At 45.4% G+C, this 288,358-nt stretch overlaps 3 protein-coding genes and 1 long non-coding RNA gene across 5 annotated transcripts; 2 read left to right on the top strand and 2 right to left on the bottom strand.

The window, feature by feature from the left end:
- Positions 1-14,731: 14,731 nt before the first annotated feature.
- LOC147111940 (uncharacterized) lies at positions 14,732-16,663 on the bottom strand. The gene is made up of 2 exons (XM_085999931.1): positions 16,333-16,663; positions 14,732-16,220 (listed from the first exon to the last, which is right to left on the bottom strand). The coding sequence occupies exons 1-2, from the start codon at positions 16,436-16,438 to the stop codon at positions 15,439-15,441; spliced, it is 888 nt and encodes a 295-aa protein (XP_085856057.1). The 5' UTR covers positions 16,439-16,663; the 3' UTR covers positions 14,732-15,438.
- Positions 16,664-31,666: 15,003 nt separating this feature from the next.
- trmt9b (tRNA methyltransferase 9B) lies at positions 31,667-101,734 on the top strand. The gene is made up of 5 exons (XM_085999348.1): positions 31,667-32,103; positions 83,533-83,635; positions 86,688-86,901; positions 89,076-89,249; positions 100,354-101,734. The coding sequence occupies exons 3-5, from the start codon at positions 86,748-86,750 to the stop codon at positions 101,430-101,432; spliced, it is 1,407 nt and encodes a 468-aa protein (XP_085855474.1). The 5' UTR covers positions 31,667-32,103; positions 83,533-83,635; positions 86,688-86,747; the 3' UTR covers positions 101,433-101,734.
- A 10,844-nt stretch (positions 101,735-112,578) lies between these two features.
- rfc3 (replication factor C (activator 1) 3) lies at positions 112,579-147,463 on the bottom strand. Of its 2 annotated transcripts, none has more exons than XM_085999346.1 (9): positions 147,223-147,460; positions 131,969-132,106; positions 127,094-127,161; positions 124,773-124,870; positions 124,150-124,331; positions 120,774-120,910; positions 120,114-120,212; positions 114,923-114,992; positions 112,579-113,014 (listed from the first exon to the last, which is right to left on the bottom strand). In XM_085999346.1, the coding sequence occupies exons 1-9, from the start codon at positions 147,307-147,309 to the stop codon at positions 112,823-112,825; spliced, it is 1,071 nt and encodes a 356-aa protein (XP_085855472.1). In that variant the 5' UTR covers positions 147,310-147,460; the 3' UTR covers positions 112,579-112,822. The 2 variants fall into 2 exon arrangements, with proteins under 2 accessions (XP_085855472.1, XP_085855473.1); XM_085999347.1 differs by lacking the exon at positions 112,579-113,014 and adding an exon at positions 114,105-114,286 and having other exon boundaries at positions 147,223-147,463.
- Positions 147,231-258,338, top strand: LOC147111937 (uncharacterized). The gene is made up of 4 exons (XR_015079779.1): positions 147,231-147,484; positions 174,879-175,108; positions 242,309-242,402; positions 257,855-258,338. It is a non-coding gene; the product is annotated as an uncharacterized LOC147111937 (long non-coding RNA).
- Positions 258,339-288,358: the final 30,020 nt, after the last annotated feature.

Here is a 288,358-nt window from a genome sequence, read left to right as displayed (position 1 = left end):
GTTACCCCGAAGGGCACTCTGAGAAAATGGTAGAGGCGTCCGTTCGCCTCAAAGGCGGAGTATGGGCGGTCCTCCGTTCTAATGGGGAGCTGGTGATACGCGGATTTGAGGTCGATAGTCGAGAAGACTCGGTATTGCGCAATCTGGTTGACCATTTCTGATATGCGGGGTAAAGGGTAGGCGTCCAGCTGGGTATAAATATTAACAGCCTGGCTGTAGTCAATTACCATCCGTTTCTTTTCGCTATTTTTAACTATGACTACTTGGGCACGCCATGGACTGGTATTGCATTCAATAATGCCTTCCCGCAGGAGTCTGTCCACTTCCGCCTTGATAAAGTGTCTGTCTTCCAGACTGTACAGTCTACTTTTGGTCGCTATGGGCCTACAGTTCGGAGCGAGATTAGCGAATAAAGAGGGCGGGCTGATTTTTAAGGTTGATAGGCCACAGACTGTGAGTGGCGGCTGGGACCCGCCATATGCTAGCGTGACACTTTCGTGGTGGCACTGGAAGTCCAGGCCCAAGATTACATTAACACAGAGTTCTGGCATCACGAGGAGTTTAAAATCCTTGTAGTCCGTGCCTTTTACAGTCAGTGTTACCACACAGTAGCCCAAAATGTCCGAAATGTGGGGCTTAGCAGCCATAGCAATTCTGCTCCGTGTAGGGGTTACCGTTAATGAGTGCCGCCGTACCAGGCTAGGGTGGATAAAACTCTCGGTACTCCCACAGTCAATTAAACATTTCATTAAATCCCCGTTTACCTGTATGTCCATCATGGATTTTGTCAACGGGTGTGGCCTGGATTGATCCACCGTGATCGAAGCCACTGTTGGGCCCTGGGTGGCCGTTGAGTCGGGAAAAGATGGCGGATCCCAAGATGGCGGCCCGCACGGCACGCACAAGGCGGTGACGGAGTTGGAAATCGGATTCCCCCTGCAGACTTTGCTAAAATGCCCCTTTTTCTTACATTTGAAGCATGTAGCATCCTTCGCTGGGCATCATTGTCTGGGGTGCTTGGCCTGGCCGCAGAAGTAGCATTTCGGGCCTCGAGACATTGCCGCTGTAGTAGGACTCCTGGGTGAACTTCTGTGTGGGGACTCCGGCGGTGTAGAGCTGGTCTGAGACCTGGATGGGGAAGATGGCTGATTCCAAGGTGGCGGCCCACTCGGCGCACACGAGGCGGTGAGGGCCGCATGGTCGGAAGAATAAGAGTCACAGTTTTTCTGGGCCACGTCCAGCGATCGCGCAGTGGCCACTGCCTTTTTTAAGTCCAGGAACTCCTTCTCCAGCAGTCTCCGCCGGATATAATTCGATTTGAGGCCCGTGATGAAGGAATTGCGGACCAATTCGTCAGAGTACACGTTGGCCGTCACGGCCTTGCAGTTACAGTCCCGGACCAAGTCCTTTAGGTCCTGTAAGAAATCGTCCATTGATTCCTCAGGTCGCTGCCTGCGTGTAGCCAGCAGATGTCTGGCATACACTTCATTTACTGGCCTCTGGTATTGGGCCTTCAGGATAGTGATGGCCTCCGTGTAAGAGGTGGCGTCCCGGATGAACGAATAAATCCGATGACTAACGCGAGTAGTCAGTAGACTCAGTTTATCTACCTCGCTAGTGGATGAGGCCCTCGCGAAGAGCCAGTGTCCAAATTGATTTGATGCTTCAGCAGAATGTGGATCCAAGTCCAGACACTCTGGTTTTAGGAGTCGATCCATCCTAGTATTCTTTAGTGATTAAAATTGATGTGCCTTCAATAACCACAAAACTAGAAGTTATAGACTTTAACAAGTTGGCTTTTAATCACTAAGATCAGAGCTAACATCTCAACACACCGACTGGCTCACAGGAATGAGTCATACAGATCCTGGGATCTTTAAGTAAGAGAAGTCAGGGGCGGAGCCAAGAGCCAAGACCTGGAACCTTCCAGGTTAGTCAGGAAAGAGGAAGTGAAACTATACACCGTGTGGGGGAAGGTAATATACACGAGTGCAAAACGAATACAGGCAAGACAAACAGATTTCATTACACCAATCTATGGCCGTTCAGATAATAATCTGTCTTCCTGTTTTTGCCACCGAAGTGGATAACCTCGCATTTATCCACATTATACTGCATCTGCCATGCATCTGCCCAATCACCCAACCTGTCCAAATCATACTGGAGTTTCTCTGCATCCTCCTCACAGCACACATGCCCACCCAGCTTTGTGTCGTCTGTAAGGGGTCGTTTTAACGAGCTTATGGTGTGCTAGATCGGTTTTGATTTCGCACTGCTCGTGAGCGGTTCCGAAGCGCTCCCCCCTCACCGGTTCTAGACACTGGGCTTATTGCCAGACAACCTTGATGTGTGGCCCAACTTGTGACTCGGAAGACAAATGGGTCAGGTGAGACAAGGTGAGTTTTAAATCAGAAATATCTTTATTTTCAAGGAGAATAAACACAGAGAATGCAAGAATCAATTTAGACAAAAATCATTAGCATGTCTCCCAATGGGAACTAAAATTTAACACACAAGGAATAACTTTTGACTATCTTAAATCATACAACAATTCTTATCAGTGGTATACTAAAACGGGGGTGGGAAAAGCGCATGGACACATCGAGGGATAAATCACACTCCTTAATTACAGAACCCTTAATGTTACAAACCCTCCCGTTGCTAAAATATACCTCAACTATGTCAGTTAGGTAGAGTTGGGCCTTTATGCTCACCAGAATTTTAAAACCCTCCTGGACCTTGGTACTCCTTGTTACGTCTGGGATCTCCAATCTTCCTTATGGGACCGGCTCCTGGACCCGCTCTCCTGCACAAACTTGGAAGTCCTCCGAACTCCTCGAGTCGTCTCCTCTTCCGCACGGTCTTTGAACTCCTGATGGTATCTGGACTTGGACTTCACTGCTTCTGGTGAATCTTGTGGATCTGTCTGAGTCTGGCTGAATCTCTCTCCTGCACAATCTTGAAAGTCCTCCGAACTCCTCGAACCGTCTCCTCTCCACTCGGCCTTCGAACTCCTGATGGTCTTGGATCTGGACTGAACTTCTGAATCTGCTCTCCTGCACAATCTTGTGGGTCCTCCTTGCTCTGTCCTTGACCTCATGTCTGTGTGAAACTGTGATGGATCTGTCTGAATCTCACTGAGTGACTGAAGAGGTCTTGCTGTTGATTTTCCCTCAACCAGTTATACTGTTTCCTTGTCCTTATCTCGGCACCAAATCAGGGGTTTTCTTTTGTCAAGGTAATGGGCAGGCTGCTTTGACAAAAGCAAGTACTTTATTTTAATGTCTTGTAAATGAAACTGATGGGATCTGTCCTGTGTCCCTCTGAGTTTGGTACAGATAATGTTTTTTTTTACTGTGCTCAGCGATTTCAGAGATGGGTTTGCGTTTTGCTAGCAATTAGCGCACCTCCAGGTGCAAATACTTTTGTTTACGAGTTCGTTACTGCTGTAACCATATTATCATATCAATAGCAGTAAGTTCTGGAATCTTCTAATCGGTGATGACTCAGGCTGCTGTAAGATACTGCTGGTGTGTCCTTTTGAACTGAGCCATGAGAACTGCCAACTCCATCTTGTGTTCTCACAATGTGGCCACTTCAGGGGTTTTACCAATCTAGACTGTATTTTCTGGATTTTGCGAATCCTACAATCTGCAAACTTGGAGATATTACATCTAGTTCCCTCGTCTAAATCATTTATATATATTGTGAATAGCTGGGGTCCTAGCACCGATCCTTGCAGTACCCCACTAGTCACTGCCTGCCGCTCGGAAAAAGATAAAATTACCACAAACAACAATGAGATAATGACCAGATAATTTGTTTTTTTTGTGATGTTGATTGAAGGATAAGTATTGGCCAGGACACTGGGGATAACTCCCCTGCCCTTCTTCAAAATAATGCCTTGGGATCCTTTACGTCCACCTGAGAGAGCAGAAGGGGCCTCGGTTTAACGTTTCATCTGAAAGGTGGCACCTCCGACAGTGCAGTTCTGCGCTGGAGTGTCAGCCTAGATTTTTTTGTACTGAAGTTTCTGGAGTGGGACTATCATAACCTTCTGACTCAGAGGCAAGAGTGCAATCACCTGAGCCAATACCATTCTAACATTTAGCCAAAAATGTTTAAATTTTAATCATAGAGCTTAAAAATATATCAGTAATTACACATGTGGAAATAAATGTATTGGTTTATAAGAATGGATGCATTATCTTTAAAACACACACAAAAGGTCACATGAACAGTGAAATTATGATTACTTAAATAACGTGAGTTTTATTTTACAGTGGCAGATCTCTGATTCAATTCAATAACTGTCCTGATCGTAAAAGCTAAATATTATTATAGGTCTGGCAGAAAATGTGCTTTATCTGCATTTTACCAGACATTTTTGTAAAAGCTCAAAAATTCCAGATGGATTATATAAGACTTGAAAAGCACAGAGATTTGTGTCTTTGGACTTGACATACAAAATAATGACTAGGGACTGACATTTCTTTGTTCGTGAACCTTTTGTAAAAAAAGTAGATGTTAGTAAAGAGTGGTGGAACATTGGGAGAATGTACCAGTGAGAGATTTATCTGTCCTTAGCACTGCTCTGAGCATTCTTATTCTTCACAAACAGAAGTAAAACTACTTGCATGAAGTTAAAAAAGACTAATTTAAGCTCTTGTTAGAGCATACTGACGAATTGTACAGCAAGCTGCAATTGTGGAGGTACAACAAAAGGTTGTACTCTTAAATCAGACCTAGAAGTAGGGAAAATGAAAGTAAGGACATTTTAATCCACATGATTGTATCTATGTCAAGTCATGTAAAAATAATTCATACAGAAATGTTCCTATTTGGGGTGTGATGGTTCTCTGCTTTTATCACAGACTATTTGCCTTCGAATAATGTGTGACTGCACTTTTGGACAGTGATGAAAGTCCAAAGCCTTTTTTTGTGATGTACATTTTTGCAGTCCTTTCCACCTATAGTTGTAATTTTAGCAGTGGAACATATGGAACCTAGCGGGAACCATAGTGTGGTATCATCAGCAAGTGAGTGTCTAGGTTGGATGATGGGTGCAAGAAGCCACTGATCTGAAGAAGGAACATTCTGCTTCTTCATCTTCGTCAAGCCAAGAGGATTGATCAAATGGCAATAGTTTTATTGACAGACACTTGATTCACTAGCGAACGTATCAGCAGGCCAAATAAATCTCTTCCCCACTTCACCGAAGACAGCTCTTGGTCTTGGTCATATGCATTGATATGAGAGATCAACTAATACTAAACTTTGCTAGCTCCTCTTTTTTATAGAAAATAACTACTGCTAAAATTCATCAGTGGCCCAATTAAAAGTTATTGAAAAGAATAATTAACATTTCAGACTTGCCATTTTTTGAAACTGTTTTGTATTGTGCAAATCAAGTAGTGCACTATTGTTTACTTACTGCTTTCTTCTGATTCTGTATAATTATCTATTAGTTTTAGCCTGAACATAATGGTCTGCCAGTGTGATTTATCACTTTTCAGAGTGGACAGGAGCGCAATGAGCAGAACATATGGTGTACGGTCTGTAGTCTTGTGCTAAAGTGGTAACTGTTAGTTATGTGGCATATTTAGGTCAAGAATAAGGATGTCTTTCATTTCAATGGAGATGTGATCAGCTTATAGAAACTGTCCTTTGGCTATGAATCCAAGTTCAAAGTCCTGGAAGAGAGCCCAGGCTATAAATGAATTGTCCAGGTAAAGCATTTTTTGAATAGATTTAGATTTTTAAAAAGCAGCTCACAGCATATCCATTTTCCACAGCAACTCAGACCTGCTGAGATGAAGTCACTCACTCAATCTGGTTAAAAACTAGGCAAAGCAGCGAGAGACAAACAGCAGCATTTTCACACGTTCACAAGATTTATTTTCCTTGTCTTCTTAATGAGTCATCACGAAGCTTTTCCCAGGACTAGTTTGCACTACTGTTTACAGAGGACGGTCAGTGTGACTTTGCCCCAACCTTATGGCAGCACCCCTCACTGAATCAGCCTGACATTTCTATTTTTCACACACACCATCCCGGATTCCTCCCTCGAGTGAGGTTATCAGTTTTGTGCTGTGGCCTCCATCCCCATTAGAAACTGCCCAAAATCATTTCTCTTATGAGCTTCAGGTTTCAGCTGGTTATGCATGCTCTGTGGCTGAGAAGATGGCAGGTGGACGATTTGTTTTGAAGCATCTCCCTAACTTGTGTCTCAAAACAACAGTCTAGACAAAAAAGCTAGAAGTGAAAATGCATTTTCATCTTGAATCAACAGCACCAAAGCTCCTTCACCCTCAAGCATGTAGGAATTTATGATTTCAGAAGAATCTAACTCAGAACCTTTGAAAAAAAATTTAATTGATTAAGTAATGTTTAAAAACAACTGACAATAATGGATTTCTATTGTGTGAATTATCATGACAGTGAAGCTCCTCTTTAATGAGACTAGAGCTGGATAATAGCAAAGCTGGACAGCATCTAAACAGTTGATGACTCAAAATCAGCCCTGAAAATAGTCCCTATAGTAAGGATTTAGATTGAAATACAGCAAGATGTGGCCTTTTCATTACTTTAGCTGCAGGTATTTGATCACTTGTTTTGTGAGGAAGGGGTAAACCTAACGTATAGATGAAGACCAGTTTTCAGCAGTGGTGAATCTAGAGATTGCTGAGAATGCCACACAGAAAGGACCCCCCCAACCAGTGCTATTTAAAGGGATCATTAACTACTTACAGGTTAGTTGCTGGTTGATTTCTTCTGGCGGTTGCTACGATTCTACAAGAGTTTGGTGCTTTCCATAGTTCTTTCAAGTTGCAAAAGTCTACAGGAAGTGGTGTAGCAGGTGCTGAAGGACTTTTTTGCTGACTTCAAGGCTTCTGCACAAACGACTTGCTGCCAGACATGGGTGCACTAGTAGGCATTCCCCTTGGAATACAGCATGACTTGGGGAATGAACAGAGGCCACGCAGAGCAGAACAAGCTGCTGGTAGAGGGAGGAAGAGGAGGGGGAGAAGGTCTCACAGCAGGAGGCCATATCCACCCAGGGTGTTCAGGGAGCAATTCTCCTACCTGAACCTCAGCGAGGAATAGTGTGTGAGATGTCTATGCTTCAGTAAGGGTGTCCTCACTGAAATCTGCCACCTGCTGAAGCCACAAATGCAACCTCAGAGCTAGACAAGAACCGCATTGCCAGTGGCTGTGAAGGTGACCGTGGCAATGAACTTTTATGGTGTAGCTGGAGATATTTGCAACATCTCACAGTTGGCCATTCACTGTTGCGTAAGGAAGTTCACTGAGGTTCTATATTCAAAGAGAGCTGACTACATTTAATTCTCTCTTGCTAAAGACAAGCAGGGAAGGCGAAAGCAGGAAATAATGGTAAAAAGTTAAAATTAAAGGCTCTTTATCTGAATGCATGAAGCATTTGTAATAAGCTAGACAAATTAGTGGTACAAATAGAGATAAATGGGTTTGATCTAATAGCCATTACAGAGACGTGGTTGCAAGGTGACCAAGGTTGAGAACTAAATATTCCAGGGTACTTGACATTTCAAAAAGACAGGCAAAATGGAAAAGGAGGGGGGTGGGTAGCCCTGATAATAAAGGATGATATAAGGATGGTAGTGAGAAAGAATCTGGGCTTGGACGATCAGGTAGTAGAGTCAGTATGAGTGGAGATAAGAAATAGCAAGGGGCAGAAAACACTGGTGGGAGTCGTTTATAGGCCCCCAAACAGTAGCTATACCATTGGACAGAGTATTAATCAACAAATAATAGGAGCTTGTAACGAAGGTAATACAACAATCATGGGGGACTTTAATCTTCATATAGACTGGGCAAGTCAAATTGGCAAAGGTAGTCTGGAGGACGGGTTCATGGAATGCATTCGAGACAGTTTCCTAGTATAATACATCATGGAACCAACCAAGGAAAAGGATATTTTAAATGTTGTATTGTGTAATGATACAGGGTCAATTAGTAATCTCATAGTAAAGGGTCCTCTGGAAAAGAGTGAACATAATATGATAAAATTTCACAATGAGTTTGAAAGTGAAATACTTCACTTGGAAATGAGAGTCTTAAACTTAAATAAAGCCAACTACATACGTATGAGGGGTGAATGGGCTAAGGTAGATTGGGAAATTAGATTAAAAGGTATGATGGTAGATAAACAGTGGCAAACATTTAAAGAAATATTTCAAAATTCTCAACGAATATACATTCCATTGAGAAATAAAAACTCCACAGGAAAAGTGGTCCATCCATGGCTAACTAAAGAAGTTAAGGATAGTATTAGATTAAAAGAAGAGGCTTATAATGTTGCGAACAAGTGGTAAGCCTGAGGATTGGGACAGCTTTAGAAACCAGAAAAGGATGACCAAAAAATTGATAAAAGTGGAGAAAATAGAATATGAGAGTAAACTAGCAAGAAATATAAAAACAGATTGTAAGAGCTTCTACAAGTATGTAAAAAGGAAGAGAGTAGCAAAAATAAGCATTGGTCATTTAGAGACTGAGATACGTGAAATTATAATGGGGAATCAGGAAATGGCAGATACTTGAAACAAATATTTTGGATTGGATTTTGTCATGGGGGCGGGCTGGGGGCGAGTCAGGTGGTCGTTGGTTCCTGCTCCCGCCTCCGATGTGAGGCGGGATAATTTAGCAATTTTGCCCTAATTGGGTACTTGATTTCCAGTGTGTGGGAACCCCTGGCCCAATGAGTCTTTTGGTCCTGAAACTCGCCTCTGATGACGTCATTTACGCAGCTGCATTTAAGGCCTGCAAGCAGCCTTGGTTCATTTTCTGCCTTATAACTTTTATGTGGGATTGTTCTGAGGGATTTGTGGTGCAGGGATGTCAATCTCAAGGTATAAGGCCGCACCCCGCTTTGATGAGGACTCCCTCCAAGCTCTGGTGGAGGGAGCCAGAGCTCAGAAAGAAGTGTTGTTTCCTTCCTCTGGGAGGAAAAAACCTCCCCAGCAGACCAAAGCTGTGTGGCTGCAAGTGGCACAGGAGGTCAGTTCAAGATCAATGTGCAGCAGAACCTGGCTGCAGTGCAGAAAGAGGTTTAATGACCTTCTCCACACAGGAAAAATGAGTATGACATAACCACGATCCTCAATCTGCTCCCTATCGCCTCTCATCACCAGCTCTCTGTATTGTCAATCTCCTCCTCCACATCCCACTTGACCCTTACATCCATTGCACCCTTAACCATTCCCTCTCTCTCTATGTAAACATTCACTTAACTATTCGACTATGCTACCTTCACACTCCCTATCACGGTGATGCTATGACAGTAACTGACAACACACAGGGAGGGCCCTTGGTCTTAGGACCTCACTCCATCTTTGTGTCTTTCTAGGCATCTATGCTATGGATTCTCGACACTCACTCCATCATTCTCACTCAAACTCCACTTGTGTCCCTCATTGAAGGAAAAGAGAATTCACAATAAGAGGGAAAGGGTGAAGACAGGAGGAGGGCCACCCTCAATAGCCCAGATCACCAGCGCAGAGGAGGCGACACTCGAGATCGTGGGAGTTGAGAAGGATGTGCCAGTGGGGGACGGACAGACGGGCGCATCAGAGCAAGCTGGTGACAGAATAGTTTTGCATCTCTCTCATTTACATTGCATGAGTGACTGATATTGATTCTGATGCTCTAACAGATTGACTTATGATGATCTGCACAATTCCATGTGCATGCAAAGTTTAACTCATGTGTCTAACTCTTTCCTTTACTCCCCCACAGGACCATTGACAGCCCCCCTCCCCACTGTCCAGGAGGAAGAGCCTGAGCCAGAAGACTCCTCAGAGGAAGTTGCAACTTCTGAGGGCACAGCGTCACCAGAATTAAGCGCACCCAGCACCAGTGCAGACACTCACACCTCGGTGGGGCCTTTGGGACATAGAGTAGTGTTGCCACCTGGTGTATCACAGCTCACAAGTGAGCATCAGCAGATGGTGGAGACAGGGACAGCAGTGGAGAGTCCTTGTGGGAGGCCGCAGGGTGCTCCCAGCTCGGCTCTGCTGCATGTCGACCCTGTGCCTCCGGGTCCATCCAGAAGGAGAGCAGTGCTGGAACTCCAGGAATAGGTGCAGGAGTTTCTGGCAGGTTTTGTCTCCAGGATCGCTGCGAGTGTGGAGCGGATGGAGGAGTCCATCGCTAAATGAGCAGAGCCTTTGTAGAGGCGTTGGTGCATGAACGCATCACCATGGAAAGGATGGCAACCTCTGTGGAAAGGATAGCTACTTCCGTGGTAAGGATGGCTACCGTAGAGGAGAGGATGGCTACGGTAGAGGAGAGGATGGCTACGGCTTAGTCGCTAGGGTCTTGAAAACATGGTCGTTGTTCAGAATAGACTGACATCTCTGGAGGAGCGATGGTCAGCTATTGAGCAGAGAAACCAGAGCTTCATGGAAGTCCACTGGAGTAGGACTGCCAGTGCAGAAACGGGTCCTCATGGCCCCCCTGAAGAGCAGCAAGGTGCTGTCAAGCCACTTGCTAGCTCTGAAGTGGGGCTGACCCATGAGAGGGATGTTGGTGGCAGACAACAAGGAAGTGTGGGCTCCTCTCCAAGCGCTCACACGACCATGCTACTGCAGAGCCCTCGGTCAGAGCCCCACCAGAGTCCTCACATGTTTAAAACAAACATGACCACAGTAAATAATAATTCTAAAAGGTCTAAGAGCGTTAAAAAAACAAGCCTGAAGGCTTTGTGTATTAATGCAAGGAGCATTCGTAATAAGGTGGATGAATTAGCAGCGCAAATAGAGGTAAATGAATATAATATGATTGGAATTACGGAAACATGGCTCCAGGGGGACCAAGGCTGGGAACTCAACATCCAGGGGTATTCAATATTCAGGAAAGATAGGCAAAAAGGAAAAGGAGGTGGGGTAGTATTGCTGGTTAAAGAGGGGATTAACACAATTGTAAGGAAAGATATTAGCTCTGATGATGTGGAATCTGTATGGGTAGAACTGAGAAATACCAAAGGGCAGAAAACATTAGTGGGAGTGGTGTATAGACCCCCAAACAGTAATGCAGAGGTTGGGGATGGCATTAAAAGGGAAATTAGAGAAGCGTGCAATAAGGGCACAGCAGTCATCATGGGTGACTTTAATCTACATATAGATTGGGCTAACCAAATTAGTAACAATACTGTGGAGGAGGAATTCCTGGAGTGTATACGGGATGGTTTCCTGGACCAATATGTCGAGGAACCAACTAGGGATCAGGCCATCTTAGACTGGGTATTATGCAATGAGAAAGGATTAATTAGCAATCTTGTTGTGCGAGGCCCCTTAGGTCAGAGCAATCATAATATGATTGAATTCTTCATTAAGATGGAGAGGGAAGTAGTTGACTCAGAGACTAAGGCCCTGAATTTAAATAAAGGGAACTATGATGGTATGAGACGCGAGTTGGGTAGGATTGATTGGGGAATGTCACTCAAAGGGTTGACGGTGGATAGGCAATGGCAAACATTCAAAGATTACATGGATGAACTACAGAATTTGTTTATCCCAGTTTGGCATAAAAAGAAATCAAAAAAGGTGACTCAACCGTGGCTAACAAGGGAAATTAGGGATAACATAAGATCCAAAGAGAGGGCATATAAATTGGCCAAAAAAAGCAGCAAACCTAAGGATTGGGAGCAGTTTAGGATTCAGCAAAGGAGGACAAAGGGATTAATTAAGAGGGGGAAAATAGATTATGAAAGTAAGCTTGCAGGGAACATAAAAACTGACTGTAAAAGCTTTTATAGATATGTGAAGAGAAAAAGATTGGTGAAGTCAAGCGTAGGTCTCTTGCAGTCAGAATCAGGGGAATTTATAATGGGGAACAAAGAAATGGCACACCAATTAAATACATATTTTGGTTCTGTCTTCACAAAGGAGGACACAAATAACCTCCCAGAGATGTCGGGGAACATAGGGACTAATGAGGGGGAGGAACTGAAAGAAATCAATATTTGTCGGGAAATGGTGTTGGGGAAGTTGACAGGATTGAAGGCCGACAAATCCCCAGGGCCTGATAATCTACATCCTAGGGTACTTAAGGAAGTGGCCCTGGAGATAGTAGATGCATTGCTGGTCATCTTCCAGAACTCGATAGACTCTGGAACAGTACCCATGGATTGGAGGGTAGCTAATGTTACCCCACTATTCAAAAAAGGTGGTAGAGAAAAAGCGGGGAATTATAGACCGGTAAGCCTGACATCGGTAGTGGGGAAAATGCTAGAGTCCATTATAAAAGATGTAATAGCAGAGCACTTGGAAAGCAGTGACAGGATCGGACAAAGTCAACATGGATTTACAAAAGGTAAATCGTGCGTGACTAAACTACTGGAATTTTTTGAGGATGTAGCTGGTAAAATAGATAAGGGAGAACCAGTGGATGTGGTGTATTTGGACTTTCAGAAGGCTTTCGATAAGGTCCCGCATAAGAGATTAGCTTGTAAAATTAAGGCACATGGGATGGGGGCAAGGTATTGACTTGGATAGAGAACTGGTTGGCAGACAGAAAGCAAAGAGTTGGAATAAACGGGTCATTTTCCGAGTGGCAGGCAGTGACTAGTGGGGTACCGCAAAGATCAGTCCTAGGACCCCAGCTGTTCACATTGGCCCAGTAATTCGGGTCCCAACGCGTGAGTACGGACGGGGTACTCACGCGTGGGCCCGATGGAAGTGTCGGTTTTCAGCATGCACAGCGCATGCGTGGAAAACCGGCATTTCCTTTCCTCTGAACCAAGGGGTTAAGAGGCGGAACGCGTGCGACGTTTCAGGCAGCGCGTCGCAGTGAAATTCGGCGTTTTCATGAATGGTTTGAGTGAGGGTAAGTCCCCACGATTTACACATTTGAAAAGGAGGAGTAAAGCCGGCCAGCAGCTCCGTAACGCTGAGGATGAAGAATTGCTTCAGCAGTGCTGGTTCTGAACGGCAAATTTTTAGTTGTGAAAGGGAGGGAATTTATTGCAAGAAAGTCTGAGGTAAGTTTCCAACTTTATTTTTTTTTTTTAAACGGGTTTTAAGTAGTGTAGGTATAAGGATCAACTCTAGCTGTGTGCAAGGCCTAATTGAATATGATTTCTTTATAAAATGTGAAAATGACTGTTTAAAAATGAATAAAATGTTTAAAAAATAAACTTCTCATCAGTAATATATCTTCTTTTTAGTAAGTATGTGTGTATGAATGTATGTATGTCTGTATATATTCCTTGAAGGAGGTGCATTTCTGTATGTATTCCTTTCAGTATGTGGATGAATGTATGTATGTAATGATGACTTTCTGAAAATGTAAGTTATTGGAAAATGATCTTGGCCTGTAATATTCATCAGGCGGGTATGACGTGTTCCCAAGCCGTTAAAGCATGTTACCTGCCATGGACCGAGTTGATTTTATAGCCACTCAGTTTATTAAAATAACTGTAACAACTATTTCCATTTCTTCCTTACAAGTACGTCTGTGTAAAGAGGAGTCCTGTGAGCGAGAAATATGTCCTCTTATAGAAATGTTGCCGTGATGCTCTGTGTGGATTTGCTTCAAAGAAATCGGAACGCCAGGGAACAACGTAGAAGAGTGAGGAACCATAACCGTCTCCTGATCAGAAGGAACAACTACCCACCCCACAGAGTGTACAGGGAGAGGCGATCATTTGAGATGCTGTCAGAGGAGTTGTGTGTGAGGAGGCTGCGCTTTAGTAAAGAGCCAATCGGCCGACTATGTGACATGTTGAAGGCGGACCTGGAACCACGCTCGAAGGCCCGCACTGCCTTGTCAGTGAACATGAAGGTAACCACAGCATTGAACTTCTTTGCAAGTGGGTCATTTCAAGCATGCTCCAGTGACATAAGCAACATCTCCAAGAATGCTGCGAGGGTCTGCATTCACCAGGTCACAGAAGCCATTTGCCGTAGGCTTTCAGATTTCATTAAGTATGACTTGTCCACTTGAAATCAAAAGGAGATGGCCTTAGCATTTCATCGCATTGCTGGATTCCCAAAAGTGATTGGGGCCGTCGATGGAACCCATATTGCATTGAAGGCACCAATGGATGCACCCGTGACATACATAAACAGGAAGGGGTATCATTCATTGAATGTAATGATATTATGTGATGCGCACCTCAGGATCCTAAACGTGAATGCAGGGCACCGGGGAAGTAATCATGACTCCTTCGTCCTCCGTAACTCTAAATTGTATGATGCTCTCAGCAAATTGCCTACAGGATCGGCATGGATATTGGGTGACAAGGGCTACCTGCTAAGACCATGGCTGATGACCCCCTACCGCAAGACCAATAATCAGTCTCAGGAGAGATACAACCAGGCACACGTGTCAACACGTCAAGTGGTGGAGAGGACAATAGGAATTCTGAAATCACGCTTCCGGTGCCTGGATAGGTCAGGGGGGACCTTGCAGTACTCTCACCAGAAAGTGGCAAGGATTGTGATGGCCTGTTGTGCTTTGCACAACCTTGCCCTGCAGGAAGGACTGACCCTTAACACTGCAGAACAGCTCCCTGCTGAAATGGAGGATGAAGGCGATGGCAATGTGCATGTTGACAGGCCTCATGGGGAGGAGCCAAGTGCCGCCGAAAGTAAGGCTGCTCGGGAACTGCTGGTAGCCAACACCTTCACGAGGTAGTGCCGCCTTGTACCTACCCCTCGCCCCGCAAGGCAAAGACAGGAGCAGACACATATTAAAGTGAAGCAGTGACCTTTTATTGCATCATCAAACAGTTTTCAGCTTCAGTTTCGATGTATGAAATTTATAACTTGTAAATTTTAAGTAGCGGTTCTCTACTTTTAAAACATTAGTGAACAGGAACAGTTAAGAAAAAAATTTGTAAACAGTTTGTATTTACTTGTCTTTCTTTCTTAGTGCAAGTAAGACATTGAGGATGTTAACTACCTCTTTTTTGCTATTGAAAAATATGCAAACGTTAACAGTTTGGAATTCACTTTGTAAACAGTTTTAATTCACTTTTTTTGGTTTCTTAGTGCAATTAAAAAATTGAAGATGTTAACTACCTAGTTTCAAGCTTTCAAACATGTGCAAACTGATAAATGTTAGAAAAAAATTGTAAACATTTTACAGCAATTCTTCTTTGTTTCTTACTGCAAGACAGACATTCAAGGTGGAAACGACCTATTTTCTACTTTTATAACAGTTGTCAAAAAAAAATTTCTCCAATAAAAGTTGAATTTCTTTTCACATTGACTAGTGGATGTACTGCTTAAACGAAAAGGTTACATATCATTTCAGTCAAAAATAAACATTTGAATTTAAAAATCAAAGAAAACATTTAACATTTCAATAAAATGAAAATTTAAACAATTGAACTATTTGGCCACTCGCTTCTGTGACTGAGGGTTGAAGGAGGTGCAGTGAGCTAAAGGTGACACCCTAACGTTTCCTGCGCCTTCTCCCTCCCCGTGACTGGAGCCCTCCGGAGCTACTTGCAAGGCCCCTGTGTGACTTCTCCTGCTCTTCAGCAGTTGCCTCATGACAGGGTTGTTGCTGATGCAAGTGTACATTTCCCTGCATCATGACTGGCGCACCTGCTGGCTCCTGGGACCACACTGGCTCTGCACTTTGAGCTGGTAAGGGCAATTCTGCTGGAGTCAGAGTAATGGCAGTAGTTATAGGTTCATGCGAATGAAGTAGTGTAACGATATTCTCATTAAGCGCCGCCAACTGCAATGTCACCTGATTAAGTGAATTCTCATTAAGCGTCCCCAACTGCAATGCTATATGATTTAGTGCAATGCCAAGATTATCGATTCCATGCCTGATAGAGTCTCTAGAGTCAACATCCTTCTCAGTAAGAGAACTCAGCAATTGACTGAAACCTGCAATATGTTGCTCCTCAGCTTGTAGGTGCTGTTCTACTGAATGTCTTTCTGCTCCTCCCACTTGCGCTGAAGTGTCAATATGGTGTCTGTCTGTGGAGCTACAGTCAGCAGTGACTTGCACAGAGCCACAGGGGCCAGGAGATGGTGAGATACTGGGCAGCAACACAGGGTCCATACACTCCTGTTGCACTTGCTGACATAGGACAAGTTCCTCCTGTTCCTCAACCACCTCAGTAACTGCTGTCACTGCATCAGAAACACCTTCCCCAATGCCCTCTGCGGCCGCTGACTCCACGCACTGCTCATCCCGTGTGTGAGAGGTATTCTGTCCAGCTGTGGGAAGGAAACAGAAAACATTTGCAAAGGTAAAGCATGATGTGCCACATCACAGATATTCAACACACACCTAACCTTCTTTAACATATAGCTGGCCAGCCCAACTCACGTTCAGGTGCAACAATGTCTGATTGAGAATCATCCGCAGGGTGATTGCTAGTAAATCCGAACAGCTGCTGGACCCATTCCTCATGTTCGGTGAAAACCCTCACCATGACAACACCACCGCCTGTGAGTGCAAGTTCCTTGGAGTTGTGAGCACTTTTACTCTGAAATGACAACAGAAAAAAGAGAAGCACACAGCTGCATTTCTGACAGGGACAGCAAAGGCTTTGAAGACTGGGTTGGGTGTTTCTTTAAATCTCTGATTGAAGTTTTACAGCTCAAAGCACTGGAATCAAGATAAGAGAACAATAGATAACCCTGAGCTGGCCCCAAAGCCATAAGGTTTTATTGCTGCCTCAGGTGACTTGACCAAGAAGTCACTTGACTAAAATGCATGCATTGAAAGCCTTTTTAAATCTAGTTAAATTAAATTCTAAGCAATGTTACAGAACACTTTTGTAATAACTGTACAAACCTTGACAGATCGCAACAAGTCACTGAATTTCTTGCGGCATTGTTCCGCTGTACGCGGAATGGTGGAGGTCGCGCCGACAGCCTGGGCAACTTCCGTCCAAGCTATCATCTGACCTTTTCGCGGCGCCCTGGAATGCTCATTCCCAATGATGCGCAGGCGCTTCGCCTCCACCTCGTTGAGGAGATTGCTGAGATCATCTTCAGTGAAGTTTTGAGTTCTTTTAATCACGTGAATTGTGCTCATTCCAGCCATTTCACTTTGCTAATTAAATGACATGAATGAAAAGAATGCTTTCAAGGCTTTCAAAACTGTTTAAATAGCTTCAAATCTCTTTAAAACTATTTCAGAGTCCTCAAAATCATGTAAACATTTTTAAAAGATTAAAAAAGTTACCAAAACATTCCTAAAAATACAAAGAACCTACTTACAATGCTGCTCTGTATGTACGAAGCGTCTCCAGCTGCTGAGAAAGATTGGGGCGTGTCCTATGGTAATGTGACCTCACGGGGCGTGTCTCACTTACACTCCGCGCTCGAGGCTTCGCACTGGCTGCACTCCTGGGTGGCGTGACGTCAGACGCTGCCCGGGAGTAATCATCAGAAAAAAGGAATTCCACGCGCCCCGAGAGCACAACGGCTGGCGCGCCGGGTAAGTACACATCAGGGGCTTGCACGCGCGGCAAGCCCCCGATCCTAATTTCTGGGCCAATATATATTAATGATCTGGACGAGGGAATTGGATGTAGTATCTCCAAATTTGGAGACGACACAAAGCTGGGTGGGAGGGTATGCTGTGAGGCGGATGTTGTGAAACTCCAGTACAATTTGGACAGGTTGGGTGATTGGGCAGAAACATGGCAAATGCACTATAATGTGGATAAATGTGAGGTTATCCACTTTGGTGGCAAAAACAGGAAGGCAGATTATTATTTGAATGGCAATAGATTGGGAGAAGGGGAAGTGCAAAGGGACCTGGGTGTTATTGTGCACCAGTCGCTGAAGGTAAGCATGCAGGTGCAGCAGGCGGTTAAGAAGGCAAATGGTATGTTGGCCTTCGTAGCAAGAGGGTTCGAGTACAGGAACAAGGATGTCTTGCTGCAGTTGTACAGGGCCTTGGTGAGACCGCACCTTGAGTATTGTGTGCAGTTTTGGTCGCCTTATCTGAGGAAGGACGTTCTTGCCATGGAAGGAGTGCAGCGAAGATTCACCAGGCTAGTACCTGGGATGGCAAGAATGACGTACGAGGAGAGATTGTGTCGATTTGGCTTGTACTCACTGGAGTTTAGAAGATTGAGAGGGGATCTCATCAAAACCTATAAAATTCTGTCAGGCCTGGACAGACTAGATGCAGGAAGGATGTTCCCAATGGCCGGGGAGTCCAGAACTAGGGGTCATAGTCTAAGGATAAGGGGTAAGCCATTTAGGACTGAGATGAGGAGGAATTTCTTCACCCAGAGAGTGGTGAACCTGTGGAATTCTCTACCACAGAAGGCAGTGGAGGCCAATTCATTATATATTTTCAAGAAGGAGTTGTATATATTTCTTAAGGCTAAAGGGATCAAGGGATATGGGGAGAAGGCAGGAATGGGGTACTGAATTTGGATGATCAGCCATGATCTCATTGAATGGCGGAGCAGGCTCGAGGGGCCGAATGGCCTACTCCTGCTCCTATGTTTCTATGTTTCTCACCCAACTGAGACCGGCATCTCAGCCCCTGCACAGCCGCAGGAGCAGCAGACTGTTGCCGAGCCCTCACAGGTTCGCAACCCCAGAGGACGGCCGCCAAAGGTGTCGAGGCAGGAGCAGCATGAAAGTAAGCAAGGGGCCTCCACATCTGCTGAAGCCACAGGGGAAGCACCACGTAGAAGCATGAGTAAGAGGAAGATAAAGCACAAATAGTCACAAGGGTGGTCACTTGGGTGCTCTGTTGTGTTTAATTGCGAAATGCCATTCTTGACTGAATGTTATTGTTAGGGTGAAAATTATATAGCTTAAAGCAGCAACATAAAGAGTTAAAGAATGTATTGTAAGAAGTGAACTTGTAAATAAGAAACAATGGCACAAGACAAAACAAACTCAGCTTAAGACGGGGCAGGAATTAACTGTTTGTGTCTGCTCCCATTAAAACCATTGTGCTTGACATTATTGTTGAACAGTTATTGAATGTGGGAAACACTAAATATTTCACAATTATTCAGTGGTGCAGCCTTCTGCAAACTATTTGCTGGAAGCCCTTTGGATGTATTGATGTAATTCTACTATTCTATAATGCAAAGTAGATGAATCAAAATTGTGTGTATTGATGAGTTCAGCTGCAAAACTGCCCATTTTGTAATTAACTATTAAAAACCGCCCAAAGTTCTAGAAGGTTCCATATCATTCCTGTGAGGACAGGGGAGTTGTTGCTGGGGGAGCGTGATTGGTTGAAGACACCTCTGTGTAATATTTTGCTATAATGTATAAAAGAAGTTTCAATACCTTGTTGCTGGGGGAACGTGATTGGATGCGGACAAGAGAATTGTTGCTGGGGGAACATGATTGGGTGAACACATTTGTGTGTAATGTTTTGCCTGTATAAAAGAAGTTTCTATACCACTGAACGGTGAGAAGCTTATCACTAGACCGCGGGGTCTATGGTTCTTCTCCCAGAACGTTCTGTTAATAAACTGTGTACTTTTACTTTAAGACAGACTCGAGTGAATCTATTTTTCACCAACATTATAAAATGACTTGATGCCAAACTGTTGAAGTTGTGGACTGTGTCATTTCAGAAATGGGACTTCCACATTGAGGGCTCAGGGTGACTTGGAATTGTCAGTATAGTGGTCAGAGTGATAGGAAGCCACAGGTTCTTGTCCATTGTTGCTGGTGTGGTAAGAAGGTGTGAGCCAAATGTGTTTGATTGGGCAGCCTAAGCAAATCTGGCCAAGATGAGTGCATCCCTTGCACCCCGGGCAGCAATGTTCTCGCGTGCTGCTGCCGCTGGTTGATGCGCCTCCACAAGCTCTTCGTTCTCGCTCTCCTCCTCCTCCTCATCCTCATCATCATCTGAGGAGGCTGTGCGATGAGCCACTTGTACCTCAGGCAGCTGCAAGCCATGATGCTGTGCCATGTTGTGAAGCGCACAGCAGACCACAGCGATTCTGGAGACCCTGGCTGCTGAGTACTGCAGGGCTCCACCTGATCTATCAAGGCATCTGAATCGCATCTTCAGCAAGCCGATGGTTTCCTCGATGATGGATCTGGTCGAAATGTGGCTGGAGTTGTAGCGCTCCTCAGTTTTGTTGGATGACTTCCTGAATGGCGTCATTAGCCACATCTTCGGGGGTAGCCCTTGTTCCAAGTAGCCATCCGCAAAGTTGGTCTGGCAGACTGAAGAGTGGAGGCACACGAGACTGCCGTAGGATGAACGAGTCACGGCAACTGCCAGGGTACTTGGCGCAAACATGCAAAATTTCCTTTTTGTGGTTACACACCAACTGCACGTTGAGGGAGTTGAAGCCCTTGTGGTTGACAAAAATACCTGGATTGTGATGGGGTGCCTTAAGTGCCACATGTGTGCAGTCTACGACGCCCTGCACCCTTGGAAAGCCTGCCATATTAGCAAATCCAACCGCACGCGTGGTTACACTTGCTTGATCCTTGGAGAAGTTGATGTAATTGTGCGCATTGGCAAAGAGGGCATCGGTTACCTGTGTGATGGTAGTGTGTGTGGCCACCTGGGAGACGCCGCTGATGTCTGCTGCTGATCCCTGGAATGAGCCTGAAGCAAAAAAGTTGAGTTTAGTGGCGACTTTTACAGCCACTGAAAAGGGGTGTCCACCCGCTCCTCTGGGCTCCAGGTCTTGGTGCAGCATTGTGCAAATGTCACCCACTACCTCTCGTGAAAGTCTCAGCCTCCTTTGGCACTGCTTAGTCATGTTGAGGTAGCTCATCCTCTGTCTGTAAACCCTGTTTTGGGGGTATCTCCTGCGGCGACGTCCTTGCCTGCACTGACACCTTCTGGCCTGTGCAGCTTCAGGTGGGTGAGCAGCAGCTCCTGTTGCTCCTGCTGTTGGTGCTGCTGTTGTTATGGGTTCTGCTCCTGCCACAGCTGGTCTTCATCCGAATCTGAGGTCCAGGAGGAAAGGAAATAAATGGTTCCCATGCTGCTGGTATATACCTCAGTTGTGGAAGTGCTCAGTCAAGGTGGGGAGAGGGTTTTCCCAGGAGGTCACAGTGGAGATGGATCTCAGCTTCCACACTTCCAAAATCAGTAGACCTGCCAAAAGTTCTCCAAGACCTGAGAAAAGAAAGTTCTGCCACCTGTAAATGATAATTGTTGAAAACTCCGTTTTTATGGTGGAACTGCAGCTGTTAGGAAGCCAACCACTTGTGAACCCGACAGGATTAGCTGGTGTGTTCCAGGGGAGATGTGCAGCATGCGGGGAATGTGGTAAACTCTGAAAGGCCTCTCAAAATAGCATTATAGAGGCACTTAAGTGGTAGTTAAGTACATTAATGGCCTATCCCACCGCTTGGATGCGGGACCAAAATCGTGTCTGCAAGCCCGCATTTGGGAAAGTTGCGCAGAGGCAGGATCGGAGCCCGACGCCTTTTTTTTGCAACTTTCCCACCTGACCCGCCTTCAAACCAGCCTCCTCGGGCCTGCCAAAATCCAGCCAATAACATCTGTTTTCACAGTAGAAGACATAAAAAGCATACCAAAAATGATGGGGAACCAAGGGGCTAATAAGAGTGAGGAACTTAAAGTAATTAAGATCAGTAGAGAAAAAGTACTTGAGAAACTAATGGGACTAAAAGCCAACAAATCCCCTGGACCTGATGGCCTACATCCTAGGGTTCTAAAAGAGGTGGCTGCAAAGAGAATGGATGCATTGGTTGTGATCTTCTAAAATTCCCTAGATTCTAGAATGGTCCCAGCGGATTGGAAGGTAGCAAATGTGTGGTAAACCACTGCTAACTCTGTACATGTCTGTGCGGTAAACCACTGTTAACTCTGTACAGGTCCGGGCATGTCTCCGCCCCTGGCTCCACCCCTAAGCCCGGGTATAAAGGTGACTCACCACCCTTCCCCCGGGAGCTCTTAGGATGGATCCACTAGCAGAAGCATGCTCCAGTTCTTAGTCAATAAAAGCCTACTTCGTATAAGTTCAACTCGTAGTCTTTGGTGTTGTTGATAGTGCATCAATTTTATTGACTAAATTTTCGACATGGAGCAAATCTTGAAGCCGGAACGTTTAGACCTGGATCTTCAAGCAGCAGATGCAGCCAATAACTTTGAACACTGGCTGAGCTGTTTCGAAGCCTTCCTGGAGGCCTCCAGCACTACCATCACTACAAATGACACGAAACGGCTTGTCTTGAACTCATGGGTGAGCCACCGAGTCTACTCGATCATCCGAGACGCCACAACTTACGCGGCCGCCATCGCGACGCTAAAGGAACACTACGTGAGGCCTGTTAATGAGGTCTACGCCAGGCACCTCCTGGCTACCCGAAAACAGCGGTCCGGGGAATCGGGCGCCGAATATTTACTGGCACTGAGAGTCCTCGGCCGGGCCTGTAATTGCAAAGCAGTGACGGCCAAGGAATGGACGGAAGACCTGATCCGAGACGCCTACGTAGCCGGCATCAGGTCCAACTATACTCGGCAGAGGCTGCTGGAACAGAGGGGGCTCAACCTGCAGAAGACGGTGGCCCTCGCTAACTCGTTAGACGTGGCCCTCCAGAACATGGACGCTTACCCCCCTGACCGGATGGCCATGTGGATGTCACGGGAGCAGCCATCTTGGGACCCGGTAAGGCCACAAGCCGCCAGCAGCCCAACTACAGCTGCAATGACCAGAGGCCAGAAATGCTACTTCTGCGGCCAGGCCAAGCACCCCAGACAGCAATGCCCAGCAAAGGACGCGACCTGCTCCAAATGCGGCAAGAAAGGCCACTACGCGAGAGTGTGCAGGGCGAAATCGACCCCCAATTCCAGCAGCGCCGCGTGTGAACCGTGCAGGCCGCCATTTTGGATCCCACCAACCACGTGTGAGCCGTGCGGGCCGCCATTTTGGGCACCACCAGCCGTGGGGGAGCCGCCATCTTGGACACCATTTCGGGACCAGGCCCCCGGCACGGGCGAATACTACAGCGACCCACCGACCTCGACGATGGCCTCCATCACCCTGGACCAATCTAGGCCCCATCAACTAGCCAGGTCCATGATGAACGTAAAGGTAAATGGCTATGCCACAAATTGCCTTTTCGACTGCAGAAGCACAGAGAGCTTCATCCACCCCGACACGGTGCGACGCTACTCCCTATCGGTTATGCACACACGCCACCAGGTCTTTATGGCCTCAAAGTCCCATACGGCGGACATCGGCGGCTACTGTGTAGCGACTCTGACAGTGAACGGCGTGGAGTACAGAGATTTTAAATTCCTCGTCCTGCCACAGCTCTGCGCTCCCGTACTGCTAGGATTAGACTTCCAGTGCCATCTGGAGAGCGCCATGATGGCATATGGCGGGCCCCTGCCCCCACTTACAGTCTGCAGCCGGCAGAATTTAAACACGGCGCCGCGCAAAGTATGCAGCCTGTCCACCCTGAAGGTCAAACCCCCCCCCCGTTGTTCGCTAACCTCGCCAAAGACTGCAAGCCAATTGCTACTAAAAGCAGGCAGTACAGTGCCGAGGATAGGAGCTTTATTAAATCAGAAGTAGAAAGACTCCTGAGGGAAGGGATTATCGAGGGCAGCACCAGCCCATGGCGAGCCCAAGTGGTGGTAGTGAAGACCAGCGAAAAACAGCGCCTGGTTATTGATTACAGCCAGACGATCAATCGATACACGCAATTAGACGCATACCCACTTCCCCGCATATCTGACATGGTCAACCAGATAGCACAATACCGGGTATTCTCGACGATTGATCTGAAGTCGGCATACCACCAGCTCCCCATCAGGCCTGAGGACTTCCAGTACACGGCCTTCGAGGCCGACGGTCGCCTCTACCACTTCCTCCGAGTCCCCTTCGGCGTCACCAACGGGGTCTCGGTCTTCCAAAGGGAGATGGACCGGATGGTTGACCAGAACGCGCTGCAGGTCACCTTCCCCTATCTAGACAACGTCACCATCTGCGGCCATGACCAGCATGACCACGACGCCAACCTAGAAAAATTCCTCCATACGGCCCAACGGCTGAATCTGACATACAACAGAGAAAAATGTATGTTCCGCACCACGCGCCTCGCTATTTTTATAGGCCAGACAGGGCACACCTGATTAAAGCCACCCGCCCCTTCGAACGTCTCAGCGTCGATTTCAAGGGGCCCCTTCCCTCCTCTGACCGCAACACGTACTTCCTCAATATTATTGACGAGTACTCCCGTTTCCCCTTCGCCATCCCCTGCCCGGACATGACCAGCGCCACAGTCATCAGGTGCCTCAACGACCTGTTCGCCATATTTGGCTTCCCCAATTACATCCACAGCGACAGGGGCTCGTCGTTCATGAGCGACGAGCTGCGCCAGTACCTGCTCGAGAAGGGCATAGCCACGAGCAGGACTACCAGCTACAACCCCCGGGGTAACGGACAGGTAGAGAGGGAGAACGCAATGGTGTGGAAGACCGCCATGCTCGCCCTAAAATCCAAGGGCCTCCCAATCTCCCGCTGGCAAGATGTCCTCCCCGATGCGCTCCACTCCATACGATCACTGCTCTGTACTGCCACAAACGCCACCCCTCACGAGAAGATGTTCGTCTTCCCCAGGAAATCCACCTCGGGGACATCACTACCGCCATGGCTGACGTCTCCGGGACCCGTCCTGCTCAGGAAACACGTGAGGAGCCATAAGACGGACCCCCTGGTCGAAAAGGTTCACCTCCTCCACGCCAACCCACTGTATGCCTACGTGGCGTATCCTGACGGGCGGGAGGACACAGTCTCAATTCGAGACCTCGCACCCTCAGGTACCACCCGAAACACCATCGATCACCATCCACTACCTCCACCCACCACCACTACCCACGACGCACCACCGGGGTGTCTACCACGAACTGACGACATGCCGGTGCCATCCCTACCCCGAGAGGACGACACGCCAGTGCTCCGTCCCACGGGAGAAGCAGCTGCGGGCAAAGAACCGCCGCAACCGGCACCACGAAGATCATTACGGCAGACAAGACCCCCGGAGAGACTTTCGTATACGAACTTTTGAAACACTTCACCCCGCCGGACTCTCTTTTAAACGAGGGGTGAATGTGGTAAACCACTGCTAACTCTGTACATGTCTGTGCGGTAAACCACTGTTAACTCTGTACAGGTCCGGGCATGTCTCCGCCCCTGGCTCCACCCCTAAGCCCGGGTATAAAGGTGACTCACCACCCTTCCCCCAGGAGCTCTTAGGATGGATCCACTAGCAGAAGCATGCTCCAGTTCTTAGTCAATAAAAGCCTACTTCGTATAAGTTCAACTCGTAGTCTTTGGTGTTGTTGATAGTGCATCAAAATGTAACACTGCTATTCAAGAAAGGAGGGAGAGAGAAAATAGGGAACTAGAGGCCATTTAGCCTGACATTGGTCGTTGGGAAAATGCTGGAATTCATTATTAAGGAAGTGGTAATAAGGCACTTAGAAAATCATAATATGATTAGACAGAGTCAACATGGTTTTATGAAAGGGAAATCGTGTTAAACAAATTTATTAGAGTTTTTTGAGGATGTAATTAGCAGGGTAGATAAAGGGGAACCAGTGGATGTAGTATATTTGGATTTCCAAAAGGCATTCGATAAGGTGCCACAAAAAAGGTTGCTATGCAAGATAAGGGCTCATGGGGTTGGGTTAATATATTAGCATGGATAGAGGATTGGTTAACGGACAGAAAACAGAGAGTAGGGATAAACTGGTCATTTTCTGCTTGGCAGGCTGTAACTAGTGGGGTGCCACAAGGATCAGTGCTTGGACCTCAGCTATTTACAATCTATATTAATGACTAAGATGAAGGGACCTAGTGCAAAGTATCCAAGTTTACTGATGATACAAAGTTAGGTGGGAAAGTAAGCTGTGAGGAGGACACAAAGGGGTCGATTTTCAGTGTGCCATGAGGCGGGCTTTTAGGCGTGCGGGGGGGCAAAAATCCTGAATTTGGGAGTCCCGACACCATCCCGCCCAAAACCTGCCGCCACGTAAGTTTCAAAGGAGGAGGGTACCCGGCCCGCACTGGGACCCGCCGACCCGAGGCGGGAAGGGATTAGTGCCAATTAACTGCCTGTTAACAGGTAGTTAACAGGCAGTTTTTAGACTAATCCCTATTTTGAAGGGTGTCGTGTGGGATTCCCGATGGCTCCAAACCACGCCAGGTTAGAGGAGGCGGGCCGTCGGGTTGAAGGACTTGGAGGAGTTGAGATGTCGGTGTTCAGGTGAGTGATGGGTGCATGAGTGCAAAGGTAAGTCTGTTTGGTGTGTCTAAAATGTGTAAAGAAGTTTAAATTACCTGTACTTACCTTAACAGCCTTCCTTCCTCTAGGCTTCGGGAGTTCTTCATTCAGCCGGCACAGAAAGCAGAACGGCCGCGAGCTGTCAAAAGTGACAGCCTTCAGCTTTCAGTGCCGGCGTGATTTCTAACTGAGTCTGCGTAGAAGGACTCAGGTTAGAAGTAAGACTGTCAGTGTTTGACAGCTTCAAACAGCTGTGAAACACTGATATTTCATCTGTCAACACGTCTTGACAGATGAAATTTCAGTCTGTGATGTCACCTGTTGCCGGGTGGCCCTTAATTGGCCTGCTGAGCCCGCTGGGCGGGCTCAACAAGGTCAATCAAGGGAAAATCTCGTGGATTGGCCGCATCTCGATGGAGGCGGGACTAAAACCCAAAATCAAATCAAATCAACTTTTATTGTCATTGTTCGTGCACAAGTGCAGTACAACAAAATGTAGGCTTGCGGCTCCCGAGAGTGTACATTTAGATTAAGACATTGAAACATTCAACATGCATTTGGCTTGTAATACATTAACATAAACATAACCATAATAAAGTGCATTGGCAGATGTGCAGGCTTTAGAGTTTATTTCTGGAGTTCAGTAGGATGACAGCCCTGGGAAAGAAGCTGTTCCTAAATCTGGTCGTACGGGTGCGAATGCATCTGTAGCATCTCCCAGATGGCAGGAGGGTGAACAGACTGTGGCTGGGGTGGGTAGGGTCTTTGATGATGGACCGTGACCTCCGTAAACAGTGTTTCTGGTATATGTGCTCTATGGTCGGTAGCCGGGTGCTGGTAATGCGTTGGGCAGTTTTGACTACCCGCTGCAGGGCTTTCCGGTCATAGTAGCTACAGCTGCCATACCATACTGTGATACAGTTTGTCAGGATGCTCTCTATTGTGCAGCGGTAAAAGTTAGAGAAGATCAGGGGTGACAGGTTACATCCCTTCAGCCTCCTTAGGAAATATAGGCGCTGCTGGGCCTTCTTCACCAGAGAGGAGGTATTGAGGGACCAGGAGAGGTCTTCCGTGATGTGGACTCCGAGTAACTTAAAGCTGTCCACCCTTTCCACCACATCCCCATTGATGTGGATGGGGGTGTGACTTCCGCCTTTAGACTTCCTGAAGTCCACAATGATTTCTTTGGTTTTCTTGATGTTAAGGGCCAGGTTGTTATCGGCGCACCACTTCACGAGATGCTGGACCTCCTCCCTGTAGGCTGACTCATCGTTGTTGGTGATCTGGCCTACTACCGTGGTATCATCCGCAAACTTGATGATGGTGTTGGAACCATGAACAGCCACACAGTCGTGGGTGAAGAGGGAGTAGAGGAGGGGGCTCAGCACACATCCTTGTGGGGCCCCCGTGCTCAGGGTTAGGGGGGGGGGGGAGGTGTGGTTACCTAATTTGACAGACTGGGGTCTGTTTGTTAGGAAGTCCAGGGTCCAGTTGCAGAGGGAAGTGTTCAGGCCAAGCGTTTGGAGTTTGGTGGCCAGCTTGTTGGGGATGATAGTGTTGAATGCTGAGCTGTAGTCTATGAACAGCATTCTGATGTAAGTCTCCTTACCATCTAAGTGATTCAGTGCCGAGTGTAGAGCAGTTGTGATTGCATCCTCCGTTGATCTGTTTGCACGATAGGCAAACTGGTGTTTGTCAAGAGAGGCGGGAACACTGGCTTTGATGTGAGCCAGGACCAGTCTCTCGAAACACTTCATTATGATGGGTGTGAGTGCGACAGGTCGATAGTCATTCAGGCACGTCACAGCCGTTTGTTTTGGCACAGGAATAATGGTAGCGGTCTTGAAGCATGTAGGGACTACTGCCTGGGCCAATGACAGATTGAAGATGGCGGTGAAGACATCAGCCAGCTGATCAGCACATTCCTTGATGCTATCCGGTCCAGCAGCCTTTCGTGTGTTCACTCTGCGTAGAACACCCCTTACGTCGGAGTTCGACAGAGTGAGCACCTGGTCTTCCAGGGGTGGCAAGGCTTTGGTAGCCGGCTCCTTGTTGTCTCTGTTGAAGCGAGCGTAGAAGTTGTTAAGCTCCTCCGGAAGGGAGGCATCGCTAACCGGGGGGCTGGTGTTTTTGCCCTTGTAGTCAGTGATGGACTGGATGCCTTGCCACATACGCCGGGGGTCCGAGTTGTTGTGGAAATGATCCTCTATCCGCAGTGTCTGTTTCCTTTTGGCAGTTTGGCAACCGAAAGTTGTAGTCCCACCTCCTTCCCGACTTCTGAATGAAAATCCAGCCCAAAGAGCCGGCAAAGGGATATAGCTAGACTAAGTGAGTGGGCAATAAGATGGCAGATGGACTATAATGTGGGGAAATGTGAGGTTATTCACTTTGGTATGAAGAATAGAAAAACAGAATTTTTTTAAATGGTGAGAAACTATTAAATGTTGAAGCTCAGAGAGATTTAGGTGTCCTGGTACACAGAGAGTTAGCATGCAGGTACAGCAAGCAATTAGGAAGGCAAAGGGAATGTTGGCCTTTATTGCAAGGGGGTTGGAGTACAAGAGTAAGGAAGTCTTACTCCAATTGTACAGGGCTTTGGTGAGACCACACCTGGAGTACTGTGCACAGTTTTGGTCTCCTTATCTGAGAAAGGACATACATGCCTTACAGACACAGTGCAACGAAGGTTCACTAGATTGATCCCTGGGATGAGAGGGTTGTCCTCTGAGGAAAGATTGAGTAGATTTGGCCTATACTCTCTGGAGTTTAGAAGAATGAGAGGTGGGGGATTGACAGGGTAGATGCTGAGAGGTTGTTTCCCCTGGCTGGAGAGTCTGGAACTAAGGGTCATAGTCTCAGAATAAGGGTCTTCCATTTAAGACTGAGATGAGGAGGAATTTCTTCATTCAGAGGATCATGAATCTTTGGAATTCTCTACCTGAAAGGGCTGTGGATGCTGAGTCATTGAGTATATTCAAGGCTGAAATAGATAGATTTTTGGACTCCAGGGGAATCAGGGGATATGGGGATTGGGCCGGAAAGTGGAGTTGAGGTCGATGATCAGCCATGACCTTATTGAATGGCGGAGCAGGCTCGAAGGTCCAGATGGCCAACTCCTGCTCTTATTTCTTATGTTCTTATGTAAAAAAGTTTGAGAACTACTGCACTAGGGAGTTAAAAACCAGCTACAGGTGGAAATATATCCCCAGCCTTATTCAATACAAGTGTTACAAATTTTGTCAGTTGTCTCCAAAGCTGGAGGGTGGAGCCAAACCACATTGAAACAAAGACATACTGAGTTATGTTTATGGATAGCAGTTAAATTTGAATATTGATGACAGTTATTTAAATCCAACAAGCCCTGGCAACTGTTTGACAACCTCCAGTCTACTATGCTTTTGATTACTGTTTTAATGTTTTCCTTACATTTGCCAATGAATGTTAACCACTCAAATACAGATTGTGTGAGCTCTCTCCCCAGTTACTGTACAATAGTAAAGGGACTGCCACTACAAGTGCATAAACAAATTAAAAACTGCTTTCAAAGTTATGAAACATAACTGGACACGACAACTCACCCACAAATAGGCTAATATTCCGCATCATATGGTACTAAAATCCTCAACATCGAATCTCATTTTTAAAAATTAAATAATATTCATTATCACTCCAAACCCACGCCCTATTTTATTTTAAAACCCTTGGCAAATGAACAATTGCTCAAATAAAGCCAGTTAAGAAATTCACACCAGGGAACATCTCAAAAAAGCAGCTGCAACCAGTTTTGAAGAAAGTAAACATTCACATCAGGCTGAGGCAAATAAGTTTTTGTATCTCTCTCTCTATATATATAGATTATACTTTTTAAAATACGACTACAACTCTCAGAAACTATCAGCTTATTTTAAAACATTTCTTCCTCAAGTTCTGTGCAACTGTCAATGGCAGGAAGATGTGATTAATTATGAAAGCTTTCCGTCCTGCCTTCCAACCACGGATTGGTTCTGATGATTTCAAAACACTACCTTCCAACTGATCTGATTTGACAATCTCTAATCCCTTGGCCCGGAATTTGCGGTCAGTGGCGAAGCGACGGCACTCGCACAGACCTTAAAAAAAGCTGCCCGCAAAGATCTAGCGATCTCTGTGGCATGAATTTCAGCTGATTTGACCTTTGTTTGAATCTGGCGTCAAATCAAACAAATCCTAAGCGTCCAGCAACAACAAGCTGGCTAAGCAACCACTCACATTGAAGAATTCTCACAGACCACAAACCAGGAAGTAAAATGCACAGATTCTAATTTACTTTTTATAAATTTTATAATGAATGAAATAAAGATTGGGACATGCACATATGATTAAGGTAGAAGCTAAAATATAATAAACACACTTTAAAAAAATATATTAAAAACTTGTAATTCTTAATCATATTAATGGAACAATTTTACATTCCATAAATATAGAATTAGGTTTTCAGGACCAGAACGATAGTTCAGCAGTCAGTGCGCCGTTAAAAACCCAGCTACACCTCTTTCAACAAGGCTTCAAGTTTTAGTTTTTTTTTAACAGCAATATTCCATCGTAAAAGGGGAAGTTTTCATCCTTATATGTGATTTCAACTGATTGGGGAGTTTCACAGCACAACCTGTGGCGGAGCAGTGAATGACTGACCGCAACTTCAGGATTTCTGCATTTATCTGCGCATGCACTAAATCCTGAAGCTGCGGTCAGTTTCCGAGGGGTAATGACAGCAAACGCTGACAGTTTTGCCATCATTACCACCGCAAAATCCAAGCCAAGATTTTTTTTCTTGTTAAACACCAACAAGCTGACGTGTTCAAATTTCCGTGGTTCCTGCATATGATAATTTATTGGCATATTTATTCAGTTTTGTAGACATGCTTTTGTGGTGAAAGAACCAATTGGGTTTAAATTTCTGATGTCACCATCGAATTCAAGAATACTAACTGTATCGAACAGGAGGGTTTTCATTCCATCAGCTCCTTCTTTCTGTCTTTTAAACAAGTCTCAGGTACAGTAATTTTTTTTGGGGGGGAAGGGAAAAGTTGCTGTTGCTGCAACAAGGTGTGCCCCTTTGACCTGTAAAAATGCTGCGCTCAAATTTACTCAAACACAAAAGAGGAAAATATGCATTTTGAAAGAAAATTAGGGACAGATGAAATCTCTACACATCTTTGCTAATCACACTCTGGAAAAAGCTAACATGGGGATTTTCTTTAAAGATCAAAAAAGTACACAATATTAAGTTAACAAAACAGACCTTTGGAAAGCAGAGATTTATGAACCAGCAACCCAACAACCTCAATTTAAAGGCATACGTTACTACAAAGTTACTGATTTAAAGAAAGGACAATCGACATCATGTCCTCACACGTGCCATACGCCCACTCATCCACAAATTCTATTTCTGTTTTTAGGGATGGATAGCCCTACGTGTTTCAGCTGGTCTGCCATTCATTTTCATAGGCTTGAGTTGTTATTCTCCCTTTTTTGCTAAAGACCCCCCTCTTAAGATACTGCAGAAGTTAACAGGCTTCTCATATATTCTGAATGCTAAGTTGAGACATAACTAGTGGTTATTAGTGTGTTTAAGTTTTGTACTGGCTCTTATCCACTTCCACTGCTTGAATGCCAGGAGGGGAAATTGCAACTTGGGTGGTTGCTGAGCAGCTTAAGGAGTCATGTGACAGCGCCGTCCAATGAGCGCTCGCGGGCTGTGTTGTTTGCCGATTCGCTGTGTGACAGCTCGCGGTCGTCGCTAAGTTACAGCAACCGGCTGCGTTCGAATCCCGGTCAACGTTCCAAACATGCCTGCAGCGGCCGCACTCCGATTACAATAACCATATTCCGGCAGGTACGTGGACTTTGCAGTATTAATACATGCTTCGATATTTTTGTTAAAGTCCACGTTCTGAGCACTCAGCAAAATAAGGTGGCGGCTTTTAAACTTGTGTAGGGAAAGCAAGCTGGAAATGCAATACTTGCCATTGTGCAACAGATGAGATGGACTTGTTGCCAAACAGAGCCAGTCAAAGCTCATGAGGCAGGACTGTTTGAAACTCACACTGAACTGAGTCTGGCTTCTAAAACCTGCCAAATGCTGAGATTAAAATCGAAATGAATGATCTGTGGTATTTCAGGGACTCCATCCTGTGCTGCTACTTTTTTTTTTACCGATGAAAATTCAAAACAGTTGAACTTTCTGTTGTTCCTTTCTTTGAGTGAGTTTTTGCTGTGAGCATTATTACGACATATTGTATTCCGAGCTTTAGTGTGTTCAGTACCTGCCTAAATTATGTTCTCACTTTTGTGCTGATGGACACCCCAATTACTTTGCATTAATGTAAAAATGGCAATATAACTGCACTTTTAATATAATTAATTAAAGCACCAGAACCAAAGTAGCCTGTATCCTACAGCAGTTAAACTGACCACCCAACTGGCATTTGTCACATGCTTCTGTTTCACCTTATTTGCTTAGGTCACAGTGCTTAGCTACCACTGGTAGAATAACTGTTGTATGTAGCATATCACTGAAAAAAGATGGTATCTATTCAGCAAATAAAAATGTCTTTGCCTGTGTTAATGCAGAAAGCATTTAAATATTGATGTGTTGCCTTGTAACTTTTTACTGGCCTCCTGTCAATGTTTCTACACACAAAGCAAATTAATACATTTTTGCTTTTGTATGTTTGCGGTTTTATTGTCCTGTCATATTCTATTTAAATACTATTTGTTTAGCATTTTATTTTACAGAAAAAAGGAACGTAAGCATATAACCAGAAAAATAAAATGTTATATAGCGGCGAATAACACACAATCAGATATTGCAGGATAGTTGTCATCAATACAATATCCTACTGTGAGGCCAGGAATGTGAAAGATTAGAACAGTGCCGAGATTAGCCCCAGTGGATTAGTACGGAAATTTTAAATTAAATATTTTAACTTATTTTGAGTTTAAATGTAACTTAATTTTAGCTGCTGAATAGTAGAACTGTTTAAACTCATTTATTTGGTACCATTAAGTTGGTAATAAGTTTAATTAATTGATGTGAGTAGCAGTGTATTTTCCTGTGGCAGTTGGGCTATTGTGTAAGTATAAATTGGAATTGAGTAGCGAGAGATCAATCTCAAATCGAAAGAGGCCATTAGGTATGCGAAAGGCCAAAAGAGTGTAGCGTTTAGCCTCCGAGGGAGTTCTGCATTAAGGTACAGTTGGACAGGAGTTTATTGTTCTATAATTAATACTTGCCTGATGTGAGTAAGTGGAGTTTGATTCTTGCAAGGGTTTGGTGCTAGTTCAGGTTAACGCTATCTACATTTCTAAACTAGATAAGAGGGATGGCAAGGTAGACAATCCTGCATGATGTGTTAACAGTTAAGGCCAGAATTTTACCTACCTCAGCGGGTCCGGTGCGGGTGGTGTCCGTGGGGGGGGTCGCGACCCCGCTGCTGGCTCCATCCCGCTGTTGAAAATTAACTTACCTTAATGGGGCCTATTAAGCCCGCCCAGCGTTACCCAGCCCAATGAGATGGAGCAGGTCTGGTGACGTCATTCATGACACATTTTCTGCCGGGATATTTAACCATGGCCACATTAGATTTGAAGTTTAATCTAGCATAGTGCTATCAGTGCTCTACAGCATTGGAGTGCTGAAAACACTGACAATTGCTGCACCCAGGTTCTCTGATGATTCCCTCCATATGCTTATGGAGGGAGTCAGAGCACGCAGGGAGGTCCTCTTCCCTTCCGATGGGTGGAAGAGACCTCCCCAGGAGACCAAGACAGCCTGGTTGCAGATTGCAGAGGAGGTCACAACCAGGGATGTGGTCAGGAGGACCTGGGTACAGTGCTGCAAACATTTCAATGATCTCATTAGATTAGGAAACGTGAGTACAAAGCCACACTCAACTTCCTCCTGCTGTGCCTCTCATCACATCCCTATCTCTCTGCCTTCCCAACCCTACTCCTGCACATCCTTACTCACAGCAACATAGCTTGCACTTCCACCCATCCCTCTCTATCTACATTATCACATCCCCATCTCACTAGCCACCCCTCATACTCGCCCTCATCCTAGTGCAGTCATACCAACTAACATCGCACAGGTGTAGCCACTTGGGTGTTTTAACCAATGTTCATGTAAAGTTTCTGTTAATACGGTGTCAAACATAAAAATCTTTATTTTCACCACTTTCCAGTCTTGGACAGATTTGTGTGCACCTTTGGAAGTGGCTTAGTGAGTTGCAGTGAATGGTGAGACATAACAGTACCCCCCGTAATGGTGATGAGTGTGAAACGAATGGCTTGGGCATTGTAGGGATACTTTATGGTGTTGGTGTGGGGTGGTGCCAACCTGGCGCATCATGTGGCAGCCATATGGGTGGTACAGCATAAAGTTAACTAAATCTGGCCATGGTGAGGCCATTCCTGGCCTCTTGGGCAGCAATGTGTTTGGGTGCTGATGCCCTGTGTCCTGTACAGCATCAGGTGATTGTGGAGAAGGTTGGTGCTGTTGTTGGTGCTGCTGGTGTTGGTGCTCATTGTGGTCCGATTCTGTGGACCAAGGTGAGACAGTATAAACGGCACCCATGTTGATGGAATAGATGCCAGGTGAAGTAGAGATGACAGAAGCATTCTGTCAATGGTGAGAGAGTTCTTCCAATGAGGTGACACTAGATGAAGACTTTGCTGGAAAGACTTGCAGCCTGCAGAATCTGTGCTGGAAATGGACTGAGCAACAGCTTCTGCCTGAGGAAAGTGATTATTTGTCAAGTGGGAGCTTTTACTGTACATTTGATGCTGTCAAGTAATCAGCTGGAGCAATGGCCACGGAACTCCTGCCTCAGATTGACAGACGTGGTTCCTGAGCTGCGTGAATCCCGTGGCCATGCAGGGAAATTTAAAAAGTAAGTGAAAAAAGGCTCTTAAGTGCCTGTAAACTACCTGATAATCATTTCAATTGGGTCGCCCGCCGCTGCCAGTCGGGTCGGCTCCATGATCACAAATGCGCCTGGGGGAAAGGCATGTGGGAGCGAGATGATAGCGGGTTCCCGACCCGCTCCCAAAAATAACAACTTTCCCACCGATCGCACCCGCTACCACCCTGGAAAATTCTGGCCACATAACGGGAAAACCCTATCTATCCCCGTCACTGATGATGAAGCAATTGACATCACTCACAATGCTTTTTGCAGCCAAAAAAAATCATCTGACTCTCTTTTTCTCAGTAACTGAAATTTCCTATCTCCAAAGTAAGATTGTAATCAAAAATTTTAAAAAGAAATTACATATTTTACAACAACATGATTAAATTTACCCACTGAATTTTTTTTTTCATTGACGTTTTTAGTTGAAGGGCTCAGCCTCTCTCAAAAGCCTGAACTTTGACTGGATTTTAAAAAATCCTCACAGCAGTTGGAGAGAGCTTTCAACCACAACGATGCATTCTGAGCATGTGCAGTTTATAGATTTGCACATCATGCAATCTGCATCAAGAGCCGAAGGGTGGAAAGATTTGTTCTCGTTCTATAATGATTTTGAGAGTTTCCTTTTTCAAAAAGTCTTTGAAAGAAGCTGGAAATAGAATTCTCAAAGATTTATTTGAAGCAAACATTAGTATGATAGCAAAATACTGCAGATGCTGGAAATCCGAAATAACAACAGAAAATGCTGGAAAAACTCAGCAGGCCAGGCAACTTCTGTGGAGAGAAAATAGAGTCAACGTTTCGGGTGAACCCTTTGTCAAGACTAAAGAAGCACAGGAAATAAAATAGATTAAGAGGCCAGGCTGGGAGAGAACAAAAGAGAAGTGAATAGACATTAAGAGGTATTCAAAACGAGACGAGATGGTGATAGGACTAGTGGAGACAAAAGATGGCTCTAGATTAGGTGTGAAATGCGCTGGCAGAATGGGAGACAGCTGCCATGTGGGAGAGAGAAAAAAAAAAGAAAGGGGGGTTGGGGGGAAAGGCCAAAACAAAGGTGTGGATAAAAAATATAAGTAAAAATGTAATTGGGGCCGAGATTATGATCTGAAATTGTTGAACTCAATATTGTAGGCTGTAAAGTGCCTAATCGGAAGATGAGGTGCTGTTTCTCGAGTTTACGGTGAGCTTCCGTGGAACAATGCAAGAGGCCGAGGACGGTGAGGTCCGAGTGGGAATGGGGTGGTGAATTAAAATGACGGGCAACCGGAAGCTCGGGGTCACCGCCGCCGCATCTGCTCCGACGATGCCACCTTTCACACCAGTGCTTCCGACATGTCTTCCTTTTTCCTCAACTGAGGATTCCCCTCTACCGTGGTTGACACGGCCCTCGACCGTGTCCATTCTATCTCCCACACTTCTGCCCTCACCCCTGCCCTTCCCTCCCGGAACCACGATAGGGTTCCCCTTGTCCTCACCTTTCACCCCACCAGCCTCCACATTCAATGGATCATCCTCCGCCATTTCTGCCACCTCCAAAGTGATCCCACCACCAAACGCATCTTCCCCTCCCCTCCTCTTTCAGCATTCCGTAGGGACCGCTCCCTCCGAGACACCCTAGTCCACTCCTCTATCACCCCCAGCACCCCTTCCCCTTCGCCTGGCACCTTCCCGTGCAAGCGCAGGAGATGTAACACCTGCCCTTATACCTCCCCCCTTCCCACTGTCCAGGGCCCCAAACACCCCTTTCAGGTGAAACAGCGATTTACTTGTACTTCTTGCAATCTAGTATACTGTATTCGCTGCTCACGATAGGGAGACCAAATGCAGATTGGGTGACCGCTTTGCGGAACACCTCCGTTCAGTCCGTAGGGGTGACCCTGAGCTTCCGGTCGCCTGTCATTTTAATTCACCGCCCCATTCTCACTCGGACCTCACCGTCTGCGGCCTCTTGCATTGTTCCACGGAAGCTCACCGTAAACTCGAGGAACAGCACCTCATCTTCCGATTAGGCACTTTACAGCCTTCTGGACTCAATATCGAGTTCAACAATTTCAGATCATAACCTCGGCCCCCATTACATTTTTACTTATATTTTTTATCCACACCTTTGTTTTGGCCTTTTCCCCCCCTTTCTTTTTTTTTCTCTCTCTCTCTCATTCTGCCAGCGCATTTCACACCTAATCTAGAGCCGTCTTTTGTCTCCACTAGTCCTATCGCCATCTCGTCTCGTTTTGAATACCTCTTAATGTCTCTTCACTTCTCTTTTGTTCTCTCCCAGCCTGGCCTCTTAATCTATTTCATTTCCTGTGCTTCTTTAGTCTTGACAAAGGGTTCACCCGAAACGTTGACTCTATTTTCTCTCCACGGATGTTGCCTGGCCTGCTGAGTTTTTCCAGCATTTTCTGTTGTTATTTATTTGAAGCAAGTCTGGCCTTTATTTAAATGTGAAATGCTGTTTTCTATTATGAACATCTCAGCCAGATAACAATTGTGAACAGCAGCATCTGTGTTCATGCTTTTTTCGTTCACGGGTAAAAAAGAAAACAGAGGTTCTGTACTGAAATTCTGTATTCAGTATAGAAATCTTTCAGAACCATTTTTGAACGTAAGGAAGTATCTGTGATGTATCAAAAACTTGGAAACTACGTAAATTAACTTTTGAGCCTTTTGTGAGGTAACTTAAGGTTATTAAGATTGAGCTTAGCTAACTCAAAATTATTGGACTACGTTTTCCACTTCTGCACTCCTGGCACACACTGGGAATGCATACGAGGAAATTGAGGACTCCCCAGCATGTGATTTTCCATCCCATTAATTTTAAGAAGCTGAAAATTTACGCTTAAATGCTTTAAGGCAGGAGCATAAAAACAGGATCCAGCTGATGGTGAAAGACCTAAGGGTGTAAAAAGGGCTGTGAACTGGTGGGGACAGAGCCTGGCAGTGGGGACATGTGGAAGGGGGTTGTGTTGGAGCTTGATGGTCAAAATGTGGCCAACAGCAGTTTGGATCCCATTCTCCTGGACCCCCCTCCCCCGCAAGGCTGTCAAACCATGATTCCTCCCAAAAAGTCCAAACCCCAGTAGCCCTAATACTGCCGAACTCTGGCCCAATCAATGCTGCAAAGCCGTCTCCCCAATCCTCATGCACCTGAGCACCATCCTCCCCAGACTCCCCACTTCCAGGAAACTCTCCCAATGCTCACAAACTATGAGATAAAGGGGTTGATTTTCGCCGAATACTTTCAACGCTAAAGAGGTAAAGAGGTGGCCAAGATGTGGTCTTAAGCTGAAATGCTGGTTTAGCCTGTGTTTAGCAGAAGACACCATTTTGGTAAAGGAGTTGAAACCAGCGCTAGTAACGTCTGCCCGGAGCCTAGTTAAACAGCTGATTGCCACTTAAAATGCCTACTAGCGCTCATTAAAGGGGCTGCGTGACACTTTGGTGGCTAGAGCTTCAACTACCCCCTCTCCTAACAGCGACCAGTTGTTTTGGAGTAAACACGGCATTGATGTCAATTTCAAGAGCTACTTAAAGGGATACTCACCATTCCATGGCCATTGCTGCTGGAGCTGTGAAGAGGACTTGCAAAACACATCAGAAGACTTTCTGGCACACGTTGTCAAGACTTTACCAACACTCTAACAACATTTAATCTGGAAATTATCTGAGGATTTCACTTAAAAAGAGTAAGTGCTGTGCTACTCCACCTTATGAGTCACCAGGAGAAAGGGAGTGCTTGGTCATGGGCATTTTCCTTGGTCTGGATGAGGAATGGGAGGACATGATGCCAGGCAGAGCAGCACCAGCTGCTGCAGGAGAGAGGGCCAGGAGGGCGAGGTGGTGTCCTTCTCTCCTGCGGGTACAGGACACCCGTCCTCCTCTGGACCTCCTCCACCAGGACCTCCAGTGCTGCATCCGATAACCTGTGCGCGCTCTCCCTCGGTCCCTGAACCATCCTTCAATGTGCTGCTGCGTGCCAGCCAGAGCACTTCACACCTTCAGTGGAAGTGGATGTGAGGAGCCCACATATACTGCTCCACGAAAATTGCATCTAATCAGCACTTGAGTGCAGGTTTCTGGTTAGCGCCTGCAGGCACGTTCAAATCATAATCACCATTAGCCCAAAAATTGCAAGCTAAATCCAGACTTTCAAACAGGCGTTTCTTATTAGCACAGCACCCATTTAGTGCCTGTTTTCACTCTTTGGTCAAAATAACACCCCTACATTGTGAAAGAATAAGCAATATAACCTATTCAGAAAAATACACCATTCTATGAAAGAATTCTGTCCTTATTAAAACATGACAAACTGGGTCTGGAAATCTAGAAACCTAACTGAAAAAGCTGTGATAGCATGCTGGCTGTTGAGATAAGATAAGTTGTTGACACTGAATCAATAATCTTATTGAAACAGAAGGTTAAAGGCTCCTGAAGTCTGAATCTTTGGGAACAAGACAATAGTTACCCGATACAAGGTGTTCTAATTTACACCTCGTAAAGGAGCACATAAAAGTAACAAACATCTGCCTTCGTAAAGATGATACCTCATTGAAACTTATAAAATTCTAACAGGACTAGATAGACTAGATGCAGGAAGGATGTTCCCGATGGCGGGGGAGTCCAGAACCAGGGGTCACAGTCTAAAGATAAGGGGTAAGCCATTTAGGACTGAGATGAGGAGGAATTTCTTCACCCAGAGAGTGGTGAACCTGTGGAATTCTCTACCACAGAAGGCAGTTGAGGCCAATTCATTAAATATATTCAAGAAGGAGTTAGATATATTTCTTACGGCTAAAGGGATCAAGGGATATGGGGAGAAAGCAGGGTCAGGGTACTGAGTTTGGATGATCAGCCATGATCTCATTGAATGGCGGAGCAGGCTTGAGGGGCCGAATGGCCTACTCCTGCTCCTATCTTCTATGTTTCTATACTGGGTGGAGCGCACCTGCTGTTGCACCATTTTTTATGATAAGCTTAGCACACCTAGAGAGGAGACATGGTTCTGTAGTGCTACCAGCTGAGGTGACTGTAAGAACTCCAAGGGTTAGCAGAAAAATGACTAGAGATAATTAGCTTACATCAGCAGAAAACCTTAAAGGAAGTACCACTGTAAAAGGGTATAAATATTGAACTCTCAAATGGGATAATAGACTTGCTTAAAGGAGCAAAGCGATTCTCGGCTTCAGGGCTAGCTCTGTAAGTCTTCAACTCTTTGTACCTTGGGGATCAAGGTACTATATTTGATTTTGGTGAATATCCTGAATAAAACTAAGAACTGTAAAACTGTAGCAAAGTTAAGATTTGAGAATAAGGATCTCTGATAAGATTGTAAAGCTTTTTCTTTTTGGAACTGTTAATGTTGCGATTGACTCACCAACTGTAAAATACATGTTGGTTCTTTAATAAATCTATATATTTTTAGAATTGTCTCACATAATACTTCTGTATCAAACTCACAAACTCAATCTCTGTACACTCTTCAGTGAGGAGTTGCAGAATTCTGGAGGCGTTTTCTGGGCCCTCATAATATCTGGAACGTTACAGTCTAGCTAAACTTATTAAAAGTGCTATCTGGAGGACGGTAACATTTTCAGGTTGTTCCTTTCCTTCAGGGAGAGATAATCTGGACCTTTAGACCCAATTAAGCGTCTTTAGGATTCGGCTACCTCAAAATTTAGTTGAAAGTGAACGTCTGAGGAATACGCCTGATCTGGGGTAACCCTAAAGGGGCTAGGACTAGTAATTATCCTTTCAACACTCCCAGTGCTCTCCGATCCCAGAATGTATTCACCTTATGCACCCAGATCCCGTGACCTCCCTTGCCAATGCCCCCAGATACGAGCATACTTCTCTGATCCAGATTACAGGATCTGCCCTAGTCTTCTATCTTTTAGTGATTAGTGTACATGGACACCTAAGTCCCTTTGCTGCTCCACAGCTTGTAATCTCAATCCATTAAGAAAATATTCTGATTAGTCTTTCTTGGATCCAAAGTGGATGACCTTGTGCCTCCCAGATTGAACTCCATCTGCCATTATTTTTCCTACTCATTTAGTCTGTCTATGTCCCTTTGGAACTTCCTGCTCCCATCTACACAATTTACTATGCCTCCTACCAATATCATCTGCAAACGTGGATAGATCTCTCTCTTCCTTCATGCAAGTCATTAATATATATGGTGAAAAGCTGAGGCCCCAGTTCAGATGCTTGGGGACCACAACGGGCTGGATTTTCATTGGGCCGTGGAGTCAGGATTGGAGGCATGTTGGGGTTTAAAATCCCGAAATCGGGGGTCCCGACCCCATCCCGCCTTCATGCCAGTTTCAAAGGAGGCAGGTACCCGCCCCGCACTGGGACCCGCCTCCCCGAGGCGGGAAGGGGATTAGTGCCAATTAACTGCCTGTTAACAGCCTAATCCCTATTTTCATTGTTGAAATGTGGGATTCCCGATGGCTCCAAACCATGCCAAATTAGCGAGGCGGACCGTCGGGATGAAGGGCTTGCAGGTGTCAAGATGTCCGGTGTTCAGGTGAGTGATGGGTGCATGAGTGCAGAGGTAGGTGTGTTTGGTCTGTGTAAAGTGTTTAAAGAAGTTCTACTAACCTTTACTTACCTTTACAGCCTTCCTTCCTTCAGATCTCGGGAGTCCCTCATCTCACCGGCAGAGAAAGCAGAATAGCCGCTAGCTGTCAAAATCTGCAGCCTCTGCTTTCTGTTCCGGAGAGATCTCTAAATCATCCTGAGAGGAAGGAATTAACCTGGAGTACAGATTGTCAGTGTTTGACAGCTTCAAACAGCTGTGAAACGCTGATATTTCATCTGTCAAAAGGTCTTGACAGATGAAATTTCAATCTGTGACGTCACCTGTTGCCGGGTGGCCCTTAATTGGCCGCCTGAGCCTACTGGGCAGGCCCAACAAGGTTAATCAAGTCTAAATCGTGTGGGTTGGCTAGAACTCGATGGAGGCGGGGCTAGAACTCGATGGAGGCGGGACTACAACCCCAAAAGTTGTAGTCCCACCTCCTACCTGCCTCCTCAATGAAAATCCAGCCCAACTTGTTACATTCCGCCAATCAGAGGACATTGCCTTTATTCGTACTTTCTGTCTTCTATATACAAACCAATTATCAACCTATGATTCATGGTTACCTCCAATACGTGGTAGGGATGGAGGGGACAAAGTACCTGAGAAGGGAGAAATGAAAGGTGGCATGACTGGGTGACAGGTAAGAGCCCAAGAAGGGTTAAGAGAAGGGAAAAGAAAGGGAGACAGAAGTAATGGGCTTGGGTCCAGAGCAGCAGTCAAAATGCAACTGGACACAGAAAGATTTTAGGTTACATAGGCATGGCAAAAATTAGGATAGATATGTCTTGGTTGTAATTGGAAGGAAGCAATATGAGAGAGTCCAAAGTTAAAGTCAGAGGTCTTGTGGTGGGATGAAGTTGGCTTGTAGGCAAAGTGTAGTCAGATTGAAGCATAGACGAGCCAATGTTCAGATTCAAATTCGGAGACAATTGTGCTGGGCGTGTGAGTCAAGCAGCTGTTTCCGGGTCAGAGTATCAGTGGGCCCAATGCTAAAGGTTGTCATGAGGAAAATGCAGAGCTGAGGAGGTGTAGAGAGTCCATCATGAGCCAGCTTTGTGTGTAGAATCATAGAATGGTTACAGCACAGAAGAAGGCCATTTGGCCCGTCGAGCCTGTGCCGGCTCTCTGCAAGAGCACTTCAGCTAGTCCCACTCCCCTGCCCCCTCCCCGTAGCCCTGCAAATTTCCTTCCCTCAGTTACTTATCCAACTCTCTTGAAAGCCGTGATTGAATCTGCCTCCACCACCCTTTCAGGCAGTGCATTCCAGATCTTAACCATTCGCTGCGTAAAAAAGTATTTTCTTACGTCGCCTTTGGTTCTTTTGCCAATCACCTTAAATCTGTGTCCTCTGGTTCTTGACCCTTCTGCCAATGGGAACAGTTTCCCTCTATCTATTCTGTCCAGACCCCTCATGATTTTGAACACCTCTATCAAATCTCCTCTTCACATCCTTCCTAAAGTGCGGTGCCCAGAATTGGACACTGTACTCCAGTTGTGGCCGAACCAGTGTTAAGAACATAAGAAATAGGAGCAGGAGTAGGCAATTCGGCCCTTCGAGCCTGCTCCACCATTCAATGAGGTTATGGCCGATCTTCTGCCTCAACTCCATTCACCGGCCATACCCCTTGATGCCCTTACTAGTCAGAAATCTATCGACTTCTGTTTTGAATATACCCAATGACTGAGCCTTCACAGCTCTCTGGGGTAGAGAATTCCAAAGATTCACCACCCTCCGTGTGAAGAAATTTCTTCTCATCTCAGTCCTGAATGGCCTACCCTTTATCTTGAGGCTGTGGCCCCTGGTTCTAGACTCCCAGCCAAGGGAAACATTCTCCCACTATCCATCCTATCAAGCCCTATAATAATTTTGTATGCTTCAATGAGATCCCCTCTCATTCTTCTGAATTCAAGAGAATACAGGCCTAGTTTACTCAATCTCTTCTCATACGACAGTCCCGCCATCCCAGGAATCAATCTCGTTGCATTCCCTCTATGGCAAGTATATCCTTTCTTAGGTTAGGAGACCAAAATTGTACACAGTACTCCAGGTGTGGTCTCACCAAGGCCCTATATAATTGGAGTAAGACTTCTTTACTCCTGTACTCAAATCCTCTTGTAATGAAGGCCAGCATACCATTTGCCTTCCTAATGGCTTGCTGCACCTGCACATTCACTTTCAGTGACTCATGTACAAGGACACCCAGGTCCCTTTGAACATCTGCATTCTCCAGTCTTTCACCATTTAGGAAATACTCTGCCTTTCTGTTTTTTCTACCAAAGTGGATAACTTCACATTTATCCACATTATATTCCATCTGCCATGTTCTCGCCCACTCACTAAGCCTGTTGAGATCCACTTGAAGCCTCTTCACAGCCTCTTCACAACTGACACTGCCAGCTAGCTTTGCATCATCAGCAAATTTGGAAATGTTACATTTAGTCCCCTCATCCAAATCATTGATATAGATTGTGAATAGCTGGGGCCCAAGCACCGATCCTTGCGGTACCCCACTAGTCACAGCCTGCCATCCTAAAAAAGTCCCATTTATCCCTACTCTTTGTTTTCTGTCTGTTAACCAATTCTCAATCCATGCTAGTATATTACCGCCAATTCCATGGGCCCTAATTTTGTTCACCAACGTCTTGTGTGGGACCTTATCGAAGGCCTTCTGAAAATCCAGATACACCACATCTACCGGTTCCCCTTTGTCTACTCCACTAGTTACATCCTCAAAGAACTCCAATAGGTTTGTCAAACAGGATTTCCCTTTCATAAATCCATGTTGACTCTGCCCAATCTTACTATTAGTTTCTAAGTGCCCAGTTATTGCATCCTTTATAATAGATTCCAGCATTTTCCCAACTACTGATGTGAGGCTAACAGGTCTGTAGTTCTCTGTTTTCTCTCTTGTTCCAGAAGCTATAGAATTTTGGAAGATGACAACCAATGTATCCACTATTCCAATGGCCACCTCTTTCAAAACCCTAGGATGTAGGTCATCCGGTCCTTGGGATTTATCGACTTTTAGTCCCATTTAATTTTGCTAGTACTGTTTTTTTACTAATAATAATTTCTTTAAGTTCCTCATTCTTGTCACACCCTTGGTTTTCTCGTATTTCTGGGAGGTTTTTTGTGTCTTCCTCCGTGAAGACAGAAACAAAGTATTTATTTAATTTCTCTGCCATTTCCTCATTCCCCATTATAAATTCTCCTGTCTTTGACTGTAAAGGACCTACATTTACCTTCGCCAGTCTTTTCCTTTTCACGTACCTCACATGTTTTATTAAGGAAACCTTATCGAAGGAAATTCATCATAATTTCCACACTTTTGTACTCTATACTTCGATTTATGAAGTCCAGGATCCCATAAGCCTTTCTCAATCTGCCCTGCCACGTTCAACGATTTGTGCACACATACCCCCAGGTCTCTCTGTACATGCACCCACTTTAGGATTGTACCATTTAGTTTATATGGCCACTCCTCATTCTTTCTACCAAAATGTATCACTTCACATTTTTCTGCATTAAATTTTATCTGCCACGTGTCCGCCCATTTCACCAGCCTGTCTATGTCTTCCTGAATTATATCACTCTCCTCCTCACTGATCATTATACTTCCAAGTTTTGCGTCATCTGCAAATTTTGAAATTGTGCCCTGTACACCCACGTCCAAGTCATTAATGTATATCAAGAAAAGCAGTGGTCCTAGAACAAACCCCTGGGGAACACCACCTTCCTCCAGTCCGAAAAATAACCGTTCACCACTACTCTCTGTTTCTTATCACTTAGCCAATTCCGTATCCATGCTGCCACTGTCCCTTTTATTCCATGGGCTTCATCTTTGCTGACAAGCCTATTATGTGGCACTTTGTCGAACGCCTTTTGGAAATCCATGTACACTACATCAACCGCATTACCCTCACCAACCCTCTCTGTTACCTCATCAAATAACTCAATCAAGTTAGTTAAACACGATTTGCCTTTAACAAATCCATGCTGGCTTTCCTTAATTAATCCACACTTGTCCAAGTGACTGTTAATTTTGTCCCTGATTACTGTTTCTAAAAGCTTCCCCACTATCGAGGCCAAACTGACTAACCTATAGTTGCTGGGTTTATCTTTACACCCTTTTTTGAACAATGGTGTAACATTTGCAATTCTCCAGTCCTCTGGCACCACCCCGTATCTAAGGAGGATTGGAATATTATGACCAGTACCTCCGCGATTTCCTCCCTCAATTCCCTCAGCACCCTAGGATGCATCCCGTTCGCTCCTGGTGATTTATCTACTTTAAGTACAGCCAGCCTTTCTAATACCTCTTTATCAATTTTTATCCGATCAAGTATCTCCACTACCTCCTCCTTTACTATGGCTATGGCAGCATCCTCTTCCTTGGTGAAGACAGATGCAAAGTACTTGTTTAGTACCTCAGCCATACCCTCTGCCTCCATGCATAGGTCTCCTCTTTGGTCCCTAATCTGCCCCACCCCTGCTCTTAGTACCCTTTTACTATTTATATGCCTATAGAAAACTTTTGGATTACCTTTAATGTTGGCTGCCATTCTATTCTTATGCCCTCTCTTTGCCCCTCTTATTTTCTTTTTCACTTCTCCTCTGACCTTTCTGTATATAACCTGAGTCTCAAGATTTATTTGCAACCTGACATCTGTCATATGCTCTCTTTTTCTGCTTCATCAAATTATTCTCTATCTCTTTCGTCATCCAGTGTAGCTGCAGGATTTGGCTCCTGGTTCTGTTGGTGGCATTTTAATTCTTGCATCAAATGCTAATTCAATCTCCTCTACCTGAATGAACGGCGTGCACATTTCAAATAAGATCCAGGAGTGGAATGACCAATGTATTTGATGAAGATAAGCTTATTTTCTCTCAGCTTGGTGTAGATACTGCCATCTCTCTCCTTTGATTAATTTGAGGCCCTCGTGGTTGTCTGGATCAGGGTCCCTTTAGTTTTTTGGTTTAACTTTATTTGAGTGTTACATGGGTAAGCTGATCTTCTGTATTCATGTTCAGTGACCCTGTGCTTTTTCTCTCCCCGCCCACATTACCCCTACAGAACAACTAAGTACTGTAACCAACTCATTTCCCCTTCAGGAAAAGTGTTGAATTATCATTTCTGTCAATGGGCCAAATGAATGGCCTCTTTCTAAAATAATTTCTATGATCCTTATTAACAATCCAAAGTGCTGATATTTGGATTAGCTTCTGGAATGTAATTCTTAAAAATGTGCAGCACTCCTAGAATTATAGACAATGAATAGTCTTACTGTTCACCAGATATGAGCTGCACGCCACAGGTCAGACATGGCAACTTTTACAATACCAAAAAGTGTTTATATTTTAGCAAGTTGTGGCAATTTTAAGGCACATCTTATTTCAGGTCATTAACTGTAGTTACCTGTAACTTCCCTTTATTTATGAAATGCAGTTCTGTCTAAAATTATACTTCGAACTGGGCTTGGAGGAGTATTTCTCCACCTTCCTTTGACACTTTTTTCTCATGCTCCTTCACAGCATTTAAGTAACAGGAAAAGTTCTTTAAGGAACTGATTTTAATGTCTTCTAGTTTTAACATATGTCGTGCTTATTATGTAAATTCTGAGTTATGACAAACTTAGATTTACTTCCTTTGTTCTTTATGCACTTTTAAAAGAGCTGTTTCCAGCAGAGGAGGAAGGGTAATAAGGGAATGCTCTACTTTGGAAAGAGCCGTGGTAAATTTAAAGATAAATATTATTTTTTTAGGTTTCCCTCCCCCTTCAGGTCCCACAATCCATTCCAGTTTGAGAGGGCGTGTAAGTGACCTGCCCTTACCTCTGTTCTACAGTATAACCAGCTATTGGGAGGTGCGCCACAGCAGCATAGTTGACCCATTCCATAATTTTTCTCTCAACTCACCTCCGTTATGTTATGTTCATTAATACCATTCCAGAATGACAGGTTACTGATCATTACATCCCCCTTTCTTTGAGGTTAAACAAAATCAGTATCAATCAATATCAATCAATAACAACATAAACATCTTCAACAGTCAATACATTTTCAATGTAGTTTTCTTTGTACTCAAAGATTAAGTCTATCGGGTTTTTTTACTTCATGTGTGGATCTTCTCAGCGCAGGTAAGTCTGATGTGTTTTCATGAGAGCCTGTATGTGTATTTGTGTTAGATTGTTCTGGTGGTGAGTGACAAGATTCAGTTGCGGCATTGTCATCGATTTGCTCTTCGATAGTCTCTTGTGTTTTTAGGAGGGAACGGCGGTTCCTCCTGAGAATCTGTCCTTCCTCAGTTCTAACAGTGTATGACCTTGGTCCTACTTCCTCAAGAACTGTAGCTTTCCTGTTCCATGCATCTGGATCCTCAATCCTGACAACATCATCCCTTGTCAATGGTTTCAGAGTTTTGGATGACTTGTCATAGTATGATTTCTGTTTCAGCTTTAACAGTTGAAGTCTCTGTCTCAGTTCCTTACTCTGCTTTTCTTTTGCATAGCAGGGTAGCGTGGTACGCAACTTGTGACCCATTAGGAGTTCAGCAGGTGAAGAACCAGAGTCTAAAGGTGAGGCTCGGTAGCTCAGCAGGGCGAGATAAGGATCAGACTTGCTTTCTGTCGCTTTCTTCAGTAGCTGCTTGAGAACTTGAACACCTTTCTCTGCCTTACCATTCGACTGAGCATACAAAGGACTGGATGTGATGTGTTGAAAGTCATAATGTGCTGCAAACTGTTGCCACTCCTTACAGTTGAAGCACGGACCATTGTCGCTAACGGCAATCCTGGGAATTCCATGTCTGGCGAAGATGGATTTCACATGCATTATGACACTGCTTGCTGTGGTGCTTGAGAGCAGCGCCATCTCAGGATAGTTAGAATAGTAGTCAATCACTATTAGATAGTCTTTACCATTTAAATGAAAAAGGTCCATACCAACCTTTTGCCATGGTGCTGTTGGTATGTCAGCTACTATCATTGGTTCCTTTGCTTGTTTGTTTTGGTGTTTCTGACATGTCTCACATTTGCCTATCATGTTCTCAATGTCCTTATTTATGCCAGGCCAATAAACAGTGTCTCTTGCTCTCCTTTTGCATTTTTCAATTCCGAGGTGTCCCTCATGAATCCTTTTGAGCATGTCTTGACGTAGAGCCTGTGGAATGACTATTCTGTTCTGTTTTAGTAATAGTCCACTTGCGACACTCAATTCTGACCTTATGTGAAAATATTTTGAACAGGAACCTTTTGGCCAACCATGATGAATGTTCTCTATTACTGTTTGTAATACTGTATCTTTTACTGTTTCTTGTGCTATTTGCTTTGATTTTGTGTCTGACACGGGCAGCGCAGCAGTGACCATACTCACATGAACATCCACGTCTTCTTCAGTAGAGCTCACATGACTCATTGTGGGTGCTCGGGATAATGCATCTGCTAACACTATGTATTTGCCTGGTGTGTAGATCAGTTCAAAGTCATATCTTTGCAGCTTCATCATGAGTCGTTGAATCCTTGGAGACATCTCATTCAGGTTCTTTTTTATGATGGCAACCAGTGGGCTGTGGTCTGTCTCAACTGTGAAAGTGGGAAGTCCATATATGTAGCCATGAAACTTTTCTAGTCCAACTACCAAGCCTAGACATTCCTTTTCAATCTGGGCGTATCAACACTCAGTATCAGTCATAGACCTGGAGGCATAGGCAACAGGCTTCCAATCTTAACCCTCTGCTTGTAGCAAGACCGCACCTAGGCCATCTTTTGATGCATCCGTTGACACTTTGATTCTTTTTGTTGGGTCAAAGAAGGTGAGTACAGGTGTGGTTGTCAGCACTGTTTTTTGAGGTTTATCCACTCTTGTTCATGTCTTTCTGTCCATGCAAACTCATTTGTTTTACGTAGCAGGTCTCGCAGACAGGCTGTCTTGGCTGACAAGTTAGGAATGAACTTTCCAATGAAGTTTATCATCCCCATGATGCGTAGCACTCCTTTTTTGTCAGTGGGTCGGGGCATTTTGAGTATGGCGTTTACTTTTTCCATATCTGGCTCTATTCCTTTACCAGATAGATTATCTCCTAGGAAAGTGACTTCCTGGACGCCAAACTGACACTTGGCTTTGTTGAGCTTCAGCCCATTCCGGTGTATGCTCTGTAGCACTTTAGTCAGTCTCTCATTGTGTTCTTTCAGTGTGGAGCCCCAGATGATGATGTCATCAACATAGACCCAAACTCCTTCCAGACCTTCAATTATGTGTTCCATCGCTCTATGAAAGATTTCAGCTGCAGATATTATCCCGAAAGGCATTCTGAGGAAACAATACCTGCCAAATGGTGTGTTGAAGGTACAGTATTTGGTGCTCTCTTCATCCAGTTTTAGTTGCCAAAATCCTTGTGAGGCATCGAGCTTTGTGAAGTATCTGGCACCTGACATTTCACTGGTGATTTCTTCTCGCTTGGGAATCTGGTAGTGTTCACGTTTTATGTTTGCATTGAAGTCCTTTGGATCCATGCATATTCTTAGATCATTGTTCTTTTTCTTTACACATACCATGGAGTTAACCCAGTCTGTTGGCTCTTCGACTTTCCTGATGACTCCTAGTATGGTCATTCTGTCCAGTTCATTCTTGAGCCGGTCACGCAGGGGTGCTGGAACTCTTCGTGGAGCATGTACCACTGGCTGAGCATCCTCCTTTAGCTGGATCTTGTAAGTGAATGGTAGAACTCCAAATCCTTTGAACACATCCTGGAAACTATTCACTACAGAATCCACCGAGTCATCTGGTCTGCTTATGGCACAGTTTATACGGTAGACTCTCTTGACCAGTTCTAAGTCCTCAGAAGCTTTGTCACCCAGTAGTGAATCAAGTCCTTCAGCCACAACAGAAAACATGAGATGATGCACTTTGTCTTTGACTGTCACTTTAAGTCTGCATACACCTAAGCTATCTATTTTCTGTCCATTATAGTCCTTCAGTAGTACTGACTTTTTCTGTCTTGTTAATGTCACTCATACTGATTAAGTTTGCTTTTGCCCCAGTGTCTAGTTTCAATGTAACTAATGCTCCATTTACCTGCAGTGGGATCATCCATTTGTCCTCTTTTACTGCATTAACTTTATGTTCAGCATTGTTAATTCCTGAGGGCTGCACATTTTCTGTATCCTTTTTGATATTGTCACATGACACCATTCCTACAAAACATGTCTCACTTAAATCAGTGTCCTCAATCACATTAACTCGTTGCCCTTTCTTTGTTTTTACTTTTGAAAAACATTGTTTGGCAAAGTGATTCTTTCCATTACACTTTCTGCACATTTTTCCAAACGCTGGGCATTGTCTTAACTGGTGTTTGTAACCACAGCGTTTGCAATAAAAATTTTCATCCTCCGATTGCTTTTCATTTCTGTTCTGCCCACGTTTCTTCCCCTTGTAGGACACAGCAGCATTATCACTCATTACAATCGCATCATTATTGATTTCACTGAAAGTCTTTGCGTGCTTTCGAGCTAGCTCGCTGGCTTGGCATATTTTCACAGCAATTTCCAATGTTAGTTCGGTTTCTCTCAACAGACGTTCCCTGACGTTTTTATCATGAATACCAAACACAATATGGTCACGAATCATGGATGCTTTCAGCTCAGAGAAATTACATGTCTGTGCTTTCAGTTTCAGATCAGTCATAAAGCTATCAAAAGTCTCATTTTGCTGCTGTGTCCGAGAACAGAAGATGTACCTCTCATAGGTTTCATTCTTTTTGGGAGAACAATGTGTATCAAACTTCTTTAGCACATCGTCTAATTTTTCTCTGTTCTCCTCTGGATTAAATACAAATGTAGTAAATACCTCTATCATCTGTGGGCCTGCAACCGTGAGCAGCAACGCTATTTTCCTTGCGTCTGGTTTCGTACTGTACCCGATGGCAGCAATGTAGAGTTCAAATTGTTGTTTAAAAGTCTGCCAATTGTAGTCGACATTTCCTGTGAGTTTCAAACGCTCTGGTGGCTTCAAATTCTCCATTTCGCATTGCACAATATTCAGCAGATCTTACCAATCCTGGTACCATGTTATGTTCATTAATAACTAGTCGTTTTTATTAAGAACAGCTAGCTTTTGCTAGACACTTTATTGAGCACATGTGGACTAGGTACAGTATCTGTAGAGGCCTCCATCTTGACTGCTGCCTTGTGGGTACCCTAGTGCATTGTGGGTAGCCCACTCTTATATACATACAGCACCACCTAGTGTACCATTCTAGAATGACAGGTTACTGATCATTACACGTTAATTACCTCACTTGCTCACTCTAGTCTATTCTATTCATGAACTCAACGTGGGAATTATCAGGATGAATCCTCATCCTGCCACTTTGTGGGGCAGTGGATCAGTTTTTTTAATGGTGGGTATTCTGAAAAATAGTTGAGTTGTAGTCTGTGCTGTTAACAGCATCTCTGTATTATCTGTCAAAATTTTTACAACGAGCACGCCCTTTCTGTTTGTCACACTTCCTACTTGTGTCGCAATTTTGCCTCCCAGGTGTATTATGCTCTTGCTGTATGCATTAATTCTCAGTTTTCTTTCAACGATGCTGGTTCAGTGCTCTAAACTGAGCCTTTGGCACCAATCGTGTACTTGCTTGTCATTAGTTGAAGTGGATAATGTGATATCGTCCTCCAGGTCCCACCTCCCAGCTGTGTCATAGGTCAGAAAGTCCAGCTTCACCAGCAGCTCTCTTCAGTTGCTTTTCACATCTTCAGTTGCTTTTCACAACTTCAGTTGCTCCCTGCATGGAATTTCCCACCCCCATATCTTTTTGAAGGCCTGTTACCTGCTGTATTTTTTTGCTTTTCCCCCCAGACTCTTTCATCAAATGCCCATTGTCCATTGTGTTTGTTTTATTTTTCATATTTCCTGCTTTTTTTCCCCAAAGCCCCAATTCCCAGCCCTTTTTATTTTGTTTCCTTGTCCTGTGTTTTTTTTTTGAAAACTACATTGCCCGCTGTGCTTGTCTTTATTTCTCGGTTTTGCTCTTATTTTTCTTCCAAAGGCCCCATTGTTTGGTGTGGTTCTTCTTTCCGAGTCCTGCTGGGTTTTTTTCAAAGGCCTGCTTCCCAGTTTGATTTTCATCTTTCCTGGCCTCTGCACACCCGACACTTCCTGGCACCACAAAGCCAAACGGCCCACTTCATAAGCCACATTCCATTAACGACGCTACCCCAAAACTGATATTTGAAATGCTGGGGTAAAATTCCTTAAATGGCTTCCCCCACAACTTTGGATAAGCCGCCTGCGATTAAAAGCGCTTCCAGTTTAATTAATAGGGGCTTCCCCAAACTTGTGGGGAGACCATTTAGGGAATCCCACCCCACACTTCCAGAAATGATTCCCTGTTCTGGCCAGGAACAGATTTTTGAAGTGCAGGAGCAGTATTCCCTTAACGATGTCCCCGTCTGTTTTGGGTAAAACCTCTGTTATTTATGTAAGCTCATTAAGTGACAAGATTTCCCTAAACTTGAAGGAAGGAGTGTCATTGAGAACTGGTAGCCTTCATTGTCCTTAACCCTCTCTCACTCTACTGTCATCTCCCACCCAACCCAAATACACATTTTCCTTGCTCCCTCCCAGCTTGAACACCTGGGCCATCCTATCGCTTGCCCTCTTCTACTTCCTCCCACCATTTCACACCCTGATCTTCTAGTTCCTCCCTGCATTTCCCATGCCTTCCTGCTCTCTCTACCAGCTTTAGCTGCACCTGGCCCAAATGCCCATTCCTACAGACCATTCACCTCCCTCCTACTGTTTTGTGTCCATACACCCTCCCCAGTCCCTTACTCACTCCTGCTTTCTTTGCAGCTCTTGCCTTAAATGCCCATCCATGCCCACTACTGTACTACCAGGGTCCAGCACCACCCCTCCTCAGTTCTACCAAACTCAGCCCACCTTCCAGTACAACTAAACTCAAGACCCCTCCCACTATTGCCAAACCCATGAATTCCCCATCACTTTCCATTCTCACTATTCACCTGCTACCTACATAGAACTGAAAATGTATTTTCACCATCTTCCTGCAAATGTGCTTCTTAAAAAGGGTCAGAGATAAATACAACACTCATAGATTAAAGAATATATAATAATTAAGGTCATTCATTTACTATTTTCATGGAAAAATGGTTAGATTGCCTGAATTTGACCCCCAAAACACTGCTAGTCCCAGAATACTGTACAATAAAACTGAATTTCAGTTATTTGATCACTGTAAATCAGTGGCCCTGATAATACATTTTTGGTTACGTGCAGAATCTCTACTTTAACTAGTATAACCCCCAATTCAAAGTGAGCATTACCAAGGGACATTTGTTATTGTGTTACAAGCCTTACATTGGTGCACACTTCTTGTTGTGTAACACTCACTATGCTTAAGTGTCATGTCTTTTCTGTTAGTCGCATTTTTTTGCCACACTTTTCCAATTGACTCAAAATTGCATGGAGGCGGGCCCGCCTCTTTTTGCAATTTTAACACCCCACACGCCTCCATTCCCGCCTCCACGGCCCTGTGAATTCAAGCCCTATGTGTCTGTCTTCACGGAAGAAGACGCAAAAAACTTCCCGGAAATAGTGGAAAACCAAGGCTTTAGTGAGAATGAGGAACTGAAAGAAATTTATATTAGTAAAAAAATAGTTCTGGAGAAATTAATGGGACTGAAAGCCGATAAATCCCCTGGACCTGATGCCTACATCCTAGGGTTTTGAAAGAGGTGGTTATAGAGATAATGGATGCATTGGTTGTCATTTTCCAAAATTCCATAGATTCTGGAACGATTCCCGCAGATTGGAAGGTAGCAAATGTAAGCCCACTATTTAAGAAAGGAAGGAAAGAGAAAACGGGGAACTACAGACCAGTTAGCCTGACATCAGTAGCAGGGAAAATGCTGGAATCTATTATTAAGGACGTGGTAACAAGGCACTTAGAAAATAATAATAGGATTGGGCAGAGTCAACACGGATTTATGAAAGAGAAATCGGGCAGGATTTTGTTGTATCCGTGTGTTAATGGAGACACGGAAGGCAGGAGTTGGTTTCACAGGTGTTTACTGAACAAAGTCTGGAGGTGAACTAACAGATACAAGACACGATACAGTAGGCTTATATAGCCCAAGTGGCCATTACCGGCATTACAGTACACAGGGGCTCTTAAAGGCACATACACCACAATTCCTCCCCTTTTAGACAACCAGTACATAACATTTTAAGTAAGCATTAATTAACATATTACAAGAACAATAATCTACACATTTGCTGCAGTTAATCAATTATAAGTCAGTCTCTCTGGAGGCTTCCTGACTCGGTCCGGATAACGCCTCGGTGGTGTAGTAGGTTCTTTTGGCAAGGTCGATTCGGCTTGAATGCCAGTGTCGGGTTCATCTGGTTCCAGTATCACCGGATCGGAGGTAGATACTATGGGTATCTCTGCTTCATCATTAGGCGTATAGAGTTGTGGTGTAGGTTGTCCCTTTTCGGATGACTCTATGATCTGGTCAGCATGACGCCTTATTATGCTTTCACCAATGTCCACGGTATACATCAGCGGTCCTAGTCGTGTGCAAATAGTCCCAGGCTGCCATTTCTCGGTACGGTAGTCTCGGGCCAAAACTTGTTGACCTATCTGGAAGGTTTTAGTTGGCCTTTCGTTCATGCCTTGAAATTGCCGGTTCTCCACGTCCCATCTGATGTTTGGCTTGATCAAATCCAGCCGGCATCTTAGGCTTCTATTGAAGAACATCATGGCGGGAGTTTGGTTTGTAACCACATGTGTTGCATTCCTGTATGCAAACAAGGAGTTATCTACCTTATGCTGAAGTTTTATGTCTTCATTACCCATGGCCTTTATGGCCTTCTTGAAGGTCTGGACAAACCTTTCAGCCAATCCATTGGTGGCGGGATGGTATGGGGCGGACGTGTAGTGCTTAACCCCATTGTTTTTTAAGAACTTCCTGAATTCTTCGGACACAAATTGCGGTCCATTATCAGAACAGATCTGTTCAGGCAGCCCATTCCTGGCAAATATGGTCCTTAATACTGTGATGGTTTTGTCCGTGGTGGTGGAGGACATCTTTATTACCTCCGGCCACTTGGAGTGTGCATCAACCGCGATTAAGAACATTGAGTCCATAAATGGACCAGCAAAGCCGATGTGTACCCTTTGCCATGGAGATGAGGGCCACTCCCATGGATGTAGAGGAGCTTGTGGTGGGGCGTTTTGGTCCTTCTGGCATCCTAGGCAGCTCTTGGTCATTTCTTCGATGTCTCCATCGATATCTGGCCACCACACAAACGCTCTGGCTAGGTTCTTCATTTTCACTCCACCCAGATGCCCCTCGTGAAGCTCCTTTAGCACTTTATCCTGGAGTTTGGGTGGAATCACCACTCTGGATCCACACATCAAGGTTCCTCGGCACACTGACAGCTGTTCTCTTCTTTGCGAGAATGCTGGCAACAGTGGTTCGCCATGTGCTGGCCATCCCTGCACCGTTAAATCGTAGACTCGTGAGAGAGTCGGGTCATTTCTCGTTTCTTTTTCAATGGCAGAATTTGTTACTGGTAGACATTCCACTATGGTTGAGTGGAACATCTCCACTGGGTCCACTGCAGGTGCCTCTTCTACCATTGGCAACGGTAGGCGCGATAAACCGTCAGCATTCCCATGCTGTTTTGATCCTTTGTATTCTATGTCATATTGGTGTGCCCCTAGGAAAAGGGACCACCTCTGTAGCCTTTGTGCTGTCATAATGGGAACACCCTTTTTAGGGTTGAATATGGAGACGAGGGGTTGATGGTCAGTCAACAAGGTAAATTTTTGTCCGTGTAGGTAATGGTTGAATTTCTTCACTCCCCATACCAGGCTGAGTGCTTCCCTGTCGATCTGGGCATAGTTACGCTCAGCTGAGTTCAATGAGCGTGACGCAAAAGCTATCGGCCGCTCCGAGCCATCAGGGAATCTATGCGATAATACCGCTCCTACGCCGTAAGGGGATGCATCGCACGCCAGTCTGATTGGCAGTGATGGGTTGTAATGAGCCAAAACTTCCTTGGACGTGATCAAGCCTTTGCATTTATGGAAGGCACGTTTACAGTCTTCGCTCCATTTCCAAATTACTCCCGTTTGTAGCAGTTCGTTAACAGGGTGCAGAAGAGTTGACAAGTTCGGTAAAAATTTATGCTAGTAATTTATCAATCCCAGGAACGACCTTAATTGTGAGACATTTTCAGGTGCTGGGGCTTTTATGACCGCTTCAATTTTTTCAGGTGACTTATGCAACCCTTCCTCGTTAATTATGTGGCCACAATATGATATTTGTTTCTGGAAAAATTCGCACTTGGGGCGATTTGCTCGTAGGCCCCATTCTCTCAGCCTAGTGAGCACCTGCTCCAAATTGGCAAGGTGCTCGTTGTCGTTTTCTCCTGTTACAAGGATGTCGTCTAGGTAGCATTGAGTCCCCGGAATCCCTTGGAGGACTTGCTCCATAGCTCTTTGCCAGATAGCTGGAGCTGATGCTACTCCGAAAACCAGTCGATTGTACTGGTACAGGCCTTTGTGTGTATTTATCGTGAGATACTTTTTAGAGGCCTCTTCAACCTCCATCTGTAGATATGCCTGTGCCAAGTCAATTTTGGTGAAACGTTTCCCTCGGATAGTGAGGCGAAAATATCTTCTATCCTCGGAAGAGGATACTGTACCATGTGAAGGACCGGGTTTACAGTCACCTTGAAGTCCCCACAGATGCAAATTTTTCTCTGTTCTTCAGATTTATCATTATTCAACGTTTTCTTCATGACCGGGACGATGGGTGTTGCCCATTTGCTCCAATCTATCTTGGATAATACGCCTGCCTTTTCCAAATTCTCCAGCTCTGCCTCGACTGCTGGACGAATTGCGTATGGCACCGGTCTTGCCTTAAAAAACTTGGGAATTGCCGCATCTTCCACTTTTATTGAGGCGGTGATGCCTTTCAAGGTTCCTAGTTCCTGTTGAAACACTTCCTTGGCGTTGGCCAAGATGTCTTTTAATCGTTCAGGTATGACGTCATCATCATTTTTTTTCTTACTGGTCACCGTCAGTGCCTGAATGGAGTGCCAGCCTAAACGTATCTTCCTGATCCATTCACGTCCCAACAGCGGTGGACCACCATCTTGCAGAACGTATAAATACAACCTCTGTATTTCCTTGCCGTTGTATACAACAGGCACCTTTATTTTCCCTTTGGGGTATACTTTCTGCCCCGTATATGTTTTCAAGATAATGGATGTGTCTTTCAAAGGTATATGCGGAAATAGCCGCTCGTAATCCCGTCGACTTATGACGGTCAGAGCTGATCCTGTATCTAGCTCCATTTTAACTGGGGACCCCGCTATCGTGAGGGTAACCCAAATGGTCTGGTAATCTTCTTTGGCAATTACATTATGTAATTTGAGACAGCTTAGTCTCTTGTTTCCGCAGTCGCTATCGCTCTTCTGGTCTTCGGAGCTACTGTCCGTCATCATTTGTACCTTTCTGTACTTTTCCTTATTGATTTTTTTCCTGTCCGTGGATTTATTTTGTCCAGATCGGCATACACGTGCAATGTGTCCAATCTTTCCGCATTGCCTGCATGCTTTGTCCTTGAACCAGCAGTCCCTCTGGTCATGGGTGGATCTGCCGCAGCGATAACATCTCTCGAAACCCTGTGTCATTTCATGGGTGCCGAAGTCCTGTGGCTTTTGCTGTATCTCTGCAGCTCCTCTTGCGGCTGCTTCGTATGATACAGCCATACTGAAAGCCTTGTCCAGTGTCAAATCTTTCTCAGAAAGTAGCCTTTTCTGTGTTCCTTCACTTAGGAGACCGCAGACGAATTTGTCTCGAAGAGAATCTGCCAGTCCTGCCCCGAATTGGCAGTGCTTTGACAGCTTCCTTAATTCAGTGAGGTAATCAGCGTTACTTTCATTCTTGTGCTGATTCCTCTTGAAGAATTTGAATCGTTCCGCTATCAGCAGCGGTGTTGGGTTTAAGTGCTCCTGTAGGGTATCAACAATCTCCTTAAAATTCTTGTCCTTTGGTTTGGCTGGAGTGATTAAGTTTCGTAACAGCCCGTATGTCCTTGCGCCCATTAGATTTAGAAGTACTGATGCCTTTTTATCATCTATTTCATTTACTGTGCAATATACCTCCACTCTTTCCACATATGTGGTCCAATCCTCTATATCGCTATCGAAAGCATTAATATTGCCAGCCTTAGGCATCCTGAAAAAAAAATGGCGCCTCCCGCGCTTTCCTTTCTTCCCTGCAGAAAAAAAATGGCGCTTCCCGCGCTTTCCCGCCGCCGCTGCTGCTGCTGACAACGCTGTTCTCCGCGGTTTTTATTTAGATCGTTTTTTTTTTCAATAGGTGGAGACTCGTTCCCGCCGGACTCTCTGGGACTTTTCCCTCACTCTGCTTGGTCCGAACGACGACCTGCTTTGCAGCGCCGGCCGTCTCCCGAGTGCTCCCCCCCTCTGTCTCTGTTTGCCTCCACCTTTGCTGCTCGGCCCCGCTGTAGAGCCAGCCAATGGAGCGCCAGCCCGCCGCCCAGGAAGGATTATTGCAGTACCTGCCACCAGCTCGGCTAGCTGGTGAAACCACCGTTTTTTTTTGGTTTTTTTTCTTGTTTTCCTTCGACTTCCGTCTGAGGAATCGATCTCCTTGAGGTGCTGCCGAATTGCAGGTAAGGCCGTTTCCAATTCGTCGCCACTGTTGTATCCGTGTGTTAATGGAGACACGGAATGCAGGAGTTGGTTTCACAGGTGTTTACTGAACAAAGTCTGGAGGTGAACTAACAGATACAAGACACTATACAGGCTTATATAGCCCGAGTGGCCATTACCGGCATTACAGTACACAGGGGCTCTTAAAGGCACATACACCACAGATTTTCATTCAGAAGTCGGGTTGGAGGCGGGACTACAACTTTCGGTGTTGTAGTCCCACCTCCATCGAGATGCGGCCAGTCCACGCGATTTTAACTTGATTGACCTTGTTGAGCCCACCCAGCGGGCTCAGCAGGCCAATTAAAGGCCACCCGGCAACAGGTGATGTCACAGACTGAAATTTCATTTGTCAAGAGATTTTGACAGATGAAATATCAGCGTTTCACAGCTGATTGAAGCTGTCAAACACTGACAGTCTTACTTCTAACCTGAGTCCTTCTCCATTGACTCAGTTAGAAATCTCTCCTGCACAGAAAGCTGAAGGCTGTCACTTTTGACAGTTCGCAGCCATTCTGCTTTCTGTGCCAGTGAGATGAGGGACTCCTGGAACCTAAAGGAAGGAAGGCTGAAAAGGTAAGAAAAGTTACTTTAAACTTCTTTAATCACTTTAGACACACCAAACACACTTACTTTTGCACTCATGCACACATCACTTGAACACCGACATCTCGACCCCTCCAAGCCCTTCAACCGGATGACCGACTCCTCTAAGTGCTATTCTACATCAACAGCTGCGTCGAGGTCGTCACGACCCACAAAAATATCAGGTCATACCCCAACCAGAAACCATGGATGAACGGAGAGGTCCGCTCACTGTTGAAAGCACGCGACGCAGCATTTAAATCTGGCGACGCGGCGGCTTACAGTGCAGCTAGGACCAACCTTAAAAAAGGGTATCAGGACTGCCAAATGGAAACAGACACTGCGGATAGAGGATCACTTCCGCAACAACTCGGACCCCCGGCGCATGTGGCAAGGCATCCAGGCCATCACGGACTACAAGGGCAAAAACACCAGTCCCCCGGTCAGCGACGCCTCCCTTCCGGAGGAGCTTAACAACTTCTACGCTTGCTTCAACAGGGACAACAAGGAGCCGGCTACCAAAGCCTTGCCACCCCCGGAAGACCAGGTGCTCACTCTGTCGACCTCCGACGTAAGGGGCGCTTTACACAGAGTGAACACACGAAAGGCTACTGGACCGGATAGCATCCCTGGACGGGTACTCAAGGAATGTGCTGATCAGCTGGCTGATGTCTTCACCGCCATCTTCAACCTGTCATTGGCCCAGGCAGTAGTCCCTACATGCTTCAAGACCGCCACCATCATTCCTGTGCCTAAACAAGCGGCTGTGACGTGTCTGAACGACTATCGACCTGTCGCACTCACACCCATCATAATGAAGTGTTTCGAGAGACTGGTCTTAGCCCACATCAAAGCCAGTGTTCCTGCCTCCCTTGACCAACACCAGTTTGCCTATCGGGCAAACAGATCAACGGAGGATGCAATCACTACTGCTCTACACTCGGCACTGAATCACCTAGATGGTAAGGAGACCTACATCAGAATGTTGTTTATAGACTACAGCTCAGCATTCAACACTATTGTCCCCAACAAGCTGGCCACCAAACTCCAAACTCTTGGCCTGAACACTTCCCTCTGCAACTGGACCCTGGACTTTCTAACAAACAGACCCCAGTCTGTCAAATTAGGCAACCACACCTCCACCCCCCCCCCGACCCTGAACACGGGGGCCCCACAAGGATGTGTGCTGAGCCCCCTCCTCTACTCCCTCTTCACCCACGACTGTGTGGCTGTTAATGGTTCCAACACCATCATCAAGTTTGCAGATGACACCACGGTAGTAGGCCAGATCACCAACAACGATGAGTCAGCCTACAGGGAGGAGGTCCAGCATCTCGTGAAGTGGTGCGCCGACAACAACCTGGCCCTTAACACCAAGAAAACAAAGGAAATAATCGTGGACTTCAGGAAGTCCAAAAGCGGAAGTCACACCCCCATCCACATCAATGGGGCGGAGGTGGAAAGGGTGGCCAGCTTTAAGTTCCTCGGAGTCCACATCACGGAAGACCTCTCCTGGTCCCTCAACACCTCCTCTCTGGTGAAGAAGGCCCAGCAGCGCCTATATTTCTTGAGGAGGCTGAAGGGATGTAATCTGTCACCCCCGATCCTCTCTAACTTCTACCGCTGCACTATAGAGAGCATCCTGACAAACTGTATCACGGTATGGTACGGCAGCTGTAGCTCCCATGACCGGAAAGCCCTGCAGCGGGTAGTCAAAACTGCCCAACGCATTACCGGCACCCGGCTACCGACCATAGAACATATATATCAGAAACGCTGCCTACGGAGGGCACGGTCCATCATCAAAGACCCTACCCACCCCAGCCACAGTCTGTTCGCCCTCCTACCATCTGGAAGACGCTACAGATGCATTCTCACCCGCACGACCAGATTTAGGAACAGCTTCTTTCCCAGGGCTGTCATCCTACTGAACTCCACAAATAAACACTAAAGCCTGCACATCTGCCGATGCACTTTATTATGGTCATATTTATGCTAATATATATGTACAAATGTATGTTGAAATGTTTAAGTGTCCTAATCCAAATTGTACACTCTCGGGAGCCGCAAGCCTACATTTCATTGTACTGCACTTGTGCACTAACAATGACAATAAAAGTTGATTTGATTTGATTTGATAACTTGGCGTGGTTTGGAGCCATCGGGAATCCCACAGTTCAACCTTCAAAATAGGGATTAGGCTAAAAACTGCCTGTTAACAGGCAGTTAATTGGCACGAATCCCTTCCCGCCTCGGGGAGGCAGGTCCCAGGTCCTTTGAAACTGGCATGGAGGCGGGTTGGGGTCGGGACCCCCGATTTCGGGATTTTAACCCCCTGCACGCCTCCAATCGCGACTCCACGGCACAATGAAAATCGAGCCCATCGTGTTTGACAAATCTGGCTAATGAGTGAGCAAGAACATGGCAAATGAAATATAATGTGGAGAAATGTGAAGTTATCAGCCACGATTTTGTCATTCGATGTGGCTTGGGAGAGGGTCAGCTGGTTTCCGGGTTCCAGTCCCACCCCCAACTGCATCCGGCCCACGGATGTGATTTTACGTCGATTGACCTTGTTAAGCCCGCCCTGCAGGCTTGCTGGCCAATTAAGAGGAAGCCAATCAAATGATGTCATTTGATGACGCGTCATCTGCCGGTTTTCTTAAAGGGACCATGCACAATTTTTTTTTGACAGCTCATTTCTCAGTTTTTGACAGAATTGACGTGCTGCAAACACTGACAATCACTGTACAAAGGTGAGTTCTTGCACACAGGCTCTCCAGTGACTCCCTCCTTAGGCTAGAACAGATGGCAGCTGCAGGTGAGGTTACAGAAGCGATCTCACTGGTGAGAGAGGTTCTCCCAATGAGGTGGGACTAGACATCCAATTCAAAACTTGTTACCTACAGAAAAGTGTAAATGCATTAAAAATGATTTTCCCAACATTTTCTTACCTCTGAGACTCACCAGTGCACCATTGGATGCTTCATACCACTTCTGCAGCTGTCATCAATGCAGAAACATTACAGCAGACTCACAACATAACATACTTACCTGGCGTGGTGTCCGGATGTCAAGAAGCCCGAGGCAGAAGCGGCAAAATTGAAAAAGGAAAAAGAAAAAGGAATAAAAACAGAAAGGTCATCGACCTGAAACGTTAACTCTGTTCCTCTCTCCACAGATGCTGCCTGACCTGCTGAGTATTTCCAGCATTTTCTGTTTTTATTTCAGATTTCCAGCATCTGCAGTATTTTGCTTTTGTAAAATTGAAAAACAGCCTGTTAACTGCCTGTTAACAACCTGTTAACAGGCAGTTAAGTGGCTATAATCCTCTTCCCACCGCTAGGTGTCAGGTCCATGTGCAAATCAGGGACCCGACACTTGGGAAGATTGATTGGAGGTGGGTTGACAGCGGGTTTCCTACCCGCTGTCAATCTTTGCAATTTTGACAGCGGTCCCGCCTCCAAACCTGCACTCTGAGCGCCGGCAATCTAGAGTATTTTTTAAATGATGAGAGATTGGGAAATGTTGAAGTTCCGAGGGACCTGGGTGCCATTGTACACGAATCACTGAAAGTTAACATGCAGGTGCAGCAAGCAATTAGGAAAGTAAATGGTATGTTGGCCTTTATTACAAGAGGATCTGAGTATAAGAATAAAGATGTCTTACTGCAATTATATAGGGCCCTGGTGAGACCACACCTGGAGTATTGTGTGCAGTTTTGGTCTCCTTACCTAAGGAAGGATATACTTGCCATAGAGGGAGTGCAATGAAGGTTCACCAGACTAATCAACTGGAGTTTTTTGAGGATGTAACTAGTAAAATAGATAAGGGAGAACCAGTGGATGTGGTGTATTTGGACTTTCAGAAGGCTTTCGATAAGGTCCCGCATAAGAGATTAACATGTAAAGTTAAGGCACATGGGATTGGGGGCAAGGTATTGACTTGGATAGAGAACTGGTTGGCAGACAGAAAGCAATGAGTTGGAATAAACGGGTCTTTTTCCAAGTGGCAGGCAGTGACTAGTGGGGTACCGCAGGGATCGGTCCTTGGACCCCAGCTATTCACAATATATATTAATGATCTAGACAAGGGAACTAGATGTAATATCTCCAAATTTGCAGACGACACAAAGCTGGGTGGGCGTGTGTGCTGTGAGGAGGATGCCGAGAAACTACAGGATGATTTGGACAGGTTGGGTGATTGGGCAGAAGCATGGCAGATGCAATATAACGTGGATAAATGTGAGGTTATCCACTTTCGTGTCAAAAACAGGAAGGCAGATTATTATCTGAATGGCAATAGATTGGGAGAAGGGGAAGTGCAATGAGACCTGGGTGTCCTTGTGCACCAATCGCTGAAGGTAAGCATGCAGGTGCAGCAGGCGGTTAAGAAGGCAAATGGTATGTTGGCCTTCGTAGCGAGAGGGTTTGAGTACAGGAGCAAGGATGGCTTGCTGCAGTTGTATAGGGCCTTGGTGAGACCACATCTTGAGTATTGTGTGCAGTTTTGGTCGCCTTATCTGAGGAAGGATGTTCTTGCCATGGAAGGAGTTCAGCGAAGATTCATCAAGCTGATACCTGGGATGGCAGGAATGATGTATGAGGAGAGATTGGGATGATTGGGCTTGTACTCGCTGGAGTTTAGAAGAATGAGAGGGGATCTCATTGAAACTTATAAAATTCTGACAGGACTGGACAGACTAGATGCAGGAAGGATGTTCCCGATGGTCGGGGAGTCCAGAACCAGGGGTCACAGTCTAATGATAAGGGGTAGGCCATTTAGGACAGAAATGAGGAGGACTTTCTTCACCCAGAGAGTGGTGAACCTGTGGAATTCTCTACCACAGAAGGCAGTAGAGGCCAATTCATTAAATATATTCAAGAAGGAGTTGGATAAATTTCTTAAGGCTAAAGGAATCAAGGGGTATGGGGAGAAAGCAGGGACTGGGTACTGAATTTGGATGATCAGCCATGATCGCATTGAATGGTGGAGCAGGCTCGAGGGGCCGAATGGCCTACTCCTGCTCCTATCTTCTATGTGTCTATGGTTCCTGGTATGGGGGGATTGTCCTATGAGGTGAGATTGCGTAGATTAGGCCTAGAAGAATGAGAGGTGATCACATTGAACCATACAAAATTCTTACAGGGCTTGACAGGGTAGATGCAGGGAGGATGTTTCCCCTGGCTGGGGAGTCTAGAACCAGGGGTCAAAGTCTCAGAATAAGGGGTCAGCCATTTAGGACTGAGATAAGGAGGAATTTCTTCACTCAGAGTGTAGTGAATCTTTGGAATTCTCTACCCCAGAGGGCTGTGGAGGCTCAGTCGTTGAGCATATTCAAGACAGAGATGGATAGATTTTTGAATATTAAGGGAATCAAGGGATATGGGGATAGTGCAGGAAAGTGGAGATGAGCTAGAAGATCAGCCATGATCTTATTGAATGGCGGAGCAGGCTCGAGGGACCGAATGGCCTACTCCTGCTCCTATTTCTTATGTACAAACCACATCTTCCCCACTTACTAAGGGCTGGATTTTGTGAATGGAGGCGAGTTGGAGGCGGGACAGCTGCTTGTCTTGTCAATGTCCCGCCTCCATCCTCGCCTGACCAACCAGAGGGATTTTTCCCTGATTGAGCTTGTTCAGCCCGCCGTGTGGGCTCAGCAGGCCAATTAGGGAGGAGGTCACTGACAGATCACGTCAACATCATACGTGCTATCTGTCAAGACTTCTTAAAAGAAGAAATGTCAGCATTTGACAGCTCTCAAACACTGACATTCTCTTTAGTTTGATGAGTTCTTGTGTTCAGGACTCATCAAACCTTTCAAATTTGTAGATTTCACATGGCTGTTGGAATGGAGGCTCCAACAGCCATTCTGTGAAATTGACGAGCAGGATGTTGGCTCTCCCGATCCACCGCGGCTAAAGGCTGTATGAAGAAAACAAGGTAAGTGAACACTTTTTTAAACTTATCACTCGCCTTGCATACTTTCCACTCCACACTTGCACCCATCACTCACGTCTACACCTTACTTCCAGGTGCCTCCAACTGCCGCAGACCTCCGCCACATCTCCTCCAACCCGGCGGGGTTGTCCAAGGTCGGGAAACCTTCACCTGTGAAGGTAAAATGGCACTAATCCTTTTTTCTGCCTGTTAACCAACTGTTAACAGGCAGTTAAAAGGATTAAATGCCTTTCCCGCCTCCAGGAGACGGAACCCGAAGCTGCACATCTTCCCGCCTCCTGGCAAAAGGGCACGGAGGCGGAATGGGAGCGGCTTTGCCATCCGCCCCCACTTTCTCTGAGTTTACCAGCTGTCCCGCATCCATGCCCGCCTCCTCGGAGCTTGGAAAATCCAGCCCCATGTGTCCAATCAGTTTAAAAACGGATTGGGAATAATTATCACGTCTAAAGATTAAAAATAAAGAATGTGAATTGTGATTTATTAACTATTGTTGTTAAATGTTTTAATGAGATTTTAACTGAGGTACAATGAGGTTCTGTTCTTCCCCATCGTTTCCTAGTCTCAGCTCAGTGCCTCAAGCATAAAACCTGGCCAAGAGCATGACCCATGCCCTGAATCCATGGTATTGCATGTTGATATTCTATCACAGACAGTTTAATACTGCTGTGTATTTTTAAAAACCATCTCGGATAATTTGAATACTTTATTACCAGTAATGTAAAAATGATTATCCCATTGCATCCTTGGTCATTAAGTCAAAAACAATATGAACAAATTTACCTTCCTGTAAGTATCCACCTACAGCACTGTGATGACATTAGATTCGGTTGTCTGAGGAGGCGAGTTACAAAAAGTCTTTTTTTCAAAAATGGAAATTCAGCCCTTTTTTAGCATCGGTCGTGTGTGTTGAGCTTTATTAGTTCAGTCATGCAAGCTGATCAGAATCTCTTGCTCTTGGCTTTGGAAAGTTATGATGACCTACTGTGGAGTATTCATTAGTGTGGAGCTGCAGAGAACTGTTTTGCTTGTTGATTATTCTGATGGGGGAGAAGGAGGGAAGGAAAAAGTCAATGACAGACACCAAGGACGATTTTTTATTCTAAGTTTGCAGATCTAGTTACAGCAAAGTCAAGTTGAGTAATCAATGACTTCATTATCATTGTATCAGGCGACTACCAGGATGGTAGCTGGCCAACTAGATGGACCTTGGTCTTTTTGTCCAGCAATTTCTATGTTCCAAAGTAGATTTACAATATAGTCTTTCTCACCCCAGCATACACATGCCTACATTCCTCCTTTAGGTGCCTCCTTGTTTAGTTTGACATTCTTGACTCTGAGTTACAAGGTTGAGGGTTCAAGCCCACTCTAGAACTTGAATACATAGTCTAGAAAGAGCGAGTGCTACATTGGCGATGTCATCACAAGAAAGATATTGATGAGGAAGTCCAGTTGCCCCATCCATCTTAGTTCATCCATCTAGAATATTGTTGTTCAAAATGTTACCCACTAGCCACGAGTGGCTGATTGCATTTTTGTTTAGCAAATAAAAAATGAGTAATACAGGAAACTTTCGATTAACCGGCCCCTAAATAACCGGAACGCTCTATCCACCGGCAAAATTCAGGAGTCGGTTCAAATAACTTTTATTACTTTTATTACTTTTTTTACTCCATTTGTTGCTGTGCAAGGCTGTAGCTGAAGCTGTTGCTAAGCTACAGAGACGCTTGCAACTTGTGCCAATTGTTTTGAAGCTGTCAGGGTTTGTTGCTTTATACGGAGTTCTGAGCTCCGTATCTTTTACTATAGCGTTCGGTTATCCGGAATTGTTGATGAACCGGCACCACGTCGGTCCCGTCCGTGCCGGATACCAGAAAGTTTCCTGTAGACAGTTACTGGGCATGTGATCGCAATACTCATATTGACATGGTGTATGTATGTGCACATTAACCTTTTTGTGCGTTTGTTGGTAAAATGGTAAGATGAAAAGCAGAGCGTACAAGTGTTTTTTGATCGTAGTGTATGCTTTACTTCCTTGTTTACTGCTTATTGGTAGACCAATAGAACCCAGAGGGCAGTGACACAGGGATTGCCATCAGCCTGGGAGAATGTTACCAGTGGGCTTCCACAGGAATCTGTTTTGGGACCTCCTTTTGTTTAATATATTCATAAATGATACAAAGCTAATGAAGGTGGTAGACTGCAAAGCTGAACAGGATAAGCTACAGGAGGATTGAATATACTTGGGAATTGGACAGACAGGTGGCAGATGAATTTCAATGTAGATAAATGCAGAGTGCTTCACAGGGGGACAACAAATCCCAAAGGGACTATTACTTAAATGGAAAGAAAATGATATGCATGGGAAATGAAAGAAATCTGAGGGTCGTGGTTGACTGTAAATTGAAGCTATCGCAACAATGCTCGGTGGCAGTGAGTAAAGCAAATGAGATGTTGGGATGTATTAAAAGGTCACTATTGAGCCGAAATAGTGAGGTAATCCTGCCACTTTGTAAATCATTGGTGCGACCACACTTAAAATACCGTGTACAGTTCTGGTCGCCATAATACAAAAAGTATATTGCAGCTATTGAAAGGACACAGAAGAGAGCAACCACAATAATTGAGGGGATGGAGGGATTGAATTATGAGGAGCAACTATGTAAGTTGGGCATGTTCTCATTAGAAAAGAGATGGATGAGAGGTGATTTGATTGCTGTTTTGAGGATTCTAAAGGGAGTACATAATGTCGACCATGACCAGTTGTTTCACCTTGTCTGTTATAGACTAATTGATAGAGATTGATTGCTCCATTATCATTGCATCATGTGACTACTAGGATGATAGAAGGTGAACAAGATGGACAATGGTCTTTTTTCATCTAGCAATTCCTGTACTTCTCTGAGGAAGTCTGAAGTACTGTTCGCAACTGCTGGTAAAAAACCTAGAAGCTGTGCTAAGATATGCAGTCTCTGATAAATTCATGGTAGAATTCCAAACTTTAGTGAAAGAGAAAGGCTGCAAAGTTTCACACTGAATGGTGGTAGATATTTGTTAAGTAAATATACACATGTGAAGTACATTTATGTATATTGTGTGAGCGTTTTCTACTAAATCAGTACATGTGGCTAAAATGGTATCGCGTAGCCACACTTGTGGCTAGATCAATGATTTCTATTAGACAACACTGATCTAAAATGATCCTAAAATTCCCCCATTGTGACATCCAATTGTTAAACCAGGGCTTTTGCCTCCTCTCGTCTACCTAGAAGTGCACACCATGTTTTGATCACTTTGTATGTGACAAACTTCCAGACGTCATTCCTAAATGTAGCCTTTACTCATCCTTTGGATGAAATGTTAAACCAAGGCCCTGTCTGTCTGTATGGATGTTCCAGATAGATCCCATGACATTAGTTGAAGAATATAGTTCTCCCTCAACATCACCGAAGTAGGATAACTGTTCATTCATCACATTGCTGCGGTGTCATCTTGCTATGTGGGAAACGGCTGCTGCAGTTCCCTGCATAATTCACAGCAATTCATTTGGAAGTGTTTTGAGATGTTTCTGAATACAAGTTTGCCTATTTGTCTTTCTCCTGCTCTCAGACTTTGTCTAGGTAGGATGTAGCGAGCTGCAGACTTATCCATGACTGTTATCAATGGCACACTGATAAGCTGACAAGAAATTTGTTTCTGTACGAGAAAATTGGAATGCATCAGTGGCATACAGTGCACCAGCTGAACATTTGAAAATTTTGTCCTGTAGGGGCAGGTAAGTTGTAATTGGATTTGAGGCTTTGAATTCCAACTTGTTCTCTGCTGGCTTTTTTTCTTCCTAATTTACTCTTTGTTTATTTTCTTATCTTTTTAAAATTTCTCTGGCTTCCTTCTGGTGCCTCGCCCATGTGTAAGCCTAAACAGCAAACGTCACCAGGGTGTTTGATGCTAAAGAGAATCACTGCCAAGTCTGATCTTGCCCGAGGTCCACAGGAGTGCACATTTCAGCAGGTACTACTGGAGCAGTTAGAAGTAAGACTCCTGACTGATTTTAACACAAAAGCATACTGCGGATACTGGAAATCTGAAATAAAAACAGAAAATGCTGGAAATACTCAGTAGGTCAGGCAGCATCTATGGAGAGAGAAACAGAGTTAATGTTTCAGGTCGATGACCCTTCGTCAGAACTGGAAAAAGCTGGAGATGGAACAGGTTTTTAAGCAAGTGTAGGGGCAGGGAAAAGGGGGAGGGGAGGAAAGAACAAAAGGGAAGGTCTGTGATAGGATGGAAGGCAGGAGAGATTAAGGGGGTGATTTTCCCACTGGAGGTGAGATGGAGGCGGGTTTCAGTTTGGGTGGGTTTGAAACTCGCTTCCACTGATAGATTTCAAAAATTTACAATTTTCCCATGATTGGCCACTTGATTTTAGAGGTGTGGGATGCCCTTGCTCAATTAGCATTTTGGGACTGAAACTCGCCTCTGTTGACAGCACTTTTCCAATTTGATTTTACGGCTTCTTGCCCCCTTGGCTCATTCCACAGCATTTCTGCGTCTCCTGCACCACCTCCAACATCTTTTGAGAAACCACTATGTCTAATTCCAAGGCAAGGGCCTACCTGAGGCTCTCGGATGAGGCGCTGCAAATGTTGTTTGAGGGGGTGACAGCTAGCATGGAGATGCTCTTCCACTCATCTCGGAGGAAGAGGCCTGCCAAAGAAACCAAGGCTGTGTGGGTACAGCTGGAAAGGGATATAACCTCCAGATCTGTGTGCAGATTGGGAGACTGTTTCTGTGTATTGATGAAATGCCATCCCTGTTGGAAAGCATTAAAATGATTTGAAGCAAAAATGTTGGCGTTATGGCATCTGTTCTTTTGCCTTAGGCAGCTCCACATTGTGGGCACCGCCACACTTGCGTTGTCAGGTTGGTGGCCTGAGTGAAAGGAGGCCAGAGAGCCATGTCTATTGTCAATGATGTCCTAGGATGGAGCGAAGGACATGTGCCAACTTGGGCAACCTATGCAAATCTGGCCATGATAAGTTCATCCCTTGCATCCCGGGCAGCCATGTGCTCGCGTGCTGCCTCTGCCGCTGGCCGATACACCGGCGCTCTTCTCCTCCTCCTCATCTGAGGTCCATGCAGAAAGAAAACGAATGGTTCCCATGCTGCTTGTAGATGCCTCCTTTGGGAAGCGCTCATTGCAAGCGGGGAGAGGGTCTTCCAAGGAGGTCCCACAGTTGATTGATTCAAGCTGCAACACCTCTGACATCGGAAGGCCTTCTAAAAGTGCTCAGAGACCTTTTAAAGCCAAGGTCTGGCACCTGCAAGTAATCCTTGCTGCAATAAACGACATCTTGTTAGACCTGCTGCTGTGAGGAGGCCATCCACGAGTCAACCCGCCAGGTTTACCTGGCGTAGTTCAGGAGGTGTGTGGAGCACGCCGAAATCCTCAAAAAATCACGAGGACCTCTCAAAATAGGCTTAGAGAGGCCCTTAACAAGCATGTTAAATAGCACTATGGCCAGCTGGAGGCGGGGGCGTTTCCCGATCTCCAAAACCAGCACCGGCAAAATCCCACGGAGGCGGGTTCCAAACCCGATCCCTTTGAATCTGATTTACCCGCCTTTCCTGCCTCCAAACCCGCCTCCTCTGACGTCAGAAAATCGCCCCCAAAGAGACAAAAGGGATGATGGTGCAAGGCAAAAGGAGATGGTAATGGGACAAGTTAAGAAACAAAAGATGACTCTAGATGAAGTGTAAATGGCAGAATGAAAGACAGCTGCCGTGTGAGAGAGATTAAAAAAAAAGATAGGGGCAGAGGTTATGGTCTGAAATTGTTGAACTCGATGTTGAGTCCGGCAGGCTGTAAAGTGCCTAATCGAAAGATGAGGTGCTGTTCCTCGAGCTTACACTGTTCCAATGGAGATCAATGCAAGAGGCCGAGGACGGAGAGGTCAGAGTGGGAGTGGAGCGGAGAATTAAAGTGACAGGCGACCGGAAGCTCGGGGTCACCCTTACGGACTGAATGAAGGTGTTCCGCAAAGCGGTCACCCAATCTGCGTTTGGTCTCCCCAATGTAGAGGAGACCGCATCGTGAGCAGCGAATACAGTATACTAAATTGCAAGTACAACGAGTAAATCGCTGTTTCAGCCAGAAGGAGTGTTTGGGGTCCTGGACAGTGGGAAGGGAGGAGGTAAAAGGGCATGTGTTGCATGTCCTGCGCTTGCACGTGAAGGTACCGGGCGAAGGGGAAGGGCTGTTGGGGGTGGTAGAGGAGTGGACAAGGGTGTCGCGGAGGGAGCGGTCCCTTTGGAATGCTGAAAGGGGCGGTGAGGGGCAGATGTGTTTGGTGGTGGGATCACGCTGGAGGTGGCGGAAATGGCAGAGGATGATCTGTTGAATGTGAAGGCTGGTGGGGTGAAAGGTGAGGACAAGGGGAACCCTATCATGGTTCCGGGAGGGAGGGGAAGGGGTGTGAGCAGAAGTGTGGGAAATAGAACGGACACGGTCGCGGGCCGTGTTAACCACAGTAGAGGGGAATCCTCGGTTGAGGAAAAAGGAAGACATGTAGGAAGCACTAGTATGGAAGGTGGCATAGTCAGAGCAGATGCGGCAGAGACGGAGATACTGGGAGAATGGAATAGAGTCCTTACAGGAAGCTGGGTGGGAGGAAGTGTAGTCCAGGTAGCTGTGGGAGTCAGTGGGCTTATAGTGAATGTTTGTCAATAGCCTATCCCCAGAGATGGAGACAGAGAAGTCGAGGAAGGGAAGGGAAGAGTCGGAGATGGACCATATGAAGGTGAGGGAAGGATGGAAATTGGAAGCAAGGTGAATGAAATTTTCTTGTTATGGGCGAGAGCAGGAAACCGCACCGAAACAGTCATCAATGTACCGGAAAAAGAGGTGAGGGAGGGGACCTGAATAGGACTGGAACAAAGAATGTTCCACATATCCCACGAAAAGGTAGGCATAGCTAGGGCCCATGCGGGTTCCCATAGCAACACCTTTAATTTGGAGGAAGTGAGTGGAGTCAAAGGAGAAGCTGTTCAATGTGAGGACAAGTTATGTATATACTCTTGATGTATGTGAAGGATATTTAAATGAGAAGGAAGTTGGATTACTTACAGTTGGTGCTGTCCTCATTATTCCCATGGAATGTCTCTAACACTATTCCTGCCCTTCTTCCTTACTGTCTTTCTCTGATTTCAAATTATTCCTTTGTTCTCTGACTTGCCCCCCCCCCCTGCTGCTGCCTCAATCAAAAAGAACATTAGCTGAGATCTTTCTGTAGTTCTTGGATGGAATAAGAATAGAAGATCACAAGGCTAGAGTAGTGGCCCAAAGCGTGCTCAGGAAAATTGAATGATGGCCTATCCTGATGTTTTTGTGGAAAACGAGTTCCACATATATAATAAATGCAGTGGCCTAGCAATTCGATTGTGCGCACAGTGGGCAGGGTGCGCACTGCATGGGGCTGTTAGCATTAACTCAGGCAGCACGTAATATTTGTGCTGCCTGCTGATTATCATGAGTCAGGCATGCGGTCCGCACTACCCGTGCTACTCATTGGCTGCATGCCTGTTTGCGGGGCTGGATATCGGACCGCTCTGGTGTCACTTAAAGGCAGCCAGCACCTCTTAAAGGGGAGGTGCACACTAGCTGCAGACAACAGGGAGACAGTCATGAATTGTTCAAATGGCTGCTGGACCTGCAGCCAGGTTCACTCTTCTTTCTTTCATATGGTCGTAGCAAAGCAAATCGGATGTGAATATCTAAGTCAGATATCCAGGCCAAAGCGTGAAATCTGTGCAACAGTGTGGATATCTTGTAGGCTGCCTGCGAATTTCCTCTGAGGGCAGTGCTCAGTGATGTGCTCCAGGGTCTGATCAGGAGCTCCACAGTCACATGATGGGGATCTTTAATCTTCCATCCATGGAGGGTTCACTGATGCTGCCTTGGAGGCCCTGGTGCAGGCAGTGGACAGGAGGAGGAACATCCTCTTCCCATCACCCCATCAACTCTGTCAACAGACAGGAATGAGTAGTGGAATGGCTTTGGTGAAGGGCCTGTGGTTGCAGGTAGGCCCAGTAGGTCGATAGTCTCTTACAGGATCAGCGTGTAGCTGAGGATCAGATCAACAGATCAGATCAAAGCTCTGTAGTCCTGCCACATCCGGTCATGAATGGTGGTGGACAATTAAACAACTAACGGGAGCAGGCGGTTCCATGAACATCCCCATCCTCAATGATGGCGGAGTAGGAGGAAGAGACTATCGACCGCCTGGAAGTGTTTCCAACCATCTTCAGCCAGAGGTACTGAGTGGATGATTTATCTCGGCCTCCTCCCGAGGTCCCCACCATCACAGAAGCCAGTCTTCAGCCAATTCGATTCACTCCACGTGATATCAAGAAATGGCTGAGCGCACTGGATACAGCAAAGGCTATGGGCCCCGACAACATCCTGGCTGTCGTGCTGAAGACTTGTGCTCCAGAACTAGCCAAGCTGTTCCAGTACAGTTACAACACTGACATCTACCCGACAAAGTGGAAAATTGCCCAGCTATGTACTGTCAACAAAAAGCAGGACAAATCCAATCCAGCCAATTACCGCCCATTTGGTCTACTCTTAAATGCATCAGCAAAGTGATGGAAGGTGTTGTTGACAGTGCTATCAAGCAGCACTTACTCACCAAAAACCTGCTCACTGATGCTCAGTTTGGGTTTCACCAAGACCACTCGGCTCCCGACCTCATTACAGCCTTGGTCCAAACATGGACAAAAGAGCTGAATTCCAGAGGTGAGATGAGAGTGACTGCCCTTGACATCAAGGCAATATCTGACCGAGTGTGGCATCAAGGAGCCCTAGTAAGATTGAAGTCGATGGGAATCGGGGGAAAACTCTACACTGGCTGTAGTCATACTTAGCACAAAGGAAGATGGTTGTGGTTGTTGGAGGCAAATCATCTCAGCCCCAGGACATCTCTGCAGGAGTTCCTCAGGGCTGTGTCCTAGGCCCAACCATCTTCATCTGCTTCATCAATGACCTTCCCTTCATGATAAGGCCAGAAGTGAGGATGTTCACTGATGATTACAGAGTTCAGTTCCATTTGCAACTCCTCAGATAATGAAGCAGTCCATGCCCACATGCAGCAAGACCTGGACAACATTCAGGCTTGGGCTGATAAGTGACGAGTAACATTCGTGCCATACAAGAGCCAGGCAATGACTATCTCCAACAAGAGAAAGTCTAACCATGACATTCAATGGCAGTACCATCGTTGAATCCCCACCATCAACATCCTGGGGTCGCCATTGACCAGCCACATAAATAGTGTGGCAACAAGAGCAGATCTGAGACTGGGTATTCTGCGGCGAGTGTCTCACCTGCTGTCTCCCCAAACTCTTTCCACCATTTATAAGGCACAAGTCAGAAGTGTAATGGAACACTCTCCACTTGCCTGGATGAGTGCAGCTCCAGCAACACTCAAGTAGCTTGACACCATCCAGGACAAAGCAGCCCGCTTGATTGGCACCCCATCCACTACCTTAAATATTCACTTCCTCTACCACTGGCGCACCGTGGCTGCAGTGTGTACTATCTACAAGATGCACTGCAGCAACTCGCCAAGGCTTCTTCGGCAGCACCTCCCAAACCCACAATCTCTATCACCTAGAAGCTCAAGGGCCTCAAGTGCATGGGAACACCACCACCTCCAAGTTCCCCTCTAAGTCACACACCATCCTGACTTGGAAATATGTCGCCATTCCTTCATCGTCGCTGGGTCAAAATCCTGGAACTCCCTCCCTAACAGCACTGTGGGAGTACCTTCACCACAAGGACTGCAGCGGTTCAAGAAGGAGGCTCACCCCACCTTCTCAAGGGCAATTAAGGATGGGCAATAAATGCTGGCCTTGCCAGCGACGCCCACATCCACATATGTTGTAAAGGAGTGAACATTCTCGGGGACAATATGGAGAAAGACAGTTTTTGGAGAACATCTGGGAGGAAATGTAAGAGGAAAGAGGGGCAGGGATGAGGCTAAAGAAATTAACTCCTAGCGAATGGGTAGGACGGTTGCCAGGAAAGGGGGAGAACGCAGTTAGGGTTGCTGCTGTGGGAGACGCTAACAGATACTGTGCTGGGAATAATATTGGATGCTTATGGTGGAACAGAATGAAGCCATAGAATAATAGAATAGAATCATAGAAATTTATGGCACAGAAGGAGGCCATTTGGCCCATCGTGTCTGTGCCGGCCAAAAAAGAGCTATCCAGCCTCATCCCACTTTCCAGCTCTTGGTCCGTAGTCTTGTAGGTTACAGCACTTCAAGTGCATATCCAAGTACTTTTTAAATGTCATGAGGGTTTCTGTCTCTACCACCCTTTCAGGCAGTGAGTTCCAGACCCCCACCACCCACTGGGTGAAAAAAGTTCTCCTCAACTCCCACCCAATCCTTCTACCAATTACTTTAAATTTATGCCCCCCTGGTTATTGACATCTCTGCTAAGGGAAATATGTTCTTCCTATCCACTCTTATCTAGGCCCCTCATAATTTTATACACCTCAATTAAATCTCCCCTCAGCCTCCTCTATTCCAAAGAAATCAATCTCAACCTATCTAATCTTTCCTCATAGCTAAAATTCTCCAGTCTTGGCAACATCCTCGTAAATCTCCTCTGTACCCCCTCTAGTGCAATCGCATCCTTCCTGTAATGTGGTGACCAGAACTGTACGCAGTACTCTACTGTGACCTAACTAGTGTTTTATACAATTCAAGCATAACCTCCCTGCTCTTATATTCTCTGCCTCCGCTAATAAAGGAAAGTATCCTGTATGCCTTCTTAACCACCTTATCTACCTGTCCTGCTACTTTCAGGGATCTGTGGACACGCACTCCAAGGTCCCTCTGTTCCTCTACACTTCTCAGTGTCCTACCATTTATTGTGTATTCCCTTGCCTTTTTAGCCCTCCCCAAATGCATTACCTCACTCTTCTCCGGATTAAATTCCATTTGCCACTTTTCTGCCCACCTGACCAGTCAATTGATATCTTCCTGCAGTCTACAGCTTTCTTCCTCATTATCAACCATGTGGCCAATTTTTGTATCATCTGCAAACTTCTTAATCATGCCCCTACATTGAAGTCTAAATCATTGATATATACCACAAAATGCAAGGGACCTAGTACTGAGCCCTGCGGCACCCCACTGGAAACAGCCTTCCAGTCACAAAAACACCCGTTGACCATTACCCTTTGCTTCCTGCCACTGAGTCAATTTTGGATTCAACTTGCCACTTCCCCTTGGATCCCATGGGCTTTTACTTTTCTGACCAGTCTGCCATGTGGGACCTTGTCAAAAACCTTGCTAAAATCCATGTAGACTGCATCAAACGCACTACCCTCATCAACCCTCCTTGTTGCCTCCTCAAAAAATTCAGTCAAGTTAGCCAGACATGACCTCCCCTTAACAAATCCATGCTGACTGTCCTTGATTAATCCATGCCTTTCTATGGGCATGTCTGGACTGGGACTCAAGCCTGTATCAATGTTTACCATATTATTGTGGTCCTCTGGTAACATTTATATTAGTTTTCTTTAAATTTCTGTGAAAAGTCTGAGCAAGCATGGAAAATATATTATGTACAGAGAGATATCATTACATCTAATTTAAATATTTTCTCCAGAAGAAAAATACTGTCTCTTAACCTAAAGGTGCTTTCAAGAAAAACTTGCTGATATTTTATTGTTAGTCATCATTACAGGAGAATTGGCTCCCTCCCGGCAAAGATAGTAAATGTTGTAAGATCACGTCCAGCTCTTTTTTTTTGCATGAAGAGCCACCTTCTCCACAAATGTATTGTTGACGGCAGAGTCTGGTAACCTTTTATATTATTTTGACAAAGGTCTCTGTTGACATCTGTGTATTGTCATGATTGTATTGGCATTAAAGCTTTGGCACACAGGGCAAAATATTTCAAAAGGTTATGCAGTTGCACTTCTCCCACAGAGAAAGGTTTAATGAGTAGGTTCTGGAGTATCCAATGGTTGGACAGAAGTTTGTGAAATTTGTCTAATCCATGACTGTACGAGAAAATAACAGAAGACGAAAGGAAGCCAGGACCGCAGTAAGAAAGAAATAAGTGGCTTTTAAGTGGTGCCTTATCACGTCCTCAGGACATCCAAAAATTCTTCACATTGCAATGAATTACTTTCGAAATGCAACCAATACAGACAAATGCGGCCACTAATTTGTGCAGTTTAAATAGTACTACATTGAACCTTTTTTGAATACCAAGTTCCGTTTTAAAGTATATATATGATCAGCATGGTTGTGTAACAGTTAAAAGTATTTCAGTAACATATTAGGATATATTTTAACTATCAGCTGGTCATTTTGTTGGCTGAGCCTCCCTGCTCTGCTGCCGGTGCCAATTGGGCGCCCTGGGTGCCAACCCGACCAGCAGGAAGGTAGGTCTGTGAGGGCGATCACGGAGGCAGGGGTAGGCGGGAGATGGGTGGGGGCACCCCAGGCCAACAGCAGCCCACGATATTCTTGTGGGGTCTGGAAGAGCGCTCTGCTCCTCCTGGCCCCACAAAAATAATTTTGAGGTTGTCTCTTTGGTGCCTCTTCTGCTGGACCAGCTGGTAAAACTGGGTGGCGTGTCCATGGCGCACGCTTTGTCCAGTTGTCTGTCAAAACGGCAATCAGGGTCATAGGACCCAATTTGCATATTAAACAAATTGGAGTCCTTTGACCCTGAAACAGGTGAGCACTCTGGCTACTCAGCAGAAGACTCTTTTGAGGATAGCGGCGAATCTTAGTCATTTTCAGGCTGTTACCGTCCAGTTTACGCCTGGTGGCCCAAGTTGAAATCTATCGCATTATGTCTCATGAACAATATTTCTAAGGGGGCGTTTGCACTACAAATTTAACATGGGCATGAAGCGATTTGGCTTTGCACTAATACTTAACTTGTATAGTGTAAATTGAGTGTTACGGCCTGAACTTATTCTGAAGTAGGGAGTCCCACTGCACTTTACTTTAGTGTCAGGTCAGAGCCTAACTGCGGTGCTTCCCACCAGCACTACAGTTGCAGTCTAAGTACACCCTAAGAGTTCTATACATAGAATTTAGTTTATTTGGAAAAATGTTGTACACAGTCAAGTGACAAAACAGCAGACTGAATAAATGTATAATCTTCTTCTTAGGGAGTCCCTCGGAACCGAGGATGAATTGCATCCACATTAAAAATGAGTTTGCAGGTGACTGATGAGTCCAATGTGGGACCTACAGTCTCTGTCACAGGTGGGGCAGATGGTGGTTGAAGGGGTGAGTGGGTGGGGTGCTTGGGTTGACGTGCACTCCTTGCGCTGCCTGCGCTTGGCTTCCGCTTGCTCCCGGCGAAGAGACTCGAGGTGTTCGGCGCCTTCCCGGGTGCTTCTCCTCCAACTTTGTGCGGTCTTGGGCCAGGGATTCCCAGGTGTCGGTGGGGATGTTACACGTTTTCAAGGAGGCTTTGAGGGTGTCCTTGAAGCGTTTCCTCTGCCCACCTGGGGCTCTCTTGCCATGCCGGAGCTCCGAGTAGAGCACTTGTTTTGGGAGTCTCGTATTGGGCATGTGGACAATGTGACCCATCCATCGGAGCTGATCGAGTGTGGTCAAAGCTTCGATACTGGGGATGTTGGCCTGAGCAAGAACACTGACGTTGGTGTGCCTATCCTGCCAATGGATTTGCAGGATCTTGCGAAGGCAGCGTTGGTGGCACCTCTCCAGTGCTTTGAGGTGCCTGCTGTACATGGTCCATGTCTCTGAGGCATACATCAGGGCGGGTATCACTGCTGCTCTGTAGACCATGAGCTTAGTGCCAGGCTTGAGGTCCTGGTCTTCAAACACTCTCTTCCTCAGGTGACCGAAGGCTGCACTGGCACACTGAAGGCGGTGTTGGACTTCGTCGTCGATGTCTGCCCTTGTTGACAGTAGGCTCCCGAGGTATGGAAAGTGGTCCACGTTGTCCAAGGCCTTGTCGTGGATTTTGATAATCGGGGGCTGTACTGTGTGGCGGGGGAAGGTTGGTAGAGGACCTTTGTCTTATGGATGTTTAGTGTAAGGTCCATGCTCTCGTACGCTTCGGTGAAGGTGTTGACGATGGTTTGGAGTTCGACCTCCGAGTGAGCGCAGACGCAAGCGTCGTCTGCATTCTGTAATTCGACGACAGAGGATGGGACGACCTTGGATCTGGATTGGAGGCGACGGAGGTTCAACAGTTTCCCGTTTGTTTTGTAAATTAGCTCTACTCCAGTGGGGAGCTTACTGAGGGTGAGATGGAGCATTGCAGCAAGGAAGATCGAGAAGAGCGTTGGTGTGATGACACAGCCTTGCTTGACCCCAGTTCGTATGTGAATTGGGTCAGTGGTGGAACCGTTGGTCAGGATCACGGCTTGCATGTCGTCATGAAGCAGGCAGAGGATAGTGACAAACTTTTGAGGGCAGCCGAATTTGAAGAGAACACTCCATAATCCCTCATGGTTGACAGTGTCGAAGGCCTTTGTGAGATCAAAGAAGGCCATGTACAGCGGTTGGTGCTGTTCCCTGCATTTCTCTTGTAATTGACGTGCAGTGAAGATCATGTCCATTGTGCCCCTTAGTGGGCGGAATCTGCATTGCGACACTGGGAGGAGCTCTCCGGCCACTGGGAGAAAGCGATTGAGGAGGATTCTTGCGATGACTTTCCCTGTTTCCAATATTGTAATAATAGATGTAAGTAATTACAAAGCCTTTGTGAATCACATTGTGTATCCGAAAGATGGTCCTAATGTCATTTGGTGCCATGTGGCTGGAATATTGCACAATGTAGAGTGTAGCAGAAGTTCAATGAAGTGGTATCTTGAAATAGTCTGAACAATCAGTAACATTGAGATCCCAGTGATGGACTTCATTTTCCAAGATTGTAGCCCCATTCAGAAAATGTGCGATTGGCTGATGACCCTTCTGTAGACCCTCCAAAACCAATTGGATAGGGGAAGGATTCCACTTGTGAAGGTGTGTTGGAGTATAATGTACCTGATAGAGGATTATGAATTGTTCTTTCTTTGAATGGCTGCTACTGGCTATGTTGTATGGGGCAAGAAAAAAGCTTTCCATTGCTTATCAGAGATATCCTTACCCAAGATTTCTCCATGCCTCATTTACTCATTGAGTTTAAGGAAATAAAAATGGAATAATGTAGGATTACCGTCTCTTCTCAGATAAATGGAAAGTAGGGAAGCCTTCCAGTGTCATCAGTGTTCGGGTCTTGTCAGGAGCTGAACATTGTATAGAAAGGGACATAACTTTAGGCACGAGGTTCCTTCTTTCAAATTAGCATTGCCCTTGTAGTTTAATATACTAATAGCTGATCTAATAGTTGGGACCATTGTTTTAGGTCCTCTCTCTATTAGTTCATCAAACCTACCCGTTGATTAGAAAGGGGAATATTGGGTGTTCAAGTGGCGGATTATCCAAAAGACTGAATGAGATGTGGAAAAATCAACACATCCATATTATGAGCCACAACCAGGTTTTGATCCTGAATTCGCGGTCCGCCTTTAAAATTGACCACAAGTTTGGGATTTGTGCGCTAAATCCCGAATTTGCGATCTGTCAAGTTCCGAATAGACAGATGATCCGCTGCGACTTTCAAGTCCTCATTCAAATGATGTGCTGGTGAAAAGTTGGGCTAATTGCCCACCAACTGCACTTTAATTACCCTGAAAATTTTTACAGCTGGTGCAAACAGGCGCAGGAGCCTGTTGCACGGTGTAAGGGGAGGGGGGGAATGAGAAAATTGCATTAATTCTGAGCAAGGTTTATGCTACAGCCCATAAAAAGCATCCTAATTGAGTTTTATAGTTCCTATCCAGAGGCCTGAAACATTTAACTATCTGTTAACGTGCACTAAAGTATTAATAATTACTTTAATATCTATGCATTTAGGTTAAACTGTGCAAATCAAAATGACTTCAGTTTACTGTGTGAGGTACAACTTTAGACTTGTTCATCTTACCAGTCCTTTTTATTTAAAATTAGGTTTTTTTAATAGTCAGCAATTAACAAAACGCATATAATTTGTGTTTACTGATCACATTCACTTCTTTTGTGATTCACAATGCACATTATTAAATGAAAATATGAATGTTTAATATCATGCAGAAAGTCATGCATACCCACAAACTAAGGAAAGGGTCTTCAATAATCAATTCGAGACAGTGGGGGCAATTTGATGGACTTTCTGCAAAGCCTAATGCTGTCGCATTAGAGATTTCTATGTTTCCTGATTGGCTAAGAGTCAGGAAGTGAAAGGAGCACCGCCCCACGTGATCCCAGGTACACTTACGCACAGTGGTGCATCCCTGGGATCCGTGGCCCACTATGCTGCGCATAACTCCGCAGCATTTCAAAGCAACTTTTTGAAGCGGGCTTCACACGAGGTAAGTGTGGATTTTGTTTGGATGTCAGCGGCATACTCCAAAGCTATGCCGCCGATCACAAATTCAGGGCCATTATATCTAGTATGTTGGATTGATCAATAAATGGGAAATTTAACATGGGGATGCCATTTGCTTCAGCACGATCAATCACTGTTGTGGAGATCCATTTTAACATTGCGCAAAGCTATCCTGTCCCGAATTTTTCAAGTTAGATGATCTCGGTAGTTGGGGCACTACGATTGTCTTAGCACACCTGTGTTAGGGTGCTGAAAAAACAGCTATGTCTTTTTCTCCTAATCACTGGTATAAATTAGTTTTAATTTTTGGTCCAGTAAGACTGCTGTAGTCCTCGTGGGGCACATTTGGCACTATGGTCCATCTAAAGGAGAATGTTTTAAAGAATGTCCCATTTATTTTAAAAGTTGTATTGTTTCTTAAAAGGGAGCGCTGGAAATCTAAAACAAAAGCAGAAAATGCTGAAAATACACCGTATACCCAGTAAGCGTCTGCAAAGAGAAATGACATTAACATTTTGGGTATAACCCTTCATCAGAACTGACAGCTGGCAGTTTATTAAGGTTGTGATCTGTCCTTCAATGTAAAATAAAGAAAATGCAAAAGTAAAACAATTTTTTATTCTACACATCATCAACGCTTCTAGTTTACATTACCAGATTTTACTGTCAAATATGAGAACCTGAATGTGCAACATGGTTAGTCAGAGTTTAATTTTGCATGCGGCAGATTGTTCATCTTCAAGCAGTAATTTAACTTTAGGGCTTTTACATGAAAATTATGGAAATTCCTTTTTTTTTAAAGAATAGGTGCAGCCATTGTTTATTATAGATATTAGCAATCTTTATTTCTGAAACAATAGCCTGTTACATGATAAATCTGGTAAAGCTTCACAGCACAAAGGTCCTTCTATTTACAGATGCTATACTGTGGTGCTGGATTTCATTAATTTTGTGTTGCAGGCAATAGGTTCAAAATGCAAGACCAGTAACACACAAGATAAATTACTGCAGTACTTCAAACCTAACGTCGTAATCACTAAGAAAAGGAAGAAAATCCAGCAGGGTATTTGACTTTTTATGATCCATGAAATTTATTAACTAGATTGATGTAAAGGCTCAAACCAACAGTTGCTCATTCTTGTAGTTGTTCTGTTTTTTCTTCTTTGAAGGGGAGGAGCAGGGAGGAGAGAGGGGAGGAGGGTGGGTAGGGAAGGAGGAAAGGAGAGAGAGAAATGCCTGTCTACAAATTTACTTCGATGAGTTACAGAGGCAGAGGGGATTAAGGACGGAATTCCAGAACACAGGGCCTAGGCGACTGGACACAAGGCCCCCAATGGGGAGGGCTTATGGGCAAGGAACCACAGTCAGTTCGGCTGGGGTGAGTGGGACTTGGTGCGAGATACAACACAAGCAGCAGAGGTTTGGATGAACTAAAGTTTACGGAGGCTGGGGGACCAGCCAGAAGAGCGTTGGAATAGTCAAATCTGAGGTGTCAAGGGGTGAGGATGAGACTTTCAACAGCAGGGGAGAGGGGGAGACTTGGGAATATGCATCAGGGATGGAGATGGGGGTGGGGGGGAAAGAGAGGGAAACTGCAGAATTGGGGTCGGAGGATGGGGGGACGGGCAAGGATTCTATTGGGAGAAGGGAAGGAAAAAATGGCCAAATTATAGTTGGGGGGAGGGGTGGTGGTGAATGTAGGAGCAAGTGTCCTGCTAGATGAGGCAAGTGGGGATCAAGATATTGCTCAGTGGCGGGGATGGAACTGCTCGAATTGCTGCGTGATGACATGGGGGCAGATATACTGCTTATGGCAGTGGAGGCCAAGGCACTGGTCAGTGTGCAGGAAGCCAGGGCTGAGGTCCTGCTCATAGGGGTAGGGGAGTGGGATCCAGGGTCTAAAATGCTGCTTGGTTAAAGGGGGAAGAGGTGATGGGGGAGGGGAGAAATAGGGAAAGAAAATGACCAGAAGGCAACATTTATGCAATACAGAACCTTCCCCTCTCTCTGCAGTTACTATGTTTGAATTTTTTTTTAATGTGGTTTAGGGATGGAGAGAATGGACAGAAAATGCTTCATTCCTCCTCCCTGATGCAAACATGTCTGTCGGCTGTCATTAGAACAGAAAGAGCTATTTGTAAGTGGAACATGTGATTTTAAGGTCATGTACAGCATTTCTAGGTGAGGCGTCGATTGCAAACAGGTTGGTGTAACCAGCATTCCAAGTGATTATTTTAGACATTTATGAGAGGGAGCAGGAAAGTTAATCCCTACTTTTTTTTGTTCATTTTAACACTACCATTGTTATTGCTACTGTATCCTGGTCCTAAAATGTTTTTGATTGTGTTTAACGTTACTGTAGCGTATACTTAGCGGGGCTTTTAAAGCGCTTGGCTTCAAAGAGCTATGTTTAAGGGTGGAGTGTACTTCATCTCTTTTAAAGCAGGAATTACAGTACCCTTATGGAGCTAACTCACCTAATTCTTGCGCAATAATGGTTATACTTCAAGGTGCAGGCTTGGACAAGCTTTATTGATCATTTTTTTCACTATTTATGTTTGAAATGCAAAAACAACATTTTACCTGTGGCAAATGAACTTCATTTTATTTGCCGGTCAAAGTTTTTGCTGAACATCTTTCACTCAGCATTTATGCACAGCTCCATTAGTTATGCTATGATTAGGCTAACCATGTTTTCTGCTAACTTTAGTCTTTTGCCACTTTGCAGTGAGAATGAACTACCTCTTTATAGATTGAAAATTCGGGGATCCACTCAATACAATATACTGGACTGTAAAAGAGCATCTAAAAGTATTAGTTTACGGTTTCCTAAATACTAGGAAGAGAATTTCCACGGGATTCTTCCAATCTCCCGCTGTAATTTCAACGGTAATCCTGGAGAAAGTCATTTTTAGCCGTTTGCGCTGTTTCTACACTGATCTCCCACTGGGAACCCCTTTGAGATTCCAGGTGAAGAATGTAATGGAAACTTAAAAAAAATTGTTGGGATGTGGATAATGTTGACAAGGCCACATGTATTGCCCATCCCTAGTTACCCTGAGAAGGTGGTGGTGAGTCTTCTCCTTGAACCAGTGCAGTCCTTGTGGTACTCCCACAATCATTGTGGGATATTGACAATGAAGGAATGGCAATATATATTCAAGTCAGGATGGTGTGTGACTTGGAGATGATGGTGTTGCGATGATATTGCTGCTCTTGTCCTTCTCATAGTAGAGGTTGCAAGGGAGGGAGGTGCTATTGAAGTAGCCATATTCTGTTGCTGAAGTGCATCTTGTAGATCATACACAGTGCAGTGACTGTGTGCCGGAGATGGATGGGTGGCTATTGTGTCTAGTGGCAGGAGCATCACTCAAGCGAACTGCTCTCTACAGTGTCAAGTTTGTTGAGTGTTGCTGCTGTACCCATCCAGCTGAATGTTGAGTATTCCATCATATTCCTGAAGTCAGCCTTGCAGATGGTGGAGAGGTTTTGAGGGTTGCGAAGATTGGTCTCCAACAAGCTCAACCATTTTCCTTTGCGTTAATTATGACTTAAGCCACTGGTGCATTTTTCCTTTGACTCCCACTGGCATTTACGAGGGCTCTTTTGGTCAGTCAAATGATAAAATCGATGTCAGCTGCTCTCTCTCACCTCTCTTCTAGCACTCAGCTCTTGCAACGTTATGCATGTTTAATTAACCTTAATTCCAAACAGATGACAGGGGCAATGGGGTTGGGTCAGATGTGAGAACAGGAAGAGGATGCAGGCCAAGCCAAAGGCTGAGTCTGGGCCTTAGATCAGTGTTGGGTTAGATGTGGTCTGGGAGGAGGGTGCAAACCAAGGCTAAATATCCTGCTGATGGCAGGCCCCAGGTTAGGAATGGGGGCAGGATCCATGCTGGATAGAAATGGGCTTTGGGTTGGGTGTAGGCACGTGGTTGGCAGGAACCATGTCTAGACAGAAGACAAATAAAACATTTATGTAGATAAGTGCTATGGGAAAATTAACAATTAAAGTGTGTTCTGAATTTTTATGAGCAAATACCTAGCCTAAAATTACTAACTGCAATGATTAACTTCTTCTAACTGTTTTTTAATACTGTATCTTGTTTGCAGTTTTCCCCTTAAGCTCCTTAGAGCTTTAGACAGTTATTTGACAGAACACATGATTTCACCATGGACAAAGAAGCAAGCCGCTTGGAGAAGGACTATGTTCATAGTGTGTATGAGAAGATTGCCCCTCACTTCAATGACACTCGTTATAAGGCCTGGCCCCGAGTACGACAGTTTCTGCAGGAACAAGAACCTGGCAGTCTCATTGCTGACGTTGGTTAGTATATAGTCCAGTTGCTAATCTGTTTAAAGCAATAAGTTGTTTTTGAGTCAGGATAGTGCTGCGAGAGCTTTAAATTTTATTACCCAGCTCTTTTGAGTGCTTATTTCCATCTCGCAGTAGAGTAAAAACCGCCTGCTGTAATTAAAGATTTTCTTCCCTCAGGTGGTTGTTACATAACTAGAGCATTATGCAACACCTTCAATACGGAAGCCATCTTGTTCAGCTCCCATCAGAAAATGCTGTTTTAGGCACTGAGTCTGTCCCCCTTGCTAGCCTGACTGTATACAGCCTTATGTCTTACTTAACCTTGAGCTGAGCTTCAAACTCCACATCCAGTCCATCACCAAGACCGCTTACTTACATGTTCTCAAAATGGTCCACCTACGTCTCTACTTCATCTGTACAGTCGGAAAACGCTTTCACCACCTCTAGGTTTGATGCTGCTCACGCTTTTCTTACCAAGCTCCCAGGCTCCCAAACTCCACCTTACATAAACTCCAACTCATCCAGAACTCTGCAGCTTGTATCCTCTCTAGGGTAACCAACTCTGGTTGGACCTATTCCTGAAGGTTTCATCACATGACCTCCCACCTTCAACTGCCTTTATCAGTCAGTTTTTTTCCCATCTCCAATATTTTTATTACTAATAAATAAAAGTGTTGGAAGAACACATTTTTAAATGTTCCTATGATTTTTCTCCCAGATTGCTCCTAGCAGTGTCCCGGAGATTAATGTTGAATTCCTGGAGACTTCTCCAGGCAACCCTAATCCTCTCCTGCACTAAGTCCAATACTCCTATCGGCCCACTCTCTGTGACCTCCATTCACTCCCCATCTGTCCTGAGAAAAGGAGAGAAAATTCATACAAAAAAGTATTCGGGAGACTTTTTCCTCTTCTTTCCTCCACTTCCCACCTTCGATGGCTCAAAGGATAAATGCATCACTTAATATGGTACTGAGGATTTTCTCCCTGTGTGGTTTTTTGGCTGTTGGCCGGTAGATTATGGTGCTAGGAGACACGCTCCATTTTCACGACCATGTCTCATTAACACACAGCCAGTGAGCACCCAGAGCAGCCCGCCAGCTCCGGACCCGGAAAATGGGGGGGGTGGGTGCACCCGGTGCGGTAGCGGCCCAGGTTGCTATTGTGAAGCCTGGAGGAGTACTCCTGCTCCTCCCGGCCTCTCAAAAATAAATAAAAAACCTCCCTTTGGACTCCTCTTCAGCTGGAAGGCCATCTAAAACTGTGCGGAGAGTGCACAGCGCACACTCCACCCAGTTGAGTCCTAAAATAGCAGTCGAGTCCTATGCATGTTATAGGACCTCGATTTGACTATTAAAAGGGCCTACCTGCGGACTCAGGCAGGTGCTCCGGCCATCCAGTGGTAGGACCTTACGAATATAGCGTCGGTTACACTGTTGCTGGGAATGGGACGGTAAGTAATACCTCGCCATTTTGGGGGCACTGACGCACCATTTCCTGTGGGCGGGAAGCCTCAAATCTCCCCGAGTATGGTACTGAGCCATATCCACCAGAAAGGTTTGATTTCTGTCTATACGAGCTAACCTCAGCTGGGGTGCTGTGGGGGCAAACTTGTCCAGAGGTCTCACTCCTGATTGATGGGCAATGCCAGTGATCATTGTTGAATAAGTGTCACTGTCAAGCTTGCTGTGCATGGACAAATACCTAGCCTAACAAGAAGAGAAACTACAGAGGGATAATGCTGCCTGTGGTGTCATACCCCAGCATGAATTTCTTCCTTCAGGAGAGGAGGAGAGAAAATGGAAAGAGAAAAGTGGGTAGAGTTTTCATGGATGTTCTCCCAATCTCCCGCCGTAACCTCGGAAGATGATCAGCGGAAACCCCAGAGAAAGGGGTTTATGCCGATCTTTCGCGAAAACCACCGCGGACATTCTACCCCAAGGTTTTTGGTCACTGGAGTTACGTAACACCAGCCCGAAATGAGACTCCATTCAACTTGAAACTTGTCTTCCACTTGGCCTTTCCCCACGTTAGCACAACAGAGTTCATGAACCATTAGTCTATGGTTGTTGTGTCAGCTGTGGCTCACTTGGTAGCACTCTCGTCTCTGTGTCGTTTTTAACTGTTTTTGGTTTTGCCTTGCATAGTTTTACATTTATTTTCAAAACAACTCTTTCTTAAATTAGGATGTGGAAATGGAAAGTACCTTTGTATCAACAGTCAGGCCTACAAAGTAGGCTGTGACTATTGTCTGCCCCTGGTAGAATCTGCAAGGGAGCAGAGTTATGAAGCCATGGTATGTGACAGCCTACATCTACCATATCGGGATCAGTGTTTTGATGCCATTCTATCAATAGCAGGTGAGAAATTAATTTATTCCATCTGTCTTTAATTCTCAGTAACAACCAAAAATACATGATGTAGTTATTCATTTGTTCCCACATAAAATAAATGCAGGGAAACAACAGGTAAGATACATTGGAGTAGAAATTGGAAAGCGTTGCATTTGTTTTTGGGCGTAAAATGGGCAGGAAGCATACCAATTTAGCAGTAGGATGGGCCACTGCTAATTGGTGGGGTCCATTTTTTAGGCAGTCGCTTAAAACAGGCGTTCAGCCCCTTGAATATGTTAATGAGTAGCCTAATGCCTGTTCAAGGAGACTTTTTCAAAATTAGTCAGTGATGCCTGCCCCGCTCACGATTCCTCAGCGAGCCCTGTGACCGCTAACGATGGGTAAGCGTAAAAATATTTGTTTAAAAAAAATTCCTTCCTGTGGAACCGGAGTGCTCACCAACTCCAGGGGTGTCGCGGTCTCACCCGCCGCCACCAACCCCGAGATCTCACTCCAACCTACCCTCTTGGGACTTACCTGAGGAACGCTGACAGCAACTCAGGTGGCCCTAAATGAACAATTCCTGCCGGGCGAGCTGCCTGTGGAGACGTGACTAGAGGGTCGCGGGGGAGGTGGTTTGGCGGGGGGGGGAATATTAAATCGGTAAATAAGTGAAACCCGCCGCGAACGCGCCTACTTCCGTTTTAACTGCGGTATCTGGGCCAGGAGGAGCAGGAGTGCTTCCCAAGGCCCCTCAAACAAATATTCTGCTGCGATCAACCTACCGCCCACGATCTGCCTCCCTCCCGTGATCTGCCGACCCCCCCCCCCCCCCCCCCCAGGCGAACAGCTAACTCACCCGCCGATCTGTTGATGACTCCCACCCCCCCCCGCGATCTGCTGATCCCCACCACTATGCCCCAATCTTTCCCTCCCACCTGCCTGCCTCGCTGTCACACTCCAAGCCACCCCACCATGCCCTGATCTTTTCTAATTGCCAGGGATCCCACCCCCACCCCAGCAGTCCCTGACTGCAGCCTTCCACCGTTGGCTTTCCTGCCCGGCAGCCAGCCACCCTCAATCTGGCCGACTGTTGGACAGGAAACGGAGTAAAAATATGATAATGAGGTCCTGCCATTAAATTCGGCAGGACCTCCACTTTCCCGGCATTTCCAGGCAAACATCCGCAACTCCCTCCCTGTCTCCTCGTAAATATCAGGGCCTTTACCTTTACAAACCCACATGGCTTTTGGCTGTTGGCAAGATATCAGTACAACCTCTAATGAGTTGGCTACATTTAAGAGGATCTAAGGTGATTGGGAGCAGAAAGGAATCAGAAAATGCCTGCCCTGTTCTGTTGTGCTTTAAATAAAATTAGAATAATGTGTAATTCATCCTAAATTGGAAACCATTCATTTGCTAATACAGCTTCAAACATGTTTGAACCTAACTAAGTCATATGTGACCTAATTGTAAACTAGATGAGAGCAGGACTCTATAAATAAAATAGTTGTAGCTTGGGTATTCTGATAAAATATTAATTTACAACCCCATTTCAAAGGAAGCAGTTCAGTCTTCCTAATTAATAGATAGTTCAGTCTTAATTCATTTAATAACCTTTATTTAGTGGATTCTTATTATTTTTGGAATTCACTCTTTTTCAATGCAATCTAAATGTATAATTTGCAGAACCTGTGACAGAATTTTTTTTTTTTATTAACCTCAGAAGTACTTATTACAGACATGAATGAAACGATATAGCTGATTTTAGCGCAGTTGTTTGCAGTAGATTACTGCTGAAAAAGAACAGACTCCAGCTGCTAATGATGCAAGGTGGATTAAACAATGCTAAATGTTATTATTGGTGTGCAGTTATTACTGGTATGCAGTTATCAAATTGTGTTAGTTTAGGTACTGGTTACAGATTGTGGGACTATGTCTGTAATTTTGTGACCCTGATTGCAGTCTGACAATGACTTTCCAATGATATTGGTGCTTTTGTTAAGTATATATCTGTTTAATTTTTAGTCCTGTCACTAGCCCTGCCAACTGCTAACTTTCCTGCTTCTTGTGAGCACTGCCTGAACATAGGAAGAACATAGGGAACAGGAGTAGGCCATTCAACCCCTCGAGCATTCCATCTCCTGTTGGCTCAGAATGAATATCCAAGAAAGCTTGTTCTTACGCTGCAGTTTAGACTCTTCTCTGAACCTTAATCTTCATTGCCTTGAGTGTGTTTCCCTCTATTTCTCAGGCAAACATTAGTTCATCTCCGCTTAGTTAAGAACAATGGGGTTGAATTTTCTCAGCCTTCTGATGTTACGACACCATATTCAGGGTGGGTGAGAGCTAGCTGGTGCAGAAGTTGCGGCAGGATCTTTTTCCAGTCATTAAAATTTCAAGATCTATGCATCCTGGTGTTGAGGGTAGCTCAGGATGTGAAGCTGCTACATTGTTGATGGCCAGGGTTTCAAACGAGTCTTTCTCGTCACCCAAACAAAAAATCGAAAACTATAAATTTGCCTCATTTTACAGAACATAGAGGGTGAAATTGGATATGGGCGGGCTGCAAAACAGGCGACATTGCATTGACTGCCCATCATACGCCCCGCCCGATGTTCAGTTCATTGACTATCGGGTGGGGTATATAACCGGCGGCTGATTCGATACCGCCCGTTTTGCATTCCCGCCCAAGGCATATTTCTACCCCATAGTGTCAAAATAAACATTTTATTTTTGGTGTTTTATGCTGAATGATGATGGGGATGTTAGAGAATGAGGACTTTTCCTTTGTGGGCACCCAGTATTTGTCAACCATTACCAGTAACATTGCAAGGTGTACAGTAAAGCTCCCTAAATGCTGCATCAACAATATGCCTTAGCCTTATTTCACCAGTGTGAATTTTTCTACTTCCCATACCAGCTATCTTTACGGTCTGTTGAAGTGAGATTGTGAATTTGGTACCAATTTGTAAGCAGGAAGTGGGTCGGGAATTCCCACAATCATTTCACTTAAGATCTTTCAGCTGACCGAGGAGGCTTAGTTTGGTTGATTTCCAGAGGTGACAGACCAGTATACTAACCCAACACACCACCTGGTCATACCGGGGGGGAAAAAAAGATACAAGTTTTAACTGTAGGGTGGCTGACCAGTGGAGCATGCAGCCAACCGCCCGATAGTGCTAGCAGGAGGCCCAGTCCATTTTGAGGGTCAGGCCCCATTATGCCGCTGCAGGTTGCGGGCTGCAAATGGGCCTCTTGTTGCCGTTCACCAGCTCAGGGCCAATGCAATAACCGGCAGCTCGGAGGCAGCTAGGTAGGTCGCAGTGGAGCAGAGGGGTAGCCCGGAGTGGCATCTGCCCACATTATTCTCATAGAGTCCAGAGAAGCATTCCAGGCCCCTCATAGGTCATTTTATACTTATCCTGTTTGGCACACTTCCGCTGCTCTGCCCAGTTGTCTCCCAAAATGGCAGTCGGGGTACGTCATAGGACTCAATTTACATATCAAAAGGGCTCATCAGTTTAAACAGGGGGGCCCTTAGGCTGCCCAGTGGGAGGCCCCTTATGAGATGGCATTGGCCGGATTGGAAACAAGAATTGGGGCAGTGAGTTTTTCTCTGCGATTTTCAGAGTGCTACCGTCCCACTTCCCCCCAGGGGAGCCAGTGAAAATCTCCCCCTTATGTGTTCTGTATTGATTGGTGTAGAACAGCAGTTCTGAGACTTTTTTGGTTGAAGGACTCCTTTTCAAATGGATTAGTAATCACTGAGCCCCCATCTAATACTATACAGTATGATATGCAAGTGCTGCATGTAAAGTGTGTTTTAATAATGGTTTTAAGAAAACAGATATTTACTTACAGATATCGGTGAGACGGGTGTGCCTGCTTCTCACTGCAGAGTCTGTCTATCCTTGGTGCGATGTTTGAGAATATCTGGCCAAGGGCCTCCCACGGAAGGCTAACCGCTCTTCCCTTTACAGCTGACCAGCAGCAGCTGGCTTTATTCACAGTAAAGTCCCCAATGCAAGACATCAACTTGCAGCATGTGGTATAACTCCGGACTAGTCCAAAGACCCTGGCTGGCTTTAGATGCTCTATATTTTGAAACAGATATTTTCCTACCATCTCAGCTGCCGTAGCCAACTCTTTTTGTTTATTTTCTCTTGCTGCCGCCCATGCCCACAGGAAAGGTTTTATAGAAAAAACTTACAAGAAATAACTCCCTGACTTTTCATTGGCGAGGCATTGTGTGGCGATTGGATGAGGATCACGTCAGTTATTAGTAGCACGTTCGCGAGCTTTGAAATATTCCCGCGCGAGTGCGGTGATGGATGGAAGTGAGGAGGCGCTCGTGGGAGCAATGGGCAGTCACTGGTTTGCTCATGATTATCAGCAATAACCCACAGGCTTGCGAACGTGCTGCTAATGACTGGCGTGATCTTCATCCAATCGCCGCACAACATCTCCAGCCGCCGCTCGTTCGCTTATTCCGCGGATCTACTGGAAAGTCTCTATGGACCCCCAGGGGTCTGCGGACACCAGTTTGAGACCCGCTGGTGTAGGGTGCTTCCAACCAACTTACAACTTCACATTCCTTTTAGAAAAATCTCTTCAGGTAAGGCGGCAATGGTATGAATGGCTCGCGCATGTTATTACCAGCGGTGGGTGATGAGAAGAGGCTGGCAACTTGAAAACCACAAACACGAAACATTAAGGTTTTTTTTTTGCTTTACTTCTGAGCTATTCCTAAAAGGTATTTTATTCTAAATAATCTTCAAAAGCCAGAATGGTTTTAAAACCGTGCAATGCATCTCTCTTTTTTCAACACATAGGGCCTCCCACTGCAACACCAAGAACCTTCAGGACAAATACCAATGGGCTTGCAAGCGCATTGAAGTTTTGAAAATTGGCCTTTTTGTGCTTTCTGCACCACACCTTTTGGCTGCCAGATTGCATAACACTCATATCAATCATTCAGTTGTTGATTCTGAAACTATTTCATAACCACCCTGACCGTGCAGCACCAGTGCTAATTTGCAAAGTTGCTTATTTTAAAAAAATGTTATTTTCTAATATGTATTCATGGATCTCCTGATGGCATTTTACACTTCAGTGCCAAAGCTAACCATTATTTTGTTAAAACCCTTTATAAATGTATTTTTTGTGTGTGTTTGTGTTTGTGTTTGTGTGTAAAGCAAATCTCTTGTGACATTCCTCATGGTGAGTCCGGCTGTTTTATAACCATATACAACTTTACAGCATAGGAGACCACTTGGCCCATCATGCCTGTGCCGGCTCTTTGAAAGAGCTTTCCAAATAGTTCCACTCCCCTGCTCTTTCCTTTATAGCTATGTAATTTTTTCCTTTTCAAATATATATCCAATTCCCTTTTGAAAGTCACTAATGAATCTGCTTCCACAACCCTTTTCGGGCAGTGCTTTCCAGGCGAGAGTTCTGGATGAGAGATAATGATGAGAGTTCCATCATGTAGCACACAATGTATTACACAGCACATAGTTGATCTCCCTGTGGCATTGTATATGGACAAAAAAACTCAATGAACTTTTCATTGTGTGCATAATCTAGGCTAACACTCCAGTGCAGCTCTGAAGGAAAGCTGCATTGCCAGAGGTTCAGTTTGCCTGTTTCAGTGGTTCAGGTGGATGTTATAAACTTCATGGCACCATTTGAAGAGGACCAAAGAGTTCTCACAGTGCCTTGGCCAACATTTCTCCCTCAATCAGTACCACCAAAAACAGATTAATTGGTCATTTATCTCTGCTGTTTTGTGACACATTGTTGGCACATACTAGCTGCTGCATTTGCCTAAATGAACTCACTGGATTTTAAAAGTAATATATGTATAAGGCGTTTTGAGTATTTAACATTCCAAGGGGTTATATAAATGCAAGTCTTCTTTGAACTGTTTTTCTGCTCCCCCACTTTAATTCTACCTGTGTCCCTCCAACTCTCTTGCTTGCTTTTTTTTCCTCTCGCTCTATTCTATGGCTGTCATATTTTTCATTTATCTTGCTCTCGCTCCTTCTCCCCTTCTTCCTGTCACCCTGCTCTTGTATCCAAACGTTTCTGTATGGCTCTCGCACATATTCATTTACTGATGTACTAAATCTCTATATCTTAGCCTTTGTTAAAGGCTAAGGAACGCAACAAAATGCCAGGGCCAAACAGCAGTCTGAAAGAATGGGGGGGTGCACAGGGGCTGGGGCACAAGTAAAAAGCAGCAATGAAGGGCTGGGCAGGTACAAAGATCCAAAAGAGGCATTGAGGGTGATGTGCCTTCAATAACTCAAAGACAAGGAATTTAAAGGATTCAACTAAGGCTTTTAATCACTAAGAACATAGCAGCATTACAGGTCTTCCCACATCGGGCGTCTGGTAGGAATGACTCATACAGCTCCTGAGACCTTTATATGGCAAAAGACAGGGGCGTAGCCAATACACACAATAGGAACAAAAGGGGGCGGTTCACACAATACAAGCAGGTGAAACACACAGGTAAAACACATAGGCTGATGAAGGCATATATTTCATCACATTCACCCCTTCTACAGATTTAGTCTGTCCGGGGGTGTGATAGTCCTTCCTGAATGTCGCAACAGTACCTCGGGTTCCGATCGGGAGTCCGTGGTGCCCTCCTGGGCATACCCATGTGCTGGGGTTGTTGCAGGTACTGCTGGGGGTGGTGAGGATACCTCTGGGGATGGTGGAGGTTCTTCTGGGGGTGGTGGTGATGGGTCGTCATCGTCGCTTCCTGCCGAGGCGAGGTCCTTTATGGACACGGTGTCTTCACGCCCGTCGGCGTGCTTGACGTACGCGTACTGTGAGTTTGCGTGGAGTAGGTGTACTGCCTCCACGAGGGGATCCGTTTTGTGGCCCCTCACATGTTTCCGTAACAGGACTGTCCCTGGGGTGGAGAGCCACGAGGGTAGGGATACTCCTGAGGTTGATTTGTGGGGAAAAACAAACATCTTCTCGTGAGGAGTGGCGTTAGTAGCAGTACACAGTAGCGACCTTATTGAGTGGAGTACGTCTGGGAGGACCTCCTGCCAGCGGGAGGTGGGGAGGCCTTTAGACCTTAGTGCTAAGGTGACCGCCTTCCACACTGTCGCGTTCTCCCTCTCCACTTGCCCATTACCCCAGGGGTTATAACTAGTGGTCCGACTCGTGGCTATCCCCTTTGACAGCAGGTATTGGCGCAGTTCATTGCTCATGAACGACGCCCCCCTGTCAGTGTGGATGTAGTTGGGCATGCCGAACGTGCAAAACAGGTTGCCGAGGCACTTGATGACCGTGGCACTGGTCATATCTGGGCAGGGGTAGGCGAATGGGAAGTGGGAGTACTCGTCCACAATGTTGAGGAAGTACACATTGCGGTCGGTGGAGGGGAGTGGTCCCTTGAAATCTAAGCTCAGGCGCTCGAATGGCCGTGTAGCTTTGATCAGGTGGGCTCGGTCGGGCCTGAAAAAACGGGGCTTGCATTCCGCACAAGTGCGGCAGTCCCTGGTCATAGACCGGACCTCCTCGATGGAATAGGGCAGGTTACGGGATTTTATAAAGTGGAATAGCCGGGTGACCCCCGGGTGGCAGAGGCCATTGTGGAGGCCCTGTAGCCTGTCCCCCTGGATGCTGGCACACATCCCTCGTGATAGGGCGTCGGGGGATTCGTTGAGGGCCCCCGGCCTATATATTATGTCGTACTCAAACGTGGAGAGTTCGATCCACCACCTGAGAATTTTGTCGTTCTTGATCTTCCCCCTCTGTTTGTTGTTAAACATGAAGGCTACCGACCGCTGGTCGGTAAGCAGGGTGAAGCGTTTGCCGGCTAGGTAGTGCCTCCAGTGCCGCACTGCCTCCACTATGGCCTGGGCCTCCTTCTCTACCGAGGAGTGCCTGATCGCGGGCCCTTGGAGGGTTCTTGAGAAAAAGGCTACGGGCCGCCCATCCTGGTTGAGGGTGGCTGCTAAAGCGAAGTCGGACGCATCGCTTTCGACCTGGAAAGGGATGTTTTCGTCCACTGCCCGCAGCGCGGCCTTCTCAATGTTGTGTTTAATGCTGTTGAAGGTGGCGTGGGCCTTGGCCGTGAGCGGGAAGGACGTTGATTTCAGGAGGGGACGGGCCTTGTCGGAATAATTGGGGACCCATTGGGCGTAATAGGAGAAGAACCCCAGGCACCTTTTCAGGGTCTTGGGGGTGTTTGGTAGGGGTAGCTCCCGTAGGGGGCGCAATCGGTCAGGGTCCGGACCGATTTCCCCGTTTTCCACCACGCAGCCCAGGATACAGAGGCGCGTGGTGCTAAAGACACACTTATCCTCGTTGTAGGTGAGATTGAGTCTGAGGGCGGTTTTCAGAAATCTTGCGAGGTTCGAGTCGTGGTCTTGCTGGTCGTGGCCGCAGATGGTGACGTTGTCTAGGTATGGGTAGGTGGCTGTTAACTGGTTCTCATCGACCATGCGGTCCATCTCCCGCTGGAAGACCGAGACCCCGTTCGTTACCCCAAAGGGGACTCTGAGGAAGTGGTAGAGACGTCCGTTCGCCTCGAAGGCGGTGTATGGACGGTCCTCCGGCCTAATGGGGAGCTGGTGGTATGCCGATTTTAGGTCGATGGTGGAAAACACCCGGTATTGCGCGATTTGGTTAACCATATCCGCTATGCGGGGCAGAGGGTAGGCGTCTAGCTGGGTGTATAGATTAACCGTCTGGCTATAATCTATCACCATCCGCTTCTTTTCGCTACCCTTAACTACTACTACCTGGGCGCGCCACGGGCTGGTACTGCATTCGATGATACCTTCCCGCTTGAGTCTTTCTACTTCCGACGCAATGAACCGTCTGTCCTCCCAGCTGTACCGCCTACTCTTGGTCGCTATGGGTCGACAGTTGGGTGCGAGGTTGGCGAACAGAGAGGGCGGCTTGACCTTCAGGGTAGCCAGACCGCACACTGTGAGGGGCGGCTGGGACCCACCGTAGGTAAGCGTGATACTTTGGTGGTGGCACTGGAAGTCCAGACCCAAGATCACGCTCACACAGAGATCTGGCATTATCAATAGTTTAAAATCTCTGTAATCATTGCCTTTTACCGACAACATAACCGCGCAGAAACCTGTAATTTTTGAGGTATGAGTCTTATCGGCCATGGCGATTTTGCCCTGTGTGGGGACTATCGTTAGTGAAAGTTGTTTTACCAGGCTAGGATGAATAAAGCTTTCGGTGCTCCCGCAGTCAATCAAGCATTTAACCTCATTCCCGTTTACCTCTATGTCCATCATCAATTTAGACAACGGATGCGGCCTGGACTGATCCACTGTAATCGAGGCCACCAGTGGGTCCTGGAGGTCCGTGTAGTCGGGGCAAGATGGTGGACTCCATGAGGGTGGACAAGATGGCTTCCAAGATGGCCGCTCCCACGGCGCACATGCGGCGGTGGTGGAGTTGGAGGCGGGGTTCCCTCTGCAGACTTTGCTGAAATGTCCTTTCTTCCCGCATTTAAAACAGGTGGTGCCCTTCGCTGGGCACAGATGCCTGGAGTGTTTGTCCTGGCCGCAGAAGTAGCATTTCGGGCCCCGATGCATTGCGGCAGTAGTGGGGCTCCTGGGTGGAGGCTGGGGCTCCGATGGTGCTGGGCTGGCCTGAGACCTGGGAGGTGAAGATGGCTTCCAAGATGGCGGCCCCCACGGCGCGCACGAGGCGGAGTGGGCCGCGTGGCCTAGGAAACAGGATTCAGAGTTCCTCAGGGCCATATCCAGCGATCGCGCTATATCTATAGCCTGTTTTAAGTCCAGTCCCTCCTTTTCAAACAGTTTCTGCCGAATATAATTTGAACTGAGGCCCGCAATAAGGGAGTCTCGAATCAGCTCCTCCATGTACACGATGGCAGACACGGCCTTACAGTTACAGTCTCTGCCCAGTACTTTTAGGTTTAGTATAAAGTCCTCTAGTGACTCACCATGCTGCTGTGTGCGAGTAGTCAGAAGATGCCTGGTGTACAGCACGTTTATTGGCCGCGCGTAGTGGGCCTTCAGGATGGTGCAGGCCTCCTCGTAACTGGTGGCATCTTGGATGAGGGGGGAGACCCGATGGCTCACCCAGTTTCGCAGGATTCCCAGTTTCATGTCTCCGGTAGCGGTTTCGGCTGCGGCTATGGCAGTGGATGAGTTTGCAATGAAAAATTCGAAGCATTGGAACCAGTGTCCGAACTGTGTGGCTGCGTCTGAGGCATGGGGGTCCAGATCCAAGCGCTCTGGTTTCAGGAGTCGATCCATCTTGGTGTTTTAGTGATTAAAATTGATGTGCCTTCAATAACTCACCAAAGACAAGGAATTTAAAGGATTCAACTAAGGCTTTTAATCACTAAGAACATAGCAGCATTACAGGTCTTCCCACATCGGGCGTCTGGTAGGAATGACTCATACAGCTCCTGAGACCTTTATATGGCAAAAGACAGGGGCGTAGCCAATACACACAATAGGAACAAAAGGGGGCGGTTCACACAATACAAGCAGGTGAAACATACAGGTAAAACACATAGGCTGATGAAGGCATATATTTCATCACAGAGGGGCAAGAAACTTACCCAATAAAAATCAGGAATGTGGGCCCAGAAGAGTAGACTGGAGTAACTTCAGGATAGGAACCAATCCTGGCCTCAGTTCATGAGAGGAAAGAGCCAGTGGGGAGAAAAGTTGTGAAAGAAGTTTATAACAGTCCGTTGGTAAGTTTAAGTAATTTTAGTTGCATTTGTTGATTGAGTTGTTTGCATCTTTCTTATGTTATTGTCGTGGGGTTTGCGCACAACCAAGTTAGCTACTTAGAATGCTTGTAAAAAGCCTTTTGATTTAGTCAGGTTTGTGTTAATTGCTAATTCATTATTGACAATGGGAAAATATTTTTGTGAATCAGCATGGTTAACATGACAGGTACTGGATTATTTAAGCCAATCACGACTTCGGAAGTGTGACAACTTATGCTTTGATGTCCTGCAGATTTTATGCTAGATCCAAGATTTTTAAATAAATAAACAATGTGTGTATAGATATAGATAGATATTAAAATACTGTTGTTGTCTAGCATAGAATAGAAAAGCATTTAAAATGTTCTCTTTTTGTTCTAGTGATACACCATTTTTCCACAAAAGAACGCCGTATTCAAGCAATAAAGGAAATGGCGAGGATTTTGCGAGTAAGAGGGAAAATTATGATCTATGTGTGGGCAATGGAACAAAAGAGACGCAAGTTTGAAAAACAAGATATTTTTGTTCCCTGGAACCCCACACCTCCACCCTCAAAATCATCAGAGACCAAGATACTAACTGGAGAAGGTAGATCATTCCAGGACAACAATAATGATGATGCTTTTCATAAAGTCAAACCTTTTAATTCAAATAAGCTGCCAAACCATGAACAAAATATGCGTGAAAAACACATAAAAGCAAACCGAGCATCCTCTTTGGGGATGGAGAATACATTACTGGTTGAAAAATCTTTAAAGTTATGGCTATTTTCTCAATCACTGGATTCTGCACTGCAGTTTAGCAGCAATAATAGAACAAAGACCCCCAAGGAATTGTGGATGTTTCAGGATTATGCTACTTCATTTCAAACAAATAGTATGATAAAGGCCTTTGAACAAAGCCAAAATGACCACGTGACCAGATTTGCTTCTAATGTGTTCTCCTACGGGCAAAGTTCTGAAGGTGTTTTTGATGTCCCTTCCAAGTCACGATCACCTAGCCATTACACCAATTCAGAGTCACACACACAACTCTTTGAATCTCCATGCACAGGATCATTTGAAATCCAAGAGTCTTCTGGCATATTTCGAAGCTGCACTGAAGTTTCCTTACCCGATCTTGCTTCACAGCCTGTGTTCCAAAATGAGCTCCACAACTGCTCCAGAGAAAATAAGTCAGCAACCAGCTCAAGCTGTGAGAACAATATCCAGAGTGTGCATCCCCAAGTACAGAGACCTTTGACTACTGATTCAAGGGGCTGGCCTTTGGGGCCTCAGGTATTGGCAAAAGATAAAAAGGATCAGATTAATTACAACAGTACTTGCCTCAGATACTATCATGTTTTCAAACAAGGGGAGCTTATTGAGCTCATAGAAAAGTACACTGAAGATCTGCAAGTGATTCAGACATACTATGATCATGCTAACTGGTGTGTTGTTGCAGAAAAAGTAAGAGTTTGACAAACTTGAGATTACATCACAACTAAGTAATAGTAATTAATATGAATCATTTTTGCATCTTTTAAAAGTGTTTGTGCGTATTGTTTTCATGTGATTTTATTTAATGTGTGTGTCTTTGGTGTGCCTTTAACTTTTCAGATAGTGAGAATACTTGAACAATACTTTGTAACATGCACTGCCAAATCTTACTACTGTGATGGATAAAATGTTGCACTCTAATTTCATTGCTTTCATGTGTTCTAGTAAAACCATGCTAACTTATTTGCTGTATACTGTAATAAAGTGTACAATTAACCAGTAAAGATTGTGTTTTTAAATTTATTATGGGAGCTCCATGTCATAAATGTCCTCAGATTAAGATCTTTCCAGCTGGAATGTTTCTATTTTCCAGTCTGGTCACAAGAACAGTTTCTGGTCTGATGTCGCCATGCCTACTTTTGATTGCTGAACATCTGTGATTCAAAAGTAGCATGTCCACCCTTCAGTTTGATAACTGGCTCATTTGATTGAACTGACTGGCGTATTCCTGCAAGGCTGTCTCCAAGGTGGTATAGTTGGGTCTCCAAGTAAAACTATAATGGCCTATATTTTCCGATGCCTACGGGTGTGTACGCGCTGTGAATAAATGACTCATGAAAGGGGTATAGTTGCCATTAATCACATAATAAAATCGGTTCATTACTGAAATGTTCATAATTTTCCATTTTTTAATTATTCTCAGGATGTGGGCATCGGTTTCTAAGCCTGCATTTATTGCCCATCCCTAGCTGCTCTGAGAAACTGGTGGTAGGCCTTTTTGAACCACTTGTAGCAGTTTGATGCAACTGTGTGGCTTGCTAGGATATTTCAGAGGGCAGTTAAGAATCAAACACGTTGGTGTGGGATTGGAGTCACATGTAGGCCAGTCTGGGTAAGGACGGTGCGTTTCATTACCTAAAGGATATTAATGAACCAGTTGGATTTTTATGACAATCCAAAAGCTTCGCGGTCACTTTTATTGATATCAGTTTTTTATTTATAGATTATTTTTTCGTAACTGAATTCAAATTGTCAAACTGCCATGGAGGGATTAAAAAATTTTTTTTTTATTCATTGATGGGATGTGGGCGTCGCTGGCTAGGCCTGCATTTAGTGCCCATCCCTAATTGCCCTTGAGAAGATGGTGGTGAGCCGCCGCCTTGAACCGCTGCAGTCCATATGGTGTAGGTACACCCACAATGCTGTTAGGAAGGGAGTTCCAGGATTTTGGCCCAGCGACAGTGAAGGAACGGCGATACAAATCCAAGTCAGGATGGTGTGTGGCTTGGAGGGGAACTTGTAGGTGGTGATGTTCCCATGCGTCTGCTGCCCTTGTCCTTCTAAGTGGTAGAGGTCGCGGGTTTGGAAGGTGCTGTTGAAGGAGCTTTGGCGAGTTGCTGCAGTGCATCTTGTAGATGGTACACACTGCAGCCACAAGTGGAGAGTATTCCATCACACTCCTGACTTGTGGCTTGTAGATGGTGGAAAGGCTTTGGGGAGTCAGGAGGTGAGACACTCGCCGCAGAATTCCCAGCCTCTGGCCTACTCTTGTAGCCACGGTATTTATAATGGCTGGTCCAGTTCAGTTTCTGATCAATGGTAACCTCCAGGATGTTGATAGTGGGGGATTCAGCGATGGTAATGCCATTGAATGTCAAGGGGAGATGGTTAGAGTCTCGCTTGTTGGAGATGGTCATTGCCTGGCTCTTGTGTGGTGCGAATGTTACTTGCCACTTGTCAGCCCAAGTCTGAATGTTGTCCAGGTCTTGCTGCATATGGACACGGACTGCGTCAGTATCTGACGAGTCTCGAATGGTGCTGAACAGTGCAATCATCAGCGAACATCCCCACTTCTGACCTTATGATGGAGGGAAGGTCATTGATGAAACAGCTGAAGATGGTTGGGCCTAGGACACTGCCCTGAGGAACTCCTGCAGTGATGTCATGTGATTGAGATGAATGACCTCCAACAACCACAGCCAACTTCCTTTGTGCTAGGTATGATTCCAACCAATGGAGAGTTTTCCCCTTGATTCCTATTGACTTCAGTTTTGTTAGGGCTCCTTGATGCCACACTCGATCAAATGCTGCCTTGATGTCAAGGGCAGTCACTCTCACCTCACTTCTTGAGTTCAGCTCTTTTGTCCATGTTTGGACCAAGGTTGTAATGAGGTCAGGAGCTGAGTGGCCCTGGCGGAACCCAAACTGGGCGTCAGCGGGTTATTGCTGAGTAAGTGCCGCTTGATAGCACTGTCGACGACACCTTCCATCACTTTGCTGATGATTGAGAGTAGACTGATGGGACGGTAATTGGCCGGGTCGGATTTGTCCTGCTTTTTGTAGACAGGACATACTTGGGCAATTTTCCACATTGCCAGGTAGATGCCAGCGTTGTAGCTGTACTGGATTTGAACTCACATACTCTGGATTATTAGTTCATGCCTCAGCATTACTAGTACAGTTACATAACCACTACACTACTGTACCCATAGTTAATGAGTACTATGTTCCAAATCAAAATATTCCATTTGCAGCACCATTTCAATAACTGGCCCTGGGAATCACTGCACAGCCAATTCTGCACATCTGTGTGCTTGTGTCGTGACCTGAAATAATATCATAGTTCAAGCTTACAAAACATAGGACCAACTCCACATGCTAAATGCCTACTACTGAGATCACGTTTAGCTCAGGCTTTTGGCACAGTACTCTTTTAACCATATTCCTTTGTATCAGGCGATGGTGGGATACTTATTCCTGTGTAAAAAGAATAAGATAACCATTAAAGGAAGTCCAAAGCGATCAGTTACAATACAGTAAACAGCTAATTACACAATGATTACAGTAATGAATCCCAAGAGAACCTGGACCAAATAAATTCCACTATTTAATTCAAGACCAGTAACCCACTTTCAACAAATTGAGATTTTCATTAAGTATGTGGTTACTGCATATTAAAATCTACTAGTGCTGTGAGGGTCAGTCTCAGTTGTCATCATCATCATCTTCGAGTTGCTGTACACTTACAATTTAAGAATTATACTTCCCTCCTGAACAAATTAAGGCTCAAAGCTAACAACTACAATATAAAGACAAATCAATTGTGATATTACATTAGCACACTTCAAGTCAGTCGGATTAAGTCTTTCCTTACCCTCCTCTAGGTTAATGAAGGCAAAACTATAGCTATCCCTTTTGGCTTCCATCAACTCCCAAATTCTCTGGGGGAAAAATTCAGTTGGTTAGCACCTGTCGTTAGCAGCTGGCGGGGGGCGCTGATGCAGTAGCACCGGGGCGAGGTGAATCCAGCGCTGCACGGCAATTCTGCGCCCCCCCCCCCCCCACCGTAGCGCTGCTGCCAACAGTTACCGCCAGGGACTTCAGCGCCAGGCAGATCGTGACATCAGTGGGTGCCCGATCTGTAAAATTCATTGTCGCCCCCTGCCTTAGTGCCTCGCCCCGACAGCGACAGGGAGACGAGGTGTCAAGCAGACAGATGCCGGCTCCAGGGGCGCTACTTAAAGGGATCATGAGTAATGAGTCGCAGCTGTCATGTTAGTGCTGTTTCACTGCTGCCTTGTCAGTTTGACATTGAATTAAACTGATGAACAGTCATTTAAAGGTTGTTTAGTATCAGGAGTATTGTGGCTACTAACAATTGTTACATTTATTCTCACAACATATCAAAGTGCTACACCAGGTTACATTAATGGGGGCTGTACTGTTAGTCGACCTCGCCCTCCAGGATCTACGGTGGAGGGAGCGGAGGCCGCAAGAAAGATTGGAACACTGGGAAAACCACCACCTCCAAGTTCCCCTCCAAGTCACACACCATCCTGACTTGGAAGTATATCACTGTTCCTTCATCGTCGCTGGGTCAAAATCCTGGAACTCCCTCCCTAACAGCACTGTGGGAGTACCTTCACCACATGAACTGCAGTGGTTCAAGAAGGTGACTCACCACCACCTTCTGAAGGGCAATTAGGGATGGGCAATAAATGCTGGCATTGCCAGCAAAGCTCACATCCCATGGACGAATAAAAAAAGTGGCCAGAGGGAGAAGGGCCATGAGGACTGCTCGCGTCGTCCGGCTCCTTCTCCTTGACCTGCTGCTACTGGCTGAGACTGCTGCACAGCCAGCAATGGTGAGAATGAGGCTCTGCAGCATCAACGAACCTCCCTTTTAAGAACTGAAAAGAGCCTGTGACAATGATGACTTGTGATTAGACAGCGCCTGATATTGTTCAGCGCTTTGAGTTTAATGCCACTGAGCTAGGCCATTAGCATTTGATTTAGCACTCCAATCCTTTCTTTGTGCAATGAGACTTAATTTTGCGTGCAGTCTGAAGCATTAGCGCCTGACGCTAATTCTCAAACTTTTCAAAAGATACCCCCCATTCCTGGACTATAATGAATTTCTCCCCCTCTATCTTTAACTCCCATCAACCTCCTCGACTACCGCCTCAGGTTAACTCTAGTGGTGCAAAACCTTGGTATGTTGCTTGATGCTTAATCTGCCCTGTCAAAAACCATCTACCTCCACCATCTGCTCAAGGCTTCATTTTTTAATGCTCTTCTGTGCAGCCTGCCCACTTCAAGCTGTCACAAACTGCAACTCATTATGCTGCTCAATGCCTCTCACTTCCATTACCCTGATCCTCACTACAAATAAAATTGAAGATCTTTATTTTCACCTTCAACTAGCTTCACTGCCTTACCCCATCATAACTCAGTGACCTCTTCAGTCCGGCCTCTGCTCACATATTTTGGTCCTCTGACACTGATCTACTCCTCACGCTGTCCTCTTAACTTCATCACAGGTAGCCACTGTTGGTTAAATCCAGAGGAGGAAGAAGATTGAAGAGAAACTTTGAGCGTTTTTACGCTGTGTTTTTTGTTTCTTTTAATGCATATTTATGGCAAAGAATTATTTATGTTAAAAATTGAAAAGCTTCCTGGTTTCCAACCTGTACCTGATGTGAGTTGAAACTCTTAATTTTAAGACTCAAAGAAGAAATCTCCTTGTGTGGTTTTGGTGTTTCCTTGGTGCCATAATCGTTTACGATGATTTGTGTCCATTTAAAGTTCGGGCATATTCTAATGATATTGGGAGGATACGGGTGTAACTTGACATCAGCAGAATGGGCGCAATTTACGGTTGAAACTTTAGGGTTGCGCCCAAGGAGGAAACTCCAGGTCCACAGCTTTTGGCATCTGTCCATGGTGATCTTTATTTTCTGACATTGGCCCAAAAGTTGCAGTCGGAGGCTTCCCTGATCGGCAAAAAATCTACAAATTTACCTGGTGGTCCGTAGATTCACGATCCTGGGCCTCTCCAGGTACCCGCAGGTAGAGGCCCACGTATCCCAGGGGCGCAGGCGGTACGCAAGCGCCCCTGGGATCACGTGGGCCGGCCCAACCAATGAAAGAAGGGGAATCACCATTCATACTTATGGGAGTTCCGAACGTAGGGAATCCCCAAAAGTATGAATGGGATCACTTAAAAATACACAAACACATGAAATAAAATTTTAAAAAATTACATATTTAAAATTAATTAAAATGCCATTTCATTAAATATTTTAAACAAAAATTTAATTTTTTGAAAAAAAATTGTTTAAACGGGGCTAAAAATCTTAACATATTGGACAGGGTTTTTAATGTATAAATGAGTGATCAAATTTTATTTTTCTATTTTTTAAAGCTCTTACTTACGCTGGTAAGAATTTCAAGGGCATTCACTGGGCAGAAGTTGGGCAAATAGCGCAACTCTCCGCCCGGGGACGCCCTTCTCCCAGGGATGTGGACCATCTGTCAAGAAGATTCTTGACAGATTGCAAGTTTTGGGTTTTCGCGCATGCGCTTCGCATGCCTAAACCTGGAACTTGCGTGACCCTTACGGGCGCGTGCAGCCGTAGGGGTTGCAAATTACAGCCCATTGTGTTGTTGCGCAATGTATTGCAGGTGTCCCTGCATGTGTTATTATTAGTCCATTTACTTTACATCACTGCTGCTGACAGCAGCCCCAACTTCAGCAAGAGAGGCCGGGAAATTACCGAGCTGCTCCCGCTCCACTGCCGTTACTTTGGATATGCGGCAGAAACCCCACTATTGGCGAAGTAACGTTGGCAGAGTGGGAGCAGCTCCCGAGGAATTTCCCGGCCAGTCTCTTGCTTCTGCGTTCCCAGACTGCATTCCTTCCTCAGTATCCCAACCCTATCTGAGTGCTCCAGTCCTCTGACTCACCTGAATGTCCCAAGGCCCCCCAAGCTTCCTAAATGCTCTTGGTAACCAGATCCTCCCACTCACACCACTGCCCAGCCTTCAGTGTTCCCTGATTTCAGCACTCCGAGACCCCATGATTATTCCCGGGCCCTGCAACCCAAGTGTCTCCCACGCTACGGCTCCCTTCATCTACTTCCTTTCACTCCAACTCCAACACCCACTTCCTCTCAGTCGCACCATCCCAGTCTCTCTCAGCTGCAGGTTACCCAACCCATTTTCTCTCTCTCCTATGTGTGTTGCAGCACCACTTCAACAGCCCGCCCCATCCTGTCAGCCACCTCCAAACCAGTCCACCTTGCTTTAAGAAAGGTAAGAGATACGAACTGAGTAGGTCAATAAAAGAACATTTGTAAGACATATACAAGGGAAGAGACACTTAGAGAAAATGAGAGAAATAATAGAAAAAAGAATCCGTAATAAGCAGACACCAGAACGAGGAGAGTGAGAATATCTCAAGAATTGAAGAGTTACAGGAGACCAGATTTTATTTTCCTCATGACAATTCTATATGTCATGCTTTTAATACAAATAGGTACACTTGGAGCTATCTATCTTTGAAGCCTGTGTTTGAACAATGGTCTGGTTAATGTCTATCATTGTTTTGTGCATAAACAAGAAATTTGGGCAGAGAATCTGTAGTGTGCTGCCATCTAGTGTTAAGTGGTTCAAAAGCAAGATATTTCAGAAGGTTGTCTGGATTAGTGTTTTAGCACCCAAATTTCATTCTTCAAATTATTTTAAGTTGTTTTGTACATTGATCAAAATATAAAGAAGCTATTTTTCTCATTCGCACTAAAAATAAAACACCAGCTTTATTTTTGTGGGCAAGACAAATCGTAGTTAATATATTTTGTACCAAGTCAGAGGTATATATCTGAAACCCCTTTGTACTGAGCAGTACTCCATCTTGTCATTTTTGGTTCATTTGAAATTGAGCTCTGATGATTTCTAGCTCTGTATTGAGCCTGAGTCTTTTAAGGATATAGCTTTTTAGGGGGGCAGGGGATAACAATTTTGATCTTGGCCGATTTAGTGAAATAGGTCTAAACAGTAATTGCGAATATAACTATTATCTCTGCATACTGAAGGTTAGGGTACTTACTACAGTAGCCATATTCTTCAGGAAATCTACTTCAAGACGAATATACATTTCAAATGCAGAGAATGGGGATTGTGTTATCACATATTACATCATATTAGTTTCATTAAAAAGGAATTACTAAAGCCAAAAACTGAATGGATTTTGGTTTTGAATCAGGGCCTGGAGGTTCCGCTCGATTGCGATGTTTTTTTTTGGCACAATTGGCCCGATATCGGCATAATTTGCAGAATTTTAAGTGCAAATTACGTTCAGCACAACTCGAGTTTCTGCGATCTTTTGCGTTAGTTTTAAAACTATCGCGCTAGAAACAGGCTCCGCCCACAAAACTGGCCACACACCCAGGGTGAATTAATCACCATTGCGAGTTTCCGCTAATTGCGCTCATTTGTAGGCCTTGGAGGAGGCTCCAAAAATTAAGTTGGACCTTTTGGGCACAAGGACACTAATAGGTACGTTTTGACAGGTTTTGAATGATTTTTGTTTAAAATTTACTAAGGAACTGACAACTGTATCCCAATCGAACTAGAAAATAATATTGTATATTTTTTTTAAGTCATTTAAAATCTGGTTGCTCGCAGGTGGTGGATTAATAGTGATTTAAAATGCTTATTTTTTGTGGTAGACCCATTTCCAGCTGTAGAAATCAAACTTTACCAAATTACTACTCTTAAATACATCAAGGTATATTTTTGAAAGCAAAATGTAAAAAAATTACATTTTAAAACACGGCCCGATTGCGCTGGTTCATTGCAGGTTTTGCGTTTGGTGATATGCAGATGAGTTTGAGCGGAAACGCAGGGGAACAAAACCTTTCAAAACGGGTGCAATTTTGGGTATAATTTGCACCGGAATCGCCGATTGCGCCCAAAGCGGAAACTCTACCCCCCAGTTATTTAATGTGAATCAGATATTAAGTTGTTTTTAATGGGAACATTTATCAACAGCTTATCATCTGACTTTTCTCCATTAATTCAGGATCCCCCCTCCCCCCCCCGAGTCTGTCTGCACTTTCTTTATATCAATGTTCCTCCATGCATCATCCAAGCCTTTGTATTCTTGCCGATTATTCCACTCTGTATTCATCAATTTCTTTCAGATTACACTCAGCTCCACTCCTTGCAGTACAATGGCTAAATTACTACCTCTTGATCTCTTCTGTGCACTGCCAATTATTATTTTTCCCTTTCAATTCTTGAGACAATTCCTTCATCCGTCAAGTGCAATCAACAATTCCCACTCTTAACTTTGGCTCATCTGCATTCTTTCAACATTCTTGGCATCACTCTTTGACCTCAATGAATCCCCACATCTCCTGCACCTTCTGGCTGTCTTTTTAATCTTCTCAATCAATTCCACTGGTCAATGCTGCAAGGAGCATTTCTCTCTTGCTCCTTGGTAGCTATAAATAGCTCCGACATACTCCTCCTCCTCCTCCAAACTGTTGAAATGCAGTTTCTCTCATCTGTAGGATCTCAAAACTGTGGCACTCCTTGCCTCCCTTTATATTTCCTTAGTCTTCAAGATTTTAAAATCCAAGTTTAGTGTCACAATCACTACTTCCTAATTTACATCAATTACTCATTTCAGTGGTGCTGGCATCCTCTCTGGGGTTTACTTTCTGTTTCTTAAGATATACAGTACACTGCATACTGAACTGTTTACAGCAACAGTTCTATCTTCTGATTTTAATCTGAATGTTTGTAAAGATGTGGGGAGATGTAAAATGCATTATAATTTCAAACAAATGGATTGAAGCTGTACCTTACATTTTGTCTAGTAATATTGTAGAAACTGTTTAGGTTCAGGTTAAAAAAGTGAGCATACCAATTCATTTCATATTAGTGAAAGTGTGATGTAGTCAGACATTAGCCTTGCAAAATAAGTGAGCAGCCATTACTCTTTAAATCTTTACATGCCAGTTTATAACATTTCTATTACTCTTTTTTGCATGGTCTTTGGTATATTTATTCTCTGCTTTTATTTTAATTATTTTTCTCCTCATTCATTTTATAAGCTCATTTAATGTCAAGCTTGCTAATATCAGAAATCTTTTATTTTTAAATCAATTTGCTGCCAACATGAGAGGTCTCAACTGTATTAGCAGACGAGAAAGTGATAGGAATTCAATAATGAAGCCTTAAGGAAACCTTATGAATACTAAATGAATAATAGGGTAATGATATTTTGCAAGATTTTGCCAAAGGTAAAGAGTGCCTGCAACTCAATACAGCACCAAGATTGATGAAAGCACACTAATGAGAAATGTTGGAGCTGAGCTAGTGGGAATGCACATATCATTAAAATAGCAATAGTCAAAAGAATACATTGGTTTTCAATAACAGCAGCAGCTATAATAAACAAAAAAAAAAAATCAATGTTCATACTAAGAATGAGTCTAATTAAAAAATGCTTCAGAAGCTATTGGGATGGATGACAAATCATTTCTTTTCAAATGTGGATTGTATGATAATAGGCATGTGTCCAATACCTTGTTATATTAGGGCAATTTGCAAACTAGCTCTAAAACTGATCTCAAGATGGAGGGTAAATACAGTGGTTCCAGTTCTTTTGATTTTAGTCTAACTGCTAATGGCTGCAGAAACAGACAATCATGCACTGACTGGACAAAGTCCTTATAGACCATTACCACCAATACCAACTAGTGCTTTAGTCCATATTGCTCATCCAATTAAATTGAACACAATTATGTGGGTAGAGGAATTAAATTAAATCTGGCATTTGTGAACAACAAAATAATTCCACAACAGATTAGTCTCTTAATTTCAAAGCGTTTTCTGACAGTGAAAATCGTTAGTTTATTAGCCTCAGAACCCGCCCGCCCCGCCCCCACGGTAAATAGAGAAAAGTCAGAAGCTAAGCACTAACTACAATAACAAAGCAGTTCAAGAGGAAACCAGATCACCATAAACAGCTTTGGTGGAAGACCATCCAACAGCAACATGTTTTGAACTGCATGTAATTAGGCCGTTTAAAATGTCCAAATAAGAAATAATTCACTATTCATGAAGACAAACTTTGCAAAAGATGAATTTCCCAGCATTCTTCCTTGACCGGGAAGGGGGGGTCGTGCTTGTTTCATGTGTGCGCTTACCTACTTTTGGGTTGAAACCAATCAAATAAATCTGATTTTTTTTCCCCTCTCACCTTTGTGAAGCATCTTGCAATACATGTCTATGTTACAGGCGTTATATAAATGCAAGTTATTGCAGTATGAAGACGACCGTTACAGACTATTTGCAACATTAAGTATGAGCTCACATTAATTATTGTTGCAATATTCATTAACCTTTAGATCCCATTCTCTTGGTACTAAATACAAGGGATTTATGTTTCCAGTGGCTCTGCTAATGCAACTTATTTTTACATTATTTGCTTAATTTTTATACTAATTATACTTTGGAAAAGTTCAACTCCAAATGAATGAGAATCTGAGCCTCCAGTGGCCTACTGCATCTATAATTACATTATTGATCTATCGGTACACTTTTTCAAGGTTATGTTTAATCTTAGAAACATAATTTTGCCAGTTGTGTTCTTAAAATCAATGTAAATATTTTCAAACCAGGCAGAGAATGTGATACTGCACATTTCCTCTTCCAATCTTCCAGTGTTCCCTTCTCCTCTTATGTCAAGGAAAAAAAATAGTAATTCCACAAGCAAAGCGATTATTTGCAGCCCTGAAATTAAGAAATTAAAAAAAAAAATCATACAAAACAGATATCCCTGATCTTCATTAGGATTCTGTTTATTGTGGATGCAGACAATTTATTATTTACAGTAGGTTTCAGTTTTTTTGTTATACTGGGACAAAGCAGGCTTGTGCAAAGATAGACTGGATTTATTCAGACAGCTAAAGTATAGTACAAGTTTTGATTGAGTTTCCATAGCAATGAGATTCATTCAGTTATACGCACATCCTTCATAAACTGAAAGTCAGAGAACATCTTTAAACACAGGAAGTTCATTAGAACATCATAGCTTCCAAACCATCTTCCATGAATTGCTTGTAAATAGCCATAAACTTGGCCACAAATGCTTCCAGGTGATAGATGGCCTTGTTGCCAAGCTGCAGACGATGCTCATAATAGGCAGCCATCTGTGCAACCTCCCCTTTAAGTAGACCGTCACAGTTGTTTAACAACTCTGACAAGAGACCCTGAAACAGAAAATTTAAACAAATGAATCTGAAAGTTTACAGATCACTACACTTGCTGTGAGCAGTTCATACAAAGTGAACATATTCAAACTGTATATGAATTATTCCAAAACAGATCTCAGATTATGCAGACAGACTTTGATGAGCAATCCGTACTTCTGACTTGGGTGAATATACAATGTAACAAGTGACTCGTCAGTTTTGTTCTTCCTTTTCACCCTATGCTAGCTGGGCATAAATACTATTTGGACATTTAAACCCAACATTAATTGTCTTTATTACACACAATTCTATCAAATACATCTCTATTCATCAAAGTACTCACTTCATGAATGGCATTTCACAGTATAATACAGACTAGCTCAAACTATAGGAGCAATTCTATAAATGTTGGGTCACAATTATACAGAGAAAATAGTGTCACACAAAGCACTGTACTGTTTTGCAATAAAATCATTGCATTTTCTTTATTTTTCTACATCAACATGCAGCAGACAGGAGGAGTCATGTTTTGATGTACAAAATCCCAATTTAAAAGGGGCCTATAGAGATACCCCAATGAACAAGATTGAAAAACAATTAATTTCAGAAAGGTTGCATGTCCAGATCATTAATTTCATTCAACTGAGTTATACTGTAATAAAATTGACCACCTACGTTCAGCACTCCTTTTGGCAAGCAGCACCTGTAGGGGCTGTGATTTCCGTAGATAAGCTACTGCGTTGCAATAATGGCAAACTTATCAAATATTGGTCAATAAATATTATAGAAAAGTTTCATTCATATGACTGATGACACCACCTCATCCCTTTAATGCACTGTTGCCGGGTAGCACACTGTACAATATATATGATTTTCTAATTAATTAAGCAGTCAAGTAGCAATGTGTGGTCTTGCTAAACTAAGTAAAAGTTGGACAACTAAATGTCAGGGTCATTAATCTTACAGATGACCCTCAATTTGATAAAATTCTGTTACTACCCTATCACACCATAAAAGGATTTTAACATTTTTTGGAATTAAAATTTTTTTTTTTTTTTTATAGACAGCTGAAACCATCATAAAATTAAGGCGTCTTGTTTTTACATTATGCATTCTCCAACTGGAAGTTAAAATTTTCCTTACATCACTCCCTGACCAAGTTAGTGATGTCTATACCACCAGAAGAATGCAAAAGGTTGACTCCCATCAAAATGTAATTTTCCATCCTCTTTCCTCCACCCACAACTCAGCAAAGAAACAGCTTGCTTGCTTCCAGAAATCAGCAACTTGCTGTGTGAGAAACAGTAGGTTAGCATCTACTTTCCATTACTCTGTGGCATAGCAAATTAGTATACCAATAAAGCTTGTTTCAACGGGTAGCTTTCTTGCCTGAGCCAGAAGGTTGTGGGTTCAAGCCCCATTCTAAGACTTGTGCACCCAATCTAGGCTAATACTCTAGTATTGTCAGTTTTTCTTCAGATGTGATGTTAAACTATGGTCCCATTGACAAGTTCGTAAGTCAGGTGGGCATAAAAATCCCATGGCAGGGAATTATCCTGGTGTCCTGCCCGTCCTCAACCAACAGCATCAAAAACCAGAACAGGTTCTTTATTTCTTGCTGTTTGTGGGATCTTGTGATGTGTAAAATGGACCACATTTTCCTACATAACAGTCACAATGTTTCAAAATAACTCATTATATATGAAGTGCTTTGAGAGGCATGGCAAAACTGCTTTAAAAAGTCTCTTCCACAACCACCCCCCCCCCCCCCCCCGACACTGCTCTAGAATTAAACTTTTTAGCATGGCCAAATTGCTCAACTATACCAAAAATCCTCTTAGTCAACATTGAGGAATAGATTTTAGCTCATATTTTTGTAGTATGGTATGACAAAAAGATGGGGTTAAATGGTGTTTTGTAACATACCTTCATTATTATCTCAGGGGGTATGCAGTGGGTCAGAAGCTCATACAACCGTCCACGTACTTCAAGCAGCCTAAAAAGGAGACACAGACATCTCAGAGAATGTTGCATAAGAAATTCAATGAAACATCAGCTCTTATTAATATTAGGGGCCAAAGAGAATATATCAGCACTATTTATGTTTCACCAGGTTAGATGATGGCATCCTAATCAATGTGTTATGGCAAATGGAGACAACACACTATTTCCTTTATTGCTTCACTGCAAAATGCCTCAAAAATATTATACATAAAGCAAGTTTGCATCCAATACAGCAGAATCCAGGCCAATCTGTTTTTGTAGGGATGGTTGAAGGGTAAATGTTGGGAGCACTCCCCTGTTCTTTGAATAGTGTCATGGGATCTTTTAAGTCGACCTGAGGGAACACATGTGACCTCAGTTTTACAGCTTCTCTAAAAATTGCATTTCCAACAATGCAGCTCTCCCTCAGTATTGCACTAAATACATATTTTGGTTCTGTCTTCACAAAGGAGGACACAAATAACTTCCCAGAGATGTCGGGGAACATAGGGTCTGATGAAAGGGAGGAACTGAAAGAAATCAGTATTTGTAGGGAAATGGATGAGATTGAAGGCCGATAAATCCCCAGGGCCTGATAATCTACATCCTAGGGTACTTAAGGAAGTGGCCCTAGAAATAGTAGATGCATTGCTGATCATCTTCCAACATTCGATGGAATCTGGAACAGTACCCATGGATTGGAGGGTAGCTAATGTTACCCCACTGTTCAAAAAAGGTGGTAGAGAGAAAACGGGGAATTACAGACCGGTAAGCCTGACATCAGTAGTGGGGAAAATGCTAGAGTCCATTATAAAAGATGTAATAGCAGATCACTTGGAAAACAGTGACAGGATCGGACAAAGTCAACATGGATTTACAAAAGGTAAATCATGCTTGACTAATCTACTGGAATTTTTTGAGGATATAACTAGTAAAATAGATAAGGGAGAACCAGTGGATGTGGTGTATTTGGACTTTCAGAAGGCTTTCGATAAGGTCCCACATAAGAGATTAGCGTGTAAAGTTAAGGCACATGGGATTGGGGGCAAGGTATTGACTTGGATAGAGAACTGGTTGGCAGATAGAAAGCAAAGAGTTGGAATAAACGGGTCTTTTTCCGAGTGGCAGGCAGTGACTAGTGGGGTACCGCAGGGATCGGTCCTTGGACCCCAGCTATTCACAATATATATTAATGATCTAGACAAGGGAACTAGATGTAATATCTCCAAATTTGCAGATGACACAAAGCTGGGTGGACGTGTGTGCTGTGAGGAGGATGCCAAAAAACTACAGGATGATTTGGACAGGTTGGGTGATTGGGCAGAAGCATGGCAGATGCAATATAACGTGGATAAATGTGAGGTAATCCACTTTGGTGTCAAAAACAGGAAGGCAGATTATTATCTGAATGTCAATAGATTGGGAGAAGGGGAAGTGCAACGAGACCTGGGTGTCCTTGTGCACCAGTCGCTGAAGGTAAGCATGCAGGTGCAGCAGGCGGTTAAGAAGGCAAATGGTATGTTGGCCTTCATAGCGAGAGGGTTTGAGTACAGGAACAAGGATGTCTTGCTACAGTTGTACAGGGCCTTGGTGAAACCACATCTTGAGTATTGTGTGCAGTTTTGGTCGCCTTATCTGAGGAAGGATATTCTTGCCATGGAAGGAGTTCAGCGAAGATTCACCAGGCTGATAGCTGGGATGGCAGGAATGACGTATGAGGAGAGATTGGGTCGACTGGGCTTGTACTCGCTAGAGTTTAGAAGAATGAGAGGGGATCTCATTGAAACTTATAACATTCTGGCAGGACTAGACAGACTAGATGCAGGGAGGATGTTCCCAATGGTCGGGGAATCCAGAACCAGGGGTCACAGTCTAAGGATAAGGGGTAGGCCTTTTAGGACAGAAATGAGGAGGAATTTCTTCACCCAGAGAGTGGTGAACCTGTGGAATTCTCTACCACAGAAGGCAGTAGAGGCCAATTCATTAAATATATTCAAGAAGGAGTTGGATATATTTCTTAAGGCTAAAGGGATCAAGGGATAATCCATGCCCGCCTGAATCAAAGGCGAAAGATTAGAAACTAGATTGGAAACAAGCCATCATAGTACACAAATGTAAGAAAAAGTGACAAACTATATACCCAGGCCAACATCAATAACTGGTAAAATAATGAAATTCATCATCAGAGCAAACTTAAGGAATGCCTGAATGAAAATAATCTAATAAATCGTAGGCAAAATTACTTTAGAAGTAGAAAATGTTGCATGATGAAGCTTCTTGACTTTTTTGAGGAAGTGACATCCCACAAGGACAGTAGAAAACCATGTGATGTGGTGCTTAGATCTCCAAAAAAAATCTGATAAAGTTCCCATGAAAGACTGCTCATAGAATTGAAAGTGGGAATTAAATGTAAAACTTTAGTGTAGATAAGAATTGGCTGAAGGGAAGAAAGGAGCAGGTATTGTTAAAGGGGAGAAGTATCTTTTGGGGTTGGGGCTGTCGAGACAGAAAAAGCAGCCAGGGACTCAGAAAAGAAATCAGATAAAGTCTGCAATTGGGTAAATTAGTGGCAGACAAAATTCAATATGGATAAGTTTCTGCCCATTGGTAGGATAAATGGATGGATGTCACAAAACCAATTGCTCTTTTGTTGATGCCATTTTACAGGAAACTTTCGATTAACCAGCACCTAAATAACCGGAAATGTCGGTTAACCGGCAAAATTCAGGAGTAGGTTCAGGTAACTTTTATTACTTGCTTTCCTCCATGTGTTGCTGTGCAAGGGTGTGACTGCAGCTGTTGCTAAGCTAGAGACGCTTGCAACTTGTGGCCATTGTTTTGAAGCTGGCAACAGGGTTTGTTGCTTTATACGGAGCTCTCAGCTCCGTATCTTTTACTATAGCGTTCGGTTATCTGGAATTTTTGATGAACCGGCACCACGTCGGTCCCGCCCGTGCCGGATAAAAAATTTTTTCCTGTACATTCATCAGTTCTTCAGATCGATGCCCCAGTGCTTACAGCCTACAGTCCTTTTGCAGTGCAATGGCTGAACATCTTGATGGCCTCAATGCCCATGCAGCAATTTTCTGAACTCTTCAAAGACGGTTTCTTCATGCCTCTTGTAAATATAACCAAAAACTACCTTCCATTCTGGGCTGGTTACATCTTTACTCCTTCTTAATCTATTAATGTCCCAGGCCTAACTATGCCACTTGACCTTGTGGCATCTCAAAACTGTTCCATTCCTATTTGAATTCCATTGGTCTTCTAGCACTTCCCAGGCACTCCTGGAGAGGATACCAGAAAAAGCTTCTTGTTCAATAGGCAATCGCTCTCATCTCCAGCCTTTACCCTCTTCCCTTTATTGATATTATGGTCAGTAGTCCTCTGTACATTGCTCTTTTGTTCCTTCTGAGCTCCAAATTGCCATGCTACATATGTTTTCCTCCTCCAAATAATCCAATTTTATTGAAATCAATACTCATTGCACACTATCCTACTTTAACTTATTCTTTCTCAGGACCTCAAAGCTGTGGAACTCTTCAAACTTGGTGGTGTCCCACATTATTGCTTTATGCTGTAATTGCTTTATGGCAAACAATAATTCAAGGAAATGGGTTATAACTGCAACCACTGCAAAACAACATTTTTCCAAGAGATCAGTGGAATTCTTTTTTTAATTATTTAATGCTGTCTGTCTTATTGTTATTTGCTAAGACTAAGAAAATAACTGCATCTGGATGCCAGTGAACTGAGCTCTGCATTGGGTGCAAGCACACCACTGTCTGGTGGCGACGGTATACTACCCATATGCTAAATCGCACCAAGTCCCATTCACCCTTCAACCCTGTGCTCGGCGACCTAGATCAGCTCTCAGTCCACCAATGCCTCAATTTTAAAATTCTTATCCTCGTGTTCATATCCCTCCATGACCTCAGTCCTCCCCATCTCTGTAATATTCTCCAGCCCTACAACCCTCCGAGAACTCTGCATTCATCCAACTTTGGGCTTCTGTATCCTCCACTTCCTTCACCCTACTATTGGTAGCAGTGCCTTCAGCCGTCTAGGCCCCAAGCTCTGGAATTCCCTCCTCACACTTCTTCACCTCTCCCTCCTCCACTGCTTAAAACCTACCTTTGTGACCAAGCATTTGGTCACCTGTCCTAATGTCTCCTTCTTTAGCTCGGTGTCAATTTTTGTCTGATTACGCTCCTGTGAAGCGCCTTGGGACATTTTACTACGTTACAGGTGCTATATAAATGCAAGCTGTTGTTGTAGCAGTACGTTGAGCTGGGAGTATAACTCCAGTCTAATGCTCTCCTGGCTAGGCTTCCATTCTCTACCCCCTATAAACTAACTAATTCAGAACTCTGTTGCACGTATCCTAACCCGTGTCAAGTTCCGTTGCCCATTACGCCCATCTTCACTGACTTACATAGGCTCCAGGTCTCCCAATACCTCAAATTTAAAATTGTCATATTAGTGTTTACTGTCTATGGCCTCACTCCTCCAGATCTACAACCTCCCCCACTCTAACTCTGTTGCACCCCTCTCCCTTCGCCCTACCATTGGTCTCACTCTCAAGAATTCCCTCTCATATACCTCTCTTCCTCCTTAAAACCCAATTCTGGTCACCCCTCCTAATCTCTCATTTGGCTTGTCGTCCACTATATTAGACAGTTTCCCCCACACCATTATATTTACTCACTTTCATTGCTACCCTTTTGCTGTCAGTACTGGGGTACAGACTTCTCGGTGACCCCCCATTAATGAGCCTCCATAGCAGTGGGTCCATGGAACTTTTCAGAGTGTAACTATTTCTACTTATTTTGTCTCATCGTATGTAGTGTTCCATGTGCTAACTTTGGAGGCCTAGCGAAGAGCAAGTGAAATTCTCCCATAGAAGAAAGGAGCGTTCAAATACCAAACTGAGCCTCGGAGTGAATGGTCAACCATTAGCTGCATCAAATTCAGTTTTGAAATGAAGGATCTGATGAGAGGAAGTTATTTACATCATTACAAAAATCTCCTAAAGCAGTTGCATCATAATTCATCTAATAGATTGCAAGAAATAATATTAAACATAATTCCTTCCATTTTTGGTGGCGGAAAAAGAAAATTCCAGGAGGATTACCTTTGTGGTGTTTGCTGGCTGACAATAGCATTAGCAGTTTCTCTGAGGTATATTTCCCAGTCTGTCTCAGGAATATCCTGATCTGCTGAAAATGGATATCTAAAGAGCATAAAAATGTTTACAGGTCAAGAAAAACGAAGACAATCTAGATAGTCTTGCCACGTAGTTCCCTTCTATTTTTAGGGTCTAGTGCACAGTAGCTGGAACTGGTAGAAATTTGTGCATTTTCAATTTTGCTATTGTGAATCTGAAACTTAAAATACAGAAAGAGTGACATTAAGTTAAGATTAAAATTTGATCTTCCACTGTTGTACAAAAACTAATAGTGTTTTACAGAATATCATTTTCAAATTACTTTGTGTAATGAAGATTGGGAAAATATCAAAGTACATGAATTCTCAAAGTACAGTATGAAGGGTATGGTAGCGTAGTAGTTATGTTACTAGACTAGTAATCTAGAGGCCTGGACAATCTAGAGGCCTGGGCAATCCAGAGAACAGGATCTCAAATCCCACCATGGCAATTTGAATTTAGTTAAATAAATAAATCCCTACCTTCTCAAGGGCAACTAGGGATGGGCAATAAAATGCTGGCGTTGCCAGCAATGGCCATATCCCAAGAATGAATTAAAAAAAAAAATCAATCTAATCTTTTACTTACTGTTGAACCCTGCAGGCTTCACACATAAGCAGTGCTTTTCTAAGGTTGCGATTGGATTTTTCTGCAATTTTCCGAGCCAGTTCTTGAGGAAGTACGAGACCCTCTTTCTTGCAAACTCCGCTTAGCACATGACAAATCTGGGAAGAAACGAGCTCAGATTGTCACTCCTGCACATTGCCTTAAATTTAGGCAATACTTCACAAAACAGAAAATACTGCAACTTCATTATTCAGGCCAGCACGTTTCCAAAGGTTTGTTCAGATACCATTTTACACCACTACTTCAGTCACTGAGTGCAGTTATTAAAATGGTCAAATTGTCAGAAATACAAATACATTTGAAGTATTTAAAGGGGAATGCTAATAATAATGGGTATATACAAGGGATGTTGACATGTTTACCCATCTTTGGTACAGTCTTCTCATTTTTGAATACTAGCAGACCGCTCTGGCACTGCATATGGTGAGTTAGGAGTTTTGCTTATTAATAATAAGGATACTTCTGCCATCTAGGTGATAACAGAGCAACTGATTTGCAATAACTGAAGAAGTCAAATTCCATTTTATTAAATAAGTATTCTGGTATTTTTACCGGTGCTTTGGGGGATAGAATTCCATGACTGTCCATTATTCTGTGAAATTATGAAATATTAATCTATTAAATATTAGATTCAGTCTCTAAAATATGCATTTCATTTGAAAACTCAAAGAACAAGCTTTCATTTATATAGCATGGTTCAAGAGTTCAGGACACCCCAAAGCACATAAATGTATACTCTCTAGTTACTGACTGTTCGACAAGCAGAAATAGCTTTTTCCCCCTTTTGCATCTCATCAAAAATCCTTAATTTGGAACACCTGCATCAGACCCGTTAACATGCTCTGCTCTAATGAAGAGTTTTCTAGTTTCTCTAGTCTTTCCAATGAGATATTAAACAGACACTTTATTTGCATTTTCTGACAGAAAAGATCCCATGGCATGAATTTAAGAAATGTACCCAATTTCCCAGGATGCATTAGTACCACTCAGCAAGCTGTACTGATGGAACACTCTAGTAGTTACTGCTGAGAAGTTTTTCAAAATTATTGGAAGTTAGAAATTTCAAAATCTTTAAAACATTTAAAAAAAGAGAAGCCGTGTGTGAGAAAGCAGGACAGATTGATTATACACTGCCTGATTTTCGCTGGAGTGACTTCAATGGAAACAAAAATTGGGCGGAGTTTAAAACAGGCAGCCGATCCGTTACTGCCCGACAGCAAAAGTAAAAATTCACTTCCATGTCTCTCTCTCAGCTGAATAGATTTTCTGAAGTTTACGGAACATAAAACAAAAGCTATAACGGGTATTATCATTTTTTGATCTTGTATTGTCAATTTTTTCTTCACTCACCAACACTCACTATAGTTGTACTATAAATGCACCTTAATTGTCTCTTAATTTACAATCCTCTTTTCCCTGCCAATATGCAGGTCAGGATATGAATACTTGGTCTCATTCAGCCAGGGGACCAGGGCCACAGAATCACATGACAGAAGACCGGCTGAGATCAGTTTTTAAAAAAAAACAGACCAGAGGCTCAAAATATTGACTAAGCTCTAAGACGTCAACCCCAACAATCAAGATGTGAAGCTAGTACCATTATTTTTATTATACCACCGAGTTCTCTCTTTGTACATGTCTTTATTAAAGTGCGGTGTGGGAGGGTGGAATATTTTTTATATTTTGCACCAAGCGATTGAAAGAAGTACTTTTTGGTCATATGTGGTTCCCTTATATGTCCCATGCACCCACTTATTAATGAATTAAATAGCAATTCAAGAGCAGTTCTCTACTGTGACTAACATCCAAGATAAAGATGCAGACTTTCATCAGGTGTCTTCCTCCTTTTTACATTTAAATTAGGTTCAAACCCAAGGTACAGAATGTAGGTAGGGTTATTACACACTATGATACTCATCCTTAAAGATCAACCTTGCCCAGCATTCTGTCTACTTCTCCAAACCAGCTAGGGAAAGATCAGCTCACATTAGCACATACCAACAAAATATTTGGCAGCAAGGAATAGTCATAGATAGAGTTATACAGCACAGAAAGAGGCCCTTCAGCCCATCGTGTCTGCGCCGGCCATCAAGCCCTGTCTATTCTAATCCCATTTTCCAGCACTTGGTCCGTAGCCTTGTATGCTATGGCATTTCAAGTGCTCATCTAAATGCTTCTTGAATGTTGTGAGGGTTCTTGCCTCTACCACCCTTTCAGGCAGTGAGTTCCAGATTCCAACCACCCTCTGGGTGAAAAAGTTTTTCCTCAAATCCCCTCTAAACCTCCTGCCCCTTAGAAGTAGAATTTAAGAAATTAGGATTAAGAATACCAAAAGAATCTGGTGCCACAGTTTGTTAAGTCTTTTCGATTGTAGGACTAGTAAAGCTAGTCAGTGTGCCAAATACTTTCGCTGGCTGCCTAACATTTATAACACATCAGTATCCAACTGGTTCGCAGTGAACAATATCTACAACATTCCTCCTGGGTTGGCATGTGTTGCAGTATGAGACATGTAGGTGAAGTTTCTAGCTAATATTATTCCCTGCGATTAAATAAGTCTTTCAAGCCACCTAGAATTATTTTATACTGGTTCAGTTTTATTATTCTACTATCACAGCTAAATGTTACCATTTGTGTTCGTTTTCTTTTTACACAATTGCCCCAACCATAACAGAAGTACTTGGAGTGCCACTGAAAGGGTCAGAATTATCATCATGTAGCTGGGATGTTGAATGTCTTTGATGAAAAACAGCATTTATAGCTTGAATTATTATGCTAATCAGTGGACCAAAGTTACAATGCTGGTGTGCTACTAAACTGTAAGGCTATAAGTTCTTCTGTGCAATGCCCCAATTTCTACTGAATGTTCAGGAGTCTTCAGAGAGAAACAGTTAAATAATCAACTGGAATACAATTCATGGCAGTGGAAGGAGAAGGACTGTAAACTTAAAATGGTGTTATATATAAAACATTACACAATCAGAAATTAAAAAAAAAAAAATTACAGCAACTTCCAACTAACTACCAAACTACCACAGCACTGTCTCCATGTCATTGTATGGACCCACCCCCTCCTTCTGTGGCACAGCTACTTTCATGACTACAGTCTCATATTTGTTGCCTCTTACCGGAGTGTTTTCACTAACTAAAACAGTGTCAATAAATCAGTACATAATATGTAAAGTTGCAAATCATTATACGAAATGAATTGTAGCATGACTGAAATACATCCCTCCAAACTTCAATTTAAAAAAAAAGTTACCGATGACTTAATCGACACTTCACCGATAACTAAAAAAGCTAAAACTACGAATTTCATCAAGACAAATACACCTACTTCCTCAATGCTGGGTGCAGAGACTCGCACTGCAAGACATCGGCTACGAATAGGAGGAATGACTTTTGATGTTGAGTTACAGCAAAGAATTAATCTGCAAGTAGACATATACTTTTCCATAGTCCTCCTCAGTGCATGCTGGGCATCCTTTGTCAGTCTGTCAACTTCTGTCAGCAATACAACTGTCAGAACCAATAAAAATGAGAACATTTCATTAGTTGCTTAGCTTCTTTCCATACAATGTGTATATAAAGAGCACCAAAGTCTAGAATTATTATAACATGTTGCACTGTTCTGTCAAGGTATGGCCAAGCCAGCTTTTGAGCTTCAAAGTGTTGACTAAATATAATAGCATCTCTGAACCCAAAACATACCGTAGCACTTAATATACATTATTTAGACAGCTCTTTTGGTTTTACATATTATGGAAAACTGTGTCACTGTGATAAATCAGCAGAGGTTCGATCAACCACAACCAAGGCATTTTATCTAAGTAAAAGTTCTATTTTCTAATAAGTTAAACAAAATTACTTCTATGTAATGAGTGTACACTATTTTTTTAAATTGTGATATCCATAAATTAGATTATCTTTCCAGTCTCTCAGAATTGTATAGCCTCTTACCTTTGAAGTCTCTCTGTGTACTTGTCTCAAGCTGTTGAGACTGCGCTACTGTCTTAATCAGTTCTTGAATAACCACTCGGTCACTGTTCCCAGCATCACTGCAACAGAAACATCATTCTAGAATTCTGATATGCTTTGTTAAGTTGGAAATAACAGACAGTTGGAGGATGCAGGAAGTGAAGCAAATCTGGATTGAAATATATTTTCCAGTATTCTCTTTTTTTTCTCTTTGCTGAGATACAGTTTCACAGGTGCTCTCCAATATTCCACCCAAGTAGCCATTATTCTCGTGCGCTTCGACAGCGAGCATCAGTAAGCTATTTGATCATGGGAAGGAAACATCATAGCCAAGATGATCCTATCCTCATCCACATCCATCAAGGGCCACTGGATAGCGATCAGGAGCAGGAACTCTGGCTGATTTTTCTCCTCCCATGCCCAGGGGTTCTGATGCAAATTATACCACCCCTAGCACCACCCTGGCTGAGATCAGGGTTTAAGCCTGGCACCACTACAGTATGACTCATTTACTTACTAGAGAAGCTCAGTTGAGTCACTAGAGTGGAATAAACATTTAATTTCCTTCGAGTGTCATGCACATATTAATTTGGTTGAAAAGTTACATCTAAAAATGCATGATAGATCAGTACCAATTCTGTAAGAGTCAGATATGTTAAAGTACCAATATAAAATAAGCATAGAAATATTACAGTTGTTATTTGTGTCACAGCATAGAGAGGAAACAAAACAACGTGGCAAATGGGTTAAAACACTTGCCTTTTCTGGGGCCTAAGTTTAAATTCAGCTCAGACTGATGGCACAAAAGCAATTTATTTTTGCTAACACTAGGGATGCCATGTAAATCTAGACAGTCACTATCCATTTCTTAGTTGTCTGGGATGAACAGCACAAAACAGTTCATATTTCAATACTAATTGCAAAAATTAGTCAGACGGGTCATGAGGATGGTTGGACTGGGAAATGGAAAATTCATACAAGTTCAACTGGGTATGCAGTTCCTGAGAAATTGAGGTAGAACAGAGGCAGGTTTGTTTTTGTATATTAGGTGGCATACCACTAGAATGCTGCTACCGACGATTATTACAATGTTAGGCAGCTCACAAAACTGACCATAGTGGCTGCAAGATACATAGACACCCTCGGTAAAATACCGGGGTATGAGGTAGGCAAATTTTCAGCCTACTGCATGCTCCAGCAATTCTGATTCCACAACAATGATGATGATGCCGCTCTACATTTATACCTTGCATTTGGCACTGCAATACTTATCTGAACTGGGATATTCACACTGGGTGCCAAAAGCGAAACAAGTGTTCCTTTCCCAAGCACCAATAAAGGCAGCTCAAAATGGCTTTCTAAGAGTAAGTTTGAGGTACAAATCGAAATATTGTACTCCAGTGCCTTTTGCCCCACAGACTTGGGTTCAAATCTAGTCCAGAAGACAGACATAAAGGTCTCTTTCTCTGGTGATTGTAATAAAGGAACATAAAAATGAAAGAGTCATGGGAGACTCTAATAGAGTTTTTCCAAGAGGTCACTGCAACAACAAAAAACCCACTAAAATAAGCAATAAATCAGTCAGTCCTAAGGACAGTATGTGGGGATTGGAAATGTCATACTTCCATAGTAGTGATGTTCAAAGAAACAAACTTGAGATTTAGGGCCTAGTTTTCCTCTTCCACACTCTGGCAGAGTACAAGTTGTGTGGAATGTGCCCAAAATGCATCCAAACCCGTCAACATTTTCTGGTGCAGGTCATTAGCATTCCCCTGCACAGGAACACCCCCAAGATTAAGCGTGCGCCAAAATGGAGTGACGAAAGTGGACTGCTGTACCAGGACTGGGAAGCCTAGAAAAGGAATTATTTTGTTATTTGGAGGTTAATGGAAGCCTTTTCTCAGATTCTCCAATTTGTAGGCCAGGGAATAACTTCCAAGTCCCAATTTCAGTGGATGCTGCAGCATTTGGTCCTGGGAAGTGACACAGGAAGCACTCCAATGTCATTCAAGCATCATTTACATAGTCATCTGAGAGGCATGTGCACTCCACCCACAAAGGGGGCAGCATAACATGTCTCCACCCCTTTTCCCTCTGTTTCACACCTGGGAAATAGGCATACCTCAGGCACAGAGGAAAATTGGCCCAATATGGTCAGAGTGTGGAGGAAATACATTCTTTCAATTGGCATTGGAAATGCAAGGAAAAGTGTTCAAATTGCTAATACTATCCCACCTTTTTAGATTAACAAGACACTTAAAATTGAAGGTTAAACAAAATTCTCATGCTTTGGGAGCACTTACCTCGCATTAACTTCAAGATGATAGTTGCTAGCTATTGTGCTTATTTCCAGTTTCTTTTTGGATGGTGTCTGTAAAGATGCACAGTAAAGTAGTGAGAATTTACAATATTAATAGTATTCATGCTGGCTTGATTTGTTAGGGCTTCAATTCTACAAGTGCTAATTTAACCACTCTTGCATTGTTGCACTGCAATCACTTCATTGGCAGAGTATTTTTTTTTAAAGTTCTATTAATAAGTAGCTCCAAATCCTAGATAATACAATCATGCTTTGTATCCATTTCTGAATCCTAGAGACAGGAAACAGAATGGACATCTCAGCCTTTTCATAACAGGTTTGTATACGAAGTGCAGACAATAAAGATAGCAAGTGGTTTAGCTTCCCAACTGCATAAAAACAAGAGGATTATGCAGTTTTGATACTATGAAGTTGATTTATTCTTCATTAACACCTCTTCTCCATTGATTCAAACTTAAATCATTTACATCTTAAAAATGTATATGTACATACACACACATACCAAGTTTTGTTTGATTTTAAAATAAATGCCGTGTGTGGAAATGTTCATCATGACCTCAGATGATTTTAGAACACAATCATTTCTCAATAAATGAAAGTATTTGCAAATACTATTTTGTATAGTGAACACGTGGTACACAAACTCCCAATACATAGCATTTTAGAAATACAGGAGGGCACCAGATTTTCAAACAAAACTGGATATAATTTCTAATTTGAACATAATGGTGGATAACATGGCACAAGAGGCGAGTGCAACTGCCCACAACAGAGTTCAAGCTTCATGGATTTTTGTCTCTTAGCAAAAGAACAGCTATCTCTTTCTCAAAAGTCATTCACCCATCATTCGACAGACTGGTTACTTTCCACTATGACATTTCCATGGCCTCAGCAGCACAAAAATCATAACATTCTATGGAGTACTGACCATTTGTCAATAGTCTAGAGTGCATTTAGACTGCAGTTGCCAATCACAAAAAAATGCACCAAAAATATCTACATTAGGTGAATAAAGTTCCTGACTAGAGAATGGTTGATTATATAGAGCATCGAAGAAGCCAAGAAGTAGATTCACTCATATTATAAAAAGGATACAGAGGCATTGGAGAAGGTGCAAAAAAGATTCACAAGGATGATGCCAGAGCTGAGAGGTTATAACTATCACGAAAGACTAAACAGGCTGGGGCTCTTTTCTCCAGAAAAGAGAAGGCTAAGGGGTGTCCTGATAGAGGACTTTAAGATATTGGTCCAGAAATTCGGGTCGGGGGCTTCCTGCGGGTGAAAGCCTCCGACCTGCACTTACCTTGCGCGCCGGCCGTTGAGCCGTGGGCCCCCGTGGAATTCCGATCTGGGGCCTGCTCCAGCTGCGCCGCGCGCAGTGCTTGCGTATCCCAGGGGCACAGTTAGTTCGATGCGTCCCCTTGGATCACGTGGGCCATGGGGAGCCAATCGGAGCAGGGAATGCTCCATTCATAAGTTTGACAGGAAGAGCTGTCAAAACCTATAAATACTACGGGCCCCAAAACATGACTAAATCTTCAAATAAAATTTTTTTTTTTTAAATCACATTTTTTAAGTAAACTATAAATTACATGAAATAACTATTTTAAACAATAATTTAAATTTTTGAAAAAAATAATTTTATTTTCTAACAGGGCTAAAAATAAACTTACCTTGCTTTAAAATATTTAAAAATAATAAACCTGTGGAAAAAATGTTTTAATTTTAATTAATTCACCACTTACCTTGTAAAAAGCAGGCCTTACGCCTGCTTTTTATGTGTAAATTCTGCAGACTTACCCCCCCTGGGAAAACCTGTAAAAAAAAACTAAGTTCGATGCGCACGCGCAGCCTCCCCCGCGCATGCGTTCGAACTCTGAACCCCTTCGTTCAGGGGAACGGAAGTGCCGGTTTCCTGCACATGCAGGAAACCGGCACTTCCATTGGGCCTACGGGCGAGTACCCCATGTGTACTCACCCGTGGAGACCCGAATTTCTGGGCCAATGAAAGGTTTTGATAGGGTAGAAGTAGAGAAAATGTTTCCACTTGTGGGGGAGAGCAAAACTAGAGTTCATAAATATAAGATAGTCACTAATAAATCCAATAGTGAATTCAGGAGAAACTACTTTACCGAAAAAGAGTGGTAAGAGTGTGGAACTTGCTACCAGTAATTGAGGCAAATATCCTAGATGCATTTAAGGGTAAACTAGATAAGAACATGAGAAAGGAATAGAAGGGTATGCTGATAGGATTAGATGAAAAAAGGTGGGAGGAAGCTGCTGTGGAGCATAAACGACGGCATAGACCAGCTGGGCCAAATAGCCCGTTTCTGTTCTGTAGACTTGATGTAACTCGATATAGTGTGCCCAGAGAGAAAAAAAACACTGCTCCCAGCACTTGGCTGCAAAATTTTCCAAGCAATAGCAGGATCATTGCAAAGGAATACAGAATGGTTTGCAAACTTTTGCTTGGTAGACAGCAGCACGGTGGAGGGGAATAAAGAGAAGAGCAAGGTAATAGCTTCCTCATGTAAAGATTTTTTAACTTCCTAGTCCTAGTGTCCCCAGTGCGCATCTGGGATGTCTGGCAGGGCTAGAAGTGGCCTGTTACTCTCAGTATTCCAGAAAAGGAGCCCAACTTTGAAAGAATTTATCCAGCCAGACACAAAGTTCATTATTTTTTATGACTGGTTTATCATCCACAATCTGTCAGGACTAGCTGGTAATTGAACCTGGAACGATCCAACTAGAAAACAATGCTGTACAGTGTATAATAGTAAGTAAAGAAGTTGACCTCTGTCAGGATCCTAAGGCAGATTTACAGGTAAGCCCAGAAAAAAAGTTAATGTTGCTGGAATCAATTGTTATCTCCATTGTTGATGCAATTCACTAGAAGTAGGTACCTTAAGGTCCAAAAAATCTTTAAAGGCTCCCAAGCTGACCACAGTCCCTCCAGCATGTTTTAGGGTTGAAGAGTTTCAGAATTGCAATCATACAGGGATATGGTAAATGCAATGCAGCATTTGAAGTGAATTTTTTCTCAATGGATTGTGTGTGACCCACATATCGCCTCCCACTGCTGTTCGCAATGTCAGTATTTTGGATTGTCTCCTCATTGCGCTGTAATTGATCGGAACTCAGCAAGTTCATTGAAACAAAGAGTAAAATAAAGTTGTTGGTTTCTCATTGCTCATGCAAAAGAAATCTTCCAGTGTGTCAAAGGTCTAGTAGTGCGTTTCTGTTGCCTTCCAACTGCCCCGTGACAAATCTAGGAGTACTGGTAAAAATCACTACCTTCAATGCAAAACTGACTCTGTAAAGTCTCATATAACCTGAGCCCTCCTTTATAAAACAGCTCATGAAACCATGTCCTCCCATCATGGAGGGAACAACAGTGTTCTGGACCAATGAACATTTTATGTGTGCAGATAGCACCCTCTGGTGGTGGTTATTGTGTTAACAGTTTGTATGCTGGAAAGGTCATCTGATCTTTCTTCCTGTGATGTCATTTGACCTTTGTTCCTTTCTTCCTGTGAGAGGTCATTTGACCTTCCTACCTTTCTTCCTGTTGACCCCAGGAAGCAGTTTTGCTAGGAAGAACCTGACTTGAGTAATGGAGAATCTGCCATGAGAGGTTCCATTTACAATCCAATGTAATCTGATTTCATGTTAGGCCAAGCGCAATATCTGTGAGTATCTTTGTTCCTTAGCATAATAGCAATGTTGTCAGAGTAATATTTTGATAATACTATGTTTATAAAAGGTTAATATTTGATAGTTATAGAAGTTAGTCCAAATGTTAGTTAGTTATACAGTTAGTCCATTCTACTGTTATAAATATGTTTATATCTTATGTAATATCGAATGTATAGTACTCAGTTTATGTACAAAACATACTTTGTCTTTGTTTTACAGTTTCACAAATTTGTTCAAGTAAAGCTTCAAAACAGCAACCGGCTTCAGAAGAATTATTTTTGAATGAGTGTTTAACTTGCTGGATAGCTAGATAGGAGCACGTCTAGCGCGGCCAGTACAAACAGAATTGCTGCAGTTGTGGTTAGTTATCTGATAGCCCAGAAGAACGTGAAGGCAGCAGCAGAAATCCCTCAAAATTCAAAAGTAACACAGATCAGTAGGTAGTGTCACAAATCACTAGAGTCACGCTTAGAGAGCAGACATGGGAAAGCAACATCAACATTCCTGCTCCATCCCTATCCATATCAGTGAAAATCCATTTGCACATATCATTAACTTGAACTGCCCAAAATTAAAATAAATTATACACTGAAACTCCTCTGCCATTCACAGGGGGGTGGAGTTATTAAGAGTTTTGTGGGCACCGGGCATACCAAAGGAAGCAGGAAATCTGCCAGTTGGGATCTTTGAAGGTAGTGTGCAGGATTACAAATTGGGAGCATTTAAAACAATTAATTTTAAGCAGACCACTCACTTTAGGTTTATGAACAAGTATCATATTGATTGCCTATTAGATTCCATTTAGAATCACGCTGACTGGGAGAGATGAATAGATATCAATGTAGTGCTCCAAATTGATTGAAGTTATAAAACTAGAAGTCAATTACTCTATCATATCGTAATATTTTCACAAATAATTGTTCTTAAGGGACTTGCCATAACTTTCATATTTTTCAGAAGAGTATTCTTTTAATTACTTTGCCAAAAACCATAATGTGAAACTGAAAATATCACACACACAGTACATAAAAGTATACAAGCACCAAGTCATTCCCTTCTAACTGCACTCTTTATATGCCTGATAATGATGAAAATTATGCATAGGTTCTAAACCCCTTCATTTTGCTGAAGTATACATTTAAGCACACAAACCATTCCTTACTGTTATTGTTTGATGTTCAATCCTTAGCTTCTCTATTCCAGCACCATAAAGTTCACGAAGTAAACACATTATCCTGGTCTTCTTTCCGGAGCCTGAAGGACCATACACCAGCAAATGAGGGAAATCACCATACTGAACCTGGTAGAAACAAAGCAAAGGTCACTAAACAGCCAGAGTTTCACTTGATAAATACAGTGTAGTACTACTTTGACCAGTATTTGAAGTCACTGTTGTAGGCTAAAGTGGTAGCCAATTTGTGCACAGTAAGTCCCACAAACAGCAAGTGAGAAGAAAAAATAATGTGTTTTGGTGGTGATGAAGGTTGGGCAGGATTATAGCAAAATCATAGTTTTACAGCACAGAAGGAGCCAATTCATCCTACCATGCCAGCTCTGATAGAGCTATTTAGTCCCATCCCTCCACCCTTTCCCCAAAACCTTTTAAATTATACTTCTCAAATTTTGATCCACTTCCTTTTTAAAAGCTATCATCAATTCTGCTTCCACTACTATTTTGACTACATTTCAAAAGTACTTCATTGGCAGTGAAAAATGTGGGAGGTTTTGAGGTCGTGAAAGGTGCTATATCTATCTATATCAAAGCGGTTCGTCTGTCTGTCGTTCCGTCTGTCTGTATTGAATAAACTCGAAAGTTATGGAGCGTACCTACACGTGTGTTACATCGAAAGAAAGCTTACGATTCCAGAACCGTCATAAGCGTATTTACTTTTCGGTCGGACGAAAATTGTTCGCGCGTTATGCAAAAAACCTTCTAAATTAAACTCATTATCTGCTAATTAGCATTGATTGACTGACGTCAAGGTCGACCAATCCTGTGCCGTCACGATTGACCAATCCTACAGTTCAGTCACCTGATGGTTGGCCAATCGCTGCGTCTGTGGGCGGGACTAATGCTTTTCAACTCAGGCATCGGGCAGCCATTGCTTCACTACTTCCAGCTCAAAATCTGCTAATCCAGCTTCCAAAAAGTTAGTATCTCTTTTAAAAATAACATAACATTTACCAAAAACGTTTTATAAGTACTTTCACTTTCATCTTTGAAGGTATTAAAAGGTAGAAATGTTGCCCGGCAGCAGATTCACAGAGGGACACAGAGACAGGCCCGAAAGCCTGGGACTCGATTTAAAATGTTGCCCGGCAGCAGATTCACACAGGGACAGACAGACAGGCCCCAAAGCCTGGGACTCGATTTAAACCGCCCGGCCCAAAACAGCCCTGGCAAAGCCGGGCTCCCCCAGCTAGTAAATATATAAGTTCGTTCTTCATCTCAGAAGTTTGAGGATGACAATAAAATAGCAAGGATGGTCAATACAGTGGAAGATAGAAATGAGATATGGGGAAATTAGACTATTTGAGCAGGTGGCAGATGCAGTTTAATGCTGAATTTTGAAGCTGTGTTTTACTCAGTTCGGTCAATGCTAATGGCTTACACCTATTCAACAGATTCTAATTTTTTTATATCTATGAAACAGTGGGTGGGAGAGTGCAAAAGGCAGATAGATATAGTTTCTTTCCTCATTCTAATTTATTTTCTTACTTTTTTACAAAAATTTTTAATTTTGGAAGCAAATGAAGCCTCTTTGAGGGAGGATGGGGGTGGAGGGGCAAGTTGGAAACTGGTCGAGGGTAAGGAGGGTTCCTCTGGTCTCTCACTCCCCAAAACACAGGTGGCAAGTAGAAGTGCAGTGAGAGTTAAGCATGAGCTGACTCACAGTGGAGCAAAGGGAGGGGAGGATACAGGTGTAAAGTAGGCAGTTCAAAGGGAAAGAGGCAAGGATAGGAATGGGAATGTGGTAAAGAAAGAGCTTGCATTTATATTGCGCCTTTCAAGAGTGAATTGGAGCAAAGAGAGAGACAGAATCAGAGGAAGATAGATAAAAAAGGAACAGCAAGACGAAACAGTTAAGAAAGAGACTTATTCTCGAATTAACCATTTGAAATGCCATGGGAGATTAAACAAACACCAATACCAATGACTGTACCTCCGATAATAGAGCTCCCTCAGTACTGCACACAAGCGTCAGTCTAGATTGTGTTCAAGTCCCTAGTAGAGTTACATCAGAACACAAGAAATAGGAGGAGTAGGCCATACGGCCCCACAAACTTGCTCATTTATTCAATAAGATCTGAACTTCTACATCAACTCCACTTTCCCACCCTATCCCCATAAACCTTGATTCAGTTAGTGCCCAAAAATCTATTGATCTATTTTAAATGTACACATCGACTGAGCATCCACAGCCCTCTGGAGTGGAGAATTCCATTTCACAACCCTCCGAGTGAAGAAATTTCTCATCTCAGTCAAAATGGTCGACAGCTTATCCTGAGACCATCACCCCTAGTTCTAGACTCTCCAGCCGAAGAAAACAGCCTCTCAGCATCTACCCTGTCAAGACCTCTAAGAATTTTATATGTTTCAATGAGATCACCCCTCAATCTGCTAAACCCCAGAGAATATAGACCCATTCTACTCAATCTCTCCTCATAGGACAGCCCTCTCATCCCAGGTATCAATCTCGTGAACCTTCGGTGCACTGCCTCAAAGGCATGTGTGTCCTTCCTTAGGTAAGGAGACCAAAACTGTACACAGTACTCCAGGTGTGGTCTCACCAAAGCCCTATATAATTGCAGCAGGACTTCCTTACTCTTATACTCCAACCCCCTTGCAATAAAGGCTAACATACCATTTGCCTTTCTAATTGCTTACTGTACCTGCATGTTAACTTTCCGTGATTAATGTACAAGGACACCCAAATTCCTCTGAATACCAACATTTACTAGTCTCTCACCTTTTAAAAAATAATCTGCTTTTCCATTCTTCCTACCAAAGTGGCTAATTTCACACTTCCCCACATTATACTCCATCTGCCACCTTCTTGCCCAATCACTTAACCTGTCTATATCCCTTTGCAGCCTCTGTGTCCCCCTCACAGCTTACTTTCCCACCTAGCTTTGTATCATCAGAAAACTTGGATATATTGCACTCGGTCACCTCATTAGTCATTGATAATAGATAGCAAATAGCTGAGGCCCAAGAACTGATCCTTGCGTCACTCCATTAGTTACACCCTGCCATTCCAAAAATGACCTGTTAAGTCCTACTCTCTGTTTTCTGTTGGTTAACCAATCCTCAATCCATGCTAATATATTACCCCCAAACCCATTAGCCCTAATCTTGTGCAACAACTTCTTGTGTAGCACCTTATTGAATGCCTTCTGAAAATCCAAATATACTACATCCACTGGTTCCCCTTTATCTACCCTGTTAGTTACACCTCAAAAAGATTTGTCAAACATGATTTCCCTTTCATAAAAGCATGCTGACCTAATCAAAGTGATTTACCAAGTGCCCTGTTACCACGTCCTTAATAGATTCTAGCATTTTCCCTACTACTGATGTCAGGCTAACTGGCCTATAGTTCCTGGTTTTCTCTCTCCCTCCTTTCTCGAACAGTGGGATTCTGGAAGATCAAAACTAATGCATCCACTATCTCTGCAACCACCTCTTTTAAAACCCTAGGATATAGGCTATCAGCTTTTAGCCCATTAACTTCTCCAGTACTTTTTCTTTACTAATATTGATTACTTTACGTTCCTCGTTCTCATTAGACCCTTGGTTCCCCACAGTTTCCGCTATGTTCTTTATGTCTTCTACTGGGAAGACAGATACAAAAGTTTTTTTTTTTTAAAATTAACATTTCCTTATTCCCCATTATAATTTCTCCTGTCTCTGCCTCTTAGGGACCCACATTTACTTTTGCTAATCTCTTCCTTTTTACATATTTGTAAAAGCTCTTACAATCTGTTTTTATGTTTCTTGCTAGTTTACTTTCATTCTATTTTCTCCCTCTATCATTTTCTTCATCATCCTTTGCTGATTTTTTAAACCCTCCCAATCCTCAGGCTTACTACTCTTAACAACATTGTAAGCCTCTTCTTTTAATCTAATACTACCCTTAACTTTCCTAGTTAGCCATTGTTAAACCACTTTTTCAGTGGAGTTTTTATTCCCAAGAGAATGTATATTCATTGAGAATTATGAATTATTTCTTTAAATTTTTCCATTGCTTATCTACCATCATATCTTTTAATCTAATTTCCCAATCTACCTTAGCAAACTCACCCCTCATACCTCCGTAATATGCTTTATTAAAATTTAAGACCCTAGTTTTGGACTTAACCACATCACTCTTAAAACTTAATATGAAATTCTATCATATTATGATCACTCTTCCCGAGGATCCTTTACTATAAGATTACTAATTAACCCTGTCTCATTACACAATACTAGATCGAAAATAGCCTGTTCCCTAGTTGGTGCCTCGACATATTATTCTAGAAAACTGTCTCGAATGCATTCCATGAACTCGTCCTCCAAGCTACTTTTGCCAATTTGGTTTGCCCAGTCTATATGATTAAAGTCCCCACAATTATTGCATTACCATTGTTACATGCTCCTCTAATTTTCTGATTTATACTCTGTCCAACACCATGATTACTGTTAGGGGGCCTGTAAACTACTCCCACCAGTGTTTTCTGCCCTGTTATCTCTTAGCTCCACCCATACTGATTCTACATCCTGATTTTCTGGGCTAAGATCCTTTCTCAATCCTGCCCTTATCTCATCCTTTATTATCAGGGCTACCCCGCCACCGGTTCCATTTTATTATCAGGGCTACCCCGCCACCGGTTCCATTTTATTATCAGGGCTACCCCGCCACCGGTTCCATTTTATTATCAGGGCTACCCCGCCACCGGTTCCATTTTATTATCAGGGCTACCCCGCCACCGGTTCCATTTTGCATATCTTTTCTAAAAGTCAAGCACCCTGAAATATTTAGTTCCCAACCTTGGTCACCCTGCAACCACGTCTCAGGGTGGAACCCACCACCTTACGACTGAGACAATAGTGCTACAAACTGAGCCAAGTAACACTTGTGTGGGAGTGTGTGCCAAACCCAGCTACATTGTCTTATGCCCTTATCCTAAGTTCTTATAAATGCTGAACAATTAATGTCTTAACTTCTTCTGAAACAGTCATCATTGCTGCAAATGCAGATATATATACGCTGCATTATGCCCGTTTCTTAAAAACTACCTCTTTGACCAAACTTTTCGTAATATCTCTATGTGGCTTGGTGTCAAATTTTGTCTGTTAACGCTCCTCTGAAGCACCTTGGGATGTTTTACTACATTAAAGGTGCTACACAAATGCAAGTTGATATTCTTGTACTACTATAATGTATATGCTGGCATACGTTCTAGGAAAAGCCAGTGTATAAGGTTCTGTATAATATACCAGAGTATAATGTACATCCAGAGTATAAGGCACCTGTAGTCTTGGCCACGGTTGAGCATATCCTATGTTTGGGGGAGGGGAAAGAGGGAGAAGGATTAACGAAGAAAAAAAACTTCAGACAACAGTAATCAATCAAGTAATTTTTAAAAATTCTTTGGAATTGAGCACAATTGCTTGATCGTCGTTAACTTTTGGCCATCTCTGGCACCTGAAGATTTTTCCTTTATCGTAGCCCTAAAGTACAAGGTAATGTTTTGATTAAATACTTCTCGACCCGGTACAGTAAAACGTCATACTGGAGCAATTCATGCCTCCAAACTCTGTACTAATCTTTAAATCTTCTTCGGCAGTCCCTCGGAACCAAAGATGACTTGCTTCCACATTAAAAATGAGTTCTCAGGTGACTTGAGTCCAATGCGGGACCTACAGTCTCCGTCACAGGTGGGGCAGACGGTGGTTGAAGGGGCAGCTGGGTGGGGTGCTTGGGTTGACGTGCGCTCCTTCCACTGTTTGCGCTTGGCTTCCGCTTGCTCCCGGCGAAGAGACTGGAGGTATTCGGCGCCTTCTCGGATGCTTCTCCTCCACTTTGTACGGTCTTGGGCCAGGGATTCCCAGGCGTCGGTGGGGATGTTGCACTTTTTCAAGGAGGCTTTGAAGGTGTCCTTGAAGCGTTTCCTCTGCCCACCTGGGGCTCTCTTGCCGCGTCAGAGCTCCGAGTAGAGCACTTGTTTTGGGAGTCTCGTATCGGGCATGCGGACGATGTGACCCGTCCATTGGAGCTGATCGAGCGAGGCCAAAGCTTCGATGCTGGGGATGTTGGCCTGAGCGAGAAAACTGACGTTGGTGCGCCTATCCTGAAATGGATTTGCAGGATCTTGCAGAGGCAGCGTTGGTGGTACCTCTCCAGTGCTTTGAGGTGCCTGCTGTACATGGTCCATGTCTCTGAAGCATACAGGAGGGCGGGTGTCACTACTGCTCTGTAGACCATGAGCTTAGTGCCGGGTTTGAGGTCCTGGTCTTCAAACACTCTTCCTCAGGCGACCGAAGGCTGCACTGGCACACTGAAGGTGGTGTTGGACTTCGTCGTCGATGTCTGCCCTTGTTGACAGTAGGCTCCCGAGGTATGGAAAGTGGTCCACGTTGTCCAAGGCCTTGTCGTGGATTTTGATAATCGGGGGGCAGCACTGTGTGGCAGGGGCAGGTTGGTAGAGGACCTTTGTCTTACGGATGTTTAGTGTAAGGCCTATGCTCTCGTACGGTTTGGTGAAGGTGTTGACGATGGTTTGGAGTTCGACCTCGAGCGCAGACGTCGTCTGCATACTGTAATTCGACGAGAGAGGAAGGGACGACTTTGGATCTGGGCTGGAGGCGACGGAGGTTGAACAGTTTCCTGTTTGTTCTGTAAATTAGCTCCACTCCAGCGGGGAGCTTACTGAGGGTGAGATGGAGCATTGCCGCAAGGAAGATCGAGAAGAGCGTTGGTGCGATGACACAGCCTTGCTTGACCCCGGTCCGTACATGAATTGGGTCTGCGGTGGAACCGTTGGTCAGGATCACGGCTTGCATGTCGTCGTGAAGCAGGCGGAGGATGGTGACAAACTTTTGAGGGCAGCCGAATTTGAGGAGGACACTCCATAATCCCTCACGGTTGACAGTGTCAAAGGCCTTTGTGAGGTCAAAGAAGGCCATGTACAGCGGTTGGTGCTGTTCCCTGCATTTCTCTTATAATTGGCGCGCGGTGAAGATCATGTCCATTGTGCCCCTTAGTGGGTGGAATCCGTATTGTGACTCTGGGAGGAGCTCTTCAGCCACTGGGAGTAGGCAATTGAGGAGGATTCTTGCGATGACTTTCCCTGTTATGGACAGCAGGGAAGCTCCTCTGTAATTACCACAATCGGACTTGTCACCTTTCTTGAAGATGGTCACAATTACGGCGTCCGAGATCCCCTGGCATGTTCTCCTCCTTCCAGATAAGAGAAATTAGTTCATGAATTCTCGCCAGTAATGCTTCTCCGCCATGCTTTAGCGCCTCAGCGGGGATTCCATCTGCTCCTGAGGCCTTGTTGTTCTTCAGTTGTCGGATAGCCTTTTCAACCTCATGCCAGGCTGGGGTTGTGCTGAGATGGTATTTTACTGTACCTGGTACAGTAAAATGTCATACTGGAGCAATTCATGCCTCCAAACTCTGTACTAATCTTTAAATGGCTCATCTAGCACTACACAAAACTCAAGAAGTGATCAAGGAGACTGATGTATCACAATACACTAGGCTCCAGCTCAGGGGAATGATGCAACACAAAGTAATTACTTTCAAAGGTAATTTTGCTGAGCAGCAGAACAAAGCTTGATCCCATTTCTACTCTTTTTAAAGAGAGTGTGGTATATTGAGATTCTACCAGCAAAAGCTATTTTCTAAACTGAATGTTATCTTCCAACACAAAAGACCTCCGGTTTTCTTTCAGATTGCATTATCAATGTGTGCATAGCAAACAGACCACAGATCATGTTCTACTTACCTGCAGCTGCTTGGTCAGTTCAGTGAGTTATTTCATTTTGACGATGATGATGACAATGTAATTAATACACCATGGACATCCTTAAGTTATTTAATGGTACAGCACTATACTGCGGTAAGTATTAAGGTGTTCCTAAGAAAAAATATTAAAAAAACCTGAGCAGGGACTGTATATGTAACTAGGAGTTGTAGGAAGAATAGTGGGAGACAAAGGTTATTAGGAATAAAGGGAAGGCATTCAAATACTGTAAGTTATCTGCAACAGATAATAGAGCCATTAGAAAGAAAAACTTCTCTATTCAAAACGACTATTAAAATGGCAAAGCAGGACTATGAATTTAAAATTGCGAGGGAAGTTAGGATAAGTAAATAAGAGGGCTGCCAGAACAACCGACACAAATATTTAGGGACTCCTTAGATGAGGGAGTAGTACCAGAGGACTGTAGACCAGCAAATATGTTGCTCGTAATTATAAGGGTATCTGGCAAACTACAGATTAGTTAGTCTCACATCAGTACCAGGAAACAAAATCGATCATCAAGGACAAGATGGTGAAGCATTTAGGGAGATATAAACTAATACATCAGAGTCAGCGTGGATTTAGAAAAGGGCATTCCAGACAAACTTAATAGAATGTTTTGACAAAGTAATAAAGATGTAGATAAATGCAACAATGTAGATGTGGTTTATGTGGAATTTAGTAAAGCTTTTGATAAGGGCTCATGGAAACTAGTTGAATTAGCAGGAATGGTAATTAGCAAAGGTTTGGTGGAATGGATCAAATTACGACAGGGCAATACAAAACAGAAGCTGTGTCAAAGACAGGTATTCTCTCTAAAAGCATATGGTGAATGGGGTCTCACAGGGCTCAGTGGTGCAATTGATACTCTTCAATGTTTTCATAAATGACCGTAAAGCGGGTGTTGGTAGCTTCATCTCAGTAGGCGTCCTCCGAGTCAGAAAGTTGTGGGTTCAAACCCCACTTCAGTGCAGTAGAGAGAATGCTACATTGTTGGAAGTGCTGTCTTTCTGATGAGATGTTAAACCGAGACCTTGTCTGCCCTCAGGGTCATGTAAAAGATCCTATTGCATTATTCGAAGAGCAGGGGAGTTCTCCCAGTGTCTTGGCCAAAATCTATCCTTCCAGCCAACACCACCAAAATAAATGATCTGGTTATTTATCACAATGCTGTTTGTTGGGTGTGAAAGGCACTATATAAATGCAAGGATTTCATTATCTCAAAGCTTGCAGATGACAAAATTAGCTGGGGTGGTTAATACAGTGGAAGATGGAAACTATAGGAGAAGTTGAACTGGTTGGGGAGATTGCAAATGCTGTTTAACATAGGCAAGTGTAAAGTTCTGTAATTAGTGGTAACAAAATGAGCAGAGGAATTATAGGATTACTGGAAAAATACTGACAGGCAAATCAGGAAAATTATGACAGTCATTCTAGACAAATCCCTCAAGGTATCAAAAATGTCTGGCGGCCGTCAAGAAAGTAAATGGGTTGTTTGTTTCTATTCTCCTTTATATAACCTTAGACGATAGGAGCAGGCCCTCGAGCTCGCTCCGCCATTTAATGAGATCATGGCTGATCATCCAAATTCAGTACCCTGTCCCTGCTTTCTCCCCATATCCCTTGATCCCTTTAGCCTCAAGAAATATATCCAACTCCTTCTTGTATATATTTAATGAATTGGCTTCAACTGCCCTGTGTGGCAGAGAATTCCACAGGTTCACCACTCTCTGGGTGAAGAAATTCCTCCTTATCTCTGTCCTAAATGGCTTACCCCTTATCCTTAGACTGTGACCCCTGGTTCTGGACTCCCCGACCATCGGGAACATCCTTCCTGCATCTAGTTTGTCTAGTCCTGTTAGAATTTTAAGTTTCAATGAGATCCCCTCTCATTCGTCTAAACTCTAGCAAATATAAGCCTAATCGACCCAATCTCTCCTCATACGTCATTCCTGCCATCCCAGGTATCAGCCTGGTGAATCTTCGCTGCACTCCCTCCATGGCCAGAACATCCTTCCTCAGATAAGGTGACCAAAACTGCACACTATACTCAAGGTGTGGTCTCACCAAGGCCCTGTACAACTGCAAGACATCCTTGCTCCTGTACACAAATCCTCTCGCTATGAAGGCCAACATACCATTTGCCTTCTTAACCGCCTGCTGCACCTGCATGTTTACCTTCAGCGACTGGTGCACAAGGACACCCAGGTCTCGTTGCACTTCCCCTTTTCCCAATTTATTGCCATTCAGATAATAATCTGTCTTCCTGTTTTTGCCACCGAAGTGGATAACCTCGTATTTAGCCACATTATACTGCATTTGCCATGCATCTGCCCAAACGCCCAACCTGTCCAAATCATACTGGAGTTTCTCGTCATCCTCCTCACAGCACACACGCCCACCCAGCTTTGTGTCGTCTGCAAACTTGGAGATATTACATCTAGTTCCCTCGTCTAGATCATTTATATATATTGTGAATAGCTGGGGTCCTAGCACCAATCCCTGCGGTACCCCACTAGTCACTGCCTGCCACTCGGAAAAAGACCCGTTTATTCCAACTCTTTGCTTCCTGTCTGCCAACCAGTTCGCTATCCAAGACAGTACCTTACCCCCAATCCCATGTGCTTTAGCTTTGCATGCTAATCTCTTATGGGGGACCTTATCGAAAGCCTTCTGAAAGTCCAAATACACCACATCTACTGGTTCTCCCTTATCTATTCTACCAGTTACATCCTCAAAAAATTCCAGTAGATTAGTCAAGCATGATTTACCTTTTGTAAATCCATGTTGACTTTGTTCGATACTGTCACTGTTTTCCAAGTGCTCTGCTATTACATCTTTTATAATGGACTCTAGCATTTTCCCCACTACCAATGTCAGGCTTACCGGTCTATAATTCCCCATTTTTTCTCTACCACCTTTTTTAAATAGTGGGGTTACATTAGCTACCCTCCAATCCATGGGAACTGTTCCAGAGTCTATAGAATTTTGGAAGATGATCAGCAATGCATCTGCTATTTCTAGGGCCACTTCCTTAAGTACCCTAGGATGTAGATTATCAGGAAATAACAGAAAATGCTGGAAAAACTCAGCAGGCCAGGCAACATCCATGGAGAGAAAAAAAGTCAACGTTTCGAGTCAAACCCTTTGTCAAGACTTTGTAGATTATCAGGCCCTGGGGATTTATCGGCCTTCAATCCCATCAATTTCCCTAACACCATTTCCCTACAAAATACTGATTTAATTCAGTTCCTCCCTCTCATTAGACCCGATGTTACCCAACATCTCTGGGAGGTTATTTGTGTCCTCCTTTGTGAAGACAAAACCAAAGTATGTATTTAATTGGTCTGCTATTTCTTTGTTCCCCATTATAAATTCCCCTGATTCTGACTGCAAGGGACCTACGCTTGATTTCACCAATCTTTTTCTCTTCACATATCTAAAGAAGTTTTTACAGTCAGTTTTTATGTTCCGAGAGCTTACTCTCATACTCTATTTCCCCCCCCCCTCTTAATTAATCCCTTTGTCCTCTTTGCTGAATCCTAAACTGCTCCCAATCCTCAGGTTTGCTGTTTTTTCTGGCCAAATTATATGTCCTCTCCTTGCATCTTATGCTATCCCTAATTTCCCTTGTTAGCCACAGTTGAGTGACCTTTTTTGTTTTATTTTTATGCCAAACAGGGATGAACAAATTCTGTAGTTCATCCATGCGATCTTTAAATGTTTACCATTGCCTATCCACCGTCAACCCTTTAAGTAACGTTCCCCAATCCATCCTAGCCAACTCCTGCCTCATACCATCGTAGTTTCCTTTATTTAAATTCAGGACCCTAGTCTCCGAGTCAACTACTTCACTCTCCATTTTAATGAAGAATTCTATCATATTATGATCGCTCCTCCCCAAGGAGTCTCACACAAGATTGCTAATTAATCCTCTCTCATTACATAATACCCAGTCTAAGATGGCCTGATCTCTAGTTGGTTCCTTGACATATTGGTCCAGGAAACCATCCTGTATACACTCTAGGAATTCCTCCTCCACAGTATTGTTACTAATTTGGTTAGCCTAATCTATATGTAGATTAAAGAGTATAGATCAAAGGAGATTATTCTGCCATACCTGAAGTATTGAGAAATTCTGGAACCCTCAACAGGAAAATATATCTGAGCTTGAAAAGGTGCAGAGAAGAGCTACTAGAATGATTAGGAGTCTAGAGGATGAAGCAACAGAACTGGGATTCTTCTCTTTCGACACAAGACTGATGGGGGATATGATAGATGTATTTCTGTATCAAATTAATAAGGCTCAGAGAAGTGGCGCATCAGTCAGAACTATTTGATTTGGTACAGGATAGCAGAGCAAAAGCAAAAAAGGACAGATTTAGGTGGGATATAAAAAAAAGTTACTTAACAGAGAGGATAATCGGCTTTTGCAATAGTTTACCACAGGAGGTTGTAGGGGCAAGTAACAAGGTTATATCTGACAAGTATCTTGAAAAACAAATTTGTTACAACTGCTAGGATAGCAGGAGGCAGACCACATGGACCTATGGAGTTCTGGATAAACAAGCACAGGTCTGTGTTAATAAGGTGCACTGCTTTAGTTATTCTGCAGCAATATCCCTGTACACACTTCGGGGATTTCTAAACCTTGGCATTTAATCTCTCTGAACCTAGGTTAAATTGGTTGACTCTTAACTGCCTTCTGACTTGGCCTAGCAAGCCTTAGTTGTATTAAACAACAACAACAACTTTAGTTGTTGGCATAGTGGTTAGCACTGTTGCCTCACAGCGCCAGAGACCCGGGTTCGAGTCCGACCTCGGGCGACTGTCTGTGTGGAGTTTGCACATTCTCCCCGTGTTTGCGTGGGTTTTCTCCGGGTGCTCCGGTTTCCTCCCACAGTCCAAAGATGTGCAGGTTAGGTTGATTGGCTATGATAAATTGACCCTTAGTGTTAGGGGGATTAAATACGTGGGGTTACAGGGATAGGGTGGGATATGTAGGGGTTACGGGGATCGGGTGGGATATGTGTCGGTGCAGGCTCGATGGGCCAAAATGGCCTCTATCTGCACTGTGGGGTTTCTGTGATTCTGTGATACAGCACCTTTAATGTAGTAAAACACCCCAAGGTGCTTCACAGGAGTATTACAAGACAAAAAATTTGACACCGAGCCACATAAGCAGAAATTAGGGCAAGTGACCAAAAGCTTGGTCAAAGAGGTAGGTTTTAAGGAGTGTCTTAAAAGGAGGAAAGGGAGGTAGAGAGGCGGAGAGGTTTAGGCAGGGAATTCCACAGAGCTTAGGGCCTAGGCAACAGAAGGCACGGCCACCAATGGTTGAGTGATTATAATTAGGGATGCTCAAGAGGGCAGAAAGAGGAGTGCAGGTATCTCAGGGGTTGTGGGGCTGGAAGGGATTACAGAGATAGGGAGGGGCGAGGCCATGGAGTGACTTGAAAACAAGGATGAGAATTTTGAAATCGAGGCACTGCTCAAGGTCAGCGAGCGCAGGGGTGATGGGTGAATGGGGCGATGGGTGAATGGGGCTTGGTGTGAGTTAGGACACGGGCAGCCGAGTTTTAGATGATCATGATCAGCCATGATCTTATTGAATGGCGGAGCAGGCTCGAGGGGCCGTATGGCCTACTCCTGCTCTTACTTCTTATGGATCACCTCAAGTTTACGTAGGGTAGAATGTAGGAGGCCAGCCAGGAGTGCATAGAAAAGTCAAGTACAGAGGTAACAAAGGCCTGGAGGAGGGTTTTAGCAGCGGATGAGCTGAGGGTATGGCAGAGATGGGTGATGTTACGAAGTGGAAATAGACGGTCTTAGTTATGCCGTGGATAAGTGGTCGGAAGCTCTTTTCAGGATCAAATATAACACCAAGGTTGCGAAAAGTGTGGCTCAGCCTCAGACAGATGTTAGGGAGAGGGATGGAGTCAGTGCCTAGGGAACGGAGTTTGTGGCAGGGACCGAAAACAACGGCTTCAGTCTTCCCAATATTTAATTGGAGAAAATTTCTGCTCATCCAGAACTGGATGTTGGACAAGTAGTCTGACAATTTAGAGACCGTGGAGGAGTCGAGAGAAGAGGTAGCGAGGTTGAGCTGGGTGTCGTCAGCGTACATGTGGAAACTGACGCTGTGTTTTCAGATGATGTCGCCAAGGGGCAGCATGTAGATGATAAATAGGAGGGGGCCAAGGATAGATCCTTGAGGGATACCAGAGGTAACGATGCAGGAGCAGGAAAAGAAGCCATTGCAGGTGATTCTCTGGCTACGATTAGATAGATAAGAATGGAACCAGTCAAGTACAGTCCCACCCAGCTGGACGGCGGTGGAGAGGCGTTGGAGAAGGATGGAGTGGTCAGCCGTGGCAAAGGCTGCAGACAAGTCAAGGAGGATGAGGATGGATAGTTTACCTTTGTCACAGTCACAAAGGATGTCATATCAAGGCCTGTGCATTTGATGGGTGTATTGTGCTTGGCTCGGAGGCATCTACTGTCAACACTCAACTGTCCAGGTTCACAAGAATGGTCCCCTATCTACCAGTCGCTACCTGCGCCCATAGAACCGTATCTCTGCTAATCAGATTAGGGGATTAAAAACAAAAAATGCTGGAAATACTCAGCAGGTCAGGCAGCATCTGTGGAGAGAGAAACAGAGTTAACGTTTCAGGTCGATGACCTTTCAAATGTCACTGACCTGAAACGTTAACACAGTTTCTCTTTCCACAGATGCTGCCTGACCCTCTGAGCATTTCCAGTTTTTATTTCAGGTTTCCAGCATCCGCAGTATTTTGCTTTCAGATTAGGGGGAAAAGAAATACTCGCATTTATAGCACCTTTCACAACCACCGGACGTCCCAAAGTGCTTTACAGCAAATTACTGTAAGTACTTTTGAAGTGTAGTCACTATTGTAATGTAGGAAAACTGACAAAGGGGAGTAAGAGAAAGCCCAAGGACCCGAGATGCAATAAAGCAAGTTACATTTTTTAAATATAAAAATCAAGAGTTAGATGTGTTCAGTTAAAAAAGACTAGAGGTGTTCGTGATCAAATGCTGCAATCACAGGAACGGGGAGAAGCAAAGATGCAACAAGTAGAAGGAATTAAAGAAAGTCTTGCATTTATATAGCGCCTTTCACGACCACCGGACGTCCCAAAGCGCTTTACAGCCAGTGAAGTACCTTTCGAAATGCAGTCACTGTTGCAATCTAGGAATTACGATGCAATATCGGCTTCTTTTTTGCAGCAACAATGTGGTCGGTTTAAAACTCGCTGCCCTGCCCCCCGCCGCTATTAAACACAAGGAGAAAGGGGTTAAACCTGGAGCCCGGCGAGGGCCTAGGCCCTCCCTCCCAGTGGTCAGCCCTTCAGTTCGGTCCCGCCACTGTCACTCACCAGGTTGCGGAGCTGGCTAGCCTGCTCCCTGTGGTAGTCCAGCTTGCCGAGGGCCGCCGGTCGGTACTTGTCCACCCAGAGACTCATATCCCGCTGTGTCGCTGACTCGGGCCCGCGCCACCAAACCAAACCCAACCCGCCAAACCGCCTCTGCGCGCGCTTCCACTCAAACAGCCGCGCGCTCAGCGTCAGCGCGCCGTCCACGTAACGCCCCAGGCACAACACCACCGCCAAGAAGCTCCTTTTGGATTACGTGCAGCAGGTTTGCTATGGTTATTGATGCAAAGTTTTATTTTATTGAAGTACAAATCTGTGCCGATGACACTAAAATACTGAATAGTTGAGAAGAGAATACTTGTGGAATCACAGAATGCACTGTGCCTGAAAGGGTGATGGAAGCAGATTCAGTAATAACTTTCGAAAGGGAATTGGATAAATACTTGAAGGGGAAAATGTGCTGGGTTATGGGGAAAGGGCAGGGAGTGGGACTAATTGGATAATTCTTTCAAAGAGTTGGCACAGGCACGATGGGTTGATTAGCCTCCTATGCTGTATCGTTCTACGATTGTATACCCTTCCCTCATTTACTTAGAATAAAGTAAAAAATAATTAATCAAATAATCTGCTATGCTTCTCCAAAATGTTCTGTTTTTGTTTGAGTTCCAGTTACTAAGTTTTCATCATAGAATCATAGAAATTTACAGGACGGAAGGAGGCCATTTGGCCCATCTTGTCTGTGCCAGCCGACAAAGAGCTATCCACCCTAATCCCACTTTCCAGCCTGGTAGGTTATGGCACTTCAGGAGCATATCCAAGTACTTTTTAAATGTGATAAGGGTCTCTGCCTCTACCACCCTTTCAGGCAGTGAGTTCCAGACCCCCACCACCCTCTGGGTGAAAACATTTCTCCTTAAATCCCTTCTAAACCTCCGACCAATTACTTTAAATCTATGCCCCCTGGTTATTGATCTTTCTGCTAAGGGAAATAGGTCCTTCCTATCCACTCTATCTAGGCTCCTCATAATTTTATACACCTCAATTAGGTCTCCCCTCAGCCTCCTCTGTTCCAAAGAAAACAACCCCAGCTTATTCAATCTTTTCTCATAGCTAAAATTCCCCAGCCCAGGCAACATCCTCGTAAATCTCCTCTGCACCCCCTCTAGTGCAATCACATCCTTCCTGTAATGTGGTGACCAGAACTGCACGAAGTATTCTAGCTGCGGCCTAAATAGTGTTTTATACAGTTCAAGCATAACCTCCCTGCTCTTATATTCTGTGCCTCGGCTAATAAAGGCAAGTATCCCATATGCCTTCTTAACCATCTTATCTACCTGTCCTGCCACCTTCAGGGATCTGTGGGCATACACTCCAAGGTCCCTCTGTTCCTCTACACTTCTCAGTGTCCTACCATTTATAGTGGTAGATGAAAGTTTCCTTCACTTTCAAAGATGCTGATGGATCTGCTGTGTTTTTATTTCACGTAGATCCGACCCCCTGCTCCAAAAGGTTGGACACCTCGATTTAGACAATCCCAACTTTTGGCCAATTTCCGGATGCTGCCTGGCCTGCTGAGTATTTCCAGCATTTTCTGTTGTTATTTCAGATTTCCAGCATCCGCAGTATTTTGCTATTGGATTAACATCTGGTGAATTAAAACCAAATTGCAATGAATTAAAACTGGAATTAATTTCTGTAGTGTCCGAGGATCAATAATACTCAGACTGCAGGAGAACAATAAAACAGGTATTTACTGAACAGAGAGTAATTCAAGACTGAAGTACAGAAGCCTGCTATGGCTTTATATACAGGGGTGGTCACTGCCGGTACTGCAGCATAGAATCAGTTCTTCTCTTAAAGGTACATACACAACAATTCCTCCCCTTTTAGATAAACAGTACATAACATTCATTTAACAACTAAATAATAACTAATTACAATTACAATTTTCTCTGTACTATATACATCAACTGAAATAATCATTTATAAGTTCAGTCTTTGAGGAGGCTTCCTGATCCTAACTGGATAACGCCTTTCTCGAGTATCCTGTTCTTGCGGCGGAGTTGATTCTGGCTCATTGTCATTGGTTGGTTCGTCGGCTTCCAATACCACTGCTTCTGAGGTAGACGCAATCTGTACTTCGGGTTGATTACCAGGTGCACCTGCTCGTGGTATGGGTTTGGCTTGTTCCTGTGACTCTAGAATCTGCTCAGCATGGCGTCTCAAGATGCTCTCTCCAACGTCCACTGTGTACATTAGTGGTCCCTGCTGTGTGCATATCGTTCCTGGCTGCCATTTTTCTGTTCGGTAGTCGCGGGCCAAGACTGGTTGCCCTATCTTGAAGCTCCTGGTTGGCTTCTCATTTATGTGCTGGAATTGCTTATCCTCAACATCTCTTATGTTTGTTTTGAGCAAATCCAGGCGACATCTTAGTCTTCGGTTGAAGAACATTATGGCTGGAGTTTGGTTGGTGACTGCATATGTCGCATTCCGGTAAGCAAACAAGAAATTATCCACCTTGTGTTGTAGTGGTATGTCGTCATTATGCATTGCCTTTATTGCCTTTTTAAAGGTCTGAACAAACTTCTCAGCCAATCCATTTGTGGCTGGATGATATGGGGCGAATGTGTAATGTTTCACCCCATTATTCCTCAGAAACCTCCGGAAATCCTCGGACACAAACTGTGGCCCATTATCAGAGCAAATCTGTTCTGGCAAGCCATTCCTGGCGAAGATGGTCCGTAGGACTGCAATAGTTTTCTCCGTGGTGGTGGAGGACATTTTGATGACCTCTGGCCATTTTGAATGGGCGTCCACGGTGATTAGGAACATTGAGTCCATAAATGGACCAGCAAAATCAATGTGTACCCGTTGCCATGGAGATGAGGGCCACTCCCATGGATGTAGCGGGGCCTGTGGTGGAGCGTTTTGGACCTTCTGGCATCCTGTGCATCTCTTGGTCATATCCTCGATTTTTTTATCGATTCCCAGCCACCACACAAACGCCCTGGCTAGGCTCTTCAGTTTTACCCCTCCCAGATGACCCTCATGAAGCTCATTGAGCACTCTATCTCTCAACTTGGGTGGAATTACCACTCGGGATCCACACATCAAGGTCCCCCGGCACACTGACAGCTGTTCTCTCCTTGGCGAGAATGCTGGCAACAGTGAGTCGCCATGTGCTGGCCATTCCTTCACCGTCAAATCATAGACCCGAGAGAGTGTCGGGTCATTTCGGGTTTCCTTCTCTATACTTGAGTTTGTAACAGGTAGACATTCGACTATGGTCGCATGGAACATCTCAACAGGGTCCACTGCAGGTGCTTCCTCTACCGTAGGCGCGACAGCCCATCAGCGTTTCCATGCTGTTTCGTACCCTTGTACTCTATGTCGTACTGATGTGCCCCTAGAAAAAGTGACCATCTTTGCAGCCGTTGCGCCGTCATCACCGGAACGCCCTTCTTTGGGTTAAAAATGGAGACCAGGGGCTGATGATCAGTCAGTAGGGTGAATTTCTGCCCGTGCAGATAGTGATTGAACTTCTTCACCCCCCACACCAGGCTAAGGGCCTCCCTGTCAAGCTGGGCGTAGTTACGCTCGGCTGAGGTTAACGAGCGCGACGCAAAGGCTATTGGCCTCTCTGAACCGTCAAGGAATTTGTGTGACAGCACCGCTCCGATGTCGTAGGGAGACGCATCACATGCTAACCGAATCGGTAATGTTGGATTGTAGTGGGCCAATACTTCTTTTGAAGTGATTAGGCATTTACATTTCTGAAAGGCACGCTTACACTCATCACTCCATTTCCATGTTACTCCAGTTTGCAGTAGGGCATTCAGTGGGTGCAGAATTGTAGATAAATTCGGCAAGAACTTATGGTAGTAGTTCACCAACCCGAGGAACGACCTCAGTTGCGACATATTTTCCGGTGCTGGAGCCTTGACTACAGCCTCAATCTTGCCCAGCGACTTATGCAACCCTTCCTCATCAATCATGTGGCCACAATACGAGATTTGTCTCCTGAAGAACTCGCATTTGGGGCGGTTGGCTCGTAGCCCATATTCCTGTAATCTCGTGAGCACCTGCTCCAGGTTGGCAAGGTGTTCACTGTCATTTTCGCCCGTAACCAGGATGTCGTCCAAATAACACTGGGTCCCCGGGATCCCTTGCAGGACTTGTTCCATCGCCCTCTGCCAAATAGCCGGGGCTGATGCTACCCCGAATACCAGTCGATTGTACTGGTAAAGGCCTTTGTGAGTTTATCGTGAGGTATTTCCTAGATGCTTCTTCCACCTCCATTTGTAGATACGCTTGGGCCAGATCAATCTTTGTAAAGCGTTTCCCTCCAGATAGTGAGGTGAAAATATCTTCTATCCGTGGAAGTGGATACTGTACTGTGTGCAGGACTGGGTTCACAGTTACCTTGAAGTCCCCACAGATGCGAACCTTCTTCGGTTCCCCAGGTGTGCTTCTCAATGATTTCTTCATTACAGGAACGATGGGTGTGGCCCACTCGCTCCAGTCCACCTTGGACAGCACACCCGAACGCTCCAGACTCTCCAGCTCTGCTTCAATGGCTGGGCGGATCGTGTAAGGTCTGGACTTAAAAAATTTTGGGTTTGCGTTATCTTCGATTTTTATCGTTGCCGTTACTCCTTTTAGAGTCCCAAGTCCTTGTTGGAACACCTCTTTCGCGTCAGTTAGAATTTTTGACAGTCGTCCAGGTGTGACGTCATCATCCTTTTTATCAGTCACAGTTAGCGCTTGAATGGAATGCCAATCCAATTGTATTTTTCGGATCCATTCACGTCCCAATAGTGGCGGTCCTCCATCCGGTAGTATATATAGATACAGTTTCTGTGTTTCCTTGCCGTTGTATTCAACTGGCACCCTTATTTTTCCTCTGGGGTAGACTTTTTGCCCCGTGTATATCTTCAATACAATGGACGTGTCCTTCAAGGGTATGTGTGAGAATAGCCGCTCATAGTCTCGTCGATTCATGACAGTTAGGGCTGATCCTGTATCCAATTCCATCTTTACTTGGGACCCTGCTATCATGAGGGTGACCCAAATGGTTCGGTGATCCTCCTTTGCGATCACGTTGTGTAACTTTAGACAACTTAGTCTCCTGCTCCCGGAGTCATTATCATTCTCCTGACCTTCCGAACTACTGTCTGTCATTTTTAAAAAATTTCTTGTACTTTTCCTTAGTAGTTCTTGTAGTGTTGGTTTTCTTTCCCGAATTGCAGACTCTTGCTATATGTCCCATTTTCCCACATTGCCTGCATACTTTGTCCTTAAACCAGCAGTCCTTCTGATCATGGGTTGTTCTGCCGCAGCGATAGCACTTTTCTGCTCCATACGCCATTTCGTTAGCGCTGTATTGTTGTGGTTTCTGTTGTATTTCCGCAGCTCCCCGTGCTGCTGCTTCGTAGGATACTGCCACGCTGAAAGCCTGTTCTAGCGTCAGGTCCTTTTCCGAAAGTAGTCGTTTCTGGGTTCCTTCACTCTGGAGCCCGCAGACAAACTTATCCCGTAAGGTGTCTGCCAGTCCTGCTCCGAACTGGCAGTGCTTCGATAACTTGCGTAGTTCCGTAAGATAGTCAGCATTGTTCTCATCTTTGTGCTGGTTTCTTTTATGGAACTTGAATCTTTCTGCTATCAGCAGCGGTGTAGGGTTTAGGTGTTCCTGTAAGATATTAACAATCTCTTCAAAACTTTTCTCCATTGGTTTAGCTGGGGTAATTAAATTCCGCAATAGGCCATACGTTCTCGCGCCCATCAAATTTAATAATACCGACGCCTTCTTTCCATTGGCCACCTCATTGGCCTTGCAGTACACTTCAATTCTTTCCACATACGTGGTCCAGTCTTCTACCTCGTTGTTGAAAGCAGTGATACTGCCACTCTTCGGCATCTTGGGTGATTTAAAATGGCGCCTCCCGCGCTTTTTCTTCTTCCCCAATGTAATAAAATGGCGCCTTCCGCGCTTTTCCTTCTTCCCCAATGGAATAAAATGGCGCCTCCCGCGCTTTTCCTTCTTCCCCTTGCTGCCATGCTGCTCCTAGCATTCTACAGGGTAATGGCGGCGACCCGCGGCTTCGGCGCGTCTCACTTTTCCTTCCCCGCGTTCTATCCTCTCCACGCTGCCCTGTTCTTGAGCACCGACCGCGCCCTGTGCGCTCCACCCTCTCTTCCTCCCGACGACGCTGCACGGCCCCTTTGCAGAGCCGCTCGATCGAGCCCGAGCCCGCCGCAGTCTGGAAGGGTCAGCGCACTACCTGCTACCAGCACGACTTGCTGGAACACCTCGACTGGGGAGCCAGGCCCAGCTCTCCACAGCCTCCCCTGCAACTCTCCGATGGATCCCTGGGCGGTTGCCCGCGGTCGACGCCCACCGTTCTGACTTCGACCTCCAAGAAGCTTCTCTTCAGGGAAAAGATCCCCGTGAGGTGATGCAGTACTGCAGGTGAGTTCAAACCTGCCCGTCGCCAGTGTAGTGTCCGAGGATCAATAATACTCAGACTGCAGGAGAACAATAAAATAGGTATTTACTGAACAGAGAGTAATTCAAGACTGAAGTACAGAAGCCTGCTATGGCTTTATATACAAGGTGGTCACTGCCGGTACTGCAGTATAGAATCAGTTCTTCTCTTAAAGGTACATACACAACAATTTCCCCTAAAATTATAGTTCAAAATGGAAGTTATTTTCTCCATTCGTCAATTTTCAAGAATTGTAAGCCAATTCAGAACCTACATTACAACAGTGGCTACACTTCCAAAAGTACTTCATTACATGTAAAGCGCTTTGGGAGTCCTGAGATTGTGAAAGGTGCGATATAAATGTAAGTTCTTTCTTTCTCAGCCAACTGCGTAGGAGGTGCCCAATCTCAAACAGGATTGCTGAGATCAGGAATCTACTGTGGAAGGCAGCCTAGGCTAGATTTTCTGCTTAGGAACATCCTTTTTTTGCATGTGAAGTGGCCATCCTGATCAGAAAATTGGGTGAGATCTGTAATGCCAGATCTCTGTTTATTTTGCTTCCATTTCATTTCTCTAATCAGGATTTAAATTGATGCAGCACTCATCAGTTTGTGGGCAGTTGCATGTGCTTTAGAGCATTATGACATGATTACATCATATGCTCAATTTTCTGATCATCTGCCTATTTCATGATGTTTCCTTTATCCACTCATAAACTGGGTGGTCAAGGTTGCTGGATGCTGTGTTCATAAAGAAATCAGTTTGAAGAGATTAGTAGTGAGACTGCAACTGGCAAGTTGCCAGTCAGAGGTCTCTCTGACACCTGGAGCTTGTCCATAAGATTATAATGAGGTTGGGAATGGTAGCATAGTGGTTATGTTACTCGACTAATAATCCAGGGGCCTGGAATAATGATTCGGAGACGCGAGTTCAAATCCCACCACGGCAGCTGGGGAATTTAAATAAGTCTGGAATAAAAAGCTAGTATCAGTAATGGTGACCATGAAATATTGGATTGTTGTAAAAACCCATCTGGTTCACTAATATCCTTTAGGAAAGGAAATCTGCCAACCTTACCTGGTCTGGCCTGTATGTGACTCCAGACCCACAGCAAATGTGGTTGACTCTTAACTGCCCTCTGAAATGGCCTCAGTTGTGAAAAACAATAAGAATAAAACCAGACGGACCACCTGGCATCGACCTCAGCACTGGCTACAGACACGACAGCGACACACCCAGCCCAGTCGACGCTGCAAAGCCCTCCTCACCAACATCTGGGGGCTTGTGCCAAAATTGGAGAACTGTCGCACAGACTAATCAAGCAACAGCCTGACATAATCATACCTTTCGGCCAATGTCCCAAACTTCTCCATCACCATCCCATGGTATGTCCTGTCCCACCGGCAGGACAGACCCACCAGGGACGTCGGCACAGTGGTATACAGTCGGGAAGGAGTGGCCCTGGGAGTCCTCAACATTGACTCCGGACCCCATGAAGTCTCATGGCTTCAGGTCTTGCTGATTACCACCTACCGCTCTCCCCCAGCTGATGAATCAGTACTCCTCCATGTTGAACACCACTTCGAAGAAGCACTGAGAGTAGCAAGGGCACAGAATGTACTCTTTATGGGGGACTTCAATGTCCATCACCAAGAGTGGCTCGTTAGCACCACTACTGACCGAGCTGGCCGAGTCCTGAAGGACTTGGCTGCCAGTCTGGGCCTGCGACAGGTGGTGAGAGAACCAACACGAGGGGAAAAACCTACTTGACCTCGTCCTCACCAATCTATTTGTCATAGATGCATCTGTCCAGGACAGCATTAGTAGCAGTGACCACTGCACAGTCATTGTGGAGACGAACTGAGGACACCCTCCATTGTGTTGTGTGGCACTACGACTGTGCTAAATGGGATAGATTCAGAACAGATCTAGCAGCTCAAAACTGGGCATCCATGAGGCACTGTGGGCCATCAGCAGCAGCAGCAGAATTGTATTCCGCCACAATCTGTAACCTTATGGCCTGGCATATCCCTCTCTACCATTACCATTAAACCAGGGGACCAACCCTGGTTCAATAAGGAGTGTAGAAGAGCATGTCAGGAGCAGCACGAGGCGTTACTAAAAATGTGGTGCCAACCTGCGGAAGCTGCAACACAGGACTACATGCATGCTAAAAAGCAGAAGCAGTATGATATAGACAGAGCTAAGTGATCCTACAATCATCGGATCAGATCAAAGCTCTGCAGTGCTGCCACATCCAGCCGTGAATGGTGGTGGACCATTAAACAACTAATGGGAGGAGGAGGCTCCATGAACATCCCCATCCCCATCCCCACGTGAGTGCAAAAGACAAAGCTGAAGCGTTTGCTACCATCTTCAGCCAGAAGTGCCGAGTGGATGATCCATATTGGCCTCCTCCTGAGATCACCACCACCACAGAAGCCAGTCTTCAGCCAATCCGATTCACACCATGTGATATCAAGAAACGGCTGAGTGCACTGGATACAGCAAAGGCTGTGGGCCCTGACAACATCCTGGCTGTCATGCTGAAGACTTGTTCTCCAGAACTAGCCGCGCCTCTAGCCAAGCTGTTCCAGTACAGCTACAACACTGGTATCTATCAGACAATGTGGAAAACTGCCCAGGTATGTCCTGTCCACAAAAAGCAGGACATTTCCAATCCGGCCGATTACCACCCTATCAGTCTACTCTCAATCATTAAAAAAGTGATGGAAGGTGTCGTCGACAGTGCTATCAAGCAGTACTCAATCACCAATAACCTGCTCACTGATGCCCAGTTTGGATTCTGCCAGGACCACTCGGCTCCAGACCTCATTACAGCCTTGGTCCAAACATGGACAAAAGAGCTGAATTCCAGAGGTGAGGCGAGAGTGAGTGTCCTTGACATCAAGGCAGCATTTGACCGAGTGTGGCATTAAGGAGCCCTAGTAAAACTGAAGTCAACGGGAATCGAGGGGCAAACTCTCCACTGGTTGGAGTCATACCTAGCACAAAGGAAGATGGTTGTTGTGGTTGGAGGTCAATCATCACAGCCCCAGGACATCGCTGCAGGAGTTCCTCAGGGCAGTGGATGACATTCAGGCTTGGGCTGATAAGTGGCAGGTAACATTCGCGCCACACAAGTGCCAGGCAATGACTATCTCCAACAAGCGAGCGTCTAACCACCGCCACTTGACATTCAACGGCATTACCATTGCCATATCCCCGACCATCAATATCCTGGGGGTCACCATTGACCAGAAACTTAACTGGACCAGCCATATAAATACTGTGGCAACAAGAGCAGGTCAGAGGCTGGGTATTCTGCGTCGAGTGTGTGACCTCCTGACTCCCCAAAGCCTTTCCACCATCTACAGGGCACAAGTAAGGAGTGTGATGGAATACTCTCCACTTGCCTGGATGAGTGCAGCTCCAACAACACTCAAGAAGCTCAATACCATCCAAGACAAAGCAGCCCGCTTGATTGGCACCCCATCCACCACCTTAAACATTCACTCCCTCCACCACCAGTGCACCGTGGCTGCAGTGTGTACCATCTACAAGATGCACTGCAGCAACTCGCCAAGGCTTCTTCAGCAGCACCTCCCAAACCCACGACCTCTACCACCTAGAAGGACAAGTGCAGCAGGCGAATGGGAACACCACCACCTCCACGTTCACCTCCAAGTCACGCACCACCCTGACTTGGAAGTATATCGCCGTTCCTTCATCATCGCTGGGTCAAAATCCTGGAACTCCCTCTCTAACAGCACTGTGGGAGTACCTTCACCACACGGACTGCAGCGGTTGAAGAAGGCGGCTCACCGCCACCTTCTCAAGGGCAACTAGGAATGGCCTTGCCAGTGATGCCCACAGCCCATGAACGAATGGAAAAAAAAACGGAAACTATAGTGGACATGAATTGCACAGGGTCCTACTTCCAGTTAGGATCACAGCCGATCAGAAATCAAGACTCCTATGTCGTACTACATTGTGGCATACTATACAAGTACTCTGGCACACAGATAACAAACTGCTCAAGAATATAAATTCTGAGCATTATTATTATTATTCTAAGGGTAGTCCCTAACCAGTTGATTTGATGCAAATTGTCCAAATTGAGCTTTGCTTATTGCCACCTTCAATTTACATTAAGATGACAGAACTGACAATTTTACAGGAAATTTTAAAAGCATAGCCTTTTTTTCCCCACTGTGCTATCAATTTTGATTGTCACTTTAGCAATTCAGTTTGATGCTTTTTGACTTGATGGACTTAGGTCTGTACAGATCGAACAATAGTGTTATTATATGAAACACAAGTCAGTTTGATAGCTTCTAAATGTATTTGTCATTGATGGAAATGTAGTTAATAATGTCAGAGGATATCTTCACAGCCTTCAGCTGTCGTCCTAAGCTCTGGAATTTCCTCCCTAAACCTCTCCGCCTTGCTACCTCACTCTCCTCCTTTAAGATGCTCCTTAAAACCTACCTCTTTGACCAAACTTTTGGTCATCTGTCCTCAAATCTCCTTATGTGGCTCGGTGTCACATTGTGTTTGATAACGCTGCTGTGAAACGTCGTGGGACATTTTACTATGTTAAAGGCGCTACTTAAATGCAAGTTGTTGTTGTTATGGGGAATCTCACATCTTGATCAGATGCAACACAGAAAGCTAAAGATTATGAAGAAAATGTAAGTTGTTATATTTAAATAAAGAATAAAAATGGGTGCCAATTATAGCTGAAGTAAAAAAGGCTTCATTCTTTTGGGACAAGTCTCTGAAGTTTTGAAAGGGTCCTTTAAATGTATATTTGAATTGTGAGATGAAATACCTCTTAATATTTTGGATCAAATTAGCTCTGTAAAACTTCCCCTGGAAAACAAACTACTGTAATTAGACAGGTTTTTCTGCCTCTGTTACATCGATTTTCCAGTATGATTCGGGTGGGAATGGGCGCAAACATGGACAGGGGCCACTACTGTCAGGTTCCTGCCTATTTCTATGCTCGGACAGATCTTTGTGTCAATTCCATTGTGGAAGTGGGTGTATTCAAATAATGTGGTAATGATGGAGTGACATCATACATTACATTATCCGTCAACACTGGACATTAATCACGCCAACATTTTACTGACTTATCTAGGGCTGGTGGAGGGAATTAAAAATGTAAATAGCCCACCCCAGTAAGTGCTGTTGATCAGTGTGATCAATACAATGTCCCCGGGCTGACCCGGGCAATTTGACAGGTCCGTGGCGGGCGACGTCAGTGGCAGGTCTTGACCCCGCTGCTGTCTCTAGCCCGCTCTGTAGAGTGACTTTCCCCTGATTGGGCTTGTTAAGCCCGCCCATCGCGTTTCCCAGTCCAGTTGAAGGAAGCAGGTCTGATGACGTCATCTGATGACGTGTCATCAGCCTGTTTCCTTGAAGGAACCATGCGCAAATTTACTTTGACAGTTGTGCTGTCAGTATTCTATAGCATTGAGGTGCTGCAAACACTGACGAGCACTGCACAGAGGTGCATGGCTGCACCCAGGCTCTCCCATGACTCCATATGCTTATGGAGGGAGTCACAGCACATTTGGAGGTCCTCTTCCCTTCCAATGGGCGGAAGAGTCCGCTCCAGGAGACCAACGCAGCCTGGTTGCACATTGCACAGGAGGGCACAAGCAGGGATGTTGTCAGCAGGACCAGGCTGCAGTGGCGCAAACCTTTCAATGATCTCAGTAGATCACGAAACGTTACTGCAAAGCCATACTCAACCTCATCCTGCTGTGCCACTCATCACATCCCTATCACTCTGCCTTCCCTTCCCTACCCTACTCCTGCACATCCTTACACCAACTTACCTTGCACCTCCACCCATCCCTCTCTATCTACATTATCACTTCCCCATCTGTCTAGCCACCCCTCACACTCACTCTCATCCTAATCCAATCATACCAACACACTGTTTTAGCTAGTGTTCATGTTAAGTTTCTGTTAATGTGCTGTCAAACATTGAAATCTTTATTTTCAACACTGCGTTCTTGGACAGATTTGTGTGCACCTTTGGAAGTGGCTTAGTGAGTTGCAGTGAATGGTGAGACATAACGGCACCCCCGCATTGCTGATGAGTGTGAAAGGAGTGGCTTGGGCATTGTAGGGATGCTTTATGTTGTTGGTGTGGGGTGGTGCCAACTTGGCGCATCATGTGACAGCCAGGGTGTGCAGCGTCAAGTGAAGTAAATGTGGCCATGGTGAGGCCATCCCTGGCGCCCCGGGCAGCAATGTGGTCGGGTGCTGATGCCCTCTGTCCTGTGCAGCATCAGGTGATTGTGGAGAAGGTTGGTGTGGTTGTTGGTGCTGCTGGTGTGCCTGGTGATGCTGCTGTTGCGGCTGATCGTGTTCAGATTCTGAGGACCAAAGTGAGAGAGTATAAAGCGTACCCATGCTGATGGAATAGATGGCAGGTGAACTTGAGATGACAGAAGCAATCTGTCAATGGTGAGAGAGGTTGCTCCAATGAGGTGACACTGGATAGAGAGTTTGCTCCAAACACTTGCAACCTGCATAAAGCTCAATCTGTCTTCCAAATGCAACAAGCAACAGCTTCTGAGCTTGGAAACTAAACAGCTGTGAGATGGGAGCGTTTATAGCACATTTCAAGCTGTCAAGTAATGAGATGATTCCATGGCCATTCAACTCCCGCCCAGCTTAACAGACGTGATCCCAAGCAGCGTGGACCCCTTTGGCGAACTGGTAAATTCTAAAAGTGAGCTCAAAATTGTTGTTAATCCTCTGTTAACAAGGTCAAAATAACTTGACTTGCCACCCCTGCCACTGTGTGTCAGGTCTGCTCAGCGCTGACAGACCCGACATTTGGTAAAGATGCATGGCGGCGGGTTGACAGCAGGGTCCCTACCTGTTAAATCCGTGTGTTAATGGAGACATGGAATGCAGGAGTTGATTTAACAAGTGTTTACTGAACAAAGTCTGGAGGTGAACTAACAACACAAGACGCTACAGAGGCTTATATACCCAAGTGGTCACTACTGGTACTACAGTATACAGGGGCTTCAAAAACATAGTTCCTCTTAAAGGTACATACACTACAATTCCTCCCCTTTTAGATAAATAGTACATAACATTTTAAGAAATCATTAAATAACATTTTTACAAGAACAATAATACACACATTTGCTGAAGTTAATCAATTACAAATTCAGTCTCTCTGGAGGCTTCCTGACTCGGTCCGGATAACGCCTCGGTGGTGTAGTAGGTTCTTTTGGCAAGGTCGATTCGGCTTCAATGCTAGTGTCGGGATTATCTGGTTCCAGTATCACCGGATCGGAGGTAGATACTATGGGTATCTCTGCTTCATCACTAGGCGTATAGAGTTGTGGTGTAGGTTGTCCTTTTTCGGATGACTCTATGATCTGGTTAGCATGGCGCCTTATTATGCTTTCTCCAATGTCCACGGTATACATAAGCGGTCCTAGTCGTGTGCAAATAGTTCCAGGCTGCCATTTCTCGGTACGGTAGTCCCGGGCCAAAACTGGTTGACCTATCTGGAAGGTTCTAGTTGGCCTTTCATTCATGCTTTGAAATTGCCAGTTCTCTACGTCCCTTCTGACGTTTGGCTTGACCAAATCCAGCCGGCATCTTAGTCTTCTATTGAAAAACATCATGGCGGGGGTTTGGTTTGTAACCACATGTGTTGCATTCCTGTACGCAAACAAGAAGTTATCTACCTTATGCTGTAGATTTATGTCTTCATTACCCATGGCCTTTATGGCCTTCTTGAAGGTCTGGACAAACCTTTCAGCCAATCCATTGGTGGTGGGATGGTATGGGGCGGACGTGTAGTGCTTAACCCCATTGTTTTTTAAGAACTTCCTGAATTCTTCGGATACAAATTGCGGTCCATTATCAGAACAGATCTGTTCAGACAGCCCATTCCTGGTGAATATGGTCCTTAATACTGTGATGGTTTTTTCCGTGGTGGTGGAGGACATCTTTATTACCTCCGGCCACTTGGAATGTGCATCCACCGCGATTAAGAACATTGAGTCCATAAATGGACCAGCAAAGTCGATATGTACCCTTTGCCATGGAGATGAGGGCCACTCCCATGGATGTAGAGGGGCTTGTGGTGGGGCGTTTTGGACCTTCTGGCATCCTAGACAGCTCTTGGTCATTTCTTCGATGTCTCCATCGATACCTGGCCACCACACAAACGCTCTGGCTAAGTTCTTCATTTTCACTCCACCCAGATGCCCCTCGTGAAGCTCCTTTAGCACTCTATCCTTGAGTTTGGGTGGAATCACCACTCTGGATCCACACATCAAGGTTCCTTGGCACACTGACAGCTGTTCTCTTCTTTGCGAGAATGCTGGCAACAGTGGTTCGCCATGTGCTGGCCATCCCTTCAGCGTTAAATCGTAGACTCGTGAGAGAGTCGGGTCATTTCGCGTTTCCTTTTCAATGGTAGAATTTGTCACCGGTAGACATTCCACTATGGTCGAGTGGAATATCTCCACTGGGTCCACTGTAGGCGCCTCTTCCACCGTTGGCAACGGTAGGCGCTGTAGTGTCCGTGTGTTGATAAAGACACTGAAGGCAGGAGTTGGTTCATAGGTATTTACTAAGCAAAGTCTGGGGGGGGTTCTAACGGATATACACAATATACAGGCTTATATAGCCCGAGTGGCAATTACCGGCATTACAGCACACCTGGGGCTCTTAAAGGCACATACACTACAATTCCTCCCCTTTTAGCTAACCAGTACATCATATTTTAAGTAATTATTAATTACATGTTATAAGCAAAATAATATACATTGCTGTAGTTAATTAATTATAAGTCAGTCTCTCAGGAGGCTTCCTGACTCGGTCCGGATAATGCCTCGGGGGTGTAGTAGTTTCTGGTGGTGTAGTAGGTTCTTCTGGCAAGGCTGATTCGGCTTGAATGCCAGTGTCGGGTTCATCGGGTTCCAGTATCACCGGATCGGAGGTAGATATGGGTATCTCTACTTCATCGTTAGATGTATAGAGTTGTGGTGTAGGTTGTCCCTTTTCGGATGACTTTATGATTTGGTCAGCATGGCGCCTTATTATGCTTTCTCCGATGCCCACGGTATACATCAGTGGTCCTAGTCGTGTGCAGATAGTTCCAGGCTGCCATTTCTCGGTACGGTAGTCCCGGGCCAAAACTTGTTGACCTATCTGGAAGGTTCTAGTTGGCCTTTCATTCATGCCTTGAAACTGCCGGTTCTCCACGTCCCTTCTGATGTTGGGCTTGACCAAATCCAGCCGGCATCTTAGGTTTCTATTGAAGAACATCATGGCGGGAGTTTGGTTGGTAACTATATGTGTTGCATTCCTGTATGCGAATAAGAAGTTATCCACCTTGTGCTGAAGTTTTATGTCTTCATTACCCATGGCCTTTATGGCCTTCTTGAAGGTCTGGACAAACCTTTCAGCCAATCCATTGGTGGCGGGATGGTATGGGGCGGACGTGTAGTGCTTAAGCCCATTGTTTTTTAAGAACTTTCTGAATTCTTCGGACACAAATTGCGGTCCATTATCAGAACATATCTGTTCCGGCAGCCCATTCCTGGCAAATATAATCCTTAATACTGTGATGGTTTTTTCCGTGGTGGTGGAGGACATCTTTATTACCTCCGGCCACTTGGAGTGTGCATCAACCGCGATTAAGAACATTGAGTCCATAAATGGACCAGCAAAGTCGATGTGCACCCTTTGCCATGGAGATGAGGGCCACTCCCATGGATGTAGAGGGGCTTGTGGTGGAGCGTTTTGGACCTTCTGGCATCCTAGGCAGCTCTTGGTCATTTCTTCGATGTCTCCATCGATACCTGGCCACCATACAAACGCCCTAGCTAGGTTCTTCATTTTCACTCCATCCAGATGCCCCTCGTGAAGCTCCTTTAGCACTTTATCCTGGAGTTTGGGTGGAATTACCACTCTGGATCCACACATCAAGGTTCCTCGGCACATTGACAGCTGTTCTCTTCTTTGCGAGAATGCTGGCAACAGTGGTTCGCCATGTGCTGGCCATCCCTTCACTGTTAAATCGTAGACCCGTGAGAGAGTCGGGTCATTTCTCGTCTCCCTTTCAATGGCAGAATTTGTTACTGGTAGACATTCCACTATGGTAGAGTGGAACATCTCTACTGGGTCTACTGTAGGTGCCTCTTCTACCGTTGGCAACGGTAGGCGCGATAAACCGTCAGCATTCCCATGCTGTTTTGATCCTTTGTATTCTATGTTGTATTGGTGTGCCCCTAGAAAAAGGGACCACCTCTGTAGCCTTTGCGCTGTCATAATGGGAACACCTTTTTTAGGGTTGAATATGGAGACGAGGGGTTGATGGTCAGTCAACAAGGTAAATTTTTGTCCGTGTAGGTAATGGTTGAATTTCTTCACTCCCCATACCAGGCTGAGTGCTTCCCTGTCGATTTGGGCATAGTTACGCTCAGCTGAGTTTAATGAGCGTGACGCAAAAGCTATCGGCCGTTCTGAGCCATCAGGGAATATATGGGATAATACTGCTCCTATGCCGTAAGGGGATGCATCGCACGCCAGTCTGATTGGCAGTGATGGGTTGTAATGAGCCAAAACTTCTTCGGATGTGATTAAGTCTTTGCATTTATGGAAGGCACGTTTACAGTCTTCGTTCCATTTCCAAATCACTCCTGTTTGCAGAAGTTCATTAAGAGGGTGTAGAAGAGTTGATAAGTTCGGTAAAAATTTATGATAGTAATTTATTAATCCCAGGAACGACCTTAATTGTGAAACATTTTCAGGTGCTGGGGCGTTTATGACCGCTTCAATTTTTTCAGGTGACTTATGCAACCCTTCATTATTAATTATGTGGCCACAATATGATATCTGATTTTGGAAAAATTCGCACTTGGGGCGATTCGCTCGTAGGCCCCGTTCTTTCAGCCTAGTGAGCAACTGCTCCAAATTGGCAAGGTGCTCGTTGTCGTTTTCTCCTGTTACAAGGATGTCGTCTAGGTAGCATTGAGTCCCCGGAATCCCTTGCAGGACTTGCTCCATAGCTCTTTGCCAGATAGCTGGAGCTGATGCTACTCCAAAAACCAGTCGATTGTACTGGTACAGGCCTTTGTGTGTGTTTATCGTGAGATACTTTTTAGAGGCCTCCTCAACCTCCATCTGTAGATATGCCTGTGCCAAGTCAATTTTGGTGAAACGTTTCCCTCTGGATAGTGAGGTGAAAATATCTTCTATCCTCGGAAGAGGATACTGTACTGTGTGAAGGACCGGGTTTACAGTCACCTTGAAGTCTCCACAGATGCGAATTTTTCTCTGTTCTTCAGATTTATCTTTATTCAATGCTTTTTTCATGACTGGAACGATGGGTGTTGCCCACTCGCTCCAATCTATTTTGGATAATACGCCTGCTTTTTCCAAATTCTCCAGCTCTGCCTCGACTGCTGGACGTATTGCGTATGGCACCGGTCTTGCCTTAAAAAATTTGGGAATTGCTGCATCTTCCACTTTTATTGAGGCGGTGATGCCTTTCAAGGTTCCTAGTTTCTCTTGAAACACTTCTTTGGCGTTGGCCAAGATGTCTTTTAATCGTTCAGGTATGATGTCATCATTGTTTTTTTTCTTACTGGTCACCGTCAGTGCCTGAATGGAGTGCCAGTCTAAACGTATCTTTCTGATCCATTCACGTCCCAACAACGGTGGACCACCATCTTGTAGAATGTATAAATACAACTTTTGTATTTCTTTGCCGCTGTATACAACAGGCACCCTTATTTTTCCTTTGGGGTATACTTTCTGCCCCGTATATGTTTTTAAGATAATGGATGTGTCTTTTAGAGGTATATGCGAAAATAGTCTCTCGTAATCCCGTCGATTTATTACGGTTAGAGCTGATCCTGTATCTAGCTCCATTTTAACTGGGGACCCTGCTATCGTGAGGGTAACCCAAATGGTTTGGTAATCATCTTTGGCAAGTACATTATGTAATTTGAGACAGCTTAGTCTCTTGTTTTCGAAGTCGCTATCGCTCTTCTGGTCTTCGGAGCTACTGTCCGTCATCATTTGTACCTTCCTGTACTTTTCTTTATTGATTTTTTTCTGTCTGTGGACTTATTTTGTCCAGATCGGCATACCCGTGCAATGTGTCCAATCTTTCCGCATTGCCTGCATGCTTTGTCCTTGAACCAGCAGTCCCTCTGGTTATGGGTGGATCTGCCGCAGCGATAACATCTTTCGAAACCCTGTGTCATTTCATGGGTGCCGAAGTCCTGTGTCTTTTGTTGTATCTCTGCAGCTCCTCTTGCTGCTGCTTCGTATGATACAGCCATACTGAAAGCTTTGTCCAATGTTAAATCTTTTTCAGAAAGCAGCTTTTTTTGTGTTCCTTCACTTAAGAGACCGCAAACGAATTTGTCTCGAAGTTAATCTGATAGTCCTGCCCCGAATTGGCAGTACTTTGATAGCTTTCTTAATTCGGTTAGGTAATCAGCGTTACTTTCATTCTTGTGTTGATTTCTCTTGAAGAACTTGAATCGTTCCGCTATCAGCAACGGTGTTGGGTTTAAGTGCTCCTGCAGGGTATCAACAATTTCTTTAAAATTCTTGTCCTTTGGTTTGGCTGGAGTGATTAAATTTCGTAACAGCCCGTATGCCTTTGCGCCCATTAAGTTCAGAAGTACTGAAGCTTTTTTTTCATCTTCAATTCCATTTGCAGTGCAATATACCTCTACTCTTTCCACGTATGTGGTCCAATCCTCTATTTCGCTATCAAAAGCATCAATATTGCCAGACTTAGGCATTTCAGAAAAGATATGGCGCTTCCCGTGCTTTTTTTTCTTTTCTGTAGCAAAGATATGGCGCTTCCCGCGCTTTCCTGCCGCTGCTGCCGATGACAACGCTGTTTACTGCGGTTTCCGTTCTTTTTTTTATTTTTATTTACTGTTGGAGACTCGTTCCCGCCGGAGTTTCTCTCCAGGTCTGAACGCTGACCTGCTTGCCGCGCCGGCCGTCTCCCGAGTGCTCCCTCCCGGTCCGTTATTGCTTGCCTCCGATTTCGCTGCCTGTCTCAGCTGTAGAGCCAGCCGCTGGAGCCCCAGCCTGACAGCCAGGAAGGATTTAGCGCAGTACCTGCCACCAGCTTGGCCAGCTGGTGAAACCACAGCTTCTCTCACTTCCTTGAGTCTTCTGGACGCCCGAGGAATCGATGTCCTTGAGGTGCTGCCAAATTGCAGGTAAGTCCGTTTCCACTTCGTCGCCACTGCAGTGTCCGTGTGTTGATAAAGACACTGAAGACAGGAGTTGGTTCATAGGTATTTACTAAGCAAAGTCTGGGGGTGGTTCTAACGGATATACACAATATACAGGCTTATATAGCCCGAGTGGCAATTACCGGCATTACCGCACACCTGGGGCTCTTAAAGGCACATACACTACAGGCACGATAACCCGTCAGCATTCCCATGCTGTTTTGTTCCTTTGTACTCTATGTCATATTGGTGTGCCCCTAGGAAAAGGGACCACCTCTGTAGCCTTTGCGCTGTCATAATGGGAACGCCCTTTTTAGGGTTGAATATGGAGACGAGGAGTTGATGGTCAGTCAACAAGGTAAACTTTTGTCCGTGTAGGTAATGGTTGAATTTCTTCACCCCCCACACCAGGCTGAGTGCCTCCCTGTCGATCTGGGCATAGTTACGCTCAGCTGAGTTCAATGAGCGTGACGCAAAAGCTATCGGCCGCTCCGAGCCATCAGGGAATCTATGCGATAATACCGCTCCCACGCTGTAAGGGGATGCATCGCATGCCAGTCTGATTGGCAGTGATGGGTTGTAATGAGCCAACACTTCCCTGAACGTGATCAAGCCTTTGCATTTATGGAAGGCACGTTTACAGTCTTCGCTCCATTTCCAAACTACTCCCGTTTGTAGCAGTGTGTTAAGCGGGTGCAGAACCGTCGACAAGTTTGGTAAAAATTTATGATAGTAATTTACTAATCCCAGGAACGACCTTACTTGTGAGACATTTTCAGGCGCTGGGGCCTTTACGACCGCTTCAATTTTTCAGGTGACTTATGCAACCCTTCTTCGTTAATGATATGGCCACAATATGATATTTGTTTCTGGAAAAATTCGCATTTGGGGCGATTTGCTCGTAGGCCCCGTTCTCTCAGCCTCGTGAGAAATTGCTCCAAGTTGGCAAGGTGCTCGTTGTCGTTTTCTCCTGTTACAAGGATGTCGTCTAGGTAGCATTGAGTCCCCGGAATCCCTTGCAGGACTTGCTCCATAGCTCTTTGCCAGATAGCCGGAGCTGATGCCACTCCGAAAACCAGTCGATTGTACTGGTACAGGCCTTTGTGTGTGTTTATCGTGAGATACTATTTAGAGGCCTCCTCAACCTCCATCTGTAGATATGCCTGTGCTAAGTCAATTTTGGTGAAACGTTTCCCTCCGGATAGTGAGGCGAAAATATCTTCTATCCTCGGAAGAGGATACTGTACCGTGTGAAGAACCGGGTTTACAGTCACCTTGAAGTCCCCACAGATGCGAACTTTTCTCTGTTCTTCAGATTTATCATTATTCAACGTTTTCTTCATGACCGGGACGATGGGTGTTGCCCACTCGCTCCAATCTACCTTGGATAACACGCCTGCTTTTTCCAAATTCTCCAGCTCTGCCTCGACGGCTGGACGAATTGCGTATGGCACCGGCCTTGCCTTAAAAAACTTGGGAATTGCCGCATCTTCCACTTTTATTGAGGCGGTGGCGCCTTTCAGGGTTCCTAGTTCCTGTTGAAACATTTCTTTGGCGTTAGCCAAGATTTCTTTTAATCATCCAGCTATGACGTCATCATCGTTTTTTTTCTTACTGGTCACCGTCAGTGCCTGAACAGAGTGCCAGTCTAAACGTATCTTTCTGATCCATTCACGTCCCAACAACGGTGGACCACCATCTTGCAGAACGTATAAATACAACTTCTGTATTTCCTTGCCGTTGTATACAACAGGCACCCTTATTTTCCCTCTGGGGTATACTTTCTGCCCCGTATATGTCTTCAAGACAATGGATGTGTCTTTCAAAGGTATATGCGGAAATAGCCGCTCGTAATCCCGTCGACTCATGACGGCCAGAGCTGATCCTGTATCTAGCTCCATTTTGACTGGGGACCCCGCTATCGTGAGGGTAACCCAAATGGTCTGGTAATCTTCTTTGGCAATTACATTATGTAATTTGAGACAGCTTAGTCTCTTGTTTCCGGAGTCGCTATCGCACTTCTGGTCTTCGGAGCTACTGTCCGTCATCATTTGTACCTTTCTGTACTTTTCCTTATTGACCTTTTTACTGTCAGTGGATTTCTTTCCAGATCTGCATACACGTGCAATGTGTCCCATCTTTCCGCATTGCCTGCATGCTTTGTCCTTGAACCAGCAGTCCTTCTGGTCATGGGTGGATCTGCCGCAGCGATAACATCTCTCGAAACCCCGTGTCATTTCATGGGTGCCGAAGTCCTGTGGCTTTTGCTGTATCTCTGCAGCTCCTCTTGCTGCTGCTTCGTATGATACAGCCACACTGAAAGCCTTGTCCAGTGTCAAATCTTTCTCAGAAAGTAGTCTTTTCTGTGTTCCTTCGCTTAGGAGACCGCAGACGAATTTGTCTCGTAGAGAATCTGCCAGTCCTGTCCCGAATTGGCAGTGCTTTGACAGCTTTCGTAATTCGGTGAGGTAATCAGCGTTACTTTCATTCTTGTGTTGATTCCTCCTGAAGAACTTGAATCGTTCCGCCATCAGCAGCGGTGTTGGGTTTAAGTGCTCTTGTAAGGTATCAACAATCTCCTTAAAATTCTTGTCCATCGGTTTGGCTGGAGTGATCAAGTTTCGTAACAGCCCGTATGTCCTTGCGCCCATCAGATTTAGAAGTACCGATGCCTTTTTATCATCCGCTACTTCATTCGCCTTGCAATATACCTCCACTCTTTCCACATATGTGGTCCAATCTTCTATATCACTATCGAAAGCAGTAATATTGCCAGTCTTCGGCATCTTGAAAATCTAAAATGGCGCTTCCCGTGCTTTTCTTTCTTCCCCGCCGAGTTAAGATGGCGCCTCCCGCGCTTTCCCGCCGCTGCCGCCGCTGCCAACGCTGTTCTCCGCGGTTCCCGTTGCGACCTGCAGCTTTTCGCGGTATTTCTATTTTTTTTATATATCGCTTCAATAGTTTCTCCGTTACTTGGAGAACCGTTCCCATCGTGGAGCGGACCCTCTGGGACTTTCCCCTCCCTCTGCTCGGTCCGAACGCCGACCTGCTTTGCAGCACCGGCCGCGCCCTGAGTGCTCCACCCTCTCTCTTTGCTTCTGCTTCCTGACTCGCTGCCCGGCCCCGTTGCAGAGCCACCCGATCGAGCTCTAGCCCGCCGCAGCCCAGGAAGGATCAGTGCACTACCTGCCACCAGCCCGTTTAGCTGGGGAAACCACAGACTGGAGACCAAGCCTGGCCCTCGTTTTCGAGTTTCTTCGAGTTATTTATTTTTTTTCTTGCTTCTGGCTTCGACCTTCGTCTGAGGAATCGATCCCCTTGAGGTGCTGCCGAATTGCAGGTAAGTTTGTTTCTAACTCGTCGCCACTGTTTGATCCGTGTGTTAATGGAGACACGGAATGCAGGAGTTGATTTAACAAGTGTTTACTGAACAAAGTCTGGAGGTGAACTAACAACACAAGACGCTACACAGGCTTATATACCCGAGTGGTCACTACTGGTACTACAGTATACAGGGGCTTCAAAAACATAGTTCCTCTTAAAGGTACATACACTACACTACCCGCTGTCAAAAAAAAACACTCCCCGACACACCACCGATCGTGCCCGCTGACCCCCTGGAAAATTCCCCCCATCGTGTCTTGTTAGGGAATAATGAAGCAGCGAGGACTTTGTATCATGAACACTTTATGCACTGAGAATCTGAACTTTATGCACTGAGAATCTGAAATGGATAACTTTTTACAATTGAATTTTACATCAAGAACACTGTGGCTTCTCTATTCCAAGAATGCTTACAAGAACAACTTAATGTATTCAATTGTAACCACCCTTTTTGGCAGTTGGACTGCTGGATGGAACACCAGCTCAGCTGGAGGCAGACCTATTCTACCTGATAAAGCACACCTTTTGTTGGCAGTGATGGAACAACATTGACAACAATGATGGAGAAGCCTGTAGTCAATGATGAGGGGGGTCATAAATTTGAAATTGTCACCGAGAGTGGGGAAAGACATGAGTAATTTCTTTTCCCAAAGGGTTGTTGGAAAATGCACTGTATTGCCACAGGCAATGGTGAGGCAGAGACCATTGCATCTGTTAATGGAAAATTGGGTAACTATATGATGTCGAAGAAGATACAGGGCTATGAGGAAAGAGCAGGACAGTGGGATTAGTTTTGGATTGCTTTAGAAAAGAGTCAGCACAGACATAATAACCTCCTTCAGTGCTGTACACCTCAATGGGTCTATGGTTTCCAGCCATAGAACCATTTTCTTCCTTCTTCTGGAGAGTCATCCTTAACCAATTCCTCACATTCCAGATTGGAGAAGGAGCTGCAGCTTAGAAAAGTTGTCATTCTGTCTGTCTGCCTCCTAGCTATACCTACCATCCCCATTTCTGCTTCCTGTCAGCTTTTCCCAGCTACTCCCGTCCTATCCAAACATACATAACATCTATTCAGTGACAATATGTAGAGCTATATATATGCTGTGATATCTGAATCCCTCACTCATGTTTGTCTATTCCAATGCTCTCCTGGCTGACTTTCCACCTTCTACCCTCCGTAAACTTGAGCACATCCAAAACTCTGCTGCCCGTGTCCTAAGTCGCACCAAGTCCTGTTCACCCATCACCCCTGTGCTCACTGACTTACATTGGCTCCCTGTCCAGCAAAGCCTCGATTTTAAAATGATCATCCTTGTGTTAAAATCCCCCCATGGCCTCGCCCTTCCCCATCTCTGTAACTTTCTCCAGCCCTACAACCCTCCAGGATCTCTGCGTTCCTCCAATTCTGGCCTGTAGCGCCTCCCCGATTTTCATCACTCCACCATTGGTGGCCGTGCCGTCAGCTGCCTAGGCCCTAAGCTCTGGAATTCCCTCCCTAAACCTCTCCACCTCTCTACTTGTCGCTCCTCCTTTAAGTCACTCCTTAAAACCTACCTCTTTAACCAAGCTATTGGTCACCTGTCCTAACATCTCTTTATGTGGCTTGGTGTCAAATTTTGTCTGAATGCTCCTGTGAAGTACCTTGGGAGGTTTTAATACGTTAAAGGCGCTATATAAATGCGAGTTATTGATATATTGTGGTCCTAGTGATGGTCCAATTGTGGACCATCCACTGGCTGCATGCCTGACGTTTACATTAAAAATGCCATTGATGTTGTCAGATGCTGAAAGGTATTACAGACACATACTCCATCATAGTACCATTCAGACTCAATATGGTGAAATAAATCTGGGTATGGACTTCCTCACACTGTGTAGACTACCATCCGGCATGTAGCGCTGAGACAAGTGATGCTCCTAGGTCATCCTATGCTTGAAAGCTAGCCTGTGGGTCTTAAGCTACTCAGTAAGGCCAGTTAGCATGTTGGACCATAGCCCAGCAACAGACAGCTCTTCTTTAGCAACCAGCACTGCCCCTTCCTCACCCATGTTCTGTGCTTCATCCTATGTTCCATCCTCAACCTCACTCCAGGGTGCATGTCTCTGAACTGCTGCTTGTTTCAGATTGTGGAAGAGGAGCCTGGAAACGCTCATGAGGTAGAGCTGTGATCTGGCAGATGTGAAACACCTTGTGGGGGGAGATGGGATTTGTGAACGTGAAGAGGCACTGAACTTGAGGAGAGCAGTGAAGATTGGGAGGGACACAGAGCATTTTGGGTATAGGAATCACAGGCTATTTTGGGGGATGGGGGCACTGTTAGAGTAGCGAGGGAGAGAAGGCCAGGAAGACTTGATGTCATGCTGAAAGTGAGCTCAGCAGCGTATGCTAATAGACTGGGGAAGTGAAGTGGGGTGGCACTGGAAAAGTCCAGCAGGCCAATGTTGGGGAGCCCACCATTGTGCCAGAGGAGGGCTGACTGTTACCAAAGGCTCGAGGGTAATGCAGAAAGCTGAAGAAAAGTTAACAAAGTAAATAAGATGGAAAACAAAATTCTGTGATAGAAATTGAATTAAAAAATCAACTTACTTATAAAACATATATTTGCATCAAATTAAAAAAACCACATGGGTTACTGGAGTAAGGGCAGAGCGATTTAAGAGATTGCTCCACAATGCCACTAAGTTGCTGGAGCTTGTAACTACATCATAACATGTTTACATCAAGAATGGTAACATGTTTAAATAAGGTTTGCCCAAAATAACTCTTAACATACTGATTTTCACTGTTAAATGTTGGGTATAAAAAGAGTGACACAAAATCTTGGGGTACTAAGATCTGGAAGCATTGAAGCGAGAGGTCTCATGGTCTGGGAGCATTGGGGAATGGTTGTGGGATCAGAGAGCATTGGGAATGTAGACTAGGTGCATCTGAGAACTGAGATAGGGTCCTTTGGTCTTGAAGTGCTGGGGGGGGGGGGGATTCTTGGAAAGGGGACCTGTAGTCCAACAAGACTGGGGAGGAGTTTCAGAGCATTGGGCATGAGGCAGTATTAGAGATTATTGTGATCTGGCAGGAATAGGGGGAGCAGGATCTAGCAGCCTTGTGGGATATGGAGCTCAGCTGAATGGGATCCAAACTGGCCTCGGCTCCTGTTGAAACTTAAGAACACAACCACCCACCCTGCCCCACCTTGTTCCCATCCAGCAGCCTCTTCCCCAACCCATCCACAGCCTCATTTGCACCCTCAGGTATCTCTTAACGTTGTGCTTGCTGTCAACCAGTTTCTGTCTTTACATTCTTACGGTACAACATCTAAGGGTAAATTTTGTGCTTCTTATAATTAATAGATAGCAAATCATGGGTTGAGAGTATGCAGTTTCCCAATATGTGCTCCAAACCCATGCAAGGAGCACCAAAGCAGAAAATGTATCCTTTAGTGCATTATTAGCGACACAGGAAATAAGGTTTGTGGACTGGAATTGCATGCCATATGCAAGATTTTTAATACAATATAGTTTGGGCTACAATAAATATTGCAATGGTATTGGAGTTTGCACATTCTCCCCGTGTTTGCGTGGGTTTTCTCCGGGTGCTCCGGTTTCCTCCCACAGTCCAAAGATGTGCGGGTTAGGTTGATTGGCTATGATAAATTGACCCTTAGTGTTAGGGGGATTAAATACGTGGGGTTACGGGGATAGGGTGGGATATGTGTTGGTGTAGGGGTTACGGGGATCGGGTGGGATATGTGTCGGTGCAGGCTCGATGGGCCGAAATGGCCTCTATCTGCACTGTGGGGTTTCTGTGATTCTGTGTACAGTAGTGTCAAATTTATTAATTGCTGCAGTATACAGTAATGTGTATGTGCTGTAGTGGCAGGAGGTCAAGGTACTGCACTTAAGACACCAAACAAATCTGACAGATGGCAATTGATAGTTTAAATCAACATTAAAATTGACTTCTCTAATTTAATTTTTGTTTCTCTACTGAGTGCATCAATCTGCTCAACCTCAAGAGTGCAGAATGGCAAAATGTTGTTCTAAATGATAGCTAACAAGGAAATTACTTTTGGAGTGTGGATAATGCATCCCATCTTTTTCTTAATAAAGCTAAGAAACTTGGTTCCCACTGATTAACATTTTCCTTGCAGCCAGTGCAAGGACATAATGGGGTCGATTTTCAGTGTGTCGTGAGGCGGGCTTTTAGGCGTGCGGGGGGCAAAAATCCCGATTTCGGGGATCCCGACACCATCCCGCCCAAAACCCGCCCCCACGTAAGTTTCAAAGGAGGTGGGTACCTGCCCCGCACTGGGACCCGCCGACCCAAGGAGGGAAGGGATTAGTGCCAATTAACTGCCTGTTAACAGGTAGTTAACAGGCAGTTTTTAGCCTAATCCCTATTTTGAGGGGTGTCGTGTTGGATTCCTGACGGCTCCAAACCACGCCAGGTTAGTCCTATCACCATCTCGTCTCGTTTTGAATACCTCTTAATGTCTATTCACTTCTTTTGTTCCCTCCCCAGCTCTCCTTTCGATCTATTTCATTTCCTTTCCAGTTTTGAAGAAGGGCTTCGACCCGAAACGTCGACTCTAATTTCTCTCCACGGATGTTGCCTGGCCTGCTGAGTTTTTCCAGCATTTTCTGTTGTTATTTCGGATTTCCAGCATCTGCAGTATTTTGCTATCGTACCAGATTAGAGGAGGTGGGCCGTCGGGTTGAAGGACTTGGAGGGGTCGAGATGTCGGTATTCAGGTGAGTGATGGGTGCATGAGTGCAAAGGTAAGTGTGTTTGGTGTGTCTAAAGTGTGTAAAGAAGTTTAAATTACCTGTACTTACCTTTACAGCCTTTCTTCCTCTCGGCTTCGGGAATCCATCATTCAGCCGGCACTGAAAGCAGAATAGCCGCGATCTGTCAAAAGTGCCAGCCTTCAGCTTTCAGTACCGGTGAGATTTCTAACTGAGTCTGCGTAGAAGGACTCAGGTTAGAAGTAAGACTGTCAGTGTTTGACAGCTTCAAACAGCTGTGAAGCACTGATATTTCATCTGTCAACACGTCTTGACAGATGAAATTTCAGTCTGTGATGTCACCTGTTGCCGGGTGGCCCTTAATTGGCCTGCTGAGCCCGCTGGGCGCTGGGCGGGCTCAACAAGGTCAATCAAGGGAAAATCGCGTGGATTGGCTGCATCTCGATGGAGGCGGGACTAAAACCCGAAAGTTGTAGTCCCGACTTCTGAATGAAAATCCAGCCCAAAATGTCAAAATCCTTGTGGAGAAAAATGACACTAATATAGATAGAATTTCTCTGGAGCAAAATAGCACACTACCAACTGAACAGGTCAGAGGATTGTGTTGGTTAGTAACCTGGCAATGGTTATCATTTTAAATAGGATAGTACTCCTCCATAAATTACAGTGACATTCACTCGGCTTCAGGGAATATTTGCCAGGGCAGTAAAGACTTACAATTGAACAGATACAAGAAACAGAGTTTTGCTGACTTTGAAGGTCAATATAAAGTTACTTGAGAGACACCCAATTTAAATATAATGGAATGATGGCCCTTCTCAAAAACCTCTCCATCATAAGAACTAACATACAAAAGGGGCCAAAAGGTCTGCAGGCACTAATACAGAAACTGAGCAATATAGAAGTTGAATGACCAGAGATTGTCAGTAAATTCTGGGAGCTGCAATTGTATTTAAGCCCAAAGGGAAAATGAGTTGTGGTGGCTATATACAACCGTGAAGTAGTTGAGTAATAATGTCAAAAGAGTTGTGTCTGAGGCAGGGTTGGCTGCGACTTTCTTTGTGGAGCCTGGAGGAGCACCTTTTTGACTTATCAGGAAGGCCTCTTCATAAGAGTCATGTTACAAAAAAATCAGGTGTTTGGTGTAAGAATTGTGAGGAAATTGCAGCAGCATGCATAAAAAGTTAGTTGATGGACAGGAAACAAAGGGTTAGGGTTAATGGATGTTGCTCAGATTAGAGAAGGGTTGGAAGTAGTATCACGCAGGAGCCAGTATTGGGTCCACTTTTGTCCTCCATACACATACAATATATATATAGATGATTTCGAATTGGGTATGGGGAGCACAATCTCAAAATTAGCTAATGACACAACTATAAGGAGGACTGTAAGAGATGTCAAATAACAACAGAAAATGCTGGAAAAACTCAGCAGGCCAGGCAGCATCCGTGGAAAGAGAAACAGAGTTAACGTTTCAGGTCGAAGACCTTTTGTCAGAACTGGAAAAAAGCAGGAAAAGGAACAGATTTTAAAGCAAGTTTAGGGGCTGGGAAATGGGGGAGGGGATGAAAGAACAAAAGGGAAGGTCTGTGATAGGATGGAAGGCAGTAGAAGTAAAGAGGCATTCAAGGCAAGAGGAGATGGTGATGGGACAGGTTAAGAAACAAAGGAGATGGTAATGGGACAGGTTAAGAAACAAAGGATGGCTCCAGATGGAGTGTGAATTGCGCTGGCAGAATGAAAGACAGCTGCCATGTGGGAGGGGGAAAAAAACCACAAACAAAAAGTGTGGATAAAAAATATATATGTGACAGGGGCCAAGGTTATGATCTGAAGTTGTTGAACTCTATGTTGAGTCCAGAGGGCTGTAAAGTGCCTAATCGAAAGATGAGGTGCTGTTCCTCGAGCTTACACTGAGCTTCCGTGGAACAATGCAAGAGGCCGAGGACAGTGAGGTCGGAGTGGGAATGGGGCGGTGAATTAAAGTGACAGGCGACTAGAAGCTCAGGGTCCCCCTTATGGACTGAACGGAGGTGTTCCACAAAGCGGTCACCCAATCTGCATTTGGTCTCCCCAATGTCAAGGAGACCACATCGTGAGCAGCGAATACAGTATACTAAATTGCAAGAAGTACAAGTAAATCACTGTTTCACCTGGAAGGGGTGTTTGGGGCCCTGGACAGTGGGAAGGGGGGAGGTATAAGGGCATGTGTTGCATCTCCTGCGCTTGCACGGGAAGGTGCCGGGCGAAGGGGCAGGGGTGCGGAGGGTGACAGAGGAGTGGACTAGGGTGTAGCGGAAGGAGCGGTCCCTACGGACTGCTGAAAGGGGAGGTGAGGGGAAGATGCATTTGGTGGTGGGATCACGCTGGAGGTGGCGGAAATGGCGGAGGATGATCCGTTGAATGTGGAGGCTGGTGGGGTGAAAGGTGAGGACAAGGGGAACTCTATCGTGGTTCCGGGAGGGAGGGGCAGGGGTGAGGGCAGAAGTGCGGTCGAGGGCCGCGTCAACCACAGTAGAGGGGAATCCTCGGTTGAGGAAAAAGGAAGATGTGTTGGAAGCACTGGTATGGAAGGTGGCATCGTCAGAGCAGATGCGGCGGAGACGGAGAAACTGGGAGAATGAAATAGAGTCCTTACAGGAGGCGGGATGGGGGGAAGTGTAGTCCAGGCTGAGGATGAGTTAGAAAGAACCATTAGGCAGAGCTTTATTGATCTCATTGGTACATTGGGCCGTATTTTCCGATCGGAGGCTTCCTGCGTGCGGAGGCCTCCGATCTGAAAAAAATCTACAGACTTACCCGAGGGCTCCCGAGGTCTGGACTCTTCCGCTCCTGGGCCTCTCCAACTCAAAATGCGCAGGGCCCACGTATCCCAGAGGCGCAATATAGAGGCGGTTCGCAAGCATCCCTGGGATCACGTGGGCCATGGGGAGCCAATCAAAGAAGGGAATCTCCCTTCATACACTTGACAGATAGACCTGTCAAATATATTAATGGAGATCACCCCAAAAGCACTGCAAAACATTAAATAATTTTTTTTTAAATCACATTTTTAAAATTAGTTGAAATTACAATAAATTAAATATTTTAAACAAAAAATTATTTTTTTGAAAAAATAATTAAAGTTTTTTACAGTGCTAAAAATAAACTTACCTTTTTTTAAAGTATATTTTAAATGATAAATGAGTGAAAAAAAAAAAAATAAATAAAAAATCTTATGCTGGTAAAAGCAGGCTTGCTTTTACCAGGCGTAAGATTTCTAAGGGTTTTCTGCGGGTGGAGGTTCTCCAGAAAGCGTAACTATTCACCCGCAGAGGCCCTTCTCCAGGGCAGGCGTCCGATCTGTCAACACCATTCTTAACAGATCGGAAATGCCGGTTTTCAGTGCATGCGCTTGGCATGCCTGAAACTGGCATTTCCGATATCCCTACGGGTGGGTACACACCCGTAGGGATCGGAATATCCGGCCCAATGTGTTCTGCTCTTATGCTGATCAGTGGCTATGATGAGGCAGTGCCAGCAGGCGGGGCATAGCTCAAATGGAAATGGATGATAGTGCTGTCATTCAGTGGTGGCAACATATCTGCTGTCCCCCTTTGCTAATTCTTTCCATTAGCTGCACATGTGTCACAAAGTACACAGTGCCAGCTTCCCATGCGGCTGCAGAATTGGCTGTGCTTGTAGCAATCCCATCTCAAGCCTGAGTTGGTTGATGGCAAAGGCTGTCAAAATGTGAAGAGCTTTATTATTCAAGCGCAGCAGTCAACCATCTCATTACGCTGCTTGTTAGGCATTATCTAGACAAAGCACAAGTTGAGGATTAAGTGCACATACACCACACACAATCATCTAGGCACTGTGACCAAGGAGAAGTGCCACATCACATGGTTTGAGATTAAGGGGGCAAAATTGGCTCATGCCCCCTTTGGGGCGATAACTTCGCCGGGGCGCCCCGAAAAAGTTAGCGCCCCCGCGCCCAAAATTCAATGGTAGTGCCCCAAGCAGGAGGCGGGGCGCTACTGGAAGCGCTCCCCCTTCCTCTTGGGGGCGCTCCCATTGAATATAGCGGCGCTACGTGCAGCAGCGCCACACACGCCGGTACGTAGCACCGCGGTACTGCAGGCCTCCCTCCCCTGATTAAAGGGGAGGGGCCTAGCACAGCGCACACCAGGGCCCTGCTGGCCCACCAGGGAACGGGGTGCCGGCAAAAGAGCCCGGTATTCAAGAGGCGTGCCGGGCTGATGGATCGCGGCCGGCACCCCGCAGCAGGTGGCCAGAGGGGGCAGGTGCTGACTGGCCCTCGGGCTGCTAACGGGTGGCGCAAAGCAACCAAATTTTTCCCCCTAAAGATCTAGTTGCACTGAAGTTGTCTGTGGAGAAATTATTCTTGCAAACCTAACAAAACAGTCATGAAACTCAGGAGCACTTACTGCACATGAAGGTAATGCAGCAACAGTGACAATACAGAAGACAATGGCAACCTAAAAGTAGCTCTTTGCAAATTATATTTCTCCCACCCTTCGTCTGGGCACAAGTAAGGCAGAGTGCACCTGTTAAGGCCCCCTTGTCTCATTTGACGGCAGGATTTCTGACAGGATCTGGGAATATTAATCTCCACTCAGAATTCCACCCACATTGAATTTGCATGGTAGCTTCTGTCCATCCCAAACACGGCCCCGACGTCAGATAGGGGAGATGCGAGAAAATTACCGGCCCCTCTAATGCTCAGCAACCTGGATTCTGGAATGAACCCAGAATACATGCCATTTGAGTGTTGGAAGTTGGGCCCACGCAGGCAGTTCAGGCCTTTGATCTGACCTGGGCCACCCCAAAGAAAGCCAGCACCTTGAGTTATATCGGCCCCCTTATAAAGGTGGTTCATTTGGCAGCAAATAAAAATGTCCCATAGGCTGTCTAGCAAACAGCTTGCCAGTGCCACTTTTCCTGCCAGCCATCCTCAGGCAGGCACCCAAAATGTGCCATAGTGGGCACAGTGGCTCACAGCCACGGGGTCAAGAGCAGAGGTCACCGGCACCCGCTCCACTGCACTTTCGCCAGTGGAGGGGGCCCAAGAAATTTTGGGGGAGAAATTCAGTTGGTTGCGCCACCCGTTAGCGCCTTAAGAGGGCGCTAAGTGGGTCGCAAGTCAACTCGCGCCCGGGCGTGGCACTGCCCACGTCTCCCGCTAAATTCCATGGGACGTTAGTGGTGGCGCTAACCGTTAGCGCTGCGCCACTGCCATCGGTGTGCGCAGCGCCCCGCTGACGCCCCGGCCACGATATTCGGCAGCGCCCCCTGATTTATCGCCAGACGCTGTGTCCGACAGGGTCAGGGTGGTGTACCTGCGGCCGGGGAGGCACAAATTAAAGGCGAGGTGCGAGGCAGCCATTTTTGTTGTTGGCCACCTGCCAGCACCTGCCTGCGCTCCCGTCCCCGGCCTCCTGAACACCCCCCCCACCCCCCACCCCCTGCGGAGTGCCGGCTGCGTTCCAAGAGCCCGGCACTCCCGATCCTCGGGGGCCCAGCTGGGCCCCAGATCGCACTGCACAAGGCCCCTCCCCTTTAAGAAGGGGAGGAAGGCCTGCAATACTGCAGCGCAATGTGCCGCAGCGTGTGGCGCTGCGGCATGTTGCGCCACGATATTCACTCGCTGCGCCCCAAGAGGGATGCGGGGCACCTCCAGTAGCGCCGCGCTTCCCTTTGGGGCACAACCACTCAATTTCCGTTGCGGGGGCGCGAATGTTTCCGGGGCGCTACTTTTAGCGCCCTGGCGAGGCTGGTGCCCCAAACGGGGCTATAGTCAATTTCTCCCCCTTTGACTCCAATGTACTACGGTACAGTGCCTTACACTTGAGTACCCAAGGTCACTGAACCTAGGACCCTTACAGCCAGAGAAGAGGAATTTGTATCTCAGTCAGAGCTAGATTTGTCCAGGCCCTAGAAGTTGAAAGGATAGTGTTTAATTCACTGCATTATCCAATCTCCCTACACTTTCTTTAGAATTGTCTCTTTGTACAATCAAGACTCTAACATTGTTTATTTAAACATTCCAGCACTCCAGATTAAAACATTTGTCTTCACCTGATACAAGTCCAATGTGTTTTCATTTACAGAATTACTTTCTGGGATTTTTCCAAAGAGTAAAATATTTATCCAAACATTTCTACAGTAATGGATTGACTGAACGTTGCCTAGACATTTCTTTTGAAGATTTCTAATCAAACTAGAAATAACCTCAGTAAGTAATTATTCAATGTTTAATGCATGCTAAAAAGTGGAGCAGTGATATTAGTAGCAGCATTATGTGCTATGAACAGGCTATTCCACAAAATAGATATAAGGATGTGTACAGCTAATTCATCTTTTTTCTCTGTGAATTGCACTTTTCTGCATTCACCAAAGCACTGTCAAGTGCAATCCATTGTAAATTTCTCGTGTGATAGAGCGCTTCTTTATGATCATCATAGCTTCAGCAAATCTGTTTTCAACTTTTGACTTCTTAGTAAATCACATGTCCATTAATTTTGCAATAAAACATGTGCTGTTTAATGCCAATTACATGTACTGTCAGCAGGACCCATTTTTATAAATCTCAATCATTCCTTCCTTTTGCAGCAACGATAGACAGTGTTGATTTGATTACTGTCATAGGGAGTGTTCTGAGTTCAGGAGCACTATTAATATTCAGTATTCATGAGGCTTTGGTATGTGTTCATGAATATTCCTGAACAGTCTTTTGGGTATGGCAAACAAGACATAAATGAACCCAGGATAATCCATTCCAGCAAAAGACAACATCATGCTGTGGTTTCCAAATAGTCAATTTCACTCCTGCAAGGTCACTTCTTGATGTATGCTGGGAGACCACCTGCACAAAATTTTTGTTTTGGCTGCTGTAATTCTCTCTAAATATGACCAAACAAATTTAATATTACATTTTCCTCCCTGTGGCTCATAATTCTTCTCATCCATAACAGGCCAGACAGGTTTTAAATCAAAATATTATGATCTTCTCACTTTAGTATCAAACATGTGAAGATGAGACATCTGATGTGGGCGGGGGTTGGGTGGAAAACAAAAAAGGACTGAAATCTCATTTTGGAAAAAAAGAGCAGGAACTAGATCGGCAAAGCATCGGTATGTGAAAAGGAGAGAGGATTGGCGAATACGAATGATCAAGAGAGAATTGAACCCACTACGTGGCTGTTTCCTACCTTTTTGTAAAATGTTTACAGTACTTTCTTTTGGGCATCTGTTTTTACACAGTTATGCCCAAATGTTTATGTTTACACTGTTTTGTTCACAAGAATTAACGTACCCTATACATTCATACAGAAACACAACAATCACATTCAATTGGTCTCCTTCACAAGAAATCAAAAGAAATTAACAGAGTAATGAGAAGAGAATTAAAGAGGACAAAAAGAATGCAATAGCCTCAGTAGAATACTGCATTAACTCTTTTCCCTGCCCATTCAAAAGCCTGTTATTTGCACTAGTGTCTCCACAGTATGCCTACATCACAATCTCCTTCTTCACATTTTAACTCCTGCTGCTGTTGTTGACAGACGCCTCCTATTTGTGATATCGGCCCATAAATTCCGTTCCCTACGGGTGTGTACGCGCTGTGTACTCAGCCGTAGGGCCAACGGAAGTGCCGGTTTTACGCATGCACTGCGCATGTGCTGGAAACCGGAACTTCCGTTCTTCAAAGAAAGGGCTTCACTGGTCAAACGCCTGCGCCGGATAGGCAGCGCGTACGGCTGCAACTTCCGTTTTTTTCAGCAGTTGCTTCAGTCCAGGTAAGTCTGAAACAGCTGCGCCTGGAAAATCAGGCGCAAGGCCTGCTTTTAACAAGGTAAGGGGTGAAGAAAGTAAAAGAAAAACATTTTTTCCACTGATTTATCATTTTAAAATACTTTAAAGAAAGGTAAGTTTATTTTTAGCCCTGTTAAAAACTTTAATTATTTTTTCAAAAATTTAAATTTTTGTTTAAAATAGTTAATTTATGTAATTTATAGTCATTTTAAAAATGTGATTGAGACACTAAAATTCAAGGCAGTGGTGACCCTAATGCCACTGGCCGTGCTGTCCCTATGTTGGAGGTTGTCTACAAGGTAAAATTCCAACAGATGACACAACTCCATTGCCTCCTCCCTGGTGTTTTTCAAAGGCTGTTTTTCTCAGACATACACAGTTAGGTGTGCCTGGATGTGTACATATAGCTACGTGGGTAAGGGCAGGTGCAGGCAGTCCACGTTTGGTGCAGTCAAGCCTGGCTGCCATCGCCCCTTTAATCCTTTTTTTCCACCAAAGAACATGTAGAAAAGAACACCCATGGGAATTGCCACATTCTGATTTTTAATTGCAGCGATCAAAAATCCTGCAAACAAAATGTAGCAAAAAAATCCAACAATCAAACCCAGATGTTTAAAAAATCCACCTAGCAAGCTTTAACAATGAATTTCCTCAAAACCAAATACGTGCTTAGACTTCATTGCCTATTTTATACATTAACCATTCTATGAGAAAATTAAGGAATCGCATGCAGGCTCATTTCAATGCCCTTTATATGCATTTCTATATTGGAATGAAGCACATGCATAGAATGTGCACGAGATCTTTAGGCCAGCGTAAAAGACCAGCTGGAAAATTAAACACCTTGGGCTAAAAATTGAGTCGCGCCCCCTTGTGGCGCTAACATTGCAGCGCCCCGGAAAAATTAGCGCCCCTGCGACGAAAAATGAGTGGTAGCGTCCCAAGAGGGAAGCAGGGAGCTACTGAAAGCGCCCCGCCTCCCTCTTGGAGCGCTGCGAAGGAATATTGTGGCGCTACATGCCGCAGCGCCATGCGCTTTGGCATGTCGCGCCGCGGTATTGCAGGCCTTCCTCCCCTTCTTAAAGGGGAGGGGCCTTGCGAAGCGCGACCCGGGGCCCAGCTGGGGATCGGGAGTGCCGGCAAAAGAGAAGTCCGGGCTCATGGAGCGCAGCCGGCACTCCGTGGGGCGGATCAGGAGGCCGGGGACGGGAGCGCTGGCAGGTGGCCAGCAACAAAAATAGCCGCCCGGCACCTTGCCTTTAAATAGTGCCTCCCCGGCCGCAGGTAGGCCCCCCTGACCCCCATCGGACATAGCCTCCGGCAGTAAGTCAGGGGGCACTACCAAAGATCGCGGCCGGGGCGCTGTGCACGGCGATGTCGTCATCGCAGGCGGCGCAGTGCCGCGGGGCGCTACCGGTTACCACCGCCGCTAACCTCCTGCTGAATTTCGTGGGAGGCGTTGGCGGCGCTGCGCCCGGGCGCTAGTTGCTTTGCGCCCCGTTAGCGCCCTCTTAGGGAGGCGCAAAGCAACCAAATTTTTCCCCCCTTGTGCTTTTAACGAAGATCTGACAATATGGATATTCGTCTAATTTCCTGGTCCTTGCTTGCCTGTTGTGCACAAGCTCCAAAAATCCCACTGGAAAATCTACCCATATATCTTAAATGCGAAATGTAGCACTCACTTAATTGGCCACTAGGTGATGCAATGAACCTAAAGGTTGGAACAGTCGGTTACATGTTTATGAAGATAGATATACATCTGACTTACATTTTTTGGAACTAGAATCCGCCTCTCAACCACTCTTTCGCCTTTAAGATGTTCCTTAAAACCTACCTCTTTGACCAAGCTTTTGGTCATCTGCCCTAATATCTCCTTTATTGGCTCGGTGTCAAATTCTCTTCAATAATGCTCCTATGAAGTGCCTTGGGACATTTTATTACGTTAAAGGCACTATATAAATGCAAGTTGTTAAATGTCAATTTTAAACCCCTCAAGTATCATCATTTTTATATGTAGGAGGCGCTCCAATATTCAAGGATATAGGCAAAGGCTGTCTTAGCCAAGTAGATGAAAGTGCACCAGTGTTACTTTTATGTAAAATAAAATGCCCCAAATTTGCTCAGGTTGCAATCTTAGTGGTTAAGTTGAGATCGTGCCCAACAGTGCCCTCCAGCATGAACCCTGCTGGAGTTTGCATGATAAGTAGGCAACTTATTTGAAGGGACAGGCAGGCACAAGTGCCACTTCAGGCATATCTGTGGCACTGACCTGCCCAATGCTGCCAGAAACTCTGCCACCTGCCCGCCTGTGGGAGGGGTGAGGGGTTCCCCAGGCTCCCTGACTTTAGCTCTGCTCCAATTGGGCCCTGAGCCAGAGGGCTGATCTAGGATTTTTCTTTTTTTTAAATGCCTAACTCTTCATGAGGTTCAAGCTGCTTGCATGGTGTGGAGATCCTTGCTATGGGTCATTTTTTTTTCTTTAAGAAGTATGAAGGCCCTCTGTTTACCATCGTGTGGAATGCAACCCAGGTGTATAAGCATTCCTTAATTGGGATGATGAGGAAATTGAGTAACTTACATAACATATGAGATTTCATTGCTTCCCTTCATGTTAGGAACACTTTCAGTGGACAGAAAGGGGTGTGAAGGGTATCGTTACAAATTCAGGTCTGCTGTAGACACCTTTTCAGGTTCAGTGGCATCAGTAAGTTGAAAAATGACTCCAGAAATCTCACTCAGAGAGCCATAAACGTGGCTGGTTTGGGAAGTGGACAGATTCACACTGATGAAGGTTAATGGGAGCTACTCTTCTGATGTGGTTAAAACACATTGTTGGAGTGCAATAGTACCTTTAGTGTGCATCTAGCTGTTACGTCCGTGTACAATAAGACACAGACTGCGGAGAACAGTACAACAAGTGTTTACTCAACGTGGCTCAAACTGCAACTGAACTGTACAGATTACTACTCAGTGTTATATACAGATGTGGTCACTGCCGGTACTGCAGTATACATGAACTGTAAAAAAATAGTTCCCTCCTTAAAGGTATATACATTACAATTCCTCCCCTTTTAGATTAACAGTACCATAACACTCATTTAACAATTAAATATCAAACTAATTACAATTAACACTTTTAACATGCAACATTAGCTGAAAATAGTCGATTTATAAATTCAGTCTTTGGGGAGGCCTCCTGATCCTTTCTGGATAGCGCCTTTCCCGAGTGTCTTGCTCTTGCGATTCTGGCCCCCTGTCGTCGGTTGGTTCATCAGCTTCCGATGCTACTGTTTCTGGGGTAGATGCGACCTGTACGTCGGGTTCATCACCGGGTACGTATGGGCGAGGCATGGGGTTGACTTGTTCCTGTGACTCTAGGATCTGGTCAGCATGGCGTCTCACGATGCTCTCCCCAACGTCCACTGTGTACATTAGTGGGCCCTGCCGTGTGCATATCGTTCCTGGCTGCCATTTTTCTGTTCGGTAGTCGCGGGCCAAGACTGGTTGCCCTACATTGAAGCTCCTTGTTGGCTTCTCATGGATGTGCTGGAATTGCTTACTCTCAACATCTCTTCGTATGTTTGGTCTGAGCAAATCCAGGCGAGATCTTAACCTTCGGTTAAAGAACATCATGGCTGGGGCCTGGTTGGTGACTGCATGTGTCGCATTCCGGTAGGCGAACAGGAAATTGTCCACCTTGTGCTGCAGCGGAATGTTGTCATTGTACATAACCTTTATTGCCTTCTTAAAGGTTTGTACGAACCTCTCAGCCAATCCATTTGTGGCTGGATGATACGGGGCGAATGTGTAATGCCTTACCCCATTCTTTTTCAAGAACCTCCGGAATTCTTCGGACACAAACTGTGGTCCGTTGTCGGAGCAAATCTGTTCTGGCAAGCCATTCCTGGCAAAAATGGTCCGTAGGACTGCAATAGTTTTCTCCGTGGTGGTGGAGGACATTTTGATGACCTCAGGCCATTTCGAGTGCGCATCCACGGCTATTAAAAACATTGAGTCCATGAATGGACCAGCAAAATCAATGTGCACCCGTTGCCATGGAGATGAGGGCCACTCCCATGGGTGTAGAGGGGCCTGTGGTGGTGCATTTTGGACTTTCTGGCATCCTGAGCAGCTCTTGGTCAGGTCCTCGATTTGTTTATCGATTCCCGGCCACCACACATAAGCCCTGGCTAGGCTTTTCATTTTTACCCCTCCCAGATAATGCTCATGAAGCTCATTGAGCACTCTATCCCTTAACTTGGGTGGAATTACCACTCGGGATCCACACATCAAGGTCCCACGGCACACTGACAGCTGTTCTCTCCTTGTCGAGAATGCTGGCAACAGTGAGTCGCCATGTGCTGGCCATCCCTTCACCGTCAAATCATATACCCGAGACAGTGTCGGGTCATTTCGGGTTTCCTTTTCGATACAAGCGTTAGTTACCGGTAGGTATTCAACTATAGTCGAATGGAATATTTCGACATGATCCACTGCTGGTGCTTCCTCCGCAGTAGGCAGTGGCAGGCGTGATAGCCCATCAGCATTTCCATGCTGTTTCGTGCCCTTATATTCAATCTCATAGTGGTGCGCCCCTAGAAAAAGTGACCATCTTTGTAGTCGTTGCGCAGTCATCACCGGAACGCCCTTCTTCGGATTAAAAATGGAGACAAGAGGCTGGTGATCAGTCAGCAAGGTGAATTTCTGCCCGTGCAGATAGTGATTGAACTTTTTCACTCCCCACACTAGGCTGAGGGCCTCCCTGTCAATCTGGGAGTCGTGACGCGAAGGCTATTGGCCTCTCTGAGCCGTCCGAGAATTTGTGCGACAGCACCGCTCCAATGCCGTAGGGTGACGCATCACATGCCAACCGAATTGGTAATGCCGGGTTGTAATGGGCTAATACCTCTTTCGATGTGATTAGTGTTTTGCTCTTCTGGAAAGCTCGTCTACATTCGTCACTCCACTTCCATGGCACCCCAGTTTGCAGTAGGGTGTTCAGTGGGTGTAGTATTGTAGACAAATTTGGCAAGAACTTATGGTAGTAGTTTACCAGCCCGAGGAACGACCTCAGTTGTGACACATTTTCAGGTGCTGTAGCCTTGACTACTGCCTCAATCTTCTCTGGGGACTTATGTAACCCCTCTTTATCGATAACGTGGCCACAATACGAGATCTGTTTTCTAAAAACTCGCATTTGGGGTGGTTAGCTCGGAGCCCATATTCCTGCAATCTAGTGAGCACCTGCTCCAGGTTGACAAGGTGATCACTGTCATTTTTGCCCGTGACCAGGATGTCATCCAAATAACACTGGGTCCCTGGGATCCCTTGCAGGACTTGTTCCATTGCCCTCTGCCAAATAGCCGGAGCTGATGCTACCCCGAATACCAGCCGGTTGTATTGGTAGAGACCTTTATGGGTGTTGATTGTGAGGTATTTTTTTGATGCTTCTACCTCCATTTGCAGATACGCCTGGGCCAGATCAATCTTAGTGAAGCGTTTCCCTCCAGATAGCGAGACGAAAATATCTTCAATCCGCGGAAGTGGATATTGTACGGTGTGAAGGACCGGGTTCACTGTTACCTTAAAGTCCCCACAGATGCGAACCTTCCTTGGTTCCCCAGGCGTGCTGCTCAACGACTTTTTCATCACAGGGACGATGGGTGCAGCCCACTCGCTCCAGTCTACCTTGGACAGTACACCTGAACATTCCAGACTCTCCAGCTCTGCTTCGACGGCTGGGCGGATCGCATAAGGTACCGGTGTGGCCGTAAAAAATTTTGGGCTTGTGTTTTCTTCAATTTTAATCATCGCTGTCATGCCTTTTAGTGTTCCGAGTCCTTGCTGGAACACTTCTTTCGCGTCAGTTAGGATCTTTGACAGTCGCCCAGGTGTGACGTCGTCATCCTTTTTGTCAGCCACAGTCAGTGCCTGTATGGAATGCCAATCCAGTTGTATTTTCCGGATCCATTCACGTCCCAGTAATGGTGGTCCTCCATCTTGCAATACATACAGGTCTAGTTTTGGTGTTTCCTTACCGTTATATATAACGGTCACCCTTATTTTTCCTTTGGGGTAGACTTTTTGCCCCGTGTACGTCTTCAAAATAATTTTTGTGTCTCTCAAGGGTATGTGCGAGAATAGCCACTCGTAGTCCCGTCGGTTTATGACTGTTAGGGCTGATCCTGTGTCCAATTCCATCTTTACCTGGACTCCTGCTAACTTGAGAGTGACCCAAATGGTTCGGTGATCCTCCGTCGTGATCACATTATGTAGTTTCAGACAACTCGGTTCCCTGCTTTCGGAGTCGTTATCACTCTTTTGTTTGTCTGAACTATTCTCCGTCATCTTATGTACCTTCTTGTACTTTCCTTTGGTAGGTTTCTTATTGCTGGTTTTCTTTCCCGACCTGCAGACTCGTGCAATGTGTCCTACTTTTCCACACTGTCTGCACACTTTGTCTTTGAACCAGCAATCATTCTGGTCGTGTGTTGTCCTGCCGCAGCGATAGCACTTCTCTGTTCCATATGACATTTCGTTTGTGCCATATTCTTGCGGTCTCTGTTGTATCTCTGCAGCGCCCCGTGCTGCTGCTTCATATGATACCGCAATGCTGAAAGCCTTTTCCAGCGTAAGGTCCTTTTCAGATAAAAGCCGTTTCTGGGTTCCTTCACTTTGAAGCCCACACACAAACTTGTCCCTTAAGGTATCTGCCAGTCCCGCTCCAAACTGGCAGTGTTTCGATAGTTTGCGCAGTTCTGTTAAATAATCAGCATTGCTTTCATCCTTATGCTGGTTCCGTTTGTGAAACTTGAATCTTTCTGCTATCAGCAGCGGTGTGGGGTTTAAATGTTCCTTTAGTATCGTACTATGTCTTCAAAACTCTTTTCCATTGGCTTCGTTGGGGTTACTAGATTTCGTAGTAAACCATACGTCTTTGCACCCATTAAATTTAACAATACCGACGCTTTCTTGTCATCTGACACCTCATTTTCCTTGCAGTACACCTCTATTCGTTCGACATATGTAGTCCAATCTTCGACTTCATTGTCAAATGCGGTGATACTGCCACTCTTCGGCATTTTGGGTGTGGTTTAAAATGGCGTCTCCCAATGGCTTAAAATGGCGTCTCCCGCGCTTTCCTTCCTCCCCCGCTGCTGCCGGTTCTCGTGGCAATGGCGGCGCCCTGTAGGTTTCGCGCACTTCTCCTGCGCTGCTGCCAACGCCGCTCTCGGCGGTCCTCGTGGCAATGGCGGTGCCTCGCGGGTTTCTGCGCGTCTCTCCCTCTCTCCAACGCTGCTCGGCCCCTGAACACCGGCTGCGCCCTGTGCGCTCTGCCCTCTCTCTCTCCCCCGTCGACGCTGCTCGGCCCTTTGCTGTGTCACTCGGTCGGGCTCTAGCCCGCCGCTGTCCGGGAAGGGTCTGCGCACTACCTGTTGCCAGCCCGTTTCGCTGGACCACCTCGACTGGAAAGCCAAGCCTGGCTCTCGACAGCCTCCCCCGCAATTCTCGAGTCTCTGCTGGATGACTGGCCGGTTGCCCATGGTCAACGCCCGAGTCTCTGGCCTTGACCTCCAATCCACTGATCTTCAGGAACGAATCCCCGGGAGGTGATGCAGAGTTGCAGGTAGGTTCGAACCTGCCTCGTCGCCAATGTTATGTCCGTGTACAATAAGACACAGGCTGCGGAGAACGGTACAAGAGGTGTTTACTCAACATGGCTCAAACTGCAACTGAACTGTAGAGATTACTACTCAGTGTTATATACAGGTGTGGTCACTGCCGGTACTGCAGTATACATGAGCTGTAAAAAATAGTTCCCTCCTTAAAGGTATATACATTACACTAGCCATACTAGACTTGGGCTGTGAATGTTTGATGCTGACACTGGCAAAAAAGGTTGGGATTCCATTCTCCAGCGCTAACATCCCTCACTTGATGGATAAAATCGTCAAAAATATAAAAATTTAAACAAAAAATTAAATTTCTTGTGAAGTCAACCTGCAACCCTGGAGGATCAGTCACATGACCAGTGATTTCAAGGATGTAACATGCTCTGGTTGCAGTCACATGCACCAAATGCGAAACTGAATAGATCACCCAGGAAATTGACAGAAAGACCACCATGAGAAAATAAGCCATGTGTGCACAGCGCAACATGGTTCAGTTGGTAGTATATCATCTGTAAGCCAGCGGGTTAGAAACATAGAAACATAGAAGATAGGAGCAGGAGTAGGCTATTCGGCCCCTTGAGCCTGCTCCGCCATTTAATGAGATCATGGCAGATCATCCAAATTCAGTACCCTGTCTCTGCTTTCTCCCCATATCCCTTGATCCCTTTAGCTTTAAGAAATATATCTAACTCCTTCTTGAATATATTTAATGAATTGGCCTCCACTGCCTTCTGTGGTAGAGAATTCCACAGGTTCACCACTCTGGGTGAAGAAATTCCTCCTCATCTCAGTCCTAAATTGCTTACCTCTTATCCTTAGACTGTGACCCCTGGTTCTGGACTCCCCCGCCATTGGGAACATCCTTCCTGCATCTAGTCTGTCTAGTCCTTTTAGAATTTTATAAGTTTCAATGAGATCCCCTCTCATTCTTCTAAACTCCAGCGAATATAAGCCCAATCGACCCAATCTCGCCTTATACGTCATTCCTGCCATCCCAGTTGTTAGTTTAAACCCCACTTCAGTGCTAGAGCACATAATCTAGACTGACCCTTTAGCATAGTACTAAGGGAGTTTTGCATTTGAAGAGATGCTGGTCTTCAGATGAGTCATGAAAATGAGGCCCTGTTTTGGTGTGTCAGAAGAATGTTAAAGATCCCATGACACTATTCAAAGAAGAGCAGGCAGTTCCCCAACCTTCCTCCTGCACCCAACACCACTAAAAACAGATTATCTAGTCATTACTCACTCGTCTCATTGCTGTTTGTGGAATATTGTGTGTAAAAATTGTTGTTGCAATCAGCTACATATTAACAGTCAATTCAAAATAATTCACTGTACTTGGAGACATTTCTGAGAGATTGATAAGCTGCTATATAAATATATAAGTCTTTTTTACTGTAAAAAAAATGTCCAGTTTAGAAAAGCACTTACCTATCACTTATGTCAAGCTGCCATTACAGAAAGTCCACAGTGGGAATGTGCTGATTTTTGAGCCTAGCTCTTCTATCATACTGAATGGGCAGAACAGATATAAAAACAGCAGAATTCCACACTCCATATTCAATGGAACAGGCCCTCAAAGATTGTGACCTGGATTTTTTTTCAAAAATATAAGAGAATCCTGATTTCGAGCTCCCTCAATGCTCAGTGAATTTATCCAGTAATTGGCTGATCCATAAAGATCTGAAGGGTTACAGGTTCAATTTCCAGTCTTTACAGAATGCTGAGAGAACTCTCTGCTCTTCCAACAGTGGGACCTTCAACGTCCATCTGAAACACCAGAGCCAGCTGACAGTGCCACAGTTTCTTATCTCATCTGATGAATGGCACTTTTGACATTGCAGAACTCCTTCAAAACTGCACTGAAGTGATCTCAGCAAGGGTGGTGGTCGGGTACTAGTAGGATAATTCCATGATCTGGGACTCCCAGTGGGGAGTGACGCAGTCAAGGGACACATCTTAGAAAATAGTGGGTGCACAGCCTGGGATTTTCCATGCATTAAAATGAGTAGATGGAAAATCGAGAGTTGTGTACCTGTAATTTTCCAAGATTGCTCCCTGCCAACACTGCTTTGCACTGGGAGCATCGGATCATGTAATCACCTCTTATATTTGGCCTTGGTGTCTTAGAGTTATGGAAGGGAAAATCAGTTAAGGTTCCAGGCCTGATTACTATTCAGCAGCCCTTTGTGTGGACATCGATTGAAGACAGGATTGTGCTGTCATATCTGTTCCTTCCTCCGCACACAGGTAAGTAGCTTGTCACAGGTTGAAGCTCACACTACAAAAGATACAGTAGTATAGTGGTTATGTTACTGGACTAGTAATCCAGAGGCCTGGACTAATGATCCGGAGACATGAGTTCAAATCATACCATGGCAGCTGGGGAATTTAAATTCAGTTAATAAATACATCTGGAATAAAAAGCTAGTATCATAATGGTAACCATGTAACTGCCAGATTGTTGTAAAAACCCAACTGGTTCACTGATGTCCCTTAGGGAAGGAAATCTGCTGTCCTTACCCGGTTTGGCCTATATGTAACTCCAGACCCACAGCAATATGGTTGACTCTTAACAGCCCTCTGAAATGGCCGACTAAGCCACTTAAGAGCAATAAATGCTGGCCTTGCCAGCGACACCACATCCCGTGAATGAAAAAAGAAAAAAAACACTTGAATAAAGGTCACTGTGGGGAGGTACCAGAGGGGAATTTGCTGCCATGGAACAATACCTCCAACAAGGAGTCGACACCTTTGAGAGAGAAGGAAGAAAGGAGAACAATTCCAAGGAGGAAAAATTCCCGATTCAGATGGATAATTTTTAAAATTTATGTGAGAGCTCATAGCTATAGTGTATTGCATGTAAGCTTTAAACAGGACTATAATAGAGGCCCAATATGAAAGTCTTGCTGGAGGCTCACATATCACATTTTGCATGGAGTAAGCAAGCCATCATTGTTTTGACATTGATCTTCACATTTCGAAGAGGTGCCACCGCTGGAATACTTTTATAAGCCACAGTAAAACAATAAGAGCTCTTGCAATGTCAAAGTGCAAAGAATGTAACAGCCCCTCTGTTTTTGAAGTGGACTTTACATTTTAGGAGAGGAAATTCATTTTTTTTTTTAAAGTCCAGCTGGGACTCGTATCGTATTGTTGTGAAGAAGAAAACTACCAATGGTTATTTAACATTTAATTAGTAAGTTAACCAGGGTCAAAATATACTGAATATATCTATCAGATATTTTGTAAGTACCCATAGAGAACATTTGCTTCTTGCTCGTTATTGTTTATTAATTCTGTATATAGTTTAAAAGCCACTATTGAAAGCTTACTATGTTAAACTGTATTGTTGCCGAATGCTGATTAGCTATTAATTTTCATACAAATTCCTCTGATTAAGAATTTGGCCTCATATACCCAGCTGTTTCACATAGTGAAAATGCTTGCTGTGAAAAATGAGACCACTGCTCCAATCTGTTGATAAAACCAGCGCTGCACGTGGGAATTTAGTGAAAGCAATATTTTTTTTCTTTTAAAAGGATTTAAGTCATCGTAAAAGTATTTGTACTCACAGCTGTGCTTCAGGGAAACTTTGATTCACATGGCTGCTTGATTGATAGAGTCTTCAACATTTTGTGAATATAACAATGTGCAGGTTTAAACAAAACCCAGCTAGAATGCTGCTGCTAACAGTTGCCAATAAGCAGTGAACTGAAATTGATTGACTGTTACACAATTGAGCTCTCTCATTCTAGAATATTCACTCATGCTGGAAAAGTACGTTTGATTTTCAGTGGTCAGCCTGTGGAATTAATATTCACTGACCTAACTCAGATTATATCTGTGACAAAAGCTCTGCCAGGTGTTTTGTTCATTCCACAATGACATCACTTGTCTTTGGGCAGTACCTTTTTGCAATGGAACAGGCCAATAGAGGTGTAAAAAGGTCACCTGCTCTTACCATTGTGATCATTCGTCATTTGTGGTCCTGCTGACATAGAAATGCTGTATGTACAAAGGTACACAAGGTTGCAATCAACATTTAGTTGCCTCATGTTAATCGCAGTTTAATGTCGTTGACTCGAGAGTGCTATTATCATGTTAGTCCAGTGAAACACCAATTCCATTTATGCAGGCGGTATGTGAGAGTGAACCGTTTAATGTCAAACTAGAAACAGCAGGTCCTCAGAACAAAATTTAATATCAATATTGGTCTTGCATGTAATGATATTATGGTGCAAAGGTACACCATTTAAAATGTTTCAGCCTTTTGTGAAGTGGAAAAGAAAACTTGGTAGAGCTAAGCATGGAAATTTTTAAAAAATTGAAAGTGATGGCTTTTCTTTTAGGTGACTTATAACATCAGGGCCTAAAAATTCGGTTGCTTTGCGCCTCCCGTTAACGCGCTAAGAGGGCGCTAACCGGGCACAAAGCAACTAGCACCTGGACGCGTGCCACCAACGCCTCCTGCGAAATTCAGCAGGAGGTTAGTGGCGGCGGTAACCGTTAGCGCCCCGTGGCGCTGCACCGCCGCCGATGACGTCATCGCTGTGCGCAGCGCCCTGCTCGCGCCCCAGCCGCGATCTTTGGTAGCGCCCCCTGACTTTATGTCAGACGGGGTCCGGGAGGCCTACCTGTGACCAGGGCAGCGCTAATTAAAAGGATGGTGCCGGGCGGCCATTTTTGTTGCTGGCCACCTGCCAGCACCTGCTCCCTCTGCTGTCCCCGGCCTCCTCTGAAGCCCCGCTGTGGAGTGCTGGCTGCGCTCCGTGAGCCCGGCACTTCTCTTGAGTGTTGGGCTCTTTTGCCAGCACTCCGATCTGCGGTGGCTCAACTGGGCCCCGGGTCTTTAAGAAGGGGAGGAAGGCCTGCAGTATCGAAGCGTCCCAAGAGGGAGGCAGGACGCTTCCAGTAGCACCCCGCTTCCCTCTTGGGGGCGCTACCGATGAATTTCATCCGCGGGGGCGCTAATTTTTTCGGGGTGCTAAAAGTAGTGCCCCGGCAAAATTAGCGCCCCAAAGGGGGCGTGACTCAATTTTTCCCCCATAGAATCATAACGGCACAGAAGGGGCCATTTGGCCCATCAAGTCCGTGCCGGCTCTCTGTAGAGCAATCCAGTCAGTCCCATTCCCCTGCTCTATCCCTGTAGCCCTGCAAGTTTATTTCCCTCAAGTGCCTATCCAGTCTCCCCTTGAAAACATGAGTGTCTCTGCTTCCACCACTTCCGTCGGCAGCAAGTTCCAGGTCCTCACCACTCGCTGCGTAAAAAAGGTTTTCCTCACATCCTCTCTGTATCTCTTGCCCAAAACCTTAAATCTGTGTTCCCTAGTTCTTGTACCATCAACTAGTGGGAACAGCCTTTCCCCGTCTAGCCTATCCAAACTCGTCATAATCTTGTACATCTCTATCAAATCACCCCTGAACCTTCTTTGCTCTAATGAAAACAAATCCAGCTTCTCCAATCTTTCCTTGTAGCTAAGATCGCCATCCCTGGAACCATTCTGGTAAATCTCCTCTGCACCCACTCAAGGGCCTTCACATCCTTCCTAAAGTGTGGTGACCAGTACTGGACGCAATACTCCAGTTGTGGCCTAACCAGCGCTTTATAAAGGTTCAGCATAACTTCTCTACTTTTGTACTTAATACCTCTATTTATGAAGCCCAAGATCCCATATGCTTTGTTAACCACTCTCTCAATATGTCCTGCCACCTTCAGGGACCTATGCCCACTAACTCTCAGGTCCCTCTGTCCCTGTACACTCTTTAAAACTGTGCCATTAAGTGTATATTGCCTCTCCCTGTTCCTTCTGCCAAAATGCATCACCTCACACTTCCCTGTATTAAATTCCATCTGCCACTTGTCTGCCCATTCTACTAGCCTTTCTATGTCCTGTTGCAGTCGATTGGTATCATCCTCACTGTTTGCCACACCCCCAAGTTTGGTGTCATCAGCAAATTTAGAAATTCTACTCTGTATTCCAATATCCAGGTAATTTATATATATCAAAAAAAGCAGTGGCCCCATCACTGACACTTGGGGAACACCACTGTCTACCATCCTCCATTCTGAAAAACAGCCATTTACCACAGCTCGCTGTTTTCTATCCTTAAACCAATTCCTTATCCAAACTGCCACTGACCCACCGATTCAATGAGCCTCAATTTTGTTAACCAGTCTTCTATGTGGTACTTTGTCAAACGCCTTCCTAAAATCCATGTAGAAAACATCCATTGCATTCCCTTCATCAATCCTCCTTGTTACTTCCAAGAATTCAATTAGATTAGTCAAACATGATCTGCCTTTTACAAATCCGTGTTGGCTCTCCTTAATTAGCTTAAACCTCTCCAAGTGCCCGTTAATTTTTTCCTTGATTATTGTTTCTAAAACTTTACCCAGCACTGATGTTAAACTGACCAGCCTGTAGTTACTAGAATTTCCCTTACACCCTTTCTTGAACAATGGTGTCACATTTGCCACTTCTGAATCCTCAGGCACCGCTCCCGCAATTAGGGAAGATTGGAAAATTATTGGCAAACTCTTCCGCTATCTCCTCCCCCAATTCCCTTAGCAACCTGGGATGCAAGTCATCTGGACTAGGCGACTTATCCACTCTAAGTATACCCAGCCTTTCTAGCACATCCTGTCTATCAATTTTCATCCCTTCCATTGCTTCTACCTTTTCCACTTCTACCGATATTTTGTCAGTATCCACCTCCTTAGTAAACACTGATACAAAGGGCTGGATTTTTTCAAGGGGACGCGTTGGGGGCGGGACTGCTGGTTATCGGGTTTCAGTCCCGTCCCCAACGAAGTCCGACCAAACCACGCTATTTTCCCTTGATTGACCTTGTTAAGCCCGCCCTGCGGGCTTAGCCGGCCAATTAAGGGAAAGCCAGTGACAGAGGACGTCAGCGTATGACATTTCATCTGTTGAGAATTTTTGACAGATGAATTGTCAGCGTTTGACAGCTTTGAGAAGCTGTCAAACACTGACAATCTCTGTTCTAAGGTGAGCCCTTGCACAAAGACTCACCAAAACCTCTTTCCTCAGCAGAAATCAGATGGCTGCTGCATCTGAGAATGCAGCAGCCATTTTGTCATCTCTGCCATTGAGATGAGGCACCTCCAGATCCCCAAGGGTTGAAGCCTGCAGGAAGAAGCAAAGGTAAGTAAACTTTTTCTAACACTTTACACTCACCTCTCCACACTTGCACCCATCACTCACCTCCACAGGGGACTTTTCGATCCCTCTCACCCCCACAGACCCAATGCCCGCCTCGCTGACCCTGGCGAGGTTTACAGCCATTGGGAAGCCCGGACTTGCAGGGGTACAATGGGGATAAGCCTCTTAACTGCCTGTTAACAGGCAGCAGGCAGTTAATTGCTCTCATCCCCTTCCCGCCTCGAGGAGATAGGTCCCTGCGCGAATCGGAGACCCGCCTCCCGGGAAGATGGCACGGAGGTGGGTTGGGAGCGGGGTCGGTACCCGCTCCCAGTTTCTACCATTTTCCCGGCAGTCCTGCCTCCATACCTGCCTCCCCAGGGCTGGGAAAATTCCCCCCATAGTACTGATTGAGTATTCTAGCCTTGCCCTGCGCCTCTAAGCATATATCACCCTCTTTGCCCCTAATAGGCCCGACCCCGCCTCTTACCACCCGCTTACTGATTACATGCCGGTAGAAGATTTTTGGGTTCCCTTTTATGTTAACTGCCATTCTACTCTAATATTCTCTCTTTGCCAATCTTATTTTCACCTTCACTTCCCTTCTCAACATATTGTATTTGGCCTGGTTCTCCCTTGAAGAATTCACCTGACATGCATCACACATCCTCTTTTTTTGTTTCATTATCTTTTCTATCTCCCTCGTCATCCAAGGAGTCCTTGCTTTGGTTCCCTTACCCTTCCCTCTTGTTGGAATGTACCTAGCCTGTACTTGGAACATCTCCTCCTTAAAGATCACCCATTGTTCCATTACAGTTTTTCCTGCCAGCCTTTGGTTCCATTTTACCCTGGCTAGATCCTTTCACATCCCATTAAAGTTAGCCCTATTCCAGTTTAGAAGTTCCACTCTAGATTGTTCCATGCTCCTCTCCATTTCTAATCTAAATCTTATGATACAATGATCACTCGTACCCAAGTGTTCTCCCACAGACACTTGGTCATAGAAACATAGAAGATAGGAGCAGGAGTAGGCCATTCGGCCCTTCGAGCCTGCTCTGCCATTCAATGAGATCATGGCTGATCATCCAAATTCAGTACCCTGTCCCTGCCTTCTCCCCATATCCCTTGATCCCTTTAGCCTCAAGAAATATATCCAACTCTTTCTTGAATATATTTAATGAACTGGCCTCCACCGCCCTCTGTGGCAGAGAATTCCACAGGTTCACCACTCTCTGGGTGAAGATATTCCTCCTCATTTCAGTCCTAAATGGCTTACCCCTTATCCTTAGACTATGACCCCTGGTTCTGGACTCCCCGGCCATCCGAAACATCCTTCCTGCATCTAGTCTGTCCACACCTGACAGAATTTTATAGGTTTCGATGAGATCCCCTCTCAATCTTCTAAACTCCAGTGAGTATAAGCCCAATCGACACAGTCTCTCCTCATACGTCATTCCTGCCATCCCAGGTATCAGCCTGGTGAATCTTCGCTGCACTCCCTCCATGGCAAGAAAGTCCTTCCTCAGGTAAGGTGACCAAAACTGCACACAATACTCAAGGTGCGGTCTCACCAAGGCCCTGTACAACTGCAGCAAGACTTCCTTGTTCCTGTACTCGAACCGTCTTGCTACGAAGGCCAACATACCATTTGCCTTCTTAACCGCCTGCTGCACCTGCATGCTTACCTTCAGCGACTGGTGCACAATAACACCCAGGTCTCTTTGCACTTCCCCTTCTCCCAATCTATTGCCATTCAAATAATAATCTGCCTTCCTGTTTTTGCCACCAAAGTGGATAACCTCACATTTATCCACATTATAGTGCATTTGCCATGTTTCTGCCCAATCACCCAATCTGTCCAAATCGTACTGGAGTTTCACGACATCCTCCTCACAGCTTACCCTCCCACCCAGCTTGGTGTCGTCTGCAAATTTGGAGATATTACATCCAATTCCCTTGTCCAGATCATTAATATATATTGTGAACAGCTGGGGTCCTAGGACCGATCCTTGCGGTACCCCACTAATCACTGCCTGCCACTCGGAAAACGACCCGTTTATTCCAACTCTTTGCTTTCTGTCCGCCAACCAGTTCTCTATCCAAGTCAATACCTTGCCCCCAATCCCATGTGCCTTAATTTTGCACGCTAATCTCTTATGTGGGACCTTATCGAAAGCCTTCTGAAAGTCCAAATACACCACATCCACTGGTTCTCCCGTATCTATTTTACCAGTTACATCCTCAAAAAATTCCAGTAGGTTAGTCAAGCATGATTTACCTTTTGTAAATCCATGTTGACTTTGTCCGATCCTGTCACTGCTTCCCAAGTGCTCTGCTATTACATCTTTTATAATAGACTCTAGCATTTTCCCCACTACCAATGTCAGGCTTACTGGTCTATAATTCCCCGCTTTTTCTCTACCACCCTTTTTAAATAGTGGGGTAACATTAGCTACCCTCCAATCCATGGGTACCGTTCCAGAGTCTATCGAGTTCTGGAAGATGACCAGCAATGCATCTACTATCTCTAGGGCCACTTCCTTAAATACCCTGGGATGTAGACCATCAGGCCCTGGGGATTTATCGGCCTTCAGTCCCATCAATTTTCCTAACACCATTTCCCTACAAATACTGATTTCTTTCAGTTCCTCCCTTTCATCAGACCCTATGTTCCCTGGCATCTCTGGGAGGTTATTTGTGTCCTCCTTTGTGAAGACAGAACCAAAGTATGTATTTGGTTGGTCTTCCATTTCCTTGTTTCCCATTATAAATTCCCCTGATTCTGACTGTAAGGGACCTACGCTTGACTTCACCAATCTTTTTCTCTTCACATATCTATAAAAGCTTTTACAGTCAGTTTTTATGTTCCCAGCTAGCTTACTCTCATATTCTATTTTCCCTTTCTTAATTAATCCCTTTGTCCTCCTTTGTTGACTCCTAAACTGCTCCCAATCCTCAGGATTATTGCTTTTTCTAGCCAATTTATACGTCCTCTTCTTGGATCTTATGCTATCCCTAATTTCCCTTGTTAGCCACGGTTGAGTCACCTTTTTTGTTTTATTTTTATGCCAAACTGGGATGAACAATTTCTGTAGCTCATCCATTCGGTCTTTGAATGTTTGCCATTGCCTATCCACCGTCAACCCTTTGAGTGCCATTCCCCAATCAGTCCTACCCAACTCGCTCCTCAGACCATCGTAGTTTCCTTTATTTAAATTGAGGACCCTTGTCTCTGAGTCAACTACTTCATTCTCCATCTTAATGAAGAATTCGATCATATTATGATCGCTCCGACCCAAGGGGCCTCGTACAACAAGATTGCTAATTAATCCTTTCTCATTCCATAGTACCCAGTCTAAGATGGCCTGATCTCTGGTTGGTTCCTCGACATATTGGTCCAGGAAACCATCCCGTAAACACTCCAGGAATTCCTCCTCCACAGTATTGTTACTAATTTGGCTGGCCCAATCTATATGTAGATTAAAGTCACCCGTGATGACTGCTGTGCCCTTATTGCACACTTCTTTAATTTCCCTTTGAATGCCATCCCCAACCTCCGCCTTACTGTTTGGAGGTCTATATACCACTCCCACTAATGTTTTTTTCCCCTTAGTATTTCTCAATTCTACCCATACAGATTCCACATCATCAGAGCTAATATCCTTCATTACAATTGTATTAATCCCTTCTTTAACCAGTAATGCTACCCCACCTCCCTTTCCTTTTTGCCTATCTTTCCTGAATATCGAATACCCCTGGATGTTGAGTTCCCAGCCTTGGCCATCCTTGAGCCACGTTTCCGTAATCCCAACCAAATCATAATCGTTTACCTCTATTTGCGCAGCCAATTCATCCACCTTATTACAAATGCTCCTCGCATTAAGACACAAAGCCTTCAGGCTTGTTTTTTTAACGCTCTTAGACCTATTAGAATTATTATTTACTGTGGCCACGTTTGATTTAAACCGTTGATTTCTCTGACAGCCACTTTTGTTTTTCTCCTTCCTATCTTTTGCTTTTATCCCTGTTTTCCTTTCCTCTGTCTCCCTGCTCAGGTTCCCAACTCCCTGCCATTTTAGTTTAAACCTCCCCGCAAGGATATTTGTCCCGCTCTGGTTCAGGTGCAACCCGTCCGACTTGTACAAGTCCCACCTTCCCCAGAAGCAGGCCCAGTGATCCAGGAAACTAAAGCCCTCCCTCCTGCACCAACTCTTTAGCCACGCATTCATCTGCTCTATCCTCCTATTCCTATTCTCACCAGCACGTGGCACCGGGAGTAATCCAGAGATTACAACCTTTGAGGTCCTACTCTTTAATCTGCTACCTAGCTCCCTAAATTCTTGCTGCAGGACCTCATCCCTCTTCCTACCTATGTCGTTGGTCCCAATGTGAACCATGACCTCTGCCTGTTCACCCTCCCCCGACCTGGCCCACCTCATTCCCCAGCACCAGATCCAGCAATGCCTCCTTCCTAGTTGGGCCAAGAACATACTGGTCAGGGAAATTCTCCTGAACACATTTCAGAAATTCCCCCCCCTTCATTCCCTTTACCCTAGCATTATCCCAATTGATATTTGGGTTATTAAAGTCCCCTAATATCACCACTCTATAGCTCTAGCATATCTCTGCGATTTCCCTGCAGATTTGCTCCTCTACCTCCCTCTCACTATTCGGAGGCCTATAGAATACCCCCAATAGCGTGATCATACCCTTTTTGCTCCTCAACTCTAACCAAATGGATTCTGTCCTTGTCCCCTCAAGAACATCCTCCCTTTCCAACACTACAATGTCTTCTTTAAGCAGCACTGCCACCCCACCTCCCTTTTTTCCTACCGTATCTTTTCTGAACACCTTGTACCCTGGAATATTAAGTGCCCAGTCTGCACCGTTTTTAAGCCACGTTTCCGTCATTGCCACAACATCATATTGCCACATGGCTAATTGTGCTTGTAGCTCACCAACCTTATTCATCACACTTTGTGCGTTTACATACATGCATTCTAAACCCATTTTTGAATGTTTTGAAGTCCTGGTGAAGTTCGTCACATTGAGAATGTATTTGAAACTTTCACAGTAAGAGATCTGAAAAAGAATGGAGTGATGTCTGTCAAGTAATGATTTTTTTAAAATGGTTCATCTCATGATGAGTGCTTTTCATTTTTGGAAGTTCATTCCATTGTTCCAGAAGCTTGCTTATAAGGGCATTTCTAGATTAATAAGGGTTTACCTGGATAGCACACTAAGCTAGCCTATGGATGCATCTATACTCTATGACATGGAGTAGCAGGAAGTGGGATTGTGCCCAGTTTACCACATTTTGGGATCGATTTTGAATTTTGTGTGATCGATGAGAGGTGCGCACCAACTGATCAACCGCACTGGAAGCAACTTGCTGTGTAAAATTTTTTCCTCATGTCGCCTCTGGCTCTTTTGCTAATTACCTTAAATCGGTGTCCTCTGGTTACCAACCCTTCTGCCACGGCAAACAGTTTGTCCTTATTTAATCTATCAAAACCCCTCAAGATTTTGAACACCTCTTTCAAATCTCCCCTTAACCTTCTCTGCTGCAAGCAATCAGTGCCTTACGATCCTGATTTGCATATTGAAATTAACGTACTGCCTGAAACAGGTAGTCGCTTTGGGCGCTTAGTTGTATGTTGCTTTCAAAATGGCACTGCATCATTGGGGTTAACAGGGCGGTACGGCTACCGACCCCATTTTGAAACTGCTACCGTCAGATGATACAAGTTAAATGGACCCTTGTGGTTTTATATTGTGTGTATTGCCAGTAGCTACCCAGTAGAGGCCAGGAGTTGCTCCACAGCGAAGAGAAAATTGAAAGATTTTTCTCCTAAGAACAAGGGATGAAACACCACTTATATTTGTGCCTACCTTTTAAGTAAAATTTCACTACTCATCCACGATTTCTACTTCAAGAGTGACATATGCAGAAATCTAGGATTAGATTGTCTGCTTAACTTGTTAGTCATGAAATGGAGCTGGGAAGGGGAGGAAGTAAACTAGAGAGGAGAAAAAAAATGAAAATACGTTTTGTTAAAATAAGAAAAACATACTGTGGAAATACTGTAATTAATGGCTGCAAGCTTGCAAACAAAATATTTTTAGACATGTTTCCAGACGGATTTTAATATAATTTTAGTTCACTTAATAGAAAAATAAGCTGAAGGAAAGTAGATTAATTTAAAAGTGTATTTATGTCATCTAATCCAATTAGGAATAATATTAAATTGGGTTACTTAAAATAGTACTGTAACATTTGCAATTTGATTGAGGGAGTTCAACTAAAGAACAAAGCTTGTGTCACAGGGCTTTATGAACACACAAATCTATTATAGAACTATCAGTTAAGAGCACACTGGGCATTTCAAAACTTCCAGTAACTCTCCCTCTTACTCTGCCAGGCGGCGCACACTTTCGGCAATTAATAGTTGGAATTTTTTTTGTATTCAGTGACATATCTGCACCCGTGTTACTTATGTCACATCGGTCACAAAAGGCAACATTTCTGACAAGCAGTATCCTTACTACTGGTGGTATTCATGTGTTGCGGTTAGTGGAAAATAGTTGACCATGGCTCCAACCCAGATCCTGCTTAAAGCCTATTACATGCAGCATGCCAATGAAATTCCATTCAGCCCCAATGTTTGGGTAGAACTGCCCAGTTTTACTTCCATCTATTCAGACATTAAAGGTAAATTGCATGAGTTTTTTAAACATTAAAGAGACAGAGGCTTTTTTGCTAACATTGTATAAATGCTTGGGGTGGATTTTCAACTTACCACCAGGACATAAAACTGCCGTTGTGGATCGGCTGCTCCTTATGAAAACAACCTGATGTTCCTTTAATTGAAAATAGGGTGGTTTCTGTCATGGGTTTACTTAGAGTGCTGTTTTAGTGGATTTTTCTTTTGTTATTTTTAGTGCTATATAAACGGATGTCTCCTGAGTTTTACCAGATCATACCATAGAGGATATGTTTCTGTCAAGTGACAAAGGAACAGAGGAACCAACTGTAAAATTAGGAATTTTTCTCTGTCTTTCATTCGTTTTGTTGCAGTACTGGTGGCAGGAGTGAAAAATTGGGCAGGTCCTACTATACCAAATCCCCATCCATTCTTGTGCTTGTTCCAGTTTTCCCATGTCACTTTTTCCGAACCAGAAGTGTCCACCTAAATAAGGGTGTTCATGACGGAGTGACATTATAGGTCACATTTGCTGTCACAATAACTTTGGGAACACGGAAGAGAATGGCATTCAGCATTCCCAAGCAAGGGACTGCACGTTTAAAGATTTAAACACCATCGATGGAAGGACAATTGATCCAGTGCGGCAGATTTTTTTCGCGGTAATTAAAGTCTCTAAAATGTTTCTGCCCTTCAGGTTGGCTGTCCCTTTAAACTTCTGCAGACATCCAACGGGTCTTTTTCCGAGTGGCAGGCAGGTTGGGTGATTGGGCAGATGCAATATAATGTGGATAAATGCGAGGTTATCCACTTTGGTGGCAAAAACAGGAAGGCAGATTATTATCTGAATGGCAATAGATTGGGAAAAGGGGAAGTGCAACGAGACCTGGGTGTCCTTGTGCACCAGTCGCTGAAGGTAAGCATGCAGGTGCAGCAGGCGGTTAAGAAGGCAAATGGTATGTTGGCCTTCATAGTGAGAGGATTCGAGTACAGGAGCAAGGATTTCTTGCTGCAGTTGTACAGGGCCTTGGGTGAGGCCACACCTTGAGTATTGTGTGCAGTTTTGGTCACCTTATCTGAGGAAGGATGTTCTTGCCATGGAGGGAGTGTAGTGAAGATTCACCAGACTGATACCTGGGATGGCAGGAATGACGTATGAGGAGAGATTGGGTCGATTGGGCTTATATTCGCTGGAGTTTAGAAGAATGAGAGGGGATCTCATTGAAACTTATAAAATTCCAACAGGACTAGACAGACTAGATGCAGGAAGAATGCTCCCGATGGCGGGGGCGCCCAGAACCAGAGGTCACAGTCTAAGGATAAGGGGTAAGCCATTTAGGACAGAGATGAGAAGGAATTTCTTCATCCAGAAAGTGGTGAACCTGTGGAATTCTCTACCACAGAAGGCAGTTGAGGCCAATTCATTAAATATATTCAAGAAGGAGTTAGATATATTTTTTAAGGCTAAAGGGATCAAGGGATATGGGGAGAAAGCAGGGACAGTGTACTGAATTTGGATGATCAGCCATGATCTCATTAAATGGCGGAACAGGCTCGAAGGGCCGAATGGCCTACTCCTGCTCCTATCTTCTATGTTTCTAACTCCTGCAGCAGCAGCCAACCCCTCCCCCGCCCCCCCCCCCCGGCCTGTGGTAATCCTGAACCACAGGGAGCTCCCTGAAATATTGGCCCGGAATTTGCGGTCTGTAATAACGGCAAACCAACAGATTTTGCCGTCATTACCCCTCTGAAACTGACTGCGACTTCAGGATTTAGCGCATGCGCATCTAAACACGAAAATCCTGAAGTCGCGGACAGTCATTCACTGCTCCGACACTGACTGCGTTGTGGACCCCCGCCGCCACCCCCCAGTGAGAGTCCCAATCTTTATTTCGCTCTCTGTAACATTTTTAAAAAGTCAATTTCCTGCTTTCCTGTCTGTGAGAATTCTGCAGTGTGATTGGCTGCTTAGTCAGCTTGTTGACATCACTGCAGCATCGCACTAGTAATTCCCATTGCAGAGCGCTGAAATCAATTGAATGTCGAAAAGACAAATTTTTCTTCTTTTAAATGCAGGCTCATAAGTTTGAGATATCCAAACTTACGGGCCTGTATTTAAAAGGACAGTATCTGAGCACCGCATTTTTCTGCATTTATTAAAGCATGTGCCAGAAAGGACACAAGATGGCCCTCCAGCTCGTAAATTCCTGCTCCTTCACTGCCGATATCACCTGCTCCTGCTGACTCATGCTCCTTGAATCATTCAATCATCCTGTTATATCTCAGTATCTAAATCCCCCTGGGTAGATCTGTTCTGGTGCTAGAACCATTACGAGTGAGTGATGCAGGGCGCTCTAAAGCGCTGGCTTCTTCTGAGCAACCAGGATGTTGCATTACTTGTGTGGCACACCTGCACAAGAGAAGACGGATATATGTTAGAATACTGGCTATGTTGCATCCACTCAAATGTTGCTTACATGAGAATATACTGTGTTAGATTGTGCTTGAGTGGGCAGTGAGTGACTGAGCAGGGTGAGAGGAAAGAACTGGAGAAGATTGATACTTGTTCTGAGCTGGGAAACAGTGCTGACATTCCTCTGCTGTCTGTCAGCCTCCTGTCATATCTTTGGCTGGAGTCTGCCATTATGGCCCCAAATCCCCCCTCCCTCCCGTGTAGTACTCCCAAGTTACATAGAAATTGTGCTACTATATGTTCTCTGGCAGACAATAGGGAGGGAAGTCCCACACGGGGAGAAGTCCCGCCTCCACGCAACACTGATGTAAATGGCCCCATGAATTTACATCTTTTAAAGTCATCAGTGCATGATTCAACCAGTGAGGTTTGCTGAGCATCATTGGTATTGTTTACGCTAGTTAAAAAATAAATGTCCAAGCCAGTTATTGCCGTTGACCTGTCATAATAGTAGATTTCTTTCACCATTGTTCTGAGACTAGGCAGTAGGCCAGTTAGTTTGTTGGTTGCATGGATGACTTTCAGTTGAACTGGCGAATAGTCAGTTGTTAACAATGGAAATCATGCTGCAACCAGGTAATTATTTACAGGTATTACAGCTGGAATTTTGGCAATAACAACTCAAGACAAAAAAGCAAATTCATGAGTTTGCAAAGTTACTACACTGAATTAAATTGAACTTACATCACTGAATTATGTCTTTGATGTTAAGTTTACTTTATCCAGAAACACTAGTTTGAAATTCACAGTAAACTTCAAAGTAATTCTATATTCACTTTGTAGTAAAACGAAAAGAATTAAAATAGAAAACAGTTCACGCAGTTTTACAGTTTCTTAACTGGTACTTTTATGGAAGATTTTTTTAATGACAGAGTACATAAAACATTATATTAATTATAATCAGGAATACATTAATTCTTGTAATTCTGTACTTTTTTTTAGACTAGGGATTGCAATTTTAACCGCAGGGCGGGTATGCAGCTAAAATTGCTCAGATTACTTATCCACCCCGGAGCCACCGGCAGCTGATGGTTGTTGATTTTAACCTGCTCTGCAGAGCAGGTGGGGTCCTTGTTTACATATGCATGTCGGGTCCTGGTGCTCTAACTGTGATTTTAACTCGGCAGTCTGAGCAGGAAGCTGCAGTAGCTTTCCCGCCAGGTGAAGACTGAGGTAAGAGGATCCGTGGACAGAAGAGGCCCAAACGAGCAAGCCATTTTGCTTTGAAAAAGGGTTTCAACCCAAAACGGCGACTTTTAATTTCTCTCCACGGATGTTGCCTGGCCTGCTGAGTTTTTCCAGCATTTTCTGTTATTTAAGCTATTTTACTTTCCTTGTAGGGCCAGGAGGAGCAGGAGAGCTCCTCCGAGCTTCACAAGGAAAGCATAGGCCTACCCTGCCTCAGACTTACACCCCCATTCCCAATCACAAGACCCCCGCGGGATGGCTGACCCCACCGCCTACCTCCTGTCAGCAGACTGAAATTTCTGCTGCTTCCCACCAGATTGGGCGGGATTTAAATGATTTAAATGGGAGTTAAAATACTTGGGTCTCATTTATAAGCAACAGTTGAATTTCTAATTCACACATCTACCCACCCACCTAAAACTGGCCCCGAGTTAAAATTGGGCCTTAACTGTTGGATTTTGAAGAAGAGGTTATCGACACATAATGCATGAAATTAGATTTTTTTAAATGGTGCTTAGATTTTAAATAAGAGCGATAAAAGTCCATTCAAATTTGTATGCAGCTGTTCTTTTCTTTATTGTTTTTTGGGCATTAATGGGTTGAAGTTTGATTTTAATTCATTTGTAAAAATGTGTGTCAACAAGATTTGTGCAACTTTCCTCCACTTGTGACAGTTGTATATCCTGGGCTTCATATGATGTGGTATTTTACTGTTCATATCTCTAAACATTTGCTAATGATAAATACTGTACATCATTTCTTTCTTTTTGTTTATTCTCGGGACATGGGCGTGGCTGGCAAGGCTGGAATTTATCGCACATCCCTCCTTGCCCTAACCTTTCTAGCGGTTGGATGCAACTGAGTGGCTTGTTAGGCCACTTCACAGGGCAGTTAAGAGTCAACCACCTTGTGTGGGACTGGAGTATCATATAAGCCGGACTGGGCAAGGATGGCAGCAACGTTCCCTTTAAGCCGTGCGGCGCTCTAGCGGTCACTCACAGCTGATGAGCCGGCTTTTAAATAGTAAAACCGCGCTTGCGCGGAATTTTGAATGGCCCATGCAGCCCGTTAAAGGGGCCGCGTGGGCCAAAAAAAAATTAGAGGGAACATTGGATGGCAGGTTTTCTTCCATAAAGCTAGCTTCGTGGTTAGTTTTTTATTCATAACATTTCCAGATTTTTTAACTGAATTCAAACTCAAACTGCTACAGTTGGTTTTGAACTCATGTTCTCTGGATTATTAATCCAGGCCTCTGCATTACTAGTCCAGTAACAGAACCACTACAATGCCAAAAAAGTAGTATGTCTAGAGTATTGGGCAAGTGATGACCTATGCATTTATATTCTACCTCACTATCTTTTATTAGTCATGCTGCTTGCACCAAACTAATGTACATGTGTGGCTTGATAATAAGAAAGGAAAATAAAATCTCCTTTCCATAGTGCAAAGGATAGAGGTCCATTTAGGCTTTTTTAAACTGTATTGGCCAGTGGCTATGTTATGGAGTTTTGAGATACAAATGTGCATTCACAAATCCCCATTCAGTTCCTAATCTCAGCAGAGCCTTCAATGGAAGCAGAAGTTACATGGCAAGTTTTTCTCAACAGTTAACATCACAAGGGGGTACTATTTCATTCCCAGGTTACGTTATCAAGCAAGTAAATATAGAGCTGTGTGAGTCTAATCCCATAAAAGATGCTCAGCCTGCTTATGGGAATAACTGATCGCACTGACTGGAGAAAGTATCTGCGGTAGCCCCGAATTATTAGCAGTGGTGCTCCTGTACCTCCCGGCAGTGTTAAAAGTAGCACTGACAGAGGCCTAGCTGCCCGCCTTCTCAGTCAGAGGAATGGTGCGAGGATCCTGAATTGCTTTCAAAATGGGCAGAAAATATAAATAAAATAAGCTCTCTAGGAGCAGACAATTTTGATTAATAACGTAGACCTGGGGCACTGCTGCATTATTATTTTAAAATGTGTGACACACTCATTTTACAACCTGATGACAAAAGATGTTTTATAAGGTTACCTGTGTGCAATGACCTCGGCTAAAAGCTTTTTTTTGCCAGTGGCATTAATCTGGTAAATAAATCTAAAGAATAATACCCAACTTTAGGAGCACTGAATGAAGGGTTTATGTGAACCATTCATGGATTGCAGTCTGTACTTGCTATTTGCTCTGACTGGAGTCTTTTTTCCTTTCCCCGAAAACAAGTTCTTTGTGAATAACATATGGTTGGTAACACAGATCTGTTCAGCATTCCTGACATAGTTCTTATGCTACATCATGTAGCCTGAATCCGTGTGTTACATATGTTCGAGTATTAAAACACAGTGGTTTGCTGTTCAGATTCTGCAACTGCCATCATTATTTACCCTTGAAATATTTCTGAATAATTATTTTGTTCAAGGGGGCACAAAAAAAATGCAGCTGCTAACAACAAAGGATTAGGGATTGGTTGAGTAAATTATAGCTGTGCAACATTACCAATTCAAATGAACACCAAAGTCTAATCATTTAATTCAAACTTTACACTAATGGGCAACCTGAGTGTGGGAAATAACCCGGGAATTGCCTTGGTTTGTCCCGACTCCCAGATGGAAGATCTCTTGGCCATTTCCAAAAATGACCACATGTCCCTGTTTGTGTTTTGAAGACAGCAACAAATGACGTCAGTAATTACCCTAATTAAATTTGTAACTAACTTTGTGAAAATTCTGAAAGTAAACTACAACACTAGTTAAAATTTTTCTTGGGTAAACAGTCCTCGCAATATTGTTAACAATTTACTTACTTTTTATTAATAAAGTCCTGGCAATCAATTCTGTTGTATGGAAAATTATGACTGAAGGAAATTAAAGGCTTACGTGCCTTATTCTTTGTAAACACGGTTTGTTACCTAACAACAGTGGGATCTTGTAGTGTTTATTTTGGCTTCAGCTGTGGCAAAATTGTCTACGCAGCGAGGTACAACTGCTCTTATCTGGATAACAGCTGTTCCATAGAGTACAATCATCACCTGAAATAGTTGTTTTTAAAATATTGTTTGGATTTTCTCAGAATTTGTAACTTTTTTAAAAAATGGGCATAATTGCTCCTATAGAAACATAAAAACATAGAAGATAGGAGCAGGAGTAGGCCATTCGGCCCTTGAGCCTCCTCCGCCATTCAATGAGATCATGGCTGATCATCCAAATTCAGTACCCTGTCCCTGCTTTCTCCCCATACCCCTTGATCCCTTTAGCCTTAAGAAATATATCTAACTCCTTCTTGAATATATTTAAGGAATTGGCCTCAACTGCCTTTTGTGGTAGAGAATTCCACAAGTTCACCACTCTCTGGGTGAAGAAATTCCTCCTCATCTCTGTCCTAAATGGCTTACCCCTTATCTTTAGACTGTGACCCCTGGTTCTGGACTCCCCCACCATCGGGAGCATCCTTCCTGCATCTAGTCTGTCTAGTCCTGTTAGAATTTTATAAGTTTCAATGAGATCCCCTCTCATTCTTCTAAACTCCAGCGAATATAAGCCCAATCGACCCAATCTCTCCTCATACGTCATTCCTGCCATCCCAGGTATCAGTCTGGTGAATCTTCACTGCACTCCCTCCATGGCAAGAACATCCTTCCTCAGATAAGGCAACCAAAACTGCACACAATACTCAAGGTGTGGTCTCGCCAAGGCCCTGTACAACTGCAGCAAGACACCCTTGCTCCTGTACTCTAATCCTCTCGCTATGAAGGCCAACATACCATTTGCGTTCTTAACCGCCTGCTGCACCTGCATGCTTACCTTCAGCAACTGGTGCACAAGGACACCCAGGTCTCGTTGCACTTCCCCTTCTCCCAATCTATTGCTGTTCAGATAATAATCTGCCTTCCTGTTTTTGCCACCAAAGTGGATAACCTCGCACTTATCCATAGAAACATAGAAGATAGGAGCAGGAGTAGGCTATTCGGCCCCTCGAGCCTGCTCCGCCATTCAATGCGATCATGGCTGATCATCCAAATTCAGTAGCCCGTCCCTGCTTTCTCCCCATATCCCTTGATCCCCTTAGCCTTAAGAAATATATCTAACTCCTTCTTGAATATATTTAATGAATTGGCCTCAACTGTCTTCTGTGGTAGAGAATTCCACAGGTTCACCACTCTCTGGGTGAAGAAATTCCTCCTCATCTCAGTCCTAAATGGCTTACCCCTTATCTTTAGACTGTGACCCCTGGTTCTGGACTCCCCCGCCATCGGGAACAGCCTTCCTGCATCTAGTCTGTCTAGCCTTTTAGAATTTTATAAGTTTCAATGAGATCCCCTCTCATTCTTCTAAACTCTAGCGAATATAAGCCTAATCGACCCAATCTCGCTTCATACTTCATTCCTGCCATACCAGGTATCAGTCTGGTGAATCTTCGCTGCACTCCCTCCATGGCAAGAACATCCTTCCTCAGATAAGGCAACCAAAACTGCACACAATACTTAAGGTGTGGTCTCACCAAGGCCCTGTACAGCTGCAGCAAGACATCCTTGCTCCTGTACTCGAAACCTCTCGCTATGAAGGCCAGCACACCATTTGCCTTCTTAACCGCCTGCTGCACCTGCATGCTTACCTTCAGCGACTGGTGCACAAGGACACCTAGGTCTCGTTGCACTTCCCCTTTTCCCAATCTATTGCTATTCAGATAATAATCTGCCTTCCTGTTTTTGCCACCAAAGTGGATAACCTCGCATTATATTGCATCTGCCCAATCACCCAACCTGTCCAAATCGTACTGGAGTTTCTCGGCATCCTCCTCACAGCACAAACGCCCACCCAGCTTTGTGTCGTCTGCAAACTTGGAGATATTACATCTAGTTCCCTCGTCTAGATCATTAATATATATTGTGAATAACTGCGGTATCCCACTAGTCACTGCCTTCCACTCGGAAAAAGACCCGTTTATTCCAACTCTTTGCTTCCTGTCTGCCAACCAGTTTTCTATGCAAGTCAGTACCTTACCCCCAATCCCATGTGCTTTAACTTTACACGCTAATCTCTTATGCGGGACCTTATCGAAAGCCTTCTGAAAGTCCAAATACACCACATCCACTGGTTCTCCCTTATCTATTCTACCAGTTACATCCTCAAAAAATTCCAGTAGATTAGTCAAGCACGATTTACCTTTTGTAAATCCATGTTGACTTTGTCCGATCCTGTCACTGTTTTCAAAGTGCTCTGCTATTACATCTTTTATAACGGACTCTGGCATTTTCCCCACTACCGATGTCAGGCTTACCGGTCTATAATTCCCCATTTTCTCTCTACCACCTTTTTTAAATAGTGGGGTTACATTAGCTACCCTCCAATCCATGGGAACTGTTCCAGAGGCTATAGAATTTTGGAAGATGACCAGCAATGCATCTACTATTTCTAGGGCCACTTCCTTAAGTACCCTGGGATGTAGATTATCAGGCCCTGGGGATTTATCGGCCTTCAATCCCATCAATTTCCCTAACACCATTTCCCTACAAATACTGATTTCATTCAGTTCCTCCCTCTCATTAGACCCTATGTTCCCCGACATCTCTGGGAGGTTATTTGTGTCCTCCTTTGTGAAGACAGAACCAAAGTATGCATTTCATTGGTCAGCCATTTCTTTATAAATTCCCCTGATTCTGACTGCAGGGGACCTATGCTTGACTTCACCAATCTTTTTCTCTTCACATATTTATAGTAGCTTTTACAGTCAGTTTTTATGTTCCCTGCAAGCTTACTCTATTTTCCCCCTCTTAATTAATCATATGAAGTCCCATTACTGCAAATAGCTCTGAAAGTGAGCTCCCTTTATCATGTGTTCTTATTTCCAAGTTGTCTTAATTTAAAAAGAGACATTATTGGGAAAGTAATGCTCTGGTAGAATTCCAAGAGTCTAATTCATTAAACATCATAGTCCTTGAGTAATAAAACTCACTACGCACTTGGTTTGAGCATAAAGCAAGGCTTTAACCAACTTGTTTCAGAACATGGAAGGCTAGTTGTACTTCACTAGTTCCTTGTCTTACAAAATGTCCTTGGAACGCTGGGGCCGACGCACGAGTATTTATACTCCTTGGACAGCGCCACCAGCTGGCCGTCCAGCATTATTTCACGAGTAGTTTCTTGATGATTGATTAAGAAAGGGAAGATAGATTATGAAAGTAAATTAGCAAAAAATATAAAAACAGATAGTAAGAGTTTTTATAGTTATATAAAAAGAAAAAGGGTGGCTAAAGTAAATGTTGGTCCCCTAGAGGATGAGACCGGGAAATTAATGGTGGAAAATATGGAGATGGCAAAAACACTGAATGAATATTTTACATCAGTCTTTACAGTAGAAGACACTAAGAATATCCCAACACTGGACAAACAGGGGGCTAAAGGGGGGAGGAGCTAAACACGATCAAAATCACTAAGGAAGTGGTACTCGGTAAAATAATGGGACTCAAGGCGGATAAATCACCTGGACCTGATGGCTTACATCCTAGGGTCTTGAGGGAAGTGGCGGTAGGGATTGTGGATGCATTGGTAATAATTTTCCAAAACTCCCTGGACTCGGCAAAGGTCCCGGCAGACTGGAAAACTGCTAATGTAACACCCTTATTTAAAAAGGGCAGTAGACAGAAGGCTGGAAACTATAGACCGGTTAGCCTAACATCTGTGGTAGGTAAAATTTTGGAGTCCATTATTAAGGAGACAGTAACAGGACATTTGGATAATCATAATTTAATAGGACAAAGTCAGCATGGTTTTATGAAGGGGAAGTCATGTTTGACAAATTTGCTGGAGTTCTTTGAGGAAGTAACGTATAGGGTGGATAAAGGGGAACCAGTGGACGTAGTGTATTTAGACTTCCAAAAGGCATTTGACAAGGTGCCACACAAAAGATTATTGCTTAAGATAAAAAATCACGGGATTGGGGGTAATATTCTGGCATGGATAGAGGATTGGCTATCTAACAGAAGGCAGAGAGTTGGGATAAATGGTTCATTCTCAGACTGGCAATCAGTAACTAGTGGTGTTCCGCAGGGGTCAGTGCTGGGTCCCCAACTCTTTACAATCTATATTAACGATTTGGAGGAGGGGACCAAGTGTAACATATCAAAGTTTGCAGATGATACTAAGATGGGAGGGAAAGTAGTGAGTGAGGAGGACGTAAAAAACCTTCAAGGGGACATAGACAGGCTAAGTAAGTGGGCAGAGATTTGGCAGATGGAATACAATACTGGAAAGTGTGAGGTTATGCACTTTGGCAGGAAAAATCATAGAGCAAGTTATTATCTTAATGGCAAGAAACTGGAAAGTACTGAAGTACAAAGGGATCTGGGGGTCCTGGTGCACGAAACCCAAAAGGTTAGTATGCAGGTGCAGCAAGTGATTAAGAAGGCCAATGGAATGTTGGCTTTCATTGCTAAGGGGATAGAATATAAAAATAGGGAGGTATTGCTTCAGTTGTACAAGGTATTGGTGAGGCCGCACCTGGAATACTGCGTACAGTTTTGGTGTCCATACTTAAGAAAGGACATACTTGCTCTCGAGTCAGTACAAAGAAGGTTCACTCGGTTAATCCCGGGGATGAGGGGATGGACATATGAGGAGAGGTTGAGTAGATTGGGACTCTACTCATTGGAGTTCAGAAGAATGAGAGGCGATCTTATTGAAACATATAAGATTGTGAAGGGGTCGGATCGGGTGGATGCGGGGAAGATGTTCCCGATGATGGGTGAAACTAGAACTAGGGGGCATAGTCTTAGAATAAGGGGCTGCTCTTTCAAAACTGAGATGAGGAGGAACTACTTCACTCAGAGGGTGGTAGGTCCATGGAATATGCTGCCCCAAAAAGCTGTAGAAGCTACATCATTACATAAATTTAAAACAGAAATAGACAGTTTCCTAGAAGTAAAGGGAATTAAGGGTTACGGGGAGCGGGCAGGAATTTGGACATGAGTCTAGGTTCGGATCGGTCATGGCCCTGTGGGTAGCGGAGCGGGCCCCGGGGCCGTGTAGCCTGATCCTGCTCCTATTTCGTGTGTCTAATTCTGTTAGATTCAGGAGATGGTTCTGTGATAGTGGATTGGCGGTTAGGATCAGATCAGCCATGATCTTATTGAATGGCGGAGCAGGCTCGAGGGGCCGATTGGCCTACTCCTGCTCCTATTTCTTATGTTCTTATGAGTGATGAGATTTATAACAGTCCTCTCATAGAAGACAAAATCTTCTCATGAAAAATGAATATGCTGGTTTTTATACACCCAGCCTATGCAAGGTGAAATTATTTTAACGATTTCAAGAAAGGTATGTGATGCTAACAATGGGGAGCCCTGTGCGATATTGTACCTAAGATGTCCAGAAAGCTGTTGATAAGTTCTTGCATGAAAGTCTGATACACAAGCTTAAGGAAATGGGTAAATCCCGGAGGCAAATAAGGATTTGGCTAAAAACAGAAAGCAGCCACTACTTGCTAGGGGCGTAATATAAAGTTGGGTGATATACTGCATGAAGTGCTCCAGGAACAAGTTCTGGTACCACTACTATTCCTAAGCTATAGGAACAATCTGGATTCAGAAGCAAACAGCAATTTGATCAATTATGATATTCAACTTGGGGGAGGGGCAGTTGACTGTCAAGAGGCAACCAAGGAGCTATTCATAACTTAGGAGGGTAGATTTTTTTACTGGAAGTATGCTGGAGAGCCAATGTAAATCCTGCAGAAGGCTGCACCATTGGCTCCCCACTAAGCCCGGCCACTTCCAGTATTTTCTACAGGGAAGTGATGGTGATCATATAATGGACCAAATTTTGCTGGAGTGGGGCATCTCGCAGCGTACGTTATTTGTTAGACTTTTCCCTGCACCCTTCAGCTCGAAAACACTTTGTGCCGTAACTTGCTGGAAATGTCGAACTGATAATGGTGTGCCGAGGGCAACAGGGCATCTGGAACCTTAATGAATGGCAGGACCAACAGTCTATCTCCTTAACCAATGAGATTTAAGGATTGAGAAAGAAACAGAGGAATGCTGGAGGGTGCATTAGAGTCAAATCAGGTACAGAAAGAGAAAAAAAGAGGAAAAGAAAGGTTGGATTGAGAGAGAGAGTGAACAAAGAGACAGAAAGTAAAAGTTAAAAAAAATCATTAAAAAAATTAACATTTAAAAAAATCTGTAAGAAGAATTTACTACATGCAGGAATGAGACTGAACAGTTTAAATTGTTCACTTTCTGGGCCAGTGAGGTTGATTGGCATCGCATTAACAATTATCATGTTATTAAAGGGTACTTACTCTCTTAATTACCAGCCTTAACTTTCTGCAGCGAGTTTAATGGGCAATTAATATGCAAATCCAGCAAGTTCTTAAAAATAACCGGGAGGCTCAGGGCAAGATGCCATTTGTGTGAAGCAAACGGCGGAGCGGTGTAAATCGACCAGCAAGTTCTGGAGATTCACAGCTCACGGCGTATCTCTTAATCCCCTAATTTGCTGGCCGATTTGCGCATAAATAACTGGGTGAATAATGGCGTGTGTCGTTAACAATGTCATTTTCCCAGCAAGATTTGGCCCAATATGTCTGCCCAATATGGGTGAATGTATTATAATTGGGCGCAAATGACAGAACATATTATATGACGTATTTCCCTTGGAAATGCAGGGTGCAAGTAATGCTGGTGCATTCATGGTATTCAGTGTTACTGCGGTAGTAGGGTATGGGATTTAAAAATTAAAGGGCTGGAATGTCTATGCAATCAATTACAGGGTGATTGTGTAAACTAAGGTGCATGTTTTAAAAATAATTTTACTCTGTGCACGACACCAAGGATGATGGTCACACTACCCTGCAGGCCTTCTAAACACATTCTTTAGTTGCCCAGGTGGAGAATTGGGGGGCACACCAAAATCTGACCCTGGAAAGTCATTTGGTGCTAGGAGAACTTCTTTGGGGCAGGTGACACCTCCTCTAAGTCCAAGATGTACTGGGATTCTGCAAAAGCGGAAAATCCTAGCCATCACGTCTAGTCATTGCAGAGCAGCAATCAACAAAGCAAACAGAACACTGAGCTATATTGCCAAATCGTGAGAGTAAAGGCTGTCATGTCCGGTAAACTTTGAGTGATCCATACGACTATGGTTACTGAGACACATCCAGGTGTGAAATTGGTCTTTGCCAGTAACACGAATCGGCAGCCCATTTTACCGCGCCCAATTTTCTTTTCCATTGAAATCAATGGAAAAGCCCATTTTGTGCTAATAGCAAAGACCAATTTCACCCCCATTCAAGTCCTTGAAGCAGTGAAAATCCCTACTGTCAGGTTTGGGTTAAGAAGGTAGTCTATAGAAACTCTGACTCCAGCTTTGAAAGGGGGCAAATGATATTTTAAAGTTAAACCATGACTATTGGGGCAACGGATATAGGTATGGACAGATAAAAGACAAGTTCAAGATAAATGTTAGGAAGCACTTCTACACGCAAAGTGTAATTAATGGAATGATCTTCTGGATAGGTTGTGGAGATTAAACGTTTCAAATCATTCAATTCATATCAACTAGATATTGGGAGGTGGGATGAGCTAGATGGGCCTAATGTGTTCGCTTATTTGTTTATATCTTTGTGAAATTCTATAAAATTCTTACTGTGATAAAGTTAGTGCCAAGTTTCACATCCCCCCAAGTGCTATGTTTCTATTTTTAGTGCAGATCAACAAACCAAAATGGCGGCGCGCATGGACGCAGCGGCTTTGTCTCTCCCGAGACTGTGCGTTTTTACCTTCTTCCTGTATCTCTTCTTGACTCTGCTCACGCGGGAATTGAGGGCGGACCTGCTGTACAGCCGGCAGACGCTCCTCGATATCGGGGTCGATTGCGTGCAGCTCACACTCGGCGCCGTCGATCTGCCTCCCGACATCGCTCGATCCCCGGGACCAGCGTGGCGTCCTCCCCCAGCCGGAAGTCGGCGCAGACCGCGCAGAGAGCGCAAACAGAAGCGGGGCAAGAGGGCCGGAATCCACAACAGGTTAAAGAGGGCCCCACACAAACCCTCCCTCCCAAGTATTTTCCTGGCCAACGTTAGGTCACTGGAAAATAAAATGGATGAGATCAAACTTGATCTCTCCTCACAGAAAAGGACAAAGGAATGCTGCGCCATGATCTTCACAGAGACCTGGTTGAACAACGGCATCCCTGACACCACCATCCAGCTAGAAGGACGCACGGTCTTCCGCGCCGACAGAACTGCAGACTCCGGTAAGAGCAAGGGAGGCGGTTTGTGCATTTACACTAACAATGCCTGGTGCACTAACACGGACATAATCGATAGATCCTGTTCTGCTGATTTGGAATTCCTCATGGTAAGGTGCAGACCCTTCTACCTGCCTCGGGAATTCACGGCTGTTATCATCACTTCGGTCTACATCCCACCACATACTAATGCCAAACTAGCACTGAAGGACCGCTACAGGGCCATCAGCGAACAACAAATTGCGCACCCAGACGGAGCCTTTATCGTCGCGGGGGACTTCAATCACATAAACCTAAAATCTGTACTTCCGAAATTCCACCAGAATGCTTCCTGCCCCACAAGAGGGGAGAACACACTGGATCAAGTCTACACGAGCATTGTAGACGCTTATAAGGCCATTCCCTGCCCCCACCTTGGGAAGTCTGACCACCTCCTTGTTTCTAGCCCCAGCATACAAACTGCTCATCAAAAGAGTGAAAACATCAGTAAGATCAGTGAAAGTATGGCCAGAGGGGGCAGTCTCAGAGCTTCAGGATTGCTTCGAACACACTGATTGGAGCATGTTTGCCCATACTGACATTGAGGAATACGCATCCACAGTGCTATTCTACATCAACAGTTGCGTCGAGGTCGTCACGACCCATAAAAATATCAGGACATATCCCAACCAGAAACCCTGGATGAACGGGGAGGTCCGCTTGCTGTTGAAAGCACGCGACGTAGCATTTAAATCTGGCGACGCGGCGGCTTACAGTGCAGCTCGGACCAACCTAAAAAAGGGTATCAGGACTGCCAAAAGAAAACAGACACTGCGGATTGAGGATCATTTCCACAACAACTCGGACCCCCGGCGCATGTGGCAAGGCATCCAGTCTATCACCGACTATAAGAGTAAAAACACCAGCCCCCCGGTTAGCGATGCCTCCCTTCCGGAGGAGCTTAACAACTTCTACGCTCGCTTTGACAGGGACAACAGGGAGCCGGCTACCAAAGCCTTGCCACCCCCGGAAGACCAGGTGCTCACTCTGTCGACCTCCGACGTAAGGGGTGCTGTACGCGGAGTGAACACACGTAAGGCTGCTGGACCTGACAGCATCCCTGGACGGGTACTCAAAGAATGTGCTGATCAGTTGGCTGATGTCTTCACCGCCATCTTCAATCTGTCACTGGCCCAGGCAGTAGTCCCTACATGCTTCAAGACCGCCACCATTATTCCTGTGCCAAAGCAAACGGCTGTGATGTGTCTGAACGACTATCGACCTGTCGCACTCACACCCATCATAATGAAGTGTTTCGAGAGACTGGTCCTGGCTCACATCAAAGCCAGTGTTCCCGCCTCTCTCGACCAACACCAGTTTGCCTATCGCGCAAACAGATCAACGGAGGATGCAACCACAACTGCTCTTCATTCTGCACTGAAACACTTAGACGGTAGAGACCTACATCAGAATGCTGTTCATAGACTACAGCTCAGCATTCAATACCATCGTCCCCAACAAGCTGGCCACCAAACTCCACACTCTTGGCCTGAACACTTCCCTTTGCAACTGGACCCTGGACTTCCTTACTAACAGACCCCAGTCTGTCAAATTAGGTAACCACACCTCCCCCGCCCTGACCCTGAACATGGGGGCCCCACAAGGTTGTGTGCTGAGCCCCCTCCTCTACTCCCTCTTCACCCACGACTGTGTGGCTGTTCATGGTTCCAACACCATCATCAAGTTTGCGGATGATACCACGGTGGTAGGCCAGATCACCAACAACGATGAGTCAGCCTACAGGGAGGAGGTCCAGAACCTTGTGAAGTGGTGCGCCGACAACAACCTGGCCCTTAACATCAAGAAAACCAAGGAAATCATTGTGGACTTCAGGAAGTCTAAATGCGGATGACACACTCCCATCCACATCCAAGGGGCTGTGGTGGAAAAGGTGGGCAGCTTTAAGTTCCTCGGAGTCCACATCACGGAAGACCTCTCCTGGTCCCTCAATACCTCCTCTTTGGTGAAGAAGGCCCAGCAGCGCTTTATTTCCTAAGGAGGCTGAAGGGATGCAACCTGTCACCCTGGATCCTCTCTAACTTTTACCGCTGCACAATAGAGAGCATCCTGATGAACTGTATCACAGTGTGGTATAGCAGCTGTACCTCCTATGACTGGAAAGCCCTGCAGCGGGTAGTCAAAACTGCCCAACGCATTACCGGCACCCGGCTACCGACCATTGAGAACATCTACCAGAAACGCTGTCTACGGAGGTCACTGACCATCATCAAAGACCCTACCCACCCCAGCCACAGCTTGTTCGCCCCCCTGCCATCTGGGAGATGCTACAGATGCATTCGCACCCGCACGACCAGATTTAGGAACAGCTTCTTTCCCAGGGCTGTCATCCTACTGAACTCTGCTAATAAACTCTAAAGCCTGCACATCTGTCAATGCACTTTATTATGTTTATGTTTATGTTACAAGCCAAATGTATGTTAAATGTCTTAATCAAAATGTACACTCTCGGGAGCCGCAAGCTTACATTTCATTGTACTGCACTTGTGCACTAACAATGACAATAAAGTTGATTATTATTATTATTATTATCAAAAAACTGGAAATCTCTATAATGTTGATGACAACAAACAAAAACAGTACCAGATGCAAATGTTTAGTGTTGTGCAAACAAATATGCAATTAGATCCACATTGTTTTATTTATTTTGGTCTTCCCACTGATATTTACGAAGTGCTTTTCTCCTCCTCCACGACACATTGGCCGGAATTTTGCCTACCTCGGTGGGTCCGGTGTGGCTGGTGTCTGTGAGGGGTCACGACCCCGCTGTTGACTCCCGATTATCAAAATCCACGACAAGGCCTTGGACAACGTGGACCACTTTCCATACCTCGGGAGCCTACTGTCAACAAGGGCAGACATCGACGACGAAGTCCAACACCGCCTTCAGTGTGCCAGTGCAGCCTTCGGTCACCTGAGGAAGAGTGTGTTTGAAGACCAGGCCCTCAAACCCTGCACTAAGCTCATGGTCTACAGAGCAGCGGTGATACCCGCCCTGCTGTATGCCTCAGAGACATGGACCATGTACAGCAGGCACTTCAAAGCACTGGAGAGGTACCACCAATGCTACCTCCACAAGATCCTGCAAATCCATTGGCAGGATAGGCGCACCAACGTCAGTGTTCTTGCTCAGGCCAACATCCCCAGCATTGAAGCTTTGACCACGCTCGATCAGCTCCGATGGACGGGTCACATTGTCCGCATGCCCGATACGAGACTCCCAAAACAAGCGCTCTACTCGGAGCTCCGGCACGGCAAGAGAGCCCCAGGTGGGTAGAGGAAACGCTTCAAGGACACCCTCAAAGCCTCCTTGAAAAAGTGTAACATCCCCACCGACACCTGGGAATCCCTGGCCCAAGACCGCACAAAGTGGAGGAGAAGCATCTGGGAAGGCGCCGAATGCGGGAGAGGCGCAGGTAGGCCCCACAGCGGCGGCGGCGGACCTGTGTGGAGCAAGGCAGCGGCGGTGATTTAAAGAGGAGAGGAGCAGGTAGGCCCCACAGCGGCGGCGGCGGTGGCGGCCGACCTGTGTGGAGCAAGGCAGCGGCGGTGATTTAAAGAGCGGGAGAGGCGCAGGTAGGCCCCACAGCAGCGGCGGCGGCGGACCTGTGTGGAGCCAGGCAGCGGCGGCGATTTAAAGAGCAGGAGAGGAGCAGGTAGGCTCCACAGCGGCGGCGGACCTGTGTGGAGCAAGGCAGCGGCGGTGATTTAAAGAGGAGAGGAGCAGGTAGGCCCCACAGCGGTGGCGGACCTGTGTGGAGCAAGGCAGCGGCGGTGATTTAAAGAGGAGAGGAGCAGGTAGGCCCCACAGCGGCGGCGGCGGCGGCGGACCTGTGTGGAGCAAGGCAGCGGCGGTGATTTAAAGAGCGGGAGAGGTGCAGGTAGGTCCCACAGCAGCGGCGGCGGCGGACCTGTGTGGAGCGAGGCAGCGGCGGCGATTTAAAGAGCGGGAGAGGAGCAGGTAGGCCCCACAGCGGCGGCGGACCTGTGTGGAGCGAGGCAGCGGTGGTGATTTAAAGAGCGGGAGAGGAGCAGGTAGGTTTACCAATCTCCAAGCTCAGAGGGAGGGAGAGAGAGAGAAGTAAAAAGTTATCGAAGTGTGACGTCACCAGAAAGCAGGTAAGTGATTGGTTGGTGAGTATTTCTCTCATCTCCTTTTTTCCAAACTTAAATTTTGTGGTTTATAGTTTATAGGTGTCTGTGGTGTAGCGGGGACTGCTGGTAAACCAGGGCCCTTAAGTATATCATTTAATTCTAGTGTAATTGGTGGGATTGATTTGATTTAATTTAATTTGAATTCATTAAAGGGTAAGTCATGGCAGGAGGGCTCGGCCTTGTGGCATGCTCCTCCTGCGCTATGTGGGAAATCAGGGACACTTCCTGTGTCCCTGACGACCATGTGTGCGGGAAGTGTATCCAGCTGCAGCTACTGACAGACCGCATTGCGGCGCTGGAGCTACGAGTGGATACATACTGGAGAATTCGCGATGCTGAGGACGTCGTGGATAACACGTTTAGGGAGGTGGTCACACCGCAGGTAAAGGCTGCACAGGCAGGAAGAGAATGGATGACCACCAGGCAGAGTAGTAGGCGCAGGCAGGTAGTGCAGGGGTCCCCTGTGGCTATCCCCCTCTCAAACAGATATACCACTTTGGATATTGGTGAGGGAGATGGCTTATCAGAGGAAGGCAGCAGCAGCCAACTTCCTGGCACCGTGGGTGGTTCTGCTGCACAGGACGGGAGGAAAAAGAGTGGGAGAGCTATAGTAATAGGGGATGCTATTGTAAGGGGAATAGATAGGCGTTTCTGCGGCCGCAAACGAGACTCCGGGATGGTATGTTGCCTCCCTGGTACAAGGGTCAAGGATGTCTCAGAACGGCTGCAGAACATTTTGGAAGGGGAGGGTGAACAGCCAGTTGTCGTGGTATATATAGGTACCAACTGATATGCCATCAATGACTCAAGGACAAGGATTCAACTGAAGGCTTTTAATCACTAAGAACATAGCAGCATAGCAGGTCTTCCCACATCGGGTTCGTCAGGTAGTGAATGACTCATACAGCTCCTGAGACCTTTATATGGCAAAAGACAGGGGCGTAGCCAATACACACAATAGGAACAAAAGGGTGTGGTTCACACAATACAAGCAGGTAAAATACAAGCAGGTCTGATGGAAATACAAGCAGGTCTGATGAAGGCATATTTCATCACATTCACCCCTTCTACAGATTTAGTCTATCCGGGGGTGTGATAGTCCTTCCTGAACGTCGCAACAGTACCTCGGGTTCCGACCGGGAGTCCGTGGTGCCCTCCTGGGCATACCCATGTGCTGGGGGTGTTGCAGGTACTTCTGGGGGTGGTGAGGATACCTCTGGGGATGGTGGAGGTTCTTCTGGGGGTGGTGGTGATGGGTCGTCGTCGTCGCTTCCTGCCGAGGCGAGGTCCTTTATGGACACGGTGTCTTCACGCCCGTTGGCGTGCTTGACGTACGCGTACTGTGGGTTTGCGTGGAGTAGGTGTACTGCCTCCACGAGGGGATCCGTTTTGTGGCCCCTCACATGCTTCCGTAACAGGACTGTCCCTGGGGTGGAGAGCCACGAGGGTAGGGATACTCCTGAGGTTGATTTGCGGGGAAAAACAAACATCTTCTCGGGAGTGGCGTTAGTAGCAGTACACAGTAGCGACCTTATCGAGTGGAGTACGTCTGGGAGGACCTCCTGCCAGCGGGAGGTGGGGAGGCCTTTAGACCTTAGTGCTAAGGTGACCGCCTTCCACACTGTCGCGTTCTCCCTCTCCACTTGCCCATTACCCCGGGGGTTATAACTAGTGGTCCGACTCGTGGCTATCCCCTTCGACAGCAGGTATTGGCGCAGTTCATCGCTCATGAACGATGCCCCCCTGTCAGTGTGGATGTAGTTAGGCATGCCGAACGTGCAAAACAGGTTGCCGAGGCACTTGATGACCGTGGCACTGGTCATATCTGGGCAGGGGTAGGCGAATGGGAAGCGGGAGTACTCGTCCACAATGTTGAGAAAGTACACATTGCGGTCGGTGGAGGGGAGTGGTCCCTTGAAATCTAAGCTCAGGCGCTCGAATGGCCGTGTAGCTTTGATCAGGTGGGCTCGGTCGGGTCTGAAAAAACGGGGCTTGCATTCCGCACAGGTGCGGCAGTCCCTGGTCATAGACCGGACTTCCTCGATGGAATAGGGCAGGTTACGGGATTTTATAAAGTGGAATAGCCGGGTGACCCCCGGGTGGCAGAGGCCATTGTGGAGGCCCTGTAGCCTGTCCCCCTGGATGCTGGCACACATCCCTCGTGATAGGGCGTCGGGGGATTCGTTGAGGGCCCCCGGCCTATATATTATGTCGTACTCAAACGTGGAGAGTTCGATCCGCCACCTGAGAATTTTGTCGTTCTTGATCTTCCCCCTCTGTTTGTTGTTAAACATGAAGGCTACCGACCGCTGGTTGGTAAGCAGGGTGAAGCGTTTGCCGGCTAGGTAGTGCCTCCAGTGCCGCACTGCCTCCACTATGGCCTGGGCCACCTTCTCTACTGAGGAGTGCCTGATCTCGGGCCCTTGGAGGGTTCTTGAGAAAAAGGCTACGGGCCGCCCATCCTGGTTGAGGGTGGCTGCTAAAGCGAAGTCGGACGCATCACTTTCGACCTGGAAAGGGATGTTTTCGTCCACTGCCTGCAGCGCGGCCTTCTCAATGTCGTGTTTAATGCTGTTGAAGGCGGCGTGGGCCTCGGCTGTGAGCGGGAAGGACGTTGATTTCAGGAGGGGACGGGCCTTGTCGGAATAATTGGGGACCCATTGGGCGTAATAGGAGAAAAACCCCAGGCACCTTTTCAGGGCCTTGGGAGTGTTTGGTAGGGGTAGCTCCCGTAGGGGGCGCAATCGGTCGGGGTCCGGACCGATTTCCCCGTTTTCCACCACGCAGCCCAGGATACAGAGGCGCGTGGTGCTAAAGACACACTTATCCTCGTTGTAGGTGAGATTGAGTCTGAGGGCGGCTTTCAGAAATCTCGCGAGGTTCGAGTCGTGGTCTTGCTGGTCGTGGCCGCAGATGGTGACGTTGTCTAGGTATGGGTAGGTGGCTGTTAACTGGTTCTCATCGACGATGCGGTCCATCTCCCGCTGGAAGACCGAGACCCCGTTCGTTACCCCAAAGGGGACTCTGAGGAAGTGGTAGAGACGTCCGTTTGCCTCGAAGGCGGTGTATGGACGGTCCTCCGGCCTAATGGGGAGCTGGTGGTATGCCGATTTTAGGTTGATGGTGGAAAACACCCGGTATTGCGCGATTTGGTTAACCATATCCGCTATGCGGGGCAGAGGGTTGGCGTCTAGCTGGGTGTATAGATTAACCGCCTGGCTATAATCTATCACCATCCGCTTCTTTTCGCTACCCTTAACTACTACTATCTGGGCGCGCCACGGGCTGGTACTGCATTCGATGATACCCTCCCGCTTGAGTCTTTCTACTTCCGACGCAATGAACCGTCTATCCTCCCAGCTGTACCGCCTACTCTTGGTCGCTATGGGTCGACAGTTGGATGCGAGGTTGGCGAACAGAGAGGGCGGCTTGACCTTCAGGGTAGCCAGACCGCACACTGTGAGGGGCGGCTGGGACCCACCGTAGGTAAGCGTGATACTTTGGTGGTGGCACTGGAAGTCCAGACCCAAGATCACGCTCACACAGAGATCTGGCATTATCAATAGTTTAAAATCTCTGTAATCATTGCCTTTTACCAACAACATAACCGTGCAGAACCTGTAATTTTTGAGGTATGCGTCTTATCGGCCATGGCGATTTTGCCCTGTGTGGGGACTATCGTTAGAGAAAGTCGTTTTACCAGGCTAGGATGAATAAAGCTTTCGGTGCTCCCGCAGTCAATCAAGCATTTAACCTTGTTCCCGTTTACCTCTATGTCCATCATCGATTTAGACAACGGATGTGGCCTGGATTGATCCACTGTGATCAAGGCCACCAGTGGGTCCTGGAGGTCCGTGTAGTCGGGGCAAGATGGTGGACTCCATGAGGGTGGACAAGATGGCTTCCAAGATGGCCGCTCCCACGGTGCGCACGCGGCGGTGGTGGAGTTGGAGGCGGGGTTCCCTCTGCAGACTTTGCTGAAATGTCCTTTCTTCCCGCATTTAAAACAGGTGGTGCCCTTCGCTGGGCACAGATGCCTGGAGTGTTTGTCCTGGCCGCAGAAGTAGCATTTCGGGCCCCGATGCATTGCGGCAGTAGTGGGGCTCCTGGGTGGAGGCTGGGGCTCCGATGGTGCTGGGCTGGCCTGAGACCTGGGAGGTGAAGATGGCTTCCAAGATGGCGGCCCCCACGGCGCGCACGAGGCGGAGTGGGCCGCGTGGCCTAGGGAACAGGATTCAGAGTTCCTCAGGGCCATATCCAGCGATCGCGCTATATCTATAGCCTGTTTTAAGTCCAGTCCCTCCTTTTCAAACAATTTCTGCCGAATATAATTTGAACTGAGGCCCGCAATAAGGGAGTCTCGAATCAGCTCCTCCGTGTACACGATGGCAGACACGGCCTTACAGTTACAGTCTCTGCCCAGTACTTTTAGGTTTAGTATAAAGTCCTCTAGTGACTCACCATGCCGCTGCGTGCGAGTAGTCAGAAGATGCCTGGCGTACACCACGTTTATTGGCCGCGCATAGTGGGCCTTCAGGATGGTGCAGGCCTCCTCGTAGCTGGTGGCATCTTGGATGAGAGGGGAGACCCGATGGCTCACCCAGTTTCGCAGGATTCCCAGTTTCATGTCTCCGGTAGCGGTTTCGGCTGCAGCTATGGCAGTGGATGAGTTTGCAATGAAAAATTCTAAGCATTGGAACCAGTGTCCGAACTGTGTGGCTGCGTCTGAGGCATGGGGGTCCAGATCCAAGCGCTCTGGTTTCAGGAGTCGATCCATCTTGGTGTTTTAGTGATTAAAATTGATATGCCATCAATGACTCAAAGACAAGGATTCAACTGAAGGCTTTTAATCACTAAGAACATAGCAGCATAGCAGGCCTTCCCACATCGGGTTCGTCAGGTAGTGAATGACTCATACAGCTCCTGAGACCTTTATATGGCAAAAGACAGGGGCGTAGCCAATACACACAATAGGAACAAAAGGGTGTGGTTCACACAATACAAGCAGGTAAAATACAAGCAGGTCTGATGGAAATACAAGCAGGTCTGATGAAGGCATATTTCATCACACCAACGATATAGGTAAAAAATGGGATGAGGTCCTAAAAGCTGAATATAGGGAGTTAGGAGGTAAATTTAAAAAATAGGACCTCAAAGGTAGTAATCTCAGGATTGCTACCAGTGCCACGTGCTAGTCAGAGTAGAAATAGAAGGATATTTCAGATGAATACGTGGCTAGAGGAATGGTGCAAGGGGGAGGGATTCAAATTCCTGGGACATTGGAACCAGTCTGGGGGAGGTGGGACCAGTACAAACCGGACGGTTTGCACCTGGGCAGGACCGGGACCGATGTCCTAGGGGGAATGTTTGATAGTGCTCTGGGGGAGGGTTTAAACTAAAATGGCAGGGGGTTGGGAACCTGAGCAGGGAGACAGAAGAAAGGGAAACAAGGATAGAAGCAAAAGAAAGGAAGGAGAAAAACAAAGATGGCAGTCAGAGAAATCAACGGTTTAAATCAAACATGGCCACAGTAAATAATAATTCTAAAAGGTACAAGAGTGTTAAAAAAACAAGCCTGAAGGCTTTGTGTCTTAATGCGAGGAGCATTCGTAATAAGGTAGATGAATTAGCTGTGCAAATAGAGGTAAACGGATATGATATGATTGAGATTACGGAAACATGGCTCCAGGGTGACCAAGGCTGGGAACTCAACATCCGGGGGTATTCAATATTCAAGAAAGATAGGCAAAAAGGAAAAGGAGGTGGGGTAGCATTGCTGGTTAAAGAGGGGATTAATACAATTGAAAGGAAGGATATTAGCTCTGATGATGTGGAATCTGTATGGGTAGAACTGAGAAATACCAAGGGGCAGAAAACGTTAGTGGGAGTGGTATACAGACCTCCAAACAGTAATGCGGAGATTGGGGATGGCATTAAACGGGAATTTAGAGATGCGTGCAATAAGGGCACAGCAGTTATCGTGGGTGACTTTAATCTGCGTAATAGATTGGGCTAACCAAATTAGTAACAATATTATGGAGGAGGAATTCCTGGAGTGTATACGAGATGGTTTCCTGGACCAATATGTCGAGGAACCAACTAGAGATCAGGCCATCTTAGACTGGGTATTATGTAATGAGAAAGGATTAATTAGCAATCTTGTTGTGCGAGGCCCCTTGGGTCGGAACGGTCATAATATGATAGAATTCTTCATTAAGATGGAGAGTGAAGTAGCTGACTCAGAGACTAGGGTCCTGAAGTTAAAGGAAACTACAATGGTATGAGGCGCGAGTTGGGTAGGATTGATTGGGGAATGTTACTCAAAGGGTTGACGGTGGATAGGCAATGGCAAACATCAAAGATCGCATGGATGAACTACAGAATTTGTTCATCCCAGTTTGGCATAAAAATAAAACAAAAAAGGTGACTCAACTGTGGCTAACAAGGGAAATTAGGGATAGCATAAGATCCAAGGAGAAGACATAAAAATTGGCCAGAAAAAGCAGTAAACCTGAGGATTGGGAGCAGTTTAGGATTCAGCAAAGGAGGACAAAGGGATTAATTAAGAGGGGAAAATAGAGTATGAGAGTAAGCTTGCGTAGAACATAAAAACTGACTGTAAAAGCTTTTATAGATATGTGAAGAGCAAAAGATTGGTGAAATCAAGCGTAGGTCCCTTGCAGTCAGAATCAGGGGAATTTATAATGGGGAACAAAGAAATGGCTGACCAATTAAATACATACTTTGGTTCTGTCTTCACAAAGGAGGACACAAATAACCTCCCAGAGATGCCGGGGAACATAGGGCCTGATGAAAGGGTGGAACTGAAAGAAATCAGTATTTGTAGGGAAATGGTGTTAGGGAAATTGACAGGATTGAAGGCCGATAAATCCCCAGGGCCTGATAATCTACATCCTAGGGTATTTAAGGAAGTGGCCCTAGAAATAGTAGATGCATTGCTGGTCATCTTCCAAAATTCTATAGACTCTGGAACAGTTCTCATGGATTGGAGGGCAGCTAATGTAACCCCACTATTTAAAAAAGGTGGTCGAGAGAAAACGGGGAATTATGGACCGGTAAGCCTGACACCGGTAGTGGGGAAAATGCCAGAGTCCGTTATAAAAGATGTAATAGCAGAGCACTTTGAAAACAGTGACAGGATCGGACAAAGTCAACATGGATTTACAAAAGGTAAATCGTGCTTGACTACTGGAATTTTTTGAGGATGTAACTGGTAGAATAGATAAGGGAGAACCAGTGGATGTGGTGTATTTGGACTTTCAGAAGGCTTTCGATAAGGTCCCGCATAAGAGATTAGCGTGTAAAGTTAAGGCACATGGGATTGGGGGCAAGGTACTGACTTGGATAAAGAACTGGTTGGCAGACAGGAAGCAAAGAGTTGGAATAAATGGCTCTTTTTCCGAGTGGCAGGCAGTGACTAATGGGGTACCGCAGGGATCGGTCCTAGGACCCCAGCTATTCACAATATATATAAATGATCTAGACAAGGGAACTAGATGTAATATCTCCAAGTTTGCAGACGACACAAAGCTGGGTGGGCGTGTGTGCTGTGAGGAGGATGCCGAGAAACTCCAGTATGATTTGGACAGGTTGGGTGATTGGGAAGAAGCATGGCAGATGCAGTATAATGTGGATAAATGCGAGGTTATCCACTTTGGTGACAAAAACAGGAAGGCAGATTATTATATGAACGGCAATAGATTGGGAGAAGGGGAAGTGTAACGAGACCTGGGTGTCCTTGTGCACCAGTCGCTGAAGGTAAGCATGCAGGTGCAGCAGGCGGTTAAGAAGGCAAATGGTATGTTGGCCTTCGTAGCGAGAGGGTTCGAGTACAAGAACAAGGATGTCTTGCTGCAGTTGTACAGGGCCTTGGTGAGACCACACCTTGAGTATTGTGTGCAGTTTTGGTCGCCTTATCTGAGGAAGGATGTTCTTGCCGTGGAGGGAGTGCAGCAAAAATTCACCAGGCTGATACCTGAGATGGCAGGAATGACGTATGAGGAGAGATTGGGTCGATTGGGCTTATACTCGCTGGAGTTTAGAAGAATGAGAGGGGATCTGATTGAAACTTATAGAATTCTAACGGGACTGGACAGACTGGATGCAGGAAGGATGTTCCCGATGGCCGGGGAGTCCAGAACCAGGGGTCACAGTCTAAGGATAAGGGGTAAGCCATTTAGGACAGAGATGAGGAGGAATTTCCTCACCCAGAGAGTGGTGAACCTGTGGAATTCTGTACCACAGAAGGCAGTGGAGGCCAATTCATTAAATATGTTCAAGAAGGAGTTGGATGTATTTGTTAAGGCTGAAGGGATCAAGGGATATGGGGAGAAGGCACGGTCAGGGTACTGAATTTGGATGATCATAGAAACATAGAAGATAGGAGCAGGAGTAGCCATTCGGCCCCTCGAGCCTGCTCTGCCATTCAATGAGATCATGGCTGATCATCCAAATTCAGTACCCTGTCCCTGCCTTCTCCCCATATCCCTTGATCCCTTTAGCCTTAAGGAATATATCCAACTCCTTCTTGAATATATTTAATGAATTTACCTCCACTGCCTTCTGTGGTAGAGAATTCCACAGGTTCACCATTCTCTGGGTGAAGAAATTCCTGCTCATCTCTGTCCTAAATGGCTTACCCCTTATCCTTAGACTGTGACCCCTGGTTCTGGACTCCCCGGCCATCGGGAACATCCTTCCTGCATCCAGTCTGTCCAGTCCTGTTAGAATTTTATAAGTTTCAATGAGATCCTCTCTCATTCTTCTAAACTCCAGCGAGTATAAGCCCAATCGACCCAATCTCTCCTCATATGTCATTCCTGCCATCCCAGGTATCAGCCTGGTGAATCTTCGCTGCACTCCCTCCATGGCAAGAACATCCTTCCTCAGATAAGGCGACCAAAACTGCACACAATACTCAAGGTGTGGTCTCACCAAGGCCCTGTACAACTGCAGCAAGACATCCTTGTTCTTGTACTCGAACCCTTTCGCTATGAAGGCCAACATACCATTTGCCTTCATAACCGCCTGCTGCACCTGCATGCTTACTTTCAGCAACTGGTGCACAAGGATGCCCAGATCTCATTGCACTTCCCCTTCTCCCAATCTATTGCCGTTCATATAATAATCTGCCTTCCTGTTTTTGCCACCAAAGTGAATAACCTTGCATTTATCCACATTATACTGCACCTGCCATGCTTCTGCCCAATCACCCAACCTGTCCAAATCATACTGGAATTTCTCGGCATCCTCCTCACAGCACACACACCCACCCAGCTTTGTATCGTCTGCAAACTTGGAGGTATTACATCTAGTTCCCTCGTCTATATCATTTGTATATATTGTGAATAGCTGTGGTCCTAGGACCGATCCCTGCGGCACCCCACTAGTCACTGCCTGCCACTCAGAAAAAGAGCCGTTTATTCCAGCCATGATCTCATTTAATGGCAGAGCAGGCTCGAGGGGCCGAATGGCCTACTCCTGCTCCTATCTTCTCTGTTTCTATGTAACACCTCGAGTCTCTTCGCCGGGAGCAAGCGGAAGCCAAGCGCATGCAGCGCAAGTAGCGCACGTCAACCCAAGCACCCCACCCACCCGCCCTTTCATCCACCGCCTGCCCCACCTGTGACAGAGACTGTAGGTCCCGCATTGGACTCATCATTCACCTGCGAACTCATTTTTAATGTGGAAGCAAGTCATCCTCGGTTCCGAGGGACTGCCTAAGATGAAGGAGTAGACTCCATCCCGCTGTTGAAAATGAACTTACGTTAATGGGGCCGATTAAGCCCGCCCAGCGCGTTACCCAGCCTGATGAGATGGAGCGGGTCTGGTGACGTCATTCATGATGCGTTTTCAGCCGGAATCTTTAAAGGGACCATGGCCACATTACATTTGAAGTTTAATCTATCATAGTGCTATTAGTGCGCTACAGCATTGGAGTGCTGTAAACACTAACAATGACCGCACAGAGGCAGAGGGCTGCACCCAGGTTCTCCAATGACTCCCTCCATTTGCTTATGGAGGGAGTCAGAGCACGCAGGGAGGTCCTCTTCCCTTCTGATAGGCAGAAGAGACTTCCCCAAGAGACCAAGACAGCCTGGTTGTAGATTGCAGAGGAGGTCACAAGCAGCGATGTGGTCAGGAGGACCTGGGTGCAGTGTCGCAAAAGTTTTAATGATCTCATTAGATCAGGAATTGTTAGTACAAAGCTACACTCAACTGCATCCTGCTGTGTCTCTTATCACATCCCCATCACTCTAGCTTCCCTACCCTACTCCTGCACATCTTTACTCATACCAACATACCTTGCACCTCCATCCGTCCCTCTCTCTCTATCTACATTATCACATCCCCATCTCACTAGCCACCCTTCACACTCATCCTCATCCTAGTGCAATCATACCAACTAACAACACACAAGGGTAGCCACTTGGGTGTTTTATCCCATGTTTATGTAAAGTTTTCTGTTAATGTGGTGTCAAACGTAAAAATCTTTATTTTCAACACTTTGCGTTCTTGGACAGATTTGTTTGCACCTTTGGAAGTGGCTTAGTGAGATGCAGTGAATGGTGAGACATAACGGTACCTCCCGTAATGGTGATGAGTGTGAAAGGAATGGCTTGGACATTGTAGGGATGCTTTATGGTGTTGGTGTGGGGTGGTGCCAACCTGGTGCATCATGTGGCAGCCATATAGGTGTAAAGTGAAGTAAATCTGGCCATGATGAGGCCATCCCTGGCCTCCTGGGCAGCAATATGGTCGGGTGCTGATGCCCTGTGTCCTGTGCAGCATCAGTTGATTGCGGAGAAGGCTGGTGCTGTTGTTGGTGATGCTGGTGTTGAGGCTCATTGTGGTCCGATTCTGAGGACCAAGGTGAGACAGTATAAACGGCACCCATGTTGATGGAATAGATGGCAGGTAAAGTACAGATGACAGAAGCATTCTGTCAATGGTGAGAGAGTTCTTCCATTGAGGTGACACAGGATGGAGACTTTGCTGGAAACACTTGCAGCCTGCAGAATCTGTGCTGGAAATGGACTGAGCAACAGCTTCTGCCTGAGGAAATTGATCATCTGTCAAGTGGGAGCTTTTAGTGTACATTTGCTGCTGTCAAGTAATCAGCTGGCGCAATGGCCACGGAACTCCCGCCTCAGGTTGACAGACGTGGTTCCCGAACTGCGTGAATTCCGTGGCCATGCAGAGAAATTAAAAAAGTAAATGAGAAAAGGCTCTTAAGTGCCTGTAAACTACCTGATAATGATTTCAATTGGGTCGCCCACCGCTGCTGGTCGGGTCAGCTCCGCGATGACAGACGCACCTGGGGAAAAGGCATGTGGGAGCGAGATGATAGCGGGTTCCCGATACGCTGTCAAAAGTAACAACTTTCACACCTGACCCGCCACCGATCGTGCCCGCTACCACTTCGGAACATTCTGGCCGTTATACCTAGCCAAGAGGACAACAGATGATCTCTCTTGCTCTCTTGATTTCTCTTGCTCTTAAACTGGCCAATAAATGTATGAAAGTGGTGTGTATTCGCTCATTAAGTTGAGGAATGGTATTAATGGGGACTTTTCCACTTTTGGTATTGAAGCCGAGAAATTGGATCATGTTCAAGTTTAGCATACTGCACACGCCTAATGAGGCTGGCGGCAGGACCATGACAAAATGATCCGCCGGCCTCGTTAGGAAAGTACCGGTGAGCTTCCCCCAAGGCAACTCACCGCTCATGATGGCGCAGTAAGATGAGCCGGGTAAGACATCAGCCAATAGGTAAGTAAAAAATGTTACACTTGCCTTTTGAGTGGTTGCTTCCAGTGGTTCGTTCAAGGAGTGCTGGTTTGGCTGCTGAGCGCCTGAAGAAACTTGGCATGCACAGCCTGGACCAATTCAGCAAAGGGGCCTGAAACAGGCGTTTGGCTCCCAATTTACATGTGCAATGGGCCTAACATCAGTTTCAGACGCGTGTCCTGGACGTCGACTGAGCAGTCCTAACCAATGTGGCAGGCGGCATACTTCTGACACACAATGAGAGTGCACGCAACAACCTGCCATATTGGATGCACAGAAGCACGTTTTACTGTAAAACGGGTGCAACGCCATTGAATTACTAGGCCTCAGTGTCAACATTGCACACTCTCAAGCTAGGTGAGACACAGAGCAAAACTTCCTCTACTGTAATCTACTATTCTAACCCACTGCACCACTACATTTCTCATACATACCAGTACACTAACACACTGCCAAATACCACTGTTACAGTGGGGGAAAAAACGAATGAATAGCTAATTCCTAGCATGACTGCTTGGATTGAAAGTAAGTGAAACTGAGTACTTTATGAAATTAGAATAGAAACTTAAACAGATACGGGCCTGTATTTTCCAATCGCAGGCCTCCCGCGGGCGGAGGCCTGCGATCTGGAAACATCTACGCCCATACCTGAGGGCTCCCGGGATGCACACGTGTCCGCTCCTGGGCCTTTCCAAACTTGAAGTGTGCAGGGCCCACATATCTCATAGCTGCATGTAGGTTGCAGCGTCCCTGGGATCACGTGGACCATGGGGAGCCAATCACAGAAAGGAATCTCCCTTCATACATTTGACAGGAAGACGTGTCAAATATATGAATGGAGATCACCCCCAAAACATAGTAAAACTTTAAATAATTTTTTTTTTATCACATTTTTTAAATGACTTAAATATTAAGTATTTTAAATGAAAATTAATTTTTTTGAAAAAAATGATTAAAGTTTTTTACGGGGCTAAAAATAAACGTATCTTTTTTAAAAGTATTTTTAAGTGATAAATCAGTGAAAGAATTTTTTTTTTCTTTTTTCAACTCTTATCCTGGTAAAAGCAGGCCTTACGCCTGCTTTTACCAGGCGTAAGAATTGTAAGGGTTTTCTGCGGGCAGAGAGTCTCCAAAAAGCGGAACTACCCGCCCGCAGAGGCCCTTCTCCAGGGCTGCTGGAGGATCTGTCGAGACCATTCTTGACATATAGGAAATGCCGGTTTTCTGCGCATGCGCTGTGCATGCCTGAAACCGGCATTCCCGATGTCCCTACAGGTGGGTACACAGCGCATACCCACCCGTAGGGATCGGAATATCTGGGCCACTGTCTTTGGAAAGTACCTGGCATTTCTTTTTTTGTTGCAGGGAGGATTGGGGAAAAGAAGATTCAGAAGACTTATGCATCAAGCTACTGAAAATCTACACCTACCTGTCAACTTTCAGTATTCCTAATTTGGGGTGTGGCCCTTTCCTGTTGAAGGTTTAGGATGTTGTGGTGCGCATATTACTTACCACTTATCAGCCCAGTAATTAATTTTGTCCAGGTCTTGCTGTATGCGGGCATGGACTGCTTTAAAAAAGGAGGGAGAGAGAAAACCGGGAACCACAGACCAGTTAGCCTAACATCAGTAGTAGGGAAAATGCTAGAGTCTATTATAAAGGATGTGATAATAGGACACTTAGAAAATATTAACGGGATGAGACAAAGTCAACATGGATTTATGAAAGGGAAATCGTGTTTGACAAATCTACTGGAGTTTTTTGAGGTTGTAACTGGTAGAATAGATAAGGGAGAACCAGTGGATGTGGTGTATTTGGATTTTCAGAAGGCCTTTGATAAGGTCCCGCATAAGAGGTTAGTGTGCAAAATTAAAGCACATGGATTGAAAATTGGTTAACAGACAGGAAACAGAGAGTAGGAATAAATGGGTCTTTTTCGGGGTGGCAGGCGGTGACTAGTGGGCTACCGCAGGGATCAGAGCTTGGGCCCCAGCTATTCACAATATATATCAATGATTTGAGTGAGGGAACCAAATGTAATATTTCCAAGTTTGCTGACGACACAAAACTAGATGGAATTGTGAGTTGTGAGGAGGATGCAAAGAGGCTTCAAGGCGATTTAGACAAGTTGAGTGAGTGGGCAAATACATGGCAGATGCAGTATAACGTGGATAAATGTGAAGTTATCCACTTCGGTAGGAAAAACAGAAAGGTAGAGTATTATTTAAATGGTGATAGATTGGGAAATGCTGATGTACAAAGGGACTTGGGTGTCCTTGTACACCAGTCACTGAAAGCAAACATGCAGGTGCAGCAAGCAGTTAGGAGGGCAAATGGTATGTTGGCCTTCATTGCAAGAGGATTTGAGTACAGGAGCAAGGCTGTCTTATTACAGTTGTACAGGGCCTTGGTGAGACCACACCTGGAGTACTATGTGCAGTTTTGGTTTCCTTACCTAAGAAAGGATATACTTGCCATAGAGGGAGTGCAGTGAAGGTTCACCAGACTGATTCCTGGGATGGCAGGACTGTCATCTGAGGAGAGATTGGGTCGACTAGGCCTGTATTCACTAGAGTTTAGAAGAATGAGAGGGGATCTCATTGAAACGTATAAAATTCTGACAGGGCTAGACAGACTGGATGCAGGGAGGATGTTTCCCCTGGCTGGGGGTCTAGAACGAGGGGTCACAGTTTCAGGATATGGGGTAGAACATTTAGGACTGAGAATAGAGAAATTTCTTTTCTCAGAGGGTGGTGAACCTGTGGAATTCTCTACCACAGAAGGCTGTGGAAGCCAAGTCACTGAATATATTTAAGAAGGAGATAGATAGATTTCTAGACACAAAAGGCATCAAGGGGTATGGGGAGCGAGTGAGAATATGGTATTGAGATAGAGGATCAGCCACGCCACGATCATATTGAATGGCGGAGCAGGCTCGAAGGGCCGAATGGCCTACTGCTCCTATTTTTCTATGTTTCAATACCTGAGGAATTGTGACTGGAACTGAACACTATGCAATCATCATCAGTGAACAGCCCCACTTTTGACCTTATGATGGAGGGAAGGTCATTGATGAGGCAGCTGAAGATAGTTGGGCCTGCGATACTGCCTCGAAGAACTCCTGCAGTGATAGCCTAGGACTGAGATAACTACCACAACCATCTTCCTTTGTGCCAGGTCTGACCCCAGCCACTGGAGAGTTTTACCCTGATCCTCATTGACTTCAGATTTAATAGGGCTCCTTGGTGCCACACTCGGTCAAACGCTGCCTTGATGTCAAGGGCAGTCACTCTCACCTCGCCTCTGGAATTCAGTTCTTGGATCCATATTTGGACCAAGGTTGTAATGAGTTCTGGAACCCAGTGGTTTTGGCCAAAACTAATAATTGGTGAGCAGGTTATTGGTGAATAAATGTGGCTTGATAGCATTGTACGGTGGCTCCTTCCAGGAGGAATGAGGGATATGCCGGGCCATGATATTGCAGATTGCGGTGGTATACGATTCTGCTGCTGCTGATGGCCCACAGCACCTCAAGAATCCCCAGTTTTGAGACACTGGGGGCTGGATTTTCATTGAGGAGGCGTGTAGGAGGCGGGACTACAACTTTCGGGGTGGTAGTCCTGCCTCCATCGAGTTGTGGCCAACCCATGCGATTTTCATTTGATTGACCTTGTTGAGCCCGCCCAGCGGGCTCAGCAGGCCAATTAAGGGCCACCCGGCAACAGGTGACGTCACAGATTGACATGTCATTTGTCAAGAGCTTTTGACAGATGAAATATCAGCGTTTGACAGCTGTTTGAAGCTGTCAAACACTGACAATCTGTACACCAAGTTAATTCCTTCCTCTCACGCTGATTTAGAGATCTCTCCGGAACAGAAAGCTGAATGCTGCAACTTTTGACAGCTCGCAGCCATTCTGCTTTCTGTGCCGGTGAGATGAGGGACATCCCGAGACCTGAAGGAAGGAAGGCTGTAAAGGTAAGTAAATGTAAGTCAAACTTCTTTAAACACGTTACACACACCAAACACACTTACCTCTGCACTCATGCACCCATCACTCACCTGAACACCGGACATCTCGAACCCTTCAGCCTGACGGCCCGCCTCGCTAACTTGGCGTGGCTTGGAGCCGTCGGGAATCCCACACTTCAGCAATAAAAATAGGGATTAGGCTAAAACTGCCTGTTAACTACCTGTTAATAGGCAGTTAATTGGCACTAATCCCCTTCCCGCCTCGGGGAGGCAGGTCCCAGCACAGGTCGGGTATCCGCCCCCTTTGAAACTGGCATGGAGGCGGGTTGGGGGCAGGATGGGTTCGTGCCCCCTGATTTCGTGATTTTAACCCCCCACATGCCTCCAATCCTGCCTCCACAGCCCAATGAAAATCCTGCCCTAGATCTGTTTTTTAATCTATCCCACTTAGCATGGTAGTGCCACACAACACAATGGAGGGTATCCTCAGTGTGAAGATGGGACTTGAGCTTCACAAGATTTTGCAGTGGTCACTCCTACCAATGCTGTCATGGACTGATGCAATAGCAACAGGTAGATTGGTGAGGATGAGATTAAGTAGGTTATACCCTCGTGTTGTTTTTCTCACCACCTGCCGCAAGCCTTGTCTGGCAGCTATATCCTTCAGGACTCAGCCAACTCGGTCAGTGATGGTATTACCGAGCCACTGTTAATGAACATTGAAGTCGCCCATCCAGAGTATGTTCTGTGCCTTGGCTACCCTCAGTGCTTCCTCCAAGTAGTATTCAACATGGAGGAGTACAGATTCTTCAGCCGAGGGAGGGTGGTAGGTGGTAATAAGCTGGAGGTTTTCTTGTCCATATTTGACATGAAACCACAAGTCAATTAAGGACTCCCAGGCTACTTCCCCAACTGTATACTGCTATGCCCCCACCTCTGGTGGATCTGCCGTGCCGCTGAGTTAAGGCATACCTTGGGATGGTGATGGAGGAGTCTTGGACGTTGGCTTATAGATACGATTCTGTGAGTATGACTATGTCAGGCTGTTGCTTGACTAGTCTGTGGGACAGCTCTCCCAACTTTGGCATCAGTCCCCAGATGTTAGTGAGGAGGACTTTGTAGGGTTGACTGGGCTGGGTGGTTTATACTTGTTTCCCCTTTCTAGTGGCTTGACACAACTGAGTGGCTTGCTAGGCCACATCAGAGGGCTATTAAGAGTCAACTACGTTGGTGTGGGATTGGAGTCATATATAGGCCAGCCTGAGTAAGGATGGCAGGTTTCCTTCCCTAAAAGTCATTAGTGAACCAGTTGGGTTTTTATGATAATCAGTCACTTTTACTCGTCCCAGCTTTGTATTTCCAAATTTTTAAAACTGAATTCAAATTCGCAAACTGCCATGATAGGATTTGAAATCATGTTCCTTGGATTATTTGTTGAGGAACATTACCACTATGCTACCGTACCATAAAAAGGGCACATTTTGAAACTCATTGCCCAGTCTTTGAGAGTAAGTTCTCTTAAAAATGTGTTGCCTTGTTTTGAGAATGACTGAGAATTAATTTAAAATTTTTGATTATTTTTGTTTCTTTAATTTTTCACCTTCTACCATTGTGGGGAGTTTAACTTTATAATTAAGCACCCTAAACTAGTAGTATCCCAGGAATCTTTCTTTTCCTTAAGGAGCTGGAGGACAAGGAGATGTCCACAGAATGTGTGGAGGCAGATCTCCCCAACCCGCTGTTACTTGAGAAGGCAAGCCTATATATCCTATGACAGTTACTTGGACAGATCGGAGGAGATCTGCTTCTGCTACCTAATTTCCACCAAGGAGGCATTCTCAGATATTTGCTATCACCTGCTGTCCAACTTGCAAACTTTATTTAGGATGGGAGCAGTTCTTTCCATGGCTGTGAAACTCACCACTGCCTTGAACTACTAAGTAAATGTCTCCTTTCAAGTTGCCTTGGGGGGAATATCTGCCAGATCAGCCAGACTCCAGTGCATCACTGTATACAGCAAAAATCATGCTGCCTTCTTTGCCACGCCAACAACTTTATCACTTTTCTAACAAAAAGCCACTAGCACAGGATAGGGCTTTGCACATGTACCCAGAATGCAGAGCCTCATCACTGGAACTCGTTATGTTGTCATGTTTACTGACACGATAGATTTTATGAGTAGGAAGGGGTTCGATTCGAAAAAAGTACAGGTTGCATGTGACCATTAGTACCACATCATGCAATTGGATGCCAGATACCTTGGAAGTTGCCATGTGCATTCCTGCTGTGGCAGTTAATGGCACCATTACTTAGCAAAATATTTACGCTAGATTGATGAATGGATCTTTGGGAGTCAGGAATATCTTCTTGGTTAATGCCTCTATTACGATATAAATAGAGCATACCATAGGTATGCTGAAGCAAAAGCTCCACTGGTTAGACACATCTGGGAGTGTCATATTGTATGGCCCTGCAGAGGTCTTTAAAATAATAGCGGTATGTTACATGATGCACAATTTTGCCCCCAGAAGAGGAGTCACTATGCAGCATGACAGCAAATGGTCAGGCAAATCTTAAAAAGGTTGACAATAGTGATCCTGAGGCATAAGAGGGAAATCGGGCGCCATCAAATGGACAACAATTTCAATTACATTTTTAAAATTTCCCCAGCATAAACAATCTGACTAAATATTTCCAATGAACTGATGTACATCATGCCCAACGTCGCCCCCTGCTTGACCTTATCTACCATGCATTGCTATTCATTCATTTCCTGCTACAGAAATCTACTGCATTACAAATGAACTTTGCACAAAGTGGAAATGCACTTTAAATAATTTATTCACCTAATAGCATTTGTTCTGTTCTAAATTAGTGCCCCCCACGTCCCCAGGTTCCCCCTTGGTAGATGTATATGGTTTGTATCTAATACTAATTTAATGTTTCTTATAGGTGCGAGCCCAGTGGGAGGAGGATGTCAGGTGGCTGGCTGCTCGATCTTAAAGGTTGGCTCTTGGGAAGATGGTGGCTCAGTTCCTTCTTAAAGGTAATGGCCTAGTTCCTCCTTTACAGGCTCATGGGATAAATTTGCAATTGATGGTGCCATGTCCGAAGCTGTAATGGCAGCCTGAGCCAAACTCTTTATGGCTCCACAAAGGTCTTTATAGTGGGCTGGCTGAGCAGCATGGATGTTGCCTCGTTGCAGCTCTCTGTGCAGGGTGCCCCCTTGAATTCGAGAATGACAACCTTCCGTTGCTGTACCTCATGCTGTTGCACTCACACTTTCTTCAACCATCTCCCTCTTCTCACCAGTTTGGCAGCTCAGCTGTTGACCAGTCATACACTGGTTAGTTCCCCTTTAATGGTGAGAAAGTGCCCTTTAAATCAGTGTTGGCCAATACGTTTGCCATTAGCTACATGTGGTGAATTGGGAATCCAGATGTGAAAAATTGCATTTCTGAACAGTAAATAAAATATGAATAATAGACATCATCATTGGGCATGTGATCACAATACTCATATTCACACAGCGTATGCATGTGTACTTTAACATTTTTGTGCGTTTGTTAGTAAAATGGCAAGGCAAAAAGCGGAGTGTGTGAGTACTTTTTGATTGATCTGAGTGCTTTATTTTCTTGGTCACTGAATGGATGTTTGTTAAATAAATATACACATGTGAAGTAGGTTTACCTGTATTGTGTGAGTGTACATAAGGCATTTTCTGCAATTATTAGTGCATGTGGCTAAAACTGTGTTGTGGTAGCCACATCTGTGCTTGTCAGTGATTGGACAACACTGCTTTAAATCTGTTGTTGTAGTAGATATCCCACTCCTGGGATTCCCTGCACAGTGCCCAATCCATGCAAGGAATGATATCTTCCTTTGCTTCAAATGTTTATCTATTCTTCATTTAAAAGATAGAATGATCTTTGACTCAACTACTCCTTTTGCCAAAGCATGTCATGCTCTAACAACTCTGCGACAAGAACATTTCTTCTAATCTCTCTCCTCACTAATGGAACTGCATGATATGTGAAGATTTTTAGGACATACAACATAGTCCCAAATAATAACAGGCGCAGACATTAGAGATAGATTAACTTTAGGAATTTATTGAACACTAAGCATTATGTCTATATACTCTAAAGTAGGATACCCATTGAGGACTAAGAACCTCTCCTATCCAAGGTAGTTCATAACCTTGAGTAATAAAGAGCATAAGATTCCATCCCATATTTAGAACTTTTATTAAACTGCACCTACTTTGGTCACAGGATATGATATACCGCTACCACCATATGCTGTCCATTTGTCTAAACCTGACTTAAAGCAGTTCTGTTCAGTTCTGCAGTGCTGTATATCACATGGCCTGTTTTTGGTGCAACTTGGAGTTGATGTCGGGAGTGCAATCACTGCAAGGACTGCAGTGGTTCAAGAAGAAGGCCCACCACTACTTTTTCAGGGTAACTATGGATGGGCAATAAATGCAGCCTTATCAGCTTGTGACCTTGTCAACATTGCCCACATTCCGTAAACTTATTTAAAAAAAATAATACCGGTGAAAAATACCCCAGCTAGGGTCAATGACTTCAGAAAAGGAGGAAAGAAAACTACAGTAGATGGAAAAATTAAAATTGCTTATCTTTCACCTTTATGATGTTACCAGCCAACAGACCTGTTGATTCAAAGCAGTTTTGTGCAGCTGAACTTCAATTGAACCCAGGGATATTAATGTGGGAATGGTAATGATATCTGCTCATAACTAAGTGATTATTTAGGGCTGTTGATGCTAGATTTTTTTTCAAGGATTACATGAGGTGAAATATATTACAGTAAGTGCTGCCAACAAGCCCGGTGATCTGAATATGAACTGGCAATTCTTCAAAGCTTTTTTTTTTGCCATTCAAAACTAAGTTTCATTGAAAACTGCACAAAAGAATAATTTTTACATTGTTATTCAAATGAAAATCCATTCCAAGTCCAGTTGTGGTGTGCACAGAAACCAGAAAAACGTGTTGTTTATAGTACGTCCACTTGAAATGGACAAAACATTGTTATAAATCTAGAATCATAGAATCAAAGAAATTTACAGCACAGAAGGAGGCCATTTGGCCCATCGTGTCTGTGCCGGCCGAAAAAGAGCTATCCAGCCTAATCCCACTTTCCAGCTGTTGGTCCATAGCCTTGTAGGTTATGGCATTTCAAGTGCATATCCAAGTATGTTTTAAATGTGGTGAGGATTTCTGCCTCTACTACCCTTTTAGGCAATGAGTTCCAGACCCCCACCACCCTCTGGGTGAAAAAAAGTTCTCCTCAACTCCCCTCTAATCCTTCTACCAATTACTTTAAACCTATGCCTCCTGGTTATTGACCTCTCTGCTAAGGGAAATAGGTCCTTCCTATCCACTCTATCTAGGCCTCTCATAATTTTAAACACCTCATTTAAGTTTCCCTCAGCCTCCTCTGCTAAAGAAAACAACCCGAGCCTATCCAATCTTTCCTCATAGTTAAAATTCTCCAGTCCTGGCAACATCCTCGTAAATCTCTGTACCCTCTCTAGTGCAAACAAGTCCGTGATCTTACCTTTCGGTGCAAGTTGGGAGCAGTTCTGCTGGGTTCCAATCCCGCCCCCAACGACGTCCGACGCAAAGACGTTATTTTGCATCATTTGGTCTTGTTAAGCCCGCCCTGTGGGCTTGCCGGCAAATTAAGAGAAAACCAGTGTCCGATGACGTCAGTTGATGACGCGTCATCTGCCGGTTTTCTTAAAGGGGCCGCACATTTCTTTTTGACAGATGATTTTTCAGTGTTTGACAGCATTGATGTGCTGCAAACACTGCCAATCACTGTACAAAGGTGAGCCCTTGCACCCAGGCTCTCCAGTGACTCTCTTCTTAGGATAAAACAGATGGCAGCTGCAGGTGAGGTTACAGAAGCGATCTGTCACTGGTGAGAGAGGTTCTCCCAATGAGGTGGGACTACACAAACACTTCAAACCTTGTTACCTACAGAAAAGTCTAAATACATTAAAAATGATTTTCCCAACATTTTCTTACCTTTGAAACTCACCAGTGTTTGGATCCTTCACACCACTTCTGCAGCTGTCATCAATGCACAAACCTTACAGTAGACCCACAGCATGCCACCCTGACGTGGTGTCCGGACGTCGGGAAGCTCACAGTTCACCTGTCAAAATTGGAAAAAGCCTCTTAACTGCCTGTTAACTACCTGTTAACAAGCAGTTAAGTGCCTATAATCCTCTTCCCACTGCTAGATGTCGGATCCCTGCACAAATCAGGGACTTGACACTTGGGAAGATTGTATGGAGGCGGGTTGACAGCGGGTTCGGGACCTGCTGTCAATCTTTGCAATTTTACCAGCAGTCCCGCCTCCAAACCCGCCCCCTGAGCAGCAGCAAAATTCCCCCCCTACATCTTTCTTGTAATGTGGTGACCAGAACTGTACCCAGTACTCTAGCTGTGACCTAACTAGTGGTTTATACTGATTATAATATTTACAACATCGCTACACACACTCCTTTTGCCTAATAATAGGCATACAATAGGGAAAAATGCATCTTTTTCCTGATTTAAAAAAAAAGACTTCCTGAAGCACACTCATGTTAACATTGTCTTGAATGTTTGTTAAATAAATATACACATGTGAAGTAGGTTTACCTGTATTGTGTGAGTGTACATAAGGCAAATGACCCAGGAAGCTTAACAAAAGAAATTTGCAGCTGTAAGAAATTTAAAAATGAATTTGAAAATTTAAGTGCAATGATTTGCAGTCCTGATGTGAGTTCTCAGCCAATATTCTGTCATTAGAACAAAATGAATACTTTATCCCCGCCTCGTATTAGATGTGTGTTTGTATGTTGTACGATGGGTAACTAACTTGCCTCCTTCAGTGCTCCCTAGGCAGCGCTTCACGTGCTAGGAATTTGGGTGTAAAATGGATGGAAACCATGCGGGAGCATGCCCAAATACCTGATATGCACCCCCGGTGAGTGAGGCTCCATACTGGGAGTGCAAATTCATTTAAGTGATTTCGCCCCCGCCCCCCACCTTCCATATCCTATTACTGCTATGCTGGAAATGTTATGGTTTCTGACCCAATTATCTTTAAATAATTGAAGAATTTGTCCTTTCTTTCCTAAATTGTATCGCATTGATTCATGACATCTCTTGTCTTATTGATGTTGATATTATCTTCAGCTGGATAGTCCTTAACTATCAGGCCACATAAAATTAATATACAGCAGCAACTTGCATTTATAAAGCATTTTAATGTAGAAAAAACATTCCAAGGTGCTTTGCAAAGCAAGAAAGGGAATAGGCACCAAGCCTTCATGAGGGAGTTAAGAAAGACTAAAATATGAGATAAGTTTTAAGGAGGCTTTTAAAGGCAGGGAGTGAAGTAGAGAAGTAGTGGTGTTTGGTGAGGGAGTTCCAGAGAATAGAGCTGAGACAGCTAAAGGCTCTATCAGTGATGGTGGAGCAGAGGGGAAAAGGACGTAAAGCTGGAAGAGGTAGAGGGTGGTGGGTTGAAGCTATGGAGGGATTTGTAAATGAGGACAGGGATTTTATATTCAACACATTAGCAGGCAGGGATCCAGTGCAGATCAGTGAGGTCAGGAGTGAGGGGTAAGGTGGACTTTGTTTGGATCAGGATTTGGATGGCTGAGTTCTGAAAAAGTTGGAATTTATGGAGGGTGAACGTTACAAATTCAGGCCTGCTGTAGATAACTTCTCAGATTCCGTGATGTCATTTATTTCCGTAAGTGGATCCTATGTTTCCCTACATTCCATAGTGACTCACACTACCTGATATCTAATTATATGATAGTATAACCCAGTAGATGTAAAAATGCATTCCACTTGACATACGAATTGTATAATGTGTCCTTCTCAGGTGCTTTTCCAATCTTACACTTTAGTGAAATGAGGCAAACATGAAACATTAGGCTGTTTTATTTTCAGACAGCAAATGAAGAGACAGATCAACAGATATGCCGGGCTCACTTAATTCAGTCAATACAGCTTAATACAAAATAATGAACATGCTACACTTTCCCACATCAGTGGGTCATTTTGCTTGAGTTGAACAATATTGGTCCAGAATTTGCTGTCTGGATGACGGCGAACTGGCAGCGTTCACCATCATTCTGCCTTTGAAACTGACCGCAACTTTGGGATTTGGCGCATTAAATCCTGAATCCCCCCACAGAGCCGGCAATCAATGTAATCAATCAAATGAGGGAAACCAATGAAAATTTCAGCTCTTCCACAGATGTTAAATTCCCCACTAAAAGTTAGATCCAAAGGGATTAGGTGTAACAGGGGTTGTAACAGCGTATTGATTGCTAAGCAAAGGTTATGGCCCTGAAAAATGAATTTAAATTTTGTGCAGTGTCAAATTTATCCATTTTAATAATTAAAATTTTTAAGAAACTTTTAAAACAAATGTTTTTTTTTGAAGTTTCTTCATCTTTATTTCAGGTTTGCCTTTCCCCCATGTGAGAGCCCCAATCTTTGTCTTGCTCTCTAACATTTTAAAAAAGTTAGGGGGAAAAATTTGGTAAGTTATCACCTCTCATTAGCGCCTCCAGGGGGGCGCTAATGACTTACCGCCCAAGCACGGTGATTTTAGCGCCGCCCGCGAAATTGACCTGGTAGTTTGTGGTGGCACTAAACACTACCGCCATGATCTCCTGCGCCTGGAGATCGTGACGTCATCGAAGCGGCATCGCCCCGGACCGGGAATTGATTCACGCTCCCTACCTCAGCGCCTGGCTCTAGGAACGACAGGTAGAGAGGGGGATGGTTTGCAGTTGGCTGGGAGCTGGGGGAGCGCTATTTAAAGGCGTGTGTTTCCTGCTTTTTCCTGTCGGCAAAAGATTCTGCATACGCAGGTTGAGAGAGGGGGAGAGTCGTCTGGAGACATTTAACGCTGTCCTAGAAGGAGTTTTGTTCCTCAGCAAGACTTTGCAGGTTCCCATTTCTGTCAGCTTTATTACTACCACATTTAGAAGATTAAATGGGGGCTGTACTAGCATGGGGCCTCGTCCTCCAGCTTCACCGTCAGAGGCAGCGGAGAGAGAGAGTGGAAAAAGTGGCCAGAGGGAGGTGGGCCAACAGGGCTCTGCACAGGAGACCTTACCCTCCCAGGGTATTCCGGGAGCAATTCTCATATATCCAAATGTCTGAGGAGCAGTGTTTTAGAAGGCTCCGCTTCAGCAAGGAAGTGATCACAGAACTCTGCTATCTCCTGTAGCCAGAGCTCCAGCCACAGCTCAGGATCAGGACGTCTCTGTCGGTGGCAGTGAAGGTGACAGTGGCTCTCAATTTCTACGCCAGCGGCTCCTTCCAGGCTTCAACAGGGGATATTACGAACATCTCCCAGTTCACTGTCCATTGTTGCATCTGGGCGGTCACAAATGCTCTCTACAAAAGGAGACGCCAGTACATCTCATTCCCCATGACCCGAGACAAACAGCGTGAATGCGCATGTGGCTTCGCTAGGATAGCGGGCTTCCCCATGGTTCAGGGTGCCATTGACTGCATGCACGTGGCATTGCGAGCACCTCATGAAAATGCAGAGGTTTTCCGCAACCGCAAAGACTTCCACTCTCAATATCCAGTTGGTTTGCGACCACAGACAGCGCATCCTCATCATCAATGCCCGCTGTCCTGGCAGCAGCCATGATGCATTCATCCTGCGCCAGACTGGTGTCCTAGACCAGTTCCAACCACCGCAGCCACCTCAAGGCTGGCTCCTCGGGAACAAGGGTTATCCACTGTGCACCTGGCTGAAGACACCACTTCATAACCCCAACACTCCTGCTGAGCTCGCATACTAGGAACCTGATTGAGCAGACGATCAGCGTGCTGAAGCAACGGTTCTGGTGTCTTGACCACTCTGGAGGAGCCCTGCAGTACTCCTCTGATCGAGTATCGGTTTTCATTGTTGTGCGCTGCATGCTTCACAACCTTGCAATTCTGAGGACCCAGCTATTGCCACCAGGCATTGGTGCACCACCTCAGGAGGAGGAAGAGGGAGAGGAGGAGGAGGATGAAAAGGAGGATGAGCAGTAACAACGTGGGAGGGAGGCGCTCAATGTTGTTTCTGCAAGGGCCGTTCGTGAACGCCTCATAAGACACCGCTTCTGATGAATGGCAGAGAAAATGGCTTTTGGGATCAACAAGCACATCATTACAGCCATCCCGCAGACCCTATTACCGGGCAATGCTCCAATGAGTACCATGAGGAAATTTGTAACGTTTCAATAAAAATTTTTATTTTTCTGACCAACTGTGCACAACCAATAACAAACAAACACAACAATTCATTAACAAACAAAACTGGTTCTTACCACATCGAAATAAGTCTTAACAGAGTGAGCAATATATTTACATACACATCCAACAAACATTCCCCCCATATGTTAGAGAAATTTTAGTTATTCGCCCTTCGAGAATTCTCCCTCCCCTTCGCACTTCCCCCCTTCCAACCCTAATGCTGCTCCGTAATGTGGCCCCAGTGGCTGCAGCAAGGCTGGCGGAAGGCTGCTGAATCTCGGAGCCAGAGATTGCAGATGGCCTTAAAGGACGCCCTCGACCAGCTCTGGGGCTAGAGGGCCAGGCTGCAGACTGCACCAACTCTGCATGGGCGGCAGCAGTCTGGGCTGGCTGGGTTACAGGCTGTGGCAAGTGCAATGGTGGAGTGGCAGTGGTGGCATGAGGAATGCTGTAATCCTGAGAGAGGACAGCACCTTCCTGCTTGACCGACGCACTGCCACTCCCCCGGGGCAGAACCTCAGCATCCGGAGCAATCTGCTCGAGGACAGATTGCTGGCCTGCTGTGGCACAGTGAGATCCCCAGTGGACAGTGGTCGACCCAGCTACAATGGCAGCAGGAAGCGTTTGTGTGGCATCAATCTGAGACTGCATGAGAGCAGTCTGCGATTGGATGGCACCAACCAATGACTCGATTCCAGCAGCAAGCCGTTGCGTTGCCTCGGCCTGTGCTGCAATAGATGCTGCCACCTCACCCATTGCATGCGACATGAGGTCTGGGTCCCCACGGTCTCTCTGCAATTCAATCATCCTCTGCAACGAGGCAAGGATGGGTTCAAGGGTTTGCGCACAGATGACAGCTGTGTTGGCAGCGGACTCCTCCACGCTCCTAGCCAGTGCACCATGCTCTCGGACACCCTTGCCATTGCATCCATGAGCTCAGTATGCATGCTCATCGCCTGAGTATTCATCGCCACGATATCAAGGTCCTTATCTGAGTCCTGTGCAGCAGAACTCATGTGCGCACTCGCCCTCTGGGGGAGATGGCCCCCGAGCTTCTCTTCCCCCATGGTGTTGCTGCAGCCCGCTGGATCCCGGAGCTTCACCCACATCAGATCCAAATCCCCTGCTCCACTCCAGTGAACGCGTGGCCCCAGTATCGGATGTCTCGCCCTTGGGAGATGCAGGCGGTGAGGCGCCGGCTTGGTGTTTCTCCTCTCCCGCGTCGCTGCCACTGGGAGGCTGAGGGACAGGCTGGTCAGATGGTGGCTCACTATCTGAAAGCAGGAAGGTACAAGAGTGGCTTTAATGTAAGGGCAGGGGGGCAGGAAGGGAACAAGGAATGGAGACAGTTGTAGGGGGTGGCGTGTGGTGGTCAGTCGGTTATGCCTCTGACTGCCCGTGAGCGGTTCGAATCGCTCCCACGCCCCTGAGGTTCTCGACACCGGACTTAGGTACAGGTAGCGATACAGAAAAGACTCAAGTAGACAGGTGGTTTGGATGTAAGCAAAACTCAGGATTTTATTAAACCGGAAAAATTAATACAGTCTTAAGAGAAAGTTACCAGCATATGAAATTACAGGCAAATACAATTAACTATACTTATACAGGGAATGGGGAACACACGGCACATCGAGGGAAAACAACTACCTTAACAATCCCCTTATCCTTATCCCACCCCCTATACCTAACTAGATTAAGCTATGAGGGGCCAGAATTTATGCTCACCAAGAAAAGGGTTTGTTGGACTCAAAACAGCGGTAAGGTTCGGGGTTCGCTCTTGGTGCTCTCTGGAGCCTGCCGTCGTCACGTGGTCTCCGAGTGCTGCAAGGGCGTTGTCCAGGTTCGAGTACCCCAAAGTTAAAGTCTCTGTTTGGGTACTTTACCTTGCAGGGATGATTCTTCATCGCCAGCCCGCAGTTTGAGTTGGTGTGCAGATATTCGCAGGTCGGCCGAGGCTGAAGGCCCGATAATTCGAAGCCTACCCTCAGTCCGTCTCCTCAGGTGGTCTTCCTCAGGTGGTCTTCCTCAGTTGGTCTTCCCTCCTCCCCTCGTCGCGTCCCGCCTCGCCTGGCCTGAATTGTCCGTGTCCGCCTGATGCAATGCCGGGGCGATGGAGTGGCAAAAGGCACAGGCAAAGGCCAGGGGATAAGCGCGGGACGGGGAAAGAGCGACAGCCACGAGGGCGGGCAGAGGGAGAAGGGAAGAGAAGAGCAGAGCAGCCCAAGATTGCTACCCGGGGGCCTTCAATTATACTCTTTTTGAAAACGCTTATCTGCGTGCCAAATCAGGTTAGTTCTTTGTCTTAATCTTGGTGGGCTATTTTAAATAATGGTAGCAATCCATACTAACTGTTTTTAGATGGCCGGTAATCGCGTCTACCGGCCCGATAATTGACTTGTATTGTCATGAATGTTCCTTGATGGGCCTGTCCAGCCTCGATGGTTCTCTTAATCTGTTTGCGATTATATATGTAAACTGCTTGATGGCCTTAACTATAGGCCTAAACTGAATTTAGATTTGTCTCCAATTCGGCCTAATGCATAATTCAGAGTCCTGTCTGGTTTCAAAATACAAAGTCTCTCTTCACAGAAACCTGCAGCTTGGGTTTCGATCCACAAGCTGTCTGTGTTGCAGAGTCCATTTTAAAATCTCACAGGCTTTCTGCCACGAGGCACTGACGCCATCTTGGGTACCCTTTTTGACTTAAAATGTCCACGCAAGGTCCCGTTTATTAATAACAACCTTTGGGGAAATGTAGAAATTTTGCAAATCCTACACAGTATAGTTAGATGGAAAGTGGGAAAGGCTGGTGCTGTGAGGGAGAAGTGGTATGAGAGAGGAGAGAGAGATGATGAACATACCGTTGCTGTCCCCAAGGGGGTCGACCTCTCCAACTACCACAGCGCCAACGACATGACTCGCGATGAGTCTGTGAACTCGCTCCTCCAGCTGTGTGAGGGGGTGCAGCTCTGCTTGACCTCTTCCCGTGCATTGTTGCTCCCTCCAATTATGTGAAAGCTTGGCCTGCAAGAAAAAGGACAGCGTGTAAGTGAGAGTGCAGCCATGTGTTTGGCAGATGTGCCTACTTGAATAGCCGTTAATGTCTGCAAGGTGTGGGATGTGGATGTGACTTTTAGTAGATGGGCATATTTGTTGGGTGAGTGTTGGGGATTTGGCACTTTACACCATCTGGACGCAGAGTGAGGCTGAGATGGTGGGATGTAGAGGTATTTCATGCATCTACTCGCCCATACCACCCGAGTGAGGCCATTGAACTTCTTGCAACACTGTGTTTGAGTCTTTTGAACCAGGCTCCTGGACGAAACGTACTGGGCAACCTCCCGCCACACCCTTGTAAACTCCCGGGGCAATGGCCTCCTGCCAGTGTCTGGAAACAGCACTGTCCATCGGCGTTCCACAGCGACAACCAGAGCCACCAATGCATGGTCGCTAAACCGGCGATCTCTCTCCCTGGGCTTCTTAGTGAGTAGCCATGATAATCTTTGGTGAAGATTTGTACCTCTTTGCAGGCCCAGGTCAAACGCAGCAATGAGCAGGGTGTGGTTGTGCAGCATGATGGACCTTCCTCTTTAAGAACTGGAAGGTGCCAGTATGTCTGAGTACAAAGTCATTGACTTCGCCTGAGCTTGAGTAGCACTCTGAGGTAGCGCCCTGTTCCCCGACGTTAGCGCCCTAAGAGAGATGTGTAGCACTTGATTTAGTGCTCCAATTACCTCCAGGGGGGGCGCTAGAGATGAATTTCCCGGTCGCCGGCGATAATTTGCGCCGGGTGCTAAATTTTGCGCCCAGTCGGTATTAGCGCCCCAAAAAGGGCAATACCAAATTTTTCCCCTTCAGAATTTTAAGAGCTTACTCACTTCCTTGGTTGCTGTCTGTGAGAATTCTGCGTTTTGATTGGCTGCTTCGACAGCTTGTTGACGTCACAGCAGCTTGCACTAGGGGATTCCCACTATACTCCATTGATTTGAACTACGCGTCAGAAAACCCAATCTTCTTGACACAGAAATTGCGAGATCTTTGTGCAAAGCTTACTTCGGGGCCAGTTGGCAAACGCCCTTGTTTCACTGCTGTAGACAAATTCTGGGCCAGTAACTTCTAACTATCCACCTGACTCATAACCTTGTGAATCTGGCCAAAGCCTGCCCTTGCAAGTTTCTGTCTAAAGACATAATTGTTAGGGGGGAATTTTTCAGGGGGTCAGCGGGTGTGTTCGGTGGCAGGTTAGGTGTTAACATTCTTTTTTGACAGCGAGTCGAGACCCCGCTGTCAACCCACCGCGATGTGACTTTCCCAGATGTCGGGTCTGTCAGAGCTGAACAGACCTGACATGCAGCGGCGGGGGAGGCAATTCTGGTCATTATGATGTTGTTAATAGCCCATTAAAAAGTATTTTGAGCTCACCGTACCATTTTACGAGGTCGCCCACGAGGTCCACACTGCTCGGGAGTTGTATGACCATGGAATCATCTCTTTACTTGACAGCTGCAAATGTGCTATAAAAGCTCCTATCTCACAGCTGTTCACTTTCCAAGCTCAGAGTCTGTTGCTCACTGCATTTAGAAGACAGATTGAGCTTTATGCAGGTTGCAAGTGTTTGGAGCAAACTCTCTATCCAGCCTCATCGAATGTAATCAACTTAAAATCATTCTACACAGCAGGCTGGAGCCAGCAGCGGGGTCGGGACCCGCCACCGACATCGCCCACCACGGACCCGCCGAGGTCGGGGAAACCACGGCCACTGTGTTTGTTTCAGTTTGGTTTTATCTCCATGTTCACAACTAGTGGGGAGGGACGGTGCCTGACATCCCTTGGCAATCGTCCGTGATCAGGGACTTCTGAACACAAGGGGGTCGATTTTAACTCGGGTGCGGGGAATTGTTGGGTTCCCCGAATTTGGTGTTTCCCACACAAATCTAAATGGGTGTGTGAGATTGATGCAATTTTAACTCAATTGGCCAATTGATTTCCAACATGTGGGAACCCTTGGCAAATGAGTATTTCCAGTCAGAAAGTCACATAATATGACATCATTATTGCTGCTGCATTTAGGGTCTGCAACAAGCCTTGCTTCTTCTGCAGGCCACCAACCTTTTGGCATTTGCTGATACACTGAGGTGGAAGCAGAATGGCAAGAGAAAGATCGAGGTCTGCACCCCGTTTTGACGACGTTGCCCTGCAGGCTTTAGTGGAGGGAGCAAGAGCTCACAAGGAGGTGCTCTTCCCTTCATCAGGGAGGAAGATGCCTCCCCAGCAGACAAAGGCTGCGTGGCTGCAAGTGGCAGAGGAGGTCAACTCCTTATCGGCTACCCGCAGAACCTGGATACAGTGCAGGAAGAGATTTCCTGACCTTCAGCACGCTGGAAAAGTGAGTATGAATTTCCCATCACCCTCAACTGATCTCCATTGCCTCTCCTTACCAGCACTCAGTTTTAGCAATCTCTTCCTCCACATCCCACTTGACACTGACATCCATGCACTCTTACCCATTCCCTCTCTCTCTATGCTCACATTCACCTAACTATTTGACTATGCAGCCCTCACACCCCCTATCACTCTGATGCTATGAAAGCAACTGACAACACACAGGAAGGGCCGTTGGTCTTGCCACCTCACTCCATCTTTGTCTCCTTCTAAGCATCTATGCTATGGATTCTGTACACTCACTCCTTCATTCTCACTCAAACTCCACTTGTCTCCCTCATTGCAGGAAAAGAGTGCTCACAATAAAAGAGAACGAGCGAGGACAGGAGGAGGGCCACCATCAGTAGCCCGCCTCACCCCCTGGGAGGAGGCGGTCCTGGAGATCATAGGACTGGAGGATGAGGTGCAAGTGGGGGACGGACAGACGGGTGCATCACAACAAGCTGGTGACAGAATAGTTTTCCATCTCTCTCATTGACATTGCATGAGTCGCTGGTAATGATTTTGAAGCTATAACAGATGGACCTATGATCATCTGCAATGTGCATGTAACCTTGACCTCACATCTCTAACTCTTTCCTTTACTCCCCCACAGGACTATTGAGAGCCCCCATCCCCACTGTCCAGGAGGAAGAGCCTGAGCTTCCAGACTCCTCAGAGGAATCTGCAACCTCTGAGGGCGCAGCGTCAGCAGAATTCAGCGCACCCAGCACCAGCACAGACACTCGCACCTCGGTGGGACCTTCGGGACATAGAGTAGTGTTGTCACCTGGTGTATCACAGATCACAAGTGAGCATCAGCAGATTGTGGAGACAGGGACAGCAATGGAGAGTGCTAGTCGGAGGGCGCAGGACTCTGCCAGCTCGGCTCAGCTGCATGTCGACCCTCTGCCTCTGGGTCCATCCATAAGATCAGCGGGGCTGGAACTCCAGGAACAGATGCAGGAGTCTCTGGCAGGTTTTGTCTCCAGGGTCGATGCGAGTGTGGAGCGAATGGAGGAGTCCATAGCGAACATGAGCAGAGCCTTTGTGGAGTCATTGGCGCATGAACGCATCACCATGGAAAGGATGGCAACCTCCATGGAGGAGATAAGTCGCTAGGGTATGGGAAACATGGTGAGTTTTCATAATAGAATGACATCTCTTGAGGAGCGATGGGCATCTATTGAACAGAGAAACCAGATCTTCATGGAAGTCCTTCTGAGTAGGACTGCCAGTGCAGATACGGGTCCCCATGGCCCCCTGATGTGCAGCAAGGTGCTCTCAAGCCACTTCCAAGCGCTGGCCCCTTCTGGCCTGTGCAGCTTCAGGTGGGTGAGCAACAGCCTGGCGCTCCTGTTGCTGCTACTGTTGTTCCTGGTTCTGCTGGTGCTGCAGCTGGTGTTCGAGCTCATCTAATGCCCAGAAGGGAAGGAAATAAATGGCTCCCATGCTTCTGGTATATGCCTCTGTTGAGGAAGCGCTGAGTGAAGGTGGCGAGCGGGGTTTCTCAGGAGGTCACACTGGAGATGTGTGTGAGGCTCCAACTTTCCACAGGTGTGGTTAAACCTGGTAAAAGTTGCCCCAGGCCTGAAACAACAAAGTCCTGCCACCTGCAAATGATGACTGATCAAATCTCCTCCTTAATGGTTGACCTGCAGCTGATAGTCAGCAAGACAATAGTGCTCACGCCAGGTTTCACAGGTGTGATCCCCACCAGGCGTGTTTTACATGGGAAAAGGGTTAAAAATGCAAGGGCCTGTTGAAATGGGATTATAAAGGCCAATTATTGCTGATAAAGGGCCTTAAAGACCAGTCCCGCCTGTTGGAGGCGGGACTTATTCGAGACCATCAGACACGCCTTGGTTAAAATGGCTCGGGGTCGGGAACCAGGCCGGGGGGGGGGGTCCCGACCCCCAGTTTTTGTGATTTTAACCCCCCACACGCCTCAAAGCCCACCTCACGGCTGAGTTAAAATTGACCCCAATGTGTATGAGGTGTTTATCGATTACAGAGAGAGGATAATGAATTGTTAATTACTTTTGGTCTATGAGAAATCAACTACAATGTCTAGACCATTAACATTTTAACCACCTTTTGTCTCAGTGCCTTTTTTTAAACTTGGGGGTCCAGAATGATGGCTTTGGCCTTCTAAATGTTCAATTAGAGGAAATTTTGGCTCATCCATGAGACAGACAGTCTCCTCCATAGGTTCCCTCCTGCAGTGGGGAAGCACTTTGGCAGGTAGTCACTGAGCAGTGAAAAGGATAGGGCAGTGGGATTTTCTCTCTGGGTCCTGCTTACTAAGAACATAAGAAATAGAATATAAGAAATAGGAGCAGGAATAGGCCACTTGGCCCCTCGAGCCTGCTCCGCCAATAAGTGGGAGGGAATGTTTAGTCTACAAAGCAAAGCCGTTCCTTACCCATATCTGACCTGGAATTGCTTCTGCCATCCTGGACCTTAAGGAAGAATCAAGATGATGCTGAGTCTGGAGCAGGTTTCACACTTCAAAATGTAATGCGATGATAGAAGAGGCTGCACAAAATCTTTAAAGTAGAGATTAAGCTTGACGAACATTAAATAAAATTGTCTTCTTAGCAGCCAGAAACCTAGCAGCCAATAAACAGTTTATGCAGTAGTGATTTGTTAGTCTGAGATTATGCTAATTAAAAATCTTGGAAACTTAGCACAGGCTTCCCTAACTTTGATATTAAGTTACTTCTTTATTGTAATTTTTGTCTAGTGTTTTTAGCTATTTATCTTTCCTCTTTAGGTCTGTATATTGAACACAATTCTCTGGCTAAGAGGGGCAGACACGCAGTGAAGTCCCTGTAATGGGCTTTGGCAATGACGCACTGTAACCATCTGCAAGAAGGTTCACGACAGTGACTCTGGATGGCTGCCATTTTGTTTGTGTTGGGAAGTGCCCAGTTTCCATTTGAGGTCAGAACTTCTTGTACAAAAACAATCACAGACATGAACCCAAGTCCTGCCTCATAGATCCAGGGCATTACTGCACCAACTTAATGCGACACTTGTCTTCTTTATGCTATTATCTGTTTATATAACCTTCATTATTTAGAAATTCATTAATCTTACAGTGCGGATGTTTTGTTTCACTGGGATCCAGTCACATGCATATGCATTGTACAGTTTCCACTTTTGCAATAATTAATTACTGTGTTCCATCCATTAACTCAAACAATAGTGCTATTAGCGCTAATGCACCTTCTCTAGAATAAAGACCATTTATTGTTCACAGTGACTTTCTGTGTTATTTGGAAGGCGTTTGGATATACACTACTATGGCTGACTTGGCACCTTTGTGACAGCCAGACAAATGTTTTCCTGCGGCTTTGAGGAACACCTACAGCACGTCCTAGTCCAGACTCCTAAGTGGTTCTTTAGCCAGTCAGGGGTGGTGCTTTCAGTCTACAGCTTATACGTGTGCCTTAATTTCCTTGCAGTTTTTAACCACAATACAAAAGCAGTGGAGACTTATTTTTAGAGAAATAAGAATTCTGTCAGAATTACCAGGTGAGTAAAGTGTTGCTTTGAAAGAATTGTTTAAGCTTGCTTTATAATGTAACATTGGCAAAAATACTAACAATACAGGGTACTTTAAACTGAAAGGCATTTGTTGATGCTTGATGCTGTGTAGTCTTTACTATATTTGTGATGTATAATACACTTTTTATTAAAATCTCCAAACTGGAATAAAGTATAGGAATGTTTCATTCACCTCAAGTTAATATTTATTGTGAATCCACAATTACGTGCAACATTCTACTATTAATAAAAGGTCACAAACTACAGTAACTTGTGTTTGACACAAATCTGAGCAGCGTGCAGTGAACCAGCCCTGCTGTTAGTTAATTACTGCATGAATCTTTTAGACATCTGCAAGGCCAGTCCGGCTAGGTGCCAATCCCTGGGGACACTCAGCGGGAAGAGCAATCCAGGCTGTGTATTGTTTTGTCTGATCTGGCCCTGAACACTTGTGCATGCATGAAGGGATTAACCAGAACCTGCTGCCAAGACTGCAAAAATCAGGGGAGAATAGAGAAGAAAGCTTCTAGCCTCAGCTGGTCACAGATGCTTTATTAATAACAAAATAATATGGAGATGTCATTATTTTGCTGCGTTTAAATTTTACAATTGGTAAATTTTTAATAGAACAAAGAAAGGAGCTTCCTCTATTCAAACAAATACTAATTCCATCTGACCATATACAACAGAGCAAGAAATTATTTCAAAATGACAGGACGAAAGCTATTTATTTCCTGAAATGTTATTTTCTTTTAATTATGAAGGGATTATTACTGGTGTAAACTAGAATGGCTATTCTTCCAAGTTTCTAATTTATTGTAACTGCCTTGTTGAATATATGATCTATAATGTGTATCTTCTGTTTCATGGTTTATATTTACACAAAAGCTTTCCAGCTTTGTGTGCAGTAGTTTTTAAATTATTTCTTCAATTTTAGTATTGTTGGGTGGTTGGATATCACATTAAATTACAAACCGGGAAATAACTGCCTTACTTTTGCCTTAACGCAAGACAACATAACTTAAACATTCTTGCATATATTCACATATATTTCAGGATTTAGATTCAGATCCAGAGCCTTTGAGCTTGTGGGCTTTAGTCTTTATCAATGCCTGGCCTCATGGGGAGGGGGAGGGGAATTTTTACTAGCAGCAGCAAGTGAGCTTGGGAGCGGGTGGGTGGGTGGTTAAAAGCGCTGAAATTGACAGCGCGTCGGGAAGCTGGCTCCAACCCACCAACTTTCGCATTTAACTGCAGTACGTTCGGCTCAGTGCGAGCAACCCTCTCGGGAGAGGTGGATTTTTACTTTCAATATATTAATGTCAGCTGTGGCTCAGTTGCTAGCACACTCGCCTCTGAGTCAGAAGGTTGTGGGTTCAAGTCCCACACCAGGGACTTGAGCACATAAAACTAGGCTGACACTCCAGTGCAGTGCTGAGAGAATGCTGCACTGTCGGAGGTGCTGTCTTTCGGATGAAACATAGAAACATAGGAGCAGGAGTAAGCCATTCGGCCCCTCGAGCCTGTTCCACCATTTAATGAGATCATGGCTGATCATCCAAATTCAGTACCCTGTCCCTGCTTTCTCCCCATATCCCTTGATCCCTTTAGCCTTAAGAAATATATCTAACTCCTTCTTGAATATATTTAATAAGTTGGCCTCAACTGCCTTCTGTGGTAGAGAATTCCACAGATTCACCACTCTCTGGGTGAAGAAATTCCTCCTCATCTCAGTCCTAAATGGCTTACCCCTTACCCTTAGACTGTGACCCCTGGTTCTGGACTCCCCTGCCATCAGGAACATCCTTCCTGCGTCTAGTCCTGTTAGAATGTTATAAGTTTCGATGAGATCCCCTCTCATTCTTCTAAACTCTAGCGAATATAAGCCTAATCGACCCAATCTCTCTTAATACGCCATTCCTGCCATCCCAGGTATCAGTCTGGTGAATCTTCGCTGCACTCTTTCCATGGCAAGAACATCCTTCCTCAGATAAGGCGACCAAAACTGCACACAATACTCAAGGCATAGTCTCACCAAGGCCCTGTACAACTGCAGCAAGACATCCTTGCTCCTGTACTCAAATCCTCTCGCTATGAAGGCCAGCATACCATTTGCCTTCTTAACCATCTGCTGCACCTGCATGCTTACCTTCAGCGACTGGTGCACAAGGACACCCAGGTCTCGTTGCACTTCCCCTTTTCCCAATCTATTGCCGTTCAGATAATAATCTGTCTTCCTGTTTTTGCCACCAAATGATGGATAACCTCGCATTTATCCACATTGGGCAGATGCATGGCAAATGCTGTATAATCACCCAACCTGTCCAAATCATACTGGAGTTTCACTGCATCCTCCTCGCAGCACACACGCCCACCCAGCTTTGTGTCGTCTGCAAACTTGGAGATATTACATCTAGTTCCCTCGTCTAGATCATTTATATATATTGTGAATAGCTGGGGTCCTAGCACCGATCCCTGCGGTACCCCACTAGTCACTGCCTGCCACTCGGAAAAAGTCCCATTTATTCCAACCAGTTCTCTATCCAAGTCAGTATCTTACCCCCAATCCCATGTGCTTTAACTTTGCACGCCAATCTCTTATGCGGGACCTTATTGAAAGCCTTCTGAAAGTCTAAATACATCACATCCACTGGTTCTCCCTTATCTATTTTACCAGTTACATCCTCAAAAAATTCCAGTTGATTAGTCAAGCATGGTTTACCTTTTGTAAACCCATGTTGACTTTGTCCGATCCTGTCACTGTTTTCCAAGTGCTCTGCTATTACATCTTTTATAATGGACTCTAGCATTTTTCCCACTGCCGATGTCAGGCTTACCGGTCTGTAATTCCCCGTTTTCTCTCTACCACCTTTTTTAAATAGTGGGGTTACATCAGCTACCCTCCAATCCATGGGAACTACTCCAGAGTCTATAGAATTTTGGAAGATGACCAGCAATGCTTCTACTATTTCTAGGGCCACTTCCTTAAGTACCCTAGGATGTAGATTATCAGGCCCTGGGGATTCATCGGCCTTCAATGCCGTCAATTTCCCTAACACCATTTCCCTACAAATACTGATTTCATTCAATTCCTCCCTCTCATTAGACCCTATGTTCCCCGACATCTCTGGAAGGTTATTTATGTCCTCCTTTGTGAAGACAGAACCAAAGTATGTATTTAATTGGTCAGCCATTTCTTTGTTCCCCATTATAAATTCCCCTGATTCTGACTGCAAGGGACCTACGCTTGACTTCACCAATCTTTTTCTCTTCACCTATCTATAGAAGCTTTTACAGTCAGTTTTTATGTTGCCTGCAAGCTTACTCTCATATTCTATTTTCCCCCTCTTAATTAATGATGAGACGTTAAACTGAGGCCCTGTCTGCTTTCTCAGGTGGATGTAAAAGATCCCACAGCCACTATTTCGAAGAAGAGCAGGGGAGTTATCCCAGTGTCCTGGTCAATATATATCCCTCAACCAACATAACAAAAACAGATTATCTGGTCATTATTACATTGCTGTTTGTGGGAGCTTGCTGTGCGCAAATGAGCAGCCGCCTTTCCCGTATTACAACAGTGACTCCACTTCAAAAATACTTCATTGGCTGTAAAGTGCTTTGAGACGTCCGGTGGTCATGAGAGGTGCTATATAAAGTCTTTCTTTCTTTCTTTCTTAATAGCTTATTAAGAGTGATATTAACATGGGTTTTGGGATTTAACTGGGTGCACGGGTTTCCCAGGCTTCCTGGAACAGTGGCAATTGAGTGGGCTGAATAAATGACAGGCAAAAATTCCCACAATTACTGAAACCTCACAGCTGCTTTCTTGCCTGATTGTGTGAATGGCTATTGCTCACAGTACCTGTTCTGAGAGGTTACTTTCACTACTTTGGAGGTTTGTACGTCTGACCTCCACTCTGCAGATATGATCTATCAGATCAGAATGGGTGCCACTTATGCTGCTTTAGCTTGGACCTCAGAGGAGGACCAAGATGACCATCAGCATCAACAGCACCAACAGGAAGAGCACCACCAGCAGGAGCAGCAGCAGCCTGCTCCTCACAATCCTGCCGCTCCACAGGAGAGAGGGGATGAGCAGAGAGGTGCAGCTCGCAGGAGGCGGTACCCGCAACACAGGGTATATAAGCAGAGGATCAGCTTCCTTGACATGTCCGAACACCAGAGGTTAAGCATCTGCATCTAGCTCAGCAGAGCTTGGAGCGTCCTGCAGCCTCCGACGCGGACTCTCCACTGTTGTAAGGGGGACCCCGAGCTCCCGGTGGCCTGTCACTTTAATTCTCCGCTCCATTCCCACTCCGACCTCACCGTCCTCAGCCTCTTGCACTGTTCCACGGAAGCTCAGCGTAAGCTCGAGGAACAGCACCTCATCTTTCGATTAGGCACTCTACAGCCCTCTGGACTCAACATAGAGTTCAACAATTTCAGATCATAACCTCGGCCCCTATCACATATATATATTTTCTCTTTTTATCCACAATTTTTGTTTGGCCCCCCCCCCTTTTCTTCTTCCCTCCCACATGGCAGCTGTCCTTCATTCTGCTAGCGCAATCCACACTCCATCTAGAGCTATCCTTTGTTCCTTAACCTGTGTCATTACCACCTCCTCTTGCCTTGAATGTCTCTCAATGTCTCTTAATCTCTCCTGCTTTCTATCCTATCACTGACCTTCCCTTTTGTTCTCCCATCCCCTCCCCCTTTTCCCAGCCCCTAAATCTGCTTTCCATTTCCTGCTTTTTTCCAGTTCTGACGAAAGGGTCTTTGAACTGAAACGTTGACTCTGTTTCTCTCTCCACGGATGCTGCCTGGCCTGCTGAGTTTTTCCAGCATTTTCTGTTGTTATTAGGGATTCAGGAGAACCATCTTTGCCCAGGGAGTGGTGGGAATGTGGAACTCGTTGCCACAGAGAGTGGTTGAGGCGAATAGTATAGATGCGTTTGGGAGGAAGCTGGATAGGTACGTGAGAGAGAAAAGAATAAAGGGATATGCTGATGAAGAGGGGTGGGAGGAGGCTCGAGTGGAGCAATAACACTGGCATAGACCGGTTGGGCCGAATGGCCTGTTTCTGTGCTGTAAATTCTATGTCAATTGGCTGCCGAGTTTGCCACGTATAACAGTGACTACACTTCAAAAGTATTTTGGCTGTAAAGCGCTTTGTGACGTCCTAAGGTTGTGAAAGATGCTATAGAAATGCAAGTCGGTCTTGTAAAGTCTGTGGGTTGTATAGCGAAGTAATACACAGACTACAAGAGTAACTTAAACAGGACTTTACTATTCGAAGGTCAGGGCGAATCTGCCCAATAAATTCTGCCACAGCACTTATATACCGGTGTGGTCACCGTCGGTATTACAGTATACAGCAGCCAGGATAAAGTAGTGCCACACCTAAAATAGTTCTCTTAAAGGTGGACGGTTACATACAATAGTTCTCTTAAAGGTAGAACAGTTACATACACTACAATCCTCCCTTTTTAGCTTACAACATACTTATTCCCCATTAACATAACATCATAACATATCCAACTTCATGTTAAACAGTTCACAGAGGTAGCCTCTGCGGAAACAGTTCACAGATTCAGTCTCTGGCCTTCTTGACTCGGTCCGGACCACGCCTCCATGCTGTAGTCGGTTCACCTTGCTAGAGGGACTCATCCATAGTCCTTCCCTAGACTTAACAGCTTTACTTCCATCACTTCTGAACCAGCATTGCTGACTTTTTAAAACAAACAAAAAACAGTTGGATTGCCTTGGGAAACTTTCCTACTTTCCAACTGATTTGGCTCCGTTCGGGGGACCACGTGTGTGATCGGGTAGAGGTAATAGTGGTTCAGATGGTTATCATCTTCTGCTTCGTCTTTTCCTTTTTTGCTTCTTGGAGACTCTCGGGGCTCCATTGTCAGCTGCCAGCTGTAACGCCACCATCTCCCTATGTTCCTTAGACTTTAAGTGATTCATCCTGATTTCGGCACTTTGGGAGTTCTTGGCACAAGCTGGGCAGACCAGGTCCTCTTAATATTCAGTGTCACTCAACAGGTCATGGTAATATTCGGTGTCGTCCTGAACTAGGCCAGTGAGAGAGTCTTCTATTTCCTCCTTACCCAGCTGGACGTTAGCCGACTTTTGTTCCAAATCCCGACATCTGTCCTGAAGAGACTTCATCATGCGTTCAGATTCATCCTGCTTTTTCCGGGCTTCCTGCAAGTCTTTTACTAATGACCTCATTTGTGATTTCAATACTTCAACTTCATTCGGAGATTGATTGATCGGACTATTCAATCCCTCTACTGAAGTAGCTGTTTCAGTATTCTGTTGTTCTACATTGACGTGCGTCAGCGTACTTTTGGCATCCAAGGGCTGTTCTGCTGCAGACTTCTCAGTCTGGGTTGCCACCTCAGCTCTTCCAATGACTTTTGAGAGCTCCCTTCCCTTTGAAGATTGAGGCTCGTATTTAAGTTTTTCCCATTTTAGAGTTTTATCCCTCAGCATATGAATGAGTTGGCTGACTGTTAACTCTTCTGCCAGCATCCCTTTTCCATTAACTGCAGGGCTGTTTATGACCTTGTCCTGGAGGAGTTGGCTGACTGTGAACTCTTCTGTCATCATCCATTTCCCATTAGCTGCCGGGCTGTTTAGAACCTTGTCCTGGGGCTCCTTTGCTGTTTCTACTTCGCCATCATCCGCAGCCCCCATCATTCGAATTTCCACAAATGAATCGCCCGGTGATGCTGCACCCAACTTCAGTAGGAGCTCGGAAGTCATGTCGACCAACTCAGCTTTTTCTGCCTGCAACCTGCTAACAAGCGCCTTCAGTTGCGGCACATCTTGTTCCACCAGATTGGAGTACGCACCTTCAGAAGCCGAATCAGCTTTGATTCGTTTGGCCTCCTCGTGCAGACGGTTTGTGTGCTCCTGCTCCCTTTTCTTCCTCAGCTGCTTCTGCTGTCTTTCCAGATTCTCCCATTCGGTATCATAGAACTTTTTCATTGCTTTCATCTCTTGCTCGAGACGGCAATTCAATTGTTCTAATTGCTGTCATAATCTGAAATAAGTTTGCGTTCGAGCTCGATGTTCCTCAGTAATATATATGTCTGTAACTTGAACAGACTCAGCATTCTCTGTCAAGCTATGTTGTTGTTGTTCAGAGGAATTCTGTTCTGAAACTTTGTTCTCCTCTGGAGCATAAGCCTTTATGCCCACATTCGTTCTACCAACCTTAGTCAGCAAGTTCATTTTAGACTTGTCTTTCATGCTTGGGCTGGTCTTATCGTCATCCGTTTCAGAGTCTGAGCTGATTGTCTGCCCCGAGTCCTCACTCGTTATTGCTTTGAGGTAGTGCCATTCCATGTCTATTTTCTTGATCCACTCCCGTCCTAGAAGTGGTGGTCCTCCCTCAGGTAGTACGTATAAGTCCATTCCGGGGTGTTCTTTGCCCCTGTCTCTCACCTTGACTCTTATCTTTCCCATGGGGTATACTTTATGCCCCGTGTATGTCTGCAAAATGAACTTGGTATCTCTCAAGGGTATATGTGCGAATAGCCGGTTGTAATCCCTTCGATTTATGACTGATAGGGCTGATCCAGTGTCCAATTCCATTCTCACTTGAACTCCGGCTATTTTTAGCATGACCCAGATAGTTTGTAGGTCAGCTTCCTTACTCACATTATGAATTCTCAGACTACCCAGTTCCTGGCCGCTTGGGTCTGAATCCGAATTCTGTTCATCTGAACTCTTCTCAACCACCTTGTGTACTTTGTTGTACTTTTCCTGTGATGGCTTTTTTTTTTGGTTGTTGGTCTTCTTCCCTGACCGGCATACTTTGGCTATGTGACCCAGTTTGCCACATTTCCTACAGTCCTGGTTTTTAAACCAGCATTGGTTCTGGTCGTGTGTTGTCTTCCCACAACGATAACATTTCGTTGCACCCGAAGTAATTTGATCCACACTGAGGACCGCTGCCTTCAGCTGCATTTCCGCAGTTCCTTTCGCTGCGGCTTCGTGTGATGCTGCAATAAGGACAGCCCTATCCAGTGTAAGGTCGTTCTCTTCGAGCAGTCGCTTTTGCGTTCCTTCCTTCGACAACCCGCACACGAACTTGTCTCGCAATGCCTCTGTCAGATTTCCTCCAAACTGGCAGTATTTCGCTAGCCTATGCAGTTCGACCAAGTATTCCGCGTTGCTTTCTTCTTTCCGTTGCGTTCTCGCATAAAATTTGAATCGTTCTGCCAACATCAGCGGTGTGGGGTTCAAGTGATCCTTCAGAACAGCAACAATATTATCGAAGGTTTGATCCGCCGGTTTAGCTGGTGCTAGAAGATGCTTCAATAGCCCGTATGTCTTCGCCCCCATCGAGTTTAGCAAGGTTATAGCTTTATCATCATCCTCTATTTTATTGGCCTCACAATATATCTCAATGCGTTCTACATACGTGGCCCAATCTTCTACCTCGGAATCGAAATTGTTGATGTTACCACGCTTAGGCATCTTCACCTCCCTGATAAACAACAACGAAATATTTCTCTAACTCTTTTTTTTTTTCAAGATGGCGGTTTCCCCGCGCTTATCTTCTTTCCCCGCCCCTTTCAAAATGGCGGTTCCCGCTTCTGCCTTTTTCTCCGCCTACTGGCGGCTTCCCGCGGTTTCCCGCGCTTATCTTCTTTCCCCGCCCACTTTCAAGATGGCGGTTCCCGCTTTTCTTCCCGTGGCGGGAGGGGTAAGCTTTTCCCTCGGGCGACGGCCGCTGACTTTCGGGGTTCGCAGCCTGCGCGTCGGCTTCAGCGCGTTCCCTTCTCTCGGCCGGGCAACCGGCTCTGGGTACAACCCGTTGACGGTGAACGGTCTCAGCCGCTGGCTGGATCTCGCTCAGTCTCCCCCGCTCGGCTCTGTCTCTCCGGTGCTGGGTACAACCCGTTGACGGCGAACAGTTTCAGCCGCTGGGCTGGATCTCGCTCAGTCTTCCTCGGGCTCTGTCTCTCCCACTCGCGCGGCTCTCGCTCGCTCTCTCTCGGGCTCTGTCTCTCCCGCTCGCGCGGCTCTCAATCGCGCCTCCCAGCCCTCTCGCAGTCCGATGCTTCCCTCCCCGGCTGCAGCTGAGTTTTCCTCGATTTATTTATTTTATCTCTTCCCGCGCCTTACGATCCCGGTCGCAGCGCTTCGTGGCCTCGGTCACTGTCCGACCTTTTTCACCCAAATCGCGCCTCCCAGCTTCTTGCAGTCCGGTGCTTTCCTCCCCGGCTGTGGCTGAGTTCTCCGTGGCTTATTTATGTTTATATCTTCCCGCGCCTTACGATCCCGGTCGCAGCGCCTCGTGGTCGCGGTATTTGTCCGGCCTTTTTCGCCGTCGCGGTCTAGTCGTCTCACGACGCTCCCCAGCCCGCTTCTACCGCGGCTTCTGCTCCACGCTGCCCCAGTCTCAGCGCCTCTGGGCCCGACTTCTGTCCGGCTCCTTTCCCCCTCGACCGTGGTCGAGTGCACCGCCCTTATCCTCCGTTTATTTGTTTCTATTTTCCCTTTACTCACAGTCACCGTGGCCGACTTGCTTCTCGTGTTGATTGGCTCACTCACCACCGTGGCAGAAGGGACAATCTGTGCCTGTTGCTGATGGAAGGCTTCCTGTTTGAAATCTTCCTCCTTTCTTGGTCTGCAGACTCGAGTTTTCTCTCAGCAAAACGACGAGGGCGGGTGCCTCTTCTCGACGCTCGTTTACTTCTTCGGAAGTATTGTTGCCGCAGGGTAAGATCGAACTCGTCGCCACTGTAAGGTCTGTGGGTTGTATAGCGAAGTAATACACAGACTACAAGAGTAACTTAAACAGGACTTTACTATTCGAAGGTCAGGGCGAATCTGCCCAATAAATTCTGCCACAGCACTTATATACCGGTGTGGTCACCGTCGGTATTACAGTATACAGCAGCCAGGATAAAGTAGTGCCACACCTAAAATAGTTCTCTTAAAGGTGGACGGTTACATACAATAGTTCTCTTAAAGGTAGAACAGTTACATACACTACAGGTCTTTTCTACTGTCTGTTGGGGATCACACCCACCACCATTTCCTAATGCATTTAAGGGGTGTGTTTGTACTGTAACCAGAGTCACTGCAAAGTAGTTTCCCCCTCACACTGTTGCTGAAGGTGCAGTATAACTCTATAGTCGAGAGGTAAATGACAGGCGGTGTAAGATACCTGGAGAAGGTGATCTAGTGCCGCCTGGGTTTGACACCACCACTGGCTTTGACTCCATTGTAATGTCAAGCCTATCTGTGATGACAGGTGCGTGGAGTGCTGTCCTGGGCAGGGGAGTTGTATAAACCCAGGCGACCGCCTTTCTGGAGCTGCTGCTGTAGGTGCTGATTTTTCAGACCCCAATGTTTGAAATGTTTGAGGGAGGTAGTTGTGAACGATGTGTCTTTGAAAGGACTTGCAGAGCTGATCAAGTGACAGAATAAATGCTTTTATGATTAGAGAGTGATACCAGAACTGAGAGTTTCTAACCATCAAGAAAGATTGAATAGACTGCGGATCTTTTCTCTAGAAACTAGAATGACTGATATTTGAGCTGATAGAGGTCTTTGAAGTTATGAAGGGGCTCGATAGAGTAGACATAGAGAAGATGTTTCCACTTGGGGGTGCGGAGAGTCTGAAACTAGGGGCCATCAATATAAGACCATCATTAATAAATCCAATAAAGAATTCAGGAGAAACTTCTTTACCCAGAGAGTGGCTTAGATATATTTCTTAAGGCTAAAGGGACCAAGGGATATGGGGAGAAGGCAGGGACAGGGTACTGAGTTTGGATGATCAGCCATGATCTCATTGAATGGCAGAGTAGGCTCGAGGGGCCGAATGGCCTACTCCTGCTCCTATCTTCTATGTTTCTATGTCCCTGTCTCCACCATCTACTCTTGCTCACTTGTAATGTGTGAGTCACCAGGTGCAAACTCAATTAACTTCCTTAACCACCGAAGTGTGAGTATCTGAGCTGGTGCATGGTCTGCAGGAGTCCTGTGACGATGCACCCTCAGATTGAGTGACCTCCTCTGAGGAGTCCTCAACGTCCTCCTGCACCACCTCCTGTGAGACACTTGAAGGTCCTGTAAGGGGATTAAAGACATGAATTAGAATTGTCAATGTAAGAATGTTTTAAGTGATCATTATGCACATGATCATATTTCACTTGCTGCTGACATCAAGTCAACATGAGTGAGTGTTGTATGCCATGTGGCTGTGTGACATTTAATTCTGTCACCATGTAGCTGGATGTCCCCATCTCCAACGGCCAAGCAGGCCAAGACACCACTGATGTCCAGCGCCTCCTTGTCTGCAGCTGTAAGTTGCGATATTGACGGAAGACCACCTCCTGTTCTCTGCCTCTCCCTGGTGTTCTGTGCTCTCTTCTCCTGCAAGGAGGCCAAGAAGAGATCTATGAGTGAGATTAATGGCATGTGTTGAACGGATGGATGGAGAGCATTTGTTGAGAGTCACTATGAGGGAGAGGTGTGACATTGCATAAAGATGAGGGTGAGTGTCAGTGGTGGATGGACAGATGGGGATGTGAGCAAGTGCATAGACAGAGAGGGATGGGTGCACCTGCAAGGTAAGTTGGTGTGAGGAGTGATGTGCTGGAGTGGTCTTAAAAAGGCAGAGTGAGAGGATTGGCATGATAAACACATCAGAATGTAGTTGAATGTGCCACTGTACTGACCTTTCCTGCCCTGCTTAGGTCATTGAACCGCTTTCGGCACTGAATCCAGGAGTGTGGCACCACACTCTTGCTGCTCACCTCATGAGCAACCTCCTGGTCTCACTGGCAGGTTTCTTTCTCCCATCAGTATGGAAGAGTGTCTCCTTGCAGGCTCTTACAGCCCCCAGCAGCACATCCAGGGAGGCGTCAATAAAACGAGGCGGAGACTTGCAAAGTTGGGGCTCTATTGTGACAGCTCCTTCTTTTGTTCTTCCACCTCCAGAATGCATCAACTGACATGTTTGCAGTGACTCTTTAAGAACTGGATTTGAAATTGACTCATGCGCGTCGTCATCATGCCCGCTCAACCTAATTGGTCATGAAACCTGGAAGTCAGATGCAAATGCAGTGGTTGGGTTAAAAAAACGACTGACAGACACACTGCACTTCCATGTTTCCCGCGCGTTACCGGATCGCCTCCCCCATCCGCTCCCAGTGCATCGGCAGGTAAACAATTCCCCCCATAGAATGGGAGGGAGATAGAAAGAGGTTGACACAAACTTATAGTGATCTTGTTTTCTCCCAGAACATTCTATGTGAAGACTAAGGGTGTCCTCCCTTCCCCCACTGTTGGGAGCGTGTGCCAGAAGTATGTAGAGTAAACAGATCGTGACGTCAATCAGTGTGCAATGCTGATTTGATGCCAGCACTGGCATTTTCGTCCTCAACACTGAAACTAATGCCCTGTGTTAACCTCGCACAGCTAAACATGCATTCAGAAGCTGCTAGGACCCCTTGCCAGTGATATTTTAAGGCTCTTTATCTGAATGCATGCAGCATTCGTAACAAGATAGATGAATTGATGGCACAAATAGAAATAAATGGGTATGATCTAATAGCCATCACAGAGACGTGGTTGCAATGTGACCAAGGCTGGGAACTGAATATTCAGGGGTATTTGACATTTCGGAAGGATAGACAGAAAGGAAAAGGAGGTGGGGTAGCTCTGTTAATAAAGGAAGAGATCAGTACGATAGTGAGAAATGATCTTTGCTCAGAGGTTCCAGATGTAGAATCAATTTGGGTGGAGGGAAGAAATAGTAAGGGAAAAAAGGCACTGGTGGGAGTAGTCTATAGGCCCCCTAACAGTAGCTACACTATAGGACAGAGTATAAATCAAGAAATAATGGGGGCTTGTAAGAAAGGTACTGCAATAATCATGGGCGATCTTAATCTTCATATAGATTAGACAAATCATATTGGCAAAAGCAGCCTTGAGGACGAGTTCATAGTGTATTCAGGACAGTTTCTTGGAACAATACATTGTAGAACCGACTGGGGAACAAGCTATTTTAGATCTGGTAATGTGTAATGAAACAGGATTAATTAATGATCTCATAGTAAAGGATCCTCTAGGGAAGAGTGATCATAACATGATAGAATTCCACATTCAGTTTGAAAGTGCGAAACTTGGGTCTGAAACTAGAGTTTTAAACTTAAATAAGGCAATTACAAAGGTATGAGGAGAGAGTTGGCTAAAGTGGACTGGGAAAATAGATTAGAAGATAAGATGGTAGAAAAGCAGTGGCAGACATTTAAAGAGATATTTCATGACTCTCAACAAAGATATATTTCAGTGAGAAAGAAAGACTCAAAGAGAAGGATGAACCAACCACAACTAACCAAGGATGTTAAGGATGGTATGAAATTGAAAGAAAAGGCATACAATGTTGCAAAGATTAGTGGTAGGCTAGAAGATTGGGAAAATTTTAGAAACCAGCAAAGGATGGCTAAAAAAATAATAAAGAGGGAGAAACTAGCTTATGAGAGTAAACTAGCAAGAAATATAAAAACTGACAGTAAGAGCTTCTACACGCATATAAAAAGAAAGAGTAGCTAAAGTAAATGTTGGTCCCTTAGAGGACGAGACTGGGGAAATAATAATGGGAAAAAAGGAAATGGCAGAGGCATTGAACAAATATTTTGTATCTGTCTTCACAGTAGAGGACACTAAAAACATCCCAGTAATAGTAGAAAATCAAGGGGCAAAAGGGAGGGAGGAACTTAAAACAATCACTATCACTAGAGAAAAAGTGTTAGGCAAACTTATGGGTCTAAAGGCTGACAAGTCCCCTGGACCTCATGGCCTGCATCCTTGGGTCTTAAATGAAGTGGCTACAGAGATAGTGGATGCATTGGTTGTAATCTTCCAAAATTCCCTTGACTCTGGAAAAGCCCCAGCAGATTGGAAAACCGCAAATTTAACACCCTTATTCAAAAAAGGAGGGAGACAGAAAGCAGGAAACTATAGGCCAGTTAACCTAACATCTGTCATTGGCAAAATGCTCGAATCCATTATTAAGGAAGTAGTAGCAGGGCATTTAGAAAATCATAATGCAATCAAACAGAGTCAACATGGTTTTATGAAAGGAAAATTGTGTTTGACAAATCTATTAGAGTTCTTTGAGGAGGTAACGAGCAGGGTGAATAAAGGGGAACCAGTAGATATAGTGTATTTGGATTTCCAAAAGGCATTCGACAAGGTGCCACATAAAAGGTTACTGCATAAGATAAGAGCTCATGGTGTTGGGGATAATATATTAGATTGGATAGAGGATTGGCTAACTAAAAGAAAACAGAAAGTCTGGATAAATGGGTCATTTTCAGGATGGCAATCTGTAACTAGTGGGGTGCCACAGGGGATCAGTGCTGGGGCCTCAACTATTTTCAATCTATATTAGTGACTTGGATGAAGGAAGCGAGTGTATTGTAGCCAAATTTGCAGACGATACAAAGATAGGTGGGAAAGCAAGTTGTGAGGAGGACATATGGGGGGGAAATTGAGTCGCACCCCCTTTGAGATGCTAACTTTGCCGGGGCACTACTTTTAACACCCCGGAAAAACTAGCGCCCCCATGACCGAAATTGAGTGGTTGCGTCCCAAGAGGGAAGCGGGGCGCCTCCCTCTTGGGGCGCTACGAGGGAATATCGCGGCGCTACATTTAAGACCCAAGGATTGCAGGCCTTCCTCCCCTTCTTAAAGGGGAGGGGCCTTGCGCAGCATGACCCAGGGCCCAGCTGGGCCCCCAGGGATCGTGAGTGCTGGCTAAAGAGCCCGGCACTCAAGAGAAGTGCCGGGCTCCTGGAGCGCAGCCGGCACTCCGGGGGGGGGGGGGGGGGCGCGGGTAAGGAGGCCGGGGACAGGAGCGGAGGCAGGTGCTGGCAGGCGGCCAGCAACAAAAATTGCCGCCCAGCACCTCACCTTTAAATAGCGCCTCCCCGGCCGCAGGTAGGCCCCCTGACCCCGTCGGACATAGCGTCCGGTGGTAAGTCAGGGGGCGCTTCCGAAGATCGGCCAGGGCGTGAGCGGGGTACTGCGCACGGCGATAACCTCATCGCCAGTGGCGCTAACACCGCTAACCTCCCGCTGAATTTTGCAACAGCAAGGACATTGGCGGAATGGCAGTGGTGTGAGGATGAATACTGTCATCCTGAGAGAGGAAAGCAGGTTCTTGCTCCATGGAGCCACTGCCACTCCCCCGAGGCGACGCCGCAGCATTCCTAGTAATCTGTTGGAGGCCAGATTGCTGGACTGCTTTGACACCCTGCAAGACCCTTTCTGCATTGGTAAACCAGCCACAATGGCAACAGTCTGCTTGCGTGGCAGCAAGCTGAGCCTGCATGAGAGCAATCTGAGCTTACATGACAAAAGTCTGAGCTTTCACTGCAGCACTCAGATGTTGGGTGGCTTCTGCTTGCGTTGCAATGGAAACTAAGACATCGGCCATCAGATGCTACATCATGGTTGGGTCCACAAGTGCGCTAATGGAGTTGCCCATCTCTTCCATGCTGGAAATCATAGGCTCCAAGCTCTGCGCAAAGCCCTGGGCAAGGTTGGTGCCGGACTCCTCCATGCTCCTTGACATTGCACGCAGGCTTTCTGGCAGGCCTGCCAATGCACTAAGCTTTTCATTGTGCATACCCATCAGCATTCTTCTGTAGGCCCTACCCATCAAAGTCCTCATCTGAGACCTCTGCAGCAGAACACGTGTGCGACCTCGCCCTCCAGGGAGCTGGCACCTGTGGTACCCTTTCTCCCTGCCCTGGCTGCAGGCCACTCGTGCCCGGTGTCTGACCACGTGCAGATTCCACCTCTCACCTATCCTCTACGCGGAGTGTCAGTAGCTGAGCTGGTGGCTGCAAGTGTAAAATTGAGTGACGGTGCTGAGCCTTCATTATCAGTGTCTTGGTGCTCTTTTATTTCATCAGTTCTTAGCCATCTGAAAGGAGAAAGGCATAAGTGTAATGTGGTGAGGGTGGGGGAAGCAAGAGGTGGATGGTCGAATAGTTAAGTGAATGTGACCATAGAGAGAGAGGGAATGGGTAAGGGTGCAGGGATGTAAGTGTCAAGTGGGATGTGGAGGAAGAGGTTGGCAAAGCAGAGTGCTGGTGAGGAGAGGTAATGGGGATCAGATTGAGGGTGATGGGAAAGTCATACTCACTTTTCCTGTGCGGAGAAGGTCATGAAACCTCTTCCTGCATTGCAGCCAGGTTCTGCGGCACATAGAGATTGAGCTGACCTCCTGGGCCACTTGCATCCACACAGCTTTAGTCTGCTGAGGAGGCTTTTTCCTCCCTGAGGAAGGGAAGAGCACCTCCTTATTTGATCTTGCTCCTTCCACCAGAGCTTTGAGGGAGGCTTCATCGAACCTTGGAGCACACCTTGGCCTACTGCTGGACATAGTTGCCGAATGAAGCGATCACAACAATGGGCATAAAGTTTAAAGTCTCCAGAAGAAGCAAGGCTGCTTGCAGGCCTTAAATCCAGCAGCATTGATGACGTCATCGGAGGCGACTTTCTGTATGAAAAGACTCATTGGGCCAGGGGTTTCCACACGCTGGCAATCAATTGCCCAATTAGGGCAAAATCGCACTTTTTTCCCACTTCACATCGGAGTTGGGGTCCTGACACGAAAACCACCTGACACACCCCAGCCTGCCCCCAATGGCAAAATCGAGCCCTTAGGGTCAATCTCCCTAGTGTATTCTTGCTCCTCCTCTTCATTGCTCTTATCAATTGCCACATTCTAACTCTGTACATATACGTATGTTACATACACAAGCAATGCCTGAAGTACATGGTGTGCCTGACCACATTTTCTTTTACTCATTCATGGGATGTGGATGTCACTGGCAAGCCAACATTTATTACCAATCTGTAATTGCCCTTGAGATGGTGGTGGTGAGCCACCTAGGTGAACCACTGTAGTCCATAAGGTAAAGGTACTCCCACAGTGCTGTTAGGGAGGGAGTTCCAGGACTTTGACCCAGCAACGATGAAGGAACAGCGATATACTTCCAAGTAAGGATTGAGACTTGGAGGGCAACTTGCAGGTTGTGGTGTTTCCGTGCGCCTGCTGCCCTTGTTCTTTTAGGTGGTAGAGGTCGCGTGTTTAGGAGGTGCTGCCGAAGAAGCCTTGGCGTGTTGCTTCAGTGCATCTTGTAGATGGTACACACTGCAGCCATAGTGCGCCGGTGGTGAAGGGAGTGAATGTTTAAGGTGGCGGATGGGGTGCAAATCAAGCGGGCTGCTTTGTCCTGGATGGTGTCGAGCTTCTTGAGTGTTCTTGGAGCTGCACTCATCCAGGCAAGTGGAGCGTACTCCATCACACTCCTGACTTGTGCCTTGTAGATGGCGGAAAGGCTTTGGGGAGTTGGGAGGTGAGTCACCTCTGCAGAATACCCAGCCTCTGACCTGCTCTCGTAGCCACAGTATTTATGTGGCTGGTCCAGTTAGGTTTGTGATCAGTGGTGACCCTCCAGGAAGTTGATGGTGGGGGATTCGGCAATGGTATTACCGTTTGAATGTCAAGGGGCGGTGGCTAGAATCTCTTTGGTTGGAGATGGTCATTGCTGGCACTTGTGTGGCACGAATGTTACTTGCCACTTATCGGCCCAAGCCTGAATGTTGTCCAGGTCATGCTGCATGCAGGCATGGATTGCTTCATTATATGAGGAGTTGGAAATGGCACAGAACACTGTGCAATCATCTGACCTTATGATGGAGGGAAGGTCATTGATGAAGCAGCTGAACACTGCTCTGATGAACTCCTGCAGCGATGTCCTGGGGCTGAGATGATTGAACTCCAACAACCACAACCATCTTCCTTTGTGCTAGGTATGATGCCAGCCAGTGGAGAGTTTTCCCCCTGATTCCTAATAACTTCAATTTTACTAGGGCTCCTTGATGCCATACTCAGTCAAATGCTGCCTTGATGTCAAGGGCAGTCACTCGCACTTCACCTCTGGAGCCGTGTGCTCCCGGTGGAACCCAAACTGAGCATTGGTGAGCAGGTTATTGGTGAGTAAGTGCCGCTTAATAGAACTGTTGATGACACCTTCCATCACTTTGCTGATGATTGAGAGTAGGCTATGTGATGATAATTGGCCGAATTGGATTTGTCTTGCATTTTAAGGACAGGACATACCTGGGCAATTTTCCATATTGTCAGTTAGACGACAGTGTTGTAGCTGTACTGGAACAGCTTGGCGAGAGGCACGGCTAGTTCTGGAGCACAAGTCTTTACCACTACAGCTGGGATGTTGTCGGGGCCCATAGCCTTTGCAGTATCCAGTGTGCTCAGCCGTTTCTTGATATCACGTGGAGTGAATCGAATTGGCTGAAGACTGGCTTCTGTGATGGTGGGGACCTCAGGAGGAGGCTGAGATGGATCATCCACTCGGCACTTCTGGATGAAGATGGTAGCAAATGCTTCAGCCTTGTCCTTTGTACTCACGTTCTGGGCTCTGCCATCATTGAGGATGGGGATGTTCATGGAGCCTCCTCTTCCCATTAGTCATCTAATTGTCCACCATCTTTCATGACTGGATGTGGCAGGACTGCAGAGCTTTGATATGATCCGTTGGTTGTAGGTTTGCTTAGCTCTGTCTATAGCATGCTGCTTCCGCAGTTTAGCATGCATGTAGACCTGTGTTGTAGCATCACCAGGTTGGCACCTCGATTTTAGGTACGCCTGGTGCTGCTCCTGGCATGCTCTTCTACACTTCTCATTTAGCCAGGGTTGGTCCCCTGGCTTGATGGCAATGGTAGAGTGAGGGATATGCCGGGCCATGAGGTTACAGATTGTGGTGGTATACAATTCTGCTGCTGCTGATGGCCCACAGTGCCTCATGGATGCTCAGTTTTGAGCTGCTAGATCTGTTCTGAATCTATCCCATTTAGCACGGTGGAAGTTCCACACAATACAATGGAGGTTGTCCTCACTGTGAAGACGGGATTTCGTCTCCACATGAACTTTGCAGTGGTCACTCCTACCAATACAGATGCATCTGTGACAGGTAGATTGGTGAGGACGAGGTCAAGTAGGTTTTTCCCTTGTGTTCTCTCACCATCTGCCGCAGGCCCAGTCTGGCAGCTATGTCCTTCAGGACTCGGTCAGCTCAGTCAGTAGTGGCGCTACCGAGCTACTCTTGGTGATGGACATGGAAGTCCCCCACCCAGAGTACATTCTGTGCCCTTGCTACCCTCAGCGCTCCTTCCATTTGGTGTTCAGCATGGAGGAGTACTGATTCATCAGATGAGGAAGGGCAGTATGTGGTAATCAGCAGGAAGTTTTCTTACCTATGTTTGACCTGATGCAATGAGATTTCATGGGGTCCAGAGTCAATGTTGAGGACTCCCAGGGCCACTCCTTCCCAAATGTATACCACTGTGCTGCCACCTCATGTGGGTCTGTCCTGCTGGTGGGACAGGACATACCCAGGGATAGTGATGGAGGCATCTGGGACATTTGCTGAAAGGTATGATTCTGTGAGTATGACTACGTCAGGCTGTTGCTTGACTGTGGGATAGCTCACCAGATGTTAGCTGAGGAGGCCTTTGCAAGGTTGACTGGGTTGGGTGTGCCTTTGCCATGTCCGAATCCGGTGCCGGGTGGTCTGCCCGATTTTATTCTAATTGTTTTTCATAGCGGTTTGATACAACTGAGTGGCTGCCATCCGCCTGACTCTCATTCCAAGTTAAAATCCGTGCTTAAATGTTTGGATCTGTCAGGTTTGTTAGAACACATTCTAGTGAAGATTGTGGATGATTTTTACAAATTAAGTAAATTGCTCAAAGTTGCTATGGATACTGAAAATAATTTTTTTTATTTTTCCAGCGAATGAATTATGTTCTATCTGCTAGCAGTTCCCACAATCTTGCAATAGTTTGCCATGGTGCGGCATCCGTTCATGTTTCTGTGGGTGTAGCTTCCCACAAGATTAGTCTTATATGTCTGCAAAACAACCAAATGTTTGGGGGAGGTGTGGTTGCCCGACTCATATCTCTACCATTCAGCTTGTCAAATATGATACTTGATTTATTTAAGATGAATTGGTATCCAAACAAAACTGCTCTGTGTCAAAGCTTTGAGATTGGTATGGTTCATAGTTTTACAAATGACATAATGGTGTGAGGAAGGTGGAATATTTTGGAAGGCAGCCAGTTTAGCCTTTGCACGTGCAAGGCTTGAATTAATTCAGACTCTGGTATGAAATGGTGAACAGCTTACTTTCATGTGCCTGCATTGGCTGAGTTCTCAGTAAAATGAAAGTACTGGAGATGTAATCAAACCAAAGGGACAAATATCCCATGAGTGTACTTTAAGTATCTCCTTACATTAGATATTTAACCTCCTTGAGCTGTGGATATGACTAAAATACATGTGTTTGTGCAAAATAAAATGTGTGCATATCTTATGTGGATATTTATTGCAAAGGAAATCATACTACAAAATTTGAAAAGTATAGTATAATGCCTTTCAAAGCATGCATTGTGCTGCAGCACATTATCCTAGTTGTCCCTGCAGTGGCATTAATATATAGTTCCCCAATTCTGCAATTATGGCTAATTTAAGCCATGGGATATCAATGCAAACAGCAGAAACAATGGGGGCAATTTTCCCATTGGAGGCGGGTTGTAGGCGGGTTTCGGTTTGGGCGGGTTAAAAACCCGCCTCCACTGTCAGGTGGGAAAAATTTGCGATTTTCCCCTAATTGGCCAGTTAATTTCAGAGGTGTGGGTTCCCCTGGGCCAATTAGTCTTTTGGGATCGAAACTTGCCTCTGCTGACGTCACTTATCCAGCTTCATTTAAGGGCTGCTTGCTGCCTTGGCTCATTCCACTGGTTTTTGGTCGATGCTGCACCACCTCCAACCTTTCATCACATTGAAGAATGGCCAGCTCCAAGGCAAGGGCCTCCCCGAGGTTCTCAGATGAGGTGCTGGGTTGAGGGGGCGAGAGCTAGCAGGGAGGTGCTCTTCCCCTCATCTGGGAGGAAGAGGCCTCCCAAAGAAACTAAGGCTGTGTGGGTCCAGCTGGCAAGGGATATAACCTCCAGATCTGTGTGCAGCAGAACATGGCTGCAGTGCCGTAAAAGGTTCAATGACCTTGTAAGATCAGGCAAAGTGAGTATACCATCAGCTTGACCCTCCTTCTGATCCCCTTCTCCTCTCATCACCAGCACTCTGCATTTTCAACCTCCTCCTCCACACCCCACTTTACCCTTACAACCCTTGCACCCTTCACCATCCCTCTCACGCTATGAACCCAATCACTTCACTATTCGACTATGCTGCCCTCACACTCCCTTTCAATGTTATGCAATGACAATGACTAACAACGCACAGGGAGGGCCCTTTCACATGGAACCTCACTCCATCTTTGTCTCCTTCTAAGCATTTATGCTCTGGACTCTCTACACTCACTCCATCATTCTCACTCCAACTCCACTTGTCTCCCTCACTGCAGGAAAAGAGAGCCCACAATAGAAGGGAAAGGGCAAAGACAAGAGGAGGGCCACCTTCCCTAGCTCTTCTCACCCAGGTTGAAGAGGCGGCCCTGGACATCGCCGGCGCAGAGGTGGAAGTGGGAGATGGACAGATGGGTGATGCAGACCAAGCTGGTGACAGAATAGTTTTGCATCTCTCTCATTTACACTGCTTGAGTGACTGAAATGGTTGCTGGTGTACATTACTGAATGCCACTTGAGCATCTGCACTATTGCATGTGCATGCCACACTTCCGTGAAATGTCTAACCCATGCCTTTACTCCCCCACAGGACCATCCACAGAGCCCCCCCCCCCCCCCCCACGCCACTGTCGACGAGGAAGAGGCTGAGCAGCAAGACTCCTCGGGAACCTGCAACCTCTGAGGACGCAGCGTCAGCAAATGTAGGCGCATCCAGCACCAGCGCAGATACACACACCTCGGTGGGACCTTCGGGACATAGAGTAGTGTTGTCACCATGTGTATCACAGGTCACAGGTGAACATCAGCAGGTGGTAGAGACAGGGACAGCAGTGGAGAGTCCTCATCGGAGGTCGCAGGACTCTCCTAGCTTTGCTCCGCTGCATGTGGACCCTGTGCCTCTGGGTCCATCCAGAAGGAGAGCGGTGCTGGAACTCCAGGAGCAGGTGCAGGAGTCTCTGACAGGTCTTGTCTCCAGGGTCACTGCGAGAGGAGTGGATGGAGGAGTCCGACTCTAACATGAGCAGTGCCTTTGTGGAGGCAATGGCGCATGAACGCACCACCACGGAAAGGATGGCAACCTCCGTGGAAAGCATGGCTACCTCCGTGGAAAGCATGGCTACCTCCATGGTAACGATGGCTATCTCTCTGGAAAGGGTGTCTACCTCTCTGGAAAGGGTGTCTATGGTAGAGAAGAGGATGGCTACGGCCGTGGAGGACCTAAGTCGCCAGAGTCTGGAAAATATGGTGAATGTTCAGAATAGACTGACATCTCTGGAGGAGCAATGGGTAGCTATTGAGCAGAGAAACCAGAGCTTCATGGAAGTCCTTTTGAGTCGGACTGCCAGTGCACATACGGGTCGCCATGGCCTCCCTGATATGCAGCAAGGTGCTCTCAAGCCACTTGCAAGCGCTGAGGTGGACCTGACCCATGAGAGGGAAGTTGGTGGCAGAAACCAAGGAAATGGGGGCACCTCTCCAAGCACTCACACTTCCATGCCACTGCATAGCCCTCAGTCAGAGACCCACCAGAGTCCACAGCCAACTGAGATGGGCGTCTTAGCCCCTGCACTGCCGCAGGATGAGCAGATGTTTGGCGAGCCATCACAGGCTCGGAAACCCAGAGGATACCCGCCAAAGGTGTTGAAGCAGGAGCAGCATGAAAGTGAGCAAGGGGCCTCCACTTCTGCTGAAGCCACAGGGGGAGCACCACGTAGGAGCACGCGTAAGAGAAAAATAAAGCACCATTAGTCACAGGGGTAGGCACTTGGGTGATTGTTTCTGTTTGTTGATGAAATGCCATCTCTGTGTGAATGTATTAAAATGAGGTGATGGCAAACTGTTGGCATGATGGCATCTATTATTTCGGCTTAGGCAGCTCCACATTACGGGCTCTGTGACACTTGCATGGTCAGGTTGGTGGTCAGAGTGAAAGGAGGCCAGAGAGTCATGTCCATTGTCTATCATGTGTTAAGTAGGAGCCAAGCACATGTGCTACAATGAGCAACCTATGCAAATCTGGCCAGGATGAGTGCATCCCTTGCATCACGGGCAGCCATGTGCTCGCGTGCTGCCGCTGCTGCTGGTAGATGTGCCGCCGCTCGGTCCTCCTCCTCATCCTCATCTGAGAAGGCTATGAACTGAGCCACTTGCTCATCAGGAAGCTGCAAGCCACCATGTTGTGCAGTGCACTGCAGACCATGACCATTCTGGAGACCCTGGCTGCTGAATACTGCAAGGCTCCACGTGATCTGTCAAGGCATTGGAATCGCATCTTCAGCAAGCCAATGGTTTGTTCGATGATGGACCTGGTCGAAATGTGGCTGGCGTTGTAGCGCTCCTCAGCCTCGTTAGCTGGCCTCCTGGTCGATGTCATTAGCCACTTCTTCAGTGGGTAGCCCTTGTCACCAAGGAGCCATCCGTTAAGTTGGTTTAGCGGATTGAAGAGTGGAGAAACACTAGAGTTCCGCAGGATGAAAGAGTCATGGCAACTCCCACAGAACTTGGCGCAAACATGCAAAATCTCCTTCTTGTAGTTACACACCAGCTGTACGTTGAGGGAGTGGAAGCACTTGCGGTTGACAAAGATGATGGGGTGTCCTAAGGGCTACACGTGTGCAGTCTATGATGCCCTGCACCATTGGCAAGCCTGCCATATTTGCAAAGCCAACTGAACACGCGGTTACACTTGCTTGATCCCTTGAGAAGTGGATGTAATTGTGCGCCTTTGCGAAAAGGGCATCGGTAACCTGCGTGATGCAACTGTGGGCGGCCAACTGGGAGTATGACGCTGATGTCTGCTGATGATCCCTGGAAGGAGCCTGAGGCAAAAAAGTTGAGTGCGGTGGTGAAATAAAAACAGAAAATGCTGGATTTCCAGCATCCGCAGTATTTTGCTTTTGTATGAATGCGGTGGTGACTTTGACAGCCACCGGTAAGGGGTGTCCACCTGCTCCTCTGGGCTCCAGGTGTTAGTGCACAGATGTCTCCCGACAACCTCTCGCGAAACTCTCAGCCTCCTTTGGCACTGCTGCTCATTCATGTTGAGGTAGTTCATCCTCTGTCTGTAAACCCTGAGAGGGGGGTATCTCCTGCGGCGATGTGCTGCCAGGCGCTGGCGCCTTCTGCCCTGTGCAGCATCAGGTGGGTGAGCAGGAGGTTCTGCTGCTGCTGTTGCTGCTGAGCTGCCTGGTTCTGCTGCTGCCGTGGCTGCTCCTCATCTGAATCTAAGGTCCATGATGAAAGGAAAAAAATGGTTCCCATGCTGCTGGCAGATACCTCCATTGGGGAAGCGCTCAGTCCAAGTGGGGAGAGGGTTTTCCAAGGAGGTCCCACAGTTGAGAGATAGAAGCTGCAGCACCTCCGACTTCGGTAGGCCTGCTAAAAGTGCTGAAAGACCTGTGGAACAAAAGTTCTGCCACTTGCAACTGCTCCCTGTTAAAAGCTCCATTTTAATGGTGGAGCTGCAGCTGTGAGGAGGCCACCCACTTGCCAACCCGCCAGGATCAGCTGGCGTGGTATAGAAGGGCCGTGCAACACGCAGAAAATGTGGCAAAATAACAAAGGCCTGTCAAAATAGAATTATAGGGGCCCTTAACCACTATTTAAGTGTCTTAACTACCTCTCCTGACTGATGGAGGCGGGACTGAATTGCACCCATGAAACCCGCCTCCAGCAAAATTGCGTGGAGGCGGGTTGGAGCCGGGTTCCAAACCCACGCTTACTTTTTGTGATTTTCCCAATTGTCCCACCTCCAAACCCGCCTCCTCGGAGCTGGGAAAATCGTGGCCAATGTCTCTGAAAATACAGATAGGGCAAACTGTTTACGTATTAGAAAACTTTTTGTTAAATATTGAAATGTTCAATCGTATACTAAAGATTTGAAGATTGCCCCTGCTATTTTAGAAAAGTAATTTTTAGATAGTGTACTGTATTCTATTCTCCCGTGATTGTTAGCAGCTATTTCAAAGGAAGTGTCGAGAGAATCTACCCATGAAATGAAATGAAAGGGAATGTAAATATAGCCAGCATATGGTGAAATGTGTTTGAGTACCAGCTTGTGTCCCAAAGTGGCAAGATGTAGATTCATTTCCCCAAGTTTCAGATCTCAACTTCACTTCGCAGGGAGCTGCCAAGTGGTCAGCCACTTAACTTGAGTGACGAAATTTTGTATTGCTTGTTTATTTTGTAATATGCTCTAAATGGTATGGGACAAGTGAAACTCTTATTTGTGTGTACCTGAGAGGGAACAAAATAGGACCAACAGAGAAAGGGTTAACTTGAAGGCAGGAAATCCTATAATTTTAGTAAGGAGGGGAGTTCTAGATAACGGCCAGGATTTCCTGTCCACCCTCCACTGATTAATAAGCAGGTGCAAATGAGGAATGCATCCTCCTATATATTTCCTGCAATTTGCACCATTGCAACACTAGATGCCAGGGATGCTTGTTGGTACCCAGCATTCATAAGAACATAAGAAATAGGAGCAGGAGTAGGCCAATCGGCCCCTCGAGCCTGCTCCGCCATTCAATAAGATCATGGCTGATCTGATCCTAACCGCCAATCTACTATCACAGAACCATCTCCTGAATCTAACAGAATTAGACACACGAAATAGGAGCAGGATCAGGCTACATGGCCCCTGGGCCCGCTCCGCTACCCACAGGGCCACGACCGATCCGAACCTAGACTCATGTCCAAATTCCTGCCCGCTCCCCGTAACCCTTAATTCCCTTCTAGGAAACTGTCTATTTCTGTTTTAAATTTATGTAATGATGTAGCTTCTACAGCTTTTTGGGGCAGCATATTCCATGGACCTACCACCCTCTGAGTGAAGTAGTTCCTCCTCATCTCAGTTTTGAAAGAGCAGCCCCTTATTCTAAGACTATGCCCCCTAGTTCTAGTTTCACCCATCATTGGGAACATCCTCCCCGCATCCACCCGATCCAACCCCTTCACAATCTTATATGTTTCAATAAGATCGCCTCTCATTCTTCTGAACTCTAATGAGTAGAGTCCCAATCTACTCAACCTCTCCTCATATGTCCATCCCCTCATCCCCGGGTTTAACCGAGTGAACCTTCTTTGTACTGACTCGAGAGCAAGTATGTCTTTTCTTAAGTATGGACACCAAAACTGTATGCAGTATTCCAGGTGCGGTCTCACCAATACCTTGTACAACTGAAGCAATACCTCCCTATTTTTATATTCTATCCCCCTAGCAATGAAAGCCAACATTCCATTGGCCTTCTTAATCACTTGCTGCACCTGCATACTAACCTTTTGAGTTTCGTGCACCAGGACCCCCAGATCCCTTTGTACTTTAGTACTTTCCAGTTTCTTGCCATTAAGATAATAACTTGCTCTACAATTTGTCCTACCAAAGTGCATAACCTCACACTTTCCAGTATTGTATTCCATCTGCCAAATCTCTGCCCACTTACTTAGCCTGTCTATGTCCCCTTGCAGGTTTTTTATGTCCTCCTCACTCACTACTTTCCCTCCCATCTTAGTATCATCTGCAAACTTTGATATGTTACACTCGGTCCCCTCCTCCAAATCGTTAATATAGATTGTAAAGAGTTGGGGACCCAGCACTGACCCCTGCGGAACACCACTAGTTACTGATTGCCAGTCTGAGAATGAACCATTTATCCCAACTCTCTGCCTTCTGTTAGATAGCCAATCCTCTATCCATGCCAGAATATTACCCCCAATCCCGTGATTTTTTATCTTAAGCAATAATCTTTTGTGTGGCACCTTGTCAAATGCCTTTTGGAAGTCTAAATACACTACGTCCACTGGTTCCCCTTTATCCACCCTATATGTTACTTCCTCAAAGAACTCCAGCAAATTTGTCAAACATGACTTCCCCTTCATAAAACCATGCTGACTTTGTCCTATTAAATTATGTTTATCCAAATGTCCTGTTACTGTCTCCTTAATAATGGACTCCAAAATTTTACCTACCACAGATGTTAGGCTAACCGGTCTATAGTTTCCAGCCTTCTGTCTACTGCCCTTTTTAAATAAGGGTGTTACATAACCAGTTTTCCAGTCTGCCGGGACCTTTGCTGAGTCCAGGGAGTTTTGGAAAATTATTACCAATGCATCCACAATCCCTACCGCCACTTCCCTCAAGACCCTAGGATGTAAGCCATCAGGTCCAGGTGATTTATTCACCTTGAGTCCCATTATTTTACCGAGTACCACTTCCTTAGTGATTTTGATCGTGTTTAGCTCCTTCCCCCCCTGTTTGTCCAGTGTTGGGATATTCTTAGTGTCCTCTACTGTAAAGACTGATACAAAATATTCATTCAGTGTTTTTGCCATCTCCATATTTCCCACCATTAATTTCCCGGTCTCATCCTCTAAGGGACCAACATTTTCTTTAGCCACCCTTTTTCTTTTTATATAACTATAAAAACTCTTACTATCTGTTTTTATATTTTTTGCTAATTTACTTTCATAATCTATCTTCCCTTTCTTAATCAATCTTTTTGTTATTTTTTGCTGTCTTTTAAAGTTTTCCCAATCCTCTATCCTCCCACTAGATTTGGCTACCTTATATGCCCTTGTTTTTAGTCGAATACTATCCTTAATTTCTTTCCTTAGCCACGGATGGCTGTCTTTTCTTTTACACCCTTTTCTTCTCAGTGGAATATATATTTTTTGGAAGTTGTAAAAGAACTCCTTAAATGTACACCACTGATCATGTATCGTCTTACCCTTTAATCTATTTTCCCAATCCACTCTACTCAATTCCGCTCTCATACCTTCATAGTCTCCTTTATTCAAGCTTAGCACGCTTGTTTGAGATCCAACCTTCTCACCCTCTAATTGAATATGGAATTCAACCATGTTATGGTCACTCATTCCAAGGGGATCCTTTACTAGGACATTTTTAATTAATCCTGTCTCGTTACACAGGACCAGATCTAAGGTTGCTTGCCCCCTGGTCGGTTCAGTTACATACTGCTCAAGAAACCCATCCCTAATACACTCAATGAACTCATCCTCAAGGCAGCCCTGCCCAATTTGATTTGTCCAATTAATATGATAGTTAAAATCCCCCATAATTATAGATGTTCCCTTATTACAAGCCTCAACTATTTCCTGATTGATACTCCGCCCAACAGAGTTGCCACTGTTCGGAGGCCTATAGACTACGCCCACTAGTGTTTTTTTCCCCTTATTATTCCTTATCTCCACCCAAACTGTTTCATTATCCTGATCTTTTGACCCAATATCATTTCTCTGTATTACAGTGATTCCTTCCTTTATTAACATAGACACCCCACCTCCCCTTCCTTCCTGCCTGTCCTTCCTGATCGTTAAATAACCTGGTATGTTTAATTCCCAGGCATTGTCACCCTGCAGCCATGTTTCTGTAATGGCCACAAGATCATACCCATATGTAGTTATTTGTGCCATTAACTCGTCTATTTTGTTACGAATGCTACGTGCATTCAGATAGAGAACTTTCAAAGATGTTTTGTGACACTTAGTTCCTGCTTTTGCCCTTTTTATTACTTTACCTTTTACTCCATACCTTCTGCCCCTTCCTGACACGCTCTGGTTTTTAATTTCCCCACTGCTACCTAAGTCTATGACCTTCTCTGTTGTAATTTTTATTATTTGCTCTCTAGGAACCTCCCCCCCACTAGTTAGTTTAAAGCCCTCTCTACAGCCCTAGTTATATGATTCGCCAGGACTCTAGTCCCAGCACTGGCCAAGTGAAGTCTGTCCCAACGGAACAGCTCCCTCCTGCCCCAGTACTGGTGCCAGTGTCCCAGGAAGCAAAACCCATTTCTCCCACACCAGTGTTTGAGCCACGCATTTAACTCTCTAATTTTATTTGTCCTAGCCAAATTCGCTCATGGCTCCTATTACCCTTGAGGTTCTGTTTTTTAATTTGACCCCTAGCTGCTCATACTCCTTTAACAGAACCGGCTTCCTAGTCCTATCTACATCGTTTGTACCAACATGGCCCACGACAACTGGATCCACCCCCTCCCACTGCAAGTTTCTTTCCAGCCCAGAGGAGATGTCCTTAACCCTGGCACCGGGTAGGCAACACAGCCTTCGGGACTCTCGCTCTCGGCTGCAGAGAACTCTATCTATCCCCCTAATAATACTATCCCCTACCACTACAACATTTCTATTTACTCCCCCCTCTTGAATGGCCCCCCGTTCCACGGTGCTGTGGCCAGGTTGCTCATCCTCCCTGCAGTCCCTGCTCCCGTCCCCACAGGGAGTAAGAACCTCGAACCTGTTGGACAAGAGCAAGGGCTGCGGCTCCTCCAACACTACCTCCCGGATCCCCATACCTGCCTCACTCATAGTCACACCGTTCTGTCCCTGACCATGGGCTACATCTGAATTAATTAACTTCATAGGTGTGACCACCTCCTGAAACACAGAGTCCAGGTACTTCTCCCCCTCCCTGATGTGTCGCAGTGTCTGAAGCTCAGACTCCAGCTCATCAACACGGAGCTGGAGT

This window comes from Somniosus microcephalus, chromosome 10, assembly GCF_052327205.1.
Source record: "Somniosus microcephalus isolate GS21.2 chromosome 10, FLI_Smic_1.0, whole genome shotgun sequence".
Taxonomy (NCBI): domain Eukaryota; kingdom Metazoa; phylum Chordata; class Chondrichthyes; order Squaliformes; family Somniosidae; genus Somniosus; species Somniosus microcephalus.
This window is presented reverse-complemented; position numbering and strand designations above follow the sequence as displayed.

Coding starts and splice junctions, on each gene's coding strand:
- LOC147111940 (XM_085999931.1), bottom strand. CDS start 16,438: ATGGTGAGGGTTTTCACCGAACATGAGGAATGGGTCCAGCAGCTGTTC. Junction 16,221..16,332: donor AGACATTGTTGCACCTGAAC/GTGAGTTGGGCT, acceptor TCCTTCCCACAG/CTGGACAGAATACCTCTCAC.
- trmt9b (XM_085999348.1), top strand. CDS start 86,748: ATGGACAAAGAAGCAAGCCGCTTGGAGAAGGACTATGTTCATAGTGTG. Junction 86,902..89,075: donor CAGTCTCATTGCTGACGTTG/GTTAGTATATAG, acceptor TTCTTAAATTAG/GATGTGGAAATGGAAAGTAC. Junction 89,250..100,353: donor TGCCATTCTATCAATAGCAG/GTGAGAAATTAA, acceptor TTTTTGTTCTAG/TGATACACCATTTTTCCACA.
- rfc3 (XM_085999346.1), bottom strand. CDS start 147,309: ATGAGTCTCTGGGTGGACAAGTACCGACCGGCGGCCCTCGGCAAGCTG. Junction 127,162..131,968: donor TTGAACATCAAACAATAACA/GTAAGGAATGGT, acceptor GCATCTTTACAG/ACACCATCCAAAAAGAAACT. Junction 124,871..127,093: donor CATCTTGAAGTTAATGCGAG/GTAAGTGCTCCC, acceptor TTTCTGTTGCAG/TGATGCTGGGAACAGTGACC.